The following is a 287,760-nucleotide window of genomic DNA, read 5'->3' as shown; positions in this document are numbered from 1 at the left end:
TCAGTGTTAATCAGTGAGACTCCCTCAGGGTTCATGTGTTAATCAGTGAGACTCACATAGGGTTCATTGTTAATCAGTGAGACTCCCACAGGATTCAGTGTTAATCATTGAGTCTCCCACAGTGTTCGGTGTTAATCAGTGAGACTCCCACACTGTTCAGTGTTAATCAGTGAGACCCCTCAGGGTTCAGTGTTAATCACTGAGACTCCCACAGGGTTCAGTGTTAATCAGTGAGACTCCCATAGGGTTCAGTGTTAATGAGTGAGAATCCCATAGAGTTCAGTGTTAATCAGTGAGACTCCCACAGGGTTCAGTGTTAATCAGTGAGACTCCCACAGGTTTCAGTGTTAATCAGTGAGACTCCAATAGGGTTAAGTGTTAATCAGTGAGACTCCCATAGGGTTCAGTGTTAATCAGTGAGACTCCCTTAGGGTTTCAGTGTTAATCAGTGAGGCTCCAATAGGGTTAAGTGTTAATCAGTGAGACTCCCACAGGGTTCAGTATTAATCAGTGAGACTCCCATAGGGTTCAGTGTTAATCAGTGAGACTCCCACAGGTTTCAGTGTTAATCAATGAGACTCCCACAGGTTTCAGTGTTAATCAATGAGACTCCCACAGGGTTCAGTTTTAATCAGTAAGACTCCCATAGGGTTCAGTGTTAATCAGTGAGACTCCCACAGGGTTCAGTGTTAATCAAGTAACACTCCCACAGTGTTCAGTGTTAATCAATGAGACTCCCACAGGGTTCAGTGTTAATGAGTGAGACTCCCATAGGGTTCAGTGTTAATCAGTGAGACTCCCATAGGGTTCAGTGTTAATCAGTGAGACTCCCATAGGGTTCAGTGTTAATCAAGTGACACTCCCACAGTGTTCAGTGTTAATCAATGAGACTCCCATGGGGTTCAGTGTTAATCAGTGAGACTCCCATAGGCTTCAGTGTTAATCAGTGAGACTCCCACAGGGTTCAGTGTTAATCAGTCAGACTCCCACAGGGTTCAGTGTTAATCAGTGAGACTCCCTTAGGGTTCAGTGTTAATCAGTGAGACTCCCTCAGGGTTCAGTGTTAATCAGTGAGACTCCCATAGGGTTAAGTGTTAATCATTGAGACTCCCATAGGGTTCAGTGTTAATCAGTGAGACTCCCATAGGGTTCAGTGTTAATCAGTGAGACTCCCATAGGGTTCAGTGTTAATCAAGTGACACTCCCACAGTGTTCAGTGTTAATCAATGAGACTCCCACAGGGTTCAGTGTTAATCAGTGAGACTACCACAGGGTTCAGGGTTAATCAGTGAGACTCCCACAGGATTCAGTGTTAATCAGTAAGACTCCCATAGGGTTCAGTGTTAATCAGTGAGACTCCCTCAGGGTTCAGTGTTAATCAGTGAGACTCCCATAGGGTTCAGTGTTAATCAATGAGACTCCCATAGGGTTCAGTGTTAATCAGTGAGACTCCCACAGGTTTCAGTGTTAATCAGCGAGACTCCCTCAGGGTTCAGTGTTAATCAGTGAGACTCCCTCAGGGTTCATGTGTTAATCAGTGAGACTCCCATAGGGTTCATTGTTAATCAGTGAGACTCCCACAGGATTCAGTGTTAATCATTGAGACTCCCACAGTGTTCGGTGTTAATCAGTCAGACTCCCACAGGGTTCAGTGTTAAACAGTGAGACTCCCACAGGGTTCACTGTTAATCAGTGAGACTCCCATAGGGTTCAGTGTTAATCAGTGAGACTCCCACAGGGTTCAGTGTTTATCAGTGAGACTCCCATAGGGTTCAGTGTTAATCAGTGAGTCCCCCACAAGGTTCAGTGTTAATCAGTGAGACTCCCACAGGGTTCAGTGTTAATCAGTGAGACTCCCACAGGGTTCAGTGTTAATCAGTGAGACTGCCATAGGTTTCAGTGTTAATCAGTGAGAATCCCATAGGGTTCAGTGTTAATCAGTGAGACTCCCACAGGGTTCAGTGTTAATCAGTGAGACTCCCATAGGGTTCAGTGTTAATCACTGAGACTCCAACAGGTTTCAGTGTTAATCAGTGAGACTCCAATAGGGTTAAGTGTTAATCAGTGAGACTCCCACAGGGTTCAGTGTTAATCAGTGAGACTCCCTTAGGGTTCAGTGTTAATCAGTGAGACTCCCTCAGGGTTCAGTGTTAATCAGTGAGACTCCCATAGGGTTACGTGTTAATCAGTGAGACTCCCATGGGGTTCAGTGTTAATCAGTGAGACTCCCATAGGGTTAAGTGTTAATCAGTGAGACTCCCATGGGGTTCAGTGTTAATCAGTGAGACTCCCATAGGCTTCAGTGGTAATCAGTGAGACTCCCATAGGGTTCAGTGTTAATCACTGAGACTCCAACAGGTTTCAGTGTTAATCAGTGAGACTCCAATAGGGTTAAGTGTTAATCAGTGAGACTCCCACAGGGTTCAGTGTTAATCAAGTGACACTCCCACAGTGTTCAGTGTTAATCAATGAGACTCCCACAGGGTTCAGTGTTAATGAGTGAGACTCCCATAGGGTTCAGTGTTAATCAGTGAGACTCCCATAGGGTTCAGTGTTAATCAGTGAGACTCCCATAGGGTTCAGTGTTAATCAATGAGACTCCCTCAGGGTTCATGTGTTAATCAGTGAGACTCCCATAGGGTTCATTGTTAATCAGTGAGACTCCCACAGGATTCAGTGTTAATCAGTAAGACTCCCATAGGGTTCAGTGTTAATCAGTGAGACTCCCATAGGGTTCAGTGTTAATCAGTGAGACTCCCACAGGTTTCAGTGTTAATCAAGTGACACTCCCACAGTGTTCAGTGTTAATCAATGAGACTCCCATGGGGTTCAGTGTTAATCAGTGAGACTCCCATAGGCTTCAGTGTTAATCAGTGAGACTCCCACAGGGTTCAGTGTTAATCAGTCAAACTCCCACAGGGTTCAGTGTTAATCAGTGAGACTCCCTTAGGGTTCAGTGTTAATCAGTGAGACTCCCTCAGGGTTCAGTGTTAATCAGTGAGACTCCCATAGGGTTAAGTGTTAATCATTGAGACTCCCATAGGGTTCAGTGTTAATCAGTGAGACTCCCATAGGGTTCAGTGTTAATCAGTGAGACTCCCATAGGGTTCAGTGTTAATCAAGTGACACTCCCACAGTGTTCAGTGTTAATCAATGAGACTCCCACAGGGTTCAGTGTTAATCAGTGAGACTACCACAGGGTTCAGGGTTAATCAGTGAGACTCCCACAGGATTCAGTGTTAATCAGTAAGACTCCCATAGGGTTCAGTGTTAATCAGTGAGACTCCCTCAGGGTTCAGTGTTAATCAGTGAGACTCCCATAGGGTTCAGTGTTAATCAATGAGACTCCCATAGGGTTCAGTGTTAATCAGTGAGACTCCCACAGGTTTCAGTGTTAATCAGCGAGACTCCCTCAGGGTTCAGTGTTAATCAGTGATACTCCCTCAGGGTTCATGTGTTAATCAGTGAGACTCCCATAGGGTTCATTGTTAATCAGTGAGACTCCCACAGGATTCAGTGTTAATCATTGAGACTCCCACAGTGTTCGGTGTTAATCAGTCAGACTCCCACAGGGTTCAGTGTTAAACAGTGAGACTCCCACAGGGTTCACTGTTAATCAGTGAGACTCCCATAGGGTTCAGTGTTAATCAGTGAGACTCCCACAGGGTTCAGTGTTTATCAGTGAGACTCCCATAGGGTTCAGTGTTAATCAGTGAGTCCCCCACAAGGTTCAGTGTTAATCAGTGAGACTCCCACAGGGTTCAGTGTTAATCAGTGAGACTCCCACAGGGTTCAGTGTTAATCAGTGAGACTGCCATAGGTTTCAGTGTTAATCAGTGAGAATCCCATAGGGTTCAGTGTTAATCAGTGAGACTCCCACAGGGTTCAGTGTTAATCAGTGAGACTCCCATAGGGTTCAGTGTTAATCACTGAGACTCCAACAGGTTTCAGTGTTAATCAGTGAGACTCCAATAGGGTTAAGTGTTAATCAGTGAGACTCCCACAGGGTTCAGTGTTAATCAGTGAGACTCCCTTAGGGTTCAGTGTTAATCAGTGAGACTCCCTCAGGGTTCAGTGTTAATCAGTGAGACTCCCATAGGGTTACGTGTTAATCAGTGAGACTCCCATGGGGTTCAGTGTTAATCAGTGAGACTCCCATAGGTTTAAGTGTTAATCAGTGAGACTCCCATGGGGTTCAGTGTTAATCAGTGAGACTCCCATAGGCTTCAGTGGTAATCAGTGAGACTCCCATAGGGTTCAGTGTTAATCACTGAGACTCCAACAGGTTTCAGTGTTAATCAGTGAGACTCCAATAGGGTTAAGTGTTAATCAGTGAGACTCCCACAGGGTTCAGTGTTAATCAAGTGACACTCCCACAGTGTTCAGTGTTAATCAATGAGACTCCCACAGGGTTCAGTGTTAATGAGTGAGACTCCCATAGGGTTCAGTGTTAATCAGTGAGACTCCCATAGGGTTCAGTGTTAATCAGTGAGACTCCCATAGGGTTCAGTGTTAATCAATGAGACTCCCTCAGGGTTCATGTGTTAATCAGTGAGACTCCCATAGGGTTCAGTGTTAATCAGTGAGACTCCCACAGGGTTCAGTGTTTATCAGTGAGACTCCCATAGGGTTCAGTGTTAATCAGTGAGTCCCCCACAAGGTTCAGTGTTAATCAGTGAGACTCCCACAGGGTTCAGTGTTAATCAGTGAGACTCCCACAGGGTTCAGTGTTAATCAGTGAGACTGCCATAGGTTTCAGTGTTAATCAGTGAGAATCCCATAGGGTTCAGTGTTAATCAGTGAGACTCCCATAGGCTTCAGTGGTAATCAGTGAGACTCCCATAGGGTTCAGTGTTAATCACTGAGACTCCAACAGGTTTCAGTGTTAATCAGTGAGACTCCAATAGGGTTAAGTGTTAATCAGTGAGACTCCCACAGGGTTCAGTGTTAATCAAGTGACACTCCCACAGTGTTCAGTGTTAATCAATGAGACTCCCACAGGGTTCAGTGTTAATGAGTGAGACTCCCATAGGGTTCAGTGTTAATCAGTGAGACTCCCATAGGGTTCAGTGTTAATCAGTGAGACTCCCATAGGGTTCAGTGTTAATCAATGAGACTCCCTCAGGGTTCATGTGTTAATCAGTGAGACTCCCATAGGGTTCAGTGTTAATCAGTGAGACTCCCACAGGGTTCAGTGTTTATCAGTGAGACTCCCATAGGGTTCAGTGTTAATCAGTGAGTCCCCCACAAGGTTCAGTGTTAATCAGTGAGACTCCCACAGGGTTCAGTGTTAATCAGTGAGACTCCCACAGGGTTCAGTGTTAATCAGTGAGACTGCCATAGGTTTCAGTGTTAATCAGTGAGAATCCCATAGGGTTCAGTGTTAATCAGTGAGACTCCCACAGGGTTCAGTGTTAATCAGTGAGACTCCCATAGGGTTCAGTGTTAATCACTGAGACTCCAACAGGTTTCAGTGTTAATCAGTGAGACTCCAATAGGGTTAAGTGTTAATCAGTGAGACTCCCACAGGGTTCAGTGTTAATCAGTGAGACTCCCTTAGGGTTCAGTGTTAATCAGTGAGACTCCCTCAGGGTTCAGTGTTAATCAGTGAGACTCCCATAGGGTTACGTGTTAATCAGTGAGACTCCCATGGGGTTCAGTGTTAATCAGTGAGACTCCCATAGGTTTAAGTGTTAATCAGTGAGACTCCCATGGGGTTCAGTGTTAATCAGTGAGACTCCCATAGGCTTCAGTGGTAATCAGTGAGACTCCCATAGGGTTCAGTGTTAATCACTGAGACTCCAACAGGTTTCAGTGTTAATCAGTGAGACTCCAATAGGGTTAAGTGTTAATCAGTGAGACTCCCACAGGGTTCAGTGTTAATCAAGTGACACTCCCACAGTGTTCAGTGTTAATCAATGAGACTCCCACAGGGTTCAGTGTTAATGAGTGAGACTCCCATAGGGTTCAGTGTTAATCAGTGAGACTCCCATAGGGTTCAGTGTTAATCAGTGAGACTCCCATAGGGTTCAGTGTTAATCAATGAGACTCCCTCAGGGTTCATGTGTTAATCAGTGAGACTCCCATAGGGTTCATTGTTAATCAGTGAGACTCCCACAGGATTCAGTGTTAATCAGTAAGACTCCCATAGGGTTCAGTGTTAATCATTGAGACTCCCATAGGGTTCAGTGTTAATCAGTGAGACTCCCACAGGTTTCAGTGTTAATCAAGTGACACTCCCACAGTGTTCAGTGTTAATCAATGAGATTCCCACAGGGTTCAGTGTTAATGAGTGAGACTCCCATAGGGTTCAGTGTTAATCAGTGAGACTCCCATAGGGTTCAGTGTTAATCAGTGAGACTCCCATAGGGTTCAGTGTAAATCAGTGAGACTCCCACAAGGTTCATGTGTTAATCAGTGAGACTCCCATAGGGTTCAGTGTTAATCAATGAGACTCCCATAGGGTTCAGTGTTAATCAGTGAGAATCCCACAGGATTCAGTGTTAATCAGTAAGACTCCCATAGGGTTCAGTGTTAATCAGTGAGACTCACATAGGGTTCAGTGTTAATCAGTGAGACTACCACAGGGTTCAGGGTTAATCAGTGAGACTCTAATAGGGTTAAGTGTTAATCAGTGAGACTCCCATAGGGTTCAGTGTTAATCAGTGAGACTCCCATAGGGTTCAGTGTTAATCAGTGAGACTCCCTTAGGGTTTCAGTGTTAATCAGTGAGGCTCCAATAGGGTTAAGTGTTAATCAGTGAGACTCCCACAGGGTTCAGTGTTAATCAGTGAGACTCCCATAGGGTTCAGTGTTAATCAGTGAGACTCCCACAGGTTTCAGTGTTAATCAATGAGACTCCCACAGGTTTCAGTGTTAATCAGTGAGACTCCCACAGGGTTCAGTGTTAATGAGTGAGACTCCCATAGGGTTCAGTGTTAATCAGTGAGACTCCATTGGGTTCAGTGTTAATCAGTGAGACTCCCATAGGGTTCAGTGTTAATCAAGTGACACTCCCACAGTGTTCAGTGTTAATCAATGAGACTCCCACAGGGTTCAGTGTTAATGAGTGAGACTCCCATAGGGTTCAGTGTTAATCAGTGAGACTCCCATAGGGTTCAGTGTTAATCAGTGAGACTCCCACAGGGTTCATGTGTTAATCAGTGAGACTCCCATAGGGTTCAGTGTTAATCAATGAGACTCCCATAGGGTTCAGTGTTAATCAGTGAGACTCCCACAGGTTTCAGTGTTAATCAGTGAGACTCCCTCAGGGTTCAGTGTTAATCAGTGAGACTCCCTCAGGGTTCATGTGTTAATCAGTGAGACTCCCATAGGGTTCATTGTTAATCAGTGAGACTCCCACAAGATTCAGTGTTAATCAGTAAGACTCCCATAGGGTTCAGTGTTAATCAGTGAGACTCCCATAGGGTTCAGTGTTAATCAGTGAGACTCCCACAGGGTTCAGTGTTAATCAAGTGACACTCCCAGTGTTCAGTGTTAATCAATGAGACTCCCACAGGGTTCAGTGTTAATCAGTGAGACTCCCATAGGGTTCAGTGTTAATCAGTGAGACTCCCATAGGGTTCAGTATAAATCAGTGAGACTCCCACAGGGTTAATGTGTTAATCAGTGAGACTCCCATAGGGTTCGTGTTAATCAATGAGACTCCCATAGGGTTCAGTGTTAATCAGTGAGACTCCCACAGGATTCAGTGTTAATCATTGAGACTCCCACAGTGTTCGGTGTTAATCAGTGAGACTCCCACACTGTTCAGTGTTAATCAGTGAGACTCCCTCAGGGTTCAGTGTTAATCACTGAGACTCCCACAGGGTTCAGTGTTAATCAGTGAGACTCCCATAGGGTTCAGTGTTAATCAGTGAGAATCCCATAGAGTTCAGTGTTAATCAGTGAGACTCCCACAGGGTTCAGTGTTAATCAGTGAGACTCCCATAGGGTTCAGTGTTAATCAGTGAGACTCCCACAGGTTTCAGTGTTAATCAGTGAGACTCCAATAGGGTTAAGTGTTAATCAGTGAGACCCCCATAGGGTTCAGTGTTAATCAGTGAGACTCCCTTAGGGTTTCAGTGTTAATCAGTACGACTCCAATAGGGTTAAGTGTTAATCAGTGAGACTCCCACAGGGTTCAGTGTTAATCAGTGAGACTCCCTTAGGGTTCAGTGTTAATCAGTGAGACTCCCTCAGGGTTCAGTGTTAATCAGTGAGACTCCCATGGGGTTCAGTGTTAATCAGTGAGACTCCCATAGGCTTCAGTGTTAATCAGTGAGACTCCCACAGGGTTCAGTGTTAATCAGTCAGACTCCCACAGGGTTCAGTGTTAAACAGTGAGACTCCCACAGGGTTCAATGTTAATCAGTGAGACTCCCATAGGGTTCAGTGTTAATTAGTAAGACTCCCATAGGGTTCAGTGTTAATCAGTGAGACTCCCTCAGGGTTCAGTGTTAATCAGTGAGACTCCTTTAGGGTTTCAGTGTTAATCAGTACGACTCCAATAGGGTTAAGTGTTAATCAGTGAGACTCCCACAGGGTTCAGTGTTAATCAGTGAGACTCCCTTAGGGTTCAGTGTTAATCAGTGAGACTCCCTCAGGGTTCAGTGTTAATCAGTGAGACTCCCATGGGGTTCAGTGTTAATCAGTGAGACTCCCATAGGCTTCAGTGTTAATCAGTGAGACTCCCACAGGGTTCAGTGTTAATCAGTCAGACTCCCACAGGGTTCAGTGTTAAACAGTGGGACTCCCACAGGGTTCAATGTTAATCAGTGAGACTCCCATAGGGTTCAGTGTTAATCAGTGAGACTCCCACAGGGTTCAGTGTTTATCAGTGAGACTCCCATACGGTTCAGTGTTAATCAGTGAGTCCCCCACAAGGTTCAGTGTTAATCAGTGAGACTCCCACAGGGTTCAGTGTTAATCAGTGAGACTCCCACAGGGTTCAGTGTTAATCAGTGAGACTGCCATAGGTTTCAGTGTTAATCAGTGAGAATCCCATAGGGTTCAGTGTTAATCAATGAGACTCCCACAGGGTTCAGTGTTAATCAGTGAAACTCCCATAGGGTTCAGTGTTAATCACTGAGACTCCAACAGGTTTCAGTGTTAATCAGTGAGACTCCAATAGGGTTAAGTGTTAATCAGTGAGACTCCCACAGGGTTCAGTGTTAATCAGTGAGACTCCCTTAGGGTTCAGTGTTAATCAGTGAGACTCCCTCAGGGTTCAGTGTTAATCAGTGAGACTCCCATAGGGTTAAGTGTTAATCAGTGAGACTCCCATGGGGTTCAGTGTTAATTAGTGAGACTCCCATAGGGTTAAGTGTTAATCAGTGAGACTCCCATGGGGTTCAGTGTTAATCAGTGAGACTCCCATAGGCTTCAGTGGTAATCAGTGAGACTCCCACAGGGTTCAGTGTTAATCAGTGAGACTACCACAGGGTTCAGGGTTAATCAGTGAGACTCCCACAGGGTTCAGTGTTAATTAGTAAGACTCCCATAGGGTTCAGTGTTAATCAGTGAGACTCCCTCAGGGTTCATGTGTTAATCAGTGAGACTCCCATAGGGTTCATTGTTAATCAGTGAGACTCCCACAGGATTCAGTGTTAATCATTGAGACTCGCACAGTGTTCGGTGTTAATCAGTGAGACTCCCACACTGTTCAGTGTTAATCAGTGAGACCCCTCAGGGTTCAGTGTTAATCACTGAGACTCCCACAGGGTGCAGTGTTAATTAGTGAGACTCCCATAGGGTTCAGTGTTAATGAGTGAGAATCCCATAGAGTTCAGTGTTAATCAGTGAGACTCCCATAGGGTTCAGTGTTAATGAGTGAGAATCCCATAGAGTTCAGTGTTAATCAGTGAGACTCCCTTAGGGTTTCAGTGTTATTCAGTGAGGCTCCAATAGGGTAAGTGTTAATCAGTGAGACTCCCACAGGGTTCAGTGTTAATCAAGTGACACTCCCACAGTGTTCAGTGTTAATCAATGAGACTCCCACAGGGTTCAGTGTTAATGAGTGAGACTCCCATAGGGTTCAGTGTTAATCAGTGAGACTCCCATAGGGTTCAGTGTTAATCAGTGAGACTCCCATAGGGTTCAGTGTAAATCAGTGAGACTCCCACAGGGTTCATGTGTTAATCTGTGAGACTCCCATAGGGTTCAGTGTTAATCAATGAGACTCCCATAGGGTTCAGTGTTAATCAGTGAGACTCCCACAGGTTTCAGTGTTAATCAGTGAGACTCCCTCAGGGTTCAGTGTTAATCAGTGAGACTCCCTCAGGGTTCATGTGTTAATCAGTGAGACTCCCATAGGGTTCATTGTTAATCAGTGAGACTCCCAGAGGATTCAGTGTTAATCAGTAAGACTCCCATAGGGTTCAGTGTTAATCAGTGATACTCACATAGGGTTCAGTGTTAATCAGTGAGACTACCACAGGGTTCAGGGTTAATCAGTGAGACTCTAATAGGGTTAAGTGTTAATCAGTGAGACTCCCATAGGGTTCAGTGTTAATCAGTGAGACTCCCATAGGGTTCAGTGTTAATCAGTGAGACTCCCTTAGGGTTTCAGTGTTAATCAGTGAGGCTCCAATAGGGTTAAGTGTTAATCAGTGAGACTCCCACAGGGTTCAGTGTTAATCAGTGAGACTCCCATAGGGTTCAGTGTTAATCAGTGAGACTCCCACAGGTTTCAGTGTTAATCAATGAGACTCCCACAGGTTTCAGTGTTAATCAGTGAGACTCCCACAGGGTTCAGTGTTAATGAGTGAGACTCCCATAGGGTTCAGTGTTAATCAGTGAGACTCCATTGGGTTCAGTGTTAATCAGTGAGACTCCCATAGGGTTCAGTGTTAATCAAGTGACACTCCCACAGTGTTCAGTGTTAATCAATGAGACTCCCACAGGGTTCAGTGTTAATGAGTGAGACTCCCATAGGGTTCAGTGTTAATCAGTGAGACTCCCATAGGGTTCAGTGTTAATCAATGATACTCCCATAGGGTTCAGTGTTAATCAGTGAGACTCCCACAGGTTTCAGTGTTAATCAGTGAGACTCCCTCAGGGTTCAGTGTTAATCAGTGAGACTCCCTCAGGGTTCATGTGTTAATCAGTGAGACTCCCATAGGGTTCATTGTTAATCAGTGAGACTCCCACAGGATTCAGTGTTAATCAGTAAGACTCCCATAGGGTTCAGTGTTAATCAGTGAGACTCCCATAGGGTTCAGTGTTAATCAGTGAGACTCCCACAGGGTTCAGTGTTAATCAAGTGACACTCCCAGTGTTCAGTGTTAATCAATGAGACTCCCACAGGGTTCAGTGTTAATCAGTGAGACTCCCATAGGGTTCAGTGTTAATCAGTGAGACTCCCATAGGGTTCAGTATAAATCAGTGAGACTCCCACAGGGTTAATGTGTTAATCAGTGAGACTCCCATAGGGTTCGTGTTAATCAATGAGACTCCCATAGGGTTCAGTGTTAATCAGTGAGACTCCCACAGGATTCAGTGTTAATCATTGAGACTCCCACAGTGTTCAGTGTTAATCAGTGAGACTCCCACACTGTTCAGTGTTAATCAGTGAGACTCCCTCAGGGTTCAGTGTTAATCACTGAGACTCCCACAGGGTTCAGTGTTAATCAGTGAGACTCCCATAGGGTTCAGTGTTAATCAGTGAGAATCCCATAGAGTTCAGTGTTAATCAGTGAGACTCCCACAGGGTTCAGTGTTAATCAGTGAGACTCCCATAGGGTTCAGTGTTAATCAGTGAGACTCCCACAGGTTTCAGTGTTAATCAGTGAGACTCCAATAGGGTTAAGTGTTAATCAGTGAGACCCCCATAGGGTTCAGTGTTAATCAGTGAGACTCCCTTAGGGTTTCAGTGTTAATCAGTACGACTCCAATAGGGTTAAGTGTTAATCAGTGAGACTCCCACAGGGTTCAGTGTTAATCAGTGAGACTCCCTTAGGGTTCAGTGTTAATCAGTGAGACTCCCTCAAGGTTCAGTGTTAATCAGTGAGACTCCCATGGGGTTCAGTGTTAATCAGTGAGACTCCCATAGGCTTCAGTGTTAATCAGTGAGACTCCCACAGGGTTCAGTGTTAATCAGTCAGACTCCCACAGGGTTCAGTGTTAAACAGTGAGACTCCCACAGGGTTCAATGTTAATCAGTGAGACTCCCATAGGGTTCAGTGTTAATCAGTGAGACTCCCACAGGGTTCAGTGTTTATCAGTGAGACTCCCATACGGTTCAGTGTTAATCAGTGAGTCCCCCACAAGGTTCAGTGTTAATCAGTGAGACTCCCACAGGGTTCAGTGTTAATCAGTGAGACTCCCACAGGGTTCAGTGTTAATCAGTGAGACTGCCATAGGTTTCAGTGTTAATCAGTGAGAATCCCATAGGGTTCAGTGTTAATCAGTGAGACTCCCACAGGGTTCAGTGTTAATCATTGAGACTCCCACAGTGTTCAGTGTTAATCAGTGAGACTCCCACACTGTTCAGTGTTAATCAGTGAGACTCCCTCAGGGTTCAGTGTTAATCACTGAGACTCCCACAGGGTTCAGTGTTAATCAGTGAGACTCCCATAGGGTTCAGTGTTAATCAGTGAGAATCCCATAGAGTTCAGTGTTAATCAGTGAGACTCCCACAGGGTTCAGTGTTAATCAGTGAGACTCCCATAGGGTTCAGTGTTAATCAGTGAGACTCCCACAGGTTTCAGTGTTAATCAGTGAGACTCCAATAGGGTTAAGTGTTAATCAGTGAGACCCCCATAGGGTTCAGTGTTAATCAGTGAGACTCCCTTAGGGTTTCAGTGTTAATCAGTACGACTCCAATAGGGTTAAGTGTTAATCAGTGAGACTCCCACAGGGTTCAGTGTTAATCAGTGAGACTCCCTTAGGGTTCAGTGTTAATCAGTGAGACTCCCTCAAGGTTCAGTGTTAATCAGTGAGACTCCCATGGGGTTCAGTGTTAATCAGTGAGACTCCCATAGGCTTCAGTGTTAATCAGTGAGACTCCCACAGGGTTCAGTGTTAATCAGTCAGACTCCCACAGGGTTCAGTGTTAAACAGTGAGACTCCCACAGGGTTCAATGTTAATCAGTGAGACTCCCATAGGGTTCAGTGTTAATCAGTGAGACTCCCACAGGGTTCAGTGTTTATCAGTGAGACTCCCATACGGTTCAGTGTTAATCAGTGAGTCCCCCACAAGGTTCAGTGTTAATCAGTGAGACTCCCACAGGGTTCAGTGTTAATCAGTGAGACTCCCACAGGGTTCAGTGTTAATCAGTGAGACTGCCATAGGTTTCAGTGTTAATCAGTGAGAATCCCATAGGGTTCAGTGTTAATCAGTGAGACTCCCACAGGGTTCAGTGTTAATCAGTGAAACTCCCATAGGGTTCAGTGTTAATCACTGAGACTCCAACAGGTTTCAGTGTTAATCAGTGAGACTCCAATAGGGTTAAGTGTTAATCAGTGAGACTCCCACAGGGTTCAGTGTTAATCAGTGAGACTCCCTTAGGGTTCAGTGTTAATCAGTGAGACTCCCTCAGGGTTCAGTGTTAATCAGTGAGACTCCCATAGGGTTAAGTGTTAATCAGTGAGACTCCCATGGGGTTCAGTGTTAATCAGTGAGACTCCCATAGGGTTAAGTGTTAATCAGTGAGACTCCCATGGGGTTCAGTGTTAATCAGTGAGACTCCCATAGGCTTCAGTGGTAATCAGTGAGACTCCCACAGGGTTCAGTGTTAATCAGTGAGACTACCACAGGGTTCAGGGTTAATTAGTGAGACTCCCACAGGGTTCAGTGTTAATTAGTAAGACTCCCATAGGGTTCAGTGTTAATCAGTGAGACTCCCTCAGGGTTCAGTGTTAATCAGTGAGACTCCCATAGGGTTCAGTGTTAATCAATGAGACTCCCATAGGGTTCAGTGTTAATCAGTGAGACTCCCACAGGTTTCAGTGTTAATCAGTGAGACTCCCTCAGGGTTCAGTGTTAATCAGTGAGACTCCCTCAGGGTTCATGTGTTAATCAGTGAGACTCCCATAGGGTTCATTGTTAATCAGTGAGACTCCCACAGGATTCAGTGTTAATCATTGAGACTCCCACAGTGTTCGGTGTTAATCAGTGAGACTCCCACACTGTTCAGTGTTAATCAGTGAGACCCCTCAGGGTTCAGTGTTAATCACTGAGACTCCCACAGGGTTCAGTGTTAATCAGTGAGACTCCCATAGGGTTCAGTGTTAATGAGTGAGAATCCCATAGAGTTCAGTGTTAATCAGTGAGACTCCCACAGGGTTCAGTGTTAATCAGTGAGACTCCCATAGGGTTCAGTGTTAATCAGTGAGACTCCAATAGGGTTAAGTGTTAATCAGTGAGACTCCCATAGGGTTCAGTGTTAATCAGTGAGACTCCCTTAGGGTTTCAGTGTTAATCAGTGAGACTCCCATAGGGTTCAGTGTTAATCAGTGAGACTCCCACAGGTTTCAGTGTTAATCAATGAGACTCCCACAGGGTTCAGTTTTAATCAGTAAGACTCCCATAGGGTTCAGTGTTAATTAGTGAGACTCCCACAGGGTTCAGTGTTAATCAAGTGACACTCCCACAGTGTTCAGTGTTAATCAATGAGACTCCCACAGGGTTCAGTGTTAATGAGTGAGACTCCCATAGGGTTCAGTGTTAATCAGTGAGACTCCCATAGGGTTCAGTTTTAATCAGTGAGACTCCCATAGGGTTCAGTGTTAATCAAGTGACACTCCCACAGGTTTCAGTGTTAATCAGTGAGACTCCCTCAGGGTTCAGTGTTAATCAGTGAGACTCCCTCAGGGTTCATGTGTTAATCAGTGAGACTCCCATAGGGTTCATTGTTAATCAGTGAGACTCCCACAGGATTCAGTGTTAATCATTGAGACTCCCACAGTGTTCGGTGTTAATCAGTGAGACTCCCACACTGTTCAGTGTTAATCAGTGAGACCCCTCAGGGTTCAGTGTTAATCACTGAGACTCCCACAGGGTTCAGTGTTAATCAGTGAGACTCCCATAGGGTTCAGTGTTAATGAGTGAGAATCCCATAGAGTTCAGTGTTAATCAGTGAGACTCCCACAGGGTTCAGTGTTAATCAGTGAGACTCCCATAGGGTTCAGTGTTAATCAGTGAGACTCCAATAGGGTTAAGTGTTAATCAGTGAGACTCCCATAGGGTTCAGTGTTAATCAGTGAGACTCCCTTAGGGTTTCAGTGTTAATCAGTGAGACTCCCATAGGGTTCAGTGTTAATCAGTGAGACTCCCACAGATTTCAGTGTTAATCAATGAGACTCCCACAGGTTTCAGTGTTAATCAATGAGACTCCCACAGGGTTCAGTTTTAATCAGTAAGACTCCCATAGGGTTCAGTGTTAATTAGTGAGACTCCCACAGGGTTCAGTGTTAATCAAGTGACACTCCCACAGTGTTCAGTGTTAATCAATGAGACTCCCACAGGGTTCAGTGTTAATGAGTGAGACTCCCATAGGGTTCAGTGTTAATCAGTGAGACTCCCATAGGGTTCAGTTTTAATCCGTGAGACTCCCATAGGGTTCAGTGTTAATCAAGTGACACTCCCACAGTGTTCAGTGTTAATCAATGAGACTCCCACAGGGTTCAGTGTTAATGAGTGAGACTCCCATAGGGTTCAGTGTTAATCAGTGAGACTCCCATAGGGTTCAGTGTAAATCAGTGAGACTCCCACAGGGTCCATGTGTTAATCAGTGAGACTCCCATAGGGTTCAGTGTTAATCAATCAGACTCCCATAGGGTTCAGTGTTAATCAGTGAGACTCCCACAGGTTTCAGTGTTAATCAGTGAGACTCCCTCAGGGTTCAGTGTTAATCAGTGAGACTCCGTCAGGGTTCATGTGTTAATCAGTGAGACTCCCACAGGGTTCAGTGTTAATCAGTGAGACTCCCATAGGGTTCAGTGTTAATGAGTGAGAATCCCATAGAGTTCAGTGTTAATCAGTGAGACTCCCACAGGGTTCAGTGTTAATCAGTGAGACTCCCATAGGGTTCAGTGTTAATCAGTGAGACTCCAATAGGGTTAAGTGTTAATCAGTGAGACTCCCATAGGGTTCAGTGTTAATCAGTGAGACTCCCTTAGGGTTTCAGTGTTAATCAGTGAGACTCCCATAGGGTTCAGTGTTAATCAGTGAGACTCCCACAGATTTCAGTGTTAATCAATGAGACTCCCACAGGTTTCAGTGTTAATCAATGAGACTCCCACAGGGTTCAGTTTTAATCAGTAAGACTCCCATAGGGTTCAGTGTTAATTAGTGAGACTCCCACAGGGTTCAGTGTTAATCAAGTGACACTCCCACAGTGTTCAGTGTTAATCAATGAGACTCCCACAGGGTTCAGTGTTAATGAGTGAGACTCCCATAGGGTTCAGTGTTAATCAGTGAGACTCCCATAGGGTTCAGTTTTAATCAGTGAGACTCCCATAGGGTTCAGTGTTAATCAAGTGACACTCCCACAGTGTTCAGTGTTAATCAATGAGACTCCCACAGGGTTCAGTGTTAATGAGTGAGACTCCCATAGGGTTCAGTGTTAATCAGTGAGACTCCCATAGGGTTCAGTGTTAATCAGTGAGACTCCCATAGGGTTCAGTGTAAATCAGTGAGACTCCCACAGGGTCCATGTGTTAATCAGTGAGACTCCCATAGGGTTCAGTGTTAATCAATCAGACTCCCATAGGGTTCAGTGTTAATCAGTGAGACTCCCACAGGTTTCAGTGTTAATCAGTGAGACTCCCTCAGGGTTCAGTGTTAATCAGTGAGACTCCGTCAGGGTTCATGTGTTAATCAGTGAGACTCCCATAGGGTTCATTGTTAATCAGTGAGACTCCCACAGGATTCAGTGTTAATCAGTAAGACTCCCATAGGGTTCAGTGTTAATCAGTGAGACTCCCATAGGGTTCAGTGTTAATCAGTGAGACTCCCACAGGGTTCAGTGTTAATCAAGTGACACTCCCACAGTGTTCAGTGTTAATCAATGAGACTCCCACAGGGTTCAGTGTTAATGAGTGAGACTCCCATAGGGTTCAGTGTTAATCAGTGAGACTCCCATAGGGTTCAGTGTTAATCAGTGAGACTCCCATAGGGTTCAGTGTAAATCAGTGAGACTCCCACAGGGTTCATGTGTTAATCAGTGAGACTCCCATAGGGTTCAGTGTTAATCAATGAGACTCCCATAGGGTTCAGTGTTAATCAGTGAGACTCCCACAGGTTTCAGTGTTAATCAGTGAGACTCCCTCAGGGTTCAGTGTTAATCAGTGAGACTCCCTCAGGGTTCATGTGTTAATCAGTGAGACTCCCATAGGGTTCATTGTTAATCAAGTGAGACTCCCACAGGATTCAGTGTTAATCATTGAGACTCCCACAGTGTTCGGTGTTAATGAGTGAGACTCCCACACTGTTCAGTGTTAATCAGTGAGACTCCCTCAGGGTTCAGTGTTAATCACTGAGACTCCCACAGGGTTCAGTGTTAATCAGTGAGACTCCCATAGGGTTCAGTGTTAATGAGTGAGAATCCCATAGAGTTCAGTGTTAATCAGTGAGACTCCCACAGGGTTCAGTGTTAATCAGTGAGACTCCCATAGGGTTCAGTGTTAATCAGTGAGACTCCCATAGGGTTCAGTGTTAATCAGTGAGACTCCCACAGGGTTCAGTGTTAATCAAGTGACACTCCCACAGTGTTCAGTGTTAATCAGTGAGACTCCCACAGGGTTCAGTGTTAATGAGTGAGACTCCCATAGGGTTAAGTGTTAATCAGTGAGACTCCCATAGGGTTCAGTGTTAATCAGTGAGACTCCCATAGGTTTCAGTGTTAATCAGTGAGACTCCCATAGGGTTCAGTGTAAATCAGTGAGACTCCCACAGTGTTCATGTGTTAATCAGTGAGACTCCCATAGGGTACAGTGTTAATCAATGAGACTCCCATAGGGTTCAATGTTAATCAGTGAGACTCCCACAGGTTTCAGTGTTAATCAGTGAGACTCCCACAGGGTTCAGTGTTAATCAGTGAGACTCCCTCAGGGTTCATGTGTTAATCAGTGAGACTCCCATAGGGTTCATTGTTAATCAGTGAGACTCCCACAGGATTCAGTGTTAATCATTGAGACTCCCACAGTGTTCGGTGTTAATCAGTGAGACTCCCACACTGTTCAGTGTTAATCAGTGAGACTCCCTCAGGGTTCAGTGTTAATCACTGAGACTCCCACAGGGTTCAGTGTTAATCAGTGAGACTCCCATAGGGTTCAGTGTTAATCAGTGAGAATCCCATAGAGTTCAGTGTTAATCAGTGAGACTCCCACAGGGTTCAGTGTTAATCAGTGAGACTCCCATAGGGTTCAGTGTTAATCAGTGAGACTCCCACCGGTTTCAGTGTTAATCAGTGAGACTCCAATAGGGTTAAGTGTTAATCAGTGAGACCCCCATAGGGTTCAGTGTTAATCAGTGAGACTCCCTTAGGGTTTCAGTGTTAATCAGTACGACTCCAATAGGGTTAAGTGTTAATCAGTGAGACTCCCACAGGGTTCAGTGTTAATCAGTGAGACTCCCTTAGGGTTCAGTTTTAATCAGTGAGACTCCCTCAGGGTTCAGTGTTAATCAGTGAGACTCCCATGGGGTTCAGTGTTAATCAGTGAGACTCCCATAGGCTTCAGTGTTAATCAGTGAGACTCCCACAGGGTTCAGTGTTAATCAGTCAGACTCCCACAGGGTTCAGTGTTAAACAGTGAGACTCCCACAGGGTTCACTGTTAATCAGTGAGACTCCCATAGGGTTCAGTGTTAATCAGTGAGAATCCCACAGGGTTCAGTGTTTATCAGTGAGACTCCCATAGGGTTCAGTGTTAATCAGTGAGTCCCCCACAAGGTTCAGTGTTAATCAGTGAGACTCCCACAGGGTTCAGTGTTAATCAATGAGACTCCCACAGGGTTCAGTGTTAATCAGTGAGACTGCCATAGGTTTCAGTGTTAATCAGTGAGAATCCCATAGGGTTCAGTGTTAATCAGTGAGACTCCCACAGGGTTCAGTGTTAATCAGTGAGACTCCCATAGGGTTCAGTGTTAATCACTGAGACTCCCACAGGGTTCAGTGTTAATCAGTGAGACTCCCTTAGGGTTCAGTGTTAATCATTGAGACTCCCTCAGGGTTCAGTGTTAATCAGTGAGACTCCCATAGGGTTAAGTGTTAATCAGTGAGACTCCCATGGGGTTCAGTGTTAATCAGTGAGACTCCCATAGGGTTAAGTGTTAATCAGTGAGACTCCCATGTGGTTCAGTGTTAATCAGTGAGACTCCCATAGGCTTCAGTGGTAATCAGTGAGACTCCCGCAGGGTTCAGTGTTAATCAGTGAGACTCACACAGGGTTCAGTGTTAATCAGTAAGACTCCCATAGGGTTCAGTGTTAATCAGTGAGACTCCCTCAGGGTTCAGTGTTAATCAGTGAGACTCCCATAGGGTTAAGTGTTAATCAGTGAGACTCCCATGGGGTTCAGTGTTAATCAGTGAGACTCCCATAGGCTTCAGTGTTAATCAGTGAGACTCCCACAAGGTTCAGTGTTAATCAGGGAGACTCCCACAGGGTTCAGTGTTAATCAATGAGACTCCCATAGGGTTCAGTGTTAATCAGTGAGACTCCCACAGGTTTCAGTGTTAATCAGTGAGACTCCCTCAGGGTTCAGTGTTAATCAGTGAGACTCCCTCAGGGTTCATGTGTTAATCAGTGAGACTCCCATAGGGTTCATTGTTAATCAAGTGAGACTCCCACAGGGTTCAGTGTTAATCAGTGAGACTCCCATAGGGTTCAGTGTTAATCAGTGAGACTCCCATAGGGTTCAGTGTTAATGAGTGAGAATCCCATAGAGTTCAGTGTTAATCAGTGAGACTCCCACAGGGTTCAGTGTTAATCAGTGAGACTCCCATAGGGTTCAGTGTTAATCAGTGAGACTCCAATAGGGTTAAGTGTTAATCAGTGAGACTCCCATAGGGTTCAGTGTTAATCAGTGAGACTCCCTTAGGGTTTCAGTGTTAATCAGTGAGACTCCCATAGGGTTCAGTGTTAATCAGTGAGACTCCCACAGATTTCAGTGTTAATCAATGAGACTCCCACAGGTTTCAGTGTTAATCAATGAGACTCCCACAGGGTTCAGTTTTAATCAGTAAGACTCCCATAGGGTTCAGTGTTAATTAGTGAGACTCCCACAGGGTTCAGTGTTAATCAAGTGACACTCCCACAGTGTTCAGTGTTAATCAATGAGACTCCCACAGGGTTCAGTGTTAATGAGTGAGACTCCCATAGGGTTCAGTGTTAATCAGTGAGACTCCCATAGGGTTCAGTTTTAATCAGTGAGACTCCCATAGGGTTCAGTGTTAATCAAGTGACACTCCCAAAGTGTTCAGTGTTAATCAATGAGACTCCCACAGGGTTCAGTGTTAATGAGTGAGACTCCCATAGGGTTCAGTGTTAATCAGTGAGACTCCCATAGGGTTCAGTGTTAATCAGTGAGACTCCCATAGGGTTCAGTGTAAATCAGTGAGACTCCCACAGGGTCCATGTGTTAATCAGTGAGACTCCCATAGGGTTCAGTGTTAATCAATCAGACTCCCATAGGGTTCAGTGTTAATCAGTGAGACTCCCACAGGTTTCAGTGTTAATCAGTGAGACTCCCTCAGGGTTCAGTGTTAATCAGTGAGACTCCGTCAGGGTTCATGTGTTAATCAGTGAGACTCCCATAGGGTTCATTGTTAATCAGTGAGACTCCCACAGGATTCAGTGTTAATCAGTAAGACTCCCATAGGGTTCAGTGTTAATCAGTGAGACTCCCATAGGGTTCAGTGTTAATCAGTGAGACTCCCACAGGGTTCAGTGTTAATCAAGTGACACTCCCACAGTGTTCAATGTTAATCAATGAGACTCCCACAGGGTTCAGTGTTAATGAGTGAGACTCCCATAGGGTTCAGTGTTAATCAGTGAGACTCCCATAGGGTTCAGTGTTAATCAGTGAGACTCCCATAGGGTTCAGTGTAAATCAGTGAGACTCCCACAGGGTTCATGTGTTAATCAGTGAGACTCCCATAGGGTTCAGTGTTAATCAATGAGACTCCCATAGGGTTCAGTGTTAATCAGTGAGACTCCCACAGGTTTCAGTGTTAATCAGTGAGACTCCCTCAGGGTTCAGTGTTAATCAGTGAGACTCCCTCAGGGTTCATGTGTTAATCAGTGAGACTCCCATAGGGTTCATTGTTAATCAAGTGAGACTCCCACAGGATTCAGTGTTAATCATTGAGACTCCCACAGTGTTCGGTGTTAATGAGTGAGACTCCCACACTGTTCAGTGTTAATCAGTGAGACTCCCTCAGGGTTCAGTGTTAATCACTGAGACTCCCACAGGGTTCAGTGTTAATCAGTGAGACTCCCATAGGGTTCAGTGTTAATGAGTGAGAATCCCATAGAGTTCAGTGTTAATCAGTGAGACTCCCACAGGGTTCAGTGTTAATCAGTGAGACTCCCATAGGGTTCAGTGTTAATCAGTGAGACTCCCATAGGGTTCAGTGTTAATCAGTGAGACTCCCACAGGGTTCAGTGTTAATCAAGTGACACTCCCACAGTGTTCAGTGTTAATCAGTGAGACTCCCACAGGGTTCAGTGTTAATGAGTGAGACTCCCATAGGGTTAAGTGTTAATCAGTGAGACTCCCATAGGGTTCAGTGTTAATCAGTGAGACTCCCATAGGTTTCAGTGTTAATCAGTGAGACTCTCATAGGGTTCAGTGTAAATCAGTGAGACTCCCACAGTGTTCATGTGTTAATCAGTGAGACTCCCATAGGGTACAGTGTTAATCAATGAGACTCCCTTAGGGTTCAATGTTAATCAGTGAGACTCCCACAGGTTTCAGTGTTAATCAGTGAGACTCCCACAGGGTTCAGTGTTAATCAGTGAGACTCCCTCAGGGTTCATGTGTTAATCAGTGAGACTCCCATAGGGTTCATTGTTAATCAGTGAGACTCCCACAGGATTCAGTGTTAATCATTGAGACTCCCACAGTGTTCGGTGTTAATCAGTGAGACTCCCTCAGGGTTCAGTGTTAATCACTGAGACTCCCACAGGGTTCAGTGTTAATCAGTGAGACTCCCATAGGGTTCAGTGTTAATCAGTGAGAATCCCATAGAGTTCAGTGTTAATCAGTGAGACTCCCACAGGGTTCAGTGTTAATCAGTGAGACTCCCATAGGGTTCAGTGTTAATCAGTGAGACTCCCACCGGTTTCAGTGTTAATCAGTGAGACTCCAATAGGGTTAAGTGTTAATCAGTGAGACCCCCATAGGGTTCAGTGTTAATCAGTGAGACTCCCTTAGGGTTTCAGTGTTAATCAGTACGACTCCAATAGGGTTAAGTGTTAATCAGTGAGACTCCCACAGGGTTCAGTGTTAATCAGTGAGACTCCCTTAGGGTTCAGTTTTAATCAGTGAGACTCCCTCAGGGTTCAGTGTTAATCAGTGAGACTCCCATGGGGTTCAGTGTTAATCAGTGAGACTCCCATAGGCTTCAGTGTTAATCAGTGAGACTCCCACAGGGTTCAGTGTTAATCAGTCAGACTCCCACAGGGTTCAGTGTTAAACAGTGAGACTCCCACAGGGTTCACTGTTAATCAGTGAGACTCCCATAGGGTTCAGTGTTAATCAGTGAGAATCCCACAGGGTTCAGTGTTTATCAGTGAGACTCCCATAGGGTTCAGTGTTAATCAGTGAGTCCCCCACAAGGTTCAGTGTTAATCAGTGAGACTCCCACAGGGTTCAGTGTTAATCAGTGAGACTCCCACAGGGTTCAGTGTTAATCAGTGAGACTGCCATAGGTTTCAGTGTTAATCAGTGAGAATCCCATAGGGTTCAGTGTTAATCAGTGAGACTCCCACAGGGTTCAGTGTTAATCAGTGAGACTCCCATAGGGTTCAGTGTTAATCACTGAGACTCCCACAGGGTTCAGTGTTAATCAGTGAGACTCCCTTAGGGTTCAGTGTTAATCATTGAGACTCCCTCAGGGTTCAGTGTTAATCAGTGAGACTCCCATAGGGTTAAGTGTTAATCAGTGAGACTCCCATGGGGTTCAGTGTTAATCAGTGAGACTCACATAGGGTTAAGTGTTAATCAGTGAGACTCCCATGTGGTTCAGTGTTAATCAGTGAGACTCCCATAGGCTTCAGTGGTAATCAGTGAGACTCCCGCAGGGTTCAGTGTTAATCAGTGAGACTCACACAGGGTTCAGTGTTAATCAGTAAGACTCCCATAGGGTTCAGTGTTAATCAGTGAGACTCCCTCAGGGTTCAGTGTTAATCAGTGAGACTCCCATAGGGTTAAGTGTTAATCAGTGAGACTCCCATGGGGTTCAGTGTTAATCAGTGAGACTCCCATAGGCTTCAGTGTTAATCAGTGAGACTCCCACAAGGTTCAGTGTTAATCAGGGAGACTCCCACAGGGTTCAGTGTTAATCAATGAGACTCCCATAGGGTTCAGTGTTAATCAGTGAGACTCCCACAGGTTTCAGTGTTAATCAGTGAGACTCCCTCAGGGTTCAGTGTTAATCAGTGAGACTCCCTCAGGGTTCATGTGTTAATCAGTGAGACTCCCATAGGGTTCATTGTTAATCAAGTGAGACTCCCACAGGGTTCAGTGTTAATCAGTGAGACTCCCATAGGGTTCAGTGTTAATCAGTGAGACTCCCACAGGTTTCAGTGTTAATCAGTGAGACTCCAATAGGGTTAAGTGTTAATCAGTGAGACTCCCATAGGGTTCAGTGTTAATCAGTGAGACTCCCTTAGGGTTTCAGTGTTAATCAGTGAGGCTCCAATAGGGTTAAGTGTTAATCAGTGAGACTCCCACAGGGTTCAGTGTTAATCAGTGAGACTCCTATAGGGTTCAGTGTTAATCAATGAGACTCCCACAGGTTTCAGTGTTAATCAGTGAGACTCCCTCAAGGTTCAGTGTTAATCAGTGAGACTCCCTCAGGGTTCATGTGTTAATCAGTGAGACTCCCATAGGGTTCATTGTTAATCAAGTGAGACTCCCACAGGATTCAGTGTTAATCAGTGAGACTCCCTCAGGGTTCAGTGTTAATCACTGAGACTCCCACAGGGTTCAGTGTTAATCAGTGAGACTCCCATAGGGTTCAGTGTTAATCAGTGAGACTCCCATAGGGTTCAGTGTTAATCAGTGAGGCTCCCACAGGTTTCAGTGTTAATCAGTGAGACTCCAATAGGGTTAAGTGTTAATCAGTGAGACTCCCATAGGGTTCAGTGTTAATCAGTGAGACTCCCTTAAGGTTTCAGTGTTAATCAGTGAGGCTCCAATAAGGTTAAGTGTTAATCAGTGAGACTCCCACAGGGTTCAGTGTTAATCAGTGAGACTCCCATAGGGTTCAGTGTTAATCAGTGAGACTCCCACAGGTTTCAGTGTTAATCAATGAGACTCCCACAGGTTTCCCTGTTAATCAATGAGACTCCCACAGGGTTCAGTGTTAATGAGTGAGACTCCCATAGGGTTCAGTGTTAATCAGTGAGACTCCCATAGGGTTCAGTGTTAATCAGTGAGACTCCCATAGGGTTCAGTGTTAATCAAGTGACACTCCCACAGTGTTCAGTGTTAATCAATGAGACTCCCACAGGGTTCAGTGTTAATGAGTGAGACTCCCATAGGGTTCAGTGTTAATCAGTGAGACTCCCATAGGGTTCAGTGTTAATCAGTGAGACTCCCATAGGGTTCAGTGTAAATCAGTGAGACTCCCACAGGGTGCATGTGTTAATCAGTGAGACTCCCATAGGGTTCAGTGTTAATCAATGAGACTCCCATAGGGTTCAGTGTTAATCAGTGAGACTCCCACAGGTTTCAGTGTTAATCAGTGAGACTCCCTCAGGGTTCAGTGTTAATCAGTGAGACTCCCTCAGGGTTCATGTGTTAATCAGTGAGACTCCCATAGGGTTCATTGTTAATCAGTGAGACTCCCACAGGATTCAGTGTTAATCAGTAAGACTCCCATAGGGTTCAGTGTTAATCAGTGAGACTCCCACAGGGTTCAGTGTTAATCAGTGAGACTCCCTTAGGGTTCAGTGTTAATCAGTGAGACTCCCTCAGGGTTCAGTGTTAATCAGTGAGACTCCCATAGGGTTAAGTGTTAATCAGTGAGACTCCCATGGGGTTCAGTGTTAATCAGTGAGACTCCCATAGGGTTAAGTGTTAATCAGTGAGACTCCCATGGGGTTCAGTGGTAATCAGTGAGACTCTCACAGGGTTCAGTGTTAATCAGTGAGACTACCACAGGGTTCAGGGTTAATCAGTGAGACTCCCACAGGGTTCAGTGTTAATCAGTAAGACTCCCATAGGGTTCAGTGTTAATCAGTGAGACTCCCTCAGGGTTTAGTGTTAATCAGTGAGACTCCCATAGGGTTCAGTGTTAATCAATGAGACTCCCATAGGGTTCAGTGTTAATCAGTGAGATTCCCACAGGTTTCAGTGTTAATCAGCGAGACTCCCTCAGGGTTCAGTGTTAATCAGTGAGACTCCCTCAGGGTTCATGTGTTAATCAGTGAGACTCCCATAGGGTTCATTGTTAATCAGTGAGACTCCCACAAGATTCAGTGTTAATCATTGAGACTCCCACAGTGTTCGGTGTTAATCAGTGAGACTCCCACACTGTTCAGTGTTAATCAGTGAGACCCCTCAGGGTTCAGTGTTAATCACTGAGACTCCCTCAGGGTTCAGTGTTAATCAGTGAGACTCCCATAGGGTTCAGTGTTAATCAATGAGACTCCCATAGGGTTCAGTGTTAATCAGTGAGACTCCCACAGGTTTCAGTGTTAATCAGCGAGACTCCCTCAGGGTTCAGTGTTAATCAGTGAGACTCCCTCAGGGTTCATGTGTTAATCAGTGAGACTCCCATAGGGTTCATTGTTAATCAGTGAGACTCCCACAGTATTCAGTGTTAATCATTGAGACTCCCACAGTGTTCGGTGTTAATCAGTGAGACTCCCACACTGTTCAGTGTTAATCAGTGAGACCCCTCAGGGTTCAGTGTTAATCACTGAGACTCCCACAGGGTTCAGTGTTAATCAGTGAGACTCCCATAGGGTTCAGTGTTAATGAGTGAGAATCCCATAGAGTTCAGTGTTAATCAGTGAGACTCCCACAGGGTTCAGTGTTAATCAGTGAGACTCCCATAGGGTTAAGTGTTAATCAGTGAGACTCCCACAGGGTTCAGTGTTAATCAGTGAGACTCCCATAGGGTTCAATGTTAATCAGTGAGACTCCCACAGGTTTCAGTGTTAATCAATGAGACTCCCACAGGTTTCAGTGTTAATCAATGAGACTCCCACAGGGTTCAGTTTTAATCAGTAAGACTCCCATAGGGTTCAGTGTTAATCAGTGAGACTCCCACAGGGTTCAGTGTTAATCAAGTGACACTCCCACAGTGTTCAGTGTTAATCAATGAGACTCCCACAGGGTTCAGTGTTAATGAGTGAGACTCCCATAGGGTTCAGTGTTAATCAGTGAGACTCCCATAGGGTTCAGTGTTAATCAGTGAGACTCCCATAGGGTTCAGTGTTAATCAAGTGACACTCCCACAGTGTTCAGTGTTAATCAATGAGACTCCCACAGGGTTCAGTGTTAATGAGTGAGACTCCCATAGGGTTCAGTGTTAATCAGTGAGACTCCCATAGGGTTCAGTGTTAATCAGTGAGACTCCCATAGGGTTCAGTGTTAATCAGTGAGACTCCCATAGGGTTCAGTGTTAATCAGTGAGACTCCCACAGGGTTCAGTGTTAATCAAGTGACACTCCCACAGTGTTCAGTGTTAATCAATGAGACTCCCACAGGGTTCAGTGTTAATGAGTGAGACTCCCATAGGGTTCAGTGTTAATCAGTGAGACTCCCATAGGGTTCAGTGTTAATCAGTGAGACTCCCATAGGGTTCAGTGTTAATCAAGTGACACTCCCACAGTGTTCAGTGTTAATCAATGAGACTCCCACAGGGTTCAGTGTTAATGAGTGAGACTCCCATAGGGTTCAGTGTTAATCAGTGAGACTCCCACAGGGTTCAGTGTTAATCAAGTAACACTCCCACAGTGTTCAGTGTTAATCAATGAGACTCCCACAGGGTTCAGTGTTAATGAGTGAGACTCCCATAGGGTTCAGTGTTAATCAGTGAGACTCCCATAGGGTTCAGTGTTAATCAGTGAGACTCCCATAGGGTTCAGTGTTAATCAAGTGACACTCCCACAGTGTTCAGTGTTAATCAATGAGACTCCCATGGGGTTCAGTGTTAATCAGTGAGACTCCCATAGGCTTCAGTGTTAATCAGTGAGACTCCCACAGGGTTCAGTGTTAATCAGTCAGACTCCCACAGGGTTCAGTGTTAATCAGTGAGACTCCCTTAGGGTTCAGTGTTAATCAGTGAGACTCCCTCAGGGTTCACTGTTAATCAGTGAGACTCCCATAGGGTTAAGTGTTAATCAGTGAGACTCCCATGGGGTTCAGTGTTAATCAGTGAGACTCCCATAGGGTTAAGTGTTAATCAGTGAGACTCCCATGGGGTTCAGTGTTAATCAGTGAGACTCCCACAGGGTTCAGTGTTAATCAAGTGACACTCCCACAGTGTTCAGTGTTAATCAATGAGACTCCCACAGGGTTCAGTGTTAATGAGTGAGACTCCCATAGGGTTCAGTGTTAATCAGTGAGACTCCCATAGGGTTCAGTGTTAATCAGTGAGACTCCCATAGGGTTCAGTGTTAATCAAGTGACACTCCCACAGTGTTCAGTGTTAATCAATGAGACTCCCACAGGGTTCAGTGTTAATGAGTGAGACTCCCATAGGGTTCAGTGTTAATCAGTGAGACTCCCATAGGGTTCAGTGTTAATCAGTGAGACTCCCATAGGGTTCAGTGTTAATCAGTGAGACTCCCACAGGTTTCAGTGTTAATCAGTGAGACTCCCTCAGGGTTCAGTGTTAATCAGTGAGACTCCCTTAGGGTTCAGTGTTCATCAAGTGACACTCCCACAGTGTTCAGTGTTAATCAATGAGACTCCCACATGGTTCAGTGTTAATGAGTGAGACTTCCATAGGGTTCAGTGTTAATCAGTGAGACTCCCATAGGGTTCAGTGTTAATCAGTGAGACTCCCATAGGGTTCAGTGTTAATCAGTGAGACTCCCACAGGTTTCAGTGTTAATCAGTGAGACTCCCTCAGGGTTCAGTGTTAATCAGTGAGACTCCCTCAGGGTTCATGTGTTAATCAGTGAGACTCCCATAGGGTTCATTATTAATCAGTGAGACTCCCACAGGATTCATTGTTAATCAGTAAGACTCCCATAGGGTTCAGTGTTAATCAGTGAGACTCCCATAGGGTTCAGTGTTAATCAGTGAGACTCCCACAGGTTTCAGTGTTAATCAAGTGACACTCCCACAGTGTTCAGTGTTAATCAATGAGACTCCCACAGGGTTCAGTGTTAATCAGTGAGACTCCCACAGGATTCAGTGTTAATCATTGAGACTCCCACAGTGTTCGGTGTTAATCAGTGAGACTCCCACACTGTTCAGTGTTAATCAGTGAGACTCCCTCAGGGTTCAGTGTTAATCACTGAGACTCCCACAGGGTTCAGTGTTAATCAGTGAGACTCCCATAGGGTTCAGTGTTAATCAGTGAGAATCCCATAGAGTTCAGTGTTAATCAGTGAGACTCCCACAGGGTTCAGTGTTAATCAGTGAGACTCCCATAGGGTTCAGTGTTAATCAGTGAGACTCCCACAGGTTTCAGTGTTAATCAGTGAGACTCCAATAGGGTTAAGTGTTAATCAGTGAGACCCCCGTAGGGTTCGGTGTTAATCAGTGAGACTCCCTTAGGGTTTCAGTGTTAATCAGTACGACTCCAATAGGGTTAAGTGTTAATCAGTGAGACTCCCACAGGGTTCAGTGTTAATCAGTGAGACTCCCTTAGGGTTCAGTGTTAATCAGTGAGACTCCCTCAGGGTTCAGTGTTAATCAGTGAGACTCCCATGGGGTTCAGTGTTAATCAGTGAGACTCCCATAGGCTTCAGTGTTAATCAGTGAGACTCCCACAGGGTTCAGTGTTAATCAGTCAGACTCCCACAGGGTTCAGTGTTAAACAGTGAGACTCCCACAGGGTTCACTGTTAATCAGTGAGACTCCCATAGGGTTCAGTGTTAATCAGTGAGACTCCCACAGGGTTCAGTGTTTATCAGTGAGACTCCCATAGGGTTCAGTGTTAATCAGTGATTCCCCCACAAGGTTCAGTGTTAATCAGTGAGACTCCCACAGGGTTCAGTGTTAATCAGTGAGACTCCCACAGGGTTCAGTGTTAATCAGTGAGACTGCCATAGGTTTCAGTGTTAATCAGTGAGAATCCCATAGGGTTCAGTGTTAATCAGTGAGACTCCCACAGGGTTCAGTGTTAATCAGTGAGACTCCCATAGGGTTCAGTGTTAATCACTGTGACTCCAACAGGTTTCAGTGTTAATCAGTGAGACTCCAATAGGGTTAAGTGTTAATCAGTGAGACTCCCACAGGGTTCAGTGTTAATCAGTGAGACTCCCTTAGGGTTCAGTGTTAATCAGTGAGACTCCCTCAGGGTTCAGTGTTAATCAGTGAGACTCCCATAGGGTTAAGTGTTAATCAGTGAGACTCCCATGGGGTTCAGTGTTAATCAGTGAGACTCCCATAGGGTTAAGTGTTAATCAGTGAGACTCCCATGGGGTTCAGTGTTAATCAGTGAGACTCCCATAGGCTTCAGTGGTAATCAGTGAGACTCTCACAGGGTTCAGTGTTAATCAGTGAGACTACCACAGGGTTCAGGGTTAATCAGTGAGACTCCCACAGGGTTCAGTGTTAATCAGTAAGACTCCCATAGGGTTCAGTGTTAATCAGTGAGACTCCCTCAGGGTTCAGTGTTAATCAGTGAGACTCCCATAGGGTTCAGTGTTAATCAATGAGACTCCCATAGGGTTCAGTGTTAATCAGTGAGATTCCCACAGGTTTCAGTGTTAATCAGCGAGACTCCCTCAGGGTTCAGTGTTAATCAGTGAGACTCCCTCAGGGTTCATGTGTTAATCAGTGAGACTCCCATAGGGTTCATTGTTAATCAGTGAGACTCCCACAGCATTCAGTGTTAATCATTGAGACTCCCACAGTGTTCGGTGTTAATCAGTGAGACTCCCACACTGTTCAGTGTTAATCAGTGAGTCCCCTCAGGGTTCAGTGTTAATCACTGAGACTCCCACAGGGTTCAGTGTTAATCAGTGAGACTCCCATAGGGTTCAGTGTTAATGAGTGAGAATCCCATAGAGTTCAGTGTTAATCAGTGAGACTCCCACAGGGTTCAGTGTTAATCAGTGAGACTCCCATAGGGTTCAGTGTCAATCAGTGAGACTCCCACAGGTTTCAGTGTTAATCAGTGAGACTCCAATAGGGTTAAGTGTTAATCAGTGAGACTCCCATAGGGTTCAGTGTTAATCAGTGAGACTCCCTTAGGGTTTCAGTGTTAATCAGTGAGACTCCAATAGGGTTAAGTGTTAATCAGTGAGACTCCCACAGTGTTCAGTGTTAATCAGTGAGACTCCCATAGGGTTCAGGGTTAATCAGTGAGACTCCCACAGGTTTCAGTGTTAATCAATGAGACTCACACAGGTTTCAGTGTTAATCAGTGAGACTCCAATAGGGTTAAGTGTTAATCAGTGAGACTCCCACAGGGTTCAGTGTTAATCAGTGAGACTCCCTTAGGGTTCAGTGTTAATCAGTGAGACTCCCTCAGGGTTCAGTGTTAATCAGTGAGACTCCCATAGGGTTAAGTGTTAATCAGTGAGACTCCCATGGGGTTCAGTGTTAATCAGTGAGACTCCCATAGGGTTAAGTGTTAATCAGTGAGACTCCCATGGGGTTCAGTGTTAATCAGTGAGACTCCCATAGGCTTCAGTGGTAATCAGTGAGACTCTCACAGGGTTCAGTGTTAATCAGTGAGACTACCACAGGGTTCAGGGTTAATCAGTGAGACTCCCACAGGGTTCAGTGTTAATCAGTAAGACTCCCATAGGGTTCAGTGTTAATCAGTGAGACTCCCTCAGGGTTCAGTGTTAATCAGTGAGACTCTCATAGGGTTCAGTGTTAATCAATGAGACTCCCATAGGGTTCAGTGTTAATCAGTGAGATTCCCACAGGTTTCAGTGTTAATCAGCGAGACTCCCTCAGGGTTCAGTGTTAATCAGTGAGACTCCCTCAGGGTTCATGTGTTAATCAGTGAGACTCCCATAGGGTTCATTGTTAATCAGTGAGACTCCCACAGCATTCAGTGTTAATCAGTGAGACTCCCACACTGTTCAGTGTTAATCAGTGAGACCCCTCAGGGTTCAGTGTTAATCACTGAGACTCCCACAGGGTTCAGTGTTAATCAGTGAGACTCCCATAGGGTTCAGTGTTAATGAGTGAGAATCCCATAGAGTTCAGTGTTAATCAGTGAGACTCCCACAGGGTTCAGTGTTAATCAGTGAGACTCCCATAGGGTTCAGTGTTAATCAGTGAGACTCCCACAGGTTTCAGTGTTAATCAGTGAGACTCCAATAGGGTTAAGTGTTAATCAGTGAGACTCCCATAGGGTTCAGTGTTAATCAGTGAGACTCCCTTAGGGTTTCAGTGTTAATCAGTGAGGCTCCAATAGGGTTAAGTGTTAATCAGTGAGACTCCCACAGGGTTCAGTGTTAATCAGTGAGACTCCCACAGGGTTCAGTGTTAATCAGTGAGACTCCCACAGGGTTCAGTGTTAATCAGTGAGACTCCCACAGGTTTCAGTGTTAATCAGTGAGACTCCAATAGGGTTAAGTGTTAATCAGTGAGACTCCCATAGGGTTCAGTGTTAATCAGTGAGACTCCCTTAGGGTTTCAGTGTTAATCAGTGAGGCTCCAATAGGGTTAAGTGTTAATCAGTGAGACTCCCACAGGGTTCAGTGTTAATCAGTGAGACTCCCATAGGGTTCAGTGTTAATCAGTGAGACTCCCACAGGTTTCAGTGTTAATCAATGAGACTCCCACAGGTTTCAGTGTTAATCAATGAGACTCCCACAGGGTTCAGTTTTAATCAGTAAGACTCCCATAGGGTTCAGTGTTAATCAGTGAGACTCCCACAGGGTTCAGTGTTAATCAAGTAACACTCCCACAGTGTTCAGTGTTAATCAATGAGACTCCCACTGGGTTCAGTGTTAATGAGTGAGACTCCCATAGGGTTCAGTGTTAATCAGTGAGACTCCCATAGGGTTCAGTGTTAATCAGTGAGACTCCCATAGGGTTCAGTGTTAATCAAGTGACACTCCCACAGTGTTCAGTGTTAATCAGTGAGACTCCCTCAGGGTTCAGTGTTAATCAGTGAGACTCCCATAGGGTTCAGTGTTAATCAATGAGACTCCCATAGGGTTCAGTGTTAATCAGTGAGATTCCCACAGGTTTCAGTGTTAATCAGCGAGACTTCCTCAGGGTTCAGTGTTAATCAGTGAGACTCCCTCAGGGTTCATGTGTTAATCAGTGAGACTCCCATAGGGTTCATTGTTAATCAGTGAGACTCCCACAGCATTCAGTGTTGATCATTGAGACTCCCACAGTGTTCGGTGTTAATCAGTGAGACTCCCACACTGTTCAGTGTTAATCAGTGAGTCCCCTCAGGGTTCAGTGTTAATCACTGAGACTCCCACAGGGTTCAGTGTTAATCAGTGAGACTCCCATAGGGTTCAGTGTTAATGAGTGAGAATACCATAGAGTTCAGTGTTAATCAGTGAGACTCCCACAGGGTTCAGTGTTAATCAGTGAGACTCCCATAGGGTTCAGTGTCAATCAGTGAGACTCCCACAGGTTTCAGTGTTAATCAGTGAGACTCCAATAGGGTTAAGTGTTAATCAGTGAGACTCCCATAGGGTTCAGTGTTAATCAGTGAGACTCCCTTAGGGTTTCAGTGTTAATCAGTGAGACTCCAATAGGGTTAAGTGTTAATCAGTGAGACTCCCACAGTGTTCAGTGTTAATCAGTGAGACTCCCATAGGGTTCAGGGTTAATCAGTGAGACTCCCACAGGTTTCAGTGTTAATCAATGAGACTCACACAGGTTTCAGTGTTAATCAGTGAAACTCCAATAGGGTTAAGTGTTAATCAGTGAGACTCCCACAGGGTTCAGTGTTAATCAGTGAGACTCCCTTAGGGTTCAGTGTTAATCAGTGAGACTCCCTCAGGGTTCAGTGTTAATCAGTGAGACTCCCATAGGGTTAAGTGTTAATCAGTGAGACTCCCATGGGGTTCAGTGTTAATCAGTGAGACTCCCATAGGGTTAAGTGTTAATCAGTGAGACTCCCATGGGGTTCAGTGTTAATCAGTGAGACTCCCATAGGCTTCAGTGGTAATCAGTGAGACTCTCACAGGGTTCAGTGTTAATCAGTGAGACTACCACAGGGTTCAGGGTTAATCAGTGAGACTCCCACAGGGTTCAGTGTTAATCAGTAAGACTCCCATAGGGTTCAGTGTTAATCAGTGAGACTCCCTCAGGGTTCAGTGTTAATCAGTGAGACTCCCATAGGGTTCAGTGTTAATCAATGAGACTCCCATAGGGTTCAGTGTTAATCAGTGAGATTCCCACAGGTTTCAGTGTTAATCAGCGAGACTCCCTCAGGGTTCAGTGTTAATCAGTGAGACTCCCTCAGGGTTCATGTGTTAATCAGTGAGACTCCCATAGGGTTCATTGTTAATCAGTGAGACTACCACAGCATTCAGTGTTAATCAGTGAGACTCCCACACTGTTCAGTGTTAATCAGTGAGACCCCTCAGGGTTCAGTTTTAATCACTGAGACTCCCACAGGGTTCAGTGTTAATCAGTGAGACTCCCATAGGGTTCAGTGTTAATGAGTGAGAATCCCATAGAGTTCAGTGTTAATCAGTGAGACTCCCACAGGGTTCAGTGTTAATCAGTGAGACTCCCATAGGGTTCAGTGTTAATCAGTGAGACTCCCACAGGTTTCAGTGTTAATCAGTGAGACTCCAATAGGGTTAAGTGTTAATCAGTGAGACTCCCATAGGGTTCAGTGTTAATCAGTGAGACTCCCTTAGGGTTTCAGTGTTAATCAGTGAGGCTCCAATAGGGTTAAGTCTTAATCAGTGAGACTCCCACAGGGTTCAGTGTTAATCAGTGAGACTCCCACAGGGTTCAGTGTTAATCAGTGAGACTCCCACAGGGTTCAGTGTTAATCAGTGAGACTCCCACAGGTTTCAGTGTTAATCAGTGAGACTCCAATAGGGTTAAGTGTTAATCAGTGAGACTCCCATAGGGTTCAGTGTTAATCAGTGAGACTCCCTTAGGGTTTCAGTGTTAATCAGTGAGGCTCCAATAGGGTTAAGTGTTAATCAGTGAGACTCCCACAGGGTTCAGTGTTAATCAGTGAGACTCCCATAGGGTTCAGTGTTAATCAGTGAGACTCCCACAGGTTTCAGTGTTAATCAATGAGACTCCCACAGGTTTCAGTGTTAATCAATGAGACTCCCACAGGGTTCAGTTTTAATCAGTAAGACTCCCATAGGGTTCAGTGTTAATCAGTGAGACTCCCACAGGGTTCAGTGTTAATCAAGTAACACTCCCACAGTGTTCAGTGTTAATCAATGAGACTCCCACTGGGTTCAGTGTTAATGAGTGAGACTCCCATAGGGTTCAGTGTTAATCAGTGAGACTCCCATAGGGTTCAGTGTTAATCAGTGAGACTCCCATAGGGTTCAGTGTTAATCAAGTGACACTCCCACAGTGTTCAGTGTTAATCAATGAGACTCCCACAGGGTTCAGTGTTAATGAGTGAGACTCCCATAGGGTTCAGTGTTAATCAGTGAGACTCCCATAGGGTTCTGTGTTAATCAGTGAGACTCCCTTAGGGTTTCAGTGTTAATCAGTGAGGCTCCAATAGGGTTAAGTGTTAATCAGTGAGACTCCCACAGGGTTCAGTTTTAATCAGTAAGACTCCCATAGGGTTCAGTGTTAATCAGTGAGACTCCCACAGGGTTCAGTGTTAATCAAGTAACACTCCCACAGTGTTCAGTGCTAATCAATGAGACTCCCACAGGGTTCAGTGTTAATGAGTGAGACTCCCATAGGGTTCAGTGTTAATCAGTGAGACTCCCATAGGGTTCAGTGTTAATCAGTGAGACTCCCATAGGGTTCAGTGTTAATCAAGTGACACTCCCACAGTGTTCAGTGTTAATCAATGAGACTCCCATGGGGTTCAGTGTTAATCAGTGAGACTCCCATAGGCTTCAGTGTTAATCAGTGAGACTCCCACAGGGTTCAGTGTTAATCAGTGAGACTCCCACAGGGTTCAGTGTTAATCAGTGAGACTCCCACAGGGTTCAGTGTTAATCAGTGAGACTCCCACAGGTTTCAGTGTTAATCAGTGAGACTCCAATAGGGTTAAGTGTTAATCAGTGAGACTCCCATAGGGTTCAGTGTTAATCAGTGAGACTCCCTTAGGGTTTCAGTGTTAATCAGTGAGGCTCCAATAGGGTTAAGTGTTAATCAGTGAGACTCCCACAGGGTTCAGTGTTAATCAGTGAGACTCCCATAGGGTTCAGTGTTAATCAGTGAGACTCCCACAGGTTTCAGTGTTAATCAATGAGACTCCCACAGGTTTCAGTGTTAATCAATGAGACTCCCACAGGGTTCAGTTTTAATCAGTAAGACTCCCATAGGGTTCAGTGTTAATCAGTGAGACTCCCACAGGGTTCAGTGTTAATCAAGTAACACTCCCACAGTGTTCAGTGTTAATCAATGAGACTCCCACTGGGTTCAGTGTTAATCAGTGAGACTCCCATAGGCTTCAGTGTTAATCAGTGAGACTCCCACAGGGTTCAGTGTTAATCAGTGAGACTCCCACAGGGTTCAGTGTTAATCAGTGAGACTCCCACAGGGTTCAGTGTTAATCAGTGAGACTCCCACAGGTTTCAGTGTTAATCAGTGAGACTCCAATAGGGTTAAGTGTTAATCAGTGAGACTCCAATAGGGTTAAGTGTTAATCAGTGAGACTCCCATAGGGTTCAGTGTTAATCAGTGAGACTCCCTTAGGGTTTCAGTGTTAATCAGTGAGGCTCCAATAGGGTTAAGTGTTAATCAGTGAGACTCCCACAGGGTTCAGTGTTAATCAGTGAGACTCCCATAGGGTTCAGTGTTAATCAATGAGACTCCCACAGGTTTCAGTGTTAATCAATGAGACTCCCACAGGGTTCAGTTTTAATCAGTAAGACTCCCATAGGGTTCAGTGTTAATCAGTGAGACTCCCACAGGGTTCAGTGTTAATCAAGTAACACTCCCACAGTGTTCAGTGTTAATCAATGAGACTCCCACTGGGTTCAGTGTTAATGAGTGAGACTCCCATAGGGTTCAGTGTTAATCAGTGAGACTCCCATAGGGTTCAGTGTTAATCAGTGAGACTCCCATAGGGTTCAGTGTTAATCAAGTGACACTCCCACAGTGTTCAGTGTTAATCAATGAGACTCCCACAGGGTTCAGTGTTAATGAGTGAGACTCCCATAGGGTTCAGTGTTAATCAGTGAGACTCCCATAGGGTTCTGTGTTAATCAGTGAGACTCCCTTAGGGTTTCAGTGTTAATCAGTGAGGCTCCAATAGGGTTAAGTGTTAATCAGTGAGACTCCCACAGGGTTCAGTTTTAATCAGTAAGACTCCCATAGGGTTCAGTGTTAATCAGTGAGACTCCCACAGGGTTCAGTGTTAATCAAGTAACACTCCCACAGTGTTCAGTGCTAATCAATGAGACTCCCACAGGGTTCAGTGTTAATGAGTGAGACTCCCATAGGGTTCAGTGTTAATCAGTGAGACTCCCATAGGGTTCAGTGTTAATCAGTGAGACTCCCATAGGGTTCAGTGTTAATCAAGTGACACTCCCACAGTGTTCAGTGTTAATCAATGAGACTCCCATGGGGTTCAGTGTTAATCAGTGAGACTCCCATAGGCTTCAGTGTTAATCAGTGAGACTCCCACAGGGTTCAGTGTTAATCAGTCAGACTCCCACAGGGTTCAGTGTTAATCAGTGAGACTCCCTTAGGGTTCAGTGTTAATCAGTGAGACTCCCTCAGGGTTCACTGTTAATCAGTGAGACTACCATAGGGTTAAGTGTTAATCAGTGAGACTCCCATAGGCTTCAGTGGTAATCAGTGAGACTCCCACAGGGTTCAGTGTTAATCAGTGAGACTACCACAGGGTTCAGGGTTAATCAGTGAGACTCCCACAGGGTTCAGTGTTAATCAGTAAGACTCCCATAGGGTTCAGTGTTAATCAGTGAGACTCCCTCAGGGTTCAGTGTTAATCAGTGAGACTCCCATAGGGTTCAGTGTTAATCAATGAGACTCCCATAGGGTTCAGTGTTAATCAGTGAGACTCCCACAGGTTTCAGTGTTAATCAGCGAGACTCCCTCAGGGTTCAGTGTTAATCAGTGAGACTCCCTCAGGGTTCATGTGTTAATCAGTGAGACTCCCATAGGGTTCATTGTTAATCAGTGAGACTCCCACAGTATTCAGTGTTAATCATTGAGACTCCCACAGTGTTCGGTGTTAATCAGTGAGACTCCCACACTGTTCAGTGTTAATCAGTGAGACCCCTCAGGGTTCAGTGTTAATCACTGAGACTCCCACAGGGTTCAGTGTTAATCAGTGAGACTCCCACAGGGTTCAGTGTTAATCAAGTAACACTCCCACAGTGTTCAGTGCTAATCAATGAGACTCCCACAGGGTTCAGTGTTAATGAGTGAGACTCCCATAGGGTTCAGTGTTAATCAGTGAGACTCCCATAGGGTTCAGTGTTAATCAGTGAGACTCCCATAGGGTTCAGTGTTAATCAAGTGACACTCCCACAGTGTTCAGTGTTAATCAATGAGACTCCCATGGGGTTCAGTGTTAATCAGTGAGACTCCCATAGGCTTCAGTGTTAATCAGTGAGACTCCCACAGGGTTCAGTGTTAATCAGTCAGACTCCCACAGGGTTCAGTGTTAATCAGTGAGACTCCCTTAGGGTTCAGTGTTAATCAGTGAGACTCCCTCAGGGTTCACTGTTAATCAGTGAGACTACCATAGGGTTAAGTGTTAATCAGTGAGACTCCCATAGGCTTCAGTGGTAATCAGTGAGACTCCCACAGGGTTCAGTGTTAATCAGTGAGACTACCACAGGGTTCAGGGTTAATCAGTGAGACTCCCACAGGGTTCAGTGTTAATCAGTAAGACTCCCATAGGGTTCAGTGTTAATCAGTGAGACTCCCTCAGGGTTCAGTGTTAATCAGTGAGACTCCCATAGGGTTCAGTGTTAATCAATGAGACTCCCATAGGGTTCAGTGTTAATCAGTGAGACTCCCACAGGTTTCAGTGTTAATCAGCGAGACTCCCTCAGGGTTCAGTGTTAATCAGTGAGACTCCCTCAGGGTTCATGTGTTAATCAGTGAGACTCCCATAGGGTTCATTGTTAATCAGTGAGACTCCCACAGTATTCAGTGTTAATCATTGAGACTCCCACAGTGTTCGGTGTTAATCAGTGAGACTCCCACACTGTTCAGTGTTAATCAGTGAGACCCCTCAGGGTTCAGTGTTAATCACTGAGACTCCCACAGGGTTCAGTGTTAATCAGTGAGACTCCCATAGGGTTCAGTGTTAATGAGTGAGAATCCCATAGAGTTCAGTGTTAATCAGTGAGACTCCCACAGGGTTCAGTGTTAATCAGTGAGACTCCCATAGGGTTAAGTGTTAATCAGTGAGACTCCCACAGGGTTCAGTGTTAATCAGTGAGACTCCCATAGGGTTCAGTGTTAATCAGTGAGACTCCCACAGGTTTCAGTGTTAATCAATGAGACTCCCACAGGTTTCAGTGTTAATCAATGAGACTCCCACAGGGTTCAGTTTTAATCAGTAAGACTCCCATAGGGTTCAGTGTTAATCAGTGAGACTCCCACAGGGTTCAGTGTTAATCAAGTGACACTCCCACAGTGTTCAGTGTTAATCAATGAGACTCCCACAGGGTTCAGTGTTAATGAGTGAGACTCCCATAGGGTTCAGTGTTAATCAGTGAGACTCCCATAGGGTTCAGTGTTAATCAGTGAGACTCCCATAGGGTTCAGTGTTAATCAAGTGACACTCCCACAGTGTTCAGTGTTAATCAATGAGACTCCCACAGGGTTCAGTGTTAATGAGTGAGACTCCCATAGGGTTCAGTGTTAATCAGTGAGACTCCCATAGGGTTCAGTGTTAATCAGTGAGACTCCCATAGGGTTCAGTGTTAATCAGTGAGACTCCCACAGGTTTCAGTGTTAATCAGTGAGACTCCCTCAGGGTTCAGTGTTAATCAGTGAGACTCCCTTAGGGTTCAGTGTTCATCAAGTGACACTCCCACAGTGTTCAGTGTAATCAATGAGACTCCCACAGGGTTCAGTGTTAATGAGTGAGACTCCCATAGGGTTCAGTGTTAATCAGTGAGACTCCCATAGGGTTCAGTGTTAATCAGTGAGACTCCCATAGGGTTCAGTGTTAATCAGTGAGACTCCCACAGGTTTCAGTGTTAATCAGTGAGACTCCCTCAGGGTTCAGTGTTAATCAGTGAGACTCCCTCAGGGTTCATGTGTTAATCAGTGAGACTCCCATAGGGTTCATTATTAATCAGTGAGACTCCCACAGGATTCAGTGTTAATCAGTAAGACTCCCATAGGGTTCAGTGTTAATCAGTGAGACTCCCATAGGGTTCAGTGTTAATCAGTGAGACTCCCACAGGTTTCAGTGTTAATCAAGCGACACTCCCACAGTGTTCAGTGTTAATCAATGAGACTCCCACAGGGTTCAGTGTTAATCAGTGAGACTCCCACAGGATTCAGTGTTAATCATTGAGACTCCCACAGTGTTCGGTGTTAATCAGTGAGACTCCCACACTGTTCAGTGTTAATCAGTGAGACTCCCTCAGGGTTCAGTGTTAATCACTGAGACTCCCACAGGGTTCAGTGTTAATCAGTGAGACTCCCATAGGGTTCAGTGTTAATCAGTGAGAATCCCATAGAGTTCAGTGTTAATCAGTGAGACTCCCACAGGGTTCAGTGTTAATCAGTGAGACTCCCATAGGGTTCAGTGTTAATCAGTGAGACTCCCACAGGTTTCAGTGTTAATCAGTGAGACTCCAATAGGGTTAAGTGTTAATCAGTGAGACCCCCATAGGGTTCGGTGTTAATCAGTGAGACTCCCTTAGGGTTTCAGTGTTAATCAGTACGACTCCAATAGGGTTAAGTGTTAATCAGTGAGACTCCCACAGGGTTCAGTGTTAATCAGTGAGACTCCCTTAGGGTTCAGTGTTAATCAGTGAGACTCCCTCAGGGTTCAGTGTTAATCAGTGAGACTCCCATGGGGTTCAGTGTTAATCAGTGAGACTCCCATAGGCTTCAGTGTTAATCAGTGAGACTCCCACAGGGTTCAGTGTTAATCAGTCAGACTCCCACAGGGTTCAGTGTTAAACAGTGAGACTCCCACAGGGTTCACTGTTAATCAGTGAGACTCCCATAGGGTTCAGTGTTAATCAGTGAGACTCCCACAGGGTTCAGTGTTTATCAGTGAGACTCCCATAGGGTTCAGTGTTAATCAGTGATTCCCCCACAAGGTTCAGTGTTAATCAGTGAGACTCCCACAGGGTTCAGTGTTAATCAGTGAGACTCCCACAGGGTTCAGTGTTAATCAGTGAGACTGCCATAGGTTTCAGTGTTAATCAGTGAGAATCCCATAGGGTTCAGTGTTAATCAGTGAGACTCCCACAGGGTTCAGTGTTAATCAGTGAGACTCCCATAGGGTTCAGTTTTAATCACTGAGACTCCAACAGGTTTCAGTGTTAATCAGTGAGACTCCAATAGGGTTAAGTGTTAATCAGTGAGACTCCCACACGGTTCAGTGTTAATCAGTGAGACTCCCTTAGGGTTCAGTGTTAATCAGTGAGACTCCCTCAGGGTTCAGTGTTAATCAGTGAGACTCCCATAGGGTTAAGTGTTAATCAGTGAGACTCCCATGGGGTTCAGTGTTAATCAGTGAGACTCCCATAGGGTTAAGTGTTAATCAGTGAGACTCCCATGGGGTTCAGTGTTAATCAGTGAGACTCCCATAGGCTTCAGTGGTAATCAGTGAGACTCTCACAGGGTTCAGTGTTAATCAGTGAGACTACCACAGGGTTCAGGGTTAATCAGTGAGACTCCCACAGGGTTCAGTGTTAATCAGTAAGACTCCCATAGGGTTCAGTGTTAAGCAGTGAGACTCCCTCAGGGTTCAGTGTTAATCAGTGAGACTCCCATAGGGTTCAGTGTTAATCAATGAGACTGCCATAGGGTTCAGTGTTAATCAGTGAGATTCCCACAGGTTTCAGTGTTAATCAGCGAGACTCCCTCAGGGTTCAGTGTTAATCAGTGAGACTCCCTCAGGGTTCATGTGTTAATCAGTGAGACTCCCATAGGGTTCATTGTTAATCAGTGAGACTCCCACAGCATTCAGTGTTAATCATTGAGACTCCCACAGTGTTCGGTGTTAATCAGTGAGACTCCCACACTGTTCAGTGTTAATCAGTGAGACCCCTCAGGGTTCAGTGTTAATCACTGAGACTCCCACAGGGTTCAGTGTTAATCAGTGAGACTCCCATAGGGTTCAGTGTTAATGAGTGAGAATCCCATAGAGTTCAGTGTTAATCAGTGAGACTCCCACAGGGTTCAGTGTTAATCAGTGAAACTCCCATAGGGTTCAGTGTTAATCAGTGAGACTCCCACAGGTTTCAGTGTTAATCAGTGAGACTCCAATAGGGTTAAGTGTTAATCAGTGAGACTCCCATAGGGTTCAGTGTTAATCAGTGAGACTCCCTTAGGGTTTCAGTGTTAATCAGTGAGGCTCCAATAGGGTTAAGTGTTAATCAGTGAGACTCCCACAGGGTTCAGTGTTAATCAGTGAGACTCCCATAGGGTTCAGTGTTAATCAGTGAGACTCCCACAGGTTTCAGTGTTAATCAATGAGACTCCCACAGGTTTCAGTGTTAATCAATGAGACTCCCACAGAGTTCAGTTTTAATCAGTAAGACTCCCATAGGGTTCAGTGTTAATCAGTGAGACTCCCACAGGGTTCAGTGTTAATCAAGTAACACTCCCACAGTGTTCAGTGTTAATCAATGAGACTCCCACAGGGTTCAGTGTTAATGAGTGAGACTCCCATAGGGTTCAGTGTTAATCAGTGAGACTCCCACAGGGTTCAGTGTTAATCAATGAGACTCCAACAGGTTTCAGTGTTAATCAGTGAGACTCCAATAGGGTTAAGTGTTAATCAGTGAGACTCCCACAGGGTTCAGTGTTAATCAGTGAGACTCCCTTAGGGTTCAGTGTTAATCAGTGAGACTCCCTCAGGGTTCAGTGTTAATCAGTGAGACTCCCATAGGGTTAAGTGTTAATCAGTGAGACTCCCATGGGGTTCAGTGTTAATCAGTGAGACTCCCATAGGGTTAAGTGTTAATCAGTGAGACTCCCATGGGGTTCAGTGTTAATCAGTGAGACTCCCATAGGCTTCAGTGGTAATCAGTGAGACTCTCACAGGGTTCAGTGTTAATCAGTGAGACTACCACAGGGTTCAGGGTTAATCAGTGAGACTCCCACAGGGTTCAGTGTTATTCAGTAAGACTCCCATAGGGTTCAGTGTTAATCAGTGAGACTCCCTCAGGGTTCAGTGTTAATCAGTGAGACTCCCATAGGGTTCAGTGTTAATCAATGAGACTCCCATAGGGTTCAGTGTTAATCAGTGAGATTCCCACAGGTTTCAGTGTTAATCAGCGAGACTCCCTCAGGGTTCAGTGTTAATCAGTGAGACTCCCTCAGGGTTCATGTGTTAATCAGTGAGACTCCCATAGGGTTCATTGTTAATCAGTGAGACTCCCACAGCATTCAGTGTTAATCATTGAGACTCCCACAGTGTTCGGTGTTAATCAGTGAGACTCCCACACTGTTCAGTGTTAATCAGTGAGACCCCTCAGGGTTCAGTGTTAATCACTGAGACTCCCACAGGGTTCAGTGTTAATCAGTGAGACTCCCATAGGGTTCAGTGTTAATGAGTGAGAATCCCATAGAGTTCAGTGTTAATCAGTGAGACTCCCACAGGGTTCAGTGTTAATCAGTGAGACTCCCATAGGGTTCAGTGTTAATCAGTGAGACTCCCACAGGTTTCAGTGTTAATCAGTGAGACTCCAATAGGGTTAAGTGTTAATCAGTGAGACTCCCATAGGGTTCAGTGTTAATCAGTGAGACTCCCTTAGGGTTTCAGTGTTAATCAGTGAGGCTCCAATAGGGTTAAGTGTTAATCAGTGAGACTCCCACAGGGTTCAGTGTTAATCAGTGAGTCTCCCATAGGGTTCAGTGTTAATCAGTGAGACTCCCACAGGTTTCAGTGTTAATCAATGAGACTCCCACAGGTTTCAGTGTTAATCAATGAGACTCCCACAGGGTTCAGTTTTTATCAGTAAGACTCCCATAGGGTTCAGTGTTAATCAGTGAGACTCCCACAGGGTTCAGTGTTAATCAAGTAACACTCCCACAGTGTTCAGTGTTAATCAATGAGACTCCCACAGGGTTCAGTGTTAATGAGTGAGACTCCCATAGGGTTCAGTGTTAATCAGTGAGACTCTCATAGGGTTCAGTGTTAATCAGTGAGACTCCCATAGGGTTCAGTGTTAATCAAGTGACACTCCCACAGTGTTCAGTGTTAATCAATGAGACTCCCACAGGGTTCAGTGTTAATGAGTGAGACTCCCATAGGGTTCAGTGTTAATCAGTGAGACTCCCATAGGGTTCAGTGTTAATCAGTGAGACTCCCATAGGGTTCAGTGTAAATCAGTGAGACTCCCACAGGGTTCATGTGTTAATCAGTGAGACTCCCATAGGGTTCAGTGTTAATCAATCAGACTCCCACAGGGTTCAGTGTTAATCAGTGAGACTCCCACAGGGTTCAGTGTTAATCAAGTGACACTCCCACAGTGTTCAGTGTTAATCAATGAGACTCCCACAGGGTGCAGTGTTAATCAGTGAGACTCCCACAGGATTCAGTGTTAATCATTGAGACTCCCACAGGGTTCAGTGTTAATCAGTCAGACTCCCACAGGGTTCAGTGTTAAACAGTGAGACTCCCACAGGGTTCACTGTTAATCAGTGAGACTCCCATAGGGTTCAGTGTTAATCAGTGAGACTCCCACAGGGTTCAGTGTTTATCAGTGAGACTCCCATAGGGTTCAGTGTTAATCAGTGATTCCCCCACAAGGTTCAGTGTTAATCAGTGAGACTCCCACAGGGTTCAGTGTTAATCAGTGAGACTCCCACAGGGTTCAGTGTTAATCAGTGAGACTGCCATAGGTTTCAGTGTTAATCATTGAGAATCCCATAGGGTTCAGTGTTAATCAGTGAGACTCCCACAGGGTTCAGTGTTAATCAGTGAGACTCCCATAGGGTTCAGTGTTAATCACTGAGACTCCAACAGGTTTCAGTGTTAATCAGTGAGACTCCAATAGGGTTAAGTGTTAATCAGTGAGACTCCCACACGGTTCAGTGTTAATCAGTGAGACTCCCTTAGGGTTCAGTGTTAATCAGTGAGACTCCCTCAGGGTTCAGTGTTAATCAGTGAGACTCCCATAGGGTTAAGTGTTAATCAGTGAGACTCCCATGGGGTTCAGTGTTAATCAGTGAGACTCCCATAGGGTTAAGTGTTAATCAGTGAGACTCCCATGGGGTTCAGTGTTAATCAGTGAGACTCCCATAGGCTTCAGTGGTAATCAGTGAGACTCTCACAGGGTTCAGTGTTAATCAGTGAGACTACCACAGGGTTCAGGGTTAATCAGTGAGACTCCCACAGGGTTCAGTGTTAATCAGTAAGACTCCCATAGGGTTCAGTGTTAATCAATGAGACTGCCATAGGGTTCAGTGTTAATCAGTGAGATTCCCACAAGTTTCAGTGTTAATCAGCGAGACTCCCTCAGGGTTCAGTGTTAATCAGTGAGACTCCCTCAGGGTTCATGTGTTAATCAGTGAGACTCCCATAGGGTTCATTGTTAATCAGTGAGACTCCCACAGCATTCAGTGTTAATCACTGAGACTCCCACAGTGTTCGGTGTTAATCAGTGAGACTCCCACACTGTTCAGTGTTAATCAGTGAGACCCCTCAGGGTTCAGTGTTAATCACTGAGACTCCCACAGGGTTCAGTGTTAATCAGTGAGACTCCCATAGGGTTCAGTGTTAATGAGTGAGAATCCCATAGAGTTCAGTGTTAATCAGTGAGACTCCCACAGGGTTCAGTGTTAATCAGTGAAACTCCCATAGGGTTCAGTGTTAATCAGTGAGACTCCCACAGGTTTCAGTGTTAATCAGTGAGACTCCAATAGGGTTAAGTGTTAATCAGTGAGACTCCCATAGGGTTCAGTGTTAATCAGTGAGACTCCCTTAGGGTTTCAGTGTTAATCAGTGAGGCTCCAATAGGGTTAAGTGTTAATCAGTGAGACTCCCACAGGGTTCAGTGTTAATCAGTGAGACTCCCATAGGGTTCAGTGTTAATCAGTGAGACTCCCACAGGTGTCAGTGTTAATCAATGAGACTCCCACAGGTTTCAGTGTTAATCAATGAGACTCCCACAGAGTTCAGTTTTAATCAGTAAGACTCCCATAGGGTTCAGTGTTAATCAGTGAGACTCCCACAGGGTTCAGTGTTAATCAAGTAACACTCCCACAGTGTTCAGTGTTAATCAATGAGACTCCCACAGGGGTCAGTGTTAATGAGTGAGACTCCCATAGGGTTCAGTGTTAATCAGTGAGACTCCCACAGGGTTCAGTGTTAATCAGTGAGACTCCCTTAGGGTTCAGTGTTAATCAATGAGACTCCAACAGGTTTCAGTGTTAATCAGTGAGACTCCAATAGGGGTCAGTGTTAATGAGTGAGACTCCCATAGGGTTCAGTGTTAATCAGTGAGACTCCCACAGGGTTCAGTGTTAATCAGTGAGACTCCCACAGGGTTCAGTGTTAATCAGTGAGACTCCCTTAGGGTTCAGTGTTAATCAGTGAGACTCCCTCAGGGTTCAGTGTTAATCAGTGAGACTCCCATAGGGTTAAGTGTTAATCAGTGAGACTCCCATGGGGTTCAGTGTTAATCAGTGAGACTCCCATAGGGTTAAGTGTTAATCAGTGAGACTCCCATGGGGTTCAGTGTTAATCAGTGAGACTCCCATAGGCTTCAGTGGTAATCAGTGAGACTCTCACAGGGTTCAGTGTTAATCAGTGAGACTACCACAGGGTTCAGGGTTAATCAGTGAGACTCCCACAGGGTTCAGTGGTATTCAGTAAGACTCCCATAGGGTTCAGTGTTAATCAGTGAGACTCCCTCAGGGTTCAGTGTTAATCAGTGAGACTCCCATAGGGTTCAGTGTTAATCAATGAGACTCCCATAGGGTTCAGTGTTAATCAGTGAGATTCCCACAGGTTTCAGTGTTAATCAGCGAGACTCCCTCAGGGTTCAGTGTTAATCAGTGAGACTCCCTCAGGGTTCATGTGTTAATCAGTGAGACTCCCATAGGGTTCATTGTTAATCAGTGAGACTCCCACAGCATTCAGTGTTAATCATTGAGACTCCCACAGTGTTCGGTGTTAATCAGTGAGACTCCCACACTGTTCAGTGTTAATCAGTGAGACCCCTCAGGGTTCAGTGTTAATCACTGAGACTCCCACAGGGTTCAGTGTTAATCAGTGAGACTCCCATAGGGTTCAGTGTTAATGAGTGAGAATCCCATAGAGTTCAGTGTTAATCAGTGAGACTCCCACAGGGTTCAGTGTTAATCAGTGAGACTCCCATAGGGTTCAGTGTTAATCAGTGAGACTCCCACAGGTTTCAGTGTTAATCAGTGAGACTCCCACAGGTTTCAGTGTTAATCAATGAGACTCCCACAGGTTTCAGTGTTAATCAATGAGACTCCCACAGGGTTCAGTTTTAATCAGTAAGACTCCCATAGGGTTCAGTGTTAATCAGTGAGACTCCCACAGGGTTCAGTGTTAATCAAGTAACACTCCCACAGTGTTCAGTGTTAATCAATGAGACTCCCACAGGGTTCAGTGTTAATGAGTGAGACTCCCATAGGGTTCAGTGTTAATCAGTGAGACTCTCATAGGGTTCAGTGTTAATCAGTGAGACTCCCATAGGGTTCAGTGTTAATCAAGTGACACTCCCACAGTGTTCAGTGTTAATCAATGAGACTCCCACAGGGTTCAGTGTTAATGAGTGAGACTCCCATAGGGTTCAGTGTTAATCAGTGAGACTCCCATAGGGTTCAGTGTTAATCAGTGAGACTCCCATAGGGTTCAGTGTAAATCAGTGAGACTCCCACAGGGTTCATGTGTTAATCAGTGAGACTCCCATAGGGTTCAGTGTTAATCAATCAGACTCCCACAGGGTTCAGTGTTAATCAGTGAGACTCCCACAGGGTTCAGTGTTAATCAAGTGACACTCCCACAGTGTTCAGTGTTAATCAATGAGACTCCCACAGGGTGCAGTGTTAATCAGTGAGACTCCCACAGGATTCAGTGTTAATCATTGAGACTCCCACAGTGTTCGGTGTTAATCAGTGAGACTCCCACACTGTTCAGTGTTAATCAGTGAGACTCCCTCAGGGTTCAGTGTTAATCACTGAGACTCCCACAGGGTTCAGTGTTAATCAGTGAGACTCCCATAGGGTTCAGTGTTAATCAGTGAGAATCCCATAGAGTTCAGTGTTAATCAGTGAGACTCCCACAGGGTTCAGTGTTAATCAGTGAGACTCCCATAGGGTTCAGTGTTAATCAGTGAGACTCCCACAGGTTTCAGTGTTAATCAGTGAGACTCCAATAGGGTTAAGTGTTAATCAGTGAGACCCCCATAGGTTTCAGTGTTAATCAGTGAGAATCCCATAGGGTTCAGTGTTAATCAGTACGACTCCCACAGGGTTCAGTGTTAATCAGTGAGACTCCCACAGGGTTCAGTGTTAATCACTGAGACTCCAACAGGTTTCAGTGTTAATCAGTGAGACTCCCTCAGGGTTCAGTGTTAATCAGTGAGACTCCCATGGGGTTCAGTGTTAATCAGTGAGACTCCCTTAGGGTTCAGTGTTAATCAGTGAGACTCCCTCAGGGTTCAGTGTTAATCAGTCAGACTCCCACAGGGTTCAGAGTTAAACAGTGAGACTCCCACAGGGTTCACTGTTAATCAGTGAGACTCCCATAGGGTTCAGTGTTAATCAGTGAGACTCCCATGGGGTTCAGTGTTAATCAGTGAGACTCCCATAGGCTTCAGTGGTAATCAGTGAGACTCTCACAGGGTTCAGTGTTAATCAGTGAGACTACCACAGGGTTCAGGGTTAATCAGTGAGACTCCCACAGGGTTCAGTGTTAATCAGTAAGACTCCCATAGGGTTCAGTGTTAATCAGTGAGACTCCCTCAGGGTTCAGTGTTAATCAGTGAGACTCCCATAGGGTTCAGTGTTAATCAATGAGACTCCCATAGGGTTCAGTGTTAATCAGTGAGATTCCCACAGGTTTCAGTGTTAATCAGCGAGACTCCCTCAGGGTTCAGTGTTAATCAGTGAGACTCCCTCAGGGTTCATGTGTTAATCAGTGAGACTCCCATAGGGTTCATTGTTAATCAGTGAGACTCCCACAGCATTCAGTGTTAATCATTGAGACTCCCACAGTGTTCGGTGTTAATCAGTGAGACTCCCATGGGGTTCAGTGTTAATCAGTGAGACTCCCATAGGGTTCAGTGTTAATCAGTGGGGCTCCCACAGGGTTCAGTGTTAATCAGTGAGACTACCACAGGGTTCAGGGTTAATCAGTGAGACTCCCACAGGGTTCAGTGTTAATCAGTAAGACTCCCATAGGGTTCAGTGTTAATCAATGAGACTGCCATAGGGTTCAGTGTTAATCAGTGAGATTCCCACAAGTTTCAGTGTTAATCAGCGAGACTCCCTCAGGGTTCAGTGTTAATCAGTGAGACTCCCTCAGGGTTCATGTGTTAATCAGTGAGACTCCCATAGGGTTCATTGTTAATCAGTGAGACTCCCACAGCATTCAGTGTTAATCATTGAGACTCCCACAGTGTTCGGTGTTAATCAGTGAGACTCCCACACTGTTCAGTGTTAATCAGTGAGACCCCTCAGGGTTCAGTGTTAATCACTGAGACTCCCACAGGGTTCAGTGTTAATCAGTGAGACTCCCATAGGGTTCAGTGTTAATGAGTGAGAATCCCATAGAGTTCAGTGTTAATCAGTGAGACTCCCACAGGGTTCAGTGTTAATCAGTGAAACTCCCATAGGGTTCAGTGTTAATCAGTGAGACTCCCACAGGTTTCAGTGTTAATCAGTGAGACTCCAATAGGGTTAAGTGTTAATCAGTGAGACTCCCATAGGGTTCAGTGTTAATCAGTGAGACTCCCTTAGGGTTTCAGTGTTAATCAGTGAGGCTCCAATAGGGTTAAGTGTTAATCAGTGAGACTCCCACAGGGTTCAGTGTTAATCAGTGAGACTCCCATAGGGTTCAGTGTTAATCAGTGAGACTCCCACAGGTGTCAGTGTTAATCAATGAGACTCCCACAGGTTTCAGTGTTAATCAATGAGACTCCCACAGAGTTCAGTTTTAATCAGTAAGACTCCCATAGGGTTCAGTGTTAATCAGTGAGACTCCCACAGGGTTCAGTGTTAATCAAGTAACACTCCCACAGTGTTCAGTGTTAATCAATGAGACTCCCACAGGGGTCAGTGTTAATGAGTGAGACTCCCATAGGGTTCAGTGTTAATCAGTGAGACTCCCACAGGGTTCAGTGTTAATCAGTGAGACTCCCTTAGGGTTCAGTGTTAATCAATGAGACTCCAACAGGTTTCAGTGTTAATCAGTGAGACTCCAATAGGGGTCAGTGTTAATGAGTGAGACTCCCATAGGGTTCAGTGTTAATCAGTGAGACTCCCACAGGGTTCAGTGTTAATCAGTGAGACTCCCACAGGGTTCAGTGTTAATCAGTGAGACTCCCTTAGGGTTCAGTGTTAATCAGTGAGACTCCCTCAGGGTTCAGTGTTAATCAGTGAGACTCCCATAGGGTTAAGTGTTAATCAGTGAGACTCCCATGGGGTTCAGTGTTAATCAGTGAGACTCCCATAGGGTTAAGTGTTAATCAGTGAGACTCCCATGGGGTTCAGTGTTAATCAGTGAGACTCCCATAGGCTTCAGTGGTAATCAGTGAGACTCTCACAGGGTTCAGTGTTAATCAGTGAGACTACCACAGGGTTCAGGGTTAATCAGTGAGACTCCCACAGGGTTCAGTGGTATTCAGTAAGACTCCCATAGGGTTCAGTGTTAATCAGTGAGACTCCCTCAGGGTTCAGTGTTAATCAGTGAGACTCCCATAGGGTTCAGTGTTAATCAATGAGACTCCCATAGGGTTCAGTGTTAATCAGTGAGATTCCCACAGGTTTCAGTGTTAATCAGCGAGACTCCCTCAGGGTTCAGTGTTAATCAGTGAGACTCCCTCAGGGTTCATGTGTTAATCAGTGAGACTCCCATAGGGTTCATTGTTAATCAGTGAGACTCCCACAGCATTCAGTGTTAATCATTGAGACTCCCACAGTGTTCGGTGTTAATCAGTGAGACTCCCACACTGTTCAGTGTTAATCAGTGAGACCCCTCAGGGTTCAGTGTTAATCACTGAGACTCCCACAGGGTTCAGTGTTAATCAGTGAGACTCCCATAGGGTTCAGTGTTAATGAGTGAGAATCCCATAGAGTTCAGTGTTAATCAGTGAGACTCCCACAGGGTTCAGTGTTAATCAGTGAGACTCCCATAGGGTTCAGTGTTAATCAGTGAGACTCCCACAGGTTTCAGTGTTAATCAGTGAGACTCCCACAGGTTTCAGTGTTAATCAATGAGACTCCCACAGGTTTCAGTGTTAATCAATGAGACTCCCACAGGGTTCAGTTTTAATCAGTAAGACTCCCATAGGGTTCAGTGTTAATCAGTGAGACTCCCACAGGGTTCAGTGTTAATCAAGTAACACTCCCACAGTGTTCAGTGTTAATCAATGAGACTCCCACAGGGTTCAGTGTTAATGAGTGAGACTCCCATAGGGTTCAGTGTTAATCAGTGAGACTCTCATAGGGTTCAGTGTTAATCAGTGAGACTCCCATAGGGTTCAGTGTTAATCAAGTGACACTCCCACAGTGTTCAGTGTTAATCAATGAGACTCCCACAGGGTTCAGTGTTAATGAGTGAGACTCCCATAGGGTTCAGTGTTAATCAGTGAGACTCCCATAGGGTTCAGTGTTAATCAGTGAGACTCCCATAGGGTTCAGTGTAAATCAGTGAGACTCCCACAGGGTTCATGTGTTAATCAGTGAGACTCCCATAGGGTTCAGTGTTAATCAATCAGACTCCCACAGGGTTCAGTGTTAATCAGTGAGACTCCCACAGGGTTCAGTGTTAATCAAGTGACACTCCCACAGTGTTCAGTGTTAATCAATGAGACTCCCACAGGGTGCAGTGTTAATCAGTGAGACTCCCACAGGATTCAGTGTTAATCATTGAGACTCCCACAGTGTTCGGTGTTAATCAGTGAGACTCCCACACTGTTCAGTGTTAATCAGTGAGACTCCCTCAGGGTTCAGTGTTAATCACTGAGACTCCCACAGGGTTCAGTGTTAATCAGTGAGACTCCCATAGGGTTCAGTGTTAATCAGTGAGAATCCCATAGAGTTCAGTGTTAATCAGTGAGACTCCCACAGGGTTCAGTGTTAATCAGTGAGACTCCCATAGGGTTCAGTGTTAATCAGTGAGACTCCCACAGGTTTCAGTGTTAATCAGTGAGACTCCAATAGGGTTAAGTGTTAATCAGTGAGACCCCCATAGGTTTCAGTGTTAATCAGTGAGAATCCCATAGGGTTCAGTGTTAATCAGTACGACTCCCACAGGGTTCAGTGTTAATCAGTGAGACTCCCACAGGGTTCAGTGTTAATCACTGAGACTCCAACAGGTTTCAGTGTTAATCAGTGAGACTCCCTCAGGGTTCAGTGTTAATCAGTGAGACTCCCATGGGGTTCAGTGTTAATCAGTGAGACTCCCTTAGGGTTCAGTGTTAATCAGTGAGACTCCCTCAGGGTTCAGTGTTAATCAGTCAGACTCCCACAGGGTTCAGAGTTAAACAGTGAGACTCCCACAGGGTTCACTGTTAATCAGTGAGACTCCCATAGGGTTCAGTGTTAATCAGTGAGACTCCCATGGGGTTCAGTGTTAATCAGTGAGACTCCCATAGGCTTCAGTGGTAATCAGTGAGACTCTCACAGGGTTCAGTGTTAATCAGTGAGACTACCACAGGGTTCAGGGTTAATCAGTGAGACTCCCACAGGGTTCAGTGTTAATCAGTAAGACTCCCATAGGGTTCAGTGTTAATCAGTGAGACTCCCTCAGGGTTCAGTGTTAATCAGTGAGACTCCCATAGGGTTCAGTGTTAATCAATGAGACTCCCATAGGGTTCAGTGTTAATCAGTGAGATTCCCACAGGTTTCAGTGTTAATCAGCGAGACTCCCTCAGGGTTCAGTGTTAATCAGTGAGACTCCCTCAGGGTTCATGTGTTAATCAGTGAGACTCCCATAGGGTTCATTGTTAATCAGTGAGACTCCCACAGCATTCAGTGTTAATCATTGAGACTCCCACAGTGTTCGGTGTTAATCAGTGAGACTCCCATGGGGTTCAGTGTTAATCAGTGAGACTCCCATAGGGTTAAGTGTTAATCAGTGAGACTCCCATGGGGTTCAGTGTTAATCAGTGAGACTCCCATAGGCTTCAGTGGTAATCAGTGAGACTCCCATAGGGTTCAGTGTTAATCAGTGAGACTACCACAGGGTTCAGGGTTAATCAGTGAGACTCCCACAGGGTTCAGTGTTAATCAGTAAGACTCCCATAGGGTTAAGTGTTAATCAGTGAGACTCCCTCAGGGTTCAGGGTTAATCAGTGAGACTCCCATAGGGTTCAGTGTTAATCAATGAGACTCCCATAGGGTTCAGTGTTAATCAGTGAGACTCCCATAGGGTTCAGTGTTAATCAGTGAGACTCCCTTAGGGTTTCAGTGTTAATCAGTGAGGCTCCAATAGGGTTAAGTGTTAATCAGTGAGACTCCCACAGGTTTCAGTGTTAATCAGTGAGACTCCCATAGGGTTCAGTGTTAATCAGTGAGACTCCCACAGGTTTCAGTGTTAATCAATGAGACTCCCACAGGTTTCAGTGCTAATCAGTGAGACTCCCACAGGGTTCAGTGTTAATGAGTGAGACTCCCATAGGGTTCAGTGTTAATCAGTCAGACTCCATTGGGTTCAGTGTTAATCAGTGAGACTCCCACAGGTTTCAGTGTTAATCAATGAGACTCCCACAGGTTTCAGTGTTAATCAGTGAGACTCCCACAGGGTTCAGTGTTAATGAGTGAGACTCCCATAGGGTTCAGTGTTAATCAGTGAGACTCCATTGGGTTCAGTGTTAATCAGTGAGACTCCCATAGGGTTCAGTGTTAATCAAGTGACACTCCCACAGTGTTCAGTGTTAATCAATGAGACTCCCACAGGGTTCAGTGTTAATGAGTGAGACTCCCATAGGGTTCAGTGTTAATCAGTGAGACTCCCATAGGGTTCAGTGTTAATCAGTGAGACTCCCATAGGATTCAGTGTAAATCAGTGAGACTCCCACAGGGTTCATGTGTTAATCAGTGAGACTCCCATAGGGTTCAGTGTTAATCAATGAGACTCCCATAGGGTTCAGTGTTAATCAGTGAGACTCCCACAGGTTTCAGTGTTAATCAGTGAGACTCCCTCAGGGTTCAGTGTTAATCAGTGAGACTCCCTCAGGGTTCATGTGTTAATCAGTGAGACTCCCATAGGGTTCATTGTTAATCAGTGAGACTCCCACAGGATTCAGTGTTAATCAGTAAGACTCCCATAGGGTTCAGTGTTAATCAGTGAGACTCCCATAGGGTTCAGTGTTAATCAGTGAGACTCCCACAGGGTTCAGTGTTAATCAAGTGACACTCCCAGTGTTCAGTGTTAATCAATGAGACTCCCACAGGGTTCAGTGTTAATCAGTGAGACTCCCATAGGGTTCAGTGTTAATCAGTGAGACTCCCATAGGGTTCAGTGTAAATCAGTGAGACTCCCACAGGGTTCATGTGTTAATCAGTGAGACTCCCATAGGGTTCGTGTTAATCAATGAGACTCCCATAGGGTTCAGTGTTAATCAGTGAGACTCCCACAGGATTCAGTGTTAATCATTGAGACTCCCACAGTGTTCGGTGTTAATCAGTGAGACTCCCACAGGGTTCAGTGTTAATCAGTGAGACTCCCATAGGGTTCAGTGTTAATCAGTGAGAATCCCATAGAGTTCAGTGTTAATCAGTGAGACTCCCACAGGGTTCAGTGTTAATCAGTGAGACTCCAATAGGGTTCAGTGTTAATCAGTGAGACTCCCACAGGTTTCAGTGTTAATCAGTGAGACTCCAATAGGGTTAAGTGTTAATCAGTGAGACCCCCATAGGGTTCAGTGTTAATCAGTGAGACTCCCTTAGCGTTTCAGTGTTAATCAGTACGACTCCAATAGGGTTAAGTGTTAATCAGTGAGACTCCCACAGGGTTCAGTGTTAATCAGTGAGACTCCCTTAGGGTTCAGTGTTAATCAGTGAGACTCCCTCAGGGTTCAGTGTTAATCAGTGAGACTCCCATGGGGTTCAGTGTTAATCAGTGAGACTCCCATAGGCTTCAGTGTTAATCAGTGAGACTCCCACAGGGTTCAGTGTTAATCAGTCAGACTCCCACAGGGTTCAGTGTTAAACAGTGAGACTCCCACAGGGTTCACTGTTAATCAGTGAGACTCCCATAGGGTTCAGTGTTAATCAGTGAGACTCCCACAGGGTTCAGTGTTTATCAGTGAGACTCCCATAGGGTTCAGTGTTAATCAGTGAGTCCCCCACAAGGTTCAGTGTTAATCAGTGAGACTCCCACAGGGTTCAGTGTTAATCAGTGAGACTCCCACAGGGTTCAGTGTTAATCAGTGAGACTGCCATAGGTTTCAGTGTTAATCAGTGAGAATCCCATAGGGTTCAGTGTTAATCAGTGAGACTCCCACAGGGTTCAGTGTTAATCAGTGAAACTCCCATAGGGTTCAGTGTTAATCACTGAGACTCCAACAGGTTTCAGTGTTAATCAGTGAGACTCCAATAGGGTTAAGTGTTAATCAGTGAGACTCCCACAGGGTTCAGTGTTAATAAGTGAGACTCCCTTAGGGTTCAGTGTTAATCAGTGAGACTCCCTCAGGGTTCAGTGTTAATCAGTGAGACTCCCATAGGGTTAAGTGTTAATCAGTCAGACTCCCATGGGGTTCAGTGTTAATCAGTGAGACTCCCATAGGGTTAAGTGTTAATCAGTGAGACTCCCATGGGGTTCAGTGTTAATCAGTGAGACTCCTATAGGCTTCAGTGGTAATCAGTGAGACTCCCACAGGGTTCAGTGTTAATCAGTGAGACTACCACAGGGTTCAGGGTTAATCAGTGAGACTCCCACAGGGTTCAGTGTTAATTAGTAAGACTCCCATAGGGTTCAGTGTTAATCAGTGAGACTCCCTCAGGGTTCAGTGTTAATCAGTGAGACTCCCATAGGGTTCAGTTTTAATCAATGAGACTCCCATAGGGTTCAGTGTTAATCAGTGAGACTCCCACAGGTTTCAGTGTTAATCAGTGAGACTCCCTCAGGGTTCAGTGTTAATCAGTGAGACTCCCTCAGGGTTCAGTGTTAATCAGTGAGACTCCCACAGGATTCAGTGTTAATCATTGAGACTCCCACAGTGTTCGGTGTTAATCAGTGAGACTCCCACACTGTTCAGTGTTAATCAGTGAGACTCCCTCAGGGTTCAGTGTTAATCACTGAGACTCCCACAGGGTTCAGTGTTAATCAGTGAGACTCCCATAGGGTTCAGTGTTAATCAGTGAGAATCCCATAGAGTTCAGTGTTAATCAGTGAGATTCCCACAGGGTTCAGTGTTAATCAGTGAGACTCCAATAGGGTTAAGTGTTAATCAGTGAGACCCCCATAGGGTTCAGTGTTAATCAGTGAGACTCCCTTAGGGTTTCAGTGTTAATCAGTACGACTCCAATAGGGTTAAGTGTTAATCAGTGAGACTCCCACAGGGTTCAGTGTTAATCAGTGAGACTCCCTTAGGGTTCAGTGTTAATCAGTGAGACTCCCTCAGGGTTCAGTGTTAATCAGTGAGACTCCCATGGGGTTCAGTGTTAATCAGTGAGACTCCCATAGGCTTCAGTGTTAATCAGTGAGACTCCCACAGGGTTCAGTGTTAATCAGTCAGACTCCCACAGGGTTCAGTGTTAAACAGTGAGACTCCCACAGGGTTCACTGTTAATCAGTGAGACTCCCATAGGGTTCAGTGTTAATCAGTGAGACTCCCACAGGGTTCAGTGTTTATCAGTGAGACTCCCATAGGGTTCAGTGTTAATCAGTGAGTCTTCCACAAGGTTCAGTGTTAATCAGTGAGACTCCCACAGGGTTCAGTGTTAATCAGTGAGACTCCCACAGGGTTCAGTGTTAATCAGTGAGACTGCCATAGGTTTCAGTGTTAATCAGTGAGAATCCCATAGGGTTCAGTGTTAATCAGTGAGACTCCCACAGGGTTCAGTGTTAATCAGTGAGACTCCCATAGGGTTAAGTGTTAATCAGTGAGACTCCCATGGGGTTCAGTGTTAATCAGTGAGACTCCCATAGGGTTAAGTGTTAATCAGTGAGACTCCCATGGGGTTCAGTGTTAATCAGTGAGACTCCCATAGGCTTCAGTGGTAATCAGTGAGACTCCCACAGGGTTCAGTGTTAATCAGTGAGACTACCACAGGGTTCAGGGTTAATCAGTGAGACTCCCACAGGGTTCAGTGTTAATTAGTAAGACTCCCATAGGGTTCAGTGTTAATCAGTGAGACTCCCTCAGGGTTCAGTGTTAATCAGTGAGACTCCCATATGGTTCAGTGTTAATCAATGAGACTCCCATAGGGTTCAGTGTTAATCAGTGAGACTCCCACAGGTTTCAGTGTTAATCAGTGAGACTCCCTCAGGGTTCAGTGTTAATCAGTGAGACTCCCTCAGGGTTCATGTGTTAATCAGTGAGACTCCCACAGGTTTCAGTGTTAATCAGTGAGACTCCAATAGGGTTAAGTGTTAATCAGTGAGACTCCCATAGGGTTCAGTGTTAATCAGTGAGACTCCCTTAGGGTTTCAGTGTTAATCAGTGAGGCTCCAATAGGGTAAGTGTTAATCAGTGAGACTCCCACAGGGTTCAGTGTTAATCAGTGAGACTCCCATAGGGTTCAGTGTTAATCAGTGAGACTCCCACAGGTTTCAGTGTTAATCAATGAGACTCCCACAGGTTTCAGTGTTAATCAATGAGACTCCCACAGGGTTCAGTTTTAATCAGTAAGACTCCCATAGGGTTCAGTGTTAATCAGTGAGACTCCCACAGGATTCAGTGTTAATCATTGAGACTCCCACAGTGTTCGGGGTTAATCAGTGAGACTCCCACACTGTTCAGTGTTAATCAGTGAGACCCCTCAGGGTTCAGTGTTAATCACTGAAACTCCCACAGGGTTCAGTGTTAATCAGTGAGACTCCCATAGGGTTCAGTGTTAATGAGTGAGAATCCCATAGAGTTCAGTGTTAATCAGTGAGACGCCCACAGGGTTCAGTGTTAATCAGTGAGACTCCCATAGGGTTCAGTGTTAATCAGTGAGACTCCCACAGGTTTCAGTGTTAATCAGTGAGACTCCAATAGGGTTAAGTGTTAATCAGTGAGACTCCCATAGGGTTCAGTGTTAATCAGTGAGACTCCCTTAGGGTTTCAGTGTTAATCAGTGAGGCTCCAATAGGGTAAGTGTTAATCAGTGAGACTCCCACAGGGTTCAGTGTTAATCAGTGAGACTCCCATAGGGTTCAGTGTTAATCAGTGAGACTCCCACAGGTTTCAGTGTTAATCAATGAGACTCCCACAGGTTTCAGTGTTAATCAATGAGACTCCCACAGGGTTCAGTTTTAATCAGTAAGACTCCCATAGGGTTCAGTGTTAATTAGTGAGACTCCCACAGGGTTCAGTGTTAATCAAGTGACACTCCCACAGTGTTCAGTGTTAATCAATGAGACTCCCACAGGGTTCAGTGTTAATGAGTGAGACTCCCATAGGGTTCAGTGTTAATCAGTGAGACTCCCATAGGGTTCAGTGTTAATCAGTGAGACTCCCATAGGGTTCAGTGTTAATCAAGTGACACTCCCACAGTGTTCAGTGTTAATCAATGAGACTCCCACAGGGTTCAGTGTTAATGAGTGAGACTCCCATAGGGTTCAGTGTTAATCAGTGAGACTCCCATAGGGTTCAGTGTTAATCAGTGAGACTCCCATAGGGTTCAGTGTAAATCAGTGAGACTCCCACAGGGTTCATGTGTTAATCAGTGAGACTCCCATAGGGTTCAGTGTTAATCAATGAGACTCCCATAGGGTTCAGTGTTAATCAGTGAGACTCCCACAGGTTTCAGTGTTAATCAGTGAGACTCCCTCAGGGTTCAGTGTTAATCAGTGAGACTCCCTCAGGGTTCATGTGTTAATCAGTGAGACTCCCATAGGGTTCATTGTTAATCAGTGAGACTCCCACAGGATTCAGTGTTAATCAGTAAGACTCCCATAGGGTTCAGTGTTAATCAGTGAGACTCCCATAGGGTTCAGTGTTAATCAGTGAGACTCCCACAGGGTTCAGTGTTAATCAAGTGACACTCCCACAGTGTTCAGTGTTAATCAATGAGACTCCCACAGGGTTCAGTGTTAATGAGTGAGACTCCCATAGGGTTCAGTGTTAATCAGTGAGACTCCCATAGGGTTCCGTGTTAATCAGTGAGACTCCCATAGGGTTCAGTGTAAATCAGTGAGACTCCCACAGGGTTCATGTGTTAATCAGTGAGACTCCCATAGGGTTCAGTGTTAATCAATGAGACTCCCATAGGGTTCAGTGTTAATCAGTGAGACTCCCACAGGTTTCAGTGTTAATCAGTGAGACTCCCTCAGGGTTCAGTGTTAATCAGTGAGACTCCCTCAGGGTTCATGTGTTAATCAGTGAGACTCCCATAGGGTTCATTGTTAATCAAGTGAGACTCCCACAGGATTCAGTGTTAATCATTGAGACTCCAACAGTCTTCGGTGTAAATCAGTGAGACTCCCACACTGTTCAGTGTTAATCAGTGAGACTCCCTCAGGGTTCAGTGTTAATCACTGAGACTCCCACAGGGTTCAGTGTTAATCAGTGAGACTCCCATAGGGTTCAGTGTTAATGAGTGAGAATCCCATAGAGTTCAGTGTTAATCAGTGAGACTCCCACAGGGTTCAGTGTTAATCAGTGAGACTCCCATAGGGTTCAGTGTTAATCAGTGAGACTCCCATAGGGTTCAGTGTTAATCAGTGAGACTCCCACAGGGTTCAGTGTTAATCAAGTGACACTCCCACAGTGTTCAGTGTTAATCAGTGAGACTCCCACAGGGTTCAGTGTTAATGAGTGAGACTCCCATAGGGTTAAGTGTTAATCAGTGAGACTCCCATAGGGTTCAGTGTAAATCAGTGAGACTCCCATAGGTTTCAGTGTTAAACAGTGAGACTCCCATAGGGTTCAGTGTAAATCAGTGAGACTCCCACAGTGTTCATGTGTTAATCAGTGAGACTCCCATAGGATATAGTGTTAATCAATGAGACTCCCATAGGGTTCAGTGTTAATCAGTGAGACTCCCACAGGTTTCAGTGTTTATCAGTGAGACTCCCACAGGGTTCAGTGTTAATCAGTGAGACTCCCTCAGGGTTCATGTGTTAATCAGTGAGACTCCCATAGGGTTCATTGTTAATCAGTGAGACTCCCACAGGATTCAGTGTTAATCATTGAGACTCCCACAGTGTTCGGTGTTAATCAGTGAGACTCCCACACTGTTCAGTGTTAATCAGTGAGACTCCCTCAGGGTTCAGTGTTAATCACTGAGACTCCCACAGGGTTCAGTGTTAATCAGTGAGACTCCCATTGGGTTCAGTGTTAATCAGTGAGAATCCCATAGAGTTCAGTGGTAATCAGTGAGACTCCCACAGGGTTCAGTGTTAATCAGTGAGACTCCCATAGGGTTCAGTGTTAATCAGTGAGACTCCCACCGGTTTCAGTGTTAATCAGTGAGACTCCAATAGGGTTAAGTGTTAATCAGTGAGACCCCCATAGGGTTCAGTGTTAATCAGTGAGACTCCCTTAGGGTTTCAGTGTTAATCAGTACGACTCCAATAGGGTTAAGTGTTAATCAGTGAGACTCCCTCAGGGTTCATGTGTTAATCAGTGAGACTCCCATAGGGTTCATTGTTAATCAGTGAGACTCCCACAGGATTCAGTGTTAATCAGTAAGACTCCCATAGGGTTCAGTGTTAATCAGTGAGACTCCCATAGGGTTCAGTGTTAATCAGTGAGACTCCCACAGGGTTCAGTGTTAATCAAGTGACACTCCCACAGTGTTCAGTGTTAATCAATGAGACTCCCACAGGGTTCAGTGTTAATGAGTGAGACTCCCATAGGGTTCAGTGTTAATCAGTGAGACTCCCATAGGGTTCCGTGTTAATCAGTGAGACTCCCATAGGGTTCAGTGTAAATCAGTGAGACTCCCACAGGGTTCATGTGTTAATCAGTGAGACTCCCATAGGGTTCAGTGTTAATCAATGAGACTCCCATAGGGTTCTGTGTTAATCAGTGAGACTCCCACAGGTTTCAGTGTTAATCAGTGAGACTCCCTCAGGGTTCAGTGTTAATCAGTGAGACTCCCTCAGGGTTCATGTGTTAATCAGTGAGACTCCCATAGGGTTCATTGTTAATCAAGTGAGACTCCCACAGGATTCAGTGTTAATCATTGAGACTCCAACAGTGTTCGGTGTAAATCAGTGAGACTCCCACACTGTTCAGTGTTAATCAGTGAGACTCCCTCAGGGTTCAGTGTTAATCACTGAGACTCCCACAGGGTTCAGTGTTAATCAGTGAGACTCCCATAGGGTTCAGTGTTAATGAGTGAGAATCCCATAGAGTTCAGTGTTAATCAGTGAGACTCCCACAGGGTTCAGTGTTAATCAGTGAGACTCCCATAGGGTTCAGTGTTAATCAGTGAGACTCCCATAGGGTTCAGTGTTAATCAGTGAGACTCCCACAGGGTTCAGTGTTAATCAAGTGACACTCCCACAGTGTTCAGTGTTAATCAGTGAGACTCCCACAGGGTTCAGTGTTAATGAGTGAGACTCCCATAGGGTTAAGTGTTAATCAGTGAGACTCCCATAGGGTTCAGTGTAAATCAGTGAGACTCCCATAGGTTTCAGTGTTAAACAGTGAGACTCTCATAGGGTTCAGTGTAAATCAGTGAGACTCCCACAGTGTTCATGTGTTAATCAGTGAGACTCCCATAGGGTATAGTGTTAATCAATGAGACTCCCATAGGGTTCAGTGTTAATCAGTGAGACTCCCACAGGTTTCAGTGTTTATCAGTGAGACTCCCACAGGGTTCAGTGTTAATCAGTGAGACTCCCTCAGGGTTCATGTGTTAATCAGTGAGACTCCCATAGGGTTCATTGTTAATCAGTGAGACTCCCACAGGATTCAGTGTTAATCATTGAGACTCCCACAGTGTTCGGTGTTAATCAGTGAGACTTCCACACTGTTCGGTGTTAATCAGTGAGACTCCCTCAGGGTTCAGTGTTAATCACTGAGACTCCCACAGGGTTCAGTGTTAATCAGTGAGACTCCCATAGGGTTCAGTGTTAATCAGTGAGAATCCCATAGAGTTCAGTGGTAATCAGTGAGACTCCCACAGGGTTCAGTGTTAATCAGTGAGACTCCCATAGGGTTCAGTGTTAATCAGTGAGACTCCCACCGGTTTCAGTGTTAATCAGTGAGACTCCAATAGGGTTAAGTGTTAATCAGTGAGACCCCCATAGGGTTCAGTGTTAATCAGTGAGACTCCCTTAGGGTTTCAGTGTTAATCAGTACGACTCCAATAGGGTTAAGTGTTAATCAGTGAGACTCCCACAGGGTTCAGTGTTCATCAGTGAGACTCCCTTAAGGTTCAGTTTTAAACAGTGAGACTCCCTCAGGGTTCAGTGTTAATCAGTGAGACTCCCATGGGGTTCAGTGTTAATCAGTGAGACTCCCATAGGCTTCAGTGTTAATCAGTGAGACTCCCACAGGGTTCAGTGTTAATCAGTCAGACTCCCACAGGTTTCAGTGTTAAACAGTGAGACTCCCACAGGGTTCACTGTTAATCAGTGAGACTCCCATAGGGTTCAGTGTTAATCAGTGAGAATCCCACAGGGTTCAGTGTTTATCAGTGATACTCCCATAGGGTTCAGTGTTAATCAGTGAGTCCCCCACAAGGTTCAGTGTTAATCAGTGAGACTCCCACAGGGTTCAGTGTTAATCAGTGAGACTCCCACAGGGTTCAGTGTTAATCAGTGAGACTGCCATAGGTTTCAGTGTTAATCAGTGAGAATCCCATAGGGTTCAGTGTTAATCAGTGAGACTCCCACAGGGTTCAGTGTTAATCAGTGAGACTCCCATAGGGTTCAGTGTTAATCACTGAGACTCCCACAGGGTTCAGTGTTAATCAGTGAGACTCCCTTAGGGTTCAGTGTTAATCAGTGAGACTCCCTCAGGGTTCAGTGTTAATCAGTGAGACTCCCATAGGGTTAAGTGTTAATCAGTGAGACTCCCATGGGGTTCAGTGTTAATCAGTGAGACTCCCATAGGGTTAAGTGTTAATCAGTGAGACTCCCATGTGGTTCAGTGTTAATCAGTGAGACTCCCATAGGCTTCAGTGGTAATCAGTGAGACTCCCACAGGGTTCAGTGTTAATCAGTGAGACTACCACAGGGTTCAGGGTTAATCAGTGAGACTCACACAGGGTTCAGTGTTAATCAGTAAGACTCCCATAGGGTTCAGTGTTAATCAGTGAGACTCCCTCAGGGTTCAGTGTTAATCAGTGAGACTCCCATAGGGTTAAGTGTTAATCAGTGAGACTCCCATGGGGTTCAGTGTTAATCAGTGAGACTCCCATAGGCTTCAGTGTTAATCAGTGAGACTCCCACAAGGTTCAGTGTTAATCAGGGAGACTCCCACAGGGTTCAGTGTTAATCAATGAGACTCCCATAGGGTTCAGTGTTAATCAGTGAGACTCCCACAGGTTTCAGTGTTAATCAGTGAGACTCCCTCAGGGTTCAGTGTTAATCAGTGAGACTCCCTCAGGGTTCATGTGTTAATCAGTGAGACTCCCATAGGGATCATTGTTAATCAAGTGAGACTCCCACAGGATTCAGTGTTAATCAGTGAGACTCCCTCAGGGTTCAGTGTTAATCACTGAGACTCCCACAGGGTTCAGTGTTAATCAGTGAGAGTCCCATAGGGTTCAGTGTTAATCAGTGAGACTCCCACAGGGTTCAGTGTTAATCAGTGAGACTCCCATAGGGTTCAGTGTTAATCAGTGAGACTCCCACAGGTTGCAGTGTTAATCAGTGAGACTCCAATAGGGTTAAGTGTTAATCAGTGAGACTCCCATAGGGTTCAGTGTTAATCAGTGAGACTCCCTTAGGGTTTCAGTGTTAATCAGTGAGGCTCCAATAGGGTTAAGTGTTAATCAGTGAGACTCCCACAGGGTTCAGTGTTAATCAGTGAGACTCCCATAGGGTTCAGTGTTAATCAGTGAGACTCCCACAGGTTTCAGTGTTAATCAATGAGACTCCCACAGGGTTCAGTTTTAATCAGTAAGACTCCCATAGGGTTCAGTGTTAATTAGTGAGACTCCCACAGGGTTCAGTGTTAATCAAGTGACACTCCCACAGTGTTCAGTGTTAATCAATGAGACTCCCACAGGGTTCAGTGTTAATGAGTGAGACTCCCATAGGGTTCAGTGTTAATCAGTGAGACTCCCATAGGGTTCAGTGTTAATCAGTGAGACTCCCATAGGGTTCAGTGTTAATCAAGTGACACTCCCACAGTGTTCAGTGTTAATCAATGAGACTCCCACAGGGTTCAGTGTTAATGAGTGAGACTCCCACAGGTTTCAGTGTTAATCAGTGAGACTCCCTCAGGGTTCAGTGTTAATCAGTGAGACTCCCTCAGGGTTCATGTGTTAATCAGTGAGACTCCCATAGGGTTCATTGTTAATCAAGTGAGACTCCCACAGGATTCAGTGTTAATCAGTGAGACTCCCTCAGGGTTCAGTGTTAATCACTGAGACTCCCACAGGGTTCAGTGTTAATCAGTGAGACTCCCATAGGGTTCAGTGTTAATCAGTGAGACTCCCATAGGGTTCAGTGTTAATCAGTGAGACTCCCACAGGTTTCAGTGTTAATCAGTGAGACTCCAATAGGGTTAAGTGTTAATCAGTGAGACTCCCATAGGGTTCAGTGTTAATCAGTGAGACTCCCTTAGGGTTTCAGTGTTAATCAGTGAGACTCCCATAGGGTTCAGTGTTAAACAGTGAGACTCCCACAGGGTTCACTGTTAATCAGTGAGACTCCCATAGGGTTCAGTGTTAATCAGTGAGAATCCCACAGGGTTCAGTGTTTATCAGTGAGACTCCCATAGGGTTCAGTGTTAATCAGTGAGTCCCCCACAAGGTTCAGTGTTAATCAGTGAGACTCCCACAGGGTTCAGTGTTAATCAGTGAGACTCCCACAGGGTTCAGTGTTAATCAGTGAGAATGCCATAGGTTTCAGTGTTAATCAGTGAGAATCCCATAGGGTTCAGTGTTAATCAGTGAGACTCCCACAGGGTTCAGTGTTAATCAGTGAGACTCCCATAGGGTTCAGTGTTAATCACTGAGACTCCCACAGGGTTCAGTGTTAATCAGTGAGACTCCCTTAGGGTTCAGTGTTAATCAGTGAGACTCCCTCAGGGTTCAGTGTTAATCAGTGAGACTCCCATAGGGTTAGGTGTTAATCAGTGAGACTCCCATGGGGTTCAGTGTTAATCAGTGAGACTCCCATAGGGTTAAGTGTTAATCAGTGAGACTCCCATGTGGTTCAGTGTTAATCAGTGAGACTCCCATAGACTTCAGTGGTAATCCGTGAGACTCCCACAGGGTTCAGTGTTAATCAGTGAGACTACCACAGGGTTCAGGGTTAATCAGTGAGACTCACACAGGGTTCAGTGTTAATCAGTAAGACTCCCATAGGGTTCAGTGTTAATCAGTGAGACTCCCTCAGGGTTCAGTGTTAATCAGTGAGACTCCCATAGGGTTAAGTGTTAATCAGTGAGACTCCCATGGGGTTCAGTGTTAATCAGTGAGACTCCCATAGGCTTCAGTGTTAATCAGTGAGACTCCCACAAGGTTCAGTGTTAATCAGGGAGACTCCCACAGGGTTCAGTGTTAATCAATGAGACTCCCATAGGGTTCAGTGTTAATCAGTGAGACTCCCACAGGTTTCAGTGTTAATCAGTGAGACTCCCTCAGGGTTCAGTGTTAATCAGTGAGACTCCCTCAGGGTTCATGTGTTAATCAGTGAGACTCCCATAGGGTTCATTGTTAATCAAGTGAGACTCCCACAGGATTCAGTGTTAATCAGTGAGACTCCCTCAGGGTTCAGTGTTAATCAGTGAGACTCCCATAGGGTTCAGTGTTAATCAGTGAGACTCCAATAGGGTTAAGTGTTAATCAGTGAGACTCCCATAGGGTTCAGTGTTAATCAGTGAGACTCCCACAGGGTTCAGTGTTAATCAGTGAGACTCCCATAGGGTTCAGTGTTAATCAGTGAGACTCCCACAGGGTTCAGTGTTAATCAGTGAGAATCCCACACTGTTCAGTGTTAATCAGTGAGACTCCCACAGGGTTCAGTGTTAATGAGTGAGACTCCCATAGGGTTAAGTGTTAATCAGTGAGACTCCCATAGGGTTCAGTGTAAATCAGTGAGACTCCCATAGGTTTCAGTGTTAAACAGTGAGACTCCCATAGGGTTCAGTGTAAATCAGTGAGACTCCCACAGTGTTCATGTGTTAATCAGTGAGACTCCCATAGGGTATAGTGTTAATCAATGAGACTCCCATAGGGTTCAGTGTTAATCAGTGAGACTCCCACAGGTTTCAGTGTTTATCAGTGAGACTCCCACAGGGTTCAGTGTTAATCAGTGAGACTCCCTCAGGGTTCATGTGTTAATCAGTGAGACTCCCATAGGGTTCATTGTTAATCAGTGAGACTCCCACAGGATTCAGTGTTAATCATTGAGACTCCCACAGTGTTCGGTGTTAATCAGTGAGACTCCCACACTGTTCAGTGTTAATCAGTGAGACTCCCTCAGGGTTCAGTGTTAATCACTGAGACTCCCACAGGGTTCAGTGTTAATCAGTGAGACTCCCATTGGGTTCAGTGTTAATCAGTGAGAATCCCATAGAGTTCAGTGGTAATCAGTGAGACTCCCACAGGGTTCAGTGTTAATCAGTGAGACTCCCATAGGGTTCAGTGTTAATCAGTGAGACTCCCACCGGTTTCAGTGTTAATCAGTGAGACTCCAATAGGGTTAAGTGTTAATCAGTGAGACCCCCATAGGGTTCAGTGTTAATCAGTGAGACTCCCTTAGGGTTTCAGTGTTAATCAGTACGACTCCAATAGGGTTAAGTGTTAATCAGTGAGACTCCCTCAGGGTTCATGTGTTAATCAGTGAGACTCCCATAGGGTTCATTGTTAATCAGTGAGACTCCCACAGGATTCAGTGTTAATCAGTAAGACTCCCATAGGGTTCAGTGTTAATCAGTGAGACTCCCATAGGGTTCAGTGTTAATCAGTGAGACTCCCACAGGGTTCAGTGTTAATCAAGTGACACTCCCACAGTGTTCAGTGTTAATCAATGAGACTCCCACAGGGTTCAGTGTTAATGAGTGAGACTCCCATAGGGTTCAGTGTTAATCAGTGAGACTCCCATAGGGTTCCGTGTTAATCAGTGAGACTCCCATAGGGTTCAGTGTAAATCAGTGAGACTCCCACAGGGTTCATGTGTTAATCAGTGAGACTCCCATAGGGTTCAGTGTTAATCAATGAGACTCCCATAGGGTTCTGTGTTAATCAGTGAGACTCCCACAGGTTTCAGTGTTAATCAGTGAGACTCCCTCAGGGTTCAGTGTTAATCAGTGAGACTCCCTCAGGGTTCATGTGTTAATCAGTGAGACTCCCATAGGGTTCATTGTTAATCAAGTGAGACTCCCACAGGATTCAGTGTTAATCATTGAGACTCCAACAGTGTTCGGTGTAAATCAGTGAGACTCCCACACTGTTCAGTGTTAATCAGTGAGACTCCCTCAGGGTTCAGTGTTAATCACTGAGACTCCCACAGGGTTCAGTGTTAATCAGTGAGACTCCCATAGGGTTCAGTGTTAATGAGTGAGAATCCCATAGAGTTCAGTGTTAATCGGTGAGACTCCCACAGGGTTCAGTGTTAATCAGTGAGACTCCCATAGGGTTCAGTGTTAATCAGTGAGACTCCCATAGGGTTCAGTGTTAATCAGTGAGACTCCCACAGGGTTCAGTGTTAATCAAGTGACACTCCCACAGTGTTCAGTGTTAATCAGTGAGACTCCCACAGGGTTCAGTGTTAATGAGTGAGACTCCCATAGGGTTAAGTGTTAATCAGTGAGACTCCCATAGGGTTCAGTGTAAATCAGTGAGACTCCCATAGGTTTCAGTGTTAAACAGTGAGACTCTCATAGGGTTCAGTGTAAATCAGTGAGACTCCCACAGTGTTCATGTGTTAATCAGTGAGACTCCCATAGGGTATAGTGTTAATCAATGAGACTCCCATAGGGTTCAGTGTTAATCAGTGAGACTCCCACAGGTTTCAGTGTTTATCAGTGAGACTCCCACAGGGTTCAGTGTTAATCAGTGAGACTCCCTCAGGGTTCATGTGTTAATCAGTGAGACTCCCATAGGGTTCATTGTTAATCAGTGAGACTCCCACAGGATTCAGTGTTAATCATTGAGACTCCCACAGTGTTCGGTGTTAATCAGTGAGACTCCCACACTGTTCAGTGTTAATCAGTGAGACTCCCTCAGGGTTCAGTGTTAATCACTGAGACTCCCACAGGGTTCAGTGTTAATCAGTGAGACTCCCATAGGGTTCAGTGTTAATCAGTGAGAATCCCATAGAGTTCAGTGGTAATCAGTGAGACTCCCACAGGGTTCAGTGTTAATCAGTGAGACTCCCATAGGGTTCAGTGTTAATCAGTGAGACTCCCACCGGTTTCAGTGTTAATCAGTGAGACTCCAATAGGGTTAAGTGTTAATCAGTGAGACCCCCATAGGGTTCAGTGTTAATCAGTGAGACTCCCTTAGGGTTTCAGTGTTAATCAGTACGACTCCAATAGGGTTAAGTGTTAATCAGTGAGACTCCCACAGGGTTCAGTGTTCATCAGTGAGACTCCCTTAAGGTTCAGTTTTAAACAGTGAGACTCCCTCAGGGTTCAGTGTTAATCAGTGAGACTCCCATGGGGTTCAGTGTTAATCAGTGAGACTCCCATAGGCTTCAGTGTTAATCAGTGAGACTCCCACAGGGTTCAGTGTTAATCAGTCAGACTCCCACAGGTTTCAGTGTTAAACAGTGAGACTCCCACAGGGTTCACTGTTAATCAGTGAGACTCCCATAGGGTTCAGTGTTAATCAGTGAGAATCCCACAGGGTTCAGTGTTTATCAGTGAGACTCCCATAGGGTTCAGTGTTAATCAGTGAGTCCCCCACAAGGTTCAGTGTTAATCAGTGAGACTCCCACAGGGTTCAGTGTTAATCAGTGAGACTCCCACAGGGTTCAGTGTTAATCAGTGAGACTGCCATAGGTTTCAGTGTTAATCAGTGAGAATCCCATAGGGTTCAGTGTTAATCAGTGAGACTCCCACAGGGTTCAGTGTTAATCAGTGAGACTCCCATAGGGTTCAGTGTTAATCACTGAGACTCCCACAGGGTTCAGTGTTAATCAGTGAGACTCCCTTAGGGTTCAGTGTTAATCAGTGAGACTCCCTCAGGGTTCAGTGTTAATCAGTGAGACTCCCATAGGGTTAAGTGTTAATCAGTGAGACTCCCATGGGGTTCAGTGTTAATCAGTGAGACTCCCATAGGGTTAAGTGTTAATCAGTGAGACTCCCATGTGGTTCATTGTTAATCAGTGAGACTCCCATAGGCTTCAGTGGTAATCAGTGAGACTCCCACAGGGTTCAGTGTTAATCAGTGAGACTACCACAGGGTTCAGGGTTAATCAGTGAGACTCACACAGGGTTCAGTGTTAATCAGTAAGACTCCCATAGGGTTCAGTGTTAATCAGTGAGACTCCCTCAGGGTTCAGTGTTAATCAGTGAGACTCCCATAGGGTTAAGTGTTAATCAGTGAGACTCCCATGGGGTTCAGTGTTAATCAGTGAGACTCCCATAGGCTTCAGTGTTAATCAGTGAGACTCCCACAAGGTTCAGTGTTAATCAGGGAGACTCCCACAGGGTTCAGTGTTAATCAATGAGACTCCCATAGGGTTCAGTGTTAATCAGTGAGACTCCCACAGGTTTCAGTGTTAATCAGTGAGACTCCCTCAGGGTTCAGTGTTAATCAGTGAGACTCCCTCAGGGTTCATGTGTTAATCAGTGAGACTCCCATAGGGATCATTGTTAATCAAGTGAGACTCCCACAGGATTCAGTGTTAATCAGTGAGACTCCCTCAGGGTTCAGTGTTAATCACTGAGACTCCCACAGGGTTCAGTGTTAATCAGTGAGAGTCCCATAGGGTTCAGTGTTAATCAGTGAGACTCCCACAGGGTTCAGTGTTAATCAGTGAGACTCCCATAGGGTTCAGTGTTAATCAGTGAGACTCCCACAGGTTGCAGTGTTAATCAGTGAGACTCCAATAGGGTTAAGTGTTAATCAGTGAGACTCCCATAGGGTTCAGTGTTAATCAGTGAGACTCCCTTAGGGTTTCAGTGTTAATCAGTGAGGCTCCAATAGGGTTAAGTGTTAATCAGTGAGACTCCCACAGGGTTCAGTGTTAATCAGTGAGACTCCCATAGGGTTCAGTGTTAATCAGTGAGACTCCCACAGGTTTCAGTGTTAATCAATGAGACTCCCACAGGGTTCAGTTTTAATCAGTAAGACTCCCATAGGGTTCAGTGTTAATTAGTGAGACTCCCACAGGGTTCAGTGTTAATCAAGTGACACTCCCACAGTGTTCAGTGTTAATCAATGAGACTCCCACAGGGTTCAGTGTTAATGAGTGAGACTCCCATAGGGTTCAGTGTTAATCAGTGAGACTCCCATAGGGTTCAGTGTTAATCAGTGAGACTCCCATAGGGTTCAGTGTTAATCAAGTGACACTCCCACAGTGTTCAGTGTTAATCAATGAGACTCCCACAGGGTTCAGTGTTAATGAGTGAGACTCCCACAGGTTTCAGTGTTAATCAGTGAGACTCCCTCAGGGTTCAGTGTTAATCAGTGAGACTCCCTCAGGGTTCATGTGTTAATCAGTGAGACTCCCATAGGGTTCATTGTTAATCAAGTGAGACTCCCACAGGATTCAGTGTTAATCAGTGAGACTCCCTCAGGGTTCAGTGTTAATCACTGAGACTCCCACAGGGTTCAGTGTTAATCAGTGAGACTCCCATAGGGTTCAGTGTTAATCAGTGAGACTCCCATAGGGTTCAGTGTTAATCAGTGAGACTCCCACAGGTTTCAGTGTTAATCAGTGAGACTCCAATAGGGTTAAGTGTTAATCAGTGAGACTCCCATAGGGTTCAGTGTTAATCAGTGAGACTCCCTTAGGGTTTCAGTGTTAATCAGTGAGACTCCCATAGGGTTCAGTGTTAAACAGTGAGACTCCCACAGGGTTCACTGTTAATCAGTGAGACTCCCATAGGGTTCAGTGTTAATCAGTGAGAATCCCACAGGGTTCAGTGTTTATCAGTGAGACTCCCATAGGGTTCAGTGTTAATCAGTGAGTCCCCCACAAGGTTCAGTGTTAATCAGTGAGACTCCCACAGGGTTCAGTGTTAATCAGTGAGACTCCCACAGGGTTCAGTGTTAATCAGTGAGAATGCCATAGGTTTCAGTGTTAATCAGTGAGAATCCCATAGGGTTCAGTGTTAATCAGTGAGACTCCCACAGGGTTCAGTGTTAATCAGTGAGACTCCCATAGGGTTCAGTGTTAATCACTGAGACTCCCACAGGGTTCAGTGTTAATCAGTGAGACTCCCTTAGGGTTCAGTGTTAATCAGTGAGACTCCCTCAGGGTTCAGTGTTAATCAGTGAGACTCCCATAGGGTTAGGTGTTAATCAGTGAGACTCCCATGGGGTTCAGTGTTAATCAGTGAGACTCCCATAGGGTTAAGTGTTAATCAGTGAGACTCCCATGTGGTTCAGTGTTAATCAGTGAGACTCCCATAGACTTCAGTGGTAATCCGTGAGACTCCCACAGGGTTCAGTGTTAATCAGTGAGACTACCACAGGGTTCAGGGTTAATCAGTGAGACTCACACAGGGTTCAGTGTTAATCAGTAAGACTCCCATACGGTTCAGTGTTAATCAGTGAGACTCCCTCAGGGTTCAGTGTTAATCAGTGAGACTCCCATAGGGTTAAGTGTTAATCAGTGAGACTCCCATGGGGTTCAGTGTTAATCAGTGAGACTCCCATAGGCTTCAGTGTTAATCAGTGAGACTCCCACAAGGTTCAGTGTTAATCAGGGAGACTCCCACAGGGTTCAGTGTTAATCAATGAGACTCCCATAGGGTTCAGTGTTAATCAGTGAGACTCCCACAGGTTTCAGTGTTAATCAGTGAGACTCCCTCAGGGTTCAGTGTTAATCAGTGAGACTCCCTCAGGGTTCATGTGTTAATCAGTGAGACTCCCATAGGGTTCATTGTTAATCAAGTGAGACTCCCACAGGATTCAGTGTTAATCAGTGAGACTCCCTCAGGGTTCAGTGTTAATCAGTGAGACTCCCATAGGGTTCAGTGTTAATCAGTGAGACTCCAATAGGGTTAAGTGTTAATCAGTGAGACTCCCATAGGGTTCAGTGTTAATCAGTGAGACTCCCACAGGGTTCAGTGTTAATCAGTGAGACTCCCATAGGGTTCAGTGTTAATCAGTGAGACTCCCACAGGGTTCAGTGTTAATCAGTGAGACTCCCACAGGGTTCAGTGTTAATCAGTGAGACTCCCATAGGGTTCAGTGTTAATCAGTGAGACTCCCACAGGGTTCAGTGTTAATCAGTGAGACTCCCATAGGGTTCAGTGTTAATCAGTGAGACTCCCACAGGTTTCAGTGTTAATCAGTGAGACTCCAATAGGGTTAAGTGTTAATCAGTGAGACTCCCATAGGGTTCAGTGTTAATCAGTGAGACTCCCTTAGGGTTTCAGTGTTAATCAGTGAGGCTCCAATAGGGTTAAGTGTTAATCAGTGAGACTCCCACAGGGTTCAGTGTTAATCAGTGAGACTCCCATAGGGTTCAGTGTTAATCAGTGAGACTCCCACAGGTTTCAGTGTTAATCAATGAGACTCCCACAGGTTTCAGTGTTAATCAATGAGACTCCCACAGGGTTCAGTTTTAATCAGTAAGACTCCCATAGGGTTCAGTGTTAATTAGTGAGACTCCCACAGGGTTCAGTGTTAATCAAGTGACACTCCCACAGTGTTCAGTGTTAATCAATGAGACTCCCACAGGGTTCAGTGTTAATGAGTGAGACTCCCATAGGGTTCAGTGTTAATCAGTGAGACTCCCATAGGGTTCAGTGTTAATCAGTGAGACTCCCATAGGGTTCAGTGTTAATCAAGTGACACTCCCACAGTGTTCAGTGTTAATCAATGAGACTCCCACAGGGTTCAGTGTTAATGAGTGAGACTCCCACAGGTTTCAGTGTTAATCAGTGAGACTCCCTCAGGGTTCAGTGTTAATCAGTGAGACTCCCTCAGGGTTCATGTGTTAATCAGTGAGACTCCCATAGGGTTCATTGTTAATCAAGTGAGACTCCCACAGGATTCAGTGTTAATCAGTGAGACTCCCTCAGGGTTCAGTGTTAATCACTGAGACTCCCACAGGGTTCAGTGTTAATCAGTGAGACTACCCATAGGGTTCAGTGTTAATCAGTGAGACTCCCATAGGGTTCAGTGTTAATCAGTGAGACTCCCACAGGTTTCAGTGTTAATCAGTGAGACTCCCACAGGTTTCAGTGTTAATCAGTGAGACTCCAATAGGGTTAAGTGTTAATCAGTGAGACTCCCATAGGGTTCAGTGTTAATCAGTGAGACTCCCTTAGGGTTTCAGTGTTAATCAGTGAGGCTCCAATAGGGTTAAGTGTTAATCAGTGAGACTCCCACAGGGTTCAGTGTTAATCAGTGAGACTCCCATAGGGTTCAGTGTTAATCAGTGAGACTCCCACAGGTTTCATTGTTAATCAATGAGACTCCCACAGGTTTCAGTGTTAATCAGTGAGACTCCCATAGGGTTCAGTGTTAATCAGTGAGACTCCCACAGGTTTCAGTGTTAATCAATGAGACTCCCACAGGTTTCAGTGTTAATCAATGAGACTCCCACAGGGTTCAGTTTTAATCAGTAAGACTCCCATAGGGTTCAGTGTTAATTAGTGAGACTCCCACAGGGTTCAGTGTTAATCAAGTGACACTCCCACAGTGTTCAGTGTTAATCAATGAGACTCCCACAGGGTTCAGTGTTAATGAGTGAGACTCCCATAGGGTTCAGTGTTAATCAGTGAGACTCCCATAGGGTTCAGTGTTAATCAGTGAGACTCCCATAGGGTTCAGTGTTAATCAAGTGACATTCCCACAGTGTTCAGTGTTAATCAATGAGACTCCCACAGGGTTCAGTGTTAATGAGTGAGACTCCCACAGGTTTCAGTGTTAATCAGTGAGACTCCCTCAGGGTTCAGTGTTAATCAGTGAGACTCCCTCAGGGTTCATGTGTTAATCAGTGAGACTCCCATAGGGTTCATTGTTAATCAAGTGAGACTCCCACAGGATTCAGTGTTAATCAGTGAGACTCCCTCAGGGTTCAGTGTTAATCACTGAGACTCCCACAGGGTTCAGTGTTAATCAGTGAGACTACCCATAGGGTTCAGTGTTATTCAGTGAGACTCCCATAGGGTTCAGTGTTAATCAGTGAGACTCCCACAGGTTTCAGTGTTAATCAGTGAGACTCCCACAGGTTTCAGTGTTAATCAGTGAGACTCCAATAGGGTTAAGTGTTAATCAGTGAGACTCCCATAGGGTTCAGTGTTAATCAGTGAGACTCCCTTAGGGTTTCAGTGTTAATCAATGAGGCTCCAATAGGGTTAAGTGTTAATCAGTGAGACTCCCACAGGGTTCAGTGTTAATCAGTGAGACTCCCATAGGGTTCAGTGTTAATCAGTGAGACTCCCACAGGTTTCAGTGTTAATCAATGAGACTCCCACAGGTTTCAGTCTTAATCAATGAGACTCCCACAGGGTTCAGTTTTAATCAGTAAGACTCCCATAGGGTTCAGTGTTAATTAGTGAGACTCCCACAGGGTTCAGTGTTAATCAAGTGACACTCCCACAGTGTTCAGTGTTAATCAATGAGACTCCCACAGGGTTCAGTGTTAATGAGTGAGACTCCCATAGGGTTCAGTGTTAATCAGTGAGACTCCCATAGGGTTCAGTGTTAATCAGTGAGACTCCCATAGGGTTCAGTGTAAATCAGTGAGACTCCCACAGGGTGCATGTGTTAATCAGTGAGACTCCCATAGGGTTCAGTGTTAATCAGTGAGACTCCCTTAGGGTTTCAGTGTTAATCAGTGAGGCTCCAATAGGGTAAGTGTTAATCAGTGAGACTCCCACAGGGTTCAGTGTTAATCAGTGAGACTCCCATAGGGTTCAGTGTTAATCAGTGAGACTCCCACAGGTTTCAGTGTTAATCAATGAGACTCCCACAGGGTTCAGTTTTAATCAGTAAGACTCCCATAGGGTTCAGTGTTAATTAGTGAGACTCCCACAGGGTTCAGTGTTAATCAAGTGACACTCCCACAGTGTTCAGTGTTAATCAATGAGACTCCCACAGGGTTCAGTGTTAATGAGTGAGACTCCCATAGGGATCAGTGTTAATCAGTGAGACTCCCATAGGGTTCAGTGTTAATCAGTGAGACTCCCATAGGGTTCAGTGTTAATCAAGTGACACTCCCACAGTGTTCAGTGTTAATCAATGAGACTCCCACAGGGTTCAGTGTTAATGAGTGAGACTCCCATAGGGTTCAGTGTTAATCAGTGAGACTCCCATAGGGTTCAGTGTTAATCAGTGAGACTCCCATAGGGTTCAGTGTTAATCAAGTGACACTACCACAGTGTTCAGTGTTAATCAATGAGACTCCCACAGGGTTCAGTGTTAATGAGTGAGACTCCCATAGGGTTCAGTGTTAATCAGTGAGACTCCCATAGGGTTCAGTGTTAATCAGTGAGACTCCCATAGAGTTCAGTGTAAATCAGTGAGACTCCCACAGGGTGCATGTGTTAATCAGTGAGACTCCCATAGGGTTCAGTGTTAATCAGTGAGACTCCCTTAGGGTTTCAGTGTTAATCAGTGAGGCTCCAATAGGGTAAGTGTTAATCAGTGAGACTCCCACAGGGTTCAGTGTTAATCAGTGAGACTCCCATAGGGTTCAGTGTTAATCAGTGAGACTCCCACAGGTTTCAGTGTTAATCAATGAGACTCCCACAGGGTTCAGTTTTAATCAGTAAGACTCCCATAGGGTTCAGTGTTAATTAGTGAGACTCCCACAGGGTTCAGTGTTAATCAAGTGACACTCCCACAGTGTTCAGTGTTAATCAATGAGACTCCCACAGGGTTCAGTGTTAATGAGTGAGACTCCCATAGGGATCAGTGTTAATCAGTGAGACTCCCATAGGGTTCAGTGTTAATCAGTGAGACTCCCATAGGGTTCAGTGTTAATCAGTGAGACTCCCACAGGTTTCAGTGTTAATCAATGAGACTCCCACAGGTTTCAGTCTTAATCAATGAGACTCCCACAGGGTTCAGTTTTAATCAGTAAGACTCCCATAGGGTTCAGTGTTAATTAGTGAGACTCCCACAGGGTTCAGTGTTAATCAAGTGACACTCCCACAGTGTTCAGTGTTAATCAATGAGACTCCCACAGGGTTCAGTGTTAATGAGTGAGACTCCCATAGGGTTCAGTGTTAATCAGTGAGACTCCCATAGGGTTCAGTGTTAATCAGTGAGACTCCCATAGGGTTCAGTGTAAATCAGTGAGACTCCCACAGGGTGCATGTGTTAATCAGTGAGACTCCCATAGGGTTCAGTGTTAATCAAGTGACATTCCCACAGTGTTCAGTGTTAATCAATGAGACTCCCACAGGGTTCAGTGTTAATGAGTGAGACTCCCACAGGTTTCAGTGTTAATCAGTGAGACTCCCTCAGGGTTCAGTGTTAATCAGTGAGACTCCCTCAGGGTTCATGTGTTAATCAGTGAGACTCCCATAGGGTTCGTTGTTAATCAAGTGAGACTCCCACAGGATTCAGTGTTAATCAGTGAGACTCCCTCAGGGTTCAGTGTTAATCACTGAGACTCCCACAGGGTTCAGTGTTAATCAGTGAGACTACCCATAGGGTTCAGTGTTATTCAGTGAGACTCCCATAGGGTTCAGTGTTAATCAGTGAGACTCCCACAGGTTTCAGTGTTAATCAGTGAGACTCCCACAGGTTTCAGTGTTAATCAGTGAGACTCCAATAGGGTTAAGTGTTAATCAGTGAGACTCCCATAGGGTTCAGTGTTAATCAGTGAGACTCCCTTAGGGTTTCAGTGTTAATCAATGAGGCTCCAATAGGGTTAAGTGTTAATCAGTGAGACTCCCACAGGGTTCAGTGTTAATCAGTGAGACTCCCATAGGGTTCAGTGTTAATCAGTGAGACTCCCACAGGTTTCAGTGTTAATCAATGAGACTCCCACAGGTTTCAGTCTTAATCAATGAGACTCCCACAGGGTTCAGTTTTAATCAGTAAGACTCCCATAGGGTTCAGTGTTAATTAGTGAGACTCCCACAGGGTTCAGTGTTAATCAAGTGACACTCCCACAGTGTTCAGTGTTAATCAATGAGACTCCCACAGGGTTCAGTGTTAATGAGTGAGACTCCCATAGGGTTCAGTGTTAATCAGTGAGACTCCCATAGGGTTCAGTGTTAATCAGTGAGACTCCCATAGGGTTCAGTGTAAATCAGTGAGACTCCCACAGGGTGCATGTGTTAATCAGTGAGACTCCCATAGGGTTCAGTGTTAATCAGTGAGACTCCCTTAGGGTTTCAGTGTTAATCAGTGAGGCTCCAATAGGGTAAGTGTTAATCAGTGAGACTCCCACAGGGTTCAGTGTTAATCAGTGAGACTCCCATAGGGTTCAGTGTTAATCAGTGAGACTCCCACAGGTTTCAGTGTTAATCAATGAGACTCCCACAGGGTTCAGTTTTAATCAGTAAGACTCCCATAGGGTTCAGTGTTAATTAGTGAGACTCCCACAGGGTTCAGTGTTAATCAAGTGACACTCCCACAGTGTTCAGTGTTAATCAATGAGACTCCCACAGGGTTCAGTGTTAATGAGTGAGACTCCCATAGGGATCAGTGTTAATCAGTGAGACTCCCATAGGGTTCAGTGTTAATCAGTGAGACTCCCATAGGGTTCAGTGTTAATCAAGTGACACTCCCACAGTGTTCAGTGTTAATCAATGAGACTCCCACAGGGTTCAGTGTTAATGAGTGAGACTCCCATAGGGTTCAGTGTTAATCAGTGAGACTCCCATAGGGTTCAGTGTTAATCAGTGAGACTCCCATAGGGTTCAGTGTTAATCAAGTGACACTACCACAGTGTTCAGTGTTAATCAATGAGACTCCCACAGGGTTCAGTGTTAATGAGTGAGACTCCCATAGGGTTCAGTGTTAATCAGTGAGACTCCCATAGGGTTCAGTGTTAATCAGTGAGACTCCCATAGAGTTCAGTGTAAATCAGTGAGACTCCCACAGGGTGCATGTGTTAATCAGTGAGACTCCCATAGGGTTCAGTGTTAATCAGTGAGACTCCCTTAGGGTTTCAGTGTTAATCAGTGAGGCTCCAATAGGGTAAGTGTTAATCAGTGAGACTCCCACAGGGTTCAGTGTTAATCAGTGAGACTCCCATAGGGTTCAGTGTTAATCAGTGAGACTCCCACAGGTTTCAGTGTTAATCAATGAGACTCCCACAGGGTTCAGTTTTAATCAGTAAGACTCCCATAGGGTTCAGTGTTAATTAGTGAGACTCCCACAGGGTTCAGTGTTAATCAAGTGACACTCCCACAGTGTTCAGTGTTAATCAATGAGACTCCCACAGGGTTCAGTGTTAATGAGTGAGACTCCCATAGGGATCAGTGTTAATCAGTGAGACTCCCATAGGGTTCAGTGTTAATCAGTGAGACTCCCATAGGGTTCAGTGTTAATCAGTGAGACTCCCACAGGTTTCAGTGTTAATCAATGAGACTCCCACAGGTTTCAGTCTTAATCAATGAGACTCCCACAGGGTTCAGTTTTAATCAGTAAGACTCCCATAGGGTTCAGTGTTAATTAGTGAGACTCCCACAGGGTTCAGTGTTAATCAAGTGACACTCCCACAGTGTTCAGTGTTAATCAATGAGACTCCCACAGGGTTCAGTGTTAATGAGTGAGACTCCCATAGGGTTCAGTGTTAATCAGTGAGACTCCCATAGGGTTCAGTGTTAATCAGTGAGACTCCCATAGGGTTCAGTGTAAATCAGTGAGACTCCCACAGGGTGCATGTGTTAATCAGTGAGACTCCCATAGGGTTCAGTGTTAATCAGTGAGACTCCCTTAGGGTTTCAGTGTTAATCAGTGAGGCTCCAATAGGGTAAGTGTTAATAAGTGAGACTCCCACAGGGTTCAGTGTTAATCAGTGAGACTCCCATAGGGTTCAGTGTTAATCAGTGAGACTCCCACAGGTTTCAGTGTTAATCAATGAGACTCCCACAGGGTTCAGTTTTAATCAGTAAGACTCCCATAGGGTTCAGTGTTAATTAGTGAGACTCCCACAGGGTTCAGTGTTAATCAAGTGACACTCCCACAGTGTTCAGTGTTAATCAATGAGACTCCCACAGGGTTCAGTGTTAATGAGTGAGACTCCCATAGGGATCAGTGTTAATCAGTGAGACTCCCATAGGGTTCAGTGTTAATCAGTGAGACTCCCATAGGGTTCAGTGTTAATCAAGTGACACTCCCACAGTGTTCAGTGTTAATCAATGAGACTCCCACAGGGTTCAGTGTTAATGAGTGAGACTCCCATAGGGTTCAGTGTTAATCAGTGAGACTCCCATAGGGTTCAGTGTTAATCAGTGAGACTCCCATAGGGTTCAGTGTTAATCAAGTGACACTACCACAGTGTTCAGTGTTAATCAATGAGACTCCCACAGGGTTCAGTGTTAATGAGTGAGACTCCCATAGGGTTCAGTGTTAATCAGTGAGACTCCCATAGGGTTCAGTGTTAATCAGTGAGACTCCCATAGAGTTCAGTGTAAATCAGTGAGACTCCCACAGGGTGCATGTGTTAATCAGTGAGACTCCCATAGGGTTCAGTGTTAATCAGTGAGACTCCCTTAGGGTTTCAGTGTTAATCAGTGAGGCTCCAATAGGGTAAGTGTTAATCAGTGAGACTCCCACAGGGTTCAGTGTTAATCAGTGAGACTCCCATAGGGTTCAGTGTTAATCAGTGAGACTCCCACAGGTTTCAGTGTTAATCAATGAGACTCCCACAGGGTTCAGTTTTAATCAGTAAGACTCCCATAGGGTTCAGTGTTAATTAGTGAGACTCCCACAGGGTTCAGTGTTAATCAAGTGACACTCCCACAGTGTTCAGTGTTAATCAATGAGACTCCCACAGGGTTCAGTGTTAATGAGTGAGACTCCCATAGGGATCAGTGTTAATCAGTGAGACTCCCATAGGGTTCAGTGTTAATCAGTGAGACTCCCATAGGGTTCAGTGTTAATCAAGTGACACTCCCACAGTGTTCAGTGTTAATCAATGAGACTCCCACAGGGTTCAGTGTTAATGAGTGAGACTCCCATAGGGTTCAGTGTTAATCAGTGAGACTCCCATAGGGTTCAGTGTTAATCAGTGAGACTCCCATAGGGTTCAGTGTTAATCAAGTGACACTCCCACAGTGTTCAGTGTTAATCAATGAGACTCCCACAGGGTTCAGTGTTAATGAGTGAGACTCCCATAGGGTTCAGTGTTAATCAGTGAGACTCCCATAGGGTTCAGTGTTAATCAGTGAGACTCCCATAGGGTTCAGTGTAAATCAGTGAGACTCCCACAGGGTTCATGTGTTAATCAGTGAGACTCCCATAGGGTTCAGTGTTAATCAATGAGACTCCCATAGGGTTCAGTGTTAATCAGTGAGATTCCCACAGGTTTCAGTGTTAATCAGTGAGACTCCCTCAGGGTTCAGTGTTAATCAGTGAGACTCCCTCAGGGTTCATGTGTTAATCAGTGAGACTCCCATAGGGTTCATTGTTAATCAGTGAGACTCCCACAGGATTCAGTGTTAATCAGTAAGACTCCCATAGGGTTCAGTGTTAATCAGTGAGACTCCCATAGGGTTCAGTGTTAATCAGTGAGACTCCCACAGGGTTCAGTATTAATCAAGTGACACTCCCACAGTGTTCAGTGTTAATCAATGAGACTCCCACAGGGTTCAGTGTTAATGAGTGAGACTCCCATAGGGTTCAGTGTTAATCAGTGAGACTCCCATAGGGTTCCGTGTTAATCAGTGAGACTCCCATAGGGTTCAGTGTAAATCAGTGAGACTCCCACAGGGTTCATGTGTTAATCAGTGAAACTCCCATAGGGTTCAGTGTTAATCAATGAGACTCCCATAGGGCTCAGTGTTAATCAGTGAGACTCCCACAGGATTCAGTGTTAATCATTGAGACTCCAACAGTGTTCGGTGTTAATCAGTGAGACTCCCACACTGTTCAGTGTTAATCAGTGAGACTCCCTCAGGGTTCAGTGTTAATCACTGAGACTCCCACAGGGTTCAGTGTTAATCAGTGAGACTCCCATAGGGTTCAGTGTTAATGAGTGAGAATCCCATAGAATGCAGTGTTAATCAGTGAGACTCCCACAGGGTTCAGTGTTAATCAGTGAGACTCCCATAGGGTTCAGTGTTAATCAGTGAGACTCCCATAGGGTTCAGTGTTAATCAGTGAGACTCCCACAGGGTTCAGTGTTAATCAAGTGACACTCCCACAGTGTTCAGTGTTAATCAGTGAGACTCCCACAGGGTTCAATGTTAATGAGTGAGACGCCCATAGGGTTAAGTGTTAATCAGTGAGACTCCCATAGGGTTCAGTGTTAATCAGTGAGACTCCCATAGGTTTCAGTGTTAATCAGTGAGACTCCCATAGGGTTCAGTGTAAATCAGTGAGACTCCCACAGTGTTCATGTGTTAATCAGTGAGACTCCCATAGGGTATAGTGTTAATCAATGAGACTCCCATAGGGTTCAGTGTTAATCAGTGAGACTCCCACAGGTTTCAGTGTTAATCAGTGAGACTCCCACAGGGTTCAGTGTTAATCAGTGAGACTCCCTCAGGGTTCATGTGTTAATCAGTGAGACTCCCATAGGGTTCATTGTTAATCAGTGAGACTCCCACAGGATTCAGTGTTAATCATTGAGACTCCCACAGTGTTCGGTGTTAATCAGTGAGACTCCCACACTGTTCAGTGTTAATCAGTGAGACTCCCTCAGGGTTCAGTGTTAATCACTGAGACTCCCACAGGGTTCAGTGTTAATCAGTGAGACTCCCATAGGGTTCAGTGTTAATCACTGAGAATCCCATAGAGTTCAGTGGTAATCAGTGAGACTCCCACAGGGTTCAGTGTTAATCAGTGAGACTCCCATAGGGTTCAGTGTTAATCAGTGAGACTCCCACCGGTTTCAGTGTTAATCAGTGAGACTCCAATAGGGTTAAGTGTTAATCAGTGAGACCCCCATAGGGTTCAGTGTTAATCAGTGAGACTCCCTTAGGGTTTCAGTGTTAATCAGTACGACTCCAATAGGGTTAAGTGTTAATCAGTGAGACTCCCACAGGGTTCAGTGTTCATCAGTGAGACTCCCTTAAGGTTCAGTTTTAATCAGTGAGACTCCCTCAGGGTTCAGTGTTAATCAGTGAGACTCCCTCAGGGTTCATGTGTTAATCAGTGAGACTCCCATAGGGTTCATTGTTAATCAAGTGAGACTCCCACAGGATTCAGTGTTAATCATTGAGACTCCAACAGTGTTCGGTGTTAATCAGTGAGACTCCCACACTGTTCAGTGTTAATCAGTGAGACTCCCTCAGGGTTCAGTGTTAATCACTGAGACTCCCACAGGGTTCAGTGTTAATCAGTGAGACTCCCATAGGGTTCAGTGTTAATGAGTGAGAATCCCATAGAGTTCAGTGTTAATCAGTGAGACTCCCACAGGGTTCAGTGTTAATCAGTGAGACTCCCATAGGGTTCAGTGTTAATCAGTGAGACTCCCATAGGGTTCAGTGTTAATCAGTGAGACTCCCACAGGGTTCAGTGTTAATCAAGTGACACTCCCACAGTGTTCAGTGTTAATCAGTGAGACTCCCACAGGGTTGAGTGTTAATGAGTGAGACTCCCATAGGGTTAAGTGTTAATCAGTGAGACTCCCATAGGGTTCAGTGTTAATCAGTGAGACTCCCATAGGTTTCAGTGTTAATCAGTGAGACTCCCATAGGGTTCAGTGTAAATCAGTGAGACTCCCACAGTGTTCATGTGTTAATCAGTGAGACTCCCATAGGGTATAGTGTTAATCAATGAGACTCCCTTAGGGTTCAGTGTTAATCAGTGAGACTCCCACAGGTTTCAGTGTTAATCAGTGAGACTCCCACAGGGTTCAGTGTTAATCAGTGAGACTCCCTCAGGGTTCATGTGTTAATCAGTGAGACTCCCATAGGGTTCATTGTTAATCAGTGAGACTCCCACAGGATTCAGTGTTAATCATTGAGACTCCCACAGTGTTCGGTGTTAATCAGTGAGACTCCCACACTGTTCAGTGTTAATCAGTGAGACTCCCTCAGGGTTCAGTGTTAATCACTGAGACTCCCACAGGGTTCAGTGTTAATCAGTGAGACTCCCATAGGGTTCAGTGTTAATCAGTGAGAATCCCATAGAGTTCAGTGGTAATCAGTGAGACTCCCACAGGGTTCAGTGTTAATCAGTGAGACTCCCATAGGGTTCAGTGTTAATCAGTGAGACTCCCACCGGTTTCAGTGTTAATCAGTGAGACTCCAATAGGGTTAAGTGTTAATCAGTGAGACCCCCATAGGGTTCAGTGTTAATCAGTGAGACTCCCTTAGGGTTTCAGTGTTAATCAGTACGACTCCAATAGGGTTAAGTGTTAATCAGTGAGACTCCCACAGGGTTCAGTGTTCATCAGTGAGACTCCCTTAAGGTTCAGTTTTAATCAGTGAGACTCCCTCAGGGTTCAGTGTTAATCAGTGAGACTCCCATGGGGTTCAGTGTTAATCAGTGAGACTCCCATAGGCTTCAGTGTTAATCAGTGAGACTCCCACAGGGTTCAGTGTTAATCAGTCAGACTCCCACAGGGTTCAGTGTTAAACAGTGAGACTCCCACAGGGTTCACTGTTAATCAGTGAGACTCCCATAGGGTTCAGTGTTAATCAGTGAGAATCCCACAGGGTTCAGTGTTTATCAGTGAGACTCCCATAGGGTTCAGTGTTAATCAGTGAGTCCCCCACAAGGTTCAGTGTTAATCAGTGAGACTCCCACAGGGTTCAGTGTTAATCAGTGAGACTCCCACAGGGTTCAGTGTTAATCAGTGAGACTGCCATAGGTTTCAGTGTTAATCAGTGAGAATCCCATAGGGTTCAGTGTTAATCAGTGAGACTCCCACAGGGTTCAGTGTTAATCAGTGAGACTCCCATAGGGTTCAGTGTTAATCACTGAGACTCCCACAGGGTTCAGTGTTAATCAGTGAGACTCCCTTAGTGTTCAGTGTTAATCAGTGAGACTCCCTCAGGGTTCAGTGTTAATCAGTGAGACTCCCATAGGGTTAAGTGTTAATCAGTGAGACTCCCATGGGGTTCAGTGTTAATCAGTGAGACTCCCATAGGGTTAAGTGTTAATCAGTGAGACTCCCATGTGGTTCAGTGTTAATCAGTGAGACTCCCATAGGCTTCAGTGGTAATCAGTGAGACTCCCACAGGGTTCAGTGTTAATCAGTGAGACTACCACAGGGTTCAGGGTTAATCAGTGAGACTCACACAGGGTTCAGTGTTAATCAGTAAGACTCCCATAGGGTTCAGTGTTAATCAGTGAGACTCCCTCAGGGTTCAGTGTTAATCAGTGAGACTCCCATAGGGTTAAGTGTTAATCAGTGAGACTCCCATGGGGTTCAGTGTTAATCAGTGAGACTCCCATAGGCTTCAGTGTTAATCAGTGAGACTCCCACAAGGTTCAGTGTTAATCAGGGAGACTCCCACAGGGTTCAGTGTTAATCAATGAGACTCCCATAGGGTTCAGTGTTAATCAGTGAGACTCCCACAGGTTTCAGTGTTAATCAGTGAGACTCCCTCAGGGTTCAGTGTTAATCAGTGAGACTCCCTCAGGGTTCATGTGTTAATCAGTGAGACTCCCATAGGGTTCATTGTTAATCAAGTGAGACTCCCACAGGATTCAGTGTTAATCAGTGAGACTCCCTCAGGGTTCAGTGTTAATCACTGAGACTCCCACAGGGTTCAGTGTTAATCAGTGAGACTCCCATAGGGTTCAGTGTTAATCAGTGAGACTCCCACAGGGTTCAGTGTTAATCAGTGAGACTCCCATAGGGTCCAGTGTTAATCAGTGAGACTCCCACAGGTTTCAGTGTTAATCAATGAGACTTCAATAGGGTTAAGTGTTAATCAGTGAGACTCCCATAGGGTTTAGTGTTAATCAGTGAGACTCCCTTAGGGTTTCAGTGTTAATCAGTGAGGCTCCAATAGGGTTAAGTGTTAATCAGTGAGACTCCCACAGGGTTCAGTGTTAATCAGTGAGACTCCCATAGGGTTCAGTGTTAATCAGTGAAACTCCCACAGGTTTCAGTGTTAATCAATGAGACTCCCCCAGGTTTCAGTGTTAATCAATGAGACTCCCACAGGGTTCAGTTTTAATCAGTAAGACTCCCTTAGGGTTCAGTGTTAATTAGTGAGACTCCCACAGGGTTCAGTGTTAATCAAGTGACACTCCCACAGTGTTCAGTGTTAATCAATGAGACTCCCACAGGGTTCAGTGTTAATGAGTGAGACTCCCATAGGGTTCAGTGTTAATCAGTGAGACTCCCATAGGGTTCAGTGTTAATCAGTGAGACTCCCATAGGGTTCAGTGTTAATCAAGTGACACTCCCACAGTGTTCAGTGTTAATCAATGAGACTCCCACAGGGTTCAGTGTTAATGAGTGAGACTCCCACACGTTTCAGTGTTAATCAGTGAGACTCCCTCAGGGTTCAGTGTTAATCAGTGAGACTCCCTCAGGGTTCATGTGTTAATCAGTGAGACTCCCATAGGGTTCATTGTTAATCAAGTGAGACTCCCACAGGATTCAGTGTTAATCAGTGAGACTCCCTCAGGGTTCAGTGTTAATCAGTGAGACTCCCATAGGGTTCAGTGTTAATCAGTGAGACTCCCATAGGGTTCAGTGTTAATCAGTGAGACTCCCACAGGTTTCAGTGTTAATCAGTGAGACTCCAATAGGGTTAAGTGTTAATCAGTGAGACTCCCATAGGGTTCAGTGTTAATCAGTGAGACTCCCTTAGGGTTTCAGTGTTAATCAGTGAGGCTCCAATAGGGTTAAGTGTTAATCAGTGAGACTCCCACAGTGTTCAGTGTTAATCAGTGAGACTCCCATAGGGTTCAGTGTTAATCAGTGAGACTCCCACAGGTTTCAGTGTTAATCAATGAGACTCCCACAGGTTTCAGTGTTAATCAATGAGACTCCCACAGGGTTCAGTTTTAATCAGTAAGACTCCCATAGGGTTCAGTGTTAATTAGTGAGACTCCCACAGGGTTCAGTGTTAATCAAGTGACACTCCCACAGTGTTCAGTGTTAATCAATGAGACTCCCACAGGGTTCAGTGTTAATGAGTGAGACTCCCATAGGGTTCAGTGTTAATCAGTGAGACTCCCATAGGGTTCACTGTTAATCAGTGAGACTCCCATAGGGTTCAGTGTAAATCAGTGAGACTCCCACAGGGTGCATGTGTTAATCAGTGAGACTCCCATAGGGTTCAGTGTTAATCAATGAGACTCCCATAGGGTTCAGTGTTAATCAGTGAGACTCCCACAGGTTTCAGTGTTAATCAGTGAGACTCCCTCAGGGTTCAGTGTTAATCAGTGAGACTCCCTCAGGGTTCATGTGTTAATCAGTGAGACTCCCATAGGGTTCATTGTTAATCAGTGAGACTCCCACAGGATTCAGTGTTAATCAGTAAGACTCCCATAGGGTTCAGTGTTAATCAGTGAGACTCCCATAGGGTTCAGTGTTAATCAGTGAGACTCCCACAGGGTTCAGTGTTAATCAAGTGACACTCCCACAGTGTTCAGTGTTAATCAATGAGACTCCCACAGGGTTCAGTGTTAATGAGTGAGACTCCCATAGGGTTTAGTGTTAATCAGTGAGACTCCCATAGGGTTCAGTGTTAATCAGTGAGACTCCCATAGGGTTCAGTGTAAATCAGTGAGACTCCCACAGGGTTCATGTGTTAATCAATGAGACTCCCATAGGGTTCAGTGTTAATAAATGAGACTCCTATAGGGTTCAGTGTTAATCAGTGAGGCTCCCACAGGTTTCAGTGTTAATCAGTGAGACTCCCTCAGGGTTCAGTGTTAATCAGTGAGACTCCCTCAGGGTTCATGTGTTAATCAGTGAGACTCCCATAGGGTTCATTGTTAATCAAGTGAGACTCCCACAGGATTCAGTGTTAATCATTGAGACTCCCACAGTGTTCGGTGTTAATCAGTGAGACTCCCACACTGTTCAGTGTTAATCAGTGAGACTCCCTCAGGGTTCAGTGTTAATCACTGAGACTCCCACAGGGTTCAGTGTTAATCAGTGAGACTCCCATAGGGTTCAGTGTTAATGAGTGAGAATCCCATAGAGTTCAGTGTTAATCAGTGAGACTCCCACAGGGTTCAGTGTTAATCAGTGAGACTACCACAGGGTTCAGGGTTAATCAGTGAGACTCACACAGGGTTCAGTGTTAATCAGTAAGACTCCCATAGGGTTCAGTGTTAATCAGTGAGACTCCCTCAGGGTTCAGTGTTAATCAGTGAGACTCCCATAGGGTTAAGTGTTAATCAGTGAGACTCCCATGGGGTTCAGTGTTAATCAGTGAGACTCCCATAGGCTTCAGTGTTAATCAGTGAGACTCCCACAAGGTTCAGTGTTAATCAGGGAGACTCCCACAGGGTTCAATGTTAATCAATGAGACTCCCATAGGGTTCAGTGTTAATCAGTGAGACTCCCACAGGTTTCAGTGTTAATCAGTGAGACTCCCTCAGGGTTCAGTGTTAATCAGTGAGACTCCCTCAGGGTTCATGTGTTAATCAGTGAGACTCCCATAGGGTTCATTGTTAATCAAGTGAGACTCCCACAGGATTCAGTGTTAATCAGTGAGACTCCCTCAGGGTTCAGTGTTAATCACTGAGACTCCCACAGGGTTCAGTGTTAATCAGTGAGACTCCCATAGGGTTCAGTGTTAATCAGTGAGACTCCCACAGGGTTCAGTGTTAATCAGTGAGACTCCCATAGGGTTCAGTGTTAATCAGTGAGACTCCCACAGGTTTCAGTGTTAATCAATGAGACTTCAATAGGGTTAAGTGTTAATCAGTGAGACTCCCATAGGGTTTAGTGTTAATCAGTGAGACTCCCTTAGGGTTTCAGTGTTAATCAGTGAGGCTCCAATAGGGTTAAGTGTTAATCAGTGAGACTCCCACAGGGTTCAGTGTTAATCAGTGAGACTCCCATAGGGTTCAGTGTTAATCAGTGAGACTCCCACAGGTTTCAGTGTTAATCAATGAGACTCCCACAGGTTTCAGTGTTAATCAATGAGACTCCCACAGGGTTCAGTTTTAATCAGTAAGACTCCCTTAGGGTTCAGTGTTAATTAGTGAGACTCCCACAGGGTTCAGTGTTAATCAAGTGACACTCCCACAGTGTTCAGTGTTAATCAATGAGACTCCCACAGGGTTCAGTGTTAATGAGTGAGACTCCCATAGGGTTCAGTGTTAATCAGTGAGACTCCCATAGGGTTCAGTGTTAATCAGTGAGACTCCCATAGGGTTCAGTGTTAATCAAGTGACACTCCCACAGTGTTCAGTGTTAATCAATGAGACTCCCACAGGGTTCAGTGTTAATGAGTGAGACTCCCACAGGTTTCAGTGTTAATCAGTGAGACTCCCTCAGGGTTCAGTGTTAATCAGTGAGACTCCCTCAGGGTTCATGTGTTAATCAGTGAGACTCCCATAGGGTTCATTGTTAATCAAGTGAGACTCCCACAGGATTCAGTGTTAATCAGTGAGACTCCCTCAGGGTTCAGTGTTAATCAGTGAGACTCCCACAGGGTTCAGTGTTAATCAGTGAGACTCCCATAGGGTTCAGTGTTAATCAGTGAGACTCCCATAGGGTTCAGTGTTAATCAGTGAGACTCCCACAGGTTTCAGTGTTAATCAGTGAGACTCCAATAGGGTTAAGTGTTAATCAGTGAGACTCCCATAGGGTTCAGTGTTAATCAGTGAGACTCCCTTAGGGTTTCAGTGTTAATCAGTGAGGCTCCAATAGGGTTAAGTGTTAATCAGTGAGACTCCCACAGGGTTCAGTGTTAATCAGTGAGACTCCCATAGGGTTCAGTGTTAATCAGTGAGACTCCCACAGGTTTCAGTGTTAATCAATGAGACTCCCACAGGTTTCAGTGTTAATCAATGAGACTCCCACAGGGTTCAGTTTTAATCAGTAAGACTCCCATAGGGTTCAGTGTTAATTAGTGAGACTCCCCCAGGGTTCAGTGTTAATCAAGTGACACTCCCACAGTGTTCAGTGTTAATCAATGAGACTCCCACAGGGTTCAGTGTTAATGAGTGAGACTCCCATAGGGTTCAGTGTTAATCAGTGAGACTCCCATAGGGTTCAGTGTTAATCAGTGAGACTCCCATAGGGTTCAGTGTAAATCAGTGAGCCTCCCACAGGGTGCATGTGTTAATCAGTGAGACTCCCATAGGGTTCAGTGTTAATCAATGAGACTCCCATAGGGTTCAGTGTTAATCAGTGAGACTCCCACAGGTTTCAGTGTTAATCAGTGAGACTCCCTCAGGGTTCAGTGTTAATCAGTGAGACTCCCTCAGGGTTCATGTGTTAATCAGTGAGACTCCCATAGGGTTCATTGTTAATCAGTGAGACTCCCACAGGATTCAGTGTTAATCAGTAAGACTCCCATAGGGTTCAGTGTTAATCAGTGAGACTCCCATAGGGTTCAGTGTTAATCAGTGAGACTCCCACAGGGTTCAGTGTTAATCAAGTGACACTCCCACAGTGTTCAGTGTTAATCAATGAGACTCCCACAGGGTTCAGTGTTAATGAGTGAGACTCCCATAGGGTTCAGTGTTAATCAGTGAGACTCCCATAGGGTTCAGTGTTAATCAGTGAGACTCCCATAGGGTTCAGTGTAAATCAGTGAGACTCCCACAGGGTTCATGTGTTAATCAATGAGACTCCCATAGGGTTCAGTGTTAATCAATGAGACTCCTATAGGGTTCAGTGTTAATCAGTGAGGCTCCCACAGGTTTCAGTGTTAATCAGTGAGACTCCCTCAGGGTTCAGTGTTAATCAGTGAGACTCCCTCAGGGTTCATGTGTTAATCAGTGAGACTCCCATAGGGTTCATTGTTAATCAAGTGAGACTCCCACAGGATTCAGTGTTAATCATTGAGACTCCCACAGTGTTCGGTGTTAATCAGTGAGACTCCCACACTGTTCAGTGTTAATCAGTGAGACTCCCTCAGGGTTCAGTGTTAATCACTGAGACTCCCACAGGGTTCAGTGTTAATCAGTGAGACTCCCATAGGGTTCAGTGTTAATGAGTGAGAATCCCATAGAGTTCAGTGTTAATCAGTGAGACTCCCACAGGGTTCAGTGTTAATCAGTGAGACTCCCATAGGGTTCAGTGTTAATCAGTGAGACTCCCATAGGGTTCAGTGTTAATCAGTGAGACTCCCACAGGGTTCAGTGTTAATCAAGTGACACTCCCACAGTGTTCAGTGTTAATCAGTGAGACTCCCACAGGGTTCAGTGTTAATGAGTGAGACTCCCATAGGGTTAAGTGTTAATCAATGAGACTCCCATAGGGTTCAGTGTTAATCAGTGAGACTCCCATAGGTTTCAGTGTTAATCAGTGAGACTCCCATAGGGTTCAGTGTAAATCTGTGAGACTCCCACAGTGTTCATGTGTTAATCAGTGAGACTCCCATAGGGTTCAGTGTTAATCAATGAGACTCCCATAGGGTTCAGTGTTAATCAGTGAGACTCCCACACGTTTCAGTGTTAATCAGTGACACTCCCACAGGGTTCAGTGTTAATCAGTGAGACTCCCTCAGGGTTCATGTGTTAATCAGTGAGACTCCCATAGGGTTCATTGTTAATCAGTGAGACTCCCACAGGATTCAGTGTTAATCATTGAGACTCCCACAGTGTTCGGTGTTAATCAGTGAGACTCCCACACTGTTCAGTGTTAATCAGTGGGACTCCCTCAGGGTTCAGTGTTAATCACTGAGACTCCCACAGGGTTCAGTGTTAATCAGTGAGACTCCCATAGGGTTCAGTGTTAATCAGTGAGAATCCCATAGAGTTCAGTGTTAATCAGTGAGACTCCCACAGGGTTCAGTGTTAATCAGTGAGACTCCCATAGGGTTCAGTGTTAATCAGTGAGGCTCCCACCGGTTTCAGTGTTAATCAGTGAGACTCCAATAGGGTTAAGTGTTAATCAGTGAGACCCCCATAGGGTTCAGTGTTAATCAGTGAGACTCCCTTAGGGTTTCAGTGTTAATCAGTACGACTCCAATAGGGTTAAGTGTTAATCAGTGAGACTCCCACAGGGTTCAGTGTTAATCAGTGAGACTCCCTTAGGGTTCAGTTTTAATCAGTGAGACTCCCTCAGGGTTCAGTGTTAATCAGTGAGACTCCCATGGGGTTCAGTGTTAATCAGTGAGACTCCCATAGGCTTCAGTGTTAATCAGTGAGACTCCCACAGGGTTCAGTGTTAATCAGTCAGACTCCCATAGGGTTCAGTGTTAAACAGTGAGACTCCCACAGGGTTCACTGTTAATCAGTGAGACTCCCATAGGGTTCAGTGTTAATCAGTGAGAATCCCACAGGGTTCAGTGTTTATCAGTGAGACTCCCATAGGGTTCAGTGTTAATCAGTGAGTCCACCACAAGGTTCAGTGTTAATCAGTGAGACTCCCACAGGGTTCAGTGTTAATCAGTGAGACTCCCACAGGGTGCAGTGTTAATCAGTGAGACTGCCATAGGTTTCAGTGTTAATCAGTGAGAATCCCATAGGGTTCAGTGTTAATCAGTGAGACTCCCACAGGGTTCAGTGTTAATCAGTGAGACTCCCATAGGGTTCAGTGTTAATCACTGAGACTCCAACAGGTTTCAGTGTTAATCAGTGAGACTCCAATAGGGTTAAGTGTTAATCAGTGAGACTCCCACAGGGTTCAGTGTTAATCAGTGAGACTCCCTTAGGGTTCAGTGTTAATCAGTGAGACTCCCTCAGGGTTCAGTGTTAATCAGTGAGACTCCCATAGGGTTAAGTGTTAATCAGTGAGACTCCCATGGGGTTCAGTGTTAATCAGTGAGACTCCCATAGGGTTAAGTGTTAATCAGTGAGACTCCCATGTGGTTCAGTGTTAATCAGTGAGACTCCCATAGGGTTCAGTGTTAATCAGTGAGACTCCCATAGGTTTCAGTGTTAATCAGTGAGACTCCCATAGGGTTCAGTGTAAATCAGTGAGACTCCCACAGTGTTCATGTGTTAATCAGTGAGACTCCCATAGGGTTCAGTGTTAATCAATGAGACTCCCATAGGGTTCAGTGTTAATCAGTGAGACTCCCACAGGTTTCAGTGTTAATCAGTGAGACTCCCACAGGGTTCAGTGTTAATCAGTGAGACTCCCTCAGGGTTCATGTGTTAATCAGTGAGACTCCCATAGGGTTCATTGTTAATCAGTGAGACTCCCACAGGATTCAGTGTTAATCATTGAGACTCCCACAGTGTTCGGTGTTAATCAGTGAGACTCCCACACTGTTCAGTGTTAATCAGTGAGACTCCCTCAGGGTTCAGTGTTAATCACTGAGACTCCCACAGGGTTCAGTGTTAATCAGTGAGACTCCCATAGGGTTCAGTGTTAATCAGTGAGAATCCCATAGAGTTCAGTGTTAATCAGTGAGACTCCCACAGGGTTCAGTGTTAATCAGTGAGACTCCCATAGGGTTCAGTGTTAATCAGTGAGACTCCCACCGGTTTCAGTGTTAATCAGTGAGACTCCCTTAGGGTTTCAGTGTTAATCAGTACGACTCCAATAGGGTTAAGTGTTAATCAGTGAGGCTCCCACAGGGTTCAGTGTTAATCAGTGAGACTCCCTTAGGGTTCAGTTTTAATCAGTGAGACTCCCTCAGGGTTCAGTGTTAATCAGTGAGACTCCCATGGGGTTCAGTGTTAATCAGTGAGACTCCCATAGGGTTAAGTGTTAATCAGTGAGACCCCCATAGGGTTCAGTGTTAATCAGTGAGACTCCCTTAGGGTTTCAGTGTTAATCAGTACGACTCCAATAGGGTTAAGTGTTAATCAGTGAGACTCCCACAGGGTTCAGTGTTAATCAGTGAGACTCCCTTAGGGTTCAGTTTTAATCAGTGAGACTCCCTCAGGGTTCAGTGTTAATCAGTGAGACTCCCATGGGGTTCAGTGTTAATCAGTGAGACTCCCATAGGCTTCAGTGTTAATCAGTGAGACTCCCATAGGGTTCAGTGTTAATCAGTGAGACTCCCACAGGGTTCAGTGTTTATCAGTGAGACTCCCATAGGGTTCAGTGTTAATCAGTGAGTCCCCCACAAGATTCAGTGTTAATCAGTGAGACTCCCACAGGGTTCAGTGTTAATCAGTGAGACTCCCACAGGGTTCAGTGTTAATCAGTGAGACTGCCATAGGTTTCAGTGTTAATCAGTGAGAATCCCATAGGGTTCAGTGTTAATCAGTGAGACTCCCACAGGGTTCAGTGTTAATCAGTGAGACTCCCATAGGGTTCAGTGTTAATCACTGAGACTCCAACAGGTTTCAGTGTTAATCAGTGAGACTCCAATAGGGTTAAGTGTTAATCAGTTAGACTCCCACAGGGTTCAGTGTTAATCAGTGAGACTCCCTTAGGGTTCAGTGTTAATCAGTGAGACTCCCTCAGGGTTCAGTGTTAATCAGTCAGACTCCCATAGGGTTAAGTGTTAATCAGTGAGACTCCCATGGGGTTCAGTGTTAATCAGTGAGACTCCCATAGGGTTAAGTGTTAATCAGTGAGACTCCCATGGGGTTCAGTGTTAATCAGTGAGACTCCCATAGGCTTCAGTGTTAATCAGTGAGACTCCCACAAGGTTCAGTGTTAATCAGGGAGACTCCCACAGGGTTCAGTGTTAATCAGTGAGACTCCCACAGGGTTCAGTGTTAATCAGTAAGACTCCCATAGGGTTCAGTGTTAATCAGTGAGACTCCCATAGGGTTCAGTGTTAATCAGTGAGACTCCCACAGGGTTCAGTGTTAATCAAGTGACACTCCCACAGTGTTCAGTGTTAATCAATGAGACTCCCACAGGGTTCAGTGTTAATGAGTGAGACTCCCATAGGGTTCAGTGTTAATCAGTGAGACTCCCATAGGGTTCAGTGTTAATCAGTGAGACTCCCATAGGGTTCAGTGTAAATCAGTGAGACTCCCACAGGGTTCATGTGTTAATCAGTGAGACTCCCATAGGGTTCAGTGTTAATCAATGAGACTCCCATAGGGTTCAGTGTTAATCAGTGAGACTCCCACAGGTTTCAGTGTTAATCAGTGAGACTCCCTCAGGGTTCAGTGTTAATCAGTGAGACTCCCTCAGGGTTCTTGTGTTAATCAGTGAGACTCCCATAGGGTTCATTGTTAATCAGTGAGACTCCCACAGGATTCAGTGTTAATCATTGAGACTCCCACAGTGTTCGGTGTTAATCAGTGAGACTCCCACACTGTTCAGTGTTAATCAGTGAGACTCCCTCAGGGTTCAGTGTTAATCACTGAGACTCCCACAGGGTTCAGTGTTAATCAGTGAGACTCCCATAGGGTGCAGTGTTAATGAGTGAGAATCCCATAGAGTTCAGTGTTAATCAGTGAGACTCCCACAGAATTCAGTGTTAATCACTGAGACTCCCATAGGGTTCAGTGTTAATCAGTGAGACTCCCACAGGTTTCAGTGTTAATCAGTGAGACTCCAATAGGGTTAAGTGTTAATCAGTGAGACTCCCATAGGGTTCAGTGTTAATCAGTGAGACTCCCTCAGGGTTCAGTGTTAATCAGTGAGACACCCATAGGGTTAAGTGTTAATCAGTGAGACTCCCATGGGGTTCAGTGTTAATCAGTGAGACTCCCATAGGGTTAAGTGGTAATCAGTGAGACTCCCATGGGGTTCAGTGTTAATCAGTGAGACTCCCATAGGCTTCAGTGTTAATCAGTGAGACTCCCACAAGGTTCAGTGTTAATCAGGGAGACTCCCACAGGGTTCAGTGTTAATCAGTGAGACTCCCACAGGGTTCAGTGTTAATCAGTAAGACTCCCATAGGGTTCAGTGTTAATCAATGAGACTCCCATAGGGTTCAGTGTTAATCAGTGAGACTCCCACAGGGTTCAGTGTTAATCAAGTGACACTCCCACAGTGTTCAGTGTTAATCAATGAGACTCCCACAGGGTTCAGTGTTAATGAGTGAGACTCCCATAGGGTTCAGTGTTAATCAGTGAGACTCCCATAGGGTTCAGTGTTAATCAGTGAGACTCCCATAGGGTTCAGTGTAAATCAGTGAGACTCCCACAGGGTTCATGTGTTAATCAGTGAGACTCCCATAGGGTTCAGTGTTAATCAATGAGACTCCCATAGGGTTCAGTATTAATCAGTGAGACTCCCACAGGTTTCAGTGTTAATCAGTGAGACTCCCTCAGGGTTCAGTGTTAATCAGTGAGACTCCCTCAGGGTTCATGTGTTAATCAGTGAGACTCCCATAGGGTTCATTGTTAATCAGTGAGACTCCCACAGGATTCAGTGTTAATCATTGAGACTCCCACAGTGTTCGGTGTTAATCAGTGAGACTCCCACACTGTTCAGTGTTAATCAGTGAGACTCCCTCAGGGTTCAGTGTTAATCACTGAGACTCCCACAGGGTTCAGTGTTAATCAGTGAGACTCCCATAGGGTTCAGTGTTAATGAGTGAGAATCCCATAGAGTTCAGTGTTAATCAGTGAGACTCCCACAGGATTCAGTGTTAATCACTGAGACTCCCATAGGGTTCAGTGTTAATCAGTGAGACTCCCACAGGTTTCAGTGTTAATCAGTGAGACTCCAATAGGGTTAAGTGTTAATCAGTGAGACTCCCATAGGGTTCAGTGTTAATCAGTGAGACTCCCTTAGGGTTTCAGTGTTAATCAGTGAGGCTCCAATAGGGATAAGTCTTAATCAGTGAGACTCCCACAGGGTTCAGTGTTAATCAGTGAGACTCCCATAGGGTTCAGTGTTAATCAGTCAGACTCCCACAGGGTTCAGTGTTAAACAGTGAGACTCCCACAGGGTTCACTGTTAATCAGTGAGACTCCCATAGGGTTCAGTGTTAATCAGTGAAACTCCCACAGGGTTCAGTGTTTATCAGTGAGACTCCCATAGGGTTCAGTGTTAATCAGTGAGTCCCCCACAAGGTTCAGTGTTAATCAGTGAGACTCCCACAGGGTTCAGTGTTAATCAGTGAGACACCCACAGGGTTCAGTGTTAATCAGTGAGACTGCCATAGGTTTCAGTGTTAATCAGTGAGAATCCCATAGGGTTCAGTGTTAATCAGTGAGACTCCCACAGGGTTCAGTGTTAATCAGTGAGACTCCCATAGGGTTCAGTGTTAATCACTGAGACTCCAACAGGTTTCAGTGTTAATCAGTGAGACTCCAATAGGGTTAAGTGTTAATCAGTGAGACTCCCACAGGGTTCAGTGTTAATCAGTGAGACTCCCTTAGGGTTCAGTGTTAATCAGTGAGACTCCCTCAGGGTTCAGTGTTAATCAGTGAGACTCCCATAGGGTTAAGTGTTAATCAGTGAGACTCCCATGGGGTTCAGTGTTAATCAGTGAGACTCCCATAGGCTTCAGTGTTAATCAGTGAGACTCCCACAAGGTTCAGTGTTAATCAGGGAGACTCCCACAGGGTTCAGTGTTAATCAGTGAGACTCCCACAGGGTTCAGTGTTAATCAGTAAGACTCCCATAGGGTTCAGTGTTAATCAGTGAGACTCTCATAGGGTTCAGTGTTAATCAGTGAGACTCCCACAGGGTTCAGTGTTAATCAAGTGACACTCCCACAGTGTTCAGTGTTAATCAATGAGACTCCCACAGGGTTCAGTGTTAATGAGTGAGACTCCCATAGGGTTCAGTGTTAATCAGTGAGACTCCCATAGGGTTCAGTGTTAATCAGTGAGACTCCCATAGGGTTCAGTGTAAATCAGTGAGGCTCCCACAGGGTTCATGTGTTAATCAGTGAGACTCCCATAGGGTTCAGTGTTAATCAATGAGACTCCCATAGGGTTCAGTGTTAATCAGTGAGACTCCCACAGGTTTCAGTGTTAATCAGTGAGACTCCCTCAGGGTTCAGTGTTAATCAGTGAGACTCCCTCAGGGTTCATGTGTTAATCAGTGAGACTCCCATAGGGTTCATTGTTAATCAGTGAGACTCCCACAGGATTCAGTGTTAATCAGTGAGACACCCACAGGGTTCAGTGTTAATCAGTGAGACTGCCATAGGTTTCAGTGTTAATCAGTGAGAATCCCATAGGGTTCAGTGTTAATCAGTGAGACTCCCACAGGGTTCAGTGTTAATCAGTGAGACTCCCATAGGGTTCAGTGTTAATCACTGAGACTCCAACAGGTTTCAGTGTTAATCAGTGAGACTCCAATAGGGTTAAGTGTTAATCAGTGAGACTCCCACAGGGTTCAGTGTTAATCAGTGAGACTCCCTTAGGGTTCAGTGTTAATCAGTGAGACTCCCTCAGGGTTCAGTGTTAATCAGTGAGACTCCCATAGGGTTAAGTGTTAATCAGTGAGACTCCCATGGGGTTCAGTGTTAATCAGTGAGACTCCCATAGGCTTCAGTGTTAATCAGTGAGACTCCCACAAGGTTCAGTGTTAATCAGGGAGACTCCCACAGGGTTCAGTGTTAATCAGTGAGACTCCCACAGGGTTCAGTGTTAATCAGTAAGACTCCCATAGGGTTCAGTGTTAATCAGTGAGACTCCCATAGGGTTCAGTGTTAATCAGTGAGACTCCCACAGGGTTCAGTGTTAATCAAGTGACACTCCCACAGTGTTCAGTGTTAATCAATGAGACTCCCACAGGGTTCAGTGTTAATGAGTGAGACTCCCATAGGGTTCAGTGTTAATCAGTGAGACTCCCATAGGGTTCAGTGTTAATCAGTGAGACTCCCATAGGGTTCAGTGTAAATCAGTGAGGCTCCCACAGGGTTCATGTGTTAATCAGTGAGACTCCCATAGGGTTCAGTGTTAATCAATGAGACTCCCATAGGGTTCAGTGTTAATCAGTGAGACTCCCACAGGTTTCAGTGTTAATCAGTGAGACTCCCTCAGGGTTCAGTGTTAATCAGTGAGACTCCCTCAGGGTTCATGTGTTAATCAGTGAGACTCCCATAGGGTTCATTGTTAATCAGTGAGACTCCCACAGGATTCAGTGTTAATCATTGAGACTCCCACAATGTTCGGTGTTAATCAGTGAGACTCCCACACTGTTCAGTGTTAATCAGTGAGACTCCCTCAGGGTTCAGTGTTAATCACTGAGACTCCCACAGGGTTCAGTGTTAATCAGTGAGACTCCCATAGGGTTCAGTGTTAATGAGTGAGAATCCCATAGAGTTCAGTGTTAATCAGTGAGACTCCCACAGGATTCAGTGTTAATCACTGAGACTCCCATAGGGTTCAGTTTTAATCAGTGAGACTCCCACAGGTTTCAGTGTTAATCAGTGAGACTCCAATAGGGTTAAGTGTTAATCAGTGAGACTCCCATAGGGTTCAGTGTTAATCAGTGAGACTCCCTTAGGGTTTCAGTGTTAATCAGTGAGGCTCCAATAGGGATAAGTGTTAATCAGTGAGACTCCCACAGGGTTCAGTGTTAATCAGTGAGACTCCCATAGGGTTCAGTGTTAATCAGTGAGACTCCCACAGGTTTCAGTGTTAATCAATGAGACTCCCACAGGTTTCAGTGTTAATCAATGAGACTCCCACAGGGTTCAGTTTTAATCAGTAAGACTCCCATAGGGTTCAGTGTTAATCAGTGAGACTCCCACAGGGTTCAGTGTTAATCAAGTGACACTCCCACAGTGTTCAGTGTTAATCAATGAGACTCCCACAGGGCTCAGTGTTAATGAGTGAGACTCCCATAGGGTTCAGTGTTAATCAGTGAGACTCCCATAGGGTTCAGTGTTAATCAGTGAGACTCCCATAGGGTTCAGTGTTAATCAAGTGACACTCCCACAGTGTTCAGTGTTAATCAATGAGACTCCCACAGGGTTCAGTGTTAATGAGTGAGACTCCCATAGGGTTCAGTGTTAATCAGTGAGACTCCCATAGGGTTCAGTGTTAATCAGTGAGACTCCCATAGGGTTCAGTGTAAATCAGTGAGACTCCCACAGGGTTCATGTGTTAATCAGTGAGACTCCCATAGGGTTCAGTGTTAATCAATGAGACTCCCATAGGGTTCAGTGTTAATCAGTGAGACTCCCACAGGTTTCAGTGTTAATCAGTGAGACTCCCTCAGGTTTCAGTGTTAATCAGTGAGACTCCCTCAGGGTTCATGTGTTAATCAGTGAGACTCCCATAGGGTTCATAGTTAATCAGTGAGACTCCCACAGGATTCAGTGTTAATCAGTAAGACTCCCATAGGGTTCAGTGTTAATCAGTGAGACTCCCATAGGCTTCAGTGTTAATCAGTGAGACTCCCACAGGGTTCAGTGTTAATCAGTGAGACTCCCATGTGGTTCAGTGTTAATCAGTGAGACTCCCATAGGCTTCAGTGGTAATCAGTGAGACTCCCACAGGGTTCAGTGTTAATCAGTGAGACTACCACAGGGTTCAGGGTTAATCAGTGAGACTCACACAGGGTTCAGTGTTAATCAGTAAGACTCCCATAGGGTTCAGTGTTAATCAGTGAGACTCCCTCAGGGTTCAGTGTTAATCAGTGAGACTCCCATAGGTTTCAGTGTTAATCAGTGAGACTCCCATAGGCTTCAGTGTTAATCAGTGAGACTCCCACAAGGTTCAGTGTTAATCAGGGAGACACCCACAGGGTTCAGTGTTAATCAGTGAGACTCCCACAGGGTTCAGTGTTAATCAGTAAGACTCCCATAGGGTTCAGTGTTAATCAGTGACACTCCCATAGGGTTCAGTGTTAATCAGTGAGACTCCCACAGGGTTCAGTGTTAATCAAGTGACACTCCCACAGTGTTCAGTGTTAATCAATGAGACTCCCACAGGGTTCAGTGTTAATGAGTGAGACTCCCATAGGGTTCAGTGTTAATCAGTGAGACTCCCATAGGGTTCAGTGTTAATCAGTGAGACTCCCATAGGGTTCAGTGTAAATCAGTGAGACTCCCACAGGGTTCATGTGTTAATCAGTGAGACTCCCATAGGGTTCAGTGTTAATCAATGAGACTCCCATAGGGTTCAGTGTTAATCAGTGAGACTCCCACAGGTTTCAGTGTTAATCAGTGAGACTCTCTCAGGGTTCAGTGTTAATCAGTGAGACTCCCTCAGGGTTCATGTGTTAATCAGTGAGACTCCCATAGGGTTCATTGTTAATCAGTGAGACTCCCACAGGATTCAGTGTTAATCATTGAGACTCCCACAGTGTTCGGTGTTAATCAGTGAGACTCCCACACTGTTCAGTGTTAATCAGTGAGACTCCCTCAGGGTTCAGTGTTAATCACTGAGACTCCCACAGGGTTCAGTGTTAATCAGTGAGACTCCCATAGGGTTCAGTGTTAATGAGTGAGAATCCCATAGAGTTCAGTGTTAATCAGTGAGACTCCCACAGGATTCAGTGTTAATCACTGAGACTCCCATAGGGTTCAGTGTTAATCAGTGAGACTCCCACAGGTTTCAGTGTTAATCAGTGAGACTCCAATATTGTTAAGTGTTAATCAGTGAGACTCCCATAGGGTTCAGTGTTAATCAGTGAGACTCCCTTAGGGTTTCAGTGTTAATCAGTGAGGCTCCAATAGGGATAAGTTTTAATCAGTGAGACTCCCACAGGGTTCAGTGTTAATCAGTGAGACTCCCATAGGGTTCAGTGTTAATCAGTCAGACTCCCACAGGGTTCAGTGTTAAACAGTGAGACTCCCACAGGGTTCACTGTTAATCAGTGAGACTTCCATAGGGTTCAGTGTTAATCAGTGAGACTCCCACAGGGTTCAGTGTTTATCAGTGAGGCTCCCATAGGGTTCAGTGTTAATCAGTGAGTCCCCCACAAGGTTCAGTGTTAATCAGTGAGACTCCCACAGGGTTCAGTGTTAATCAAGTGACACTCCCACAGTGTTCAGTGTTAATCAATGAGACTCCCACAGGGTTCAGTGTTAATGAGTGAGACTCCCATAGGGTTCAGTGTTAATCAGTGAGACTCCCATAGGGTTCAGTGTTAATCAGTGAGACTCCCATAGGGTTCAGTGTAAATCAGTGAGACTCCCACAGGGTTCATGTGTTAATCAGTGAGACTCCCATAGGGTTCAGTGTTAATCAATGAGACTCCCATAGGGTTCAGTGTTATTCAGTGAGACTCCCACAGGTTTCATTGTTAATCAGTGAGACTCCCTCAGGGTTCAGTGTTAATCAGTGAGACTCCCTCAGGGTTCATGTGTTAATCAGTGAGACTCCCATAGGGTTCATTGTTAATCAGTGAGACTCCCACAGGATTCAGTGTTAATCATTGAGACTCCCACAGTGTTCGGTGTTAATCAGTGAGACTCCCACACTGTTCAGTGTTAATCAGTGAGACTCCCTCAGGGTTCAGTGTTAATCACTGAGACTCCCACAGGGTTCAGTGTTAAACAGTGAGACTCCCATAGGGTTCAGTGTTAATGAGTGAGAATCCCATAGAGTTCAGTGTTAATCAGTGAGACTCCCACATGATTCAGTGTTAATCACTGAGACTCCCATAGGGTTCAGTTTTAATCAGTGAGACTCCCACAGGTTTCAGTGTTAATCAGTGAGACTCCAATAGGGTTAAGTGTTAATCAGTGAGACTCCCATAGGGTTCAGTGTTAATCAGTGAGACTCCCTTAGGGTTTCAGTGTTAATCAGTGAGGCTCCAATAGGGATAAGTGTTAATCAGTGAGACTCCCACAGGGTTCAGTGTTAATCAGTGAGACTCCCATAGGGTTCAGTGTTAATCAGTGAGACTCCCACAGGTTTCAGTGTTAATCAATGAGACTCCCACAGGTTTCAGTGTTAATCAATGAGACTCCCACAGGGTTCAGTTTTAATCAGTAAGACTCCCATAGGGTTCAGTGTTAATCAGTGAGACTCCCACAGGGTTCAGTGTTAATCAAGTGACACTCCCACAGTGTTCAGTGTTAATCAATGAGACTCCCACAGGGCTCAGTGTTAATGAGTGAGACTCCCATAGGGTTCAGTGTTAATCAGTGAGACTCCCATAGGGTTCAGTGTTAATCAGTGAGACTCCCATAGGGTTCAGTGTTAATCAAGTGACACTCCCACAGTGTTCAGTGTTAATCAATGAGACTCCCACAGGGTTCAGTGTTAATGAGTGAGACTCCCATAGGGTTCAGTGTTAATCAGTGAGACTCCCATAGGGTTCAGTGTTAATCAGTGAGACTCCCATAGGGTTCAGTGTAAATCAGTGAGACTCCCACAGGGTTCATGTGTTAATCAGTGAGACTCCCATAGGGTTCAGTGTTAATCAATGAGACTCCCATAGGGTGCAGTGTTAATCAGTGAGACTCCCACAGGTTTCAGTGTTAATCAGTGAGACTCCCTCAGGTTTCAGTGTTAATCAGTGAGACTCCCTCAGGGTTCATGTGTTAATCAGTGAGACTCCCATAGGGTTCATTGTTAATCAGTGAGACTCCCACAGGATTCAGTGTTAATCAGTAAGACTCCCATAGGGTTCAGTGTTAATCAGTGAGACTCCCATAGGCTTCAGTGTTAATCAGTGAGACTCCCACAGGGTTCAGTGTTAATCAGTGAGACTCCCATGTGGTTCAGTGTTAATCAGTGAGACTCCCACAGTGTTCGGTGTTAATCAGTGAGACTCCCACACTGTTCAGTGTTAATCAGTGAGACTACCACAGGGTTCAGGGTTAATCAGTGAGACTCACACAGGGTTCAGTGTTAATCAGTAAGACTCCCATAGGGTTCAGTGTTAATCAGTGAGACTCCCTCAGGGTTCAGTGTTAATCAGTGAGACTCCCATAGGTTTCAGTGTTAATCAGTGAGACTCCCATAGGCTTCAGTGTTAATCAGTGAGACTCCCACAAGGTTCAGTGTTAATCAGGGAGACTCCCACAGGGTTCAGTGTTAATCAGTGAGACTCCCACAGGGTTCAGTGTTAATCAGTAAGACTCCCATAGGGTTCAGTGTTAATCAGTGACACTCCCATAGGGTTCAGTGTTAATCAGTGAGACTCCCACAGGGTTCAGTGTTAATCAAGTGACACTCCCACAGTGTTAAGTGTTAATCAATGAGACTCCCACAGGGTTCAGTGTTAATGAGTGAGACTCCCATAGGGTTCAGTGTTAATCAGTGAGACTCCCATAGGGTTCAGTGTTAATCAGTGAGACTCCCATAGGGTTCAGTGTAAATCAGTGAGACTCCCACAGGGTTCATGTGTTAATCAGTGAGACTCCAATAGGGTTCAGTGTTAATCAATGAGACTCCCATAGGGTTCAGTGTTAATCAGTGAGACTCCCACAGGTTTCAGTGTTAATCAGTGAGACTCCCTCAGGGTTCAGTGTTAATCAGTGAGACTCCCTCAGGGTTCATGTGTTAATCAGTGAGACTCCCATAGGGTTCATTGTTAATCAGTGAGACTCCCACAGGATTCAGTGTTAATCATTGAGACTCCCACAGTGTTCGGTGTTAATCAGTGAGACTCCCACACTGTTCAGTGTTAATCAGTGAGACTCCCTCAGGGTTCAGTGTTAATCACTGAGACTCCCACAGGGTTCAGTGTTAATCAGTGAGACTCCCATAGGGTTCAGTGTTAATGAGTGAGAATCCCATAGAGTTCAGTGTTAATCAGTGAGACTCCCACAGGATTCATTGTTAATCACTGAGACTCCCATAGGGTTCAGTGTTAATCAGTGAGACTCCCTCAGGTTTCAGTGTTAATCAGTGAGACTCCAATAGGGTTAAGTGTTAATCAGTGAGACTCCCATAGGGTTCAGTGTTAATCAGTGAGACTCCCTTAGGGTTTCAGTGTTAATCAGTGAGGCTCCAATAGGGATAAGTTTTAATCAGTGAGACTCCCACAGGGTTCAGTGTTAATCATTGAGACTCCCATAGGGTTCAGTGTTAATCAGTCAGACTCCCACAGGGTTCAGTGTTAAACAGTGAGACTCCCACAGGGTTCACTGTTAATCAGTGAGACTTCCATAGGGTTCAGTGTTAATCAGTGAGACTCCCACAGGGTTCAGTGTTTATCAGTGAGGCTCCCATAGGGTTCAGTGTTAATCAGTGAGTCCCCCACAAGGTTCAGTGTTAATTAGTGAGACTCCCACAGGGTTCAGTGTTAATCAGTGAGACTCCCACAGGGTTCAGTGTTAATCAGTGAGACTGCCATAGGTTTCAGTGTTAATCAGTGAGAATCCCATAGGGTTCAGTGTTAATCAGTGAGACTCCCACAGGGTTCAGTGTTAATCAGTGAGACTCCCATAGGGTTCAGTGTTAATCAAGTGACACTCCCACAGTGTTCAGTGTTAATCAATGAGACTCCCACAGGGTTCAGTGTTAATGAGTGAGACTCCCATAGGGTTCAGTGTTAATCAGTGAGACTCCCATAGGGTTCAGTGTTAATCAGTGAGACTCCCATAGGGTTCAGTGTAAATCAGTGAGACTCCCACAGGGTTCATGTGTTAATCAGTGAGACTCCCATAGGGTTCAGTGTTAATCAATGAGACTCCCATAGGGTGCAGTGTTAATCAGTGAGACTCCCACAGGTTTCAGTGTTAATCAGTGAGACTCCCTCAGGTTTCAGTGTTAATCAGTGAGACTCCCTCAGGGTTCATGTGTTAATCAGTGAGACTCCCATAGGGTTCATTGTTAATCAGTGAGACTCCCACAGGATTCAGTGTTAATCAGTAAGACTCCCATAGGGTTCAGTGTTAATCAGTGAGACTCCCATAGGCTTCAGTGTTAATCAGTGAGACTCCCACAGGGTTCAGTGTTAATCAGTGAGACTCCCATGTGGTTCAGTGTTAATCAGTGAGACTCCCATAGGCTTCAGTGGTAATCAGTGAGACTCCCACAGGGTTCAGTGTTAATCAGTGAGACTACCACAGGGTTCAGGGTTAATCAGTGAGACTCACACAGGGTTCAGTGTTAATCAGTAAGACTCCCATAGGGTTCAGTGTTAATCAGTGAGACTCCCTCAGGGTTCAGTGTTAATCAGTGAGACTCCCATAGGTTTCAGTGTTAATCAGTGAGACTCCCATAGGCTTCAGTGTTAATCAGTGAGACTCCCACAAGGTTCAGTGTTAATCAGGGAGACTCCCACAGGGTTCAGTGTTAATCAGTGAGACTCCCACAGGGTTCAGTGTTAATCAGTAAGACTCCCATAGGGTTCAGTGTTAATCAGTGACACTCCCATAGGGTTCAGTGTTAATCAGTGAGACTCCCACAGGGTTCAGTGTTAATCAAGTGACACTCCCACAGTGTTCAGTGTTAATCAATGAGACTCCCACAGGGTTCAGTGTTAATGAGTGAGCCTCCCATAGGGTTCAGTGTTAATCAGTGAGACTCCCATAGGGTTCAGTGTTAATCAGTGAGACTCCCATAGGGTTCAGTGTAAATCAGTGAGACTCCCACAGGGTTCATGTGTTAATCAGTGAGACTCCCATAGGGTTCAGTGTTAATCAATGAGACTCCCATAGGGTTCAGTGTTAATCAGTGAGACTCCCACAGGTTTCAGTGTTAATCAGTGAGACTCCCTCAGGGTTCAGTGTTAATCAGTGAGACTCCCTCAGGGTTCATGTGTTAATCAGTGAGACTCCCATAGGGTTCATTGTTAATCAGTGAGACTCCCACAGGATTCAGTGTTAATCATTGAGACTCCCACAGTGTTCGGTGTTAATCAGTGAGACTCCCACACTGTTCAGTGTTAATCAGTGAGACTCCCTCAGGGTTCAGTGTTAATCACTGAGACTCCCACAGGGTTCAGTGTTAATCAGTGAGACTCCCATAGGGTTCAGTGTTAATGAGTGAGAATCCCATAGAGTTCAGTGTTAATCAGTGAGACTCCCACAGGATTCAGTGTTAATCACTGAGACTCCCATAGGGTTCAGTGTTAATCAGTGAGACTCCCTCAGGTTTCAGTGTTAATCAGTGAGACTCCAATAGGGTTAAGTGTTAATCAGTGAGACTCCCATAGGGTTCAGTGTTAATCAGTGAGACTCCCTTAGGGTTTCAGTGTTAATCAGTGAGGCTCCAATAGGGATAAGTTTTAATCAGTGAGACTCCCACAGGGTTCAGTGTTAATCAGTGAGACTCCCATAGGGTTCAGTGTTAATCAGTCAGACTCCCACAGGGTTCAGTGTTAAACAGTGAGACTCCCACAGGGTTCACTGTTAATCAGTGAGACTTCCATAGGGTTCAGTGTTAATCAGTGAGACTCCCACAGGGTTCAGTGTTTATCAGTGAGGCTCCCATAGGGTTCAGTGTTAATCAGTGAGTCCCCCACAAGGTTCAGTGTTAATTAGTGAGACTCCCACAGGGTTCAGTGTTAATCAGTGAGACTCCCACAGGGTTCAGTGTTAATCAGTGAGACTGCCATAGGTTTCAGTGTTAATCAGTGAGAATCCCATAGGGTTCAGTGTTAATCAGTGAGACTCCCACAGGGTTCAGTGTTAATCAGTGAGACTCCCATAGGGTTCAGTGTTAATCAAGTGACACTCCCACAGTGTTCAGTGTTAATCAATGAGACTCCCACAGGGTTCAGTGTTAATGAGTGAGACTCCCATAGGGTTCAGTGTTAATCAGTGAGACTCCCATAGGGTTCAGTGTTAATCAGTGAGACTCCCATAGGGTTCAGTGTAAATCAGTGAGACTCCCACAGGGTTCATGTGTTAATCAGTGAGACTCCCATAGGGTTCAGTGTTAATCAATGAGACTCCCATAGGGTGCAGTGTTAATCAGTGAGACTCCCACAGGTTTCAGTGTTAATCAGTGAGACTCCCTCAGGTTTCAGTGTTAATCAGTGAGACTCCCTCAGGGTTCATGTGTTAATCAGTGAGACTCCCATAGGGTTCATTGTTAATCAGTGAGACTCCCACAGGATTCAGTGTTAATCAGTAAGACTCCCATAGGGTTCAGTGTTAATCAGTGAGACTCCCATAGGCTTCAGTGTTAATCAGTGAGACTCCCACAGGGTTCAGTGTTAATCAGTGAGACTCCCATGTGGTTCAGTGTTAATCAGTGAGACTCCCATAGGCTTCAGTGGTAATCAGTGAGACTCCCACAGGGTTCAGTGTTAATCAGTGAGACTACCACAGGGTTCAGGGTTAATCAGTGAGACTCACACAGGGTTCAGTGTTAATCAGTAAGACTCCCATAGGGTTCAGTGTTAATCAGTGAGACTCCCTCAGGGTTCAGTGTTAATCAGTGAGACTCCCATAGGTTTCAGTGTTAATCAGTGAGACTCCCATAGGCTTCAGTGTTAATCAGTGAGACTCCCACAAGGTTCAGTGTTAATCAGGGAGACTCCCACAGGGTTCAGTGTTATTCAGTGAGACTCCCACAGGGTTCAGTGTTAATCAGTAAGACTCCCATAGGGTTCAGTGTTAATCAGTGACACTCCCATAGGGTTCAGTGTTAATCAGTGAGACTCCCACAGGGTTCAGTGTTAATCAAGTGACACTCCCACAGTGTTCAGTGTTAATCAATGAGACTCCCACAGGGTTCAGTGTTAATGAGTGAGACTCCCATAGGGTTCAGTGTTAATCAGTGAGACTCCCATAGGGTTCAGTGTTAATCAGTGAGACTCCCATAGGGTTCATTGTAAATCAGTGAGACTCCCACAGGGTTCATGTGTTAATCAGTGAGACTCCCATAGGGTTCAGTGTTAATCAATGAGACTCCCATAGGGTTCAGTGTTAATCAGTGAGACTCCCACAGGTTTCAGTGTTAATCAGTGAGACTCCCTCAGGGTTCAGTGTTAATCAGTGAGACTCCCTCAGGGTTCATGTGTTAATCAGTGAGACTCCCATAGGGTTCATTGTTAATCAGTGAGACTCCCACAGGATTCAGTGTTAATCATTGAGACTCCCACAGTGTTCGGTGTTAATCAGTGAGACTCCCACACTGTTCAGTGTTAATCAGTGAGACTCCCTCAGGGTTCAGTGTTAATCACTGAGACTCCCACAGGGTTCAGTGTTAATCAGTGAGACTCCCATAGGGTTCAGTGTTAATGAGTGAGAATCCCATAGAGTTCAGTGTTAATCAGTGAGACTCCCACAGGATTCAGTGTTAATCACTGAGACTCCCATAGGGTTCAGTGTTAATCAGTGAGACTCCCACAGGTTTCAGTGTTAATCAGTGAGACTCCAATAGGGTTAAGTGTTAATCAGTGAGACTCCCATAGGGTTCAGTGTTAATCAGTGAGACTCCCTTAGGGTTTCAGTGTTAATCAGTGAGGCTCCAATAGGGATAAGTTTTAATCAGTGAGACTCCCACAGGGTTCAGTGTTAATCAGTGAGACTCCCATAGGGTTCAGTGTTAATCAGTCAGACTCCCACAGGGTTCAGTGTTAAACAGTGAGACTCCCACAGGGTTCACTGTTAATCAGTGAGACTTCCATAGGGTTCAGTGTTAATCAGTGAGACTCCCACAGGGTTCAGTGTTTATCAGTGAGGCTCCCATAGGGTTCAGTGTTAATCAGTGAGTCCCCCACAAGGTTCAGTGTTAATCAGTGAGACTCCCACAGGGTTCAGTGTTAATCAGTGAGACTCCCACAGGGTTCAGTGTTAATCAGTGAGACTGCCATAGGTTTCAGTGTTAATCAGTGAGAATCCCATAGGGTTCAGTGTTAATCAGTGAGACTCCCACAGGGTTCAGTGTTAATCAGTGAGACTCCCATAGGGTTCAGTGTTAATCACTGAGACTCCAACAGGTTTCAGTGTTAATCAGTGAGACTCCAATAGGGTTAAGTGTTAATCAGTGAGACTCCCACAGGGTTCAGTGTTAATCAGTGAGACTCCCTTAGGGTTCAGTGTTAATCAGTGAGACTCCCTCAGGGTTCAGTGTTAATCAGTGAGACTCCCATAGGGTTAAGTTTTAATCAGTGAGACTCCCATTGGGTTCAGTGTTAATCAGTGAGACTCCCATAGGGTTAAGTGTTAATCAGTGAGACTCCCATGGGGTTCAGTGTTAATCAGTGAGACTCCCATAGGCTTCAGTGTTAATCAGTGAGACTCCCACAAGGTTCAGTGTAAATCAGTGAGACTCCCACAGGGTTCATGTGTTAATCAGTGAGACTCCCATAGGGTTCAGTGTTAATCAATGAGACTCCCATAGGGTTCAGTGTTAATCAGTGAGACTCCCACAGGTTTCAGTGTTAATCAGTGAGACTCCCTCAGGGTTCAGTGTTAATCAGTGAGACTCCCTCAGGGTTCATGTGTTAATGAGTGAGACTCCCATAGGGTTCATTGTTAATCAGTGAGACTCCCACAGGATTCAGTGTTAATCATTGAGACTCCCACAGTGTTCGGTGTTAATCAGTGAGACTCCCACACTGTTCAGTGTTAATCAGTGAGACTCCCTCAGGGTTCAGTGTTAATCACTGAGACTCCCACAGGGTTCAGTGTTAATCAGTGAGACTCCCATAGGGTTCAGTGTTAATGAGTGAGAATCCCATAGAGTTCAGTGTTAATCAGTGAGACTCCCACAGGATTCAGTGTTAATCATGGAGACTCCCATAGGGTTCAGTGTTAATCAGTGAGACTCCCTCAGGGTTCATGTGTTAATGAGTGAGACTCCCATAGGGTTCATTGTTAATCAGTGAGACTCCCACAGGATTCAGTGTTAATCATTGAGACTCCCACAGTGTTCGGTGTTAATCAGTGAGACTCCCACACTGTTCAGTGTTAATCAGTGAGACTCCCTCAGGGTTCAGTGTTAATCACTGAGACTCCCACAGGGTTCAGTGTTAATCAGTGAGACTCCCATAGGGTTCAGTGTTAATGAGTGAGAATCCCATAGAGTTCAGTGTTAATCAGTGAGACTCCCACAGGTTTCAGTGTTAATCAGTGAGACTCCAATAGGGTTAAGTGTTAATCAGTGAGACTCCCATAGGGTTCAGTGTTAATCAGTGAGACTCCCTTAGGGTTTCAGTGTTAATCAGTGAGGCTCCAATAGGGATAAGTGTTAATCAGTGAGACTCCCACAGGGTTCAGTGTTAATCAGTGAGACTCCCATAGGGTTCAGTGTTAATCAGTGAGACTCCCACAGGTTTCAGTGTTAATCAATGAGACTCCCACAGGTTTCAGTGTTAATCAATGAGACTCCCACAGGGTTCAGTTTTAATCAGTAAGACTCCCATAGGGTTCAGTGTTAATCAGTGAGACTCCCACAGGGTTCAGTGTTAATCAAGTGACACTCCCACAGTGTTCAGTGTTAATCAATGAGACTCCCACAGGGCTCAGTGTTAATGAGTGAGACTCCCATAGGGTTCAGTGTTAATCAGTGAGACTCCCATAGGGTTCAGTGTTAATCAGTGAGACTCCCATAGGGTTCAGTGTTAATCAAGTGACACTCCCACAGTGTTCAGTGTTAATCAATGAGACTCCCACAGGGTTCAGTGTTAATGAGTGAGACTCCCATAGGGTTCAGTGTTAATCAGTGAGACTCCCTCAGGGTTCAGTGTTAATCAATGAGACTCCCACAGGGTTCAGTGTTAATCAGTGAGACTCCCATAGGGTTCAGTGTTAATCAGTGAGAATCCCATAGAGTTCAGTGTTAATCAGTGAGACTCCCACAGGGTTCAGTGTTAATCAGTGAGACTCCCATAGGGTTCAGTGTTAATCAGTGAGACTCCCACCGGTTTCAGTGTTAATCAGTGAGACTCCAATATGGTTAAGTGTTAATCAGTGAGACTCCCTTAGGGTTCAGTGTTAATCAGTGAGACTCCCTCAGGGTTCAGTGTTAATCAGTGAGACTCCCACAGGGTTCAGTGTTAATCAGTGAGACTCCCTTAGGGTTCAGTGTTAATCAGTGAGACTCCCTCAGGGTTCAGTGTTAATCAGTGAGACTCCCATGGGGTTCAGTGTTAATCAGTGAGACTCCCATAGGGTTAAGTGTTAATCAGTGAGACTCCCATGGGGTTCAGTGTTAATCAGTGAGACTCCCATAGGGTTAAGTGTTAATCAGTGAGACTCCCATGGGGTTCAGTGTTAATCAGTGAGACTCCCATAGGCTTCAGTGTTAATCAGTGAGACTCCCACAAGGTTCAGTGTAAATCAGTGAGACTCCCACAGGGTTCATGTGTTAATCAGTGAGACTCCCATAGGGTTCAGTGTTAATCAATGAGACTCCCATAGGGTTCAGTGTTAATCAGTGAGACTCCCACAGGTTTCAGTGTTAATCAGTGAGACTCCCTCAGGGTTCAGTGTTAATCAGTGAGACTCCCTCAGGGTTCATGTGTTAATGAGTGAGACTCCCATAGGGTTCATTGTTAATCAGTGAGACTCCCACAGGATTCAGTGTTAATCATTGAGACTCCCACAGTGTTCGGTGTTAATCAGTGAGACTCCCACACTGTTCAGTGTTAATCAGTGAGACTCCCTCAGGGTTCAGTGTTAATCACTGAGACTCCCACAGGGTTCAGTGTTAATCAGTGAGACTCCCATAGGGTTCAGTGTTAATGAGTGAGAATCCCATAGAGTTCAGTGTTAATCAGTGAGACTCCCACAGGATTCAGTGTTAATCACGGAGACTCCCATAGGGTTCAGTGTTAATCAGTGAGACTCCCACAGGTTTCAGTGTTAATCAGTGAGACTCCAATAGGGTTAAGTGTTAATCAGTGAGACTCCCATAGGGTTCAGTGTTAATCAGTGAGACTCCCTTAGGGTTTCAGTGTTAATGAGTGAGACTCCCATAGGGTTCAGTGTTAATCAGTGAGACTCCCATAGGGTTCAGTGTTAATCAGTGAGACTCCCATAGGGTTCAGTGTTAATCAAGTGACACTCCCACAGTGTTCAGTGTTAATCAATGAGACTCCCACAGGGTTCAGTGTTAATGAGTGAGACTCCCATAGGGTTCAGTGTTAATCAGTGAGACTCCCATAGGGTTCAGTGTTAATCAGTGAGACTCCCATAGGGTTCAGTGTAAATCAGTGAGACTCCCACAGGGTTCATGTGTTAATCAGTGAGACTCCAATAGGGTTCAGTGTTAATCAATGAGACTCCCATAGGGTTCAGTGTTAATCAGTGAGACTCCCACAGGTTTCAGTGTTAATCAGTGAGACTCCCTCAGGTTTCAGTGTTAATCAGTGAGACTCCCTCAGGGTTCATGTGTTAATCAGTGAGACTCCCATAGGGTGCATTGTTAATCAGTGAGACTCCCACAGGATTCAGTGTTAATCAGTAAGACTCCCATAGGGTTCAGTGTTAATCAGTGAGACTCCCATAGGCTTCAGTGTTAATCAGTGAGACTCCCACAGGGTTCAGTGTTAATCAGTGAGACTCCCATGTGGTTCAGTGTTAATCAGTGAGACTCCCATAGGCTTCAGTGGTAATCAGTGAGACTCCCACAGGGTTCAGTGTTAATCAGTGAGACTACCACAGGGTTCAGGGTTAATCAGTGAGACTCACACAGGGTTCAGTGTTAATCAGTAATACTCCCATAGGGTTCAGTGTTAATCAGTGAGACTCCCTCAGGGTTCAGTGTTAATCAGTGAGACTCCCATAGGGTTAAGTGTTAATCAGTGAGACTCCCATGGGGTTCAGTGTTAATCAGTGAGACTCCCATAGGCTTCAGTGTTAATCAGTGAGACTCCCACAAGGTTCAGTATTAATCAGGGAGACTCCCACAGGGTTCAGTGTTAATCAATGAGACTCCCATAGGGTTCAGTGTTAATCAGTGAGACTCCCACAGTTTTCAGTGTTAATCAGTGAGACTCCCTCAGGGTTCAGTGTTAATCAGTGAGACTCCCTCAGGGTTCATGTGTTAATCAGTGAGACTCCCATAGGGTTCATTGTTAATCAAGTGAGACTCCCACAGGATTCAGTGTTAATCATTGAGACTCCCACAGTGTTCGGTGTTAATCAGTGAGACTCCCACACTGTTCAGTGTTAATCAGTGAGACTCCCTCAGGGTTCAGTGTTAATCACTGAGACTCCCACAGGGTTCATTGTTAATCAGTGAGACTCCCATAGGGTTCAGTGTTAATGAGTGAGAATCCCATAGAGTTCAGTGTTAATCAGTGAGACTCCCACAGGGTTCAGTGTTAATCAGTGAGACTCCCATAGGGTTCAGTGTTAATCAGTGAGACTCCCATAGGGTTCAGTGTTAATCAGTGAGACTCCCACAGGGTTCAGTGTTAATCAAGTGACACTCCCACAGTGTTCAGTGTTAATCAGTGAGACTCCCACAGGGTTCAGTGTTAATGAGTGAGACTCCCATAGGGTTAAGTGTTAATCAGTGAGACTCCCATAGGGTTCAGTGTTAATCAGTGAGACTCCCATAGGTTTCAGTGTTAATCAGTGAGACTCCCATAGGGTTCAGTGTAAATCAGTGAGACTCCCACAGTGTTCATGTGTTAATCAGTGAGACTCCCATAGGGTTCAGTGTTAATCAATGAGACTCCCATAGGGTTCAGTGTTAATCAGTGAGACTCCCACAGGTTTCAGTGTTAATCAGTGAGACTCCCACAGGGTTCAGTGTTAATCAGTGAGACTCCCTCAGGGTTCATGTGTTAATCAGTGAGACTCCCATAGGGTTCAGTGTTAATCATTGAGACTCCCACAGTGTTCGGTGTTAATCAGTGAGACTCCCACACTGTTCAGTGTTAATCAGTGAGACTCCCTCAGGGTTCAGTGTTAATCAATGAGACTCCCACAGGGTTCAGTGTTAATCAGTGAGACTCCCATAGGGTTCAGTGTTAATCAGTGAGAATCCCATAGAGTTCAGTGTTAATCAGTGAGACTCCCACAGGGTTCAGTGTTAATCAGTGAGACTCCCATAGGGTTCAGTGTTAATCAGTGAGACTCCCACCGGTTTCAGTGTTAATCAGTGAGACTCCAATAGGGTTAAGTGTTAATCAGTGAGACTCCCTTAGGGTTCAGTGTTAATCAGTGAGACTCCCTCAGGGTTCAGTGTTAATCAGTGAGACTCCCACAGGGTTCATTGTTAATCAGTGAGACTCCCTTAGGGTTCAGTGTTAATCAGTGAGACTCCCTCAGGGTTCAGTGTTAATCAGTGAGACTCCCATGGGGTTCAGTGTTAATCAGTGAGACTCCCATAGGCTTCAGTGTTAATCAGTGAGACTCCCACAGGGTTCAGTGTTAATCAGTCAGACTCCCACAGGGTTCAGTGTTAAACAGTGAGACTCCCACAGGGTTCACTGTTAATCAGTGAGACTCCCATAGGGTTCAGTGTTAATCAGTGAGACTCCCACAGGGTTCAGTGTTTATCAGTGAGACTCCCATAGGGTTCAGTGTTAATCAGTGAGTCCCCCACAAGGTTCAGTGTTAATCAGTGAGACTCCCACAGTGTTCAGTGTTAATCAGTGAGACTCCCACAGGGTTCAGTGTTAATCAGTGAGACTGCCATAGGTTTCAGTGTTAATCAGTGAGAATCCCATAGGGTTCAGTGTTAATCAGTGAGACTCCCACAGGGTTCAGTGTTAATCAGTGAGACTCCCATAGGGTTCAGTGTTAATCAGTGAGACTCCCACAGTTTTCAGTGTTAATCAGTGAGACTCCCTCAGGGTTCAGTGTTAATCAGTGAGACTCCCTCAGGGTTCATGTGTTAATCAGTGAGACTCCCATAGGGTTCATTGTTAATCAAGTGAGACTCCCACAGGATTCAGTGTTAATCATTGAGACTCCCACAGTGTTCGGTGTTAATCAGTGAGACTCCCTCAGGGTTCAGTGTTAATCAGTGAGACTCCCATAGGGTTCAGTGTTAATCAGTGAGACTCCCATGGGGTTCAGTGTTAATCAGTGAGACTCCCATAGGGTTAAGTGTTAATCAGTGAGACTCCCATGTGGTTCAGTGTTAATCAGTGAGACTCCCATAGGCTTCAGTGGTAATCAGTGAGACTCCCACAGGGTTCAGTGTTAATCAGTGAGACTACCACAGGGTTCAGGGTTAATCAGTGAGACTCACACAGGGTTCAGTGTTAATCAGTAAGACTCCCATAGGGTTCAGTGTTAATCAGTGAGACTCCCTCAGGGTTCAGTGTTAATCAGTGAGACTCCCATAGGGTTAAGTGTTAATCAGTGAGACTCCCATGGGGTTCAGTGTTAATCAGTGAGACTCCCATAGGCTTCAGTGTTAATCAGTGAGACTCCCACAAGGTTCAGTGTTAATCAGGGAGACTCCCACAGGGTTCATTGTTAATCAAGTGAGACTCCCACAGGATTCAGTGTTAATCATTGAGACTCCCACAGTGTTCGGTGTTAATCAGTGAGACTCCCTCAGGGTTCAGTGTTAATCAGTGAGACTCCCATAGGGTTCAGTGTTAATCAGTGAGACTCCCATGGGGTTCAGTGTTAATCAGTGAGACTCCCATAGGGTTAAGTGTTAATCAGTGAGACTCCCATGTGGTTCAGTGTTAATCAGTGAGACTCCCATAGGCTTCAGTGGTAATCAGTGAGACTCCCACAGGGTTCAGTGTTAATCAGTGAGACTACCACAGGGTTCAGGGTTAATCAGTGAGACTCACACAGGGTTCAGTGTTAATCAGTAAGACTCCCATAGGGTTCAGTGTTAATCAGTGAGACTCCCTCAGGGTTCAGTGTTAATCAGTGAGACTCCCATAGGGTTAAGTGTTAATCAGTGAGACTCCCATGGGGTTCAGTGTTAATCAGTGAGACTCCCATAGGCTTCAGTGTTAATCAGTGAGACTCCCACAAGGTTCAGTGTTAATCAGGGAGACTCCCACAGGGTTCAGTGTTAATCAGTGAGACTTCCACAGGGTGCAGTGTTAAACAGTGAGACTCCCACAGGGTTCACTGTTAATCAGTGAGACTCCCACAGGGTTCAGTGTTAATCAGTGAGACTCCCACAGGGTTCAGTGTTAATCAGTGAGACTGCCATAGGTTTCAGTGTTAATCAGTGAGAATCCCATAGGGTTCAGTGTTAATCAGTGAGACTCCCACAGGGTTCAGTGTTAATCAGTGAGACTCCCATAGGGTTCAGTGTTAATCACTGAGACTCCAACAGGTTTCAGTGTTAATCAGTGAGACTCCAATAGGGTTAAGTGTTAATCAGTGAGACTCCCACAGGGTTCAGTGTTAATCAGTGAGACTCCCTTAGGGTTCAGTGTTAATCAGTGAGACTCCCTCAGGGTTCAGTGTTAATCAGTGAGACTCCCATAGGGTTAAGTGTTAATCAGTGAGACTCCCTTGGGGTTCAGTGTTAATCAGTGCGACTCCCATAGGGTTAAGTGTTAATCAGTGAGACTCCCATGGGGTTCAGTGTTAATCAGTGAGACTCCCATAGGCTTCAGTGTTAATCAGTGAGACTCCCACAAGGTTCAGTGTTAATCAGGGAGACTCCCACAGGGTTCAGTGTTAATCAGTGAGACTCCCACAGGGTTCAGTGTTAATCAGTAAGACTCCCATAGGGTTCAGTGTTAATCAGTGAGACTCCCATAGGGTTCAGTGTTAATCAGTGAGACTCCCACAGGGTTCAGTGTTAATCAAGTGACACTCCCACAGTGTTCAGTGTTAATCAATGAGACTCCCACAGGGTTCAGTGTTAATGAATGAGACTCCCATAGGGTTCAGTGTTAATCAGAGAGACTCCCATAGGGTTCAGTGTTAATCAGTGAGACTCCCATAGGGTTCAGTGTAAATCAGTGAGACTCCCACAGGGTTCATGTGTTAATCAGTGAGACTCCCATAGGGTTCAGTGTTAATCAATGAGACTCCCATAGGGTTCAGTGTTAATCACTGAGACTCCCACAGGTTTCAGTGTTAATCAGTGAGACTCCCTCAGGGTTCAGTGTTAATCAGTGAGACTCCCTCAGGGTTCAGTGTTAATCAGTGAGACTCCCATAGGGTTAAGTGTTAATCAGTGAGACTCCCATGGGGTTCAGTGTTAATCAGTGCGACTCCCATAGGGTTCAGTGTTAATCAGTGAGACTCCCATAGGGTTCAGTGTAAATCAGTGAGACTCCCACAGGGTTCATGTGTTAATCAGTGAGACTCCCATAGGGTTCAGTGTTAATCAATGAGACTCCCATAGGGTTCAGTGTTAATCAGTGAGACTCCCACAGGTTTCAGTGTTAATCAGTGAGACTCCCTCAGGGTTCAGTGTTAATCAGTGAGACTCCCTCAGGGTTCATGTGTTAATCAGTGAGACTCCCATAGGGTTCATTGTTAATCAGTGAGACTCCCACAGGATTCAGTGTTAATCATTGAGACTCCCACAGGGTTCACTGTTAATCAGTGAGACTCCCACAGGGTTCAGTGTTAATCAGTGAGACTCCCACAGGGTTCAGTGTTAATCAGTGAGACTGCCATAGGTTTCAGTGTTAATCAGTGAGAATCCCATAGGGTTCAGTGTTAATCAGTGAGACTCCCACAGGGTTCAGTGTTAATCAGTGAGACTCCCATAGGGTTCAGTGTTAATCACTGAGACTCCAACAGGTTTCAGTGTTAATCAGTGAGACTCCAATAGGGTTAAGTGTTAATCAGTGAGACTCCCACAGGGTTCAGTGTTAATCAGTGAGACTCCCTTAGGGTTCAGTGTTAATCAGTGAGACTCCCTCAGGGTTCAGTGTTAATCAGTGAGACTCCCATAGGGTTAAGTGTTAATCAGTGAGACTCCCATGGGGTTCAGTGTTAATCAGTGAGACTCCCATAGGCTTCAGTGTTAATCAGTGAGACTCCCACAAGGTTCAGTGTTAATCAGGGAGACTCCCACAGGGTTCAGTGTTAATCAAGTGAGACTCCCACAGGGTTCAGTGTTAATCAGTAAGACTCCCATAGGGTTCAGTGTTAATCAGTGAGACTCCCATAGGGTTCAGTGTTAATCAGTGAGACTCCCACAGGGTTCAGTGTTAATCAAGTGACACTCCCACAGTGTTCAGTGTTAATCAATGAGACTCCCACAGGGTTCAGTGTTAATGAATGAGACTCCCATAGGGTTCAGTGTTAATCAGAGAGACTCCCATAGGGTTCAGTGTTAATCAGTGAGACTCCCATAGGGTTCAGTGTAAATCAGTGAGACTCCCACAGGGTTCATGTGTTAATCAGTGAGACTCCCATAGGGTTCAGTGTTAATCAATGAGACTCCCATAGGGTTCAGTGTTAATCAGTGAGACTCCCACAGGTTTCAGTGTTAATCAGTGAGACTCCCTCAGGGTTCAGTGTTAATCAGTGAGACTCCCTCAGGGTTCATGTGTTAATCAGTGAGACTCCCATAGGGTTCATTGTTAATCAGTGAGACTCCCACAGGATTCAGTGTTAATCATTGAGACTCCCACAGTGTTCGGTGTTAATCAGTGAGACTCCCACACTGTTCAGTGTTAATCAGTGAGACTCCCTCAGGGTTCAGTGTTAATCACTGAGACTCCCACCGGTTTCAGTGTTAATCAGTGAGACTCCAATAGGGTTAAGTGTTAATCAGTGAGACTCCCTTAGGGTTCAGTGTTAATCAGTGAGACTCCCTCAGGGTTCAGTGTTAATCAGTGAGACTCCCACAGGGTTCAGTGTTAATCAGTGAGACTCCCTTAGGGTTCAGTGTTAATCAGTGAGACTCCCTCAGGGTTCAGTGTTAATCAGTGAGACTCCCATGGGGTTCAGTGTTAATCAGTGAGACTCCCATAGGCTTCAGTGTTAATCAGTGAGACTCCCACAGGGTTCAGTGTTAATCAGTCAGACTCCCACAGGGTTCAGTGTTAAACAGTGAGACTCCCACAGCGTTCACTGTTAATCAGTGAGACTCCCATAGGGTTCAGTGTTAATCAGTGAGACTCCCACAGGGTTCAGTGTTTATCAGTGAGATTCCCATAGGGTTCAGTGTTAATCAGTGAGTCCCCCACAAGGTTCAGTGTTAATCAGTGAGACTCCCACAGTGTTCAGTGTTAATCAGTGAGACTCCCACAGGGTTCAGTGTTAATCAGTGAGACTGCCATAGGTTTCAGTGTTAATCAGTGAGAATCCCATAGGGTTCAGTGTTAATCAGTGAGACTCCCACAGGGTTCAGTGTTAATCAGTGAGACTCCCATAGGGTTCAGTGTTAATCAGTGAGACTCCCACAGTTTTCAGTGTTAATCAGTGAGACTCCCTCAGGGTTCAGTGTTAATCAGTGAGACTCCCTCAGGGTTCATGTGTTAATCAGTGAGACTCCCATAGGGTTCATTGTTAATCAAGTGAGACTCCCACAGGATTCAGTGTTAATCATTGAGACTCCCACAGTGTTCGGTGTTAATCAGTGAGACTCCCTCAGGGTTCAGTGTTAATCAGTGAGACTCCCATAGGGTTCAGTGTTAATCAGTGAGACTCCCATGGGGTTCAGTGTTAATCAGTGAGACTCCCATAGGGTTAAGTGTTAATCAGTGAGACTCCCATGTGGTTCAGTGTTAATCAGTGAGACTCCCATAGGCTTCAGTGGTAATCAGTGAGACTCCCACAGGGTTCAGTGTTAATCAGTGAGACTACCACAGGGTTCAGGGTTAATCAGTGAGACTCACACAGGGTTCAGTGTTAATCAGTAAGACTCCCATAGGGTTCAGTGTTAATCAGTGAGACTCCCTCAGGGTTCAGTGTTAATCAGTGAGACTCCCATAGGGTTAAGTGTTAATCAGTGAGACTCCCATGGGGTTCAGTGTTAATCAGTGAGACTCCCATAGGCTTCAGTGTTAATCAGTGAGACTCCCACAAGGTTCAGTGTTAATCAGGGAGACTCCCACAGGGTTCAGTGTTAATCAGTGAGACTTCCACAGGGTGCAGTGTTAAACAGTGAGACTCCCACAGGGTTCACTGTTAATCAGTGAGACTCCCACAGGGTTCAGTGTTAATCAGTGAGACTCCCACAGGGTTCAGTGTTAATCAGTGAGACTGCCATAGGTTTCAGTGTTAATCAGTGAGAATCCCATAGGGTTCAGTGTTAATCAGTGAGACTCCCACAGGGTTCAGTGTTAATCAGTGAGACTCCCATAGGGTTCAGTGTTAATCACTGAGACTCCAACAGGTTTCAGTGTTAATCAGTGAGACTCCAATAGGGTTAAGTGTTAATCAGTGAGACTCCCACAGGGTTCAGTGTTAATCAGTGAGACTCCCTTAGGGTTCAGTGTTAATCAGTGAGACTCCCTCAGGGTTCAGTGTTAATCAGTGAGACTCCCATAGGGTTAAGTGTTAATCAGTGAGACTCCCTTGGGGTTCAGTGTTAATCAGTGCGACTCCCATAGGGTTAAGTGTTAATCAGTGAGACTCCCATGGGGTTCAGTGTTAATCAGTGAGACTCCCATAGGCTTCAGTGTTAATCAGTGAGACTCCCACAAGGTTCAGTGTTAATCAGGGAGACTCCCACAGGGTTCATTGTTAATCAAGTGAGACTCCCACAGGATTCAGTGTTAATCATTGAGACTCCCACAGTGTTCGGTGTTAATCAGTGAGACTCCCTCAGGGTTCAGTGTTAATCAGTGAGACTCCCATAGGGTTCAGTGTTAATCAGTGAGACTCCCATGGGGTTCAGTGTTAATCAGTGAGACTCCCATAGGGTTAAGTGTTAATCAGTGAGACTCCCATGTGGTTCAGTGTTAATCAGTGAGACTCCCATAGGCTTCAGTGGTAATCAGTGAGACTCCCACAGGGTTCAGTGTTAATCAGTGAGACTACCACAGGGTTCAGGGTTAATCAGTGAGACTCACACAGGGTTCAGTGTTAATCAGTAAGACTCCCATAGGGTTCAGTGTTAATCAGTGAGACTCCCTCAGGGTTCAGTGTTAATCAGTGAGACTCCCATAGGGTTAAGTGTTAATCAGTGAGACTCCCATGGGGTTCAGTGTTAATCAGTGAGACTCCCATAGGCTTCAGTGTTAATCAGTGAGACTCCCACAAGGTTCAGTGTTAATCAGGGAGACTCCCACAGGGTTCAGTGTTAATCAGTGGGACTCCCACAGGGTTCAGTGTTAATCAGTAAGACTCCCATAGGGTTCAGTGTTAATCAGTGAGACTCCCATAGGGTTCAGTGTTAATCAGTGAGACTCCCACAGGGTTCAGTGTTAATCAAGTGACACTCCCACAGTGTTCAGTGTTAATCAATGAGACTCCCACAGGGTTCAGTGTTAATGAGTGAGACTCCCATAGGGTTCAGTGTTAATCAGTGAGACTCCCATAGGGTTCAGTGTTAATCAGTGAGACTCCCATAGGGTTCAGTGTAAATCAGTTAGACTCCCACAGGGTTCATGTGTTAATCAGTGAGACTCCCATAGGGTTCAGTGTTAATCAATGAGACTCCCATAGGGTTCAGTGTTAATCAGTGAGACTCCCACAGGTTTCAGTGTTAATCACTGAGACTCCCATAGGGTTCAGTGTTAATCAGTGAGACTCCCACAGGTTTCAGTGTTAATCAGTGAGACTCCAATAGGGTTAAGTGTTAATCAGTGAGACTCCCATAGGGTTCAGTGTTAATCAGTGAGACTCCCTTAGGGTTTCAGTGTTAATCAGTGAGGCTCCAATAGGGATAAGTGTTAATCAGTGAGACTCCCACAGGGTTCAGTGTTAATCAGTGAGACTCCCATAGGGTTCAGTGTTAATCAGTCAGACTCCCACAGGGTTCAGTGTTAAACAGTGAGACTCCCACAGGGTTCACTGTTAATCAGTGAGACTCCCATAGGGTTCAGTGTTAATCAGTGAGACTCCCTCAGGGTTCATGTGTTAATCAGTGAGACTCCCATAGGGTTCAGTGTTAATCAGTGAGACTCCCACAGGGTTCAGTGTAAATCAGTGAGACTCCCACAGTGTTCAGTGTTAATCAGTGAGACTCCCACAGGGTTCAGTATTAATCAGTGAGACTCCGACAGGGTTCATGCGTTAATCAGTGAGACTCCCATAGGGTTCAGTGTTAATCAGTGAGACTCCCACAGGGTTCAGTGTAAATCAGTGAGACTCCCACAGGGTTCATGTGTTAATCAGTGAGACTCCCATAAGGTTCAGTGTTAATCAATGAGACTCCCATTGGGTTCAGTGTTAATCAGTGAGACTCCCACAGGGTTCAGTGTTAATCAGTGAGACTCCCATAGGGTTCAGTGTTAATCAGTGAAACTCCCACAGGGTTCAGTGTTTATCAGTGAGACTCCCATAGGGTTCAGTGTTAATCAGTGAGTCCCCCACAAGGTTCAGTGTTAATCACTGAGACTCCCACAGGGTTCAGTGTTAATCAGTGAGACTCCCACAGGGTTCAGTGTTAATCAGTGAGACTGCCATAGGTTTCAGTGTTAATCAGTGAGAATCCCATAGGGTTCAGTGTTAATCAGTGAGACTCCCACAGGGTTCAGTGTTAATCAGTGAGACTCCCATAGGGTTCAGTGTTAATCACTGAGACTCCAACAGGTTTCAGTGTTAATCAGTGAGACTCCAATAGGGTTAAGTGTTAATCAGTGAGACTCCCACAGGGTTCAGTGTTAATCAGTGAGACTCCCTTAGGGTTCAGTGTTAATCAGTGAGACTCCCTCACGGTTCAGTGTTAATCAGTGAGACTCCCATAGGGTTAAGTGTTAATCAGTGAGACTCCCATGGGGTTCAGTGTTAATCAGTGAGACTCCCATGGGGTTCAGTGTTAATCAGTGAGACTCCCATAGGCTTCAGTGTTAATCAGTGAGACTCCCACAAGGTTCAGTGTTAATCAGGGAGACTCCCACAGGGTTCAGTGTTAATCAGTGAGACTCCCACAGGGTTCAGTGTTAATCAGTAAGACTCCCATAGGGTTCAGTGTTAATCAGTGAGACTCCCATAGGGTTCAGTGTTAATCAGTGAGACTCCCACAGGGTTCAGTGTTAATCAAGTGACACTCCCACAGTGTTCAGTGTTAATCAATGAGACTCCCACAGGGTTCAGTGTTAATGAGTGAGACTCCCATAGGGTTCAGTGTTAATCAGTGAGACTCCCATAGGGTTCAGTGTTAATCAGTGAGACTCCCATAGGGTTCAGTGTAAATCAGTGAGACTCCCACAGGGTTCATGTGTTAATCAGTGAGACTCCCATAGGGTTCAGTGTTAATCAATGAGACTCCCATAGGGTTCAGTGTTAATCAGTGAGACTCCCACAGGTTTCAGTGTTAATCAGTGAGACTCCCTCAGGGTTCAGTGTTAATCAGTGAGACTCCCTCAGGGTTCATGTGTTAATCAGTGAGACTCCCATAGGGTTCATTGTTAATCAGTGAGACTCCCACAGGATTCAGTGTTAATCATTGAGACTCCCACAGTGTTCGGTGTTAATCAGTGAGACTCCCACACTGTTCAGTGTTAATCAGTGAGACTCCCTCAGGGTTCAGTGTTAATCACTGAGACTCCCACAGGGTTCAGTGTTAATCAGTGAGACTCCCATAGGGCTCAGTGTTAATGAGTGAGAATCTCATAGAGTTCAGTGTTAATCAGTGAGACTCCCACAGGATTCAGTGTTAATCACTGAGACTCCCATAGGGTTCAGTTTTAATCAGTGAGACTCCCACAGGTTTCAGTGTTAATCAGTGAGACTCCAATAGGGTTAAGTGTTAATCAGTGAGACTCCCATAGGGTTCAGTGTTAATCAGTGAGACTCCCTTAGGGTTTCAGTGTTAATCAGTGAGGCTCCAATAGGGATAAGTGTTAATCAGTGAGACTCCCACAGGGTTCAGTGTTAATCAGTGAGACTCCCATAGGGTTCAGTGTTAATCAGTGAGACTCCCACAGGTTTCAGTGTTAATCAATGAGACTCCCACAGGTTTCAGTGTTAATCAATGAGACTCCCACAGGGTTCAGTTTTAATCAGTAAGACTCCCATAGGGTTCAGTGTTAATCAGTGAGACTCCCACAGGGTTCAGTGTTAATCAAGTGACACTCCCACAGTGTTCAGTGTTAATCAATGAGACTCCCACAGGGCTCAGTGTTAATGAGTGAGACTCCCATAGGGTTCAGTGTTAATCAGTGAGACTCCCATAGGGTTCAGTGTTAATCAGTGAGACTCCCATAGGGTTCAGTGTTAATCAAGTGACACTCCCACAGTGTTCAGTGTTAATCAATGAGACTCCCACAGGGTTCAGTGTTAATGAGTGAGACTCCCATAGGGTTCAGTGTTAATCAGTGAGACTCCCATAGGGTTCAGTGTTAATCAGTGAGACTCCCATAGGGTTCAGTGTAAATCAGTGAGACTCCCACAGGGTTCATGTGTTAATCAGTGAGACTCCCATAGGGTTCAGTGTTAATCAATGAGACTCCCATAGGGTTCAGTGTTAATCAGTGAGACTCCCACAGGTTTCAGTGTTAATCAGTGAGACTCCCTCAGGTTTCAGTGTTAATCAGTGAGACTCCCTCAGGGTTCATGTGTTAATCAGTGAGACTCCCATAGGGTTCATTGTTAATCAGTGAGACTCCCACAGGGTTCATGTGTTAATCAGTGAGACTCCCATAGGGTTCAGTGTTAATCAATGAGACTCCCATAGGGTTCAGTGTTAATCAGTGAGACTCCCATAGGGTTCAGTGTTAATCAGTGAGACTCCCACAGGTTTCAGTGTTAATCAGTGAGACTCCAATAGGGTTAAGTGTTAATCAGTGAGACTCCCATAGGGTTCAGTGTTAATCAGTGAGACTCCCTTAGGGTTTCAGTGTTAATCAGTGAGGCTCCAATAGGGATAAGTGTTAATCAGTGAGACTCCCACAGGGTTCAGTGTTAATCAGTGAGACTCCCATAGGGTTCAGTGTTAATCAGTCAGACTCCCACAGGGTTCAGTGTTAAACAGTGAGACTCCCACAGGGTTCACTGTTAATCAGTGAGACTCCCATAGGGTTCAGTGTTAATCAGTGAAACTCCCACAGGGTTCAGTGTTTATCAGTGAGACTCCCATAGGGTTCAGTGTTAATCAGTGAGTCCCCCACAAGGTTCAGTGTTAATCAGTGAGACTCCCACAGGGTTCAGTGTTAATCAGTGAGACTCCCACAGGGTTCAGTGTTAATCAGTGAGACTGCCATAGGTTTCAGTGTTAATCAGTGAGAATCCCATAGGGTTCAGTGTTAATCAGTGAGACTCCCACAGGGTTCAGTGTTAATCAGTGAGACTCCCATAGGGTTCAGTGTTAATCACTGAGACTCCAACAGGTTTCAGTGTTAATCAGTGAGACTCCAATAGGGTTAAGTGTTAATCAGTGAGACTCCCACAGGGTTCAGTGTTAATCATTGAGACTCCCTTAGGGTTCAGTGTAAATCAGTGAGACTCCCTCAGGGTTCAGTGTTAATCAGTGAGACTCCCATAGGGTTAAGTGTTAATCAGTGAGACTCCCATGGGGTTCAGTGTTAATCAGTGAGACTCCCATAGGGTTAAGTGTTAATCAGTGAGACTCCCATGGGGTTCAGTGTTAATCAGTGAGACTCCCATAGGCTTCAGTGTTAATCAGTGAGACTCCCACAAGGTTCAGTGTTAATCAGGGAGACTCCCACAGGGTTCAGTGTTAATCAGTGAGACTCCCACAGGGTTCAGTGTTAATCAGTAAGACTCCCATAGGGTTCAGTGTTAATCAGTGAGACTCCCATAGGGTTCAGTGTTAATCAGTGAGACTCCCACAGGGTTCAGTGTTAATCAAGTGACACTCCCACAGTGTTCAGTGTTAATCAATGAGACTCCCACAGGGTTCAGTGTTAATGAGTGAGACTCCCATAGGGTTCAGTGTTAATCAGTGAGACTCCCATAGGGTTCAGTGTTAATCAGTGAGACTCCCATAGGGTTCAGTGTAAATCAGTGAGACTCCCACAGGGTTCATGTGTTAATCAGTGAGACTCCCATAGGGTTCAGTGTTAATCAATGAGACTCCCATAGGGTTCAGTGTTAATCAGTGAGACTCCCACAGGTTTCAGTGTTAATCAGTGAGACTCCCTCAGGGTTCAGTGTTAATCAGTGAGACTCCCTCAGGGTTCATGTGTTAATCAGTGAGACTCCCATAGGGTTCATTGTTAATCAGTGAGACTCCCACAGGATTCAGTGTTAATCATTGAGACTCCCACAGTGTTCGGTGTTAATCAGTGAGACTCCCACACTGTTCAGTGTTAATCAGTGAGACTCCCTCAGGGTTCAGTGTTAATCACTGAGACTCCCATAGGGTTCAGTTTTAATCAGTGAGACTCCCACAGGTTTCAGTGTTAATCAGTGAGACTCCAATAGGGTTAAGTGTTAATCAGTGAGACTCCCATAGGGTTCAGTGTTAATCAGTGAGACTCCCACAGGTTTCAGTGTTAATCAATGAGACTCCCACAGGTTTCAGTGTTAATCAATGAGACTCCCACAGGGTTCAGTTTTAATCAGTAAGACTCCCATAGGGTTCAGTGTTAATCAGTGAGACTCCCACAGGGTTCAGTGTTAATCAAGTGACACTCCCACAGTGTTCAGTGTTAATCAATGAGACTCCCACAGGGCTCAGTGTTAATGAGTGAGACTCCCATAGGGTTCAGTGTTAATCAGTGAGACTCCCATAGGGTTCAGTGTTAATAAGTGAGACTCCCATAGGGTTCAGTGTTAATCAAGTGACACTCCCACAGTGTTCAGTGTTAATCAATGAGTCTCCCACAGGGTTCAGTGTTAATGAGTGAGACTCCCATAGGGTTCAGTGTTAATCAGTGAGACTCCCATAGGGTTCAGTGTTAATCAGTGAGACTCCAATAGGGTTAAGTGTTAATCAGTGAGACTCCCATAGGGTTCAGTGTTAATCAGTGAGACTCCCTTAGGGTTTCAGTGTTAATCAGTGAGGCTCCAATAGGGATAAGTGTTAATCAGTGAGACACCCACAGGGTTCAGTGTTAATCAGTGAGACTCCCATAGGGTTCAGTGTTAATCAGTCAGACTCCCACAGGGTTCAGTGTTAAACAGTGAGACTCCCACAGGGTTCACTGTTAATCAGTGAGACTCCCATAGGGTTCAGTGTTAATCAGTGAAACTCCCACAGGGTTCAGTGTTTATCAGTGAGACTCCCATAGGGTTCAGTGTTAATCAGTGAGTCCCCCACAAGGTTCAGTGTTAATCAGTGAGACTCCCACAGGGTTCAGTGTTAATCAGTGAGACTCCCACAGGGTTCAGTGTTAATCAGTGAGACTGCCATAGGTTTCAGTGTTAATCAGTGAGAATCCCATAGGGTTCAGTGTTAATCAGTGAGACTCCCACAGGGTTCAGTGTTAATCAGTGAGACTCCCATAGGGTTCAGTGTTAATCACTGAGACTCCAACAGGTTTCAGTGTTAATCAGTGAGACTCCAATTGGGTTAAGTGTTAATCAGTGAGACTCCCACAGGGTTCAGTGTTAATCAGTGAGACTCCCTTAGGGTTCAGTGTTAATCAGTGAGACTCCCTCAGGGTTCAGTGTTAATCAGTGAGACTCCCATAGGGTTAAGTGTTAATCAGTGAGACTCCCATGGGGTTCAGTGTTAATCAGTGAGACTCCCATAGGGTTAAGTGTTAATCAGTGAGACTCCCATGGGGTTCAGTGTTAATCAGTGAGACTCCCATAGGCTTCAGTGTTAATCAGTGAGACTCCCACAAGGTTCAGTGTTAATCAGGGAGACTCCCACAGGGTTCAGTGTTAATCAGTGAGAATCCCACAGGGTTCAGTGTTAATCAGTAAGACTCCCATAGGGTTCAGTGTTAATCAGTGAGACTCCCATAGGGTTCAGTGTTAATCAGTGAGACTCCCACAGGGTTCAGTGTTAATCAAGTGACACTCCCACAGTGTTCAGTGTTAATCAATGAGACTCCCACAGGGTTCAGTGTTAATGAGTGAGACTCCCATAGGGTTCAGTGTTAATCAGTGAGACTCCCATAGGGTTCAGTGTTAATCAGTGAGACTCCCATAGGGTTCAGTGTAAATCAGTGAGACTCCCACAGGGTTCATGTGTTAATCAGTGAGACTCCCATAGGGTTCAGTGTTAATCAATGAGACTCCCATAGGGTTCAGTGTTAATCAGTGAGACTCCCACAGGTTTCAGTGTTAATCAGTGAGACTCCCTCAGGGTTCAGTGTTAATCAGTGAGACTCCCTCAGGGTTCATGTGTTAATCAGTGAGACTCCCATAGGGTTCATTGTTAATCAGTGAGACTCCCACAGGATTCAGTGTTAATCATTGAGACTCCCACAGTGTTCGGTGTTAATCAGTGAGACTCCCACACTGTTCAGTGTTAATCAGTGAGACTCCCTCAGGGTTCAGTGTTAATCACTGAGACTCCCACAGGGTTCAGTGTTAATCAGTGAGACTCCCATAAGGTTCAGTGTTAATGAGTGAGAATCCCATAGAGTTCAGTGTTAATCAGTGAGACTCCCACAGGATTCAGTGTTAATCACTGAGACTCCCATAGGGTTCAGTTTTAATCAGTGAGACTCCCACAGGTTTCAGTGTTAATCAGTGAGACTCCAATAGGGTTAAGTGTTAATCAGTGAGACTCCCTTAGGGTTTCAGTGTTAATCAGTGAGGCTCCAATAGGGATAAGTGTTAATCAGTGAGACTCCCACAGGGTTCAGTGTTAATCAGTGAGACTCCCATAGGGTTCAGTGTTAATCAGTGAGACTCCCACAGGTTTCAGTGTTAATCAATGAGACTCCCACAGGTTTCAGTGTTAATCAATGAGACTCCCACAGGGTTCAGTTTTAATCAGTAAGACTCCCATAGGGTTCAGTATTAATCAGTGAGATTCCCACAGGGTTCAGTGTTAATCAAGTGACACTCCCACAGTGTTCAGTGTTAATCAATGAGACTCCCACAGGGCTCAGTGTTAATGAGTGAGACTCCCATAGGGTTCAGTGTTAATCAGTGAGACTCCCATAGGGTTCAGTGTTAATCAGTGAGACTCCCATAGGGTTCAGTGTTAATCAAGTGACACTCCCACAGTGTTCAGTGTTAATCAATGAGACTCCCACAGGGTTCAGTGTTAATGAGTGAGACTCCCATAGGGTTCAGTGTTAATCAGTGAGACTCCCATAGGGTTCAGTGTTAATCAGTGAGACTCCCATAGGGTTCAGTGTAAATCAGTGAGACTCCCACAGGGTTCATGTGTTAATCAGTGAGACTCCCATAGGGTTCAGTGTTAATCAATGAGACTCCCATAGGGTTCAGTGTTAATCAGTGAGACTCCCACAGGTTTCAGTGTTAATCAGTGAGACTCCCTCAGGTTTCAGTGTTAATCAGTGAGACTCCCTCAGGGTTCATGTGTTAATCAGTGAGACTCCCATAGGGTTCATTGTTAATCAGTGAGACTCCCACAGGATTCAGTGTTAATCAGTAAGACTCCCATAGGGTTCAGTGTTAATCAGTGAGACTCCCATAGGCTTCAGTGTTAATCAGTGAGACTCCCACAGGGTTCAGTGTTAATCAGTGAGACTCCCATGTGGTTCAGTGTTAATCAGTGAGACTCCCATAGGCTTCAGTGGTAATCAGTGAGACTCCCACAGGGTTCAGTGTTAATCAGTGAGACTACCACAGGGTTCAGGGTTAATCAGTGAGACTCACACAGGGTTCAGTGTTAATCAGTAAGACTCCCATAGGGTTCAGTGTTAATCAGTGAGACTCCCTCAGGGTTCAGTGTTAATCAGTGAGACTCCCATAGGTTTCAGTGTTAATCAGTGAGACTCCCATAGGCTTCAGTGTTAATCAGTGAGACTCCCACAAGGTTCAGTGTTAATCAGGGAGACTCCCACAGGGTTCAGTGTTAATCAGTGAGACTCCCACAGGGTTCAGTGTTAATCAGTAAGACTCCCATAGGGTTCAGTGTTAATCAGTGAGACTCCCATAGGGTTCAGTGTAAATCAGTGAGACTCCCACAGGGTTCATGTGTTAATCAGTGAGACTCCCATAGGGTTCAATGTGTTAATCAATGAGACTCCCATAGGGTTCAGTGTTAATCAGTGAGACTCCCACAGGTTTCAGTGTTAATCAGTGAGACTCCCTCAGGTTTCAGTGTTAATCAGTGAGACTCCCTCAGGGTTCATGTGTTAATCAGTGAGACTCCCATAGGGTTCATTGTTAATCAGTGAGACTCCCACAGGATTCAGTGTTAATCAGTAAGACTCCCATAGGGTTCAGTGTTAATCAGTGAGACTCCCATAGGCTTCAGTGTTAATCAGTGAGACTCCCACATGGTTCAGTGTTAATCAGTGAGACTCCCATGTGGTTCAGTGTTAATCAGTGAGACTCCCATAGGCTTCAGTGGTAATCAGTGAGACTCCCACAGGGTTCAGTGTTAATCAGTGAGACTACCACAGGGTTCAGGGTTAATCAGTGAGACTCACACAGGGTTCAGTGTTAATCAGTAAGACTCCCATAGGGTTCAGTGTTAATCAGTGAGACTCCCTCAGGGTTCAGTGTTAATCAGTGAGACTCCCATAGGTTTCAGTGTTAATCAGTGAGACTCCCATAGGCTTCAGTGTTAATCAGTGAGACTCCCACAAGGTTCAGTGTTAATCAGGGAGACTCCCACAGGGTTCAGTGTTAATCAGTGAGACTCCCACAGGGTTCAGTGTTAATCAGTAAGACTCCCATAGAGTTCAGTGTTAATCAGTGAGACTCCGATATGGTTCAGTGTTAATCAGTGAGACTCCCACAGGGTTCAGTGTTAATCAAGTGACACTCCCACAGTGTTCAGTGTTAATCAATGAGACTCCCACAGGGTTCAGTGTTAATGAGTGAGACTCCCATAGGGTTCAGTGTTAATCAGTGAGACTCCCATAGGGTTCAGTGTTAATCAGTGAGACTCCCATAGGGTTCAGTGTAAATCAGTGAGACTCCCACAGGGTTCATGTGTTAATCAGTGAGACTCCCATAGGGTTCAGTGTTAATCAATGAGACTCCCATAGGGTTCAGTGTTAATCAGTGAGACTCCCACAGGTTTCAGTGTTAATCAGTGAGACTCCCTCAGGGTTCAGTGTTAATCAGTGAGACTCCCTCAGGGTTCATGTGTTAATCAGTGAGACTCCCATAGGGTTCATTGTTAATCAGTGAGACTCCCACAGGATTCAGTGTTAATTATTGAGACTCCCACAGTGTTCGGTGTTAATCAGTGAGACTCCCACACTGTTCAGTGTTAATCAGTGAGACTCCCTCAGGGTTCAGTGTTAATCACTGAGACTCCCACAGGGTTCAGTGTTAATCAGTGAGACTCCCATAGGGTTCAGTGTTAATGAGTGAGAATCCCATAGAGTTCAGTGTTAATCAGTGAGACTCCCACAGGATTCAGTGTTAATCACTGAGACTCCCATAGGGTTCAGTGTTAATCAGTGAGACTCCCACAGGTTTCAGTGTTAATCAGTGAGACTCCAATAGGGTTAAGTGTTAATCAGTGAGACTACCACAGGGTTCAGGGTTAATGAGTGAGACTCACACAGGGTTCAGTGTTAATCAGTAAGACTCCCATAGGGTTCAGTGTTAATCAGTGAGACTCCCTCAGGGTTCAGTGTTAATCAGTGAGACTCCCATAGGTTTCAGTGTTAATCAGTGAGACTCCCATAGGCTTCAGTGTTAATCAGTGAGACTCCCACAAGGTTCAGTGTTAATCAGGGAGACTCCCACAGGGTTCAGTGTTAATCAGTGAGACTCCCACAGGGTTCAGTGTTAATCAGTAAGACTCCCATAGGGTTCAGTGTTAATCAGTGAGACTCCCATAGGGTTCAGTGTAAATCAGTGAGACTCCCACAGGGTTCATGTGTTAATCAGTGAGACTCCCATAGGGTTCAGTGTTAATCAATGAGACTCCCATAGGGTTCAGTGTTAATCAGTGAGACTCCCACAGGTTTCAGTGTTAATCAGTGAGACTCCCTCAGGTTTCAGTGTTAATCAGTGAGACTCCCTCAGGGTTCATGTGTTAATCAGTGAGACTCCCATAGGGTTCATTGTTAATCAGTGAGACTCCCACAGGATTCAGTGTTAATCAGTAAGACTCCCATAGGGTTCAGTGTTAATCAGTGAGACTCCCATAGGCTTCAGTGTTAATCAGTGAGACTCCCACATGGTTCAGTGTTAATCAGTGAGACTCCCATGTGGTTCAGTGTTAATCAGTGAGACTCCCATAGGCTTCAGTGGTAATCAGTGAGACTCCCACAGGGTTCAGTGTTAATCAGTGAGACTACCACAGGGTTCAGGGTTAATCAGTGAGACTCACACAGGGTTCAGTGTTAATCAGTAAGACTCCCATAGGGTTCAGTGTTAATCAGTGAGACTCCCTCAGGGTTCAGTGTTAATCAGTGAGACTCCCATAGGTTTCAGTGTTAATCAGTGAGACTCCCATAGGCTTCAGTGTTAATCAGTGAGACTCCCACAAGGTTCAGTGTTAATCAGGGAGACTCCCACAGGGTTCAGTGTTAATCAGTGAGACTCCCACAGGGTTCAGTGTTAATCAGTAAGACTCCCATAGGGTTCAGTGTTAATCAGTGAGACTCCCATAGGGTTCAGTGTTAATCAGTGAGACTCCCACAGGGTTCAGTGTTAATCAAGTGACACTCCCACAGTGTTCATTGTTAATCAATGAGACTCCCGCAGGGTTCAGTGTTAATGAGTGAGACTCCCATAGGGTTCAGTGTTAATCAGTGAGACTCCCATAGGGTTCAGTGTTAATCAGTGAGACTCCCATAGGGTTCAGTGTAAATCAGTGAGACTCCCACAGGGTTCATGTGTTAATCAGTGAGACTCCCATAGGGTTCAGTGTTAATCAATGAGACTCCCATAGGGTTCAGTGTTAATCAGTGAGACTCCCACAGGTTTCAGTGTTAATCAGTGAGACTCCCTCAGGGTTCAGTGTTAATCAGTGAGACTCCCTCAGGGTTCATGTGTTAATCAGTGAGACTCCCATAGGGTTCATTGTTAATCAGTGAGACTCCCACAGGATTCAGTGTTAATCATTGAGACTCCCACAGTGTTCGGTGTTAATCAGTGAGACTCCCACACTGTTCAGTGTTAATCAGTGAGACTCCCTCAGGGTTCAGTGTTAATCACTGAGACTCCCACAGGGTTCAGTGTTAATCAGTGAGACTCCCATAGGGTTCAGTGTTAATGAGTGAGAATCCCATAGAGTTCAGTGTTAATCAGTGAGACTCCCACAGGATTCAGTGTTAATCACTGAGACTCCCATAGGGTTCAGTGTTAATCAGTGAGACTCCCACAGGTTTCAGTGTTAATCAGTGAGACTCCAATAGGGTTAAGTGTTAATCAGTGAGACTCCCATAGGGTTCAGTGTTAATCAGTGAGACTCCCTTAGGGTTTCAGTGTTAATCAGTGAGGCTCCAATAGGGATAAGTGTTAATCAGTGAGACTCCCACAGGGTTCAGTGTTAATCAGTGAGACTCCCATAGGGTTCAGTGTTAATCAGTCAGACTCCCACAGGGTTCAGTGTTAAACAGTGAGACTCCCACAGGGTTCACTGTTAATCAGTGAGACTCCCATAGGGTTCAGTGTTAATCAGTGAAACTCCCACAGGGTTCAGTGTTTATCAGTGAGACTCCCATAGGGTTCAGTGTTAATCAGTGAGTCCCCCACAAGGTTCAGTGTTAATCAGTGAGACTCCCACAGGGTTCAGTGTTAATCAGTGAGACTCCCACAGGGTTCAGTGTTAATCAGTGAGACTGCCATAGGTTTCAGTGTTAATCAGTGAGAATCCCATAGGGTTCAGTGTTAATCAGTGAGACTCCCACAGGGTTCAGTGTTAATCAGTGAGACTCCCATAGGGTTCAGTGTTAATCACTGAGACTCCAACAGGTTTCAGTGTTAATCAGTGAGACTCCAATAGGGTTAAGTGTTAATCAGTGAGACTCCCACAGGGTTCAGTGTTAATCAGTGAGACTCCCTTAGGGTTCAGTGTTAATCAGTGAGACTCCCTCAGGGTTTAGTGTTAATCAGTGAGACTCCCATAGGTTTAAGTGTTAATCAGTGAGACTCCCATGGGGTTCAGTGTTAATCAGTGAGACTCCCATGGGGTTAAGTGTTAATCAGTGAGACTCCCATGGGGTTCAGTGTTAATCAGTGAGACTCCCATAGGCTTCAGTGTTAATCAGTGAGACTCCCACAAGGTTCAGTGTTAATCAGGGAGACTCCCACAGGGTTCAGTGTTAATCAGTGAGACTCCCACAGGGTTCAGTGTTAATCAGTAAGACTCCCATAGGGTTCAGTGTTAATCAGTGAGACTCCCATAGGGTTCAGTGTTAATCAGTGAGACTCCCACAGGGTTCAGTGTTAATCAAGTGACACTCCCACAGTGTTCAGTGTTAATCAATGAGACTCCCACAGGGTTCAGTGTTAATGAGTGAGACTCCCATAGGGTTCAGTGTTAATCAGTGAGACTCCCATAGGGTTCAGTGTTAATCAGTGAGACTCCCATAGGGTTCAGTGTTAATCAGTGAGACTCCCACAGGTTTCAGTGTTAATCAGTGAGACTCCCTCAGGTTTCAGTGTTAATCAGTGAGACTCCCTCAGGGTTCATGTGTTAATCAGTGAGACTCCCATAGGGTTCATTGTTAATCAGTGAGACTCCCACAGGATTCAGTGTTAATCAGTAAGACTCCCATAGGGTTCAGTGTTAATCAGTGAGACTCCCATAGGCTTCAGTGTTAATCAGTGAGACTCCCACAGGGTTCAGTGTTAATCAGTGAGACTCCCATGTGGTTCAGTGTTAATCAGTGAGACTCCCATAGGCTTCAGTGGTAATCAGTGAGACTCCCACAGGGTTCGGTGTTAATCAGTGAGACTACCACAGGGTTCAGGGTTAATCAGTGAGACTCACACAGGGTTCAGTGTTAATCAGTAAGACTCCCATAGGGTTCAGTGTTAATCAGTGAGACTCCCTCAGGGTTCAGTGTTAATCAGTGAGACTCCCATAGGTTTCAGTGTTAATCAGTGAGACTCCCATAGGCTTCAGTGTTAATCAGTGAGACTCCCACAAGGTTCAGTGTTAATCAGGGAGACTCCCACAGGGTTCAGTGTTAATCAGTGAGACTCCCACAGGGTTCAGTGTTAATCAGTAAGACTCCCATAGGGTTCAGTGTTAATCAGTGAGACTCCCATAGGGTTCAGTGTAAATCAGTGAGACTCCCACAGGGTTCATGTGTTAATCAGTGAGACTCCCATAGGGTTCAATGTGTTAATCAATGAGACTCCCATAGGGTTCAGTGTTAATCAGTGAGACTCCCACAGGTTTCAGTGTTAATCAGTGAGACTCCCTCAGGTTTCAGTGTTAATCAGTGAGACTCCCTCAGGGTTCATGTGTTAATCAGTGAGACTCCCATAGGGTTCATTGTTAATCAGTGAGACTCCCACAGGATTCAGTGTTAATCAGTAAGACTCCCATAGGGTTCAGTGTTAATCAGTGAGACTCCCATAGGCTTCAGTGTTAATCAGTGAGACTCCCACATGGTTCAGTGTTAATCAGTGAGACTCCCATGTGGTTCAGTGTTAATCAGTGAGACTCCCATAGGCTTCAGTGGTAATCAGTGAGACTCCCACAGGGTTCAGTGTTAATCAGTGAGACTACCACAGGGTTCAGGGTTAATCAGTGAGACTCACACAGGGTTCAGTGTTAATCAGTAAGACTCCCATAGGGTTCAGTGTTAATCAGTGAGACTCCCTCAGGGTTCAGTGTTAATCAGTGAGACTCCCATAGGTTTCAGTGTTAATCAGTGAGACTCCCATAGGCTTCAGTGTTAATCAGTGAGACTCCCACAAGGTTCAGTGTTAATCAGGGAGACTCCCACAGGGTTCAGTGTTAATCAGTGAGACTCCCACAGGGTTCAGTGTTAATCAGTAAGACTCCCATAGAGTTCAGTGTTAATCAGTGAGACTCCGATATGGTTCAGTGTTAATCAGTGAGACTCCCACAGGGTTCAGTGTTAATCAAGTGACACTCCCACAGTGTTCAGTGTTAATCAATGAGACTCCCACAGGGTTCAGTGTTAATGAGTGAGACTCCCATAGGGTTCAGTGTTAATCAGTGAGACTCCCATAGGGTTCAGTGTTAATCAGTGAGACTCCCATAGGGTTCAGTGTAAATCAGTGAGACTCCCACAGGGTTCATGTGTTAATCAGTGAGACTCCCATAGGGTTCAGTGTTAATCAATGAGACTCCCATAGGGATCAGTGTTAATCAGTGAGACTCCCACAGGTTTCAGTGTTAATCAGTGAGACTCCCTCAGGGTTCAGTGTTAATCAGTGAGACTCCCTCAGGGTTCATGTGTTAATCAGTGAGACTCCCATAGGGTTCATTGTTAATCAGTGAGACTCCCACAGGATTCAGTGTTAATTATTGAGACTCCCACAGTGTTCGGTGTTAATCAGTGAGACTCCCACACTGTTCAGTGTTAATCAGTGAGACTCCCTCAGGGTTCAGTGTTAATCACTGAGACTCCCACAGGGTTCAGTGTTAATCAGTGAGACTCCCATAGGGTTCAGTGTTAATGAGTGAGAATCCCATAGAGTTCAGTGTTAATCAGTGAGACTCCCACAGGATTCAGTGTTAATCACTGAGACTCCCATAGGGTTCAGTGTTAATCAGTGAGACTCCCACAGGTTTCAGTGTTAATCAGTGAGACTCCAATAGGGTTAAGTGTTAATCAGTGAGACTACCACAGGGTTCAGGGTTAATCAGTGAGACTCACACAGGGTTCAGTGTTAATCAGTAAGACTCCCATAGGGTTCAGTGTTAATCAGTGAGACTCCCTCAGGGTTCAGTGTTAATCAGTGAGACTCCCATAGGTTTCAGTGTTAATCAGTGAGACTCCCATAGGCTTCAGTGTTAATCAGTGAGACTCCCACAAGGTTCAGTGTTAATCAGGGAGACTCCCACAGGGTTCAGTGTTAATCAGTGAGACTCCCACAGGGTTCAGTGTTAATCAGTGAGACTCCAATAGGGTTAAGTGTTAATCAGTGAGACTCCCACAGGGTTCAGTGTTAATCAGTGAGACTCCCTTAGGGTTCAGTGTTAATCAGTGAGACTCCCTCAGGGTTTAGTGTTAATCAGTGAGACTCCCATAGGTTTAAGTGTTAATCAGTGAGACTCCCATGGGGTTCAGTGTTAATCAGTGAGACTCCCATGGGGTTAAGTGTTAATCAGTGAGACTCCCATGGGGTTCAGTGTTAATCAGTGAGACTCCCATAGGCTTCAGTGTTAATCAGTGAGACTCCCACAAGGTTCAGTGTTAATCAGGGAGACTCCCACAGGGTTCAGTGTTAATCAGTGAGACTCCCACAGGGTTCAGTGTTAATCAGTAAGACTCCCATAGGGTTCAGTGTTAATCAGTGAGACTCCCATAGGGTTCAGTGTTAATCAGTGAGACTCCCACAGGGTTCAGTGTTAATCAAGTGACACTCCCACAGTGTTCAGTGTTAATCAATGAGACTCCCACAGGGTTCAGTGTTAATGAGTGAGACTCCCATAGGGTTCAGTGTTAATCAGTGAGACTCCCATAGGGTTCAGTGTTAATCAGTGAGACTCCCATAGGGTTCAGTGTTAATCAGTGAGACTCCCACAGGTTTCAGTGTTAATCAGTGAGACTCCCTCAGGTTTCAGTGTTAATCAGTGAGACTCCCTCAGGGTTCATGTGTTAATCAGTGAGACTCCCATAGGGTTCATTGTTAATCAGTGAGACTCCCACAGGATTCAGTGTTAATCAGTAAGACTCCCATAGGGTTCAGTGTTAATCAGTGAGACTCCCATAGGCTTCAGTGTTAATCAGTGAGACTCCCACAGGGTTCAGTGTTAATCAGTGAGACTCCCATGTGGTTCAGTGTTAATCAGTGAGACTCCCATAGGCTTCAGTGGTAATCAGTGAGACTCCCACAGGGTTCAGTGTTAATCAGTGAGACTACCACAGGGTTCAGGGTTAATCAGTGAGACTCACACAGGGTTCAGTGTTAATCAGTAAGACTCCCATAGGGTTCAGTGTTAATCAGTGAGACTCCCTCAGGGTTCAGTGTTAATCAGTGAGACTCCCATAGGTTTCAGTGTTAATCAGTGAGACTCCCATAGGCTTCAGTGTTAATCAGTGAGACTCCCACAAGGTTCAGTGTTAATCAGGGAGACTCCCACAGGGTTCAGTGTTAATCAGTGAGACTCCCACAGGGTTCAGTGTTAATCAGTAAGACTCCCATAGGGTTCAGTGTTAATCAGTGAGACTCCCATAGGGTTCAGTGTAAATCAGTGAGACTCCCACAGGGTTCATGTGTTAATCAGTGAGACTCCCATAGGGTTCAATGTGTTAATCAATGAGACTCCCATAGGGTTCAGTGTTAATCAGTGAGACTCCCACAGGTTTCAGTGTTAATCAGTGAGACTCCCTCAGGTTTCAGTGTTAATCAGTGAGACTCCCTCAGGGTTCATGTGTTAATCAGTGAGACTCCCATAGGGTTCAGTGTTAATCAGTGAGACTCCCATAGGCTTCAGTGTTAATCAGTGAGACTCCCACAGGGTTCAGTGTTAATCAGTGAGACTCCCATGTGGTTCAGTGTTAATCAGTGAGACTCCCATAGGCTTCAGTGGTAATCAGTGAGACTCCCACAGGGTTCGGTGTTAATCAGTGAGACTACCACAGGGTTCAGGGTTAATCAGTGAGACTCACACAGGGTTCAGTGTTAATCAGTAAGACTCCCATAGGGTTCAGTGTTAATCAGTGAGACTCCCTCAGGGTTCAGTGTTAATCAGTGAGACTCCCATAGGTTTCAGTGTTAATCAGTGAGACTCCCATAGGCTTCAGTGTTAATCAGTGAGACTCCCACAAGGTTCAGTGTTAATCAGGGAGACTCCCACAGGGTTCAGTGTTAATCAGTGAGACTCCCACAGGGTTCAGTGTTAATCAGTAAGACTCCCATAGGGTTCAGTGTTAATCAGTGAGACTCCCATAGGGTTCAGTGTAAATCAGTGAGACTCCCACAGGGTTCATGTGTTAATCAGTGAGACTCCCATAGGGTTCAATGTGTTAATCAATGAGACTCCCATAGGGTTCAGTGTTAATCAGTGAGACTCCCACAGGTTTCAGTGTTAATCAGTGAGACTCCCTCAGGTTTCAGTGTTAATCAGTGAGACTCCCTCAGGGTTCATGTGTTAATCAGTGAGACTCCCATAGGGTTCATTGTTAATCAGTGAGACTCCCACAGGATTCAGTGTTAATCAGTAAGACTCCCATAGGGTTCAGTGTTAATCAGTGAGACTCCCATAGGCTTCAGTGTTAATCAGTGAGACTCCCACATGGTTCAGTGTTAATCAGTGAGACTCCCATGTGGTTCAGTGTTAATCAGTGAGACTCCCATAGGCTTCAGTGGTAATCAGTGAGACTCCCACAGGGTTCAGTGTTAATCAGTGAGACTACCACAGGGTTCAGGGTTAATCAGTGAGACTCACACAGGGTTCAGTGTTAATCAGTAAGACTCCCATAGGGTTCAGTGTTAATCAGTGAGACTCCCTCAGGGTTCAGTGTTAATCAGTGAGACTCCCATAGGTTTCAGTGTTAATCAGTGAGACTCCCATAGGCTTCAGTGTTAATCAGTGAGACTCCCACAAGGTTCAGTGTTAATCAGGGAGACTCCCACAGGGTTCAGTGTTAATCAGTGAGACTCCCACAGGGTTCAGTGTTAATCAGTAAGACTCCCATAGAGTTCAGTGTTAATCAGTGAGACTCCGATATGGTTCAGTGTTAATCAGTGAGACTCCCACAGGGTTCAGTGTTAATCAAGTGACACTCCCACAGTGTTCAGTGTTAATCAATGAGACTCCCACAGGGTTCAGTGTTAATGAGTGAGACTCCCATAGGGTTCAGTGTTAATCAGTGAGACTCCCATAGGGTTCAGTGTTAATCAGTGAGACTCCCATAGGGTTCAGTGTAAATCAGTGAGACTCCCACAGGGTTCATGTGTTAATCAGTGAGACTCCCATAGGGTTCAGTGTTAATCAATGAGACTCCCATAGGGATCAGTGTTAATCAGTGAGACTCCCACAGGTTTCAGTGTTAATCAGTGAGACTCCCTCAGGGTTCAGTGTTAATCAGTGAGACTCCCTCAGGGTTCATGTGTTAATCAGTGAGACTCCCATAGGGTTCATTGTTAATCAGTGAGACTCCCACAGGATTCAGTGTTAATTATTGAGACTCCCACAGTGTTCGGTGTTAATCAGTGAGACTCCCACACTGTTCAGTGTTAATCAGTGAGACTCCCTCAGGGTTCAGTGTTAATCACTGAGACTCCCACAGGGTTCAGTGTTAATCAGTGAGACTCCCATAGGGTTCAGTGTTAATGAGTGAGAATCCCATAGAGTTCAGTGTTAATCAGTGAGACTCCCACAGGATTCAGTGTTAATCACTGAGACTCCCATAGGGTTCAGTGTTAATCAGTGAGACTCCCACAGGTTTCAGTGTTAATCAGTGAGACTCCAATAGGGTTAAGTGTTAATCAGTGAGACTACCACAGGGTTCAGGGTTAATCAGTGAGACTCACACAGGGTTCAGTGTTAATCAGTAAGACTCACATAGGGTTCAGTGTTAATCAGTGAGACTCCCTCAGGGTTCAGTGTTAATCAGTGAGACTCCCATAGGTTTCAGTGTTAATCAGTGAGACTCCCATAGGCTTCAGTGTTAATCAGTGAGACTCCCACAAGGTTCAGTGTTAATCAGGGAGACTCCCACAGGGTTCAGTGTTAATCAGTGAGACTCCCACAGGGTTCAGTGTTAATCAGTGAGACTCCAATAGGGTTAAGTGTTAATCAGTGAGATTCCCACAGGGTTCAGTGTTAATCAGTGAGACTCCCTTAGGGTTCAGTGTTAATCAGTGAGACTCCCTCAGGGTTTAGTGTTAATCAGTGAGACTCCCATAGGTTTAAGTGTTAATCAGTGAGACTCCCATGGGGTTCAGTGTTAATCAGTGAGACTCCCATGGGGTTAAGTGTTAATCAGTGAGACTCCCATGGGGTTCAGTGTTAATCAGTGAGACTCCCATAGGCTTCAGTGTTAATCAGTGAGACTCCCACAAGGTTCAGTGTTAATCAGGGAGACTCCCACAGGGTTCAGTGTTAATCAGTGAGACTCCCACAGGGTTCAGTGTTAATCAGTAAGACTCCCATAGGGTTCAGTGTTAATCAGTGAGACTCCCATAGGGTTCAGTGTTAATCAGTGAGACTCCCACAGGGTTCAGTGTTAATCAAGTGACACTCCCACAGTGTTCAGTGTTAATCAATGAGACTCCCACAGGGTTCAGTGTTAATGAGTGAGACTCCCATAGGGTTCAGTGTTAATCAGTGAGACTCCCATAGGGTTCAGTGTTAATCAGTGAGACTCCCATAGGGTTCAGTGTTAATCAGTGAGACTCCCACAGGTTTCAGTGTTAATCAGTGAGACTCCCTCAGGTTTCAGTGTTAATCAGTGAGACTCCCTCAGGGTTCATGTGTTAATCAGTGAGACTCCCATAGGGTTCATTGTTAATCAGTGAGACTCCCACAGGATTCAGTGTTAATCAGTAAGACTCCCATAGGGTTCAGTGTTAATCAGTGAGACTCCCATAGGCTTCAGTGTTAATCAGTGAGACTCCCACAGGGTTCAGTGTTAATCAGTGAGACTCCCATGTGGTTCAGTGTTAATCAGTGAGACTCCCATAGGCTTCAGTGGTAATCAGTGAGACTCCCACAGGGTTCAGTGTTAATCAGTGAGACTACCACAGGGTTCAGGGTTAATCAGTGAGACTCACACAGGGTTCAGTGTTAATCAGTAAGACTCCCATAGGGTTCAGTGTTAATCAGTGAGACTCCCTCAGGGTTCAGTGTTAATCAGTGAGACTCCCATAGGTTTCAGTGTTAATCAGTGAGACTCCCATAGGCTTCAGTGTTAATCAGTGAGACTCCCACAAGGTTCAGTGTTAATCAGGGAGACTCCCACAGGGTTCAGTGTTAATCAGTGAGACTCCCACAGGGTTCAGTGTTAATCAGTAAGACTCCCATAGGGTTCAGTGTTAATCAGTGAGACTCCCATAGGGTTCAGTGTAAATCAGTGAGACTCCCACAGGGTTCATGTGTTAATCAGTGAGACTCCCATAGGGTTCAATGTGTTAATCAATGAGACTCCCATAGGGTTCAGTGTTAATCAGTGAGACTCCCACAGGTTTCAGTGTTAATCAGTGAGACTCCCTCAGGTTTCAGTGTTAATCAGTGAGACTCCCTCAGGGTTCATGTGTTAATCAGTGAGACTCCCATAGGGTTCATTGTTAATCAGTGAGACTCCCACAGGATTCAGTGTTAATCAGTAAGACTCCCATAGGGTTCAGTGTTAATCAGTGAGACTCCCATAGGCTTCAGTGTTAATCAGTGAGACTCCCACATGGTTCAGTGTTAATCAGTGAGACTCCCATGTGGTTCAGTGTTAATCAGTGAGACTCCCATAGGCTTCAGTGGTAATCAGTGAGACTCCCACACGGTTCAGTGTTAATCAGTGAGACTACCACAGGGTTCAGGGTTAATCAGTGAGACTCACACAGGGTTCAGTGTTAATCAGTAAGACTCCCATAGGGTTCAGTGTTAATCAGTGAGACTCCCTCAGGGTTCAGTGTTAATCAGTGAGACTCCCATAGGTTTCAGTGTTAATCAGTGAGACTCCCATAGGCTTCAGTGTTAATCAGTGAGACTCCCACAAGGTTCAGTGTTAATCAGGGAGACTCCCACAGGGTTCAGTGTTAATCAGTGAGACTCCCACAGGGTTCAGTGTTAATCAGTAAGACTCCCATAGAGTTCAGTGTTAATCAGTGAGACTCCGATATGGTTCAGTGTTAATCAGTGAGACTCCCACAGGGTTCAGTGTTAATCAAGTGACACTCCCACAGTGTTCAGTGTTAATCAATGAGACTCCCACAGGGTTCAGTGTTAATGAGTGAGACTCCCATAGGGTTCAGTGTTAATCAGTGAGACTCCCATAGGGTTCAGTGTTAATCAGTGAGACTCCCATAGGGTTCAGTGTAAATCAGTGAGACTCCCACAGGGTTCATGTGTTAATCAGTGAGACTCCCATAGGGTTCAGTGTTAATCAAAGAGACTCCCATAGGGATCAGTGTTAATCAGTGAGACTCCCACAGGTTTCAGTGTTAATCAGTGAGACTCCCTCAGGGTTCAGTGTTAATCAGTGAGACTCCCTCAGGGTTCATGTGTTAATCAGTGAGACTCCCATAGGGTTCATTGTTAATCAGTGAGACTCCCACAGGATTCAGTGTTAATTATTGAGACTCCCACAGTGTTCGGTGTTAATCAGTGAGACTCCCACACTGTTCAGTGTTAATCAGTGAGACTCCCTCAGGGTTCAGTGTTAATCACTGAGAATCCCACAGGGTTCAGTGTTAATCAGTGAGACTCCCATAGGGTTCAGTGTTAATGAGTGAGAATCCCATAGAGTTCAGTGTTAATCAGTGAGACTCCCACAGGATTCAGTGTTAATCACTGAGACTCCCATAGGGTTCAGTGTTAATCAGTGAGACTCCCACAGGTTTCAGTGTTAATCAGTGAGACTCCAATAGGGTTAAGTGTTAATCAGTGAGAATACCACAGGGTTCAGGGTTAATCAGTGAGACTCACACAGGGTTCAGTGTTAATCAGTAAGACTCCCATAGGGTTCAGTGTTAATCAGTGAGACTCCCTCAGGGTTCAGTGTTAATCAGTGAGACTCCCATAGGTTTCAGTGTTAATCAGTGAGACTCCCATAGGCTTCAGTGTTAATCAGTGAGACTCCCACAAGGTTCAGTGTTAATCAGGGAGACTCCCACAGGGTTCAGTGTTAATCAGTGAGACTCCCACAGGGTTCAGTGTTAATCAGTAAGACTCCCATAGGGTTCAGTGTTAATCAGTGAGACTCCCATAGGGTTCAGTGTAAATCAGTGAGACTCCCACAGGGTTCATGTGTTAATCAGTGAGACTCCCATAGGGTTCAGTGTTAATCAATGAGACTCCCATAGGGTTCAGTGTTAATCAGTGAGACTCCCACAGGTTTCAGTGTTAATCAGTGAGACTCCCTCAGGTTTCAGTGTTAATCAGTGAGACTCCCTCAGGGTTCATGTGTTAATCAGTGAGACTCCCATAGGGTTCATTGTTAATCAGTGAGACTCCCACAGGATTCAGTGTTAATCAGTAAGACTCCCATAGGGTTCAGTGTTAATCAGTGAGACTCCCATAGGCTTCAGTGTTAATCAGTGAGACTCCCACATGGTTCAGTGTTAATCAGTGAGACTCCCACGTGGTTCAGTGTTAATCAGTGAGACTCCCATAGGCTTCAGTGGTAATCAGTGAGACTCCCACAGGGTTCAGTGTTAATCAGTGAGACTACCACAGGGTTCAGGGTTAATCAGTGAGACTCACACAGGGTTCAGTGTTAATCAGTAAGACTCCCATAGGGTTCAGTGTTAATCAGTGAGACTCCCTCAGGGTTCAGTGTTAATCAGTGAGACTCCCATAGGTTTCAGTGTTAATCAGTGAGACTCCCATAGGCTTCAGTGTTAATCAGTGAGACTCCCACAAGGTTCAGTGTTAATCAGGGAGACTCCCACAGGGTTCAGTGTTAATCAGTGAGACTCCCACAGGGTTCAGTGTTAATCAGTAAGACTCCCATAGGGTTCAGTGTTAATCAGTGAGACTCCCATAGGGTTCAGTGTTAATCAGTGAGACTCCCAAAGGGTTCAGTGTTAATCAAGTGACACTCCCACAGTGTTCAGTGTTAATCAATGAGACTCCCACAGGGTTCAGTGTTAATGAGTGAGACTCCCATAGGGTTCAGTGTTAATCAGTGAGACTCCCATAGGGTTCAGTGTTAATCAGTGAGACTCCCATAGGGTTCAGTGTAAATCAGTGAGACTCCCACAGGGTTCATGTGTTAATCAGTGAGACTCCCATAGGGTTCAGTGTTAATCAATGAGACTCCCATAGGGTTCAGTGTTAATCAGTGAGACTCCCACAGGTTTCAGTGTTAATCAGTGAGACTCCCTCAGGGTTCAGTGTTAATCAGTGAGACTCCCTCAGGGTTCATGTGTTAATCAGTGAGACTCCCATAGGGTTCATTGTTAATCAGTGAGACTCCCACAGGATTCAGTGTTAATCATTGAGACTCCCACAGTGTTCGGTGTTAATCAGTGAGACTCCCACACTGTTCAGTGTTAATCAGTGAGACTCCCTCAGGGTTCAGTGTTAATCACTGAGACTCCCATAGGGTTCAGTGTTAATCAGTGAGACTCCCACAGGTTTCAGTGTTAATCAGTGAGACTCCAATATTGTTAAGTGTTAATCAGTGAGACTCCCATAGGGTTCAGTGTTAATCAGTGAGACTCCCTTAGGGTTTCAGTGTTAATCAGTGAGGCTCCAATAGGGATAAGTTTTAATCAGTGAGACTCCCACAGGGTTCAGTGTTAATCAGTGAGACTCCCTTAGGGTTCAGTGTTAATCAGTCAGACTCCCACAGGGTTCAGTGTTAAACAGTGAGACTCCCACAGGGTTCACTGTTAATCAGTGAGACTTCCATAGGGTTCAGTGTTAATCAGTGAGACTCCCACAGGGTTCAGTGTTTATCAGTGAGGCTCCCATAGGGTTCAGTGTTAATCAGTGAGTCCCCCACAAGGTTCAGTGTTAATCAGTGAGACTTCCACAGGGTTCAGTGTTAATCAAGTGACACTCCCACAGTGTTCAGTGTTAATCAATGAGACTCCCACAGGGTTCAGTGTTAATGAGTGAGACTCCCATAGGGTTCAGTGTTAATCAGTGAGACTCCCATAGGGTTCAGTGTTAATCAGTCAGACTCCCACAGGGTTCAGTGTTAAACAGTGAGACTCCCACAGGGTTCACTGTTAATCAGTGAGACTCCCATAGGGTTCAGTGTTAATCAGTGAAACTCCCACAGGGTTCAGTGTTTATCAGTGAGACTCCCATAGGGTTCAGTGTTAATCAGTGAGTCCCCCACAAGGTTCAGTGTTAATCAGTGAGACTCCCACAGGGTTCAGTGTTAATCAGTGAGACTCCCACAGGGTTCAGTGTTAATCAGTGAGACTTCCATAGGTTTCAGTGTTAATCAGTGAGAATCCCATAGGGTTCAGTGTTAATCAGTGAGACTCCCACAGGGTTCAGTGTTAATCAGTGAGACTCCCATAGGGTTCAGTGTTAATCACTGAGACTCCAACAGGTTTCAGTGTTAATCAGTGAGACTCCAATAGGGTTAAGTGTTAATCAGTGAGACTCCCACAGGGTTCAGTGTTAATCAGTGAGACTCCCTTAGGGTTCAGTGTTAATCAGTGAGACTCCCTCAGGGTTTAGTGTTAATCAGTGAGACTCCCATAGGTTTAAGTGTTAATCAGTGAGACTCCCATGGGGTTCAGTGTTAATCAGTGAGACTCCCATGGGGTTAAGTGTTAATCAGTGAGACTCCCATGGGGTTCAGTGTTAATCAGTGAGACTCCCATAGGCTTCAGTGTTAATCAGTGAGACTCCCACAAGGTTCAGTGTTAATCAGGGAGACTCCCACAGGGTTCAGTGTTAATCAGTGAGACTCCCACAGGGTTCAGTGTTAATCAGTAAGACTCCCATAGGGTTCAGTGTTAATCAGTGAGACTCCCATAGGGTTCAGTGTTAATCAGTGAGACTCCCACAGGGTTCAGTGTTAATCAAGTGACACTCCCACAGTGTTCAGTGTTAATCAATGAGACTCCCACAGGGTTCAGTGTTAATGAGTGAGACTCCCATAGGGTTCAGTGTTAATCAGTGAGACTCCCATAGGGTTCAGTGTTAATCAGTGAGACTCCCATAGGGTTCAGTGTAAATCAGTGAGACTCCCACAGGGTTCATGTGTTAATCAGTGAGACTCCCATAGGGTTCAGTGTTAATCAGTGAGACTCCCATAGGGTTCAGTGTAAATCAGTGAGACTCCCACAGGTTTCAGTGTTAATCAGTGAGACTCCCTCACTGTTCAGTGTTAATCAAAGAGACTCCCATAGGGATCAGTGTTAATCAGTGAGACTCCCACAGGTTTCAGTGTTAATCAGTGAGACTCCCTCAGGGTTCAGTGTTAATCAGTGAGACTCCCTCAGGGTTCATGTGTTAATCAGTGAGACTCCCATAGGGTTCATTGTTAATCAGTGAGACTCCCACAGGATTCAGTGTTAATTATTGAGACTCCCACAGTGTTCGGTGTTAATCAGTGAGACTCCCACACTGTTCAGTGTTAATCAGTGAGACTCCCTCAGGGTTCAGTGTTAATCACTGAGAATCCCACAGGGTTCAGTGTTAATCAGTGAGACTCCCATAGGGTTCAGTGTTAATGAGTGAGAATCCCATAGAGTTCAGTGTTAATCAGTGAGACTCCCACAGGATTCAGTGTTAATCACTGAGACTCCCATAGGGTTCAGTGTTAATCAGTGAGACTCCCACAGGTTTCAGTGTTAATCAGTGAGACTCCAATAGGGTTAAGTGTTAATCAGTGAGAATACCACAGGGTTCAGGGTTAATCAGTGAGACTCACACAGGGTTCAGTGTTAATCAGTAAGACTCCCATAGGGTTCAGTGTTAATCAGTGAGACTCCCTCAGGGTTCAGTGTTAATCAGTGAGACTCCCATAAGTTTCAGTGTTAATCAGTGAGACTCCCATAGGCTTCAGTGTTAATCAGTGAGACTCCCACAAGGTTCAGTGTTAATCAGGGAGACTCCCACAGGGTTCAGTGTTAATCAGTGAGACTCCCACAGGGTTCAGTGTTAATCAGTAAGACTCCCATAGGGTTCAGTGTTAATCAGTGAGACTCCCATAGGGTTCAGTGTAAATCAGTGAGACTCCCACAGGGTTCATGTGTTAATCAGTGAGACTCCCATAGGGTTCAGTGTTAATCAATGAGACTCCCATAGGGTTCAGTGTTAATCAGTGAGACTCCCACAGGTTTCAGTGTTAATCAGTGAGACTCCCTCAGGTTTCAGTGTTAATCAGTGAGACTCCCTCAGGGTTCATGTGTTAATCAGTGAGACTCCCATAGGGTTCATTGTTAATCAGTGAGACTCCCACAGGATTCAGTGTTAATCAGTAAGACTCCCATAGGGTTCAGTGTTAATCAGTGAGACTCCCATAGGCTTCAGTGTTAATCAGTGAGACTCCCACATGGTTCAGTGTTAATCAGTGAGACTCCCACGTGGTTCAGTGTTAATCAGTGAGACTCCCATAGGCTTCAGTGGTAATCAGTGAGACTCCCACAGGGTTCAGTGTTAATCAGTGAGACTACCACAGGGTTCAGGGTTAATCAGTGAGACTCACACAGGGTTCAGTGTTAATCAGTAAGACTCCCATAGGGTTCAGTGTTAATCAGTGAGACTCCCTCAGGGTTCAGTGTTAATCAGTGAGACTCCCATAGGTTTCAGTGTTAATCAGTGAGACTCCCATAGGCTTCAGTGTTAATCAGTGAGACTCCCACAAGGTTCAGTGTTAATCAGGGAGACTCCCACAGGGTTCAGTGTTAATCAGTGAGACTCCCACAGGGTTCAGTGTTAATCAGTAAGACTCCCATAGGGTTCAGTGTTAATCAGTGAGACTCCCATAGGGTTCAGTGTTAATCAGTGAGACTCCCAAAGGGTTCAGTGTTAATCAAGTGACACTCCCACAGTGTTCAGTGTTAATCAATGAGACTCCCACAGGGTTCAGTGTTAATGAGTGAGACTCCCATAGGGTTCAGTGTTAATCAGTGAGACTCCCATAGGGTTCAGTGTTAATCAGTGAGACTCCCATAGGGTTCAGTGTAAATCAGTGAGACTCCCACAGGGTTCATGTGTTAATCAGTGAGACTCCCATAGGGTTCAGTGTTAATCAATGAGACTCCCATAGGGTTCAGTGTTAATCAGTGAGACTCCCACAGGTTTCAGTGTTAATCAGTGAGACTCCCTCAGGGTTCAGTGTTAATCAGTGAGACTCCCTCAGGGTTCATGTGTTAATCAGTGAGACTCCCATAGGGTTCATTGTTAATCAGTGAGACTCCCACAGGATTCAGTGTTAATCATTGAGACTCCCACAGTGTTCGGTGTTAATCAGTGAGACTCCCACACTGTTCAGTGTTAATCAGTGAGACTCCCTCAGGGTTCAGTGTTAATCACTGAGACTCCCATAGGGTTCAGTGTTAATCAGTGAGACTCCCACAGGTTTCAGTGTTAATCAGTGAGACTCCAATATTGTTAAGTGTTAATCAGTGAGACTCCCATAGGGTTCAGTGTTAATCAGTGAGACTCCCTTAGGGTTTCAGTGTTAATCAGTGAGGCTCCAATAGGGATAAGTTTTAATCAGTGAGACTCCCACAGGGTTCAGTGTTAATCAGTGAGACTCCCTTAGGGTTCAGTGTTAATCAGTCAGACTCCCACAGGGTTCAGTGTTAAACAGTGAGACTCCCACAGGGTTCACTGTTAATCAGTGAGACTTCCATAGGGTTCAGTGTTAATCAGTGAGACTCCCACAGGGTTCAGTGTTTATCAGTGAGGCTCCCATAGGGTTCAGTGTTAATCAGTGAGTCCCCCACAAGGTTCAGTGTTAATCAGTGAGACTTCCACAGGGTTCAGTGTTAATCAAGTGACACTCCCACAGTGTTCAGTGTTAATCAATGAGACTCCCACAGGGTTCAGTGTTAATGAGTGAGACTCCCATAGGGTTCAGTGTTAATCAGTGAGACTCCCATAGGGTTCAGTGTTAATCAGTCAGACTCCCACAGGGTTCAGTGTTAAACAGTGAGACTCCCACAGGGTTCACTGTTAATCAGTGAGACTCCCATAGGGTTCAGTGTTAATCAGTGAAACTCCCACAGGGTTCAGTGTTTATCAGTGAGACTCCCATAGGGTTCAGTGTTAATCAGTGAGTCCCCCACAAGGTTCAGTGTTAATCAGTGAGACTCCCACAGGGTTCAGTGTTAATCAGTGAGACTCCCACAGGGTTCAGTGTTAATCAGTGAGACTTCCATAGGTTTCAGTGTTAATCAGTGAGAATCCCATAGGGTTCAGTGTTAATCAGTGAGACTCCCACAGGGTTCAGTGTTAATCAGTGAGACTCCCATAGGGTTCAGTGTTAATCACTGAGACTCCAACAGGTTTCAGTGTTAATCAGTGAGACTCCAATAGGGTTAAGTGTTAATCAGTGAGACTCCCACAGGGTTCAGTGTTAATCAGTGAGACTCCCTTAGGGTTCAGTGTTAATCAGTGAGACTCCCTCAGGGTTTAGTGTTAATCAGTGAGACTCCCATAGGTTTAAGTGTTAATCAGTGAGACTCCCATGGGGTTCAGTGTTAATCAGTGAGACTCCCATGGGGTTAAGTGTTAATCAGTGAGACTCCCATGGGGTTCAGTGTTAATCAGTGAGACTCCCATAGGCTTCAGTGTTAATCAGTGAGACTCCCACAAGGTTCAGTGTTAATCAGGGAGACTCCCACAGGGTTCAGTGTTAATCAGTGAGACTCCCACAGGGTTCAGTGTTAATCAGTAAGACTCCCATAGGGTTCAGTGTTAATCAGTGAGACTCCCATAGGGTTCAGTGTTAATCAGTGAGACTCCCACAGGGTTCAGTGTTAATCAAGTGACACTCCCACAGTGTTCAGTGTTAATCAATGAGACTCCCACAGGGTTCAGTGTTAATGAGTGAGACTCCCATAGGGTTCAGTGTTAATCAGTGAGACTCCCATAGGGTTCAGTGTTAATCAGTGAGACTCCCATAGGGTTCAGTGTAAATCAGTGAGACTCCCACAGGGTTCATGTGTTAATCAGTGAGACTCCCATAGGGTTCAGTGTTAATCAATGAGACTCCCATAGGGTTCATTGTTAATCAGTGAGACTCCCACAGGATTCAGTGTTAATCAGTAAGACTCCCATAGGGTTCAGTGTTAATCAGTGAGACTCCCATAGGCTTCAGTGTTAATCAGTGAGACTCCCACATGGTTCAGTGTTAATCAGTGAGACTCCCACGTGGTTCAGTGTTAATCAGTGAGACTCCCATAGGCTTCAGTGGTAATCAGTGAGACTCCCACAGGGTTCAGTGTTAATCAGTGAGACTACCACAGGGTTCAGGGTTAATCAGTGAGACTCACACAGGGTTCAGTGTTAATCAGTAAGACTCCCATAGGGTTCAGTGTTAATCAGTGAGACTCCCTCAGGGTTCAGTGTTAATCAGTGAGACTCCCATAGGTTTCAGTGTTAATCAGTGAGACTCCCATAGGCTTCAGTGTTAATCAGTGAGACTCCCACAAGGTTCAGTGTTAATCAGGGAGACTCCCACAGGGTTCAGTGTTAATCAGTGAGACTCCCACAGGGTTCAGTGTTAATCAGTAAGACTCCCATAGGGTTCAGTGTTAATCAGTGAGACTCCCATAGGGTTCAGTGTTAATCAGTGAGACTCCCAAAGGGTTCAGTGTTAATCAAGTGACACTCCCACAGTGTTCAGTGTTAATCAATGAGACTCCCACAGGGTTCAGTGTTAATGAGTGAGACTCCCATAGGGTTCAGTGTTAATCAGTGAGACTCCCATAGGGTTCAGTGTTAATCAGTGAGACTCCCATAGGGTTCAGTGTAAATCAGTGAGACTCCCACAGGGTTCATGTGTTAATCAGTGAGACTCCCATAGGGTTCAGTGTTAATCAATGAGACTCCCATAGGGTTCAGTGTTAATCAGTGAGACTCCCACAGGTTTCAGTGTTAATCAGTGAGACTCCCTCAGGGTTCAGTGTTAATCAGTGAGACTCCCTCAGGGTTCATGTGTTAATCAGTGAGACTCCCATAGGGTTCATTGTTAATCAGTGAGACTCCCACAGGATTCAGTGTTAATCATTGAGACTCCCACAGTGTTCGGTGTTAATCAGTGAGACTCCCACACTGTTCAGTGTTAATCAGTGAGACTCCCTCAGGGTTCAGTGTTAATCACTGAGACTCCCATAGGGTTCAGTGTTAATCAGTGAGACTCCCACAGGTTTCAGTGTTAATCAGTGAGACTCCAATATTGTTAAGTGTTAATCAGTGAGACTCCCATAGGGTTCAGTGTTAATCAGTGAGACTCCCTTAGGGTTTCAGTGTTAATCAGTGAGGCTCCAATAGGGATAAGTTTTAATCAGTGAGACTCCCACAGGGTTCAGTGTTAATCAGTGAGACTCCCTTAGGGTTCAGTGTTAATCAGTCAGACTCCCACAGGGTTCAGTGTTAAACAGTGAGACTCCCACAGGGTTCACTGTTAATCAGTGAGACTTCCATAGGGTTCAGTGTTAATCAGTGAGACTCCCACAGGGTTCAGTGTTTATCAGTGAGGCTCCCATAGGGTTCAGTGTTAATCAGTGAGTCCCCCACAAGGTTCAGTGTTAATCAGTGAGACTTCCACAGGGTTCAGTGTTAATCAAGTGACACTCCCACAGTGTTCAGTGTTAATCAATGAGACTCCCACAGGGTTCAGTGTTAATGAGTGAGACTCCCATAGGGTTCAGTGTTAATCAGTGAGACTCCCATAGGGTTCAGTGTTAATCAGTCAGACTCCCACAGGGTTCAGTGTTAAACAGTGAGACTCCCACAGGGTTCACTGTTAATCAGTGAGACTCCCATAGGGTTCAGTGTTAATCAGTGAAACTCCCACAGGGTTCAGTGTTTATCAGTGAGACTCCCATAGGGTTCAGTGTTAATCAGTGAGTCCCCCACAAGGTTCAGTGTTAATCAGTGAGACTCCCACAGGGTTCAGTGTTAATCAGTGAGACTCCCACAGGGTTCAGTGTTAATCAGTGAGACTTCCATAGGTTTCAGTGTTAATCAGTGAGAATCCCATAGGGTTCAGTGTTAATCAGTGAGACTCCCACAGGGTTCAGTGTTAATCAGTGAGACTCCCATAGGGTTCAGTGTTAATCACTGAGACTCCAACAGGTTTCAGTGTTAATCAGTGAGACTCCAATAGGGTTAAGTGTTAATCAGTGAGACTCCCACAGGGTTCAGTGTTAATCAGTGAGACTCCCTTAGGGTTCAGTGTTAATCAGTGAGACTCCCTCAGGGTTTAGTGTTAATCAGTGAGACTCCCATAGGTTTAAGTGTTAATCAGTGAGACTCCCATGGGGTTCAGTGTTAATCAGTGAGACTCCCATGGGGTTAAGTGTTAATCAGTGAGACTCCCATGGGGTTCAGTGTTAATCAGTGAGACTCCCATAGGCTTCAGTGTTAATCAGTGAGACTCCCACAAGGTTCAGTGTTAATCAGGGAGACTCCCACAGGGTTCAGTGTTAATCAGTGAGACTCCCACAGGGTTCAGTGTTAATCAGTAAGACTCCCATAGGGTTCAGTGTTAATCAGTGAGACTCCCATAGGGTTCAGTGTTAATCAGTGAGACTCCCACAGGGTTCAGTGTTAATCAAGTGACACTCCCACAGTGTTCAGTGTTAATCAATGAGACTCCCACAGGGTTCAGTGTTAATGAGTGAGACTCCCATAGGGTTCAGTGTTAATCAGTGAGACTCCCATAGGGTTCAGTGTTAATCAGTGAGACTCCCATAGGGTTCAGTGTAAATCAGTGAGACTCCCACAGGGTTCATGTGTTAATCAGTGAGACTCCCATAGGGTTCAGTGTTAATCAATGAGACTCCCATAGGGTTCAGTGTTAATCAGTGAGACTCCCACAGGTTTCAGTGTTAATCAGTGAGACTCCCTCACTGTTCAGTGTTAATCAGTGAGACTCCCTCAGGGTTCATGTGTTAATCAGTGAGACTCCCATAGGGTTCATTGTTAATCAGTGAGACTCCCACAGGATTCAGTGTTAATCATTGAGACTCCCACAGTGTTCGGTGTTAATCAGTGAGACTCCCACACTGTTCAGTGTTAATCAGTGAGACTCCCTCAGGGTTCAGTGTTAATCACTGAGACTCCCACAGGGTTCAGTGTTAATCAGTGAGACTCCCATAGGGTTCAGTGTTAATGAGTGAGAATCCCATAGAGTTCAGTGTTAATCAGTGAGACTCCCACAGGATTCAGTGTTAATCACTGAGACTCCCATAGGGTTCAGTTTTAATCAGTGAGACTCCCACAGGTTTCAGTGTTAATCAGTGAGACTCCAATAGGGTTAAGTGTTAATCAGTGAGACTCCCATAGGGTTCAGTGTTAATCAGTGAGACTCCCTTAGGGTTTCAGTGTTAATCAGTGAGGCTCCAATAGGGATAAGTGTTAATCAGTGAGACTCCCACAGGGTTCAGTGTTAATCAGTGAGACTCCCATAGGGTTCAGTGTTAATCAGTGAGACTCCCACAGGTTTCAGTGTTAATCAATGAGACTCCCACAGGTTTCAGTGTTAATCAATGAGACTCCCACAGGGTTCAGTTTTAATCAGTAAGACTCCCATAGGGTTCAGTGTTAACCAGTGAGACTCCCACAGGGTTCAGTGTTAATCAAGTGACACTCCCACAGTGTTCAGTGTTAATCAATGAGACTCCCACAGGGCTCAGTGTTAATGAGTGAGACTCCCATAGGGTTCAGTGTTAATCAGTGAGACTCCCATAGGGTTCAGTGTTAATCAGTGAGACTCCCATAGGGTTCAGTGTTAATCAAGTGACACTCCCACAGTGTTCAGTGTTAATCAATGAGACTCCCACAGGGTTCAGTGTTAATGAGTGAGACTCCCATAGGGTTCAGTGTTAATCAGTGAGACTCCCATAGGGTTCAGTGTTAATCAGTGAGACTCCCATAGGGTTCAGTGTAAATCAGTGAGACTCCCACAGGGTTCATGTGTTAATCAGTGAGACTCCCATAGGGTTCAGTGTTAATCAATGAGACTCCCATAGGGTTCAGTGTTAATCAGTGAGACTCCCACAGGTTTCAGTGTTAATCAGTGAGACTCCCTCAGGTTTCAGTGTTAATCAGTGAGACTCCATCAGGGTTCATGTGTTAATCAGTGAGACTCCCATGGGGTTCATTGTTAATCAGTGAGACTCCCACAGGATTCAGTGTTAATCAGTAAGACTCCCATAGGGTTCAGTGTTAATCAGTGAGACTCCCATAGGCTTCAGTGTTAATCAGTGAGACTCCCACAGGGTTCAGTGTTAATCAGTGAGACTCCCATGTGGTTCAGTGTTAATCAGTGAGACTCCCATAGGCATCAGTGGTAATCAGTGAGACTCCCACAGGGTTCAGTGTTAATCAGTGAGACTACCACAGGGTTCAGGGTTAATCAGTGAGACTCACACAGGGTTCAGTGTTAATCATTAAGACTCCCATAGGGTTCAGTGTTAATCAGTGAGACTCCCTCAGGGTTCAGTGTTAATCAGTGAGACTCCCATAGGTTTCAGTGTTAATCAGTGAGACTCCCATAGGCTTCAGTGTTAATCAGTGAGACTCCCACAAGGTTCAGTGTTAATCAGGGAGACTCCCACAGGGTTCAGTGTTAATCAGTGAGACTCCCACAGGGTTCAGTGTTAATCAGTAAGACTCCCATAGGGTTCAGTGTTAATCAGTGAGACTCCCATAGGGTTCAGTGTAAATCAGTGAGACTCCCACAGGGTTCATGTGTTAATCAGTGAGACTCCCATAGGGTTCAGTGTTAATCAATGAGACTCCCATAGGGTTCAGTGTTAATCAGTGAGACTCCCACAGGTTTCAGTGTTAATCAGTGAGACTCCCTCAGGTTTCAGTGTTAATCAGTGAGACTCCCTCAGGGTTCATGTGTTAATCAGTGAGACTCCCATAGGGTTCATTGTTAATCAGTGAGACTCCCACAGGATTCAGTGTTAATCAGTAAGACTCCCATAGGGTTCAGTGTTAATCAGTGAGACTCCCATAGGCTTCAGTGTTAATCAGTGAGACTCCCACATGGTTCAGTGTTAATCAGTGAGACTCCCATGTGGTTCAGTGTTAATCAGTGAGACTCCCATAGGCTTCAGTGGTAATCAGTGAGACTCCCACAGGGTTCAGTGTTAATCAGTGAGACTACCACAGGGTTCAGGGTTAATCAGTGAGACTCACACAGGGTTCAGTGTTAATCAGTAAGACTCCCATAGGGTTCAGTGTTAATCAGTGAGACTCCCTCAGGGTTCAGTGTTAATCAGTGAGACTCCCATAGGCTTCAGTGTTAATCAGTGAGACTCCCACAAGGTTCAGTGTTAATCAGGGAGACTCCCACAGGGTTCAGTGTTAATCAGTGAGACTCCCACAGGGTTCAGTGTTAATCAGTAAGACTCCCATAGGGTTCAGTGTTAATCAGTGAGACTGCCATAGGGTTCAGTGTTAATCAGTGAGACTGCCATAGGTTTCAGTGTTAATCAGTGAGAATCCCATAGGGTTCAGTGTTAATCAGTGAGACTCCCACATGGTTCAGTGTTAATCAGTGAGACTCCCACAGGGTTCAGTGTTAATCAGTGAGACTCCCACAGGGTTCAGTGTTAATCAGTGAGACTGCCATAGGTTTCAGTGTTAATCAGTGAGAATCCCATAGGGTTCAGTGTTAATCAGTGAGACTCCCACAGGGTTCAGTGTTAATTAGTGAGACTCCCATAGGGTTCAGTGTTAATCACTGAGACTCCAACAGGTTTCAGTGTTAATCAGTGAGACTCCAATAGGGTTAAGTGTTAATCAGTGAGACTCCCACAGGGTTCAGTGTTAATCAGTGAGACTCCCTTAGGGTTCAGTGTTAATCAGTGAGACTCCCTCAGGGTTCAGTGTTAATCAGAGAGACTCCCATAGGGTTAAGTGTTAATCAGTGAGACTCCCATGGGGTTCAGTGTTAATCAGTGAGACTCCCATAGGGTTAAGTGTTAATCAGTGAGACTCCCATGGGGTTCAGTGTTAATCAGTGAGACTCCCATAGGCTTCAGTGTTAATCAGTGAGACTCCCACAAGGTTCAGTGTTAATCAGGGAGACTCCCACAGGGTTCAGTGTTAATCAGTGAGACTCCCACAGGGTTCAGTGTTAATCAGTAAGACTCCCATAGGGTTCAGTGTTAATCAGTGAGACTGCCATAGGGTTCAGTGTTAATCAGTGAGACTGCCATAGGTTTCAGTGTTAATCAGTGAGAATCCCATAGGGTTCAGTGTTAATCAGTGAGACTCCCACAGGGTTCAGTGTTAATCAGTGAGACTCCCACAGGGTTCAGTGTTAATCAGTGAGACTCCCACAGGGTTCAGTGTTAATCAGTGAGACTGCCATAGGTTTCAGTGTTAATCAGTGAGAATCCCATAGGGTTCAGTGTTAATCAGTGAGACTCCCACAGGGTTCAGTGTTAATCAGTGAGACTCCCATAGGGTTCAGTGTTAATCACTGAGACTCCAACAGGTTTCAGTGTTAATCAGTGAGACTCCAATAGGGTTAAGTGTTAATCAGTGAGACTCCCACAGGGTTCAGTGTTAATCAGTGAGACTCCCTTAGGGTTCAGTGTTAATCAGTGAGACTCCCTCAGGGTTCAGTGTTAATCAGTGAGACTCCCATAGGGTTAAGTGTTAATCAGTGAGACTCCCATGGGGTTCAGTGTTAATCAGTGAGACTCCCATAGGGTTAAGTGTTAATCAGTGAGACTCCCATGGGGTTCAGTGTTAATCAGTGAGACTCCCATAGGCTTCAGTGTTAATCAGTGAGACTCCCACAAGGTTCAGTGTTAATCAGGGAGACTCCCACAGGGTTCAGTGTTAATCAGTGAGACTCCCACAGGGTTCAGTGTTAATCAGTAAGACTCCCATAGGGTTCAGTGTTAATCAGTGAGACTCCCATAGGGTTCAGTGTTAATCAGTGAGACTCCCATAGGGTTCAGTGTTAATGAGTGAGAATCCCATAGAGTTCAGTGTTAATCAGTGAGACTCCCACAGGATTCAGTGTTAATCACTGAGACTCCCACAGGGTTCAGTGTTAATCAGTAAGACTCCCATAGGGTTCAGTGTTAATCAGTGAGACTGCCATAGGGTTCAGTGTTAATCAGTGAGACTGCCATAGGTTTCAGTGTTAATCAGTGAGAATCCCATAGGGTTCAGTGTTAATCAGTGAGACTCCCACATGGTTCAGTGTTAATCAGTGAGACTCCCACAGGGTTCATTGTTAATCAGTGAGACTCCCACAGGGTTCAGTGTTAATCAGTGAGACTGCCATAGGTTTCAGTGTTAATCAGTGAGAATCCCATAGGGTTCAGTGTTAATCAGTGAGACTCCCACAGGGTTCAGTGTTAATCAGTGAGACTCCCATAGGGTTCAGTGTTAATCACTGAGACTCCAACAGGTTTCAGTGTTAATCAGTGAGACTCCAATAGGGTTAAGTGTTAATCAGTGAGACTCCCACAGGGTTCAGTGTTAATCAGTGAGACTCCCTTAGGGTTCAGTGTTAATCAGTGAGACTCCCTCAGGGTTCAGTGTTAATCAGTGAGACTCCCATAGGGTTAAGTGTTAATCAGTGAGACTCCCATGGGGTTCAGTGTTAATCAGTGAGACTCCCATAGGGTTAAGTGTTAATCAGTGAGACTCCCATGGGGTTCAGTGTTAATCAGTGAGACTCCCATAGGCTTCAGTGTTAATCAGTGAGACTCCCACAAGGTTCAGTGTTAATCAGGGAGACTCCCACAGGGTTCAGTGTTAATCAGTGAGACTCCCACAAGGTTCAGTGTTAATCAGGGAGACTCCCACAGGGTTCAGTGTTAATCAGTGAGACTCCCACAGGGTTCAGTGTTAATCAGTAAGACTCCCATAGGGTTCAGTGTTAATCAGTGAGACTGCCATAGGGTTCAGTGTTAATCAGTGAGACTGCCATATGTTTCAGTGTTAATCAGTGAGACTCCCATGGGGTTCAGTGTTAATCAGTGAGACTCCCATAGGGTTAAGTGTTAATCAGTGAGACTCCCATGGGGTTCAGTGTTAATCAGTGAGACTCCCATAGGCTTCAGTGTTAATCAGTGAGACTCCCACAAGGTTCAGTGTTAATCAGGGAGACTCCCGCAGGGTTCAGTGTTAATCAGTGAGACTCCCACAGGGTTCAGTGTTAATCAGTAAGACTCCCATAGGGTTCAGTGTTAATCAGTGAGACTGCCATAGGGTTCAGTGTTAATCAGTGAGACTGCCATAGGTTTCAGTGTTAATCAGTGAGAATCCCATAGGGTTCAGTGTTAATCAGTGAGACTCCCACAGGGTTCAGTGTTAATCAGTGAGACTCCCACAGGGTTCAGTGTTAATCAGTGAGACTCCCACAGGGTTCAGTGTTAATCAGTGAGACTGCCATAGGTTTCAGTGTTAATCAGTGAGAATCCCATAAGGTTCAGTGTTAATCAGTGAGACTCCCACAGGGTTCTGTGTTAATCAGTGAGACTCCCATAGGGTTCAGTGTTAATCACTGAGACTCCAACAGGTTTCAGTGTTAATCAGTGAGACTCCAATAGGGTTAAGTGTTAATCAGTGAGACTCCCACAGGGTTCAGTGTTAATCAGTGAGACTCCCTTAGGGTTCAGTGTTAATCAGTGAGACTCCCTCAGGGTTCAGTGTTAATCAGTGAGACTCCCATAGGGTTAAGTGTTAATCAGTGAGACTCCCATGGGGTTCAGTGTTAATCAGTGAGACTCCCATAGGGTTAAGTGTTAATCAGTGAGACTCCCATGGGGTTCAGTGTTAATCAGTGAGACTCCCATAGGCTTCAGTGTTAATCAGTGAGACTCCCACAAGGTTCAGTGTTAATCAGGGAGACTCCCACAGGGTTCAGTGTTAATCAGTGAGACTCCCACAGGGTTCAGTGTTAATCAGTAAGACTCCCATAGGGTTCAGTGTTAATCAGTGAGACTCCCATAGGGTTCAGTGTTAATCAGTGAGACTCCCATAGGGTTCAGTGTTAATGAGTGAGAATCCCATAGAGTTCAGTGTTAATCAGTGAGACTCCCACAGGATTCAGTGTTAATCACTGAGACTCCCATAGGGGTCAGTGTTAATCAGTGAGACTCCCACAGGGTTCAGTGTTAATCAGTAAGACTCCCATAGGGTTCAGTGTTAATCAGTGAGACTGCCATAGGTTTCAGTGTTAATCAGTGAGAATCCCATAGGGTTCAGTGTTAATCAGTGAGACTCCCACATGGTTCAGTGTTAATCAGTGAGACTCCCACAGGGTTCAGTGTTAATCAGTGAGACTCCCACAGGGTTCAGTGTTAATCAGTGAGACTGCCATAGGTTTCAGTGTTAATCAGTGAGAATCCCATAGGGTTCAGTGTTAATCAGTGAGACTCCCACAGGGTTCAGTGTTAATCAGTGAGACTCCCATAGGGTTCAGTGTTAATCACTGAGACTCCAACAGGGTTCAGTGTTAATCACTAAGACTCCCATAGGGTTCAGTGTTAATCAGTGAGACTGCCATAGGTTTCAGTGTTAATCAGTGAGAATCCCATAGGGTTCAGTGTTAATCAGTGAGACTCCCACATGGTTCAGTGTTAATCAGTGAGACTCCCACAGGGTTCAGTGTTAATCAGTGAGACTGCCATAGGTTTCAGTGTTAATCAGTGAGAATCCCATAGGGTTCAGTGTTAATCAGTGAGACTCCCACAGGGTTCAGTGTTAATCAGTGAGACTCCCATAGGGTTCAGTGTTAATCACTGAGACTCCAACAGGTTTCAGTGTTAATCAGTGAGACTCCAATAGGGTTAAGTGTTAATCAGTGAGACTCCCACAGGGTTCAGTGTTAATCAGTGAGACTCCCTTAGGGTTCAGTGTTAATCAGTGAGACTCCCTCAGGGTTCAGTGTTAATCAGTGAGACTCCCATAGGGTTAAGTGTTAATCAGTGAGACTCCCATGGGGTTCAGTGTTAATCAGTGAGACTACCACAGGGTTCAGGGTTAATCAGTGAGACTCACACAGGGTTCAGTGTTAATCAGTAAGACTCCCATAGGGTTCAGTGTTAATCAGTGAGACTCCCTCAGGGTTCAGTGTTAATCAGTGAGACTCCAATAGGTTTCAGTGTTAATCTGTGAGACTCCCATAGGCTTCAGTGTTAATCAGTGAGACTCCCACAAGGTTCAGTGTTAATCAGGGAGACTCCCACAGGGTTCAGTGTTAATCAGTGAGACTCCCACAGGGTTCAGTGTTAATCAGTAAGACTCCCATAGGGTTCAGTGTTAATCAGTGAGACTGCCATAGGGTTCAGTGTTAATCAGTGAGACTGCCATAGGTTTCAGTGTTAATCAGTGAGAATCCCATAGGGTTCAGTGTTAATCAGTGAGACTCCCACAGGGTTCAGTGTTAATCAGGGAGACTCCCACAGGGTTCAGTGTTAATCAGTGAGACTCCCACAGGGTTCAGTGTTAATCAGTAAGACTCCCATAGGGTTCAGTGTTAATCAGTGAGACTGCCATAGGGTTCAGTGTTAATCAGTGAGACTGCCATAGGTTTCAGTGTTAATCAGTGAGAATCCCATAGGGTTCAGTGTTAATCAGTGAGACTCCCACAGGGTTCAGTGTTAATCAGTGAGACTCCCACAGGGTTCAGTGTTAATCAGTGAGACTCCCACAGGGTTCAGTGTTAATCAGTGAGACTGCCATAGGTTTCAGTGTTAATCAGTGAGAATCCCATAGGGTTCAGTGTTAATCAGTGAGACTCCCACAGGGTTCAGTGTTAATCAGTGAGACTCCCATAGGGTTCAGTGTTAATCACTGAGACTCCAACAGGTTTCAGTGTTAATCAGTGAGACTCCAATAGGGTTAAGTGTTAATCAGTGAGACTCCCACAGGGTTCAGTGTTAATCAGTGAGACTCCCACAAGGTTCAGTGTTAATCAGGGAGACTCCCACAGGGTTCAGTGTTAATCAGTGAGACTCCCACAGGGTTCAGTGTTAATCAGTAAGACTCCCATAGGGTTCAGTGTTAATCAGTGAGACTCCCATAGGGTTCAGTGTTAATCAGTGAGACTCCCATAGGGTTCAGTGTTAATGAGTGAGAATCCCATAGAGTTCAGTGTTAATCAGTGAGACTCCCACAGGATTCAGTGTTAATCACTGAGACTCCCATAGGGTTCAGTGTTAATCAGTGAGACTCCCACAGGGTTCAGTGTTAATCAGTAAGACTCCCATAGGGTTCAGTGTTAATCAGTGAGACTGCCATATGGTTCAGTGTTAATCAGTGAGACTGCCATAGGTTTCAGTGTTAATCAGTGAGAATCCCATAGGGTTCAGTGTTAATCAGTGAGACTCCCACATGGTTCAGTGTTAATCAGTGAGACTCCCACAGGGTTCAGTGTTAATCAGTGAGACTCCCACAGGGTTCAGTGTTAATCAGTGAGACTGCCATAGGTTTCAGTGTTAATCAGTGAGAATCCCATAGGGTTCAGTGTTAATCAGTGAGACTCCCATAGGGTTCAGTGTTAATCACTGAGACTCCAACAGGTTTCAGTGTTAATCAGTGAGACTCCAATAGGGTTAAGTGTTAATCAGTGAGACTCCCACAGGGTTCAGTGTTAATCAGTGAGACTCCCTTAGGGTTCAGTGTTAATCAGTGAGACTCCCTCAGGGTTCAGTGTTAATCAGTGAGACTCCCATAGGGTTAAGTGTTAATCAGTGAGACTCCCATGGGGTTCAGTGTTAATCAGTGAGACTCCCATAGGGTTAAGTGTTAATCAGTGAGACTCCCATGGGGTTCAGTGTTAATCAGTGAGACTCCCATAGGCTTCAGTGTTAATCAGTGAGACTCCCACAAGGTTCAGTGTTAATCAGGGAGACTCCCACAGGGTTCAGTGTTAATCAGTGAGACTCCCACAGGGTTCAGTGTTAATCAGTAAGACTCCCATAGGGTTCAGTGTTAATCAGTGAGACTCCCATAGGGTTCAGTGTTAATCAGTGAGACTCCCATAGGGTTCAGTGTTAATGAGTGAGAATCCCATAGAGTTCAGTGTTAATCAGTGAGACTCCCACAGGATTCAGTGTTAATCACTGAGACTCCCATAGGGTTCAGTGTTAATCAGTGAGACTCCCACAGGGTTCAGTGTTAATCAGTAAGACTCCCATAGGGTTCAGTGTTAATCAGTGAGACTGCCATAGGGTTCAGTGTTAATCAGTGAGACTGCCATAGGTTTCAGTGTTAATCAGTGAGAATCCCATAGGGTTCAGTGTTAATCAGTGAGACTCCCACATGGTTCAGTGTTAATCAGTGAGACTCCCACAGGGTTCAGTGTTAATCAGTGAGACTCCCACAGGGTTCAGTGTTAATCAGTGAGACTGCCATAGGTTTCAGTGTTAATCAGTGAGAATCCCATAGGGTTCAGTGTTAATCAGTGAGACTCCCATAGGGTTCAGTGTTAATCACTGAGACTCCAACAGGTTTCAGTGTTAATCAGTGAGACTCCAGTAGGGTTAAGTGTTAATCAGTGAGACTCCCACAGGGTTCAGTGTTAATCATTGAGACTCCCTTAGGGTTCAGTGTTAATCAGTGAGACTCCCTCAGGGTTCAGTGTTAATCAGTGAGACTCCCATAGGGTTAAGTGTTAATCAGTGAGACTCCCATGGGGTTCAGTGTTAATCAGTGAGACTCCCATAGGGTTAAGTGTTAATCAGTGAGACTCCCCTGGGGTTCAGTGTTAATCAGTGAGACTCCCATAGGCTTCAGTGTTAATCAGTGAGACTCCCACAAGGTTCAGTGTTAATCAGGGAGACTCCCACAGGGTTCAGTGTTAATCAGTGAGACTCCCACAAGGTTCAGTGTTAATCAGGGAGACTCCCACAGGGTTCAGTGTTAATCAGTGAGACTCCCACAGGGTTCAGTGTTAATCAGTAAGACTCCCATAGGGTTCAGTGTTAATCAGTGAGACTGCCATAGGGTTCAGTGTTAATCAGTGAGACTGCCATAGGTTTCAGTGTTAATCAGTGAGACTCCCATGGGGTTCAGTGTTAATCAGTGAGAATCCCATAGGGTTAAGTGTTAATCAGTGAGACTCCCATGGGGTTCAGTGTTAATCAGTGAGACTCCCATAGGCTTCAGTGTTAATCAGTGAGACTCCCACAAGGTTCAGTGTTAATCAGGGAGACTCCCACAGGGTTCAGTGTTAATCAGTGAGACTCCCACAGGGTTCAGTGTTAATCAGTAAGACTCCCATAGGGTTCAGTGTTAATCAGTGAGACTGCCATAGGGTTCAGTGTTAATCAGTGAGACTGCCATAGGTTTCAGTGTTAATCAGTGAGAATCCCATAGGGTTCAGTGTTAATCAGTGAGACTCCCACAGGGTTCAGTGTTAATCAGTGAGACTCCCACAGGGTTCAGTGTTAATCAGTGAGACTCCCACAGGGTTCAGTGTTAATCAGTGAGACTGCCATAGGTTTCAGTGTTAATCAGTGAGAATCCCATAGGGTTCAGTGTTAATCAGTGAGACTCCCACAGGGTTCAGTGTTAATCAGTGAGACTCCCATAGGGTTCAGTGTTAATCACTGAGACTCCAACAGGTTTCAGTGTTAATCAGTGAGACTCCAATAGGGTTAAGTGTTAATCAGTGAGACTCCCACAGGGTTCAGTGTTAATCAGTGAGACTCCCTTAGGGTTCAGTGTTAATCAGTGAGACTCCCTCAGGGTTCAGTGTTAATCAGTGAGACTCCCATAGGGTTAAGTGTTAATCAGTGAGACTCCCATGGGGTTCAGTGTTAATCAGTGAGACTCCCATAGGGTTAAGTGTTAATCAGTGAGACTGCCATAGGTTTCAGTGTTAATCAGTGAGAATCCCATAGGGTTCAGTGTTAATCAGTGAGACTCCCACAGGGTTCAGTGTTAATCAGTGAGACTCCCATAGGGTTCAGTGTTAATCACTGAGACTCCAACAGGTTTCAGTGTTAATCAGTGAGACTCCAATAGGGTTAAGTGTTAATCAGTGAGACTCCCACAGGGTTCAGTGTTAATCAGTGAGACTCCCACAAGGTTCAGTGTTAATCAGGGAAACTCCCACAGGGTTCAGTGTTAATCAGTGAGACTCCCACAGGGTTCAGTGTTAATCAGTAAGACTCCCATAGGGTTCAGTGTTAATCAGTGAGACTCCCATAGCGTTCAGTGTTAATCAGTGAGACTCCCATAGGGTTCAGTGTTAATGAGTGAGAATCCCATAGAGTTCAGTGTTAATCAGTGAGACTCCCACAGGATTCAGTGTTAATCACTGAGACTCCCATAGGGTTCAGTGTTAATCAGTGAGACTCCCACAGGGTTCAGTGGTAATCAGTAAGACTCCCATAGGGTTCAGTGTTAATCAGTGAGACTGCCATAGGGTTCAGTGTTAATCAGTGAGACTGCCATAGGTTTCAGTGTTAATCAGTGAGAATCCCATAGGGTTCAGTGTTAATCAGTGAGACTCCCACATGGTTCAGTGTTAATCAGTGAGACTCCCACAGGGTTCAGTGTTAATCAGTGAGACTCCCACAGGGTTCAGTGTTAATCAGTGAGACTGCCATAGGTTTCAGTGTTAATCAGTGAGAATCCCATAGGGTTCAGTGTTAATCAGTGAGACTCCCATAGGGTTCAGTGTTAATCACTGAGACTCCAACAGGTTTCAGTGTTAATCAGTGAGACTCCAATAGGGTTAAGTGTTAATCAGTGAGACTCCCACAGGGTTCAGTGTTAATCAGTGAGACTCCCTTAGGGTTCAGTGTTAATCAGTGAGACTCCCTCAGGGTTCAGTGTTAATCAGTGAGACTCCCATAGGGTTAAGTGTTAATCAGTGAGACTCCCACATGGTTCAGTGTTAATCAGTGAGACTCCCACAGGGTTCAGTGTTAATCAGTGAGACTCCCACAGGGTTCAGTGTTAATCAGTGAGACTCCCTCAGGGTTCATGTGTTAATCAGTGAGACTCCCATAGGGTTCAGTGTTAATCATTGAGACTCCCACAGTGTTCGGTGTTAATCAGTGAGACTCCCACACTGTTCAGTGTTAATCAGTGAGACTGCCATAGGTTTCAGTGTTAATCAGTGAGAATCCCATAGGGTTCAGTGTTAATCAGTGAGACTCCCACATGGTTCAGTGTTAATCAGTGAGACTCCCACAGGGTTCAGTGTTAATCAGTGAGACTCCCACAGGGTTCAGTGTTAATCAGTGAGACTGCCATAGGTTTCAGTGTTAATCAGTGAGAATCCCATAGGGTTCAGTGTTAATCAGTGAGACTCCCACAGGGTTCAGTGTTAATCAGTGAGACTCCCATAGGGTTCAGTGTTAATCACTGAGACTCCAACAGGTTTCAGTGTTAATCAGTGAGACTCCAATAGGGTTAAGTGTTAATCAGTGAGACTCCCACAGGGTTCAGTGTTAATCAGTGAGACTCCCTTAGGGTTCAGTGTTAATCAGTGAGACTCCCTCAGGGTTCAGTGTTAATCAGTGAGACTCCCATAGGGTTAAGTGTTAATCAGTGAGACTCCCATGGGGTTCAGTGTTAATCAGTGAGACTACCACAGGGTTCAGGGTTAATCAGTGAGACTCACACAGGGTTCAGTGTTAATCAGTAAGACTCCCATAGGGTTCAGTGTTAATCAGTGAGACTCCCTCAGGGTTCAGTGTTAATCAGTGAGACTCCCATAGGTTTCAGTGTTAATCAGTGAGACTCCCATAGGCTTCAGTGTTAATCAGTGAGACTCCCACAAGGTTCAGTGTTAATCAGGGAGACTCCCACAGGGTTCAGTGTTAATCAGTGAGACTCCCACAGGGTTCAGTGTTAATCAGTAAGACTCCCATAGGGTTCAGTGTTAATCAGTGAGACTGCCATAGGGTTCAGTGTTAATCAGTGAGACTGCCATAGGTTTCAGTGTTAATCAGTGAGAATCCCATAGGGTTCAGTGTTAATCAGTGAGACTCCCACAGGGTTCAGTGTTAATCAGGGAGACTCCCACAGGGTTCAGTGTTAATCAGTGAGACTCCCACAGGGTTCAGTGTTAATCAGTAAGACTCCCATAGGGTTCAGTGTTAATCAGTGAGACTGCCATAGGGTTCAGTGTTAATCAGTGAGACTGCCATAGGTTTCAGTGTTAATCAGTGAGAATCCCATAGGGTTCAGTGTTAATCAGTGAGACTCCCACAGGGTTCAGTGTTAATCAGTGAGACTCCCACAGGGTTCAGTGTTAATCAGTGAGACTCCCACAGGGTTCAGTGTTAATCAGTGAGACTGCCATAGGTTTCAGTGTTAATCAGTGAGAATCCCATAGGGTTCAGTGTTAATCAGTGAGACTCCCACAGGGTTCAGTGTTAATCAGTGAGACTCCCATAGGGTTCAGTGTTAATCACTGAGACTCCAACAGGTTTCAGTGTTAATCAGTGAGACTCCAATAGGGTTAAGTGTTAATCAGTGAGACTCCCACAGGGTTCAGTGTTAATCAGTGAGACTCCCACAAGGTTCAGTGTTAATCAGGGAGACTCCCACAGGGTTCAGTGTTAATCAGTGAGACTCCCACAGGGTTCAGTGTTAATAAGTAAGACTCCCATAGGGTTCAGTGTTAATCAGTGAGACTCCCATAGGGTTCAGTGTTAATCAGTGAGACTCCCATAGGGTTCAGTGTTAATGAGTGAGAATCCCATAGAGTTCAGTGTTAATCAGTGAGACTCCCACAGGATTCAGTGTTAATCACTGAGACTCCCATAGGGTTCAGTGTTAATCAGTGAGACTCCCACAGGGTTCAGTGTTAATCAGTAAGACTCCCATAGGGTTCAGTGTTAATCAGTGAGACTGCCATAGGGTTCAGTGTTAATCAGTGAGACTGCCATAGGTTTCAGTGTTAATCAGTGAGAATCCCATAGGGTTCAGTGTTAATCAGTGAGACTCCCACATGGTTCAGTGTTAATCAGTGAGACTCCCACAGGGTTCAGTGTTAATCAGTGAGACTCCCACAGGGTTCAGTGTTAATCAGTGAGACTGCCATAGGTTTCAGTGTTAATCAGTGAGAATCCCATAGGGTTCAGTGTTAATCAGTGAGACTCCCACAGGGTTCAGTGTTAATCAGTGAGACTCCCATAGGGTTCAGTGTTAATCACTGAGACTCCAACAGGTTTCAGTGTTAATCAGTGAGACTCCAATAGGGTTAAGTGTTAATCAGTGAGACTCCCACAGGGTTCAGTGTTAATCAGTGAGACTCCCTTAGGGTTCAGTGTTAATCAGTGAGACTCCCTCAGGGTTCAGTGTTAATCAGTGAGACTCCCATAGGGTTAAGTGTTAATCAGTGAGACTCCCATGGGGTTCAGTGTTAATCAGTGAGACTCCCATAGGGTTAAGTGTTAATCAGTGAGACTCCCATGGGGTTCAATGTTAATCAGTGAGACTCCCATAGGCTTCAGTGTTAATCAGTGAGACTCCCACAAGGTTCAGTGTTAATCAGGGAGACTCCCACAGGGTTCAGTGTTAATCAGTGAGACTCCCACAAGGTTCAGTGTTAATCAGGGAGACTCCCACAGGGTTCAGTGTTAATCAGTGAGACTCCCACAGGGTTCAGTGTTAATCAGTAAGACTCCCATAGGGTTCAGTGTTAATCAGTGAGACTGCCATAGGGTTCAGTGTTAATCAGTGAGACTGCCATAGGTTTCAGTGTTAATCAGTGAGACTCCCATGGGGTTCAGTGTTAATCAGTGAGACTCCCATAGGGTTAAGTGTTAATCAGTGAGACTCCCATGGGGTTCAGTGTTAATCAGTGAGACTCCCATAGGCTTCAGTGTTAATCAGTGAGACTCCCACAAGGTTCAGTGTTAATCAGGGAGACTCCCACAGGGTTCAGTGTTAATCAGTGAGACTCCCACAGGGTTCAGTGTTAATCAGTAAGACTCCCATAGGGTTCAGTGTTAATCAGTGAGACTGCCATAGGGTTCAGTGTTAATCAGTGAGACTGCCATAGGTTTCAGTGTTAATCAGTGAGAATCCCATAGGGTTCAGTGTTAATCAGTGAGACTCCCACAGTGTTCAGTGTTAATCAGTGAGACTCCCACAGGGTTCAGTGTTAATCAGTGAGACTCCCACAGGGTTCAGTGTTAATCAGTGAGACTGCCATAGGTTTCAGTGTTAATCAGTGAGAATCCCATAGGGTTCAGTGTTAATCAGTGAGACTCCCACAGGGTTCAGTGTTAATCAGTGAGACTCCCATAGGGTTCAGTGTTAATCACTGAGACTCCAACAGGTTTCAGTGTTAATCAGTGAGACTCCAATAGGGTTAAGTGTTAATCAGTGAGACTCCCACAGGGTTCAGTGTTAATCAGTGAGACTCCCTTAGGGTTCAGTGTTAATCAGTGAGACTCCCTCAGGGTTCAGTGTTAATCAGTGAGACTCCCATAGGGTTAAGTGTTAATCAGTGAGACTCCCATGGGGTTCAGTGTTAATCAGTGAGATTCCCATAGGGTTAAGGGTTAATCAGTGAGACTCCCATGGGGTTCAGTGTTAATCAGTGAGACTCCCATAGGCTTCAGTGTTAATCAGTGAGACTCCCACAAGGTTCAGTGTTAATCAGGGAGACTCCCACAGGGTTCAGTGTTAATCAGTGAGACTCCCACAGGGTTCAGTGTTAATCAGTAAGACTCCCATAGGGTTCAGTGTTAATCAGTGAGACTCCCATAGGGTTCAGTGTTAATCAGTGAGACTCCCATAGGGTTCAGTGTTAATGAGTGAGAATCCCATAGAGTTCAGTGTTAATCAGTGAGACTCCCACAGGATTCAGTGTTAATCACTGAGACTCCCATAGGGTTCAGTGTTAATCAGTGAGACTCCCACAGGGTTCAGTGTTAATCAGTAAGACTCCCATAGGGTTCAGTGTTAATCAGTGAGACTGCCATAGGTTTCAGTGTTAATCAGTGAGAATCCCATAGGGTTCAGTGTTAATCAGTGAGACTCCCACATGGTTCAGTGTTAATCAGTGAGACTCCCACAGGGTTCAGTGTTAATCAGTGAGACTCCCACAGGGTTCAGTGTTAATCAGTGAGACTGCCATAGGTTTCAATGTTAATCAGTGAGAATCCCATAGGGTTCAGTGTTAATCAGTGAGACTCCCACAGGGTTCAGTGTTAATCAGTGAGACTCCCATAGGGTTCAGTGTTAATCACTGAGACTCCAACAGGGTTCAGTGTTAATCAGTAAGACTCCCATAGGGTTCAGTGTTAATCAGTGAGACTGCCATAGGTTTCAGTGTTAATCAGTGAGAATCCCATAGGGTTCAGTGTTAATCAGTGAGACTCCCACAGGGTTCAGTGTTAATCAGTGAGACTCCCACAGGGTTCAGTGTTAATCAGTGAGACTGCCATAGGTTTCAGTGTTAATCAGTGAGAATCCCATAGGGTTCAGTGTTAATAAGTGAGACTCCCACAGGGTTCAGTGTTAATCAGTGAGACTCCCATAGGGTTCAGTGTTAATCACTGAGACTCCAACAGGTTTCAGTGTTAATCAGTGAGACTCCAATAGGGTTAAGTGTTAATCAGTGAGACTCCCACAGGGTTCAGTGTTAATCAGTGAGACTCCCTTAGGGTTCAGTGTTAATCAGTGAGACTCCCTCAGGGTTCAGTGTTAATCAGTGAGACTCCCATAGGGTTAAGTGTTAATCAGTGAGACTCCCATGGGGTTCAGTGTTAATCAGTGAGACTACCACAGGGTTCAGGGTTAATCAGTGAGACTCACACAGGGTTCAGTGTTAATCAGTAAGACTCCCATAGGGTTCAGTGTTAATCAGTGAGACTCCCTCAGGGTTCAGTGTTAATCAGTGAGACTCCCATAGGTTTCAGTGTTAATCAGTGAGAATCCCATAGGCTTCAGTGTTAATCAGTGAGACTCCCACAAGGTTCAGTGTTAATCAGGGAGACTCCCACAGGGTTCAGTGTTAATCAGTGAGACTCCCACAGTGTTCAGTGTTAATCAGTAAGACTCCCATAGGGTTCAGTGTTAATCAGTGAGACTGCCATAGGGTTCAGTGTTAATCAGTGAGACTGCCATAGGTTTCAGTGTTAATCAGTGAGAATCCCATAGGGTTCAGTGTTAATCAGTGAGACTCCCACAGGGTTCAGTGTTAATCAGGGAGACTCCCACAGGGTTCAGTGTTAATCAGTGAGACTCCCACAGGGTTCAGTGTTAATCAGTAAGACTCCCATAGGGTTCAGTGTTAATCAGTGAGACTGCCATAGGGTTCAGTGTTAATCAGTGAGACTGCCATAGGTTTCAGTGTTAATCAGTGAGAATCCCATAGGGTTCAGTGTTAATCAGTGAGACTCCCACAGGGTTCAGTGTTAATCAGTGAGACTCCCACAGGGTTCAGTGTTAATCAGTGAGACTCCCACAGGGTTCAGTGTTAATCAGTGAGACTGCCATAGGTTTCAGTGTTAATCAGTGAGAATCCCATAGGGTTCAGTGTTAATCAGTGAGACTCCCACAGGGTTCAGTGTTAATCAGTGAGACTTCCATAGGGTTCAGTGTTAATCACTGAGACTCCAACAGGTTTCAGTGTTAATCAGTGAGACTCCAATAGGGTTAAGTGTTAATCAGTGAGACTCCCACAGGGTTCAGTGTTAATCAGTGAGACTCCCTTAGGGTTCAGTGTTAATCAGTGAGACTCCCTCAGGGTTCAGTGTTAATCAGTGAGACTCCCATAGGGTTAAGTGTTAATCAGTGAGACTCCCATGGGGTTCAGTGTTAATCAGTGAGACTCCCATAGGGTTAAGTGTTAATCAGTGAGACTCCCATGGGGTTCAGTGTTAATCAGTGAGACTCCCATAGGCTTCAGTGTTAATCAGTGAGACTCCCACAAGGTTCAGTGTTAATCAGGGAGACTCCCACAGGGTTCAGTGTTAATCAGTGAGACTCCCACAGGGTTCAGTGTTAATCAGTAAGACTCCCATAGGGTTCAGTGTTAATCAGTGAGACTCCCATAGGGTTCAGTGTTAATCAGTGAGACTCCCATAGGGTTCAGTGTTAATGAGTGAGAATCCCATAGAGTTCAGTGTTAATCAGTGAGACTCCCACAGGATTCAGTGTTAATCACTGAGACTCCCATAGGGTTCAGTGTTAATCAGTGAGACTCCCACAGGTTTCAGTGTTAATCAGTGAGACTCCAATAGGGTTAAGTGTTAATCAGTGAGACTACCACAGGGTTCAGGGTTAATCAGTGAGACTCACACAGGGTTCAGTGTTAATCAGTAAGACTCCCATAGGGTTCAGTGTTAATCAGTGAGACTCCCTCAGGGTTCAGTGTTAATCAGTGAGACTCCCATAGGTTTCAGTGTTAATCAGTGAGACTCCCATAGGCTTCAGTGTTAATCAGTGAGACTCCCACAAGGTTCAGTGTTAATCAGGGAGACTCCCACAGGGTTCAGTGTTAATCAGTGAGACTCCCACAGGGTTCAGTGTTAATCAGTAAGACTCCCATAGGGTTCAGTGTTAATCAGTGAGACTCCCATAGGGTTCAGTGTAAATCAGTGAGACTCCCTCAGGTTTCAGTGTTAATCAGTGAGACTCCCTCAGGGTTCATGTGTTAATCAGTGAGACTCCCATAGGGTTCATTGTTAATCAGTGAGACTCCCACAGGATTCAGTGTTAATCAGTAAGACTCCCATAGGGTTCAGTGTTAATCAGTGAGACTCCCATAGGCTTCAGTGTTAATCAGTGAGACTCCCACATGGTTCAGTGTTAATCAGTGAGACTCCCATCTGGTTCAGTGTTAATCAGTGAGACTCCCATAGGCTTCAGTGGTAATCAGTGAGACTCCCACAGGGTTCAGTGTTAATCAGTGAGACTACCACAGGGTTCAGGGTTAATCAGTGAGACTCACACAGGGTTCAGTGTTAATCAGTAAGACTCCCATAGGGTTCAGTGTTAATCAGTGAGACTCCCTCAGGGTTCAGTGTTAATCAGTGAGACTCCCATAGGTTTCAGTGTTAATCAGTGAGACTCCCATAGGCTTCAGTGTTAATCAGTGAGACTCCCACAAGGTTCAGTGTTAATCAGGGAGACTCCCACAGGGTTCAGTGTTAATCAGTGAGACTCCCACAGGGTTCAGTGTTAATCAGTAAGACTCCCATAGGGTTCAGTGTTAATCAGTGAGACTCCCATAGGGTTCAGTGTTAATCAGTGAGACTCCCACAGGGTTCAGTGTTAATCAAGTGACACTCCCACAGTGTTCAGTGTTAATCAATGAGACTCCCACAGGGTTCAGTGTTAATGAGTGAGACTCCCATAGGGTTCAGTGTTAATCAGTGAGACTCCCATAGGGTTCAGTGTTAATCAGTGAGACTCCCATAGGGTTCAGTGTAAATCAGTGAGACTCCCACAGGGTTCATGTGTTAATCAGTGAGACTCCCATAGGGTTCAGTGTTAATCAATGAGACTCCCATAGGGTTCAGTGTTAATCAGTGAGACTCCCACAGGTTTCAGTGTTAATCAGTGAGACTCCCTCAGGGTTCAGTGTTAATCAGTGAGACTCCCTCAGGGTTCATGTGTTAATCAGTGAGACTCCCATAGGGTTCATTGTTAATCAGTGAGACTCCCACAGGATTCAGTGTTAATCATTGAGACTCCCACAGTGTTCGGTGTTAATCAGTGAGACTCCCTCAGGGTTCAGTGTTAATCACTGAGACTCCCACAGGGTTCAGTGTTAATCAGTGAGACTCCCATAGGGTTCAGTGTTAATGAGTGAGAATCCCATAGAGTTCAGTGTTAATCAGTGAGACTCCCACAGGATTCAGTGTTAATCACTGAGACTCCCATAGGGTTCAGTGTTAATCAGTGAGACTCCCACAGGTTTCAGTGTTAATCAGTGAGTCTCCAATAGGGTTAAGTGTTAATCAGTGAGACTCCCATAGGGTTCTGTGTTAATCAGTGAGACTCCCTTAGGGTTTCAGTGTTAATCAGTGAGGCTCCAATAGGGATAAGTCTTAATCAGTGAGACTCCCACAGGGTTCAGTGTTAATCAGTGAGACTCCCATAGGGTTCAGTGTTAATCAGTCAGACTCCCACAGGGTTCAGTGTTAAACAGTGAGACTCCCACAGGGTTCACTGTTAATCAGTGAGACTCCCATAGGGTTCAGTGTTAATCAGTGAGACTCCCACAGGGTTCAGTGTTTATCAGTGAGGCTGCCATAGGGTTCAGTGTTAATCAGTGAGTCCCCCACAAGGTTCAGTGTTAATCAGTGAGACTCCCACAGGGTTCAGTGTTAATCAGTGAGACTCCCACAGGGTTCAGTGTTAATCAGTGAGACTGCCATAGGTTTCAGTGTTAATCAGTGAGAATCCCATAGGGTTCAGTGTTAATCAGTGAGACTCCCACAGGGTTCAGTGTTAATCAGTGAGACTCCCATAGGGTTCAGTGTTAATCACTGAGACTCCAACAGGTTTCAGTGTTAATCAGTGAGTCTCCAATAGGGTTAAGTGTTAATCAGTGAGACTCCCACAGGGTTCAGTGTTAATCAGTGAGTCTCCAATAGGGTTAAGTGTTAATCAGTGAGACTCCCACAGGGTTCAGTGTTAATCAGTGAGACTCCCTTAGGGTTCAGTGTTAATCAGTGAGACTCCCTCAGGGTTCAGTGTTAATCAGTGAGACTCCCATAGGGTTAAGTGTTAATCAGTGAGACTCCCATGGGGTTCAGTGTTAATCAGTGAGACTCCCATAGGGTTAAGTGTTAATCAGTGAGACTCCCATGGGGTTCAGTGTTAATCAGTGAGACTCCCATAGGCTTCAGTGTTAATCAGTGAGACTCCCACAAGGTTCAGTGTTAATCAGGGAGACTCCCACAGGGTTCAGTGTTAATCAGTGAGACTCCCACAGGGTTCAGTGTTAATCAGTAAGACTCCCATAGGGTTCAGTGTTAATCAGTGAGACTCCCATAGGGTTCAGTGTTAATCAGTGAGACTCCCACAGGGTTCAGTGTTAATCAAGTGACACTCCCACAGTGTTCAGTGTTAATCAATGAGACTCCCACAGGGTTCAGTGTTAATGAGTGAGACTCCCATAGGGTTCAGTGTTAATCAGTGAGACTCCCATAGGGTTCAGTGTTAATCAGTGAGACTCCCATAGGGTTCAGTGTTAATCAGTGAGACTCCCACAGTGTTCGGTGTTAATCAGTGAGACTCCCACACTGTTCAGTGTTAATCAGTGAGACTCCCTCAGGGTTCAGTGTTAATCACTGAGACTCCCACAGGTTTCAGTGTTAATCAGTGAGACTCCCTCAGGTTTCAGTGTTAATCAGTGAGACTCCCTCAGGGTTCATGTGTTAATCAGTGAGACTCCCATAGGGTTCATTGTTAATCAGTGAGACTCCCACAGGATTCAGTGTTAATCAGTAAGACTCCCATAGGGTTCAGTGTTAATCAGTGAGACTCCCATAGGCTTCAGTGTTAATCAGTGAGACTCCCACAGGGTTCAGTGTTAATCAGTGAGACTCCCATGTGGTTCAGTGTTAATCAGTGAGACTCCCATAGGCTTCAGTGGTAATCAGTGAGACTCCCACAGGGTTCAGTGTTAATCAGTGAGACTCCCACACTGTTCAGTGTTAATCAGTGAGACTCCCTCAGGGTTCAGTGTTAATCACTGAGACTCCCACAGGGTTCAGTGTTAATCAGTGAGACTCCCATAGGGTTCAGTGTTAATGAGTGAGAATCCCATAGAGTTCAGTGTTAATCAGTGAGACTCCCACAGGATTCAGTGTTAATCACTGAGACTCCCATAGGGTTCAGTGTTAATCAGTGAGACTCCCACAGGTTTCAGTGTTAATCAGTGAGACTCCAATAGGGTTAAATGTTAATCAGTGAGACTCCCATAGGGTTCAGTGTTAATCAGTGAGACTCCCTTAGGGTTTCAGTGTTAATCAGTGAGGCTCCAATAGGGATAAGTGTTAATCAGTGAGACTCCCACAGGGTTCAATGTTAATCAGTGAGACTCCCATAGGGTTCAGTGTTAATCAGTGAGACTCCCACAGGTTTCAGTGTTAATCAATGAGACTCCCACAGGTTTCAGTGTTAATCAATGAGACTCCCACAGGGGTCAGTTTTAATCAGTAAGACTCCCATAGGGTTCAGTGTTAATCAGTGAGACTCCCACAGGGTTCAGTGTTAATCAAGTGACACTCCCACAGTGTTCAGTGTTAATCAATGAGACTCCCACAGGGCTCAGTGTTAATGAGTGAGACTCCCATAGGGTTCAGTGTTAATCAGTGAGACTCCCATAGGGTTCAGTGTTAATCAGTGAGACTCCCATAGGGTTCAGTGTTAATCAAGTGACACTCCCACAGTGTTCAGTGTTAATCAATGAGACTCCCACAGGGTTCAGTGTTAATGAGTGAGACTCCCATAGGGTTCAGTGTTAATCAGTGAGACTCCCATAGGGTTCAGTGTTAATCAGTGAGACTCCCATAGGGTTCAGTGTAAATCAGTGAGACTCCCACAGGGTTCATGTGTTAATCAGTGAGACTCCCATAGGGTTCAGTGTTAATCAATGAGACTCCCATAGGGTTCAGTGTTAATCAGTGAGACTCCCACAGGTTTCAGTGTTAATCAGTGAGACTCCCTCAGGTTTCAGTGTTAATCAGTGAGACTCCCTCAGGGTTCATGTGTTAATCAGTGAGACTCCCATAGGGTTCATTGTTAATCAGTGAGACTCCCACAGGATTCAGTGTTAATCAGTAAGACTCCCATAGGGTTCAGTGTTAATCAGTGAGACTCCCATAGGCTTCAGTGTTAATCAGTGAGACTCCCACAGGGTTCAGTGTTAATCAGTGAGACTCCCATGTGGTTCAGTGTTAATCAGTGAGACTCCCATAGGCTTCAGTGGTAATCAGTGAGACTCCCACAGGGTTCAGTGTTAATCAGTGAGACTCCCACAGGTTTCAGTGTTAATCAATGAGACTCCCACAGGGCTCAGTGTTAATGAGTGAGACTCCCATAGGGTTCAGTGTTAATCAGTGAGACTCCCATAGGGTTCAGTGTTAATCAGTGAGACTCCCATAGGGTTCAGTGTTAATCAAGTGACACTCCCACAGTGTTCAGTGTTAATCAATGAGACTCCCACAGGGTTCAGTGTTAATGAGTGAGACTCCCATAGGGTTCAGTGTTAATCAGTGAGACTCCCATAGGGTTCAGTGTTAATCAGTGAGACTCCCATAGGGTTCAGTGTAAATCAGTGAGACTCCCACAGGGTTCAGTGTTAATCAAGTGACACTCCCACAGTGTTCAGTGTTAATCAATGAGACTCCCACAGGGCTCAGTGTTAATGAGTGAGACTCCCATAGGGTTCAGTGTTAATCAGTGAGACTCCCATAGGGTTCAGTGTTAATCAGTGAGACTCCCATAGGGTTCAGTGTTAATCAAGTGACACTCCCACAGTGTTCAGTGTTAATCAATGAGACTCCCACAGGGTTCAGTGTTAATGAGTGAGACTCCCATAGGGTTCAGTGTTAATCAGTGAGACTCCCATAGGGTTCAGTGTTAATCAGTGAGACTCCCATAGGGTTCAGTGTAAATCAGTGAGACTCCCACAGGGTTCATGTGTTAATCAGTGAGACTCCCATAGGGTTCAGTGTTAATCAATGAGACTCCCATAGGGTTCAGTGTTAATCAGTGAGACACCCACAGGTTTCAGTGTTAATCAGTGAGACTCCCTCAGGTTTCAGTGTTAATCAGTGAGACTCCCTCAGGGTTCATGTGTTAATCAGTGAGACTCCCATAGGGTTCATTGTTAATCAGTGAGACTCCCACAGGATTCAGTGTTAATCAGTAAGACTCCCATAGGGTTCAGTGTTAATCAGTGAGACTCCCATAGGCTTCAGTGTTAATCAGTGAGACTCCCACAGGGTTCAGTGTTAATCAGTGAGACTCCCATGTGGTTCAGTGTTAATCAGTGAGACTCCCATAGGCTTCAGTGGTAATCAGTGAGACTCCCACAGGGTTCAGTGTTAATCAGTGAGACTCCCACAGGTTTCAGTGTTAATCAATGAGACTCCCACAGGGCTCAGTGTTAATGAGTGAGACTCCCATAGGGTTCAGTGTTAATCAGTGAGACTCCCATAGGGTTCAGTGTTAATCAGTGAGACTCCCATAGGGTTCAGTGTTAATCAAGTGACACTCCCACAGTGTTCAGTGTTAATCAATGAGACTCCCACAGGGTTCAGTGTTAATGAGTGAGACTCCCATAGGGTTCAGTGTTAATCAGTGAGACTCCCATAGGGTTCAGTGTTAATCAGTGAGACTCCCATAGGGTTCAGTGTAAATCAGTGAGACTCCCACAGGGTTCAGTGTTAATCAAGTGACACTCCCACAGTGTTCAGTGTTAATCAATGAGACTCCCACAGGGCTCAGTGTTAATGAGTGAGACTCCCATAGGGTTCAGTGTTAATCAGTGAGACTCCCATAGGGTTCAGTGTTAATCAGTGAGACTCCCATAGGGTTCAGTGTTAATCAAGTGACACTCCCACAGTGTTCAGTGTTAATCAATGAGACTCCCACAGGGTTCAGTGTTAATGAGTGAGACTCCCATAGGGTTCAGTGTTAATCAGTGAGACTCCCATAGGGTTCAGTGTTAATCAGTGAGACTCCCATAGGGTTCAGTGTAAATCAGTGAGACTCCCACAGGGTTCATGTGTTAATCAGTGAGACTCCCATAGGGTTCAGTGTTAATCAATGAGACTCCCATAGGGTTCAGTGTTAATCAGTGAGACACCCACAGGTTTCAGTGTTAATCAGTGAGACTCCCTCAGGTTTCAGTGTTAATCAGTGAGACTCCCTCAGGGTTCATGTGTTAATCAGTGAGACTCCCATAGGGTTCATTGTTAATCAGTGAGACTCCCACAGGATTCAGTGTTAATCAGTAAGACTCCCATAGGGTTCAGTGTTAATCAGTGAGACTCCCATAGGCTTCAGTGTTAATCAGTGAGACTCCCACAGGGTTCAGTGTTAATCAGTGAGACTCCCATGTGGTTCAGTGTTAATCAGTGAGACTCCCATAGGCTTCAGTGGTAATCAGTGAGACTCCCACAGGGTTCAGTGTTAATCAATGAGACTACCACAGGGTTCAGGGTTAATCAGTGAGACTCACACAGGGTTCAGTGTTAATCAGTAAGACTCCCATAGGGTTCAGTGTTAATCAGTGAGACTCCCTCAGGGTTCAGTGTTAATCAGTGAGACTCCCATAGGGTTAAGTATTAATCAGTGAGACTCCCATGGGGTTCAGTGTTAATCAGTGAGACTCCCATAGGCTTCAGTGTTAATCAGTGAGACTCCCACAAGGTTCAGTGTTAATCAGGGAGACTCCCACAGGGTTCAGTGTTAATCAATGAGACTCCCATAGGGTTCAGTGTTAATCAGTGAGACTCCCACAGTTTTCAGTGTTAATCAGTGAGACTCCCTCAGGGTTCAGTGTTAATCAGTGAGACTCCCTCAGGGTTCATGTGTTAATCAGTGAGACTCCCATAGGGTTCATTCTTAATCAAGTGAGACTCCCACAGGATTCAGTGTTAATCATTGAGACTCCCACAGTGTTCGGTGTTAATCAGTGAGACTCCCACACTGTTCAGTGTTAATCAGTGAGACTCCCTCAGGGTTCAGTGTTAATCACTGAGACTCCCACAGGGTTCATTGTTAATCAGTGAGACTCCCATAGGGTTCAGTGTTAATGAGTGAGAATCCCATAGAGTTCAGTGTTAATCAGTGAGACTCCCACAGGGTTCAGTGTTAATCAATGAGACTCCCATAGGGTTCAGTGTTAATCAGTGAGACTCCCATAGGGTTCAGTGTTAATCAGTGAGACTCCCACAGGGTTCAGTGTTAATCAAGTGACACTCCCACAGTGTTCAGTGTTAATCAGTGAGACTCCCACAGTGTTCAGTGTTAATGAGTGAGACTCCCATAGGGTTAAGTGTTAATCAGTGAGACTCCCATAGGGTTCAGTGTTAATCAGTGAGACTCCCATAGGTTTCAGTGTTAATCAGTGAGACTCCCATAGGGTTCAGTGTAAATCAGTGAGACTCCCACAGTGTTCATGTGTTAATCAGTGAGACTCCCATAGGGTTCAGTGTTAATCAATGAGACTCCCATAGGGTTCAGTGTTAATCAGTGAGACTCCCACAGGTTTCAGTGTTAATCAGTGAGACTCCCACAGGGTTCAGTGTTAATCAGTGAGACTCCCTCAGGGTTCATGTGTTAATCAGTGAGACTCCCATAGGGTTCAGTGTTAATCATTGAGACTCCCACAGTGTTCGGTGTTAATCAGTGAGACTCCCACACTGTTCAGTGTTAATCAGTGAGACTCCCTCAGGGTTCAGTGTTAATCAATGAGACTCCCACAGGGTTCAGTGTTAATCAGTGAGACTCCCATAGGGTTCAGTGTTAATCAGTGAGAATCCCATAGAGTTCAGTGTTAATCAGTGAGACTCCCACAGGGTTCAGTGTTAATCAGTGAGACTCCCATAGGGTTCAGTGTTAATCAGTGAGACTCCCACCGGTTTCAGTGTTCATCAGTGAGACTCCAATAGGGTTAAGTGTTAATCAGTGAGACTCCCTTAGGGTTCAGTGTTAATCAGTGAGACTCCCTCAGGGTTCAGTGTTAATCAGTGAGACTCCCACAGGGTTCAGTGTTAATCAGTGAGACTCCCTTAGGGTTCAGTGTTAATCAGTGAGACTCCCTCAGGGTTCAGTGTTAATCAGTGAGACTCCCACAGGTTTCAGTGTTAATCAGTGAGACTCCCTCAGGTTTCAGTGTTAATCAGTGAGACTCCCTCAGGGTTCATGTGTTAATCAGTGAGACTCCCATAGGGTTCATTGTTAATCAGTGAGACTCCCACAGGATTCAGTGTTAATCAGTAAGACTCCCATAGGGTTCAGTGTTAATCAGTGAGACTCCCATAGGCTTCAGTGTTAATCAGTGAGACTCCCACAGGGTTCAGTGTTAATCAGTGAGACTCCCATGTGGTTCAGTGTTAATCAGTGAGACTCCCACAGTGTTCAGTGTTAATCAGTGAGACTCCCACAGGGTTCAGTGTTAGTCAGTGAGACTGCCATAGGTTTCAGTGTTAATCAGTGAGAATCCCATAGGGTTCAGTGTTAATCAGTGAGACTCCCACAAGGTTCAGTGTTAATCAGTGAGACTCCCATAGGGTTCAGTGTTAATCATTGAGACTCCAACAGGTTTCAGTGTTAATCAGTGAGACTCCAATAGGGTTAAGTGTTAATCAGTGAGACTCCCACAGGGTTCAGTGTTAATCAGTGAGACTCCCTTAGGGTTCAGTGTTAATCAGTGAGACTCCCTCAGGGTTCAGTGTTAATCAGTAAGACTCCCATAGGGTTAAGTGTTAATCAGTGAGACTCCCATGGGGTTCAGTGTTAATCAGTGAGACTCCCATAGGGTTAAGTGTTAATCAGTGAGACTCCCATGTGGTTCAGTGTTAATCAGTGAGACTCCCATAGGCTTCAGTGGTAATCAGTGAGACTCCCACAGGGTTCAGTGTTAATCAGTGAGACTACCACAGGGTTCAGGGTTAATCAGTGAGACTCACACAGGGTTCAGTGTTAATCAGTAAGACTCCCATAGGGTTCAGTGTTAATCAGTGAGACTCCCTCAGGGTTCAGTGTTAATCAGTGAGACTCCCATAGGGTTAAGTGTTAATCAGTGAGACTCCCATGGGGTTCAGTGTTAATCAGTGAGACTCCCATAGGCTTCAGTGTTAATCAGTGAGACTCCCACAAGGTTCAGTGTTAATCAGGGAGACTCCCACAGGGTTCAGTGTTAATCAGTGAGACTCCCACAGGGTTCAGTGTTAATCAGTAAGACTCCCATAGGGTTCAGTGTTAATCAGTGAGACTCCCATAGGGTTCAGTGTTAATCAGTGAGACTCCCACAGGGTTCAGTGTTAATCAAGTGACACTCCCACAGTGTTCAGTGTTAATCAATGAGACTTCCACAGGGTTCAGTGTTAATGAGTGAGACTCCCATAGGGTTCAGTGTTAATCAGTGAGACTCCCATAGGGTTCAGTGTTAATCAGTGAGACTCCCATAGGGTTCAGTGTAAATCAGTTATACTACCACAGGGTTCATGTGTTAATCAGTGAGACTCCCATAGGGTTCAGTGTTAATCAATGAGACTCCCATAGGGTTCAGTGTTAATCAGTGAGACTCCCACAGGTTTCAGTGTTAATCAGTGAGACTCCCTCAAGGTTCAGTGTTAATCAGTGAGACTCCCTCAGGGTGCATGTGTTAATCAGTGAGACTCCCATAGGGTTCATTGTTAATCAGTGAGACTCCCACAGGATTCAGTGTTAATCATTGAGACTCCCACAGTGTTCGGTGTTAATCAGTGAGACTCCCACACTGTTCAGTGTTAATCAGTGAAACTCCCTCAGGGTTCAGTGTTAATCACTGAGACTCCCACAGGGTGCGTGTTAATCAGTGAGACTCCCATAGGGTTCAGTGTTAATGAGTGAGAATCCCATAGAGTTCAGTGTTAATCAGTGAGACTCCCACAGGATTCAGTGTTAATCACTGAGACTCCCATAGGGTTCAGTGTTAATCAGTGAGACTCCCACAGGTTTCAGTGTTAATCAGTGAGACTCCAATAGGGTTAAGTGTTAATCAGTGAGACTCCCATAGGGTTCAGTGTTAATCAGTGAGACTCCCTTAGGGTTTCAGTGTTAATCAGTGAGGCTCTAATAGGGTTAAGTGTTAATCAGTGAGACTCCCACAGGGTTCAGTGTTAATCAGTGAGACTCCCATAGGGTTCAGTGTTAATCAGTGAGACTCCCACAGGTTTCAGTGTTAATCAATGAGACTCCCACAGGTTTCAGTGTTAATCAATGAGACTCCCACAGGGTTCAGTTTTAATCAATAAGACTCCCATAGGGTTCAGTGTTAATCAGTGAGACTCCCACAGGGTTCAGTGTTAATCAAGTGACACTCCCACAGTGTTCAGTGTTAATCAATGAGACTCCCACAGAGTTCAGTGTTAATGAGTGAGACTCCCATAGGGTTCAGTGTTAATCAGTGAGACTCCCATAGGGTTCAGTTTTAATCAGTGAGACTCCCATAGGGTTCAGTGTTAATCAAGTGACACTCCCACAGTGTTCAGTGTTAATCAGTGAGACTCCCATAGGGTTCAGTGTTAATCAATGAGACTCCCATAGGGTTCAGTGTTAATCAGTGAGACTCCCACAGGTTTCAGTGTTAATCAGTGAGACTCCCACAGGGTTCAGTGTTAATCAGTGAGACTCCCTCAGGGTTCATGTGTTAATCAGTGAGACTCCCATAGGGTTCAGTGTTAATCATTGAGACTCCCACAGTGTTCGGTGTTAATCAGTGAGACTCCCACACTGTTCAGTGTTAATCAGTGAGACTCCCTCAGGGTTCAGTGTTAATCAATGAGACTCCCACAGGGTTCAGTGTTAATCAGTGAGACTCCCATAGGGTTCAGTGTTAATCAGTGAGAATCCCATAGAGTTCAGTGTTAATCAGTGAGACTCCCACAGGGTTCAGTGTTAATCAGTGAGACTCCCATAGGGTTCAGTGTTAATCATTGAGACTCCCACCGGTTTCAGTGTTCATCAGTGAGACTCCAATAGGGTTAAGTGTTAATCAGTGAGACTCCCTTAGGGTTCAGTGTTAATCAGTGAGACTCCCTCAGGGTTCAGTGTTAATCAGTGAGACTCCCACAGGGTTCAGTGTTAATCAGTGAGACTCCCTTAGGGTTCAGTGTTAATCAGTGAGACTCCCTCAGGGTTCAGTGTTAATCAGTGAGACTCCCACAGGTTTCAGTGTTAATCAGTGAGACTCCCTCAGGTTTCAGTGTTAATCAGTGAGACTCCCTCAGGGTTCATGTGTTAATCAGTGAGACTCCCATAGGGTTCATTGTTAATCAGTGAGACTCCCACAGGATTCAGTGTTAATCAGTAAGACTCCCATAGGGTTCAGTGTTAATCAGTGAGACTCCCATAGGCTTCAGTGTTAATCAGTGAGACTCCCACAGGGTTCAGTGTTAATCAGTGAGACTCCCATGTGGTTCAGTGTTAATCAGTGAGACTCCCACAGTGTTCAGTGTTAATCAGTGAGACTCCCACAGGGTTCAGTGTTAGTCAGTGAGACTGCCATAGGTTTCAGTGTTAATCAGTGAGAATCCCATAGGGTTCAGTGTTAATCAGTGAGACTCCCACAGGGTTCAGTGTTAATCAGTGAGACTCCCATAGGGTTCAGTGTTAATCACTGAGACTCCAACAGGTTTCAGTGTTAATCAGTGAGACTCCAATAGGGTTAAGTGTTAATCAGTGAGACTCCCACAGGGTTCAGTGTTAATCAGTGAGACTCCCTTAGGGTTCAGTGTTAATCAGTGAGACTCCCTCAGGGTTCAGTGTTAATCAGTAAGACTCCCATAGGGTTAAGTGTTAATCAGTGAGACTCCCATGGGGTTCAGTGTTAATCAGTGAGACTCCCATAGGGTTAAGTGTTAATCAGTGAGACTCCCATGTGGTTCAGTGTTAATCAGTGAGACTCCCATAGGCTTCAGTGGTAATCAGTGAGACTCCTACAGGGTTCAGTGTTAATCAGTGAGACTACCACAGGGTTCAGGGTTAATCAGTGAGACTCACACAGGGTTCAGTGTTAATCAGTAAGACTCCCATAGGGTTCAGTGTTAATCAGTGAGACTCCCTCAGGGTTCAGTGTTAATCAGTGAGACTCCCATAGGGTTAAGTGTTAATCAGTGAGACTCCCATGGGGTTCAGTGTTAATCAGTGAGACTCCCATAGGCTTCAGTGTTAATCAGTGAGACTCCCACAAGGTTCAGTGTTAATCAGGGAGACTCCCACAGGGTTCAGTGTTAATCAGTGAGACTCCCACAGGGTTCAGTGTTAATCAGTAAGACTCCCATAGGGTTCAGTGTTAATCAGTGAGACTCCCATAGGGTTCAGTGTTAATCAGTGAGACTCCCACAGGGTTCAGTGTTAATCAAGTGACACTCCCACAGTGTTCAGTGTTAATCAATGAGACTTCCACAGGGTTCAGTGTTAATGAGTGAGACTCCCATAGGGTTCAGTGTTAATCAGTGAGACTCCCATAGGGTTCAGTGTTAATCAGTGAGACTCCCATAGGGTTCGGTGTAAATCAGTTAGACTACCACAGGGTTCATGTGTTAATCAGTGAGACTCCCATAGGGTTCAGTGTTAATCAATGAGACTCCCATAGGGTTCAGTGTTAATCAGTGAGACTCCCACAGGTTTCAGTGTTAATCAGTGAGACTCCCTCAGGGTTCAGTGTTAATCAGTGAGACTCCCTCAGGGTGCATGTGTTAATCAGTGAGACTCCCATAGGGTTCATTGTTAATCAGTGAGACTCCCACAGGATTCAGTGTTAATCATTGAGACTCCCACAGTGTTCGGTGTTAATCAGTGAGACTCCCACACTGTTCAGTGTTAATCAGTGAAACTCCCTCAGGGTTCAGTGTTAATCACTGAGACTCCCACAGGGTGCAGTGTTAATCAGTGAGACTCCCATAGGGTTCAGTGTTAATGAGTGAGAATCCCATAGAGTTCAGTGTTAATCAGTGAGACTCCCACAGGATTCAGTGTTAATCACTGAGACTCCCATAGGGTTCAGTGTTAATCAGTGAGACTCCCACAGGTTTCAGTGTTAATCAGTGAGACTCCAATAGGGTTAAGTGTTAATCAGTGAGACTCCCATAGGGTTCAGTGTTAATCAGTGAGACTCCCTTAGGGTTTCAGTGTTAATCAGTGAGGCTCTAATAGGGTTAAGTGTTAATCAGTGAGACTCCCACAGGGTTCAGTGTTAATCAGTGAGACTCCCATAGGGTTCAGTGTTAATCAGTGAGACTCCCACAGGTTTCAGTGTTAATCAATGAGACTCCCACAGGTTTCAGTGTTAATCAATGAGACTCCCACAGGGTTCAGTTTTAATCAATAAGACTCCCATAGGGTTCAGTGTTAATCAGTGAGACTCCCACAGGGTTCAGTGTTAATCAAGTGACACTCCCACAGTGTTCAGTGTTAATCAATGAGACTCCCACAGAGTTCAGTGTTAATGAGTGAGACTCCCATAGGGTTCAGTGTTAATCAGTGAGACTCCCATAGGGTTCAGTTTTAATCAGTGAGACTCCCATAGGGTTCAGTGTTAATCAAGTGACACTCCCACAGTGTTCAGTGTTAATCAATGAGACTCCCACAGGGTTCAGTGTTAATGAGTGAGACTCCCATAGGGTTCAGTGTTAATCAGTGAGACTCCCATAGGGTTCAGTGTTAATCAGTGAGACTCCCATAGGGTTCAGTGTAAATCAGTGAGACTCCCACAGGGTTCATGTGTTAATCAGTGAGACTCCCATAGGGTTCAGTGTTAATCAATGAGACTCCCATAGGGTTCAGTGTTAATCAGTGAGACTCCCACAGGTTTCAGTGTTAATCAGTGAGACTCCCTCAGGGTTCATGTGTTAATCAGTGAGACTCCCATAGGGTTCATTGTTAATCAGTGAGACTCCCACAGGATTCAGTGTTAATCAGTAAGACTCCCATAGGGTTCAGTGTTAATCAGTGAGACTCCCATAGGCTTCAGTGTTAATCAGTGAGACTCCCACAGGGTTCAGTGTTAATCAGTGAGACTCCCATGTGGTTCAGTGTTAATCAGTGAGACTCCCACAGTGTTCAGTGTTAATCAGTGAGACTCCCACAGGGTTCAGTGTTAGTCAGTGAGACTGCCATAGGTTTCAGTGTTAATCAGTGAGAATCCCATAGGGTTCAGTGTTAATCAGTGAGACTCCCACAGGGTTCAGTGTTAATCAGTGAGACTCCCATAGGGTTCAGTGTTAATCACTGAGACTCCAACAGGTTTCAGTGTTAATCAGTGAGACTCCAATAGGGTTAAGTGTTAATCAGTGAGACTCCCACAGGGTTCAGTGTTAATCAGTGAGACTCCCTTAGGGTTCAGTGTTAATCAGTGAGACTCCCTCAGGGTTCAGTGTTAATCAGTAAGACTCCCATAGGGTTAAGTGTTAATCAGTGAGACTCCCATGGGGTTCAGTGTTAATCAGTGAGACTCCCATAGGGTTAAGTGTTAATCAGTGAGACTCCCATGTGGTTCAGTGTTAATCAGTGAGACTCCCATAGGCTTCAGTGGTAATCAGTGAGACTCCTACAGGGTTCAGTGTTAATCAGTGAGACTACCACAGGGTTCAGGGTTAATCAGTGAGACTCACACAGGGTTCAGTGTTAATCAGTAAGACTCCCATAGGGTTCAGTGTTAATCAGTGAGACTCCCTCAGGGTTCAGTGTTAATCAGTGAGACTCCCATAGGGTTAAGTGTTAATCAGTGAGACTCCCATGGGGTTCAGTGTTAATCAGTGAGACTCCCATAGGCTTCAGTGTTAATCAGTGAGACTCCCACAAGGTTCAGTGTTAATCAGGGAGACTCCCACAGGGTTCAGTGTTAATCAGTGAGACTCCCACAGGGTTCAGTGTTAATCAGTAAGACTCCCATAGGGTTCAGTGTTAATCAGTGAGACTCCCATAGGGTTCAGTGTTAATCAGTGAGACTCCCACAGGGTTCAGTGTTAATCAAGTGACACTCCCACAGTGTTCAGTGTTAATCAATGAGACTTCCACAGGGTTCAGTGTTAATGAGTGAGACTCCCATAGGGTTCAGTGTTAATCAGTGAGACTCCCATAGGGTTCAGTGTTAATCAGTGAGACTCCCATAGGGTTCGGTGTAAATCAGTTAGACTACCACAGGGTTCATGTGTTAATCAGTGAGACTCCCATAGGGTTCAGTGTTAATCAATGAGACTCCCATAGGGTTCAGTGTTAATCAGTGAGACTCCCACAGGTTTCAGTGTTAATCAGTGAGACTCCCTCAGGGTTCAGTGTTAATCAGTGAGACTCCCTCAGGGTGCATGTGTTAATCAGTGAGACTCCCATAGGGTTCATTGTTAATCAGTGAGACTCCCACAGGAATCAGTGTTAATCATTGAGACTCCCACAGTGTTCGGTGTTAATCAGTGAGACTCCCACACTGTTCAGTGTTAATCAGTGAAACTCCCTCAGGGTTCAGTGTTAATCACTGAGACTCCCACAGGGTGCAGTGTTAATCAGTGAGACTCCCATAGGGTTCAGTGTTAATGAGTGAGAATCCCATAGAGTTCAGTGTTAATCAGTGAGACTCCCACAGGATTCAGTGTTAATCACTGAGACTCCCATAGGGTTCAGTGTTAATCAGTGAGACTCCCACAGGTTTCAGTGTTAATCAGTGAGACTCCAATAGGGTTAAGTGTTAATCAGTGAGACTCCCATAGGGTTCAGTGTTAATCAGTGAGACTCCCTTAGGGTTTCAGTGTTAATCAGTGAGGCTCTAATAGGGTTAAGTGTTAATCAGTGAGACTCCCACAGGGTTCAGTGTTAATCAGTGAGACTCCCATAGGGTTCAGTGTTAATCAGTGAGACTCCCACAGGTTTCAGTGTTAATCAATGAGACTCCCACAGGTTTCAGTGTTAATCAATGAGACTCCCACAGGGTTCAGTTTTAATCAATAAGACTCCCATAGGGTTCAGTGTTAATCAGTGAGACTCCCACAGGGTTCAGTGTTAATCAAGTGACACTCCCACAGTGTTCAGTGTTAATCAATGAGACTCCCACAGAGTTCAGTGTTAATGAGTGAGACTCCCATAGGGTTCAGTGTTAATCAGTGAGACTCCCATAGGGTTCAGTTTTAATCAGTGAGACTCCCATAGGGTTCAGTGTTAATCAAGTGACACTCCCACAGTGTTCAGTGTTAATCAATGAGACTCCCACAGGGTTCAGTGTTAATGAGTGAGACTCCCATAGGGTTCAGTGTAAATCAGTGAGACTCCCACAGGGTTCATGTGTTAATCAGTGAGACTCCCATAGGGTTCAGTGTTAATCAGTGAGACTCCCATAGGGTTCAGTGTAAATCAGTGAGACTCCCACAGGGTTCATGTGTTAATCAGTGAGACTCCCATAGGGTTCAGTGTTAATCAATGAGACTCCCATAGGGTTCAGTGTTAATCAGTGAGACTCCCACAGGTTTCAGTGTTAATCAGTGAGACTCCCTCAGGTTTCAGTGTTAATCAGTGAGACTCCCTCAGGGTTCATGTGTTAATCAGTGAGACTCCCATAGGGTTCATTGTTAATCAGTGAGACTCCCACAGGATTCAGTGTTAATCAGTAAGACTCCCATAGGGTTCAGTGTTAATCAGTGAGACTCCCATAGGCTTCAGTGTTAATCAGTGAGACTCCCACAGGGTTCAGTGTTAATCAGTCAGACTCCCACAGGGTTCAGTGTTAAACAGTGAGACTCCCACAGGGTTCACTGTTAATCAGTGAGACTCCCATAGGGTTCAGTGTTAATCAGTGAGACTCCCACAGGGTCCAGTATTTATCAGTGAGACTCCTATAGGCTTCAGTGTTAATCAGTGAGTCCCCCACAAGTTTCAGTGTTAATCAGTGAGACTCCCACAGGGTTCAGTGTTAATCAGTGAGACTCCCACAGGGTTCAGTGTTAATCAGTGAGACTGCCATAGGTTTCAGTGTTAATCAGTGAGAATCCCATAGGGTTCAGTGTTAATCAGTGAGACTCCCACAGGGTTCAGTGTTAATCAGTGAGACTCCCATAGGGTTCAGTGTTAATCACTGAGACTCCAACAGGTTTCAGTGTTAATCAGTGAGACTCCAATAGGGTTAAGTGTTAATCAGTGAGACTCCCACAGGGTTCAGTGTTAATCAGTGAGACTCCCTCAGGGTTCAGTGTTAATCAGTGAGCCTCCCATAGGGTTAAGTGTTAATCAGTGAGACTCCCATGGGGTTCAGTGTTAATCAGTGAGACTCCCATAGGGTTAAGTGTTAATCAGTGAGACTCCCATGTGGTTCAGTGTTAATCAGTAAGACTCCCATAGGCTTCAGTGGTAATCAGTGAGACTCCCACTGGGTTCAGTGTTAATCAGTGAGACTACCACAGGGTTCAGGGTTAATCAGTGAGACTCACACAGGGTTCAGTGTTAATCAGTAAGACTCCCATAGGGTTCAGTGTTAATCAGTGAGACTCCCTCAGGGTTCAGTGTTAATCAGTGAGACTCCCATAGGGTTAAGTGTTAATCAGTGAGACTCCCATGGGGTTCAGTGTTAATCAGTGAGACTCCCATAGGCTTCAGTGTTAATCAGTGAGACTCCCACAAGGTTCAGTGTTAATCAGGGAGACTCCCACAGGGTTCAGTGTTAATCAGTGAGACTCCCACAGGGTTCAGTGTTAATCAGTAAGACTCCCATAGGGTTCAGTGTTAATCAGTGAGACTCCCATAGGGTTCAGTGTTAATCAGTGAGACTCCCACAGGGTTCAGTGTTAATCAAGTGACACTCCCACAGTGTTCAGTGTTAATCAATTAGACTCCCACAGGGTTCAGTGTTAATGAGTGAGACTCCCATAGGGTTCAGTGTTAATCATTGAGACTCCCATAGGGTTCAGTGTTAATCAGTGAGACTCCCATAGGGTTCAGTGTAAATCAGTGAGACTCCCACAGGGTTCATGTGTTAATCAGTGAGACTCCCATAGGGTTCAGTGTTAATCAATGAGACTCCCATAGGGTTCAGTGTTAATCAGTGAGACTCCCACAGGTTTCAGTGTTAATCAGTGAGACTCCCTCAGGGTTCAGTGTTAATCAGTGAGACTCCCTCAGGGTTCATGTGTTAATCAGTGAGACTCCCATAGGGTTCATTGTTAATCAGTGAGACTCCCACAGGATTCAGTGTTAATCATTGAGACTCCCACAGTGTTCGGTGTTAATCAGTGAGACTCCCACACTGTTCAGTGTTAATCAGTGAGACTCCCTCAGGGTTCAGTGTTAATCACAGAGACCCCCACAGGGTTCAGTGTTAATCAGTGAGACTCCCATAGGGTTCAGTGTTAATGAGTGAGAATCCCATAGAGTTCAGTGTTAATCAGTGAGACTCCCACAGGATTCAGTGTTAATCACTGAGACTCCCATAGGGTTCAGTGTTAATCAGTGAGACTCCCACAGGTTTCAGTGTTAATCAGTGAGACTCCAATAGGGTTACGTGTTAATCAGTGAGACTCCCTCAGGGTTCAGTGTTAATCAGTGAGACTCCCATGGGGTTCAGTGTTAATCAGTGAGACTCCCATAGGCTTCAGTGTTAATCAGTGAGACTCCCACAGGGTTCAGTGTTAATCAGTCAGACTCCCACAGGGTTCAGTGTTAAACAGTGAGACTCCCACAGGGTTCACTGTTAATCAGTGAGACTCCCATAGGGTTCAGTGTTAATCAGTGAGACTCCCACAGGGTTCAGTGTTTATCAGTGAGACTCCCATAGGGTTCAGTGTTAATCAGTGAGTCCCCCACAAGGTTCAGTGTTAATCAGTGAGACTCCCACAGTGTTCAGTGTTAATCAGTGAGACTCCCACAGGGTTCAGTGTTAATCAGTGAGACTGCCATAGGTTTCAGTGTTAATCAGTGAGAATCCCATAGGGTTCAGTGTTAATCAGTGAGACTCCCACAGGGTTCAGTGTTAATCAGTGAGACTCCCATAGGGTTCAGTGTTAATCACTGAGACTCCAACAGGTTTCAGTGTTAATCAGTGAGACTCCAATAGGGTTAAGTGTTAATCCGTGAGACTCCCACAGGGTTCAGTGTTAATCAGTGAGACTCCCTTAGGGTTCAGTGTTAATCAGTGAGACTCCCTCAGGGTTCAGTGTTAATCAGTGAGACTCCCATAGGGTTAAGTGTTAATCAGTGAGACTCCCATGGGGTTCAGTGTTAATCAGTGAGACTCCAACAGGTTTCAGTGTTAATCAGTGAGACTCCAATAGGGTTAAGTGTTAATCAGTGAGACTCCCACAGGGTTCAGTGTTAATCAGTGAGACTCCCTCAGGGTTCAGTGTTAATCAGTGAGCCTCCCATAGGGTTAAGTGTTAATCAGTGAGACTCCTATGGGGTTCAGTGTTAATCAGTGAGACTCCCATAGGGTTAAGTGTTAATCAGTGAGACTCCCATGTGGTTCAGTGTTAATCAGTAAGACTCCCATAGGCTTCAGTGGTAATCAGTGAGACTCCCACTGGGTTCAGTGTTAATCAGTGAGACTACCACAGGGTTCAGGGTTAATCAGTGAGACTCACACAGGGTTCAGTGTTAATCAGTAAGACTCCCATAGGGTTCAGTGTTAATCAGTGAGACTCCCTCAGGGTTCAGTGTTAATCAGTGAGACTCCCATAGGGTTAAGTGTTAATCAGTGAGACTCCCATGGGGTTCAGTGTTAATCAGTGAGACTCCCATAGGCTTCAGTGTTAATCAGTGAGACTCCCACAAGGTTCAGTGTTAATCAGGGAGACTCCCACAGGGTTCAGTGTTAATCAGTGAGACTCCCACAGGGTTCAGTGTTAATCAGTAAGACTCCCATAGGGTTCAGTGTTAATCAGTGAGACTCCCATAGGGTTCAGTGTTAATCAGTGAGACTCCCACAGGGTTCAGTGTTAATCAAGTGACACTCCCACAGTGTTCAGTGTTAATCAATGAGACTCCCACAGGGTTCAGTGTTAATGAGTGAGACTCCCATAGGGTTCAGTGTTAATCATTGAGACTCCCATAGGGTTCAGTGTTAATCAGTGAGACTCCCATAGGGTTCAGTGTAAATCAGTGAGACTCCCACAGGGTTCATGTGTTAATCAGTGAGACTCCCATAGGGTTCAGTGTTAATCAATGAGACTCCCATAGGGTTCAGTGTTAATCAGTGAGACTCCCACAGGTTTCAGTGTTAATCAGTGAGACTCCCTCAGGGTTCAGTGTTAATCAGTGAGACTCCCTCAGGGTTCATGTGTTAATCAGTGAGACTCCCATAGGGTTCATTGTTAATCAGTGAGACTCCCACAGGATTCAGTGTTAATCATTGAGACTCCCACAGTGTTCGGTGTTAATCAGTGAGACTCCCACACTGTTCAGTGTTAATCAGTGAGACTCCCTCAGGGTTCAGTGTTAATCACAGAGACTCCCACAGGGTTCAGTGTTAATCAGTGAGACTCCCATAGGGTTCAGTGTTAATGAGTGAGAATCCCATAGAGTTCAGTGTTAATCAGTGAGACTCCCACAGGATTCAGTGTTAATCACTGAGACTCCCATAGGGTTCAGTGTTAATCAGTGAGACTCCCACAGGTTTCAGTGTTAATCAGTGAGACTCCAATAGGGTTACGTGTTAATCAGTGAGACTCCCTCAGGGTTCAGTGTTAATCAGTGAGACTCCCATGGGGTTCAGTGTTAATCAGTGAGACTCCCATAGGCTTCAGTGTTAATCAGTGAGACTCCCACAGGGTTCAGTGTTAATCAGTCAGACTCCCACAGGGTTCAGTGTTAAACAGTGAGACTCCCACAGGGTTCACTGTTAATCAGTGAGACTCCCATAGGGTTCAGTGTTAATCAGTGAGACTCCCACAGGGTTCAGTGTTTATCAGTGAGACTCCCATAGGGTTCAGTGTTAATCAGTGAGTCCCCCACAAGGTTCAGTGTTAATCAGTGAGACTCCCACAGTGTTCAGTGTTAATCAGTGAGACTCCCACAGGGTTCAGTGTTAATCAGTGAGACTGCCATAGGTTTCAGTGTTAATCAGTGAGAATCCCATAGGGTTCAGTGTTAATCAGTGAGACTCCCACAGGGTTCAGTGTTAATCAGTGAGACTCCCATAGGGTTCAGTGTTAATCACTGAGACTCCAACAGGTTTCAGTGTTAATCAGTGAGACTCCAATAGGGTTAAGTGTTAATCAGTGAGACTCCCACAGGGTTCAGTGTTAATCAGTGAGACTCCCTTAGGGTTCAGTGTTAATCAGTGAGACTCCCTCAGGGTTCAGTGTTAATCAGTGAGACTCCCATAGGGTTAAGTGTTAATCAGTGAGACTCCCATGGGGTTCAGTGTTAATCAGTGAGACTCCCACAGGGTTCAGTGTTAATCAGTGAGACTACCACAGGGTTCAGGGTTAATCAGTGAGACTCACACAGGGTTCAGTGTTAATCAGTAAGACTCCCATAGGGTTCAGTGTTAATCAGTGAGACTCCCTCAGGGTTCAGTGTTAATCAGTGAGACTCCCATAGGGTTAAGTGTTAATCAGTGAGACTCCCATGGGGTTAAGTGTTAATCAGTGAGACTCCCATGTGGTTCAGTGTTAATCAGTGAGACTCCCATAGGCTTCAGTGGTAATCAGTGAGACTCCCACAGGGTTCAGTGTTAATCAGTGAGACTACCACAGGGTTCAGGGTTAATCAGTGAGACTCACACAGGGTTCAGTGTTAATCAGTAAGACTCCCATAGGGTTCAGTGTTAATCAGTGAGACTCCCTCAGGGTTCAGTGTTAATCAGTGAGACTCCCATAGGGTTAAGTGTTAACCAGTGAGACTCCCATGGGGTTCAGTGTTAATCAGTGAGACTCCCATAGGCTTCAGTGTTAATCAGTGAGACTCCCACAAGGTTCAGTGTTAATCAGGGAGACTCCCACAGGGTTCAGTGTTAATCAGTGAGACTCCCACAGGGTTCAGTGTTAATCAGTAAGACTCCCATAGGGTTCAGTGTTAATGAGTGAGACTCCCATAGGGTTCAGTGTTAATCAGTGAGACTCCCATAGGGTTCAGTGTTAATCAGTGAGACTCACATAGGGTTCAGTGTAAATCAGTTAGACTCCCACAGGGTTCATGTGTTAATCAGTGAGACTCCCATAGGGTTCAGTGTTAATCAATGAGACTCCCATAGGGTTCAGTGTTAATCAGTGAGACTCCCACAGGTTTCAGTGTTAATCAGTGAGACTCCCTCAGGGTTCAGTGTTAATCAGTGAGACTCCCTCAGGGTGCATGTGTTAATCAGTGAGACTCCCATAGGGTTCATTGTTAATCAGTGAGACTCCCACAGGATTCAGTGTTAATCATTGAGACTCCCACAGTGTTCGGTGTTAATCAGTGAGACTCCCACACTGTTCAGTGTTAATCAGTGAGACTCCCTCAGGGTTCAGTGTTAATCACTGAGACTCCCACAGGGTGCAGTGTTAATCAGTGAGACTCCCATAGGGTTCAGTGTTAATGAGTGAGAATCCCATAGAGTTCAGTGTTAATCAGTGAGACTCCCACAGGATTCAGTGTTAATCACTGAGACTCCCATAGGGTTCAGTGTTAATCAGTGAGACTCCCACAGGTTTCAGTGTTAATCAGTGAGACTCCAATAGGGTTAAGTGTTAATCAGTGAGACTCCCATAGGGTTCAGTGTTAATCAGTGAGGCTCTAATAGGGTTAAGTGTTAATCAGTGAGACTCCCACAGGGTTCAGTGTTAATCAGTGAGACTCCCATAGGGTTCAGTGTTAATCAGTGAGACTCCCACAGGTTTCAGTGTTAATCAATGAGACTCCCACAGGTTTCAGTGTTAATCAATGAGACTCCCACAGGGTTCAGTTTTAATCAATAAGACTCCCATAGGGTTCAGTATTAATCAGTGAGACTCCCACAGGGTTCAGTGTTAATCAAGTGACACTCCCACAGTGTTCAGTGTTAATCAATGAGACTCCCACAGAGTTCAGTGTTAATGAGTGAGACTCCCATAGGGTTCAGTGTTAATCAGTGAGACTCCCATAGGGTTCAGTTTTAATCAGTGAGACTCCCATAGGGTTCAGTGTTAATCAAGTGACACTCCCACAGTGTTCAGTGTTAATCAATGAGACTCCCACAGGGTTCAGTGTTAATGAGTGAGACTCCCATAGGGTTCAGTGTTAATCAGTGAGACTCCCATAGGGTTCAGTGTTAATCAGTGAGACTCCCATAGGGTTCAGTGTAAATCAGTGAGACTCCCACAGGGTTCATGTGTTAATCAGTGAGACTCCCATAGGGTTCAGTGTTAATCAATGAGACTCCCATAGGGTTCAGTGTTAATCAGTGAGACTCCCACAGGTTTCAGTGTTAATCAGTGAGACTCCCTCAGGTTTCAGTGTTAATCAGTGAGACTCCCTCAGGGTTCATGTGTTAATCAGTGAGACTCCCATAGGGTTCATTGTTAATCAGTGAGACTCCCACAGGATTCAGTGTTAATCAGTAAGACTCCCATAGGTTTCAGTGTTAATCAGTGAGACTCCCATAGGCTTCAGTGTTAATCAGTGAGACTCCCACAGGGTTCAGTGTTAATCAGTCAGACTCCCACATGGTTCAGTGTTAAACAGTGAGACTCCCACAGGGTTCACTGTTAATCAGTGAGACTCCCACAGGGTCCAGTGTTTATCAGTGAGACTCCTATAGGGTTCAGTGTTAATCAGTGAGTCCCCCACAAGGTGCAGTGTTAATCAGTGAGACTCCCACAGGGTTCAGTGTTAATCAGTGAGACTCCCACAGGGTTCAGTGTTAATCAGTGAGACTGCCATAGGTTTCAGTGTTAATCAGTGAGAATCCCATAGGGTTCAGTGTTAATCAGTGAGACTCCCACAGGGTTCAGTGTTAATCAGTGAGACTCCCATAGGGTTCTGTGTTAATCACTGAGACTCCAACAGGTTTCAGTGTTAATCAGTGAGACTCCAATAGGGTTAAGTGTTAATCAGTGAGACTCCACACAGGGTTCAGTGTTAATCAGTGAGACTCCCTCAGGGTTCAGTGTTAATCAGTGAGACTCCCATAGGGTTAAGTGTTAATCAGTGAGACTCCCATGGGGTTCAGTGTTAATCAGTGAGACTCCCATAGGGTTAAGTGTTAATCAGTGAGACTCCCATGTGGTTCAGTGTTAATCAGTGAGACTCCCACAGGGTTCAGTGTTAATCAGTGAGACTCCCACAGGGTTCAGTGTTAATCAGTGAGACTGCCATAGGTTTCAGTGTTAATCAGTGAGAATCCCATAGGGTTCAGTGTTAATCAGTGAGACTCCCACAAGGTTCAGTGTTAATCAGTGAGACTCCCATAGGGTTCTGTGTTAATCACTGAGACTCCAACAGGTTTCAGTGTTAATCAGTGAGACTCCAATAGGGTTCAGTGTTAATCAGTGAGACTCCCATAGGGTTAAGTGTTAATCAGTGAGACTCCCATGTGGTTCAGTGTTAATCAGTGAGACTCCCATAGGCTTCAGTGGTAATCAGTGAGACTCCCACAGGGTTCAGTGTTAATCAGTGAGACTGCCATAGGTTTCAGTGTTAATCAGTGAGAATCCCATAGGGTTCAGTGTTAATCAGTGAGACTCCCACAGGGTTCAGTGTTAATCAGTGAGACTCCCATAGGGTTCTGTGTTAATCACTGAGACTCCAACAGGTTTCAGTGTTAATCAGTGAGACTCCAATAGGGTTAAGTGTTAATCAGTGAGACTCCACACAGGGTTCAGTGTTAATCAGTGAGACTCCCTCAGGGTTCAGTGTTAATCAGTGAGACTCCCATAGGGTTAAGTGTTAATCAGTGAGACTCCCATGGGGTTCAGTGTTAATCAGTGAGACTCCCATAGGGTTAAGTGTTAATCAGTGAGACTCCCATGTGGTTCAGTGTTAATCAGTGAGACTCCCATAGGCTTCAGTGGTAATCAGTGAGACTCCCACAGGGTTCAGTGTTAATCAGTGAGACTACCACAGGGTTCAGGGTTAATCAGTGAGACTCACACAGGGTTCAGTGTTAATCAGTGAGACTCCCATAGGGTTAAGTGTTAATCAGTGAGACTCCCATGGGGTTCAGTGTTAATCAGTGAGACTCCCATAGGCTTCAGTGTTAATCAGTGAGACTCCCACAAGGTTCAGTGTTAATCAGGGAGACTCCCACAGGGTTCAGTGTTAATCAGTGAGACTCCCACAGGGTTCAGTGTTAATCAGTAAGACTCCCATAGGGTTCAGTGTTAATCAGTGAGACTCCCATAGGGTTCAGTGTTAATCAGTGAGACTCCCACAGGGTTCAGTGTTAATCAAGTGACACTCCCACAGTGTTCAGTGTTAATCAATGAGACTCCCACAGGGTTCAGTGTTAATGAGTGAGACTCCCATAGGGTTCAGTGTTAATCATTGAGACTCCCATAGGGTTCAGTGTTAATCAGTGAGACTCCCATAGGGTTCAGTGTAAATCAGTGAGACTCCCACAGGGTTCATGTGTTAATCAGTGAGACTCCCTCAGGGTTCAGTGTTAATCAGTGAGACTCCCTCAGGGTTCATGTGTTAATCAGTGAGACTCCCATAGGGTTCATTGTTAATCAGTGAGACTCCCACAGGATTCAGTGTTAATCATTGAGACTCCCACAGTGTTCGGTGTTAATCAGTGAGACTCCCACACTGTTCAGTGTTAATCAGTGAGACTCCCTCAGGGTTCAGTGTTAATCACAGAGACTCCCACAGGGTTCAGTGTTAATCAGTGAGACTCCCATAGGGTTCAGTGTTAATGAGTGAGAATCCCATAGAGTTCAGTGTTAATCAGTGAGACTCCCACAGGATTCAGTGTTAATCACTGAGACTCCCGTAGGGTTCAGTGTTAATCAGTGAGACTCCCACAGGTTTCAGTGTTAATCAGTGAGACTCCAATAGGGTTAAGTGTTAATCAGTGAGACTCCCATAGGGTTCAGTGTTAATCAGTGAGACTCCCTTAGGGTTTCAGTGTTAATCAGTGAGGCTCCAATAGGGTTAAGTGTTAATCAGTGAGACTCCCACAGGGTTCAGTGTTAATCAGTGAGACTCCCATAGGGTTCAGTGTTAATCAGTGAGACTCCCACAGGTTTCAGTGTTAATCAATGAGACTCCCACAGGTTTCAGTGTTAATCAATGAGACTCCCACAGGGTTCAGTTTTAATCAGTAAGACTCCCATAGGGTTCAGTGTTAATCAGTGAGACTCCCACAGGGTTCAGTGTTAATCAAGTGACACTCCCACAGTGTTCAGTGTTAATCAATGAGACTCCCACAGGGTTCAGTGTTAATGAGTGAGACTCCCATAGGATTCAGTGTTAATCAGTGAGACTCCCATAGGGTTCAGTGTTAATCAGTGAGACTCCCATAGGGTTCAGTGTTAATCAAGTGACACTCCCACAGTGTTCAGTGTTAATCAATGAGACTCCCACAGGGTTCAGTGTTAATGAGTGAGACTCCCATAGGGTTCAGTGTTAATCAGTGAGACTCCCATAGGGTTCAGTGTTAATCAGTGAGACTCCCATAGGGTTCAGTGTAAATCAGTGAGACTCCCACAGGGTTCATGTGTTAATCAGTGAGACTCCCATAGGGTTCAGTGTTAATCAATGAGACTCCCATAGGGTTCAGTGTTAATCAGTGAGACTCCCATAGGGTTCAGTGTTAATCAGTGAGACTCCCATAGGGTTCAGTGTTAATCAAGTGACATTCCCACAGTGTTCAGTGTTAATCAATGAGACTCCCACAGGGTTCAGTGTTAATGAGTGAGACTCCCATAGGGTTCAGTGTTAATCAGTGAGACTCCCATAGGGTTCCGTGTTAATCAGTGAGACTCCCACAGGGTTCAGTGTTAATCAAGTGACACTCCCACAGTGTTCAGTGTTAATCAATGAGACTCCCACAGGGTTCAGTGTTAATGAGTGAGACTCCCATAGGGTTCAGTGTTAATCATTGAGACTCCCATAGGGTTCAGTGTTAATCAGTGAGACTCCCATAGGGTTCAGTGTAAATCAGTGAGACTCCCACAGGGTTCATGTGTTAATCAGTGAGACTCCCTCAGGGTTCAGTGTTAATCAGTGAGACTCCCTCAGGGTTCATGTGTTAATCAGTGAGACTCCCATAGGGTTCATTGTTAATCAGTGAGACTCCCACAGGATTCAGTGTTAATCATTGAGACTCCCACAGTGTTCGGTGTTAATCAGTGAGACTCCCACACTGTTCAGTGTTAATCAGTGAGACTCCCTCAGGGTTCAGTGTTAATCACAGAGACTCCCACAGGGTTCAGTGTTAATCAGTGAGACTCCCATAGGGTTCAGTGTTAATGAGTGAGAATCCCATAGAGTTCAGTGTTAATCAGTGAGACTCCCACAGGATTCAGTGTTAATCACTGAGACTCCCGTAGGGTTCAGTGTTAATCAGTGAGACTCCCACAGGTTTCAGTGTTAATCAGTGAGACTCCAATAGGGTTAAGTGTTAATCAGTGAGACTCCCATAGGGTTCAGTGTTAATCAGTGAGACTCCCTTCGGGTTTCAGTGTTAATCAGTGAGGCTCCAATAGGGTTAAGTGTTAATCAGTGAGACTCCCACAGGGTTCAGTGTTAATCAAGTGACACTCCCACAGTGTTCAGTGTTAATCAATGAGACTCCCACAGGGTTCAGTGTTAATGAGTGAGACTCCCATAGGGTTCAGTGTTAATCAGTGAGACTCCCACAGGTTTCAGTGTTAATCAATGAGACTCCCACAGGTTTCAGTGTTAATCAATGAGACTCCCACAGGGTTCAGTTTTAATCAGTAAGACTCCCATAGGGTTCAGTGTTAATCAGTGAGACTCCCACAGGGTTCAGTGTTAATCAAGTGACACTCCCACAGTGTTCAGTGTTAATCAATGAGACTCCCACAGGGTTCAGTGTTAATGAGTGAGACTCCCATAGGGTTCAGTGTTAATCAGTGAGACTCCCATAGGGTTCAGTGTTAATCAAGTGACACTCCCACAGTGTTCAGTGTTAATCAATGAGACTCCCACAGGGTTCAGTGTTAATGAGTGAGACTCCCATAGGGTTCAGTGTTAATCAGTGAGACTCCCATAGGGTTCAGTGTTAATCAGTGAGACTCCCATAGGGTTCAGTGTAAATCAGTGAGACTCCCACAGGGTTCATGTGTTAATCAGTGAGACTCCCATAGGGTTCAGTGTTAATCAATGAGACTCCCATAGGGTTCAGTGTTAATCAGTGAGACTCCCATAGGGTTCAGTGTTAATCAGTGAGACTCCCATAGGGTTCAGTGTTAATCAGTGAGACTCCCATAGGGTTCAGTGTAAATCAGTGAGACTCCCACAGGGTTCATGTGTTAATCAGTGAGACTCCCATAGGGTTCAGTGTTAATCAATGAGACTCCCATAGGGTTCGGTGTTAATCAGTGAGACTCCCATAGGGTTCATTGTTAATCAGTGAGACTCCCACAGGATTCAGTGTTAATCAGTAAGACTCCCATAGGGTTCAGTGTTAATCAGTGAGACCCCCACAGGGTTCAGTGTTAATGAATGAGACTCCCATAGGGTTCAGTGTTAATCAGTGAGACTCCCATAGGGTTCAGTGTTAATCAGTGAGACTCCCATAGGGTTCAGTGTTAATCAAGTGACACTCCCACAGTGTTCAGTGTTAATCAATGAGACTCCCACAGGGTTCAGTGTTAATGAGTGAGACTCCCATAGGGTTCAGTGTTAATCAGTGAGACTCCCATAGGGTTCAGTGTTAATCAGTGAGACTCCCATAGGGTTCAGTGTAAATCAGTGAGACTCCCACAGGGTTCATGTGTTAATCAGTGAGACTCCCATAGGGTTCAGTGTTAATCAATGAGACTCCCATAGGGTTCAGTGTTAATCAGTGAGACTCCCACAGGTTTCAGTGTTAATCAGTGAGACTCCCTCAGGTTTCAGTGTTAATCAGTGAGACTCCCTCAGGGTTCATGTGTTAATCAGTGAGATTCCCATAGGGTTCATTGTTAATCAGTGAGACTCCCACAAGATTCAGTGTTAATCAGTGAGACTCCCTTAGGGTTCAGTGTTAATCAGTGAGACTCCCTCAGGGTTCAGTGTTAATCAGTGAGACTCCCATAGGGTTATGTGTTAATCAGTGAGACTCCCATGGGGTTCAGTGTTAATCAGTGAGACTCCCATAGGGTTAAGTGTTAATCAGTGAGACTCCCATGTGGTTCAGTGTTAATCAGTGAGACTCCCATAGGCTTCAGTGGTAATCAGTGAGGCTCCCACAGGGTTCAGTGTTAATCAGTGAGACTACCACAGGGTTCAGGGTTAATCAGTGAGACTCACACAGGGTTCAGTGTTAATCAGTAAGACTCCCATAGGGTTCAGTGTTAATCAGTGAGACTCCCTCAGGGTTCAGTGTTAATCAGTGAGACTCCCATAGGGTTAAGTGTTAATCAGTGAGACTCCCATGGGGTTCAGTGTTAATCAGTGAGACTCCCATAGGCTTCAGTGTTAATCAGTGAGACTCCCACAAGGTTTAGTGTTAATCAGGGAGACTCCCACAGGGTTCAGTGTTAATCACTGAGACTCCCACAGGGTTCAGTGTTAATCAGTAAGACTCCCATAGGGTTCAGTGTTAATCAGTGAGACTCCCATAGGGTTCAGTGTTAATCAGTGAGACTCCCACAGGGTTCAGTGTTAATCAAGTGACACTCCCACAGTGTTCAGTGTTAATCAATGAGACTCCCACAGGGTTCAGTGTTAATGAGTGAGACTCCCATAGGGTTCAGTGTTAATCATTGAGACTCCCATAGGGTTCAGTGTTAATCAGTGAGACTCCCATAGGGTTCAGTGTAAATCAGTGAGACTCCCACAGGGTTCATGTGTTAATCAGTGAGACTCCCATAGGGTTCAGTGTTAATCAATGAGACTCCCATAGGGTTCAGTGTTAATCAGTGAGACTCCCACAGGTTTCAGTGTTAATCAGTGAGACTCCCTCAGGGTTCAGTGTTAATCAGTGAGACTCCCTCAGGGTTCATGTGTTAATCAGTGAGACTCCCATAGGGTTCATTGTTAATCAGTGAGACTCCCACAGGATTCAGTGTTAATCATTGAGACTCCCACAGTGTTCGGTGTTAATCAGTGAGACTCCCACACTGTTCAGTGTTAATCAGTGAGACTCCCTCAGGGTTCAGTGTTAATCACAGAGACTCCCACAGGGTTCAGTGTTAATCAGTGAGACTCCCATAGGGTTCAGTGTTAATGAGTGAGAATCCCATAGAGTTCAGTGTTAATCAGTGAGACTCCCACAGGATTCAGTGTTAATCACTGAGACTCCCACAGGGTTCATTGTTGATGAGTGAGACTCCCATAGGGTTCAGTGTTAATCAGTGAGACTCCCATAGGGTTCAGTGTTAATCAGTGAGACTCCCATAGGGTTCAGTGTAAATCAGTGAGACTCCCACAGGGTTCATGTGTTAATCAGTGAGACTCCCATAGGGTTCAGTGTTAATCAATGAGACTCCCATAGGGTTCAGTGTTAATCAGTGAGACTCCCACAGGTTTCAGTGTTAATCAGTGAGACTCCCTCTGGTTTCAGTGTTAATCAGTGAGACTCCCTCAGGGTTCATGTGTTAATCAGTGAGATTCCCATAGGGTTCATTGTTAATCAGTGAGACTCCCACAGGATTCAGTGTTAATCAGTAAGACTCCCATAGGGTTCAGTGTTAATCAGTGAGACTCCCATAGGGTTCAGTGTTAATCAGTGAGACTCCCACAGGGTTCAGTGTTAATCAAGTGACACTCCCACAGTGTTCAGTGTTAATCAATGATACTCCCACAGGGTTCAGTGTTAATGAGTGAGACTTCCATATGGTTCAGTGTTAATCAGTGAGACTCCCATAGGGTTCAGTGTTAATCAGTGAGACTCCCATAGGGTTCAGTGTAAATCAGTGAGACTCCCACAGGGTTCATGTGTTAATCAGTGAGACTCCCATAGGGTTCAATGTTAATCAATGAGACTCCCATAGGGTTCAGTGTTAATCAGTGAGACTCCCACATGTTTCAGTGTTAATCAGTGAGACTCCCTCAGGGTTCAGTGTTAATCAGTGAGACTCCCTCAGGGTTCATGTGTTAATCAGTGAGACTCCCATAGGGTTCATTGTTAATCAGTGAGACTTCCACAGGATTCAGTGTTAATCATTGAGACTCCCACAGTGTTCGGTGTTAATCAGTGAGACTCCCACACTGTTCAGTGTTAATCAGTGAGACTCCCTCAGGGTTCAGTGTTAATCACTGAGACTCCCACAGGGTTCAGTGTTAATCAGTGAGACTCCCATAGGGTTCAGTGTTAATGAGTAAGAATCCCATAGAGTTCAGTGTTAATCAGTGAGACTCCCACAGGGTTCAGTGTTAATCAGTGAGACTCCCATAAGGTTCAGTGTTAATCAGTGAGACTCCCACAGGTTTCAGTGTTAATCAGTGAGACTCCAATAGGGTTAAGTGTTAATCAGTGAGACTCCCATAGGGTTCAGTGTTAATCAGTGAGACTCCCTTAGGGTTTCAGTGTTAATCAGTGAGGCTCCAATAGGGTTAAGTGTTAATCAGTGAGACTCCCACAGGGTTCAGTGTTAATCAGTGAGACTCCCATAGGGTTCAGTGTTAATCAGTGAGACTCCCACAGGTTTCAGTGTTAATCAATGAGACTCCCACAGGTTTCAGTGTTAATCAATGAGACGCCCACAGGGTTCAGTTTTAATCACTAAGACTCCCATAGGGTTCAGTGTCAATCAGTGAGACTCACACAGGGTTCAGTGTTAATCAAGTGACACTCCCACAGTGTTCATTGTTAATCAATGAGACTCCCACAGGGTTCAGTGTTAATCAGTGAGACTCCCATAGGGTTCAGTGTTAATCAGTGAGACTCCCATAGGGTTCAGTGTTAATCAGTGAGACTCCCATAGGGTTCAGTGTAAATCAGTGAGACTCCCACAGGGTTCATGTGTTAATCAGTGAGACTCCCATAGGGTTCAGTGTTAATCAATGAGACTCCCATAGGGTTCAGTGTTAATCAGTGAGACTCCCACAGGTTTCAGTGTTAATCAGTGAGACTCCCTCAGGGTTCAGTGTTAATCAGTGAGACTCCCTCAGGGTTCATGTGTTAATCAGTGAGACTCCCATAGGGTTCATTGTTAATCAGTGAGACTCCCACAGGATTCAGTGTTAATCATTGAGACTCCCATAGGGTTCAGTGTTAATCAGTGAGACTCCCACAGGGTTCAGTGTTTATCAGTGAGACTCCCACAGGGTTCAGTGTTAATCAAGTGACACTCACACAGTGTTCATTGTTAATCAATGAGACTCCCACAGGGTTCAGTGTTAATCAGTGAGACTCCCATAGGGTTCAGTGTTAATCAGTGAGACTCCCATAGGGTTCAGTGTTAATCAGTGAGACTCCCATAGGGTTCAGTGTTAATCAAGTGACACTCCCACAGTGTTCAGTGTTAATCAATGAGACTCCCACAGGGTTCAGTGTTAATGAGTGAGACTCCCATAGGGTTCAGTGTTAATCAGTGAGACTCCCATAGGGTTCAGTGTTAATCAGTGAGACTCCCATAGGGTTCAGTGTAAATCAGTGAGACTCCCACAGGGTTCATGTGTTAATCAGTGAGACTCCCATAGGGTTCAGTGTTAATCAATGAGACTCCCATCGGGTTCAGTGTTAATCAGTGAGACTCCCACAGGTTTCAGTGTTAATCATTGAGACTCCCTCAGGGTTCAGTGTTAATCAGTGAGACTCCCTCAGGGTTCATGTGTTAATCAGTGAGACTCCCATAGGGTTCATTGTTAATCAGTGAGACTCCCACAGGATTCAGTGTTAATCATTGAGACTCCCACAGTGTTCGTTGTTAATCAGTGAGACTCCCACACTGTTCAGTGTTAATCAGTGAGACTCCCTCAGGGTTCAGTGTTAATCAATGAGACTCCCATAGGGTTCAGTGTTAATCAGTGAGACTCCCACAGGTTTCAGTGTTAATCAGTGAGACTCCCTCAGGTTTCAGTGTTAATCAGTGAGACTCCCTCAGGGTTCATGTGTTAATCAGTGAGATTCCCATAGGGTTCATTGTTAATCAGTGAGACTCCCACAGGATTCAGTGTTAATCAGTAAGACTCCCATAGGGTTCAGTGTTAATCAGTGAGACTCCCATAGGGTTCAGTGTTAATCAGTGAGACTCCCACAGGGTTCAGTGTTAATCAAGTGACACTCCCACAGTGTTCAGTGTTAATCAATGATACTCCCACAGGGTTCAGTGTTAATGAGTGAGACTTCCATAGGTTTCAGTGTTAATCAGTGAGACTCCCATAGGGTTCAGTGTTAATCACTGAGACTCCCATAGGGTTCAGTGTAAATCAGTGAGACTCCCACAGGGTTCATGTGTTAATCAGTGAGACTCCCATAGGGTTCAATGTTAATCAATGAGACTCCCATAGGGTTCAGTGTTAATCAGTGAGACTCCCACATGTTTCAGTGTTAATCAGTGAGACTCCCTCAGGGTTCAGTGTTAATCAGTGAGACTCCCTCAGGGTTCATGTGTTAATCAGTGAACTTCCCATAGGGTTCATTGTTAATCAGTGAGACTTCCACAGGATTCAGTGTTAATCATTGAGACTCCCACAGTGTTCGGTGTTAATCAGTGAGACTCCCACACTGTTCAGTGTTAATCAGTGAGACTCCCTCAGGGTTCAGTGTTAATCACTGAGACTCCCACAGGTTTCAGTGTTAATCAGTGAGACTCCAATAGGGTTAAGTGTTAATCAGTGAGACTCCCATAGGGTTCAGTGTTAATCAGTGAGACTCCCTTAGGGTTTCAGTGTTAATCAGTGAGGCTCCAATAGGGTTAAGTGTTAATCAGTGAGACTCCCACAGGGTTCAGTGTTAATCAGTGAGACTCCCATAGGGTTCAGTGTTAATCAGTGAGAATCCCACAGGTTTCAGTGTTAATCAATGAGACTCCCACAGGTTTCAGTGTTAATCAATGAGACGCCCACAGGGTTCAGTTTTAATCAGTAAGACTCCCATAGGGTTCAGTGTTAATCAGTGAGACTCCCACAGGGTTCAGTGTTAATCAAGTGACACTCCCACAGTGTTCATTGTTAATCAATGAGACTCCCACAGGGTTCAGTGTTAATCAGTGAGACTCCCATAGGGTTCAGTGTTAATCAGTGAGACTCCCATAGGGTTCAGTGTTAATCAGTGAGACTCCCATAGGGTTCAGTGTAAATCAGTGAGACTCCCACAGGGTTCATGTGTTAATCAGTGAGACTCCCATAGGGTTCAGTGTTAATCAATGAGACTCCCATAGGGTTCAGTGTTAATCAGTGAGACTCCCACAGGTTTCAGTGTTAATCAGTGAGACTCCCTCAGGGTTCAGTGTTAATCAGTGAGACTCCCTCAGGGTTCATGTGTTAATCAGTGAGACTCCCATAGGGTTCATTGTTAATCAGTGAGACTCCCACAGGATTCAGTGTTAATCATTGAGACTCCCATAGGGTTCAGTGTTAATCAGTGAGACTCCCACAGGGTTCAGTGTTTATCAGTGAGACTCCCACAGGGTTCAGTGTTAATCAAGTGACACTCACACAGTGTTCATTGTTAATCAATGAGACTCCCACAGGGTTCAGTGTTAATCAGTGAGACTCCCATAGGGTTCAGTGTTAATCAGTGAGACTCCCATAGGGTTCAGTGTTAATCAGTGAGACTCCCATAGGGTTCAGTGTTAATCAAGTGACACTCCCACAGTGTTCAGTGTTAATCAATGAGACTCCCACAGGGTTCAGTGTTAATGAGTGAGACTCCCATAGGGTTCAGTGTTAATCAGTGAGACTCCCATAGGGTTCAGTGTTAATCAGTGAGACTCCCACAGGTTTCAGTGTTAATCAATGAGACGCCCACAGGGTTCAGTTTTAATCAGTAAGACTCCCATAGGGTTCAGTGTTAATCAGTGAGACTCCCACAGGGTTCAGTGTTAATCAAGTGACACTCCCACAGTGTTCATTGTTAATCAATGAGACTCCCACAGGGTTCAGTGTTAATCAGTGAGACTCCCATAGGGTTCAGTGTTAATCAGTGAGACTCCCATAGGGTTCAGTGTTAATCAGTGAGACTCCCATAGGGTTCAGTGTAAATCAGTGAGACTCCCACAGGGTTCATGTGTTAATCAGTGAGACTCCCATAGGGTTCAGTGTTAATCAATGAGACTCCCATAGGGTTCAGTGTTAATCAGTGAGACTCCCACAGGTTTCAGTGTTAATCAGTGAGACTCCCTCAGGGTTCAGTGTTAATCAGTGAGACTCCCTCAGGGTTCATGTGTTAATCAGTGAGACTCCCATAGGGTTCATTGTTAATCAGTGAGACTCCCACAGGATTCAGTGTTAATCATTGAGACTCCCATAGGGTTCAGTGTTAATCAGTGAGACTCCCACAGGGTTCAGTGTTTATCAGTGAGACTCCCACAGGGTTCAGTGTTAATCAAGTGACACTCACACAGTGTTCATTGTTAATCAATGAGACTCCCACAGGGTTCAGTGTTAATCAGTGAGACTCCCATAGGGTTCAGTGTTAATCAGTGAGACTCCCATAGGGTTCAGTGTTAATCAGTGAGACTCCCATAGGGTTCAGTGTTAATCAAGTGACACTCCCACAGTGTTCAGTGTTAATCAATGAGATTCCCACAGGGTTCAGTGTTAATGAGTGAGACTCCCATAGGGTTCAGTGTTAATCAGTGAGACTCCCATAGGGTTCAGTGTTAATCAGTGAGACTCCCATAGGGTTCAGTGTAAATCAGTGAGACTCCCACAGGGTTCATGTGTTAATCAGTCAGACTCCCATAGGGTTCAGTGTTAATCAATGAGACTCCCATAGGGTTCAGTGTTAATCAGTGAGACTCCCACAGGTTTCAGTGTTAATCAGTGAGACTCCCTCAGGGTTCAGTGTTAATCAGTGAGACTCCCTCAGGGTTCATGTGTTAATCAGTGAGACTCCCATAGGGTTCATTGTTAATCAGTGAGACTCCCACAGGATTCAGTGTTAATCATTGAGACTCCCACAGTGTTCAGTGTTAATCAGTGAGACTCCCACACTGTTCAGTGTTAATCAGTGAGACTCCCTCAGGGTTCAGTGTTAATCACTGAGACTCCCACAGGGTTCAGTGTTAATCAGTGAGACTCCCATAGGGTTCAGTGTTAATGAGTGAGAATCCCATAGAGTTCAGTGTTAATCAGTGAGACTCCCACAGGGTTCAGTGTTAATCAGTGAGACTCCCATAGGGTCCAGTGTTAATCAGTGAGACTCCCACAGGTTTCAGTGTTAATCAGTGAGACTCCAATAGGGTTAAGTGTTAATCAGTGAGACTCCCATAGGGTTCAGTGTTAATCAGTGAGACTCCCTTAGGGTTTCAGTGTTAATCAGTGAGGCTCCAATAGGGTTAAGTGTTAATCAGTGAGACTCCCACAGGGTTCAGTGTTAATCAGTGAGACTCCCATAGGGTTCAGTGTTAATCAGTGAGACTCCCACAGGTTTCAGTGTTAATCAATGAGACTCCAATAGGGTTAAGCGTTAATCAGTGAGACTCCCACAGGGTTCAGTGTTAATCAGTGAGACTCCCTTAGGGTTCAGTGTTAATTAGTGAGACTCCCTCAGGGTTCAGTGTTAATCAGTGAGACTCCCATAGGGTTAAGTGTTAATCAGTGAGACTCCCATGGGGTTCAGTGTTAATCAGTGAGACTCCCACAGGGTTCAGTGTTAATCAGTGAGACTCCCACAGGGTTCAGTGTTAATCAGTGAGACTCCCACAGGGTTCAGTGTTAATCAGTAAGACTCCCATAGGGTTCAGTGTTAATCAGTGAGACTCCCATGGGGTTCAGTGTTAATCAGTGAGACTCCCACAGGGTTCAGTGTTAATCAAGTGACACTCCCACAGTGTTCAGTGTTAATCAGTGAGACTCCCACAGGGTTCAGTGTTAATGAGTGAGACTCCCATAGGGTTAAGTGTTAATCAGTGAGACTCCCATAGGGTTCAGTGTTAATCAGTGAGACTCCCATAGGGTTCAGTGTTAATCAGTGAGACTCCCATAGGGTTCAGTGTAAATCAGTGAGACTCCCACAGGGTTCATGTGTTAATCAGTGAGACTCCCATAGGGTTCAGTGTTAATCAATGAGACTCCCATAGGGTTCAGTGTTAATCAGTGAGACTCCCACAGGTTTCAGTGTTAATCAAGTGACACTCCCACAGTGTTCATTGTTAATCAATGAGACTCCCACAGGGTTCAGTGTTAATCAGTGAGACTCCCATAGGGTTCAGTGTTAATCAGTGAGACTCCCATAGGGTTCAGTGTTAATCAGTGAGACTCCCATAGGGTTCAGTGTAAATCAGTGAGACTCCCACAGGGTTCATGTGTTAATCAGTGAGACTCCCATAGGGTTCAGTGTTAATCAATGAGACTCCCATAGGGTTCAGTGTTAATCAGTGAGACTCCCACAGGTTTCAGTGTTAATCAGTGAGACTCCCTCAGGGTTCAGTGTTAATCAGTGAGACTCCCTCAGGGTTCATGTGTTAATCAGTGAGACTCCCATAGGGTTCATTGTTAATCAGTGAGACTCCCACAGGATTCAGTGTTAATCATTGAGACTCCCATAGGGTTCAGTGTTAATCAGTGAGACTCCCACAGGGTTCAGTGTTTATCAGTGAGACTCCCACAGGGTTCAGTGTTAATCAAGTGACACTCACACAGTGTTCATTGTTAATCAATGAGACTCCCACAGGGTTCAGTGTTAATCAGTGAGACTCCCATAGGGTTCAGTGTTAATCAGTGAGACTCCCATAGGGTTCAGTGTTAATCAGTGAGACTCCCATAGGGTTCAGTGTTAATCAAGTGACACTCCCACAGTGTTCAGTGTTAATCAATGAGACTCCCACAGGGTTCAGTGTTAATGAGTGAGACTCCCATAGGGTTCAGTGTTAATCAGTGAGACTCCCATAGGGTTCAGTGTTAATCAGTGAGACTCCCATAGGGTTCAGTGTAAATCAGTGAGACTCCCACAGGGTTCATGTGTTAATCAGTGAGACTCCCATAGGGTTCAGTGTTAATCAATGAGACTCCCATAGGGTTCAGTGTTAATCAGTGAGACTCCCACAGGTTTCAGTGTTAATCAGTGAGACTCCCTCAGGGTTCAGTGTTAATCAGTGAGACTCCCTCAGGGTTCATGTGTTAATCAGTGAGACTCCCATAGGGTTCATTGTTAATCAGTGAGACTCCCACAGGATTCAGTGTTAATCATTGAGACTCCCACAGTGTTCGGTGTTAATCAGTGAGACTCCCACACTGTTCAGTGTTAATCAGTGAGACTCCCTCAGGGTTCAGTGTTAATCACTGAGACTCCCACAGGGTTCAGTGTTAATCAGTGAGACTCCCATAGGGTTCAGTGTTAATGAGTGAGAATCCCATAGAGTTCAGTGTTAATCAGTGAGACTCCCACAGGGTTCAGTGTTAATCAGTGAGACTCCCATAGGGTTCAGTGTTAATCAGTGAGACTCCCACAGGTTTCAGTGTTAATCAGTGAGACTCCAATAGGGTTAAGTGTTAATCAGTGAGACTCCCATAGGGTTCAGTGTTAATCAGTGAGACTCCCTTAGGGTTTCAGTGTTAATCAGTGAGGCTCCAATAGGGTTAAGTGTTAATCAGTGAGACTCCCACAGGGTTCAGTGTTAATCAGTGAGACTCCCATAGGGTTCAGTGTTAATCAGTGAGACTCCCACAGGTTTCAGTGTTAATCAATGAGACTCCAATAGGGTTAAGTGTTAATCAGTGAGACTCCCACAGGGTTCAGTGTTAATCAGTGAGACTCCCTTAGGGTTCAGTGTTAATTAGTGAGACTCCCTCAGGGTTCAGTGTTAATCAGTGAGACTCCCATAGGGTTAAGTGTTAATCAGTGAGACTCCCATGGGGTTCAGTGTTAATCAGTGAGACTCCCACAGGGTTCAGTGTTAATCAGTGAGACTCCCACAGGGTTCAGTGTTAATCAGTGAGACTCCCACAGGGTTCAGTGTTAATCAGTAAGACTCCCATAGGGTTCAGTGTTAATCAGTGAGACTCCCATGGGGTTCAGTGTTAATCAGTGAGACTCCCACAGGGTTCAGTGTTAATCAAGTGACACTCCCACAGTGTTCAGTGTTAATCAGTGAGACTCCCACAGGGTTCAGTGTTAATGAGTGAGACTCCCATAGGGTTAAGTGTTAATCAGTGAGACTCCCATAGGGTTCAGTGTTAATCAGTGAGACTCCCATAGGGTTCAGTGTTAATCAGTGAGACTCCCATAGGGTTCAGTGTAAATCAGTGAGACTCCCACAGGGTTCATGTGTTAATCAGTGAGACTCCCATAGGGTTCAGTGTTAATCAATGAGACTCCCATAGGGTTCAGTGTTAATCAGTGAGACTCCCACAGGTTTCAGTGTTAATCAGTGAGACTCCCACAGGGTTCAGTGTTAATCAGTGAGACTCCCTCAGGGTTCATGTGTTAATCAGTGAGACTCCCATAGGGTTCATTGTTAATCAGTGAGACTCCCACAGGATTCAGTGTTAATCATTGAGACTCCCACAGTGTTCGGTGTTAATCAGTGAGACTCCCACACTGTTCAGTGTTAATCAGTGAGACTCCCTCAGGGTTCAGTGTTAATCACTGAGACTCCCACAGGGTTCAGTGTTAATCAGTGAGACTCCCATAGGGTTCAGTGTTAATCAGTGAGAATCCCATAGAGTTCAGTGTTAATCAGTGAGACTCCCACAGGGTTCAGTGTTAATCAGTGAGACTCCCATAGGGTTCAGTGTTAATCACTGAGACTCCAACAGGTTTCAGTGTTAATCAGTGAGACTCCAATAGGGTTAAGTGTTAATCAGTGAGACTCCCACAGGGTTCAGTGTTAATCAGTGAGACTCCCTTAGGGTTCAGTGTTAATCAGTGAGACTCCCTCAGGGTTCAGTGTTAATCAGTGAGACTCCCACAGGGTTAAGTGTTAATCAGTGAGACTCCCATAGGGTTCAGTGTTAATCAGTGAGACTCCCATAGGGTTAAGTATTAATCAGTGAGACTCCCATGGGGTTCAGTGTTAATCAGTGAGACTCCCATAGGCTTCAGTGGTAATCAGTGAGACTCCCACAGGGTTCAGTGTTAATCAGTGAGACTCCCACAGGGTTCAGGGTTAATCAGTGAGACTCCCACAGGGTTCAGTGTTAATCAGTAAGACTCCCATAGGGTTCAGTGTTAATCAGTGAGACTCCCTCAGGGTTCAGTGTTAATCAGTGAGACTCCCACAGGGTTCAGTGTTAATCAGTAAGACTCCCATAGGGTTCAGTGTTAATCATTGAGACTCCCACGGGGTTCAGTGTTAATCAGTGAGACTCCCATAGGCTTCATTGTTAATCAGTGAGACTCCCACAAGGTTCAGTGTTAATCAGTGAGACTCCCACAGGGTTCAGTGTTAATCAGTGAGACTCCCACAGGGTTCGGTGTTAATCAGTAAGACTCCCATAGGGTTCAGTGTTAATCAGTGAGACTCCCATAGGGTTCAGTGTTAATCAATGAGACTCCCACATGGTTCAGTTTTAATGAGTGAGATTCCCATAGGGTTCAGTGTTAATCAGTGAGACTCCCATAGGGTTCAGTGTAAATCAGTGAGACTCCCACAGGGTTCATGTGTTAATCAGTGAGACTCCCATAGGGTTCAGTGTTAATCAATGAGACTCCCATAGGGTTCAGTGTTAATCAGTAAGACTCCCACAGGTTTCAGTGTTAATCAGTGAGACTCCCTCAGGGTTCAGTGTTAATCAGTGAGACTCCCTCAGGGTTCATGTGTTAATCAGTGAGACTCCCATAGGGTTCATTGTTAATCAGTGAGACTCCCACAGGATTCAGTGTTAATCAGTGAGACTCCCATAGGGTTCAGTGTTAATGAGTGAGAATCCCACAGAGTTCAGTGTTAATCAGTGAGACTCCCACAGGGTTCAGTGTTAATCAGTGAGACGCCCATAGGGTTCAGTGTTAATCAGTGAGACTCCCACAGGTTTCAGTGTTAATCAGTGAGACTCCAATAGGGTTAAGTGTTAATCAGTGAGACTCCCATAGGGTTCAGTGTTAATCAGTGAGACTCCCTTGGGGTTTCAGTGTTAATCAGTGAGGCTCCAATAGGGTTAAGTGTTAATCAGTGAGACTCCCACAGGGTTCAGTGTTAATCAGTGAGACTCCCATAGGGTTCAGTGTTAATCAGTGAGACTCCCTCAGGGTTCAGTGTTAATCAGTGAGACTCCCATAGGGTTCAGTGTTAATCAGTGAGACTCCCATAGGGTTAAGTGTTAATCAGTGAGACTCCCATGGGGTTCAGTGTCAGTGAGACTCCCACAGGGTTCAGTGTTAATCAGTGAGACTCCCTTAGGGTTCAGTGTTAATCAGTAAGACTCCCTCAGGGTTCAGTGTTAATCAGTGAGACTCCCATAGGGTTAAGTGTTAATCAGTGAGACTCCCATGGGGTTCAGTGTTAATCAGTGAGGCTCCAATAGGGTTAATTGTTAATCAGTGAGACTCCCACAGGGTTCAGTGTTAATCAGTGAGACTCCCATAGGGTTCAGTGTTAATCAGTGAGACTCCCACAGGTTTCAGTGTTAATCAATGAGACTCCCACAGGTTTCAGTGTTAATCAATGAGACTCCCACAGGGTTCAGTTTTAATCAGTAAGACTCCCATAGGGTTAAGTGTTAATCAGTGAAACTCCCATAGGGTTCAGTGTTAATCAGTGAGACTCCCTCAGGGTTCATGTGTTAATCAGTGAGACTCCCATAGGGTTCATTGTTAATCAGTGAGACTCCCACAGGATTCAGTGTTAATCATTGAGACTCCCACAGTGTTCGGTGTTAATCAGTGAGACTCCCACACTGTTCAGTGTTAATCAGTGAGACTCCCTCAGGGTTCAGTGTTAATCACTGAGACTCCCACAGGGTTCAGTGTTAATCAGTGAGACTCCCATAGGGTTCAGTGTTAATGAGTGAGAATCCCATAGAGTTCAGTGTTAATCAGTGAGACTCCCACAGGGTTCAGTGTTAATCAGTGAGACTCCCACAGGTTTCAGTGTTAATCAGTGAGACTCCAATAGGGTTAAGTGTTAATCAGTGAGACTCCCATAGGGTTCAGTGTTAATCAGTGAGACTCCCTTAGGGTTTCAGTGTTAATCAGTGAGGCTCCAATAGGGTTAAGTGTTAATCAGTGAGACTCCCACAGGGTTCAGTGTTAATCAGTGAGACTCCCATAGGGTTCAGTGTTAATCAGTGAGAATCCCACAGGTTTCAGTGTTAATCAATGAGACTCCCACAGGTTTCAGTGTTAATCAATGAGACGCCCACAGGGTTCAGTTTTAATCAGTAAGACTCCCATAGGGTTCAGTGTTAATCAGTGAGACTCCCACAGGGTTCAGTGTTAATCAAGTGACACTCCCACAGTGTTCATTGTTAATCAATGAGACTCCCACAGGGTTCAGTGTTAATCAGTGAGACTCCCATAGGGTTCAGTGTTAATCAGTGAGACTCCCATAGGGTTCAGTGTTAATCAGTGAGACTCCCATAGGGTTCAGTGTAAATCAGTGAGACTCCCACAGGGTTCATGTGTTAATCAGTGAGACTCCCATAGGGTTCAGTGTTAATCAATGAGACTCCCATAGGGTTCAGTGTTAATCAGTGAGACTCCCACAGGTTTCAGTGTTAATCAGTGAGACTCCCTCAGGGTTCAGTGTTAATCAGTGAGACTCCCTCAGGGTTCATGTGTTAATCAGTGAGACTCCCATAGGGTTCATTGTTAATCAGTGAGACTCCCACAGGATTCAGTGTTAATCATTGAGACTCCCATAGGGTTCAGTGTTAATCAGTGAGACTCCCACAGGGTTCAGTGTTTATCAGTGAGACTCCCACAGGGTTCAGTGTTAATCAAGTGACACTCACACAGTGTTCATTGTTAATCAATGAGACTCCCACAGGGTTCAGTGTTAATCAGTGAGACTCCCATAGGGTTCAGTGTTAATCAGTGAGACTCCCATAGGGTTCAGTGTTAATCAGTGAGACTCCCATAGGGTTCAGTGTTAATCAAGTGACACTCCCACAGTGTTCAGTGTTAATCAATGAGACTCCCACAGGGTTCAGTGTTAATGAGTGAGACTCCCATAGGGTTCAGTGTTAATCAGTGAGACTCCCATAGGGTTCAGTGTTAATCAGTGAGACTCCTATAGGGTTCAGTGTAAATCAGTGAGACTCCCACAGGGTTCATGTGTTAATCAGTGAGACTCCCATAGGGTTCAGTGTTAATCAATGAGACTCCCATAGGGTTCAGTGTTAATCAGTGAGACTCCCACAGGTTTCAGTGTTAATCAGTGAGACTCCCTCAGGGTTCAGTGTTAATCAGTGAGACTCCCTCAGGGTTCATGTGTTAATCAGTGAGACTCCCATAGGGTTCATTGTTAATCAGTGAGACTCCCACAGGATTCAGTGTTAATCATTGAGACTCCCACAGTGTTCGGTGTTAATCAGTGAGACTCCCACACTGTTCAGTGTTAATCAGTGAGACTCCCTCAGGGTTCAGTGTTAATCACTGAGACTCCCACAGGGTTCAGTGTTAATCAGTGAGACTCCCATAGGGTTCAGTGTTAATGAGTGAGAATCCCATAGAGTTCAGTGTTAATCAGTGAGACTCCCACAGGGTTCAGTGTTAATCAGTGAGACTCCCATAGGGTTCAGTGTTAATCAGTGAGACTCCCACAGGTTTCAGTGTTAATCAGTGAGACTCCAATAGGGTTAAGTGTTAATCAGTGAGACTCCCATAGGGTTCAGTGTTAATCAGTGAGACTCCCTTAGGGTTTCAGTGTTAATCAGTGAGGCTCCAATAGGGTTAAGTGTTAATCAGTGAGACTCCCACAGGGTTCAGTGTTAATCAGTGAGACTCCTATAGGGTTCAGTGTTAATCAGTGAGACTCCCACAGGTTTCAGTGTTAATCAATGAGACTCCAATAGGGTTAAGTGTTAATCAGTGAGACTCCCACAGGGTTCAGTGTTAATCAGTGAGACTCCCTTAGGGTTCAGTGTTAATTAGTGAGACCCCCTCAGGGTTCAGTGTTAATCAGTGAGACTCCCATAGGGTTAAGTGTTAATCAGTGAGACTCCTATGGGGTTCAGTGTTAATCAGTGAGACTCCCACAGGGTTCAGTGTTAATCAGTGAGACTCCCACAGGGTTCAGTGTTAATCAGTGAGACTCCCACAGGGTTCAGTGTTAATCAGTAAGACTCCCATAGGGTTCAGTGTTAATCAGTGAGACTCCCATGGGGTTCAGTGTTAATCAGTGAGACTCCCACAGGGTTCAGTGTTAATCAAGTGACACTCCCACAGTGTTCAGTGTTAATCAGTGAGACTTCCACAGGGTTCAGTGTTAATGAGTGAGACTCCCATAGGGTTAAGTGTTAATCAGTGAGACTCCCATAGGGTTCAGTGTTAATCAGTGAGACTCCCATAGGGTTCAGTGTTAATCAGTGAGACTCCCTCAGGGTTCATGTGTTAATCAGTGAGACTCCCATAGGGTTCAGTGTTAATCAATGAGACTCCCATAGGGTTCAGTGTTAATCAGTGAGACTCCCACAGGTTTCAGTGTTAATCAGTGAGACTCCCACAGGGTTCAGTGTTAATCAGTGAGACTCCCTCAGGGTTCATGTGTTAATCAGTGAGACTCCCATAGGGTTCATTGTTAATCAGTGAGACTCCCACAGGATTCAGTGTTAATCATTGAGACTCCCACAGTGTTCGGTGTTAATCAGTGAGACTCCCACACTGTTCAGTGTTAATCAGTGAGACTCCCTCAGGGTTCAGTGTTAATCACTGAGACTCCCACAGGGTTCAGTGTTAATCAGTGAGACTCCCATAGGGTTCAGTGTTAATCAGTGAGAATCCCATAGAGTTCAGTGTTAATCAGTGAGACTCCCACAGGGTTCAGTGTTAATCAGTGAGACTCCCATAGGGTTCAGTGTTAATCACTGAGACTCCAACAGGTTTCAGTGTTAATCAGTGAGACTCCAATAGGGTTAAGTGTTAATCAGTGAGACTCCCACAGGGTTCAGTGTTAATCAGTGAGACTCCCTTAGGGTTCAGTGTTAATCAGTGAGACTCCCTCAGGGTTCAGTGTTAATCAGTGAGACTCCCATAGGGTTAAGTGTTAATCAGTGAGACTCCCATAGGGTTCAGTGTTAATCAGTGAGACTCCCATAGGGTTAAGTATTAATCAGTGAGACTCCCATGGGGTTCAGTGTTAATCAGTGAGACTCCCATAGGCTTCAGTGGTAATCAGTGAGACTCCCACAGGGTTCAGTGTTAATCAGTGAGACTCCCACAGGGTTCAGGGTTAATCAGTGAGACTCCCACAGGGTTCAGTGTTAATCAGTAAGACTCCCATAGGGTTCAGTGTTAATCAGTGAGACTCCCTCAGGGTTCAGTGTTAATCAGTGAGACTCCCACAGGGTTCAGTGTTAATCAGTAAGACTCCCATAGGGTTCAGTGTTAATCATTGAGACTCCCACGGGGTTCAGTGTTAATCAGTGAGACTCCCATAGGCTTCATTGTTAATCAGTGAGACTCCCACAAGGTTCAGTGTTAATCAGTGAGACTCCCACAGGGTTCAGTGTTAATCAGTGAGACTCCCACAGGGTTCGGTGTTAATCAGTAAGACTCCCATAGGGTTCAGTGTTAATCAGTGAGACTCCCATAGGGTTCAGTGTTAATCAATGAGACTCCCACAGGGTTCAGTTTTAATGAGTGAGATTCCCATAGGGTTCAGTGTTAATCAGTGAGACTCCCATAGGGTTCAGTGTAAATCAGTGAGACTCCCACAGGGTTCATGTGTTAATCAGTGAGACTCCCATAGGGTTCAGTGTTAATCAATGAGACTCCCATAGGGTTCAGTGTTAATCAGTAAGACTCCCACAGGTTTCAGTGTTAATCAGTGAGACTCCCTCAGGGTTCAGTGTTAATCAGTGAGACTCCCTCAGGGTTCATGTGTTAATCAGTGAGACTCCCATAGGGTTCATTGTTAATCAGTGAGACTCCCACAGGATTCAGTGTTAATCAGTGAGACTCCCATAGGGTTCAGTGTTAATGAGTGAGAATCCCACAGAGTTCAGTGTTAATCAGTGAGACTCCCACAGGGTTCAGTGTTAATCAGTGAGACGCCCATAGGGTTCAGTGTTAATCAGTGAGACTCCCACAGGTTTCAGTGTTAATCAGTGAGACTCCAATAGGGTTAAGTGTTAATCAGTGAGACTCCCATAGGGTTCAGTGTTAATCAGTGAGACTCCCTTGGGGTTTCAGTGTTAATCAGTGAGGCTCCAATAGGGTTAAGTGTTAATCAGTGAGACTCCCACAGGGTTCAGTGTTAATCAGTGAGACTCCCATAGGGTTCAGTGTTAATCAGTGAGACTCCCACAGGTTTCAGTGTTAATCAATGAGACTCCCACAGGTTTCAGTGTTAATCAATGAGACTCCCACAGGGTTCAGTTTTAATCAGTAAGACTCCCATAGGGTTCAGTGTTAATCAGTGAGACTCCCTCAGGGTTCAGTGTTAATCAGTGAGACTCCCATAGGGTTAAGTGTTAATCAGTGAGACTCCCATGGGGTTCAGTGTCAGTGAGACTCCCACAGGGTTCAGTGTTAATCAGTGAGACTCCCTTAGGGTTCAGTGTTAATCAGTAAGACTCCCTCAGGGTTCAGTGTTAATCAATGAGACTCCAATAGGGTTAAGTGTTAATCAGTGAGACTCCCATGGGGTTCAGTGTTAATCAGTGAGGCTCCAATAGGGTTAATTGTTAATCAGTGAGACTCCCACAGGGTTCAGTGTTAATCAGTGAGACTCCCATAGGGTTCAGTGTTAATCAGTGAGACTCCCACAGGTTTCAGTGTTAATCAATGAGACTCCCACAGGTTTCAGTGTTAATCAATGAGACTCCCACAGGGTTCAGTTTTAATCAGTAAGACTCCCATAGGGTTAAGTGTTAATCAGTGAAACTCCCATAGGGTTCAGTGTTAATCAGTGAGACTCCCTCAGGGTTCATGTGTTAATCAGTGAGACTCCCATAGGGTTCATTGTTAATCAGTGAGACTCCCACAGGATTCAGTGTTAATCATTGAGACTCCCACAGTGTTCGGTGTTAATCAGTGAGACTCCCACACTGTTCAGTGTTAATCAGTGAGACTCCCTCAGGGTTCAGTGTTAATCACTGAGACTCCCACAGGGTTCAGTGTTAATCAGTGAGACTCCCATAGGGTTCAGTGTTAATGAGTGAGAATCCCATAGAGTTCAGTGTTAATCAGTGAGACTCCCACAGGGTTCAGTGTTAATCAGTGAGACTCCCATAGGGTTCAGTGTTAATCAGTGAGACTCCCACAGGTTTCAGTGTTAATCAGTGAGACTCCAATAGAGTTAAGTGTTAATCAGTGAGACTCCCACAGGTTTCAGTGTTAATCAGTGAGACTCCAATAGAGTTAAGTGTTAATCAGTGAGACTCCCATAGGGTTCAGTGTTAATCAGTGAGACTCCCACAGGGTTCAGTGTTAATCAGTGAGACTCCCATAGGGTTCAGTGTTAATCAGTGAGACTCCCACAGGTTTCAGTGTTAATCAATGAGACTCCCACAGGTTTCAGTGTTAATCAATGAGACTCCCACATCGTTCAGTTTTAATCAGTAAGACTCCCATAGGGTTAAGTGTTAATCAGTGAAACTCCCATAGGGTTCAGTGTTAATCAGTGAGACTCCCTCAGGGTTCATGTGTTAATCAGTGAGACTCCCATAGGGTTCATTGTTAATCAGTGAGACTCCCACAGGATTCAGTGTTAATCATTGAGACTCCCACAGTGTTCGGTGTTAATCAGTGAGACTCCCACACTGTTCAGTGTTAATCAGTGAGACTCCCTCAGGGTTCAGTGTTAATCACTGAGACTCCCACAGGGTTCAGTGTTAATCAGTGAGACTCCCATAGGGTTCAGTGTTAATGAGTGAGAATCCCATAGAGTTCAGTGTTAATCAGTGAGACTCCCACAGGGTTCAGTGTTAATCAGTGAGACTCCCATAGGGTTCAGTGTTAATCAGTGAGACTCCCACAGGTTTCAGTGTTAATCAGTGAGACTCCAATAGAGTTAAGTGTTAATCAGTGAGACTCCCATAGGGTTCAGTGTTAATCAGTGAGACTCCCTTAGGGTTTCAGTGTTAATCAGTGAGGCTCCAATAGGGTTAAGTGTTAATCAGTGAGACTCCCACAGGGTTCAGTGTTAATCAGTGAGACTCCCATAGGGTTCAGTGTTAATCAGTGAGACTCCCACAGGTTTCAGTGTTAATCAGTGAGACTCCAATAGAGTTAAGTGTTAATCAGTGAGACTCCCATAGGGTTCAGTGTTAATCAGTGAGACTCCCTTAGGGTTTCAGTGTTAATCAGTGAGGCTCCAATAGGGTTAAGTGTTAATCAGTGAGACTCCCACAGGGTTCAGTGTTAATCAGTGAGACTCCCATAGGGTTCAGTGTTAATCAGTGAGACTCCCATAGGGTTCAGTGTTAATCAGTGAGACTCCCACAGGTTTCAGTGTTAATCAGTGAGACTCCCATAGGGTTCAGTGTTAATCAGTGAGACTCCCTTAGGGTTTCAGTGTTAATCAGTGAGGTTCCAATAGGGTTAAGTGTTAATCAGTGAGACTCCCACAGGGTTCAGTGTTAATCAGTGAGACTCCCATAGGGTTCAGTGTTAATCCGTGAGACTCCCACAGGTTTCAGTGTTAATCAATGAGGCTCCCACAGGTTTCAGTTTTAATCAGTAAGACTCCCACAGGGTTTAGTTTTAATCAGTAAGACTCCCATAGGGTTCAGTGTTAATCAGTGAGACTCCCTCAGGGTTCAGTGTTAATCAGTGAGACTCCCATAGGGTTAAGTGTTAATCAGTGAGACTCCCATGGGGTTCAGTGTCAGTGAGACTCCCACAGGGTTCAGTGTTAATCAGTGAGACTCCCTTAGGGTTCAGTGTTAATCAGTGAGACTCCCTCAGGGTTCAGTGTTAATCAGTGAGACTCCCATAGGGTTAAGTGTTAATCAGTTAGACTCCCATGGGGTTCAGTGTTAATCAGTGAGGCTCCAATAGGGTTAAGTGTTCATCAGTGAGACTCCCTCAGGGTTCATGTGTTAATCAGTGAGACTCCCATAGGGTTCATTGTTAATCAGTGAGACTCCCACAGGATTCAGTGTTAATCATTGAGACTCCCACAGTGTTCGGTGTTAATCAGTGAGACTCCCACACTGTTCAGTGTTAATCAGTGAGACTCCCTCAGGGTTCAGTGTTAATCACTGAGACTCCCACAGGGTTCAGTGTTAATCAGTGAGACTCCCATAGGGTTCAGTGTTAATGAGTGAGAATCCCATAGAGTTCAGTGTTAATCAGTGAGACTCCCACAGGGTTCAGTGTTAATCAGTGAGACTCCCATAGGGTTCAGTGTTAATCAGTGAGACTCCCACAGGTTTCAGTGTTAATCAGTGAGACTCCAATAGAGTTAAGTGTTAATCAGTGAGACTCCCATAGGGTTCAGTGTTAATCAGTGAGACTCCCTTAGGGTTTCAGTGTTAATCAGTGAGGCTCCAATAGGGTTAAGTGTTAATCAGTGAGACTCCCACAGGGTTCAGTGTTAATCAGTGAGACTCCCATAGGGTTCAGTGTTAATCAGTGAGACTCCCACAGGTTTCAGTGTTAATCAGTGAGACTCCAATAGAGTTAAGTGTTAATCAGTGAGACTCCCATAGGGTTCAGTGTTAATCAGTGAGACTCCCTTAGGGTTTCAGTGTTAATCAGTGAGGCTCCAATAGGGTTAAGTGTTAATCAGTGAGACTCCCACAGGGTTCAGTGTTAATCAGTGAGACTCCCATAGGGTTCAGTGTTAATCAGTGAGACCCCCATAGGGTTCAGTGTTAATCAGTGAGACTCCCACAGGTTTCAGTGTTAATCAGTGAGACTCCCATAGGGTTCAGTGTTAATCAGTGAGACTCCCTTAGGGTTTCAGTGTTAATCAGTGAGGTTCCAATAGGGTTAAGTGTTAATCAGTGAGACTCCCACAGGGTTCAGTGTTAATCAGTGAGACTCCCATAGGGTTCAGTGTTAATCAGTGAGACTCCCACAGGTTTCAGTGTTAATCAATGAGGCTCCCACAGGTTTCAGTTTTAATCAGTAAGACTCCCACAGGGTTTAGTTTTAATCAGTAAGACTCCCATAGGGTTCAGTGTTAATCAGTGAGACTCCCTCAGGGTTCAGTGTTAATCAGTGAGACTCCCATAGGGTTAAGTGTTAATCAGTGAGACTCCCATGGGGTTCAGTGTCAGTGAGACTCCCACAGGGTTCAGTGTTAATCAGTGAGACTCCCTTAGGGTTCAGTGTTAATCAGTGAGACTCCCTCAGGGTTCAGTGTTAATCAGTGAGACTCCCATAGGGTTAAGTGTTAATCAGTGAGACTCCCATGGGGTTCAGTGTTAATCAGTGAGGCTCCAATAGGGTTAAGTGTTCATCAGTGAGACTCCCACAGGGTTCAGTGTTAATCAGTGAGACTCCCATAGGGTTCAGTGTTAATCAGTGAGACTCCCACAGGTTTCAGTGTTAATCAATGAGACTCCCACAGGTTTCAGTGTTAATCAATGAGACTCCCACAGGGTTCAGTTTTAATCAGTAAGACTCCCATAGGGTTAAGTGTTAATCAGTGAAACTCCCATAGGGTTCAGTGTTAATCAGTGAGACTCCCTCAGGGTTCATATGTTAATCAGTGAGACTCCCATAGGGTTCATTGTTAATCAGTGAGACTCCCACAGGATTCAGTGTTAATCATTGAGACTCCCACAGTGTTCGGTGTTAATCAGTGAGACTCCCACACTGTTCAGTGTTAATCAGTGAGACTCCCTCAGGGTTCAGTGTTAATCACTGAGACTCCCACAGGGTTCAGTGTTAATCAGTGAGACTCCCATAGGGTTCAGTGTTAATGAGTGAGAATCCCATAGAGTTCAGTGTTAATCAGTGAGTCTCCCACAGGGTTCAGTGTTAATCAGTGAGACTCCCATAGGGTTCAGTGTTAATCAGTGAGACTCCCACAGGTTTCAGTGTTAATCAGTGAGACTCCAATAGAGTTAAGTGTTAATCAGTGAGACTCCCATAGGGTTCAGTGTTAATCAGTGAGACTCCCTTAGGGTTTCAGTGTTAATCAGTGAGGCTCCAATAGGGTTAAGTGTTAATCAGTGAGACTCCCACAGGGTTCAGTGTTAATCAGTGAGACTCCCATAGGGTTCAGTGTTAATCAGTGAGACTCCCACAGGTTTCAGTGTTAATCAGTGAGACTCCAATAGAGTTAAGTGTTAATCAGTGAGACTCCCATAGGGTTCAGTGTTAATCAGTGAAACTCCCACAGGGTTCAGTGTTAATCAGTGAGACTCCCATAGGGTTCAGTGTTAATCAGTGAGACTCCCACAGGTTTCAGTGTTAATCAATGAGACTCCCACAGGTTTCAGTGTTAATCAATGAGACTCCCACAGGGTTCAGTTTTAATCAGTAAGACTCCCATAGGGTTAAGTGTTAATCAGTGAAACTCCCATAGGGTTCAGTGTTAATCAGTGAGACTCCCTCAGGGTTCATGTGTTAATCAGTGAGACTCCCATAGGGTTCATTGTTAATCAGTGAGACTCCCATAGGGTTCAGTGTTAATCAGTGAGACTCCCTTAGGGTTTCAGTGTTAATCAGTGAGGCTCCAATAGGGTTAAGTGTTAATCAGTGAGACTCCCACAGGGTTCAGTGTTAATCAGTGAGACTCCCATAGGGTTCAGTGTTAATCAGTGAGACTCCCACAGGTTTCAGTGTTAATCAGTGAGACTCCAATAGAGTTAAGTGTTAATCAGTGAGACTCCCATAGGGTTCAGTGTTAATCAGTGAGACTCCCTTAGGGTTTCAGTGTTAATCAGTGAGGCTCCAATAGGGTTAAGTGTTAATCAGTGAGACTCCCACAGGGTTCAGTGTTAATCAGTGAGACTCCCATAGGGTTCAGTGTTAATCAGTGAGACCCCCATAGGGTTCAGTGTTAATCAGTGAGACTCCCACAGGTTTCAGTGTTAATCAGTGAGACTCCCATAGGGTTCAGTGTTAATCAGTGAGACTCCCTTAGGGTTTCAGTGTTAATCAGTGAGGTTCCAATAGGGTTAAGTGTTAATCAGTGAGACTCCCACAGGGTTCAGTGTTAATCAGTGAGACTCCCATAGGGTTCAGTGTTAATCAGTGAGACTCCCACAGGTTTCAGTGTTAATCAATGAGGCTCCCACAGGTTTCAGTTTTAATCAGTAAGACTCCCACAGGGTTTAGTTTTAATCAGTAAGACTCCCATAGGGTTCAGTGTTAATCAGTGAGACTCCCTCAGGGTTCAGTGTTAATCAGTGAGACTCCCATAGGGTTAAGTGTTAATCAGTGAGACTCCCATGGGGTTCAGTGTCAGTGAGACTCCCACAGGGTTCAGTGTTAATCAGTGAGACTCCCTTAGGGTTCAGTGTTAATCAGTGAGACTCCCTCAGGGTTCAGTGTTAATCAGTGAGACTCCCATAGGGTTAAGTGTTAATCAGTGAGACTCCCATGGGGTTCAGTGTTAATCAGTGAGGCTCCAATAGGGTTAAGTGTTCATCAGTGAGACTCCCACAGGGTTCAGTGTTAATCAGTGAGACTCCCATAGGGTTCAGTGTTAATCAGTGAGACTCCCACAGGTTTCAGTGTTAATCAATGAGACTCCCACAGGTTTCAGTGTTAATCAATGAGACTCCCACAGGGTTCAGTTTTAATCAGTAAGACTCCCATAGGGTTAAGTGTTAATCAGTGAAACTCCCATAGGGTTCAGTGTTAATCAGTGAGACTCCCTCAGGGTTCATATGTTAATCAGTGAGACTCCCATAGGGTTCATTGTTAATCAGTGAGACTCCCACAGGATTCAGTGTTAATCATTGAGACTCCCACAGTGTTCGGTGTTAATCAGTGAGACTCCCACACTGTTCAGTGTTAATCAGTGAGACTCCCTCAGGGTTCAGTGTTAATCACTGAGACTCCCACAGGGTTCAGTGTTAATCAGTGAGACTCCCATAGGGTTCAGTGTTAATGAGTGAGAATCCCATAGAGTTCAGTGTTAATCAGTGAGTCTCCCACAGGGTTCAGTGTTAATCAGTGAGACTCCCATAGGGTTCAGTGTTAATCAGTGAGACTCCCACAGGTTTCAGTGTTAATCAGTGAGACTCCAATAGAGTTAAGTGTTAATCAGTGAGACTCCCATAGGGTTCAGTGTTAATCAGTGAGACTCCCTTAGGGTTTCAGTGTTAATCAGTGAGGCTCCAATAGGGTTAAGTGTTAATCAGTGAGACTCCCACAGGGTTCAGTGTTAATCAGTGAGACTCCCATAGGGTTCAGTGTTAATCAGTGAGACTCCCACAGGTTTCAGTGTTAATCAGTGAGACTCCAATAGAGTTAAGTGTTAATCAGTGAGACTCCCATAGGGTTCAGTGTTAATCAGTGAAACTCCCACAGGGTTCAGTGTTAATCAGTGAGACTCCCATAGGGTTCAGTGTTAATCAGTGAGACTCCCACAGGTTTCAGTGTTAATCAATGAGACTCCCACAGGTTTCAGTGTTAATCAATGAGACTCCCACAGGGTTCAGTTTTAATCAGTAAGACTCCCATAGGGTTAAGTGTTAATCAGTGAAACTCCCATAGGGTTCAGTGTTAATCAGTGAGACTCCCTCAGGGTTCATGTGTTAATCAGTGAGACTCCCATAGGGTTCATTGTTAATCAGTGAGACTCCCACAGGATTCAGTGTTAATCATTGAGACTCCCACAGTGTTCGGTGTTAATCAGTGAGACTCCCACAGGATTCAGTGTTAATCATTGAGACTCCCACAGTGTTCGGTGTTAATCAGTGAGACTCCCACACTGTTCAGTGTTAATCAGTGAGACTCCCTCAGGGTTCAGTGTTAATCACTGAGACTCCCACAGGGTTCAGTGTTAATCAGTGAGACTCCCATAGGGTTCAGTGTTAATGAGTGAGAATCCCATAGAGTTCAGTGTTAATCAGTGAGACTCCCACAGGGTTCAGTGTTAATCAGTGAGACTCCCATAGGGTTCAGTGTTAATCAGTGAGACTCCCACAGGTTTCAGTGTTAATCAGTGAGACTCCAATAGAGTTAAGTGTTAATCAGTGAGACTCCCATAGGGTTCAGTGTTAATCAGTGAGACTCCCTTAGGGTTTCAGTGTTAATCAGTGAGGCTCCAATAGGGTTAAGTGTTAATCAGTGAGACTCCCACAGGGTTCAGTGTTAATCAGTGAGACTCCCATAGGGTTCAGTGTTAATCAGTGAGACTCCCACCGGTTTCAGTGTTAATCAGTGAGACTCCAATAGAGTTAAGTGTTAATCAGTGAGACTCCCATAGGGTTCAGTGTTAATCAGTGAGACTCCCTTAGGGTTTCAGTGTTAATCAGTGAGGCTCCAATAGGGTTAAGTGTTAATCAGTGAGACTCCCACAGGGTTCAGTGTTAATCAGTGAGACTCCCATAGGGTTCAGTGTTAATCAGTGAGACTCCCATAGGGTTCAGTGTTAATCAGTGAGACTCCCACAGGTTTCAGTGTTAATCAGTGAGACTCCCATAGGGTTCAGTGTTAATCAGTGAGACTCCCTTAGGGTTTCAGTGTTAATCAGTGAGGTTCCAATAGGGTTAAGTGTTAATCAGTGAGACTCCCACAGGGTTCAGTGTTAATCAGTGAGACTCCCATAGGGTTCAGTGTTAATCAGTGAGACTCCCACAGGGTTCAGTGTTAATCAGTGAGACTCCCATAGGGTTCAGTGTTAATCAGTGAGACTCCCACAGGTTTCAGTGTTAATCAATGAGACTCCCACAGGTTTCAGTGTTAATCAATGAGACTCCCACAGGGTTCAGTTTTAATCAGTAAGACTCCCATAGGGTTCAGTGTTAATCAGTGAGACTCCCCCAGGGTTCAGTGTTAATCAGTGAGACTCCCATAGGGTTAAGTGTTAATCAGTGAGACTCCCATGGGGTTCAGTGTTAATCAGTGAGACTCCCATAGGGTTAAGTGTTAATCAGTGAGACTCCCATGGGGTTCAGCGTTAATCAGTGAGACTCCCATAGGCTTCAGTGGTAATCAGTGAGACTCCTACAGGGTTCAGTGTTAATCAGTGAGACTCCCACAAGGTTCAGGGTTAATCAGTGAGACTCCCACAGGGTTCAGTGTTAATCAGTAAGACTCCCATAGGGTTCAGTGTTAATCAGTGAGACTCCTTCAGGGTTCAGTGTTAATCAGTGAGACTCCCATAGGGTTAAGTGTTAATCAGTGAGACTCCCATGGGGTTCAGTGTTAATCAGTGAGACTCCCATAGGCTTCAGTGTTAATCAGTGAGACTCCCACAAGGTTCAGTGTTAATCAGTGAGACTCCCACAGGGTTCAGTGTTAATCAGTGAGACTCCCACAGGGTTCAGTGTTAATCAGTAAGACTCCCTTAGGGTTCAGTGTTAATCAGTGAGACTCCCATAGGGTTAAGTGTTAATCAGTGAGACTCCCACAGGGTTCAGTGTTAATCAGTGAGACTCCCATAGGGTTCAGTGTTAATCAGTGAGACTCCCACAGGTTTCAGTGTTAATCAATGAGACTCCCACAGGTTTCAGTGTTAATCAATGAGACTCCCACAGGGTTCAGTTTTAATCAGTAAGACTCCCATAGGGTTCAGTGTTAATCAGTGAGACTCCCTCAGGGTTCAGTGTTAATAACTGAGACTCCCACAGGGTTCAGTGTTAATCAGTGAGACTCCCACAGGGTTCAGTGTTAATCAGTGAGACTCCCACAGGGTCCAGTGTTCATCAGTGAGACTCCCACAGTGTTAAGTGTTAATCAGTGAGACTCCCACAGGGTTCAGTGTTAATCAGTGAGACTCCCATAGGGTTCAGTGTTAATCAGTGAGACTCCCACAGGTTTCAGTGTTAATCAATGAGACTCCCACAGGTTTCAGTGTTAATCAATGAGACTCCCACAGGGTTCAGTTTTAATCAGTAAGACTCCCATAGGGTTCAGTGTTAATCAGTGAGACTCCCTCAGGGTTCAGTGTTAATAACTGAGACTCCCACAGGGTTCAGTGTTAATCAGTGAGACTCCCACAGGGTTCAGTGTTAATCAGTGAGACTCCCATGGGGTTCAGTGTCAGTGAGACTCCCACAGGGTTCAGTGTTAATCAGTGAGACTCCCTTAGGGTTCAGTGTTAATCAGTGAGACTCCCTCAGGGTTCAGTGTTAATCAGTGAGACTCCCATAGGGTTAAGTGTTAATCAGTGAGACTCCCATGGGGTTCAGTGTTAATCAGTGAGGCTCCAATAGGGTTAAGTGTTCATCAGTGAGACTCCCTCAGGGTTCATGTGTTAATCAGTGAGACTCCCATAGGGTTCATTGTTAATCAGTGAGACTCCCACAGGATTCAGTGTTAATCATTGAGACTCCCACAGTGTTCGGTGTTAATCAGTGAGACTCCCACACTGTTCAGTGTTAATCAGTGAGACTCCCTCAGGGTTCAGTGTTAATCACTGAGACTCCCACAGGGTTCAGTGTTAATCAGTGAGACTCCCATAGGGTTCAGTGTTAATGAGTGAGAATCCCATAGAGTTCAGTGTTAATCAGTGAGACTCCCACAGGGTTCAGTGTTAATCAGTGAGACTCCCATAGGGTTCAGTGTTAATCAGTGAGACTCCCACAGGTTTCAGTGTTAATCAGTGAGACTCCAATAGAGTTAAGTGTTAATCAGTGAGACTCCCATAGGGTTCAGTGTTAATCAGTGAGACTCCCTTAGGGTTTCAGTGTTAATCAGTGAGGCTCCAATAGGGTTAAGTGTTAATCAGTGAGACTCCCACAGGGTTCAGTGTTAATCAGTGAGACTCCCATAGGGTTCAGTGTTAATCAGTGAGACTCCCACAGGTTTCAGTGTTAATCAGTGAGACTCCAATAGAGTTAAGTGTTAATCAGTGAGACTCCCATAGGGTTCAGTGTTAATCAGTGAGACTCCCTTAGGGTTTCAGTGTTAATCAGTGAGGCTCCAATAGGGTTAAGTGTTAATCAGTGAGACTCCCACAGGGTTCAGTGTTAATCAGTGAGACTCCCATAGGGTTCAGTGTTAATCAGTGAGACCCCCATAGGGTTCAGTGTTAATCAGTGAGACTCCCACAGGTTTCAGTGTTAATCAGTGAGACTCCCATAGGGTTCAGTGTTAATCAGTGAGACTCCCTTAGGGTTTCAGTGTTAATCAGTGAGGTTCCAATAGGGTTAAGTGTTAATCAGTGAGACTCCCACAGGGTTCAGTGTTAATCAGTGAGACTCCCATAGGGTTCAGTGTTAATCAGTGAGACTCCCACAGGTTTCAGTGTTAATCAATGAGGCTCCCACAGGTTTCAGTTTTAATCAGTAAGACTCCCACAGGGTTTAGTTTTAATCAGTAAGACTCCCATAGGGTTCAGTGTTAATCAGTGAGACTCCCTCAGGGTTCAGTGTTAATCAGTGAGACTCCCATAGGGTTAAGTGTTAATCAGTGAGACTCCCATGGGGTTCAGTGTCAGTGAGACTCCCACAGGGTTCAGTGTTAATCAGTGAGACTCCCTTAGGGTTCAGTGTTAATCAGTGAGACTCCCTCAGGGTTCAGTGTTAATCAGTGAGACTCCCATAGGGTTAAGTGTTAATCAGTGAGACTCCCACAGGTTTCAGTGTTAATCAATGAGACTCCCACAGGTTTCAGTGTTAATCAATGAGACTCCCACAGGGTTCAGTTTTAATCAGTAAGACTCCCATAGGGTTAAGTGTTAATCAGTGAAACTCCCATAGGGTTCAGTGTTAATCAGTGAGACTCCCTCAGGGTTCATATGTTAATCAGTGAGACTCCCATAGGGTTCATTGTTAATCAGTGAGACTCCCACAGGATTCAGTGTTAATCATTGAGACTCCCACAGTGTTCGGTGTTAATCAGTGAGACTCCCACACTGTTCAGTGTTAATCAGTGAGACTCCCTCAGGGTTCAGTGTTAATCACTGAGACTCCCACAGGGTTCAGTGTTAATCAGTGAGACTCCCATAGGGTTCAGTGTTAATGAGTGAGAATCCCATAGAGTTCAGTGTTAATCAGTGAGTCTCCCACAGGGTTCAGTGTTAATCAGTGAGACTCCCATAGGGTTCAGTGTTAATCAGTGAGACTCCCACAGGTTTCAGTGTTAATCAGTGAGACTCCAATAGAGTTAAGTGTTAATCAGTGAGACTCCCATAGGGTTCAGTGTTAATCAGTGAGACTCCCTTAGGGTTTCAGTGTTAATCAGTGAGGCTCCAATAGGGTTAAGTGTTAATCAGTGAGACTCCCACAGGGTTCAGTGTTAATCAGTGAGACTCCCATAGGGTTCAGTGTTAATCAGTGAGACTCCCACAGGTTTCAGTGTTAATCAGTGAGACTCCAATAGAGTTAAGTGTTAATCAGTGAGACTCCCATAGGGTTCAGTGTTAATCAGTGAAACTCCCACAGGGTTCAGTGTTAATCAGTGAGACTCCCATAGGGTTCAGTGTTAATCAGTGAGACTCCCACAGGTTTCAGTGTTAATCAATGAGACTCCCACAGGTTTCAGTGTTAATCAATGAGACTCCCACAGGGTTCAGTTTTAATCAGTAAGACTCCCATAGGGTTAAGTGTTAATCAGTGAAACTCCCATAGGGTTCAGTGTTAATCAGTGAGACTCCCTCAGGGTTCATGTGTTAATCAGTGAGACTCCCATAGGGTTCATTGTTAATCAGTGAGACTCCCACAGGATTCAGTGTTAATCATTGAGACTCCCACAGTGTTCGGTGTTAATCAGTGAGACTCCCACAGGATTCAGTGTTAATCATTGAGACTCCCACAGTGTTCGGTGTTAATCAGTGAGACTCCCACACTGTTCAGTGTTAATCAGTGAGACTCCCTCAGGGTTCAGTGTTAATCACTGAGACTCCCACAGGGTTCAGTGTTAATCAGTGAGACTCCCATAGGGTTCAGTGTTAATGAGTGAGAATCCCATAGAGTTCAGTGTTAATCAGTGAGACTCCCACAGGGTTCAGTGTTAATCAGTGAGACTCCCATAGGGTTCAGTGTTAATCAGTGAGACTCCCACAGGTTTCAGTGTTAATCAGTGAGACTCCAATAGAGTTAAGTGTTAATCAGTGAGACTCCCATAGGGTTCAGTGTTAATCAGTGAGACTCCCTTAGGGTTTCAGTGTTAATCAGTGAGGCTCCAATAGGGTTAAGTGTTAATCAGTGAGACTCCCACAGGGTTCAGTGTTAATCAGTGAGACTCCCATAGGGTTCAGTGTTAATCAGTGAGACTCCCACCGGTTTCAGTGTTAATCAGTGAGACTCCAATAGAGTTAAGTGTTAATCAGTGAGACTCCCATAGGGTTCAGTGTTAATCAGTGAGACTCCCTTAGGGTTTCAGTGTTAATCAGTGAGGCTCCAATAGGGTTAAGTGTTAATCAGTGAGACTCCCACAGGGTTCAGTGTTAATCAGTGAGACTCCCATAGGGTTCAGTGTTAATCAGTGAGACTCCCATAGGGTTCAGTGTTAATCAGTGAGACTCCCACAGGTTTCAGTGTTAATCAGTGAGACTCCCATAGGGTTCAGTGTTAATCAGTGAGACTCCCTTAGGGTTTCAGTGTTAATCAGTGAGGTTCCAATAGGGTTAAGTGTTAATCAGTGAGACTCCCACAGGGTTCAGTGTTAATCAGTGAGACTCCCATAGGGTTCAGTGTTAATCAGTGAGACTCCCACAGGTTTCAGTGTTAATCAATGAGACTCCCACAGGTTTCAGTGTTAATCAATGAGACTCCCACAGGGTTCAGTTTTTATCAGTAAGACTCCCATAGGGTTCAGTGTTAATCAGTGAGACTCCCCCAGGGTTCAGTGTTAATCAGTGAGACTCCCATAGGGTTAAGTGTTAATCAGTGAGACTCCCATGGGGTTCAGTGTTAATCAGTGAGACTCCCATAGGGTTAAGTGTTAATCAGTGAGACTCCCATGGGGTTCAGTGTTAATCAGTGAGACTCCCATAGGCTTCAGTGGTAATCAGTGAGACTCCTACAGGGTTCAGTGTTAATCAGTGAGACTCCCACAAGGTTCAGGGTTAATCAGTGAGACTCCCACAGGGTTCAGTGTTAATCAGTAAGACTCCCATAGGGTTCAGTGTTAATCAGTGAGACTCCTTCAGGGTTCAGTGTTAATCAGTGAGACTCCCATAGGGTTAAGTGTTAATCAGTGAGACTCCCATGGGGTTCAGTGTTAATCAGTGAGACTCCCATAGGCTTCAGTGTTAATCAGTGAGACTCCCACAAGGTTCAGTGTTAATCAGTGAGACTCCCACAGGGTTCAGTGTTAATCAGTGAGACTCCCACAGGGTTCAGTGTTAATCAGTAAGACTCCCTTAGGGTTCAGTGTTAATCAGTGAGACTCCCATAGGGTTAAGTGTTAATCAGTGAGACTCCCACAGGGTTCAGTGTTAATCAGTGAGACTCCCATAGGGTTCAGTGTTAATCAGTGAGACTCCCACAGGTTTCAGTGTTAATCAATGAGACTCCCACAGGTTTCAGTGTTAATCAATGAGACTCCCACAGGGTTCAGTTTTAATCAGTAAGACTCCCATAGGGTTCAGTGTTAATCAGTGAGACTCCCTCAGGGTTCAGTGTTAATAACTGAGACTCCCACAGGGTTCAGTGTTAATCAGTGAGACTCCCACAGGGTTCAGTGTTAATCAGTGAGACTCCCACAGGGTCCAGTGTTCATCAGTGAGACTCCCACAGTGTTAAGTGTTAATCAGTGAGACTCCCACAGTGTTCAGTGTTAATCAGTGAGACTCCCACAGGGTTCAGTGTTAATCAGTAAGACTCCCTTAGGGTTCAGTGTTAATCAGTGAGACTCCCATAGGGTTAAGTGTTAATCAGTGAGACTCCCACAGGGTTCAGTGTTAATCAGTGAGACTCCCATAGGGTTCAGTGTTAATCAGTGAGACTCCCACAGGTTTCAGTGTTAATCAATGAGACTCCCACAGGTTTCAGTGTTAATCAATGAGACTCCCACAGGGTTCAGTTTTAATCAGTAAGACTCCCATAGGGTTCAGTGTTAATCAGTGAGACTCCCTCAGGGTTCAGTGTTAATAACTGAGACTCCCACAGGGTTCAGTGTTAATCAGTGAGACTCCCACAGGGTTCAGTGTTAATCAGTGAGACTCCCACAGGGTCCAGTGTTCATCAGTGAGACTCCCACAGTGTTAAGTGTTAATCAGTGAGACTCCCACAGTGTTCAGTGTTAATCAGTGAGACTCCCTCAGGGTTCAGTGTTAATCAGTGAGACTCCCACAGGGTTCAGTGTTAATCAGTGAGACTCCCACAGGGTTCAGTGTTAATCAGTGAGACTCCCATAGGGTTAAGTGTTAATCAGTGAAACTCCCATAGTGTTCAGTGTTAATCAGTGAGACTCCCTCAGGGTTCATGTGTTAATCAGTGAGACTCCCATAGGGTTCATTGTTAATCAGTGAGACTCCCACAGGATTCAGTGTTAATCATTGAGACTCCCACAGTGTTCGGTGTTAATCAGTGAGACTCCCACACTGTTCAGTGTTAATCAGTGAGACTCCCTCAGGGTTCAGTGTTAATCACTGAGACTCCCACAGGGTTCAGTGTTAATCAGTGAGACTCCCATAGGGTTCAGTGTTAATGAGTGAGAATCCCATAGAGTTCAGTGTTAATCAGTGAGACTCCCACAGGGTTCAGTGTTAATCAGTGAGACTCCCATAGGGTTCAGTGTTAATCAGTGAGACTCCCACAGGTTTCAGTGTTAATCAGTGAGACTCCAATAGGGTTAAGTGTTAATCAGTGAGACTCCCATAGGGTTCAGTGTTAATCAGTGAGACTCCCTTAGGGTTTCAGTGTTAATCAGTGAGGCTCCAATAGGGTTAAGTGTTAATCAGTGAGACTCCCACAGGGTTCAATGTTAATCAGTGAGACTCCCATAGGGTTCAGTGTTAATCAGTGAGACTCCCATAGGGTTCAATGTTAATCAGTGAGACTCCCACAGGTTTCAGTGTTAATCAGTGAGACTCCAATAGGGTTAAGTGTTAATCAGTGAGACTCCCATAGGGTTCAGTGTTAATCACTGAGACTCCCTTAGGGTTTCAGTGTTAATCAGTGAGGCTCCAATAGGGTTAAGTGTTAATCAGTGAGACTCCCACAGGGTTCAGTGTTACTCAGTGAGACTCCCATAGGGTACAGTGTTAATCAGTGAGACTCCCACAGGTTTCAGTGTTAATCAATGAGACTCCCACAGGTTTCAGTTTTAATCAGTAAGACTCCCATAGGGTTCAGTGTTAATCAGTGAGACTCCCTCAGGGTTCAGTGTTAATCAGTGAGACTCCCATAGGGTTAAGTGTTAATCAGTGAGACTCCCATGGGGTTCAGTGTTAATCAGTGAGACTCCCACAGGGTTCAGTGTTAATCAGTGAGACTCCCTTAGGGTTCAGTGTTAATCAGTGAGACTCCCTCAGGGTTCAGTGTTAATCAGTGAGACTCCCATAGGGTTAAGTGTTAATCAGTGAGACTCCCATGGGGTTCAGTGTTAATCAGTGAGGCTCCAATAGGGTTAAGTGTTAATCAGTGAGACTCCCACAGGGTTCAGTGTTAATCAGTGAGACTCCCATAGGGTTCAGTGTTAATCAGTGAGACTCCCACAGGTTTCAGTGTTAATCAATGAGACTCCCACAGGTTTCAGTGTTAATCAATGAGACTCCCACAGGGTTCAGTTTTAATCAGTAAGACTCCCATAGGGTTCAGTGTTAATCAGTGATACTCCCTCAGGGTTCAGTGTTAATCAGTGAGACTCCCATAGGGTTAAGTGTTAATCAGTGAGACTCCCATGGGGTTCAGTGTTAATCAGTGAGACTCCCATAGGCTTCAGTGGTAATCAGTGAGACTCCTACAGGGTTCAGTGTTAATCAGTGAGACTCCCACAAGGTTCAGGGTTAATCAGTGAGACTCCCACAGGGTTCAGTGTTAATCAGTAAGACTCCCATAGGGTTCAGTGTTAATCAGTGAGACTCCCATAGGGTTCAGTGTTAATCAGTGAGTCTCCCACAGGGTTCATGTGTTAATCAGTGAGACTCCCACAGGGTTCAGTGTTAATCAGTGAGACTCCCATAGGGTTAAGTGTTAATCAGTGAAACTCCCATAGGGTTCCGTGTTAATCAGTGAGACTCCCTCAGGGTTCATGTGTTAATCAGTGAGACTCCCATAGGGTTCATTGTTAATCAGTGAGACTCCCTCAGGGTTCAGTGCTAATCACTGAGACTCCCACAGGGTTCAGTGTTAATCAGTGAGACTCCCATAGGGTTCAGTGTTAATGAGTGAGAATCCCATAGAGTTCAGTGTTAATCAGTGAGACTCCCACAGGGTTCAGTGTTAATCAGTGAGACTCCAATAGGGTTAAGTGTTAATCAGTGAGACTCCCATAGGGTTCAGTGTTATTCAGTGAGACTCCCTTAGGGTTTCAGTGTTAATCAGTGAGGCTCCAATAGGGTTAAGTGTTAATCAGTGAGACTCCCACAGGGTTCAGTGTTAATCAGTGAGACTCCCATAGGGTTCAGTGTTAATCAGTGAGACTCCCATAGGGTTCAATGTTAATCAGTGAGACTCCCACAGGTTTCAGTGTTAATCAGTGAGACTCCAATAGGGTTAAGTGTTAATCAGTGAGACTCCCATAGGGTTCAGTGTTAATCACTGAGACTCCCTTAGGGTTTCAGTGTTAATCAGTGAGGCTCCAATAGGGTTAAGTGTTAATCAGTGAGACTCCCACAGGGTTCGGTGTTAATCAGTGAGACTCCCATAGGGTTCAGTGTTAATCAGTGAGACTCCCACAGGTTTCAGTGTTAATCAATGAGACTCCCACAGGTTTCAGTTTTAATCAGTAAGACTCCCATAGGGTTCAGTGTTAATCAGTGAGACTCCCTCAGGGTTCAGTGTTAATCAGTGAGACTCCCATAGGGTTAAGTGTTAATCAGTGAGACTCCCATGGGGTTCAGTGTTAATCAGTGAGACTCCCACAGGGTTCAGTGTTAATCAGTGAGACTCCCTTAGGGTTCAGTGTTAATCAGTGAGACTCCCTCAGGGTTCAGTGTTAATCAGTGAGACTCCCATAGGGTTAAGTGTTAATCAGTGAGACTCCCATGGGGTTCAGTGTTAATCAGTGAGGCTCCAATAGGGTTAAGTGTTAATCAGTGAGACTCCCACAGGGTTCAGTGTTAATCAGTGAGACTCCCATAGGGTTCACTGTTAATCAGTGAGACTCCCACAGGTTTCAGTGTTAATCAATGAGACTCCCACAGGTTTCAGTGTTAATCAATGAGACTCCCACAGGGTTCAGTTTTAATCAGTAAGACTCCCATAGGGTTCAGTGTTAATCAGTGAGACTCCCATGGGGTTCAGTGTTAATCAGTGAGACTCCCATAGGGTTAAGTGTTAATCAGTGAGACTCCCATGGGGTTCAGTGTTAATCAGTGAGACTCCCATAGGCTTCAGTGGTAATCAGTGAGACTCCTACAGGGTTCAGTGTTAATCAGTGAGACTCCCACAAGGTTCAGGGTTAATCAGTGAGACTCCCACAGGGTTCAGTGTTAATCAGTAAGACTCCCATAGGGTTCAGTGTTAATCAGTGAGACTCCCTCAGGGTTCAGTGTTAATCAGTGAGACTCCCATAGGGTTAAGTGTTAATCAGTGAGACTCCCATGGGGTTCAGTGTTAATCAGTGAGACTCCCATAGGCTTCAGTGTTAATCAGTGAGACTCCCACAAGGTTCAGTGTTAATCAGTGAGACTCCCACAGTGTTCAGTGTTAATCAGTGAGACTCCCACAGGGTTCAGTGTTAATCAGTAAGACTCCCTTAGGGTTCAGTGTTAATCAGTGAGACTCCCATAGGGTTCAGTGTTAATCAGTGAGACTCCCACAGGGTTCAGTGTTAATCAAGTGACACTCCCACAGTCTTCAGTGTTAATCAATGAGACTCCCACAGGGTTCAGTGTTAATGAGTGAGACTCCCATAGGGTTCAGTGTAAATCAGTGAGACTCCCACAGGGTTCAGTGTTAATCAGTAAGACTCCCTTAGGGTTCAGTGTTAATCAGTGAGACTCCCATATGGTTCAGTGTTAATCAGTGAGACTCCCACAGGGTTCAGTGTTAATCAAGTGACACTCCCACAGTCTTCAGTGTTAATCAATGAGACTCCCACAGGGTTCAGTGTTAATCAGTGAGACTCCCATAGGGTTCAGTGTAAATCAGTGAGACTCCCACAGGGTTCATGTGTTAATCAGTGAGACTCCCATAGGGTTCAGTGTTAATCAATGAGACTCCCATAGGGTTCAGTGTTAATCAGTGAGACTCCCACAGGTTTCAGTGTTAATCAGTGAGACTCCCTCAGCGTTCAATGTTAATCAGTGAGACTCCCTCAGGGTTCATGTGTTAATCAGTGAGACTCCCATAGGGTTCATTGTTAATCAGTGAGACTCCCACAGGATTCAGTGTTAATCATTGAGACTCCCACAGTGTTCGGTGTTAATCAGTGAGACTCCCACACTGTTCAGTGTTAATCAGTGAGACTCCCTCAGGGTTCAGTGTTAATCACTGAGACTCCCACAGGGTTCAGTGTTAATCAGTGAGACTCCCATAGGGTTCAGTGTTAATGAGTGAGAATCCCATAGAGTTCAGTGTTAATCACTGAGACTCCCACAGGGTTCAGTGTTAATCAGTGAGACTCCCATAGGGTTCAGTGTTAATCAGTGAGACTCCCACAGGTTTCAGTGTTAATCAGTGAGACTCCAATAGGGTTAAGTGTTAATCAGTGAGACTCCCATAGGGTTCAGTGTCAATCAGTGAGACTCCCTTAGGGTTTCAGTGTTAATCAGTGAGACTCCCATAGGGTTCAGTGTTAATGAGTGAGAATCCCATAGAGTTCAGTGTTAATCAGTGAGACTCCCACAAGGTTCAGTGTTAATCAGTGAGACTCCCATAGGGTTCAGTGTTAATCAGTGAGACCCACAGGTTTCAGTGTTAATCAGTGAGACTCCAATAGGGTTAAGTGTTAATCAGTGAGACTCCCATAGGGTTCAGTGTTAATCAGTGAGACTCCCTTAGGGTTTCAGTGTTAATCAGTGAGGCTCCAATAGGGTTAAGTGTTAATCAGTGAGACTCCCACAGGGTTCAGTGTTAATCAGTGAGACTCCCATAGGGTTCAGTGTTAATCAGTGAGACTCCCATAGGGTTCAATGTTAATCAGTGAGACTCCCACAGGTTTCAGTGTTAATCAGTGAGACTCCAATAGGGTTAAGTGTTAATCAGTGAGACTCCCATAGGGTTCAGTGTTAATCACTGAGACTCCCTTAGGGTTTCAGTGTTAATCAGTGAGGCTCCAATAGGGTTAAGTGTTAATCAGTGAGACTCCCACAGGGTTCAGTGTTAATCAGTGAGACTCCCATAGGGTTCAGTGTTAATCAGTGAGACTCCCACAGGTTTCAGTGTTAATCAATGAGACTCCCACAGGTTTCAGTTTTAATCAGTAAGACTCCCATAGGGTTCAGTGTTAATCAGTGAGACTCCCATAGGGTTAAGTGTTAATCAGTGAGACTCCCATGGGGTTCAGTGTTAATCAGTGAGACTCCCATAGGGTTAAGTGTTAATCAGTGAGACTCCCATGGGGTTCAGTGTTAATCAGTGAGACTCCCATAGGCTTCAGTGGTAATCAGTGAGACTCCTACAGGGTTCAGTGTTAATCAGTGAGACTCCCACAAGGTTCAGGGTTAATCAGTGAGACTCCCACAGGGTTCAGTGTTAATCAGTAAGACTCCCATAGGGTTCAGTGTTAATCAGTGAGACTCCCTCAGGGTTCAGTGTTAATCAGTGAGACTCCCATAGGGTTAAGTGTTAATCAGTGAGACTCCCATGGGGTTCAGTGTTAATCAGTGAGACTCCCATAGGCTTCAGTGTTAATCAGTGAGACTCCCACAAGGTTCAGTGTTAATCAGTGAGACTCCCACAGGGTTCAGTGTTAATCAGTGAGACTCCCTTAGGGTTCAGTGTTAATCAGTGACACTCCCATAGGGTTCAGTGTTATTCAGTGAGACTCCCACAGGGTTCAGTGTTAATCAAGTGACACTCCCACAGTGTTCAGTGTTAATCAATGAGACTCCCACAGGGTTCAGTGTTAATGAGTGAGACTCCCATAGGGGTCAGTGTTAATCAGTGAGACTCCCATAGGGTTCAGTGTAAATCAGTGAGACTCCCACAGGGTTCATGTGTTAATCAGTGAGACTCCCTCAGGGTTCAGTGTTAATCAGTGAGACTCCCTCAGGGTTCATGTGTTAATCAGTGAGACTCCCATAGGGTTCATTGTTAATCAGTGAGACTCCCACAGGATTCAGTGTTAATCATTGAGACTCCCACAGTGTTCGGTGTTAATCAGTGAGACTCCCACACTGTTCAGTGTTAATCAGTGAGACTCCCTCAGGGTTCAGTGTTAATCACTGAGACTCCCACAGGGTTCAGTGTTAATCAGTGAGACTCCCATAGGGTTCAGTGTTAATGAGTGAGAATCCCATAGAGTTCAGTGTTAATCAGTGAGACTCCCATAGGGTTCAGTGTTAATCAGTGAGACTCCCACAGGTTTCAATGTTAATCAGTGATACTCCAATAGGGTTAAGTTTAAATCAGTGAGACTCCCATAGGGTTCAGTGTTAATCAGTGAGACTCCCTTAGGGTTTCAGTGTTAATCAGTGAGGCTCCAATAGGGTTGAGTGTTAATCAGTGAGACTCCCATAGGGTTCAGTGTTAATCAGTGAGACTCCCACAGGTTTCAGTGTTAATCAGTGAGACTCCAATAGGGTTAAGTGTTAATCAGTGAGACTCCCATAGGGTTCAGTGTTAATCAGTGAGACTCCCTTAGGGTTTCAGTGTTAATCAGTGAGGCTCCAATAGGGTTAAGTGTTAATCAGTGAGACTCCCACAGGGTTCAGTGTTAATCAGTGAGACTCTCATAGGGTTCAGTGTTAATCAGTGAGACTCCCATAGGGTTCAATGTTAATCAGTGAGACTCCCACAGGTTTCAGTGTTAATCAGTGAGACTCCAATAGGGTTAAGTGTTAATCAGTGAGACTCCCATAGGGTTCAGTGTTAATCACTGAGACTCCCTTAGGGTTTCAGTGTTAATCAGTGAGGCTCCAATAGGGTTAAGTGTTAATCAGTGAGACTCCCACAGGGTTCAGTGTTAATCAGTGAGACTCCCATAGGGTTCAGTGTTAATCATTGAGACTCCCACAGGTTTCAGTGTTAATCAATGAGACTCCCACAGGTTTCAGTTTTAATCAGTAAGACTCCCATAGGGTTCAGTGTTAATCAGTGAGACTCCCACAGGTTTCAGTGTTAATCAGTGAGGCTCCAATAGGGTTAAGTGTTAATCAGTGAGACTCCCACAGGGTTCAGTGTTAATCAGTGAGACTCCCATAGGGTTCAGTGTTAATCAGTGAGACTCCCACAGGTTTCAGTGTTAATCAATGAGACTCCCACAGGTTTCAGTGTTAATCAATGAGACTCCCACAGGGTTCAGTTTTAATCAGTAAGACTCCCATAGGGTTCAGTGTTAATCAGTGAGACTCCCTCAGGGTTCAGTGTTAATCAGTGAGTCTCCCATAGAGTTAAGTGTTAATCAGTGAGACTCCCATGGGGTTCGGTGTTAATCAGTGAGACTCCCATAGGGTTAAGTGTTAATCAGTGAGACTCCCATGGGGTTCAGTGTTAATCAGTGAGACTCCCATAGGCTTCAGTGGTAATCAGTGAGACTCCTACAGGGTTCAGTGTTAATCAGTGAGACTCCCACAAGGTTCAGGGTTAATCAGTGAGACTCCCACAGGGTTCAGTGTTAATCAGTAAGACTCCCATAGGGTTCAGTGTTAATCAGTGAGACTCCCTCAGGGTTCAGTGTTAATCAGTGAGACTCCCATAGGGTTAAGTGTTAATCAGTGAGACTCCCATGGGGTTCAGTGTTAATCAGTGAGAATCCCATAGGCTTCAGTGTTAATCAGTGAGACTCCCACAAGGTTCAGTGTTAATCAGTGAGACTCCCACAGGGTTCAGTGTTAATCAGTGAGACTCCCACAGGGTTCAGTGTTAATCAGTAAGACTCCCTTAGGGTTCAGTGTTAATCAGTGAGACTCCCATAGGGTTCAGTGTTAATCAGTGAGACTCCCACAGGGTTCAGTGTTAATCAAGTGACACTCCCACAGTCTTCAGTGTTAATCAATGAGACTCCCACAGGGTTCAGTGTTAATGAGTGAGACTCCCATAGGGTTCAGTGTAAATCAGTGAGACTCCCACAGGGTTCAGTGTTAATCAGTAAGACTCCCTTAGGGTTCAGTGTTAATCAGTGAGACTCCCATAGGGTTCAGTGTTAATCAGTGAGACTCCCACAGGGTTCAGTGTTAATCAAGTGACACTCCCACAGTCTTCAGTGTTAATCAATGAGACTCCCACAGGGTTCAGTGTTAATCAGTGAGACTCCCATAGGGTTCAGTGTAAATCAGTGAGACTCCCACAGGGTTCATGTGTTAATCAGTGAGACTCCCATAGGGTTCAGTGTTAATCAATGAGACTCCCATAGGGTTCAGTGTTAATCAGTGAGACTCCCACAGGTTTCAGTGTTAATCAGTGAGACTCCCTCAGGGTTCAGTGTTAATCAGTGAGACTCCCTCAGGGTTCATGTGTTAATCAGTGAGACTCCCATAGGGTTCATTGTTAATCAGTGAGACTCCCACAGGATTCAGTGTTAATCATTGAGACTCCCACAGTGTTCGGTGTTAATCAGTGAGACTCCCACACTGTTCAGTGTTAATCAGTGAGACTCCCTCAGGGTTCAGTGTTAATCACTGAGACTCCCACAGGGTTCAGTGTTAATCAGTGAGACTCCCATAGGGTTCAGTGTTAATGAGTGAGACTCCCTCAGGGTTCAGTGTTAATCACTGAGACTCCCACAGGGTTCAGTGTTAATCAGTGAGACTCCCATAGGGTTCAGTGTTAATGAGTGAGAATCCCATAGAGTTCAGTGTTAATCAGTGAGACTCCCATAGGGTTCAGTGTTAATCAGTGAGACTCCCACAGGTTTCAGTGTTAATCAGTGAGACTCCAATAGGGTTAAGTGTTAATCAGTGAGACTCCCATAGGGTTCAGTGTCAATCAGTGAGACTCCCTTAGGGTTTCAGTGTTAATCAGTGAGACTCCCATAGGGTTCAGTGTTAATGAGTGAGAATCCCATAGAGTTCAGTGTTAATCAGTGAGACTCCAATAGGGTTAAGTGTTAATCAGTGAGACTCCCATAGGGTTCAGTGTTAATCAGTGAGACTCCCTTAGGGTTTCAGTGTTAATCAGTGAGGCTCCAATAGGGTTAAGTGTTAATCAGTGAGACTCCCACAGCGTTCAGTGTTAATCAGTGAGACTCCCATAGGGTTCAGTGTTAATCAGTGAGACTCCCATAGGGTTCAATGTTAATCAGTGAGACTCCCACAGGTTTCAGTGTTAATCAGTGAGACTCCAATAGGGTTAAGTGTTAATCAGTGAGACTCCCATAGGGTTCAGTGTTAATCACTGAGACTCCCTTAGGGTTTCAGTGTTAATCAGTGAGGCTCCAATAGGGTTAAGTGTTAATCAGTGAGACTCCCACAGGGTTCAGTGTTAATCAGTGAGACTCCCATAGGGTTCAGTGTTAATCAATGAGACTCCCACAGGTTTCAGTTTTAATCAGTAAGACTCCCATAGGGTTCAGTGTTAATCAGTGAGACTCCCTCAGGGTTCAGTGTTAATCAGTGAGACTCCCATAGGGTTAAGTGTTAATCAGTGAGACTCCCATGGGGTTCAGTGTAAATCAGTGAGACTCCCACAGGGTTCAGTGTTAATCAGTAAGACTCCCTTAGGGTTCAGTGTTAATCAGTGAGACTCCCATAGGGTTCAGTGTTAATCACTGAGACTCCCTTAGGGTTTCAGTGTTAATCAGTGAGGCTCCAATAGGGTTAAGTGTTAATCAGTGAGACTCCCATGGGGTTCGGTGTTAATCAGTGAGACTCCCATAGGGTTAAGTGTTAATCAGTGAGACTCCCATGGGGTTCAGTGTTAATCAGTGAGACTCCCATAGGCTTCAGTGGTAATCAGTGAGACTCCTACAGGGTTCAGTGTTAATCAGTGAGACTCCCACAAGGTTCAGGGTTAATCAGTGAGACTCCCACAGGGTTCAGTGTTAATCAGTAAGACTCCCATAGGGTTCAGTGTTAATCAGTGAGACTCCCTCAGGGTTCAGTGTTAATCAGTGAGACTCCCATAGGGTTAAGTGTTAATCAGTGAGACTCCCATGGGGTTCAGTGTTAATCAGTGAGAATCCCATAGGCTTCAGTGTTAATCAGTGAGACTCCCACAAGGTTCAGTGTTAATCAGTGAGACTCCCACAGGGTTCAGTGTTAATCAGTGAGACTCCCACAGGGTTCAGTGTTAATCAGTAAGACTCCCTTAGGGTTCAGTGTTAATCAGTGAGACTCCAATAGGGTTAAGTGTTAATCAGTGAGACTCCCATAGGGTTCAGTGTTAATCAGTGAGACTCCCTTAGGGTTTCAGTGTTAATCAGTGAGGCTCCAATAGGGTTAAGTGTTAATCAGTGAGACTCCCACAGCGTTCAGTGTTAATCAGTGAGACTCCCATAGGGTTCAGTGTTAATCAGTGAGACTCCCATAGGGTTCAATGTTAATCAGTGAGACTCCCACAGGTTTCAGTGTTAATCAGTGAGACTCCAATAGGGTTAAGTGTTAATCAGTGAGACTCCCATAGGGTTCAGTGTTAATCACTGAGACTCCCTTAGGGTTTCAGTGTTAATCAGTGAGGCTCCAATAGGGTTAAGTGTTAATCAGTGAGACTCCCACAGGGTTCAGTGTTAATCAGTGAGACTCCCATAGGGTTCAGTGTTAATCAATGAGACTCCCACAGGTTTCAGTTTTAATCAGTAAGACTCCCATAGGGTTCAGTGTTAATCAGTGAGACTCCCTCAGGGTTCAGTGTTAATCAGTGAGACTCCCATAGGGTTAAGTGTTAATCAGTGAGACTCCCATGGGGTTCAGTGTAAATCAGTGAGACTCCCACAGGGTTCAGTGTTAATCAGTAAGACTCCCTTAGGGTTCAGTGTTAATCAGTGAGACTCCCATAGGGTTCAGTGTTAATCACTGAGACTCCCTTAGGGTTTCAGTGTTAATCAGTGAGGCTCCAATAGGGTTAAGTGTTAATCAGTGAGACTCCCATGGGGTTCGGTGTTAATCAGTGAGACTCCCATAGGGTTAAGTGTTAATCAGTGAGACTCCCATGGGGTTCAGTGTTAATCAGTGAGACTCCCATAGGCTTCAGTGGTAATCAGTGAGACTCCTACAGGGTTCAGTGTTAATCAGTGAGACTCCCACAAGGTTCAGGGTTAATCAGTGAGACTCCCACAGGGTTCAGTGTTAATCAGTAAGACTCCCATAGGGTTCAGTGTTAATCAGTGAGACTCCCTCAGGGTTCAGTGTTAATCAGTGAGACTCCCATAGGGTTAAGTGTTAATCAGTGAGACTCCCATGGGGTTCAGTGTTAATCAGTGAGAATCCCATAGGCTTCAGTGTTAATCAGTGAGACTCCCACAAGGTTCAGTGTTAATCAGTGAGACTCCCACAGGGTTCAGTGTTAATCAGTGAGACTCCCACAGGGTTCAGTGTTAATCAGTAAGACTCCCTTAGGGTTCAGTGTTAATCAGTGAGACTCCCATAGGGTTCAGTGTTAATCAGTGAGACTCCCACAGGGTTCAGTGTTAATCAAGTGACACTCCCACAGTCTTCAGTGTTAATCAATGAGACTCCCACAGGGTTCAGTGTTAATGAGTGAGACTCCCATAGGGTTCAGTGTAAATCAGTGAGACTCCCACAGGGTTCAGTGTTAATCAGTAAGACTCCCTTAGGGTTCAGTGTTAATCAGTGAGACTCCCATAGGGTTCAGTGTTAATCAGTGAGACTCCCACAGGGTTCAGTGTTAATCAAGTGACACTCCCACAGTCTTCAGTGTTAATCAATGAGACTCCCACAGGGTTCAGTGTTAATCAGTGAGACTCCCATAGGGTTCAGTGTAAATCAGTGAGACTCCCACAGGGTTCATGTGTTAATCAGTGAGACTCCCATAGGGTTCAGTGTTAATCAATGAGACTCCCATAGGGTTCAGTGTTAATCAGTGAGACTCCCACAGGTTTCAGTGTTAATCAGTGAGACTCCCTCAGGGTTCAGTGTTAATCAGTGAGACTCCCTCAGGGTTCATGTGTTAATCAGTGAGACTCCCATAGGGTTCATTGTTAATCAGTGAGACTCCCACAGGATTCAGTGTTAATCATTGAGACTCCCACAGTGTTCGGTGTTAATCAGTGAGACTCCCACACTGTTCAGTGTTCATCAGTGAGACTCCCTCAGGGTTCAGTGTTAATCACTGAGACTCCCACAGGGTTCAGTGTTAATCAGTGAGACTCCCATAGGGTTCAGTGTTAATGAGTGAGAATCCCATAGAGTTCAGTGTTAATCAGTGAGACTCCCACAGGGTTCAGTGTTAATCAGTGAGACTCCCATAGGGTTCAGTGTTAATCAGTGAGACTCCCACAGGTTTCAGTGTTAATCAGTGAGACTCCAATAGGGTTAAGTGTTAATCAGTGAGACTCCCATAGGGTTCAGTGTCAATCAGTGAGACTCCCTTAGGGTTTCAGTGTTAATCAGTGAGACTCCCATAGGGTTCAGTGTTAATGAGTGAGAATCCCATAGAGTTCAGTGTTAATCAGTGAGACTCCCACAAGGTTCAGTGTTAATCAGTGAGACTCCCATAGGGTTCAGTGTTAATCAGTGAGACTCCCACAGGTTTCAGTGTTAATCAGTGAGACTCCAATAGGGTTAAGTGTTAATCAGTGAGACTCCCATAGGGTTCAGTGTTAATCAGTGAGACTCCCTTAGGGTTTCAGTGTTAATCAGTAAGGCTCCAATAGGGTTAAGTGTTAATCAGTGAGACTCCCACAGGGTTCAGTGTTAATCAGTGAGACTCCCATAGGGTTCAGTGTTAATCATTGAGACTCCCACAGGTTTCAGTGTTAATCAATGAGACTCCCACAGGTTTCAGTTTTAATCAGTAAGACTCCCATAGGGTTCAGTGTTAATCAGTGAGACTCCCACAGGTTTCAGTGTTAATCAGTGAGGCTCCAATAGGGTTAAGTGTTAATCAGTGAGACTCCCACAGGGTTCAGTGTTAATCAGTGAGACTCCCATAGGGTTCAGTGTTAATCAGTGAGACTCCCACAGGTTTCAGTGTTAATCAATGAGACTCCCACAGGTTTCAGTGTTAATCAATGAGACTCCCACAGGGTTCAGTTTTAATCAGTAAGACTCCCATAGGGTTCAGTGTTAATCAGTGAGACTCCCTCAGGGTTCAGTGTTAATCAGTGAGTCTCCCATAGAGTTAAGTGTTAATCAGTGAGACTCCCATGGGGTTCGGTGTTAATCAGTGAGACTCCCATAGGGTTAAGTGTTAATCAGTGAGACTCCCATGGGGTTCAGTGTTAATCAGTGAGACTCCCATAGGCTTCAGTGGTAATCAGTGAGACTCCTACAGGGTTCAGTGTTAATCAGTGAGACTCCCACAAGGTTCAGGGTTAATCAGTGAGACTCCCACAGGGTTCAGTGTTAATCAGTAAGACTCCCATAGGGTTCAGTGTTAATCAGTGAGACTCCCTCAGGGTTCAGTGTTAATCAGTGAGACTCCCATAGGGTTAAGCGTTAATCAGTGAGACTCCCATGGGGTTCAGTGTTAATCAGTGAGAATCCCATAGGCTTCAGTGTTAATCAGTGAGACTCCCACAAGGTTCAGTGTTAATCAGTGAGACTCCCACAGGGTTCAGTGTTAATCAGTGAGACTCCCACAGGGTTCAGTGTTAATCAGTAAGACTCCCTTAGGGTTCAGTGTTAATCAGTGAGACTCCCATAGGGTTCAGTGTTAATCAGTGAGACTCCCACAGGGTTCAGTGTTAATCAAGTGACACTCCCACAGTCTTCAGTGTTAATCAATGAGACTCCCACAGGGTTCAGTGTTAATGAGTGAGACTCCCATAGGGTTCAGTGTAAATCAGTGAGACTCCCACAGGGTTCAGTGTTAATCAGTAAGACTCCCTTAGGGTTCAGTGTTAATCAGTGAGACTCCCATAGGGTTCAGTGTTAATCAGTGAGACTCCCACAGGGTTCAGTGTTAATCAAGTGACACTCCCACAGTCTTCAGTGTTAATCAATGAGACTCCCACAGGGTTCAGTGTTAATCAGTGAGACTCCCATAGGGTTCAGTGTAAATCAGTGAGACTCCCACAGGGTTCATGTGTTAATCAGTGAGACTCCCATAGGGTTCAGTGTTAATCAATGAGACTCCCATAGGGTTCAGTGTTAATCAGTGAGACTCCCACAGGTTTCAGTGTTAATCAGTGAGACTCCCTCAGGGTTCAGTGTTAATCAGTGAGACTCCCTCAGGGTTCATGTGTTAATCAGTGAGACTCCCATAGGGTTCATTGTTAATCAGTGAGACTCCCACAGGATTCAGTGTTAATCATTGAGACTCCCACAGTGTTCGGTGTTAATCAGTGAGACTCCCACACTGTTCAGTGTTAATCAGTGAGACTCCCTCAGGGTTCAGTGTTAATCACTGAGACTCCCACAGGGTTCAGTGTTAATCAGTGAGACTCCCATAGGGTTCAGTGTTAATGAGTGAGAATCCCATAGAGTTCAGTGTTAATCAGTGAGACTCCCACAGGGTTCAGTGTTAATCAGTGAGACTCCCATAGGGTTCAGTGTTAATCAGTGAGACTCCCACAGGTTTCAGTGTTAATCAGTGAGACTCCAATAGGGTTAAGTGTTAATCAGTGAGACTCCCATAGGGTTCAGTGTCAATCAGTGAGACTCCCTTAGGGTTTCAGTGTTAATCAGTGAGACTCCCATAGGGTTCAGTGTTAATGAGTGAGAATCCCATAGAGTTCAGTGTTAATCAGTGAGACTCCAATAGGGTTAAGTGTTAATCAGTGAGACTCCCATAGGGTTCAGTGTTAATCAGTGAGACTCCCTTAGGGTTTCAGTGTTAATCAGTGAGGCTCCAATAGGGTTAAGTGTTAATCAGTGAGACTCCCACAGCGTTCAGTGTTAATCAGTGAGACTCCCATAGGGTTCAGTGTTAATCAGTGAGACTCCCATAGGGTTCAATGTTAATCAGTGAGACTCCCACAGGTTTCAGTGTTAATCAGTGAGACTCCAATAGGGTTAAGTGTTAATCAGTGAGACTCCCATAGGGTTCAGTGTTAATCACTGAGACTCCCTTAGGGTTTCAGTGTTAATCAGTGAGGCTCCAATAGGGTTAAGTGTTAATCAGTGAGACTCCCACAGGGTTCAGTGTTAATCAGTGAGACTCCCATAGGGTTCAGTGTTAATCAATGAGACTCCCACAGGTTTCAGTTTTAATCAGTAAGACTCCCATAGGGTTCAGTGTTAATCAGTGAGACTCCCTCAGGGTTCAGTGTTAATCAGTGAGACTCCCATAGGGTTAAGTGTTAATCAGTGAGACTCCCATGGGGTTCAGTGTAAATCAGTGAGACTCCCACAGGGTTCAGTGTTAATCAGTAAGACTCCCTTAGGGTTCAGTGTTAATCAGTGAGACTCCCATAGGGTTCAGTGTTAATCACTGAGACTCCCTTAGGGTTTCAGTGTTAATCAGTGAGGCTCCAATAGGGTTAAGTGTTAATCAGTGAGACTCCCATGGGGTTCGGTGTTAATCAGTGAGACTCCCATAGGGTTAAGTGTTAATCAGTGAGACTCCCATGGGGTTCAGTGTTAATCAGTGAGACTCCCATAGGCTTCAGTGGTAATCAGTGAGACTCCTACAGGGTTCAGTGTTAATCAGTGAGACTCCCACAAGGTTCAGGGTTAATCAGTGAGACTCCCACAGGGTTCAGTGTTAATCAGTAAGACTCCCATAGGGTTCAGTGTTAATCAGTGAGACTCCCTCAGGGTTCAGTGTTAATCAGTGAGACTCCCATAGGGTTAAGTGTTAATCAGTGAGACTCCCATGGGGTTCAGTGTTAATCAGTGAGAATCCCATAGGCTTCAGTGTTAATCAGTGAGACTCCCACAAGGTTCAGTGTTAATCAGTGAGACTCCCACAGGGTTCAGTGTTAATCAGTGAGACTCCCACAGGGTTCAGTGTTAATCAGTAAGACTCCCTTAGGGTTCAGTGTTAATCAGTGAGACTCCCATAGGGTTCAGTGTTAATCAGTGAGACTCCCACAGGGTTCAGTGTTAATCAAGTGACACTCCCACAGTCTTCAGTGTTAATCAATGAGACTCCCACAGGGTTCAGTGTTAATGAGTGAGACTCCCATAGGGTTCAGTGTAAATCAGTGAGACTCCCACAGGGTTCAGTGTTAATCAGTAAGACTCCCTTAGGGTTCAGTGTTAATCAGTGAGACTCCCATAGGGTTCAGTGTTAATCAGTGAGACTCCCACAGGGTTCAGTGTTAATCAAGTGACACTCCCACAGTCTTCAGTGTTAATCAATGAGACTCCCACAGGGTTCAGTGTTAATCAGTGAGACTCCCATAGGGTTCAGTGTAAATCAGTGAGACTCCCACAGGGTTCATGTGTTAATCAGTGAGACTCCCATAGGGTTCAGTGTTAATCAATGAGACTCCCATAGGGTTCAGTGTTAATCATTGAGACTCCCACAGGTTTCAGTGTTAATCAGTGAGACTCCCTCAGGGTTCAGTGTTAATCAGTGAGACTCCCTCAGGGTTCACGTGTTAATCAGTGAGACTCCCATAGGGTTCATTGTTAATCAGTGAGACTCCCACAGGATTCAGTGTTAATCATTGAGACTCCCACAGTGTTCGGTGTTAATCAGTGAGACTCCCACACTGTTCAGTGTTCATCAGTGAGACTCCCTCAGGGTTCAGTGTTAATCACTGAGACTCCCACAGGGTTCAGTGTTAATCAGTGAGACTCCCATAGGGTTCAGTGTTAATGAGTGAGAATCCCATAGAGTTCAGTGTTAATCAGTGAGACTCCCACAGGGTTCAGTGTTAATCAGTGAGACTCCCATAGGGTTCAGTGTTAATCAGTGAGACTCCCACAGGTTTCAGTGTTAATCAGTGAGACTCCAATAGGGTTAAGTGTTAATCAGTGAGACTCCCATAGGGTTCAGTGTCAATCAGTGAGACTCCCTTAGGGTTTCAGTGTTAATCAGTGAGACTCCCATAGGGTTCAGTGTTAATGAGTGAGAATCCCATAGAGTTCAGTGTTAATCAGTGAGACTCCCACAAGGTTCAGTGTTAATCAGTGAGACTCCCATAGGGTTCAGTGTTAATCAGTGAGACTCCCACAGGTTTCAGTGTTAATCAGTGAGACTCCAATAGGGTTAAGTGTTAATCAGTGAGACTCCCATAGGGTTCAGTGTTAATCAGTGAGACTCCCTTAGGGTTTCAGTGTTAATCAGTGAGGCTCCAATAGGGTTAAGTGTTAATCAGTGAGACTCCCACAGGGTTCAGTGTTAATCAGTGAGACTCCCATAGGGTTCAGTGTTAATCAGTGAGACTCCCATAGGGTTCAATGGTAATCAGTGAGACTCCCACAGGTTTCAGTGTTAATCAGTGAGACTCCAATAGGGTTAAGTGTTAATCAGTGAGACTCCCATAGGGTTCAGTGTTAATCACTGAGACTCCCTTAGGGTTTCAGTGTTAATCAGTGAGGCTCCAATAGGGTTAAGTGTTAATCAGTGAGACTCCCACAGGGTTCAGTGTTAATCAGTGAGACTCCCATAGGGTTCAGTGTTAATCAATGAGACTCCCACAGGTTTCAGTTTTAATCAGTAAGACTCCCATAGAGTTCAGTGTTAATCAGTGAGACTCCCTCAGGGTTCAGTGTTAATCAATGAGACTCCCATAGGGTTCAGTGTTAATCAGTGAGACTCCCACAGGTTTCAGTGTTAATCAGTGAGACTCCCTCAGGGTTCAGTGTTAATCAGTGAGACTCCCTCAGGGTTCATGTGTTAATCAGTGAGACTCCCATAGGGTTCATTGTTAATCAGTGAGACTCCCACAGGATTCAGTGTTAATCATTGAGACTCCCACAGTGTTCGGTGTTAATCAGTGAGACTCCCACACTGTTCAGTGTTAATCAGTGAGACTCCCTCAGGGTTCAGTGTTAATCACTGAGACTCCCACAGGGTTCAGTGTTAATCAGTGAGACTCCCATAGGGTTCAGTGTTAATGAGTGAGAATCCCATAGAGTTCAGTGTTAATCAGTGAGACTCCCACAGGGTTCAGTGTTAATCAGTGAGACTCCCATAGGGTTCAGTGTTAATCAGTGAGACTCCCACAGGTTTCAGTGTTAATCAGTGAGACTCCAATAGGGTTAAGTGTTAATCAGTGAGACTCCCATAGGGTTCAGTGTCAATCAGTGAGACTCCCTTAGGGTTTCAGTGTTAATCAGTGAGACTCCCATAGGGTTCAGTGTCAATCAGTGAGACTCCCTTAGGGTTTCAGTGTTAATCAGTGAGACTCCCATAGGGTTAAGTGTTAATCAGTGAGACTCCCATGGGGTTCAGTGTTAATCAGTGAGAATCCCATAGGCTTCAGTGTTAATCAGTGAGACTCCCACAAGGTTCAGTGTTAATCAGTGAGACTCCCACAGGGTTCAGTGTTAATCAGTGAGACTCCCACAGGGTTCAGTGTTAATCAGTAAGACTCCCTTAGGGTTCAGTGTTAATCAGTGAGACTCCCATAGGGTTCAGTGTTAATCAGTGAGACTCCCACAGGGTTCAGTGTTAATCAAGTGACACTCCCACAGTCTTCAGTGTTAATCAATGAGACTCCCACAGGGTTCAGTGTTAATGAGTGAGACTCCCATAGGGTTCAGTGTAAATCAGTGAGACTCCCACAGGGTTCAGTGTTAATCAGTAAGACTCCCTTAGGGTTCAGTGTTAATCAGTGAGACTCCCATAGGGTTCAGTGTTAATCAGTGAGACTCCCACAGGGTTCAGTGTTAATCAAGTGACACTCCCACAGTCTTCAGTGTTAATCAATGAGACTCCCACAGGGTTCAGTGTTAATCAGTGAGACTCCCATAGGGTTCAGTGTAAATCAGTGAGACTCCCACAGGGTTCATGTGTTAATCAGTGAGACTCCCATAGGGTTCAGTGTTAATCAATGAGACTCCCATAGGGTTCAGTGTTAATCAGTGAGACTCCCACAGGTTTCAGTGTTAATCAGTGAGACTCCCTCAGGGTTCAGTGTTAATCAGTGAGACTCCCTCAGGGTTCACGTGTTAATCAGTGAGACTCCCATAGGGTTCATTGTTAATCAGTGAGACTCCCACAGGATTCAGTGTTAATCATTGAGACTCCCACAGTGTTCGGTGTTAATCAGTGAGACTCCCACACTGTTCAGTGTTCATCAGTGAGACTCCCTCAGGGTTCAGTGTTAATCACTGAGACTCCCACAGGGTTCAGTGTTAATCAGTGAGACTCCCATAGGGTTCAGTGTTAATGAGTGAGAATCCCATAGAGTTCAGTGTTAATCAGTGAGACTCCCACAGGGTTCAGTGTTAATCAGTGAGACTCCCATAGGGTTCAGTGTTAATCAGTGAGACTCCCACAGGTTTCAGTGTTAATCAGTGAGACTCCAATAGGGTTAAGTGTTAATCAGTGAGACTCCCATAGGGTTCAGTGTCAATCAGTGAGACTCCCTTAGGGTTTCAGTGTTAATCAGTGAGACTCCCATAGGGTTCAGTGTTAATGAGTGAGAATCCCATAGAGTTCAGTGTTAATCAGTGAGACTCCCACAAGGTTCAGTGTTAATCAGTGAGACTCCCATAGGGTTCAGTGTTAATCAGTGAGACTCCCACAGGTTTCAGTGTTAATCAGTGAGACTCCAATAGGGTTAAGTGTTAATCAGTGAGACTCCCATAGGGTTCAGTGTTAATCAGTGAGACTCCCTTAGGGTTTCAGTGTTAATCAGTGAGGCTCCAATAGGGTTAAGTGTTAATCAGTGAGACTCCCACAGGGTTCAGTGTTAATCAGTGAGACTCCCATAGGGTTCAGTGTTAATCAGTGAGACTCCCATAGGGTTCAATGGTAATCAGTGAGACTCCCACAGGTTTCAGTGTTAATCAGTGAGACTCCAATAGGGTTAAGTGTTAATCAGTGAGACTCCCATAGGGTTCAGTGTTAATCACTGAGACTCCCTTAGGGTTTCAGTGTTAATCAGTGAGGCTCCAATAGGGTTAAGTGTTAATCAGTGAGACTCCCACAGGGTTCAGTGTTAATCAGTGAGACTCCCATAGGGTTCAGTGTTAATCAATGAGACTCCCACAGGTTTCAGTTTTAATCAGTAAGACTCCCATAGGGTTCAGTGTTAATCAGTGAGACTCCCTCAGGGTTCAGTGTTAATCAATGAGACTCCCATAGGGTTCAGTGTTAATCAGTGAGACTCCCACAGGTTTCAGTGTTAATCAGTGAGACTCCCTCAGGGTTCAGTGTTAATCAGTGAGACTCCCTCAGGGTTCATGTGTTAATCAGTGAGACTCCCATAGGGTTCATTGTTAATCAGTGAGACTCCCACAGGATTCAGTGTTAATCATTGAGACTCCCACAGTGTTCGGTGTTAATCAGTGAGACTCCCACACTGTTCAGTGTTAATCAGTGAGACTCCCTCAGGGTTCAGTGTTAATCACTGAGACTCCCACAGGGTTCAGTGTTAATCAGTGAGACTCCCATAGGGTTCAGTGTTAATGAGTGAGAATCCCATAGAGTTCAGTGTTAATCAGTGAGACTCCCACAGGGTTCAGTGTTAATCAGTGAGACTCCCATAGGGTTCAGTGTTAATCAGTGAGACTCCCACAGGTTTCAGTGTTAATCAGTGAGACTCCAATAGGGTTAAGTGTTAATCAGTGAGACTCCCATAGGGTTCAGTGTCAATCAGTGAGACTCCCTTAGGGTTTCAGTGTTAATCAGTGAGACTCCCATAGGGTTCAGTGTTAATGAGTGAGAATCCCATAGAGTTCAGTGTTAATCAGTGAGACTCCCACAAGGTTCAGTGTTAATCAGTGAGACTCCCATAGGGTTCAGTGTTAATCAGTGAGACTCCCACAGGTTTCAGTGTTAATCAGTGAGACTCCAATAGGGCTAAGTGTTAATCAGTGAGACTCCCATAGGGTTCAGTGTTAATCAGTGAGACTCCCTTAGGGTTTCAGTGTTAATCAGTGAGGCTCCAATAGGGTTAAGTGTTAATCAGTGAGACTCCCACAGGGTTCAGTGTTAATCAGTGAGACTCCCATAGGGTTCAGTGTTAATCAGTGAGACTCCCATAGGGTTCAATGTTAATCAGTGAGACTCCCACAGGTTTCAGTGTTAATCAGTGAGACTCCAATAGGGTTAAGTGTTAATCAGTGAGACTCCCATAGGGTTCAGTGTTAATCACTGAGACTCCCTTAGGGTTTCAGTGTTAATCAGTGAGGCTCCAATAGGGTTAAGTGTTAATCAGTGAGACTCCCACAGGGTTCAGTGTTAATCAGTGAGACTCCCATAGGGTTCAGTGTTAATCAATGAGACTCCCACAGGTTTCAGTTTTAATCAGTAAGACTCCCATAGGGTTCAGTGTTAATCAGTGAGACTCCCTCAGGGTTCAGTGTTAATCAGTGAGACTCCCATAGGGTTAAGTTTTAATCAGTGAGACTCCCATAGGGTTAAGTGTTAATCAGTGAGACTCCCATGGGGTTCAGTGTAAATCAGTGAGACTCCCACAGGGTTCAGTGTTAATCAGTAAGACTCCCTTAGGGTTCAGTGTTAATCAGTGAGACTCCCATAGGGTTCAGTGTTAATCACTGAGACTCCCTTAGGGTTTCAGTGTTAATCAGTGAGGCTCCAATAGGGTTAAGTGTTAATCAGTGAGACTCCCACAGGGTTCAGTGTTAATCAGTGAGACTCCCACAGGTTTCAGTGTTAATCAATGAGACTCCCACAGGTTTCAGTTTTAATCAGTAAGACTCCCATAGGGTTCAGTGTTAATCAGTGAGACTCCCTCAGGGTTCAGTGTTAATCAGTGAGACTCCCATAGGGTTAAGTGTTAATCAGTGAGACTCCCATGGGGTTCAGTGTTAATCAGTGAGACTCCCACAGGGTTCTGTGTTAATCAGTGAGACTCCCTTAGGGTTCAGTGTTAATCAGTGAGACTCCCTCAGGGTTCAGTGTTAATCAGTGAGACTCCCATAGGGTTAAGTGTTAATCAGTGAGACTCCCATGGGGTTCAGTGTTAATCAGTGAGGCTCCAATAGGGTTCAGTGTTAATCAGTGAGACTCCCACAGGGTTCAGTGTTAATCAGTAAGACTCCCTTAGGGTTCAGTGTTAATCAGTGAGACTCCCATAGGGTTCAGTGTTAATCAGTGAGACTCCCACAGGGTTCAGTGTTAATCAAGTGACACTCCCACAGTCTTCAGTGTTAATCAATGAGACTCCCACAGGGTTCAGTGTTAATGAGTGAGACTCCCATAGGGTTCAGTGTAAATCAGTGAGACTCCCACAGGGTTCAGTGTTAATCAGTAAGACTCCCTTAGGGTTCAGTGTTAATCAGTGAGACTCCCATAGGGTTCAGTGTTAATCAGTGAGACTCCCACAGGGTTCAGTGTTAATCAAGTGACACTCCCACAGTCTTCAGTGTTAATCAATGAGACTCCCACAGGGTTCAGTGTTAATCAGTGAGACTCCCATAGGGTTCAGTGTAAATCAGTGAGACTCCCACAGGGTTCATGTGTTAATCAGTGAGACTCCCATAGGGTTCAGTGTTAATCAATGAGACTCCCATAGGGTTCAGTGTTAATCAGTGAGACTCCCACAGGTTTCAGTGTTAATCAATGAGACTCCCACAGGTTTCAGTTTTAATCAGTAAGACTCCCATAGGGTTCAGTGTTAATCAGTGAGACTCCCTCAGGGTTCACTGTTAATCAGTGAGACTCCCATAGGGTTAAGTGTTAATCAGTGAGACTCCCATGGGGTTCAGTGTTAATCAGTGAGACTCCCACAGGGTTCTGTGTTAATCAGTGAGACTCCCTTAGGGTTCAGTGTTAATCAGTGAGACTCCCTCAGGGTTCAGTGTTAATCAGTGAGACTCCCATAGGGTTAAGTGTTAATCAGTGAGACTCCCATGGGGTTCAGTGTTAATCAGTGAGGCTCCAATAGGGTTCAGTGTTAATCAGTGAGACTCCCACAGGGTTCAGTGTTAATCAGTAAGACTCCCTTAGGGTTCAGTGTTAATCAGTGAGACTCCCATAGGGTTCAGTGTTAATCAGTGAGACTCCCACAGGGTTCAGTGTTAATCAAGTGACACTCCCACAGTCTTCAGTGTTAATCAATGAGACTCCCACAGGGTTCAGTGTTAATGAGTGAGACTCCCATAGGGTTCAGTGTAAATCAGTGAGACTCCCACAGGGTTCAGTGTTAATCAGTAAGACTCCCTTAGGGTTCAGTGTTAATCAGTGAGACTCCCATAGGGTTCAGTGTTAATCAGTGAGACTCCCGCAGGGTTCAGTGTTAATCAAGTGACACTCCCACAGTCTTCAGTGTTAATCAATGAGACTCCCACAGGGTTCAGTGTTAATCAGTGAGACTCCCATAGGGTTCAGTGTAAATCAGTGAGACTCCCACAGGGTTCATGTGTTAATCAGTGAGACTCCCATAGGGTTCAGTGTTAATCAATGAGACTCCCATAGGGTTCAGTGTTAATCAGTGAGACTCCCACAGGTTTCAGTGTTAATCAGTGAGACTCCCTCAGGGTTCAGTGTTAATCAGTGAGACTCCCTCAGGGTTCATGTGTTAATCAGTGAGACTCCCATAGGGTTCATTGTTAATCAGTGAGACTCCCACAGGATTCAGTGTTAATCATTGAGACTCCCACAGTGTTCGGTGTTAATCAGTGAGACTCCCACACTGTTCAGTGTTAATCAGTGAGACTCCCTCAGGGTTCAGTGTTAATCACTGAGACTCCCACAGGGTTCAGTGTTAATCAGTGAGACTCCCATAGGGTTCAGTGTTAATGAGTGAGAATCCCATAGAGTTCAGTGTTAATCAGTGAGACTCCCACAGGGTTCAGTGTTAATCAGTGAGACTCCCATAGGGTTCAGTGTTAATCAGTGAGACTCCCACAGGTTTCAGTGTTAATCAGTGAGACTCCAATAGGGTTAAGTGTTAATCAGTGAGACTCCCATAGGGTTCAGTGTCAATCAGTGAGACTCCCTTAGGGTTTCAGTGTTAATCAGTGAGACTCCCATAGGGTTCAGTGTTAATGAGTGAGAATCCCATAGAGTTCAGTGTTAATCAGTGAGACTCCCACAAGGTTCAGTGTTAATCAGTGAGACTCCCATAGGGTTCAGTGTTAATCAGTGAGACTCCCACAGGTTTCAGTGTTAATCAGTGAGACTCCAATAGGGTTAAGTGTTAATCAGTGAGACTCCCATAGGGTTCAGTGTTAATCAGTGAGACTCCCTTAGGGTTTCAGTGTTAATCAGTGAGGCTCCAATAGGGTTAAGTGTTAATCAGTGAGACTCCCACAGGGTTCAGTGTTAATCAGTGAGACTCCCATAGGGTTCAGTGTTAATCAGTGAGACTCCCATAGGGTTCAATGTTAATCAGTGAGACTCCCACAGGTTTCAGTGTTAATCAGTGAGACTCCAATAGGGTTAAGTGTTAATCAGTGAGACTCCCATAGGGTTCAGTGTTAATCACTGAGACTCCCTTAGGGTTTCAGTGTTAATCAGTGAGACTCGCTTAGGGTTTCAGTGTTAATCAGTGAGACTCCCATAGGGTTCAGTGTTAATGAGTGAGAATCCCATAGAGTTCAGTGTTAATCAGTGAGACTCCCACAAGGTTCAGTGTTAATCAGTGAGACTCCCATAGGGTTCAGTGTTAATCAGTGAGACTCCCACAGGTTTCAGTGTTAATCAGTGAGACTCCAATAGGGTTAAGTGTTAATCAGTGAGACTCCCATAGGGTTCAGTGTTAATCAGTGAGACTCCCTTAGGGTTTCAGTGTTAATCAGTGAGGCTCCAATAGGGTTAAGTGTTAATCAGTGAGACTCCCACAGGGTTCAGTGTTAATCAGTGAGACTCCCATAGGGTTCAGTGTTAATCAGTGAGACTCCCATAGGGTTCAATGTTAATCAGTGAGACTCCCACAGGTTTCAGTGTTAATCAGTGAGACTCCAATAGGGTTAAGTGTTAATCAGTGAGACTCCCATAGGGTTCAGTGTTAATCACTGAGACTCCCTTAGGGTTTCAGTGTTAATCAGTGAGGCTCCAATAGGGTTAAGTGTTAATCAGTGAGACTCCCACAGGGTTCAGTGTTAATCAGTGAGACTCCCATAGGGTTCAGTGTTAATCAATGAGACTCCCACAGGTTTCAGTTTTAATCAGTAAGACTCCCATAGGGTTCAGTGTTAATCAGTGAGACTCCCTCAGGGTTCAGTGTTAATCAGTGAGACTCCCATAGGGTTAAGTGTTAATCAGTGAGACTCCCATAGGGTTAAGTGTTAATCAGTGAGACTCCCATGGGGTTCAGTGTAAATCAGTGAGACTCCCACAGGGTTCAGTGTTAATCAGTAAGACTCCCTTAGGGTTCAGTGTTAATCAGTGAGACTCCCATAGGGTTCAGTGTTAATCACTGAGACTCCCTTAGGGTTTCAGTGTTAATCAGTGAGGCTCCAATAGGGTTAAGTGTTAATCAGTGAGACTCCCACAGGGTTCAGTGTTAATCAGTGAGACTCCCACAGGTTTCAGTGTTAATCAATGAGACCCCCACAGGTTTCAGTTTTAATCAGTAAGACTCCCATAGGGTTCAGTGTTAATCAGTGAGACTCCCTCAGGGTTCAGTGTTAATCAGTGAGACTCCCATAGGATTAAGTGTTAATCAGTGAGACTCCCATGGGGTTCAGTGTTAATCAGTGAGACTCCCACAGGGTTCTGTGTTAATCAGTGAGACTCCCTTAGGGTTCAGTGTTAATCAGTGAGACTCCCTCAGGGTTCAGTGTTAATCAGTGAGACTCCCATAGGGTTAAGTGTTAATCAGTGAGACTCCCATGGGGTTCAGTGTTAATCAGTGAGAATCCCATAGGCTTCAGTGTTAATCAGTGAGACTCCCACAGGGTTCAGTGTTAATCAGTAAGACTCCCTTAGGGTTCAGTATTAATCAGTGAGACTCCCATAGGGTTCAGTGTTAATCAGTGAGACTCCCACAGGGTTCAGTGTTAATCAAGTGACACTCCCACAGTCTTCAGTGTTAATCAATGAGACTCCCACAGGGTTCAGTGTTAATGAGTGAGACTCCCATAGGGTTCAGTGTAAATCAGTGAGACTCCCACAGGGTTCAGTGTTAATCAGTAAGACTCCCTTAGGGTTCAGTGTTAATCAGTGAGACTCCCATAGGGTTCAGTGTTAATCAGTGAGACTCCCACAGGGTTCAGTGTTAATCAAGTGACACTCCCACAGTCTTCAGTGTTAATCAATGAGACTCCCACAGGGTTCAGTGTTAATCAGTGAGACTCCCATAGGGTTCAGTGTAAATCAGTGAGACTCCCACAGGGTTCATGTGTTAATCAGTGAGACTCCCATAGGGTTCAGTGTTAATCAATGAGACTCCCATAGGGTTCAGTGTTAATCAGTGAGACTCCCATAGGGTTAAGTGTTAATCAGTGAGACTCCCATAGGGTTAAGTGTTAATCAGTGAGACTCCCATGGGGTTCAGTGTAAATCAGTGAGACTCCCACAGGGTTCAGTGTTAATCAGTAAGACTCCCTTAGGGTTCAGTGTTAATCAGTGAGACTCCCATAGGGTTCAGTGTTAATCACTGAGACTCCCTTAGGGTTTCAGTGTTAATCAGTGAGGCTCCAATAGGGTTAAGTGTTAATCAGTGAGACTCCCACAGGGTTCAGTGTTAATCAGTGAGACTCCCACAGGTTTCAGTGTTAATCAATGAGACCCCCACAGGTTTCAGTTTTAATCAGTAAGACTCCCATAGGGTTCAGTGTTAATCAGTGAGACTCCCTCAGGGTTCAGTGTTAATCAGTGAGACTCCCATAGGATTAAGTGTTAATCAGTGAGACTCCCATGGGGTTCAGTGTTAATCAGTGAGACTCCCACAGGGTTCTGTGTTAATCAGTGAGACTCCCTTAGGGTTCAGTGTTAATCAGTGAGACTCCCTCAGGGTTCAGTGTTAATCAGTGAGACTCCCATAGGGTTAAGTGTTAATCAGTGAGACTCCCATGGGGTTCAGTGTTAATCAGTGAGAATCCCATAGGCTTCAGTGTTAATCAGTGAGACTCCCACAGGGTTCAGTGTTAATCAGTAAGACTCCCTTAGGGTTCAGTATTAATCAGTGAGACTCCCATAGGGTTCAGTGTTAATCAGTGAGACTCCCACAGGGTTCAGTGTTAATCAAGTGACACTCCCACAGTCTTCAGTGTTAATCAATGAGACTCCCACAGGGTTCAGTGTTAATGAGTGAGACTCCCATAGGGTTCAGTGTAAATCAGTGAGACTCCCACAGGGTTCAGTGTTAATCAGTAAGACTCCCTTAGGGTTCAGTGTTAATCAGTGAGACTCCCATAGGGTTCAGTGTTAATCAGTGAGACTCCCACAGGGTTCAGTGTTAATCAAGTGACACTCCCACAGTCTTCAGTGTTAATCAATGAGACTCCCACAGGGTTCAGTGTTAATCAGTGAGACTCCCATAGGGTTCAGTGTAAATCAGTGAGACTCCCACAGGGTTCATGTGTTAATCAGTGAGACTCCCATAGGGTTCAGTGTTAATCAATGAGACTCCCATAGGGTTCAGTGTTAATCAGTGAGACTCCCACAGGTTTCAGTGTTAATCAGTGAGACTCCCTCAGGGTTCAGTGTTAATCAGTGAGACTCCCTCAGGGTTCATGTGTTAATCAGTGAGACTCCCATAGGGTTCATTGTTAATCAGTGAGACTCCCACAGGATTCAGTGTTAATCATTGAGACTCCCACAGTGTTCGGTGTTAATCAGTGAGACTCCCACACTGTTCAGTGTTAATCAGTGAGACTCCCTCAGGGTTCAGTGTTAATCACTGAGACTCCCACAGGGTTCAGTGTTAATCAGTGAGACTCCCATAGGGTTCAGTGTTAATGAGTGAGAATCCCATAGAGTTCAGTGTTAATCAGTGAGACTCCCACAGGGTTCAGTGTTAATCAGTGAGACTCCCACAGGGTTCAGTGTTAATCAAGTGACACTCCCACAGTCTTCAGTGTTAATCAATGAGACTCCCACAGGGTTCAGTGTTAATGAGTGAGACTCCCATAGGGTTCAGTGTAAATCAGTGAGACTCCCACAGGGTTCAGTGTTAATCAGTAAGACTCCCTTAGGGTTCAGTGTTAATCAGTGAGACTCCCATAGGGTTCAGTGTTAATCAGTGAGACTCCCACAGGGTTCAGTGTTAATCAAGTGACACTCCCACAGTCTTCAGTGTTAATCAATGAGACTCCCACAGGGTTCAGTGTTAATCAGTGAGACTCCCATAGGGTTCAGTGTAAATCAGTGAGACTCCCACAGGGTTCATGTGTTAATCAGTGAGACTCCCATAGGGTTCAGTGTTAATCAATGAGACTCCCATAGGGTTCAGTGTTAATCAGTGAGACTCCCATAGGGTTAAGTGTTAATCAGTGAGACTCCCATAGGGTTAAGTGTTAATCAGTGAGACTCCCATGGGGTTCAGTGTAAATCAGTGAGACTCCCACAGGGTTCAGTGTTAATCAGTAAGACTCCCTTAGGGTTCAGTGTTAATCAGTGAGACTCCCATAGGGTTCAGTGTTAATCACTGAGACTCCCTTAGGGTTTCAGTGTTAATCAGTGAGGCTCCAATAGGGTTAAGTGTTAATCAGTGAGACTCCCACAGGGTTCAGTGTTAATCAGTGAGACTCCCACAGGTTTCAGTGTTAATCAATGAGACCCCCACAGGTTTCAGTTTTAATCAGTAAGACTCCCATAGGGTTCAGTGTTAATCAGTGAGACTCCCTCAGGGTTCAGTGTTAATCAGTGAGACTCCCATAGGATTAAGTGTTAATCAGTGAGACTCCCATGGGGTTCAGTGTTAATCAGTGAGACTCCCACAGGGTTCTGTGTTAATCAGTGAGACTCCCTTAGGGTTCAGTGTTAATCAGTGAGACTCCCTCAGGGTTCAGTGTTAATCAGTGAGACTCCCATAGGGTTAAGTGTTAATCAGTGAGACTCCCATGGGGTTCAGTGTTAATCAGTGAGAATCCCATAGGCTTCAGTGTTAATCAGTGAGACTCCCACAGGGTTCAGTGTTAATCAGTAAGACTCCCTTAGGGTTCAGTATTAATCAGTGAGACTCCCATAGGGTTCAGTGTTAATCAGTGAGACTCCCACAGGGTTCAGTGTTAATCAAGTGACACTCCCACAGTCTTCAGTGTTAATCAATGAGACTCCCACAGGGTTCAGTGTTAATGAGTGAGACTCCCATAGGGTTCAGTGTAAATCAGTGAGACTCCCACAGGGTTCAGTGTTAATCAGTAAGACTCCCTTAGGGTTCAGTGTTAATCAGTGAGACTCCCATAGGGTTCAGTGTTAATCAGTGAGACTCCCACAGGGTTCAGTGTTAATCAAGTGACACTCCCACAGTCTTCAGTGTTAATCAATGAGACTCCCACAGGGTTCAGTGTTAATCAGTGAGACTCCCATAGGGTTCAGTGTAAATCAGTGAGACTCCCACAGGGTTCATGTGTTAATCAGTGAGACTCCCATAGGGTTCAGTGTTAATCAATGAGACTCCCATAGGGTTCAGTGTTAATCAGTGAGACTCCCACAGGTTTCAGTGTTAATCAGTGAGACTCCCTCAGGGTTCAGTGTTAATCAGTGAGACTCCCTCAGGGTTCATGTGTTAATCAGTGAGACTCCCATAGGGTTCATTGTTAATCAGTGAGACTCCCACAGGATTCAGTGTTAATCATTGAGACTCCCACAGTGTTCGGTGTTAATCAGTGAGACTCCCACACTGTTCAGTGTTAATCAGTGAGACTCCCTCAGGGTTCAGTGTTAATCACTGAGACTCCCACAGGGTTCAGTGTTAATCAGTGAGACTCCCATAGGGTTCAGTGTTAATGAGTGAGAATCCCATAGAGTTCAGTGTTAATCAGTGAGACTCCCACAGGGTTCAGTGTTAATCAGTGAGACTCCCATAGGGTTCAGTGTTAATCAGTGAGACTCCCACAGGTTTCAGTGTTAATCAGTGAGACTCCAATAGGGTTAAGTGTTAATCAGTGAGACTCCCATAGGGTTCAGTGTCAATCAGTGAGACTCCCTTAGGTTTTCAGTGTTAATCAGTGAGACTCCCATAGGGTTCAGTGTTAATGAGTGAGAATCCCATAGAGTTCAGTGTTAATCAGTGAGACTCCCACAAGGTTCAGTGTTAATCAGTGAGACTCCCATAGGGTTCAGTGTTAATCAGTGAGACTCCCACAGGTTTCAGTGTTAATCAGTGAGACTCCAATAGGGTTAAGTGTTAATCAGTGAGACTCTCATAGGGTTCAGTGTTAATCAGTGAGACTCCCTTAGGGTTTCAGTGTTAATCAGTGAGGCTCCAATAGGGTTAAGTGTTAATCAGTGAGACTCCCACAGGGTTCAGTGTTAATCAGTGAGACTCCCATAGGGTTCAGTGTTAATCAGTGAGACTCCCATAGGGTTCAATGTTAATCCGTGAGACTCCCACAGGTTTCAGTGTTAATCAGTGAGACTCCAATAGGGTTAAGTGTTAATCAGTGAGACTCCCATAGGGTTCAGTGTTAATCACTGAGACTCCCTTAGGGTTTCAGTGTTAATCAGTGAGGCTCCAATAGGGTTAAGTGTTAATCAGTGAGACTCCCACAGGGTTCAGTGTTAATCAGTGAGACTCCCATAGGGTTCAGTGTTAATCAATGAGACTCCCACAGGTTTCAGTTTTAATCAGTAAGACTCCCATAGGGTTCAGTGTTAATCAGTGAGACTCCCTCAGGGTTCAGTGTTAATCAGTGAGACTCCCATAGGGTTAAGTGTTAATCAGTGAGACTCCCATAGGGTTAAGTGTTAATCAGTGAGACTCCCATGGGGTTCAGTGTAAATCAGTGAGACTCCCACAGGGTTCAGTGTTAATCAGTAAGACTCCCTGAGGGTTCAGTGTTAATCAGTGAGACTCCCATAGGGTTCAGTGTTAATCACTGAGACTCCCTTAGGGTTTCAGTGTTAATCAGTGAGGCTCCAATAGGGTTAAGTGTTAATCAGTGAGACTCCCACAGGGTTCAGTGTTAATCAGTGAGACTCCCACAGGTTTCAGTGTTAATCAATGAGACTCCCACAGGTTTCAGTTTTAATCAGTAAAACTCCCATAGGGTTCAGTGTTAATCAGTGAGACTCCCTCAGGGTTCAGTGTTAATCAGTGAGACTCCCATAGGGTTAAGTGTTAATCAGTGAGACTCCCATGGGGTTCAGTGTTAATCAGTGAGGCTCCAATAGGGTTAAGTGTTAATCAGTGAGACTCCCACAGGGTTCAGTGTTAATCAGTGAGACTCCCACAGGTTTCAGTGTTAATCAATGAGACTCCCACAGGTTTCAGTGTTAATCAATGAGACTCCCACAGGGTTCAGTTTTAATCAGTAAGACTCCCATAGGGTTCAGTGTTAATCAGTGAGACTCCCTCAGGGTTCAGTGTTAATCAGTGAGACTCCCATAGGGTTAAATGTTAATCAGTGAGACTCCCATGGGGTTCAGTGTTAATCAGTGAGACTCCCATAGGGTTAAGTGTTAATCAGTGAGACTCCCATGGGGTTCAGTGTTAATCAGTGAGACTCCCATAGGCTTCAGTGGTAATCAGTGAGACTCCTACAGGGTTCAGTGTTAATCAGTGAGACTCCCACAAGGTTCAGGGTTAATCAGTGAGACTCCCACAGGGTTCAGTGTTAATCAGTAAGACTCCCATAGGGTTCAGTGTTAATCAGTGAGACTCCCTCAGGGTTCAGTGTTAATCAGTGAGACTCCCATAGGGTTAAGTGTTAATCAGTGAGACTCCCATGGGGTTCAGTGTTAATCAGTGAGACTCCCATAGGCTTCAGTGTTAATCAGTGAGACTCCCACAAGGTTCAGTGTTAATCAGTGAGACTCCCACAGGGTTCAGTGTTAATCAGTGAGACTCCCACAGGGTTCAGTGTTAATCAGTAAGACTCCCTTAGGGTTCAGTGTTAATCAGTGAGACTCCCATAGGGTTCAGTGTTAATCAGTGAGACTCCCACAGGGTTCAGTGTTAATCAAGTGACACTCCCACAGTGTTCAGTGTTAATCAATGAGACTCCCACAGGGTTCAGTGTTAATGAGTGAGACTCCCATATGGTTAAGTGTTAATCAGTGAGACTCCCATAGGGGTCAGTGTTAATCAGTGAGACTCCCATAGGGTTCAGTGTAAATCAGTGAGACTCCCACAGGGTTCATGTGTTAATCAGTGAGACTCCCATAGGGTTCAGTGTTAATCAATGAGACTCCCATAGGGTTCAGTGTTAATCAGTGAGACTCCCACAGGTTTCAGTGTTAATCAGTGAGACTCCCTCAGGGTTCATGTGTTAATCAGTGAGACTCCCATAGGGTTCATTGTTAATCAGTGAGACTCCCTCAGGGTTCAGTGTTAATCACTGAGACTCCCACAGGGTTCAGTGTTAATCAGTAAGACTCCCTTAGGGTTCAGTGTTAATCAGTGAGACTCCCATAGGGTTCAGTGTTAATCAGTGAGACTCCCACAGGGTTCAGTGTTAATCAAGTGACACTCCCACAGTGTTCAGTGTTAATCAATGAGACTCCCACAGGGTTCAGTGTTAATGAGTGAGACTCCCATAGGGTTCAGTGTTAATCAGTGAGACTCCCATAGGGGTCAGTGTTAATCAGTGAGACTCCCATAGGGTTCAGTGTAAATCAGTGAGACTCCCACAGGGTCCATGTGTTAATCAGTGAGACTCCCATAGGGTTCAGTGTTAATCAATGAGACTCCCATAGGGTTCAGTGTTAATCAGTGAGACTCCCACAGGTTTCAGTGTTAATCAGTGAGACTCCCTCAGGGTTCAGTGTTAATCAGTGAGACTCCCTCAGGGTTCATGTGTTAATCAGTGAGACTCCCATAGGGTTCATTGTTAATCAGTGAGACTCCCTCAGGGTTCAGTGTTAATCACTGAGACTCCCACAGGGTTCAGTGTTAATCAGTGAGACTCCCATAGGGTTCAGTGTTAATGAGTGAGAATCCCATAGAGTTCAGTGTTAATCAGTGAGACTCCCACAGGGTTCAGTGTTAATCAGTGAGACTCCCATAGGGTTCAGTGTTAATCAGTGAGACTCCCACAGGTTTCAGTGTTAATCACTGAGACTCCCACAGGGTTCAGTGTTAATCAGTGAGACTCCCATAGGGTTCAGTGTTAATGAGTGAGAATCCCATAGAGTTCAGTGTTAATCAGTGAGACTCCCACAGGGTTCAGTGTTAATCAGTGAGACTCCCAATGGGTTCAGTGTTAATCAGTGAGACTCCCACAGGTTTCAGTGTTAATCAGTGAGACTCCAATAGGGTTAAGTGTTAATCAGTGAGACTCCCATAGGGTTCAGTGTCAATCAGTGAGACTCCCTTAGGGTTTCAGTGTTAATCAGTGAGACTCGCAAAGGGTTCAGTGTTAATGAGTGAGAATCCCATAGAGTTCAGTGTTAATCAGTGAGACTCCCACAAGGTTCAGTGTTAATCAGTGAGACTCCCATAGGGTTCAGTGTTAATCAGTGAGACTCCCACAGGTTTCAGTGTTAATCAGTGAGACTCCCACAGGGTTCAGTGTTAATCAGTGAGACTCCCATAGGGTTCAGTGTTAATCAGTGAGACTCCCATAGGGTTCAATGTTAATCAGTGAGACTCCCACAGGTTTCAGTGTTAATCAGTGAGACTCCAATAGGGTTAAGTGTTAATCAGTGAGACTCCCATAGGGTTCAGTGTTAATCACTGAGACTCCCTTAGGGTTTCAGTGTTAATCAGTGAGGCTCCAATAGGGTTAAGTGTTAATCAGTGAGACTCCCACAGGGTTCAGTGTTAATCAGTGAGACTCCCACAGGGTTCATGTGTTAATCAGTGAGACTCCCATAGGGTTCAGTGTTAATCAATGAGACTCCCATAGGGTTCAGTGTTAATCAGTGAGACTCCCACAGGTTTCAGTGTTAATCAGTGAGACTCCCTCAGGGTTCAGTGTTAATCAGTGAGACTCCCTCAGGGTTCATGTGTTAATCAGTGAGACTCCCATAGGGTTCATTGTTAATCAGTGAGACTCCCTCAGGGTTCAGTGTTAATCACTGAGACTCCCACAGGGTTCAGTGTTAATCAGTGAGACTCCCATAGGGTTCAGTGTTAATGAGTGAGAATCCCATAGAGTTCAGTGTTAATCAGTGAGACTCCCACAGGGTTCAGTGTTAATCAGTGAGACTCCCATAGGGTTCAGTGTTAATCAGTGAGACTCCCACAGGTTTCAGTGTTAATCACTGAGACTCCCACAGGGTTCAGTGTTAATCAGTGAGACTCCCATAGGGTTCAGTGTTAATGAGTGAGAATCCCATAGAGTTCAGTGTTAATCAGTGAGACTCCCACAGGGTTCAGTGTTAATCAGTGAGACTCCCATAGGGTTCAGTGTTAATCAGTGAGACTCCCACAGGTTTCAGTGTTAATCAGTGAGACTCCAATAGGGTTAAGTGTTAATCAGTGAGACTCCCATAGGGTTCAGTGTCAATCAGTGAGACTCCCTTAGGGTTTCAGTGTTAATCAGTGAGACTCCCATAGGGTTCGGTGTTAATGAGTGAGAATCCCATAGAGTTCAGTGTTAATCAGTGAGACTCCCACAAGGTTCAGTGTTAATCAGTGAGACTCCCATAGGGTTCAGTGTTAATCAGTGAGACTCCCACAGGTTTCAGTGTTAATCAGTGAGACTCCAATAAGGTTAAGTGTTAATCAGTGAGACTCCCATAGGGTTCAGTGTTAATCAGTGAGACTCCCTTAGGGTTTCAGTGTTAATCAGTGAGGCTCCAATAGGGTTAAGTGTTAATCAGTGAGACTCCCACAGGGTTCAGTGTTAATCAGTGAGACTCCCATAGGGTTCAGTGTTAATCAGTGAGACTCCCATAGGGTTCAATGTTAATCAGTGAGACTCCCACAGGTTTCAGTGTTAATCACTGAGACTCCCACAGGGTTCAGTGTTAATCAGTGAGACTCCCATAGGGTTCAGTGTTAATGAGTGAGAATCCCATAGAGTTCAGTGTTAATCAGTGAGACTCCCACAGGGTTCAGTGTTAATCAGTGAGACTCCCATAGGGTTCAGTGTTAATCAGTGAGACTCCCACAGGTTTCAGTGTTAATCACTGAGACTCCCACAGGGTTCAGTGTTAATCAGTGAGACTCCCATAGGGTTCAGTGTTAATGAGTGAGAATCCCATAGAGTTCAGTGTTAATCAGTGAGACTCCCACAGGGTTCAGTGTTAATCAGTGAGACTCCCATAGGGTTCAGTGTTAATCAGTGAGACTCCCACAGGTTTCAGTGTTAATCAGTGAGACTCCAATAGGGTTAAGTGTTAATCAGTGAGACTCCCATAGGGTTCAGTGTCAATCAGTGAGACTCCCTTAGGGTTTCAGTGTTAATCAGTGAGACTCCCATAGGGTTCAGTGTTAATGAGTGAGAATCCCATAGAGTTCAGTGTTAATCAGTGAGACTCCCACAAGGTTCAGTGTTAATCAGTGAGACTCCCATATGGTTAAGTGTTGATCAGTGAGACTCCCATAGGGGTCAGTGTTAATCAGTGAGACTCCCATAGGGTTCAGTGTAAATCAGTGAGACTCCCACAGGGTTCATGTGTTAATCAGTGAGACTCCCATAGGGTTCAGTGTTAATCAATGAGACTCCCATAGGGTTCAGTGTTAATCAGTGAGACTCCCACAGGTTTCAGTGTTAATCAGTGAGACTCCCTCAGGGTTCATGTGTTAATCAGTGAGACTCCCATAGGGTTCATTGTTAATCAGTGAGACTCCCTCAGGGTTCAGTGTTAATCACTGAGACTCCCACAGGGTTCAGTGTTAATCAGTAAGACTCCCTTAGGGTTCAGTGTTAATCAGTGAGACTCCCATAGGGTTCAGTGTTAATCAGTGAGACTCCCACAGGGTTCAGTGTTAATCAAGTGACACTCCCACAGTGTTCAGTGTTAATCAATGAGACTCCCACAGGGTTCAGTGTTAATGAGTGAGACTCCCATAGGGTTCAGTGTTAATCAGTGAGACTCCCATAGGGGTCAGTGTTAATCAGTGAGACTCCCATAGGGTTCAGTGTAAATCAGTGAGACTCCCACAGGGTCCATGTGTTAATCAGTGAGACTCCCATAGGGTTCAGTGTTAATCAATGAGACTCCCATAGGGTTCAGTGTTAATCAGTGAGACTCCCACAGGTTTCAGTGTTAATCAGTGAGACTCCCTCAGGGTTCAGTGTTAATCAGTGAGACTCCCTCAGGGTTCATGTGTTAATCAGTGAGACTCCCATAGGGTTCATTGTTAATCAGTGAGACTCCCTCAGGGTTCAGTGTTAATCACTGAGACTCCCACAGGGTTCAGTGTTAATCAGTGAGACTCCCATAGGGTTCAGTGTTAATGAGTGAGAATCCCATAGAGTTCAGTGTTAATCAGTGAGACTCCCACAGGGTTCAGTGTTAATCAGTGAGACTCCCATAGGGTTCAGTGTTAATCAGTGAGACTCCCACAGGTTTCAGTGTTAATCACTGAGACTCCCACAGGGTTCAGTGTTAATCAGTGAGACTCCCATAGGGTTCAGTGTTAATGAGTGAGAATCCCATAGAGTTCAGTGTTAATCAGTGAGACTCCCACAGGGTTCAGTGTTAATCAGTGAGACTCCCAATGGGTTCAGTGTTAATCAGTGAGACTCCCACAGGTTTCAGTGTTAATCAGTGAGACTCCAATAGGGTTAAGTGTTAATCAGTGAGACTCCCATAGGGTTCAGTGTCAATCAGTGAGACTCCCTTAGGGTTTCAGTGTTAATCAGTGAGACTCGCAAAGGGTTCAGTGTTAATGAGTGAGAATCCCATAGAGTTCAGTGTTAATCAGTGAGACTCCCACAAGGTTCAGTGTTAATCAGTGAGACTCCCATAGGGTTCAGTGTTAATCAGTGAGACTCCCACAGGTTTCAGTGTTAATCAGTGAGACTCCCACAGGGTTCAGTGTTAATCAGTGAGACTCCCATAGGGTTCAGTGTTAATCAGTGAGACTCCCATAGGGTTCAATGTTAATCAGTGAGACTCCCACAGGTTTCAGTGTTAATCAGTGAGACTCCAATAGGGTTAAGTGTTAATCAGTGAGACTCCCATAGGGTTCAGTGTTAATCACTGAGACTCCCTTAGGGTTTCAGTGTTAATCAGTGAGGCTCCAATAGGGTTAAGTGTTAATCAGTGAGACTCCCACAGGGTTCAGTGTTAATCAGTGAGACTCCCACAGGGTTCATGTGTTAATCAGTGAGACTCCCATAGGGTTCAGTGTTAATCAATGAGACTCCCATAGGGTTCAGTGTTAATCAGTGAGACTCCCACAGGTTTCAGTGTTAATCAGTGAGACTCCCTCAGGGTTCAGTGTTAATCAGTGAGACTCCCTCAGGGTTCATGTGTTAATCAGTGAGACTCCCATAGGGTTCATTGTTAATCAGTGAGATTCCCTCAGGGTTCAGTGTTAATCACTGAGACTCCCACAGGGTTCAGTGTTAATCAGTGAGACTCCCATAGGGTTCAGTGTTAATGAGTGAGAATCCCATAGAGTTCAGTGTTAATCAGTGAGACTCCCACAGGGTTCAGTGTTAATCAGTGAGACTCCCATAGGGTTCAGTGTTAATCAGTGAGACTCCCACAGGTTTCAGTGTTAATCACTGAGACTCCCACAGGGTTCAGTGTTAATCAGTGAGACTCCCATAGGGTTCAGTGTTAATGAGTGAGAATCCCATAGAGTTCAGTGTTAATCAGTGAGACTCCCACAGGGTTCAGTGTTAATCAGTGAGACTCCCATAGGGTTCAGTGTTAATCAGTGAGACTCCCACAGGTTTCAGTGTTAATCAGTGAGACTCCAATAGGGTTAAGTGTTAATCAGTGAGACTCCCATAGGGTTCAGTGTCAATCAGTGAGACTCCCTTAGGGTTTCAGTGTTAATCAGTGAGACTCCCATAGGGTTCAGTGTTAATGAGTGAGAATCCCATAGAGTTCAGTGTTAATCAGTGAGACTCCCACAAGGTTCAGTGTTAATCAGTGAGACTCCCATAGGGTTCAGTGTTAATCAGTGAGACTCCCACAGGTTTCAGTGTTAATCAGTGAGACTCCAATAAGGTTAAGTGTTAATCAGTGAGACTCCCATAGGGTTCAGTGTTAATCAGTGAGACTCCCTTAGGGTTTCAGTGTTAATCAGTGAGGCTCCAATAGGGTTAAGTGTTAATCAGTGAGACTCCCACAGGGTTCAGTGTTAATCAGTGAGACTCCCATAGGGTTCAGTGTTAATCAGTGAGACTCCCATAGGGTTCAATGTTAATCAGTGAGACTCCCACAGGTTTCAGTGTTAATCACTGAGACTCCCACAGGGTTCAGTGTTAATCAGTGAGACTCCCATAGGGTTCAGTGTTAATGAGTGAGAATCCCATAGAGTTCAGTGTTAATCAGTGAGACTCCCACAGGGTTCAGTGTTAATCAGTGAGACTCCCATAGGGTTCAGTGTTAATCAGTGAGACTCCCACAGGTTTCAGTGTTAATCACTGAGACTCCCACAGGGTTCAGTGTTAATCAGTGAGACTCCCATAGGGTTCAGTGTTAATGAGTGAGAATCCCATAGAGTTCAGTGTTAATCAGTGAGACTCCCACAGGGTTCAGTGTTAATCAGTGAGACTCCCATAGGGTTCAGTGTTAATCAGTGAGACTCCCACAGGTTTCAGTGTTAATCAGTGAGACTCCAATAGGGTTAAGTGTTAATCAGTGAGACTCCCATAGGGTTCAGTGTCAATCAGTGAGACTCCCTTAGGGTTTCAGTGTTAATCAGTGAGACTCCCATAGGGTTCAGTGTTAATGAGTGAGAATCCCATAGAGTTCAGTGTTAATCAGTGAGACTCCCACAAGGTTCAGTGTTAATCAGTGAGACTCCCATAGGGTTCAGTGTTAATCAGTGAGACTCCCACAGGTTTCAGTGTTAATCAGTGAGACTCCAATAGGGTTAAGTGTTAATCAGTGAGACTCCCATAGGGTTCAGTGTTAATCAGTGAGACTCCCTTAGGGTTTCAGTGTTAATCAGTGAGGCTCCAATAGGGTTAAGTGTTAATCAGTGAGACTCCCACAGGGTTCAGTGTTAATCAGTGAGACTCCCATAGGGTTCAGTGTTAATCAGTGAGACTCCCATAGGGTTCAATGTTAATCAGTGAGACTCCCACAGGTTTCAGTGTTAATCAGTGAGACTCAAATAGGGTTAAGTGTTAATCAGTGAGACTCCCATAGGGTTCAGTGTTAATCAGTGAGACTCCCACAGGTTTCAGTGTTAATCAGTGAGACTCCAATAGGGTTAAGTGTTAATCAGTGAGACTCCCATAGGGTTCAGTGTTAATCACTGAGACTCCCTTAGGGTTTCAGTGTTAATCAGTGAGGCTCCAATAGGGTTAAGTGTTAATCAGTGAGACTCCCACAGGGTTCACTGTTAATCAGTGAGACTCCCATAGGGTTCAGTGTTAATCAATGAGACTCCCACAGGTTTCAGTTTTAATCAGTAAGACTCCCATAGGGTTCAGTGTTAATCAGTGAGACTCCCTCAGGGTTCAGTGTTAATCAGTGAGACTCCCATAGGGTTAAGTGTTAATCAGTGAGACTCCCATAGGGTTAAGTGTTAATCAGTGAGACTCCCATGGGGTTCAGTGTAAATCAGTGAGACTCCCACAGGGTTCAGTGTTAATCAGTAAGACTCCCTTAGGGTTCAGTGTTAATCAGTGAGACTCCCATAGGGTTCAGTGTTAATCACTGAGACTCCCTTAGGGTTTTAGTGTTAATCAGTGAGGCTCCAATAGGGTTAAGTGTTAATCAGTGAGACTCCCACAGGGTTCAGTGTTAATCAGTGAGACTCCCACAGGTTTCAGTGTTAATCAATGAGACTCCCACAGGTTTCAGTTTTAATCAGTAAGACTCCCATAGGGTTCAGTGTTAATCAGTGAGACTCCCTCAGGATTCAGTGTTAATCAGTGAGACTCCCATAGGGTTAAGTGTTAATCAGTGAGACTCCCATGGGGTTCAGTGTTAATCAGTGAGACTCCCACAGGGTTCTGTGTTAATCAGTGAGACTCCCTTAGGGTTCAGTGTTAATCAGTGAGACTCCCTCAGGGTTCAGTGTTAATCAGTGAGACTCCCATAGGGTTAAGTGTTAATCAGTGAGACTCCCATGGGGTTCAGTGTTAATCAGTGAGGCTCCAATAGGGTTAAGTGTTAATCAGTGAGACTCCCACAGGGTTCAGTGTTAATCAGTGAGACTCCCATAGGGTTCAGTGTTAATCAGTGAGACTCCCACAGGTTTCAGTGTTAATCAATGAGACTCCCACAGGTTTCAGTTTTAATCAGTAAGACTCCCATAGGGTTCAGTGTTAATCAGTGAGACTCCCTCAGGGTTCAGTGTTAATCAGTGAGACTCCCATAGGGTTAAGTGTTAATCAGTGAGACTCCCATGGGGTTCAGTGTTAATCAGTGAGACTCCCACAGGGTTCAGTGTTAATCAGTGTGACTCCCTTAGGGTTCAGTGTTAATCAGTGAGACTCCCTCAGGGTTCAGTGTTAATCAGTGAGACTCCCATAGGGTTAAGTGTTAATCAGTGAGACTCCCATGGGGTTCAGTGTTAATCAGTGAGGCTCCAATAGGGTTAAGTGTTAATCAGTGAGACTCCCACAGGGTTCAGTGTTAATCAGTGAGACTCCCATAGGGTTCAGTGTTAATCAGTGAGACTCCCACAGGTTTCAGTGTTAATCAATGAGACTCCCACAGGTTTCAGTGTTAATCAATGAGACTCCCATAGGGTTCAGTGTTAATCAATGAGACTCCCATATGGTTCAGTGTTAATCAGTGAGACGCCCACAGGGTTCAGTGTTAATCAGTGAGACTCCCACAGGGTTCAGTGTTAATCAGTGAGACTCCCTCAGGGTTCACTGTTAATCAGTGAGACTCCCATAGGGTTCAGTGTTAATCCGTGAGACTCCCATAGGGTTCAGTGTAAATCAGTGAGACTCCCACAGGGTCCATGTGTTAATCAGTGAGACTCCCATAGGGTTCAGTGTTAATCAATGAGACTCCCATAGGGTTCAGTGTTAATCAGTGAGACTCCCACAGGCTTCAGTGTTAATCAGTGAGACTCCCACAGGGTTCAGTGTTAATCAGTGAGACTCCCACAGGGTTCAGTGTTAATCAGTGAGACTCCCACAGGGTTCAGTGTCAATCAGTGAGACTCCCACAGGGTTCAGTGTTAATCAGTGAGACTCCCACAGGGTTCAGTGTCAATCAGTGAGACTCCCACAGGGTTCAGTGTTAATCAGTGAGACTCCCACAGGGTTCAGTTTTAATCAGTAAGACTCCCATAGGGTTCAGTGTTAATCAGTGAGACTCCCTCAGGGTTCAGTGTTAATCAGTGAGACTCCCATGGGGTTCAGTGTTAATCAGTGAGACTCCCACAGGGTTCAGTGTTAATCAGTGAGACTCCCTTAGGGTTCAGTGTTAATCAGTGAGACTCCCTCAGGGTTCAGTGTTAATCAGTGAGACTCCCATAGGGTTCAGGGTAAATCAGTGAGACTCCCACAGGGTCCATGTGTTAATCAGTGAGACTCCCATAGGGTTCAGTGTTAATCAATGAGACTCCCATAGGGTTCAGTGTTAATCAGTGAGACTCCCACAGGCTTCAGTGTTAATCAGTGAGACTCCCACAGGGTTCAGTGTTAATCAGTGAGACTCCCACAGGGTTCAGTGTTAATCAGTGAGACTCCCACAGGGTTCAGTGTCAATCAGTGAGACTCCCACAGGGTTCAGTGTTAATCAAGTGAGACTCCCACAGTGTTCAGTGTTAATCAGTGAGACTCCCATAGGGTTCAGTGTTAATCAGTGAGACTCCCACAGGGTTCAGTGTTAATCAGTGAGACTCCTACAGTGTGCAGTGTTAATCAGTGAGACTCCCACAGGGTTCAGTGTTAATCACTGAGACTCCCACAGGGTTCAGTGTTAATCAGTGAGACTCCCATTGGGTTCAGTGTTAATCAGTGAGAATCCCATAGGGTTCAGTGTTAATCAGTGAGACTTCCACAGGGTTCAGTGTTAATCAGTGAGGCTCCCACAGGTTTCAGTGTTAATCAGTGAGACTCCAATAGGGTTAAGTGTTAATCAGTGAGACTCCCATAGCGTTCAGTGTTAATCACTGAGACTCCCTTAGGGTTTCAGTGTTAATCAGTGAGGCTCCAATAGGGTTAAGTGTTAATCAGTGAGACTCCCACAGGGTTCAGTGTTAATCAGTGAGACTCCCATAGGGTTCAGTGTTAATCAATGAGACTCCCACAGGTTTCAGTTTTAATCAGTAAGACTCCCATAGGGTTCAGTGTTAATCAGTGAGACTCCCTCAGGGTTCAGTGTTAATCAGTGAGACTCCCATAGGGTTAAGTGTTAATCAGTGAGACTCCCATAGGGTTAAGTGTTAATCAGTGAGACTCCCATGGGGTTCAGTGTAAATCAGTGAGACTCCCACAGGGTTCAGTGTTAATCAGTAAGACTCCCTTAGGGTTCAGTGTTAATCAGTGAGACTCCCATAGGGTTCAGTGTTAATCACTGAGACTCCCTTAGGGTTTCAGTGTTAATCAGTGAGGCTCCAATAGGGTTAAGTGTTAATCAGTGAGACTCCCACAGGGTTCAGTGTTAATCAGTGAGACTCCCACAGGTTTCAGTGTTAATCAATGAGACTCCCACAGGTTTCAGTTTTAATCAGTAAGACTCCCATAGGGTTCAGTGTTAATCAGTGAGACTCCCTCAGGATTCAGTGTTAATCAGTGAGACTCCCATAGGGTTAAGTGTTAATCAGTGAGACTCCCATGGGGTTCAGTGTTAATCAGTGAGACTCCCACAGGGTTCTGTGTTAATCAGTGAGACTCCCTTAGGGTTCAGTGTTAATCAGTGAGACTCCCTCAGGGTTCAATGTTAATCAGTGAGACTCCCATAGGGTTAAGTGTTAATCAGTGAGACTCCCATGGGGTTCAGTGTTAATCAGTGAGGCTCCAATAGGGTTAAGTGTTAATCAGTGAGACTCCCACAGGGTTCAGTGTTAATCAGTGAGACTCCCATAGGGTTCAGTGTTAATCAGTGAGACTCCCACAGGTTTCAGTGTTAATCAATGAGACTCCCACAGGTTTCAGTTTTAATCAGTAAGACTCCCATAGGGTTCAGTGTTAATCAGTGAGACTCCCTCAGGGTTCAGTGTTAATCAGTGAGACTCCCATAGGGTTAAGTGTTAATCAGTGAGACTCCCATGGGGTTCAGTGTTAATCACTGAGACTCCCTTAGGGTTTCAGTGTTAATCAGTGAGGCTCCAATAGGGTTAAGTGTTAGTCAGTGAGACTCCCACAGGGTTCAGTGTTAATCAGTGAGACTCCCATAGGGTTCAGTGTTAATCAATGAGACTCCCACAGGTTTCAGTTTTAATCAGTAAGACTCCCATAGGGTTCAGTGTTAATCAGTGAGACTCCCTCAGGGTTCAGTGTTAATCAGTGAGACTCCCATAGGGTTAAGTGTTAATCAGTGAGACTCCCATAGGGTTAAGTGTTAATCAGTGAGACTCCCATGGGGTTCAGTGTAAATCAGTGAGACTCCCACAGGGTTCAGTGTTAATCAGTAAGACTCCCTTAGGGTTCAGTGTTAATCAGTGAGACTCCCATAGGGTTCAGTGTTAATCACTGAGACTCCCTTAGGGTTTCAGTGTTAATCAGTGAGGCTCCAATAGGGTTAAGTGTTAATCAGTGAGACTCCCACAGGGTTCAGTGTTAATCAGTGAGACTCCCACAGGTTTCAGTGTTAATCAATGAGACTCCCACAGGTTTCAGTTTTAATCAGTAAGACTCCCATAGGGTTCAGTGTTAATCAGTGAGACTCCCTCAGGATTCAGTGTTAATCAGTGAGACTCCCATAGGGTTAAGTGTTAATCAGTGAGACTCCCATGGGGTTCAGTGTTAATCAGTGAGACTCCCACAGGGTTCTGTGTTAATCAGTGAGACTCCCTTAGGGTTCAGTGTTAATCAGTGAGACTCCCTCAGGGTTCAGTGTTAATCAGTGAGACTCCCATAGGGTTAACTGTTAATCAGTGAGACTCCCATGGGGTTCAGTGTTAATCAGTGAGGCTCCAATAGGGTTAAGTGTTAATCAGTGAGACTCCCACAGGGTTCAGTGTTAATCAGTGAGACTCCCATAGGGTTCAGTGTTAATCAGTGAGACTCCCACAGGTTTCAGTGTTAATCAATGAGACTCCCACAGGTTTCAGTTTTAATCAGTAAGACTCCCATAGGGTTCAGTGTTAATCAGTGAGACTCCCTCAGGGTTCAGTGTTAATCAGTGAGACTCCCATAGGGTTAAGTGTTAATCAGTGAGACTCCCATGGGGTTCAGTGTTAATCAGTGAGACTCCCACAGGGTTCAGTGTTAATCAGTGTGACTCCCTTAGGGTTCAGTGTTAATCAGTGAGACTCCCTCAGGGTTCAGTGTTAATCAGTGAGACTCCCATAGGGTTAAGTGTTAATCAGTGAGACTCCCATGGGGTTCAGTGTTAATCAGTGAGGCTCCAATAGGGTTAAGTGTTAATCAGTGAGACTCCCACAGGGTTCAGTGTTAATCAGTGAGACTCCCATAGGGTTCAGTGTTAATCAGTGAGACTCCCACAGGTTTCAGTGTTAATCAATGAGACTCCCACAGGTTTCAGTGTTAATCAATGAGACTCCCATAGGGTTCAGTGTTAATCAATGAGACTCCCATATGGTTCAGTGTTAATCAGTGAGACGCCCACAGGGTTCAGTGTTAATCAGTGAGACTCCCACAGGGTTCAGTGTTAATCAGTGAGACTCCCTCAGGGTTCACTGTTAATCAGTGAGACTCCCATAGGGTTCAGTGTTAATCCGTGAGACTCCCATAGGGTTCAGTGTAAATCAGTGAGACTCCCACAGGGTCCATGTGTTAATCAGTGAGACTCCCATAGGGTTCAGTGTTAATCAATGAGACTCCCATAGGGTTCAGTGTTAATCAGTGAGACTCCCACAGGCTTCAGTGTTAATCAGTGAGACTCCCACAGGGTTCAGTGTTAATCAGTGAGACTCCCACAGGGTTCAGTGTTAATCAGTGAGACTCCCACAGGGTTCAGTGTCAATCAGTGAGACTCCCACAGGGTTCAGTGTTAATCAGTGAGACTCCCACAGGGTTCAGTGTCAATCAGTGAGACTCCCACAGGGTTCAGTGTTAATCAGTGAGACTCCCACAGGGTTCAGTTTTAATCAGTAAGACTCCCATAGGGTTCAGTGTTAATCAGTGAGACTCCCTCAGGGTTCAGTGTTAATCAGTGAGACTCCCATGGGGTTCAGTGTTAATCAGTGAGACTCCCACAGGGTTCAGTGTTAATCAGTGAGACTCCCTTAGGGTTCAGTGTTAATCAGTGAGACTCCCTCAGGGTTCAGTGTTAATCAGTGAGACTCCCATAGGGTTCAGGGTAAATCAGTGAGACTCCCACAGGGTCCATGTGTTAATCAGTGAGACTCCCATAGGGTTCAGTGTTAATCAATGAGACTCCCATAGGGTTCAGTGTTAATCAGTGAGACTCCCACAGGCTTCAGTGTTAATCAGTGAGACTCCCACAGGGTTCAGTGTTAATCAGTGAGACTCCCACAGGGTTCAGTGTTAATCAGTGAGACTCCCACAGGGTTCAGTGTCAATCAGTGAGACTCCCACAGGGTTCAGTGTTAATCAAGTGAGACTCCCACAGTGTTCAGTGTTAATCAGTGAGACTCCCATAGGGTTCAGTGTTAATCAGTGAGACTCCCACAGGGTTCAGTGTTAATCAGTGAGACTCCTACAGTGTGCAGTGTTAATCAGTGAGACTCCCACAGGGTTCAGTGTTAATCACTGAGACTCCCACAGGGTTCAGTGTTAATCAGTGAGACTCCCATTGGGTTCAGTGTTAATCAGTGAGAATCCCATAGGGTTCAGTGTTAATCAGTGAGACTTCCACAGGGTTCAGTGTTAATCAGTGAGGCTCCCACAGGTTTCAGTGTTAATCAGTGAGACTCCAATAGGGTTAAGTGTTAATCAGTGAGACTCCCATAGCGTTCAGTGTTAATCACTGAGACTCCCTTAGGGTTTCAGTGTTAATCAGTGAGGCTCCAATAGGGTTAAGTGTTAATCAGTGAGACTCCCACAGGGTTCAGTGTTAATCAGTGAGACTCCCATAGGGTTCAGTGTTAATCAATGAGACTCCCACAGGTTTCAGTTTTAATCAGTAAGACTCCCATAGGGTTCAGTGTTAATCAGTGAGACTCCCTCAGGGTTCAGTGTTAATCAGTGAGACTCCCATAGGGTTAAGTGTTAATCAGTGAGACTCCCATAGGGTTAAGTGTTAATCAGTGAGACTCCCATGGGGTTCAGTGTAAATCAGTGAGACTCCCACAGGGTTCAGTGTTAATCAGTAAGACTCCCTTAGGGTTCAGTGTTAATCAGTGAGACTCCCATAGGGTTCAGTGTTAATCACTGAGACTCCCTTAGGGTTTCAGTGTTAATCAGTGAGGCTCCAATAGGGTTAAGTGTTAATCAGTGAGACTCCCACAGGGTTCAGTGTTAATCAGTGAGACTCCCACAGGTTTCAGTGTTAATCAATGAGACTCCCACAGGTTTCAGTTTTAATCAGTAAGACTCCCATAGGGTTCAGTGTTAATCAGTGAGACTCCCTCAGGATTCAGTGTTAATCAGTGAGACTCCCATAGGGTTAAGTGTTAATCAGTGAGACTCCCATGGGGTTCAGTGTTAATCAGTGAGACTCCCACAGGGTTCTGTGTTAATCAGTGAGACTCCCTTAGGGTTCAGTGTTAATCAGTGAGACTCCCTCAGGGTTCAATGTTAATCAGTGAGACTCCCATAGGGTTAAGTGTTAATCAGTGAGACTCCCATGGGGTTCAGTGTTAATCAGTGAGGCTCCAATAGGGTTAAGTGTTAATCAGTGAGACTCCCACAGGGTTCAGTGTTAATCAGTGAGACTCCCATAGGGTTCAGTGTTAATCAGTGAGACTCCCACAGGTTTCAGTGTTAATCAATGAGACTCCCACAGGTTTCAGTTTTAATCAGTAAGACTCCCATAGGGTTCAGTGTTAATCAGTGAGACTCCCTCAGGGTTCAGTGTTAATCAGTGAGACTCCCATAGGGTTAAGTGTTAATCAGTGAGACTCCCATGGGGTTCAGTGTTAATCACTGAGACTCCCTTAGGGTTTCAGTGTTAATCAGTGAGGCTCCAATAGGGTTAAGTGTTAGTCAGTGAGACTCCCACAGGGTTCAGTGTTAATCAGTGAGACTCCCATAGGGTTCAGTGTTAATCAATGAGACTCCCACAGGTTTCAGTTTTAATCAGTAAGACTCCCATAGGGTTCAGTGTTAATCAGTGAGACTCCCTCAGGGTTCAGTGTTAATCAGTGAGACTCCCATAGGGTTAAGTGTTAATCAGTGAGACTCCCATAGGGTTAAGTGTTAATCAGTGAGACTCCCATGGGGTTCAGTGTAAATCAGTGAGACTCCCACAGGGTTCAGTGTTAATCAGTAAGACTCCCTTAGGGTTCAGTGTTAATCAGTGAGACTCCCATAGGGTTCAGTGTTAATCACTGAGACTCCCTTAGGGTTTCAGTGTTAATCAGTGAGGCTCCAATAGGGTTAAGTGTTAATCAGTGAGACTCCCACAGGGTTCAGTGTTAATCAGTGAGACTCCCACAGGTTTCAGTGTTAATCAATGAGACTCCCACAGGTTTCAGTTTTAATCAGTAAGACTCCCATACGGTTCAGTGTTAATCAGTGAGACTCCCTCAGGATTCAGTGTTAATCAGTGAGACTCCCATAGGGTTAAGTGTTAATCAGTGAGACTCCCATGGGGTTCAGTGTTAATCAGTGAGACTCCCACAGGGTTCTGTGTTAATCAGTGAGACTCCCTTAGGGTTCAGTGTTAATCAGTGAGACTCCCTCAGGGTTCAGTGTTAATCAGTGAGACTCCCATAGGGTTAAGTGTTAATCAGTGAGACTCCCATGGGGTTCAGTGTTAATCAGTGAGGCTCCAATAGGGTTAAGTGTTAATCAGTGAGACTCCCACAGGGTTCAGTGTTAATCAGTGAGACTCCCATAGGGTTCAGTGTTAATCAGTGAGACTCCCACAGGTTTCAGTGTTAATCAATGAGACTCCCACAGGTTTCAGTTTTAATCAGTAAGACTCCCATAGGGTTCAGTGTTAATCAGTGAGACTCCCTCAGGGTTCAGTGTTAATCAGTGAGACTCCCATAGGGTTAAGTGTTAATCAGTGAGACTCCCATGGGGTTCAGTGTTAATCAGTGAGACTCCCACAGGGTCCATGTGTTAATCAGTGAGACTCCCATAGGGTTCAGTGTTAATCAATGAGACTCCCATAGGGTTCAGTGTTAATCAGTGAGACTCCCACAGGCTTCAGTGTTAATCAGTGAGACTCCCACAGGGTTCAGTGTTAATCAGTGAGACTCCCACAGGGTTCAGTGTTAATCAGTGAGACTCCCACAGGGTTCAGTGTCAATCAGTGAGACGCCCACAGGGTTCAGTGTTAATCAGTGAGACTCCCACAGGGTTCAGTGTTAATCAGTGAGACTCCCACAGGGTTCAGTTTTAATCAGTAAGACTCCCATAGGGTTCAGTGTTAATCAGTGAGACTCCCTCAGGGTTCAGTGTTAATCAGTGAGACTCCCATGGGGTTCAGTGTTAATCAGTGAGACTCCCACAGGGTTCAGTGTTAATCAGTGAGACTCCCTTAGGGTTCAGTGTTAATCAGTGAGACTCCCTCAGGGTTCAGTGTTAATCAGTGAGACTCCCATAGGGTTCAGTGTAAATCAGTGAGACTCCCACAGGGTCCATGTGTTAATCAGTGAGACTCCCATAGGGTTCAGTGTTAATCAATGAGACTCCCATAGGGTTCAGTGTTAATCAGTGAGACTCCCACAGGCTTCAGTGTTAATCAGTGAGACTCCCACAGGGTTCAGTGTTAATCAGTGAGACTCCCACAGGGTTCAGTGTTAATCAGTGAGACTCCCACAGGGTTCAGTGTCAATCAGTGAGACTCCCACAGGGTTCAGTGTTAATCAAGTGAGACTCCCACAGTGTTCAGTGTTAATCAGTGAGACTCCCATAGGGTTCAGTGTTAATCAGTGAGACTCCCACAGGGTTCAGTGTTAATCAGTGAGACTCCCACAGTGTGCAGTGTTAATCAGTGAGACTCCCACAGGGTTCAGTGTTAATCACTGAGACTCCCACAGGGTTCAGTGTTAATCAGTGAGACTCCCATTGGGTTCAGTGTTAATCAGTGAGAATCCCATAGGGTTCAGTGTTAATCAGTGAGACTTCCACAGGGTTCAGTGTTAATCAGTGAGACTCCCACAGGGTTCATTGATAATCAGTGAGACTCCCATAGGGTTCAGTGTAAATCAGTGAGACTCCCACAGGGTCCATGTGTTAATCAGTGAGACTCCCACAGGGTTCAGTGTTAATCAGTGAGACTCCCATAGGGTTCAGTGTTAATCAGTGAGACTCCCTTAGGGTTTCAGTGTTAATCAGTGAGGCTCCAATAGGGTTAAGTGTTAATCAGTGAGACTCCCACAGGGTTCAGTGTTAATCAGTGAGACTCCCATAGGGTTCAGTGTTAATCAGTGAGACTCCCTTAGGGTTTCAGTGTTAATCAGTGAGGCTCCAATAGGGTTAAGTGTTAATCAGTGAGACTCCCACAGGGTTCAGTGTTAATCAGTGAGACTCCCATAGGGTTCAGTGTTAATCAGTGAGACTCCCACAGGTTTCAGTGTTAATCAATGAGACTCCCACAGGTTTCAGTTTTAATCAGTAAGACTCCCATAGGGTTCAGTGTTAATCAGTGAGACTCCCTCAGGGTTCAGTGTTAATCAGTGAGACTCCCATAGGGTTAAGTGTTAATCAGTGAGACTCCCATGGGGTTCAGTGTTAATCAGTGAGACTCCCACAGGGTTCAGTGTTAATCAGTGTGACTCCCTTAGGGTTCAGTGTTAATCAGTGAGACTCCATCAGGGTTCAGTGTTAATCAGTGAGACTCCCATAGGGTTAAGTGTTAATCAGTGAGACTCCCATGGGGTTCAGTGTTAATCAGTGAGGCTCCAATAGGGTTAAGTGTTAATCAGTGAGACTCCCACAGGGTTCAGTGTTAATCAGTGAGACTCCCATAGGGTTCAGTGTTAATCAGTGAGACTCCCACAGGGTTCAGTGTTAATCAGTGAGACTCCCACAGGGTTCAGTGTTAATCAGTGAGACTCCCACAGGGTTCAGTGTCAATCAGTGAGACTCCCACAGGGTTCAGTGTTAATCAGTGAGACTCCCACAGGGTTCAGTGTTAATCAGTGAGACTCCCACAGGGTTCAGTTTTAATCAGTAAGACTCCCATAGGGTTCAGTGTTAATCAGTGAGACTCCCTCAGGGTTCAGTGTTAATCAGTGAGACTCCCATGGGGTTCAGTGTTAATCAGTGAGACTCCCACAGGGTTCAGTGTTAATCAGTGAGACTCCCTTAGGGTTCAGTGTTAATCAGTGAGACTCCCTCAGGGTTCAGTGTTAATCAGTGAGACTCCCATAGGGTTAAGTGTTAATCAGTGAGACTCCCATGGGGTTCAGTGTTAATCAGTGAGGCTCCAATAGGGTTAAGTGTTAATCAGTGAGACTCCCACAGGGTTCAGTGTTAATCAGTGAGACTCCCATAGGGTTCAGTGTTAATCAGTGAGACTCCCACAGGTTTCAGTGTTAATCAATGAGACTCCCACAGGTTTCAGTGTTAATCAATGAGACTCCCACAGGGTTCAGTTTTAATCAGTAAGACTCCCATAGGGTTCAGTGTTAATCAGTGAGACTCCCTCAGGGTTCAGTGTTAATCAGTGAGACTCCCATAGGGTTAAGTGTTAATCAGTGAGACTCCCATGGGGTTCAGTGTTAATCAGTGAGACTCCCATGGGGTTCAGTGTTAATCAGTGAGACTCCCATGGGGTTCAGTGTTAATCAGTGAGACTCCCACGGGTTTCAGTGTTAATCAGTGAGACTCCAATAGGGTTAAGTGTTAATCAGTGAGACTCCCACAGGGTTCAGTGTTAATCAGTGCTACTCCCTTAGGGTTCAGTGTTAATCAGTGAGACTCCCACAGGATTCAGTGTTAATCAGTGAGACTCCCACAGGTTTCAGTGTTAATCAGTGAGACTCTCACAGGGTTCAGTGTTAATCATTGAGACTCCCTCAGGGTTCATTTGTTAATCAGTGAGACTCCCATAGGGTTCATTGTCAATCAGTGAGACTCCCACAGGATTCAGTGTTAATCATTGAGACTCCCACAGTGTTCGGTGTTAATCAGTGAGAATCCCATACTGTTCAGTGTTAATCAGTGAGACTCCCATAGGGTTCAGTGTTAATCAGTGAGACTCCCACAGGGTTCAGTGTTAATCATTGAGACTCCCATAGGGTTCAGTGTTAATCAATGAGACTCCCATATGGTTCAGTGTTAATCAGTGAGACGCCCACAGGGTTCAGTGTTAATCAGTGAGACTCCCACAGGGTTCAGTGTTAATCAGTGAGACTCCCTCAGGGTTCACTGTTAATCAGTGAGACTCCCATAGGGTTCAGTGTTAATCAGTGAGACTCCCATAGGGTTCAGTGTAAATCAGTGAGACTCCCACAGGGTCCATGTGTTAATCAGTGAGACTCCCATAGGGTTCAGTGTTAATCAATGAGACTCCCATAGGGTTCAGTGTTAATCAGTGAGACTCCCACAGGCTTCAGTGTTAATCAGTGAGACTCCCACAGGGTTCAGTGTTAATCAGTGAGACTCCCACAGGGTTCAGTGTTAATCAGTGAGACTCCCACAGGGTTCAGTGTCAATCAGTGAGACTCCCACAGGGTTCAGTGTTAATCAAGTGAGACTCCCACAGTGTTCAGTGTTAATCAGTGAGACTCCCATAGGGTTCAGTGTTAATCAAGTGAGACTCCCACAGGGTTCAGTGTTAATCAGTGAGACTTCCACAGGGTTCAGTGTTAATCAGTGAGACTCCCACAGGGTTAATTGATAATCAGTGAGACTCCCACAGGGTTCAGTGTTAATCAGTGAGACTCCCATAGGGTTCATTATTAATCAGTGAGACTCCCACAGGGTTCAGTGTTAATCAGTGAGACTCCCATAGGGTTCAGTGTTAATCAGTGAGACTCCCTTAGGGTTTCAGTGTTAATCAGTGAGGCTCCAATAGGGTTAAGTGTTAATCAGTGAGACTCCCACAGGGTTTAGTGTTAATCAGTGAGACTCCCATAGGGTTCAGTGTTAATCAGTGAGACTCCCACAGGTTTCAGTGTTAATCAATGAGACTCCCACAGGTTTCAGTGTTAATCATTGAGACTCCCTCAGGGTTCATTTGTTAATCAGTGAGACTCCCATAGGGTTCATTGTCAATCAGTGAGACTCCCACAGGATTCAGTGTTAATCATTGAGACTCCCACAGTGTTCGGTGTTAATCAGTGAGAATCCCATACTGTTCAGTGTTAATCAGTGAGACTCCCATAGGGTTCAGTGTTAATCAGTGAGACTCCCACAGGGTTCAGTGTTAATCATTGAGACTCCCATAGGGTTCAGTGTTAATCAATGAGACTCCCATATGGTTCAGTGTTAATCAGTGAGACGCCCACAGGGTTCAGTGTTAATCAGTGAGACTCCCACAGGGTTCAGTGTTAATCAGTGAGACTCCCTCAGGGTTCACTGTTAATCAGTGAGACTCCCATAGGGTTCAGTGTTAATCAGTGAGACTCCCATAGGGTTCAGTGTAAATCAGTGAGACTCCCACAGGGTCCATGTGTTAATCAGTGAGACTCCCATAGGGTTCAGTGTTAATCAATGAGACTCCCATAGGGTTCAGTGTTAATCAGTGAGACTCCCACAGGCTTCAGTGTTAATCAGTGAGACTCCCACAGGGTTCAGTGTTAATCAGTGAGACTCCCACAGGGTTCAGTGTTAATCAGTGAGACTCCCACAGGGTTCAGTGTCAATCAGTGAGACTCCCACAGGGTTCAGTGTTAATCAAGTGAGACTCCCACAGTGTTCAGTGTTAATCAGTGAGACTCCCATAGGGTTCAGTGTTAATCAGTGAGACTCCCACAGGGTTCAGTGTTAATCAGTGAGACTCCCACAGTGTGCAGTGTTAATCAGTGAGACTCCCACAGGGTTCAGTGTTAATCACTGAGACTCCCACAGGGTTCAGTGTTAATCAGTGAGACTCCCATAGGGTTCAGTGTTAATCAGTGAGACTTCCACAGGGTTCAGTGTTAATCAGTGAGACTCCCACAGGGTTAATTGATAA

This window comes from Petromyzon marinus, unplaced genomic scaffold (assembly GCF_048934315.1).
Source record: "Petromyzon marinus isolate PM22_M1 ecotype Great Lakes invasive population unplaced genomic scaffold, UKy_Petmar_22M1.pri1.0 PM_Scaffold_15, whole genome shotgun sequence".
Taxonomy (NCBI): domain Eukaryota; kingdom Metazoa; phylum Chordata; class Hyperoartia; order Petromyzontiformes; family Petromyzontidae; genus Petromyzon; species Petromyzon marinus.
This window is presented reverse-complemented; position numbering follows the sequence as displayed.